We start from the raw sequence: 287,076 nt of genomic DNA on the forward strand, positions 1-287,076 counted from the left end.
GAGGGGCCGCGGGGCTGTGTAAGTTTGTGTCAGAGAAGTGTATGTTCTGTTTGGATGTGGCTGGAACTGCATATGGCCTGTACATGTTGTATATGTATATGTTGTATATTATTACAGAACAAGGTGCCTTCCTTTCCGTGACCTCTCAAGCACCTTACTTTCATCCTATCTCTATCATTCTCCATAAACTTCAATGACTTCCACTGACCACCAAAAACCAAACACCTCCCTACCCTCCAAATTTCTTAGCCTGGTGTTTGAGGCTAATGATTTAGCAGACACACTGTATTCCTGCCTCTGTACATTTACTCATGCTATGTTCTCTGCTTTCTCAACACCTGATCTTTACCAATTGAAATCTTTTTCTCACCCCACTCAGATGCTATCTCTTCCAGGAAGCCTTGCCTGGTATCCCTGCCCAAAGGCCCTCTCTCCTCTGAATGCCAGAGCACTTTTCTCTACCTCTTTGGTGGCAGTGTTACATTCTCTCATGCATTTTGACTATCAAGGGGGATGTTGTCAGTCTCCTGCACTAGAAGGCTAATATTAATAAATTTGTCTTGTTAGTTTTGAATCCCCAGAACCTAGCAAAGTTCCTTTATGTAGCAGCCATTTAATTCAAAATACATTTGTTGGCCAGGTGCGGTGGCTCACGCTGGTAATCCTAGCACTCTGGGAGGCTGAGGTGGGAGGATTGCTTGAGCTCGGGAGTTCGAGACCAGCCTGAGCAAGAGTGAGACCCTGTTTCTACTAAAAATAGAAAAAAATTAGCTGGGCATCCTGGCACGTGCCTATAGTTCCAGCTACTTGGGAGGCTGAGGCAGGAGGATTGCTTGAGCCCAGGAGTTTGAGGTTGCTGTGCACTACGATGACTCCACTGCGCTCTACCCAGGGCGACAGAGGGAGACTCTTGTCTCAAAAATAAAAATAACAAAAAACCCCATTTGTTAAACAAAGAAATGTATGTGCTGGAGGAGATGAATGAGAAAGTTTCTTTCCACTCAGAGCTTACAATCTAGTGAGAGAAAGATGCACAGCAATACCTATTAATTTAATATGAAATCCAAGGAGCAGCACTTGAGCTCTGAATATGTGGTGGTCCGGTGGGCAGGGAAGGTGACAAGGGAGATGCATTCAGGTTGAAGGAACTGCCTAGCTGGAAGGCTGGAGGTGGGGAAGTACGTGGCACATTTGGGGAACATGGTGAGTAACCTTGGGACTGGTATATAGGAAGCAAGAAGGAAAATAGGAGGTAAGACCAGAGAGGGGATATGAGCACTGGATCACAGAGGACCTGCTGAGCCTTTCTAAGGTGTTTAGGTTTTATTCTGGGGGCAATGAGAACTACTGCAGGGGAGTTTAACAAATACTGAATGAAGAAATGACTTAGCTCTGTGTTTTGGGTGGATGCCGTCCTGTGCCCAGGCTTCATTTAGGAATATCTTACCGTGGGGGCTGAGCAGCACCCATTCTCTGAGGCCAGCCTGTCCCTTGGTCAAACCACCTCCTTATGGGATCTTCCCTTTTGAAGAGGCCATACCCAAAGATCATTTGGTCAGATTGAGAGGTCTGTTCTGCCCTCTGAAACAGTTTCCTGGCCTGTTGCATGCATTCCACATTCTGCTTTGGCTTTAGTATAGCAATTCTACTGTTTGAACGATATTAGTCAGGGTTCTCTAGCAGAACGGAACCAATAGGAGACTATATATAAAGAAATTGACTACGAGGAATTGGCTCATGTGATTATGGAGGCTGAGATGTCCCATGATCTGCCATCTGCAAGCTGGAGACTCAGGAAAGCTGGTGGTGTAAATTCAAGTTCAAGTCCAAAGGCCTGAGAACCAGGAGCACCGATGGTGTAAGTCCCAGCCTGTGGGCAGGAAAAGACCAATGTCTCGGCTCAAGCAGGCAGGTGGAGGCAGCCACTGACAGCCACTGCCTCTTCTGAGCTGGAGACTGGCTTAAGCCTCCTAGATAATTTCGTGTCCTTTGCAAGGGTTGGGGTAGGGGGAAACATCCTGTAGAGATAAAATCATAGGCTTTAGAGTCACTCAGCCCTAGGTTAGAGTCCCAGCACTTATGAGCTGCAAGACCTTGGCAAAGTCACTAACGTCTCTGAGACTTGGTTTCCTTCTCTGAAAAATGGAGATGATTATGCCTGCTCCCAAGAACTAAAGTGCAGATGAGTATGGGGATTGCCCTGCTTGCTGCCTGACACATAGCAGGTGCTCAGTAAATGGTACTTTTAAATTCATATTTGTGGAGTCAACTAGTGGCTGTTCTGCATAAGAAGAGGGAAGCTGTGCTTGGAGGGAGCCATTGTTAGGTGTCTTAAGTTAGCGGAATGAAGACTCTACCTAGTTTATCTTCGCAGGTCATCCCAGAGCTCCCAGCCCCAGGCTCTCCAGGGGAAAAGTCTTAATTGTCTCCCCAGGCTAACTTCCCCTCTCTGCCTCCTGTGCCCTTCCTCCCAGCAGCTGTGGTCACAATTGATAGGCAGGCAGGGTCCTAGGCTTGACTGGATGAGGACATTGTTGCAAAGATGAGGAAACAGGAGACATTCTTGCAATCTGCGCTGCCTGAGGCACCCTGAGAACCAGTGGCTCTCCACACCCCTGCCCCCCAAGCTGTGTGTTTGAGGTGAGAGCACAGGTCTCAGGGCCTCCTTAGAGTGATGGGAAAACTGTTAGGACACACTAGAGAGATGCTCTGCTTTTCCGGAGCTGAGCATGGAGTCTTCTCTTTGAACCAAGAAACCTGCAATTATGAATCTTTCTCAGAGCTGGCATTGAGCTGCTGGAGGAGGTTCAGGGAGGAAGTAGACCCATCCGTGCCCTAGCAGGACTCACCGTCTGGTAGGGGAGCACAGCCACACACCTGTAGTGCAAGCTGATTTGAAGGACGTACAGACCAGTGTGGTAGGAGCAGAGAGTAGCGTGCTACCAACTGTGTGGGTTGGTTGTTCTGGGTTCAACACAGAACACTTCTGTGACCAGATGTGTGGGGTTTTCCCCCACACCAAGCAATTCCCAGGCACATGCCAACTGGGTGTTCTAAAACTCAGTTCTGATACTATCCACCTGGACAGCATCAAATCCCACAGGTTAAGGGCTTAGTCCCACCAGCCTGCTCCTCACTCCAGACACCAATCACAAGTAGCAAGTTGTACCCTCTGCTTGATTTCCACTGAAAAAAAACCAAAACAAACAAATAACAATGAAAAACAAGTAGTAGGTTGTGACCTATGCTTCTGAACAACTGGCTATAAATCAGGGTTCCCATGACCCCCCTCCCCCTTCCTCAGGTTTGAAAATCTGCTAGGATGGCTCCCAGAAATCAGACAAACATTTATATTTACTGGTTTATTATAAAAGATGTTACAAAGGATACAGAGGGACAGCCAGATGGAAGAGATGCATAGGGCAAGGCATGGGGGAGTGGGCACAGAGCTTCCGTGCCTTCTCTGGGAGCTTCACCCTCTGAGCAACTCCAGTGTTCAGCATCCTGGTAGCTCATCAAATCTTGTTCAAGAGTTCTCATTGAGCTTAGTCTCCAGCCTCCACCCCTTTCCTAGAGGTTGGTGATGGGGCTGAAGGTTCCAACTCTCTAATTCTCCAATCACTTGCTCTTTCCAATGACTGGCCCCATCCTGAGGCTATCCTGGGGCCCCAACCTAGGCAGACACATGGGCATAAACTCAGGAGTTAGGGAAAAGGGGTTCATTATGAATAACAAAAGACACTTCTATTACAGAGAAAAAAACCAGGAAATTTTGGTAAACTCAAGGGCTTACCAAATATATTTCTTATTATACCCCGTGGAGAGCACCGAAGCACGGGGGGACAAGTTAAAGCAATGGAGGGAGAGGGCAGGCCTGGCAAAGGAACCTGCATGAATAATGGCAAAAACATGTTAAAAAAAAACAAAACACAAAAATTGAACCCATAAAGAGTAGGATGGTAGTTTACAGGGCTGGGCAGGTGGGGGGATATGGGGAGATGTTAAAGCAAAACGCCCACAGCTCTTGGGTATGGCTGGGACACGTGGGTGGGGCAGTAGGCAGGGCAGGCATGGATGTAAATGTGACCTGAGTCACCCAGCCTGCCAGGCTTCGCTGTGACTGTGGGACCTGGAAGGCTTAGCGGCAGGGGAAAAGCAGCGTCAAGTTTTGGAGATCGCTCAGATTTAGGTATGGACAGACAGACGCCTTGCTAGGTATTCTCTTTCATTCAACAACTATTTGTTGAATGCCTTTCTGTGTCGGAAGCTGTTGTGGGCATTGGGAAACAGAGTTGAAGGAACAGATCAAGCCTTCTCTGAGGCTGCCCTCCACGTTTTACGGAAGAGGAAACGGTGGGTCTGCCTGCCTCCAGCCCGTGGCTCCAGCCCGGGCCTACGTGGCTGCAGGGCTTCCCCTTAGATGTCCTGGCGCACGTGGGGCGGCCGGCGGGTGGGTCGTCTGGCTGCGCGCGCCGCCTGGGCCTCCAGAGCGCCCGGCCAGGCTCGGCGTCCGCCCCCAGCCCAACCCACACGTGGGTTCCCGCACGTCCGCCTGGCTCCCCCCCCACACTGACGTCAGCCTAGCTCTTCCTCTTAAGGCCCCTCCCGCGCCCCGCGCAGAGTGCTGGAGTCGCTGCCGCCGAGTCCGGACATCTTTGCCGCGCACCTCCGACGCCCGCCCGACTTGCATTCCCGGTACGGTCGGGCCCGGCGCGCACTGCGCCCGGGGGGAGGGAAAGCGAGCTGCCTTGGGCTCTGCTGGCCGGGTGCTGCTAGCAAAGGGGTCCCTGCTCCCGGGAAGTGTAGACGTCGCTTCCCAGAAGCAGAGTCCCGAAACCTCTGCGCGGTGGCCCACGCCACGTGTGGGTTCGGAGCCCGCTGCGCTCTGTTTTTGCTCTAAGCGGGACCTGTGGCCTCTGGCCGCGCTAGGGGAGGAGGAGATGGCCACACCCAACCTGCGGTCGAAAGCCCGGTGTATGCGGAAGAACAAGGAAATGACAGGTCCAAAGGGTGGGGGATACCGCTAGGCTCAAAATCGGCGAAAGGCACAAAATTCGAAGTCGGGTTTCTGGAGCCCATTGAGCCAAAAAAAAGCTTCGGCTTGTCCGGGGCGGGTTCCTGGAAGCTGGAAAACGGCTGTGCGGTTTGCATTTTTCCCGTGGGAGGCTCGAGAGATGAGCTGCATGGGGCTGCTGCTGCCTGAAGATTATCAGGCCCTTCTGCGTAAATTACATTAAGCAGCTGTTGGTTTATCCAGGGCCGCGCAAAGCTCAGCGCATGCAAAGATGAAGCAGGCAGAGACCCAGCCCTCCCCCACCTGAGATGGTCTATTGAGAGTAGGATTATCCGGTTCCATCTCCTTCCTCCTTTTAACAAAGAGAAAACGTAAACCTGAGAGAGAGTTTGGAGGGGGGGATGTCTAAGGTCCAATGAGTGCGTAGCAGACCCTGTTCTGCATGGCTCTTGCCACTAGATGCACCCTCCTTCCACCCCTACATTGAAGGGAGCGTTGGAGCCAAGGGCTGTGATTTTGGTCAAGCCAGCGGGTCTCTTCAGGAGCTCCCTTCCCCCTGCCAGGCTGCAGGAACCTTACAAGGCTGTCTAGAAATAGCAGTGATTTGTAAGGAGATACCTGATTCTAGCTTGATGACTCTGGGCTGCCTGCTTGGAGGTCCTCTCAGATATTTTTGCCCTTTGGGACGGTGCTAAAACTAGACATGATGCTTTGGGGATGCAACCTGTGATATTCCCTCCAGTGAATGCAGTGCAGGGTTGGGTTAACAGAATGGAAAGCCCTTTCCCCGGCTCTGGAATTCGAGGGTTCCATTAACTTTAGGGCTCCATGCTTCAGGCCCTCTGCAGCTATTTCTGCACTCCCTGAAGCTAAAAGATTTCCTCATACTGGGCTTCACGCTGTTGCAACAAGGATCACAGCATGAGCTACACTCCCTCCGTTTGGTTAACAGCCCCTAGTTCCTGATATTGTGGTTAAAGTCCAGCTCTGGCCACGCGCCAGGCAAGGGAGGCTGCCAGCGGGTATCACGTTGCCTGTGTCTGCTTTGGGCCTCTGGTTAAATCTAAAGTCTGAATCCGAGCTGCCTCCCTCAGACCCACTGAGCAGGACAGCTCCCGATTACCTGGGCTCACCCCCCGGGGTTCTCAGGCTTTCGCCCTCTGGCCTAGTGCCGACCTGCCAATGGCCAGAGGCCGCTATCATCTCCGCCCCAGCGCACTGGGCACTGGATCGCCCCTCGGCGCTCTGGATTGCGCAGGCGCGCGAGCTGCTCGTGCGCGCTAAGGGTGTCGATCTGGGCGGGGTGTAGGTCTCTCCGCCTCTGGTCTGATCGCCGCCGCTTCTCGGGGGTGGCGGCGAGGAGAGGCGGCGCATGCGCAGAGCTCGTAGCGCGCTCCTCTGCCTTGCGGTGGTGCCTGTGGCCGTTAATGGTTTTTTTTTTTTTTGCATGTATCTCTGGTCTTTGCATAAGGGGCTTGGTAGTGTATTTGTTATAGAAGCCTGAGTGGCTGAAGGACAGCTGGGTGGGCGGCTCACTGTGATCTTGCCTGAGGAAAAGCCAGCCCCACTTGGGGTAAATAAGCAAGATGAGTGAGCCCTCCGGAGGCTATACTTACACCCAGACGTCCATATTATTTTTCCACACCAAGGTGAGCTCGTTCACACCAAGACCCCCGGACAGATCGGAATCTGGCATTAGGCCTTTCAGCTCTTATATAGCTACATGTTTTTCCTCCCCCTTTTTAGTCATCTCTTGTGTTTTTAGTGGCAAGTACCCTCAAAAGGAAGCTTTTCTGAGAACAGTTCTTGGTTAATAAACGTTAAAAAGGATGCAGTGACACTGAATGTTTTTCCCGCTGTAGATTGCTTTTGGTTCCAAATCCAGTATGGCAACTCTCAAGGATCAGCTGATTCATAATCTTCTAAAGGAAGAACAGACCCCCCAGAATAAGATCACAGTTGTTGGGGTTGGTGCTGTTGGCATGGCCTGTGCCATCAGTATCTTAATGAAGGTAAGTGAGAGTCGACCACTCAGGAAGCACATACTTTGACTCTACCCTCTCCTCCACTCCCTTCCTGAGAATCCTATTACTATACTGTATGTAAAAATGTTTAGGCTCATGCAGTCATTCAGAGAACTTTACATGAAACAAACTTGAGACATAATATACTGAAAGGGTATCTGAAATTAATAAGTATCAAAGGACTGTCAAGATGTCAGGCTTGAGACCCAGTTCCTAAAATTTACTGTTACATATTAATGTGCGTGGATTGCCTACCAATGAAAAGGAAGGGTCCCTGCCTTTAAATGAGCCAAACTCTTTTAAAATAATTTTTGAATTGAAAATGACACATATATATGGTAAAATTAAAATCATACTAATGTGAGAAATCTTAAGTTCTCCTCCCACCCAACCCCATTGTCCCTCCTGCCTTGGATGGCAATTTTGTTATCAATTATGGAGCTAAAATTTAATTAGAAAAAAAAGAACTTGTGAAAAAAGAACGTCTTATTACAGTACTTGAACCTGGCTTATATCAAAAAGAAATTGAGGTGGCTTATAATATTAAAATATTTTAAGTTCAAAGATTTGGAATTCCTAATAAGAGCAAAATAATGAATTCTGGGTTCTGAATAGAAATGGATTGAAGTGAGAAGGAACTAAAGGCAAAAAGGAGCTATGCAAAGGTTGTAACAACATAGATTGCTCTCTATTATTCTTAGAAGAGGCCACATAATACACCAACTTTTATTCATTACTCATTGGATCAGAAATTAATGCCTTCTGTTTCCCTCACACCTATGAATGGTCTTTTTCTGTGATGGCTTCTGACTCAGGTGTGGGTAAGAATACCTGTCAGATCACTTATACTTGATTTCAGGGTAGATCTGCAGCTAGAATAACCTTTTTTGGTAACAACAGACCATGTCCCATTTGTATGAAAGCTATTGTTGGTGGCTCCTGGTCCTAGATGCACCTACAAACTTTTATAGGTTCAATTGCAAGGATATTTTTTGCCAATATTATGCAATGCACAAATCTATCTTTATGCAAAACTATTAGTATTGGTCCATATATGGAAATAACCAGAGAATAGTCCAGAATACTGCTTTTTAATTCCAAGTCTCAATACTAGTCAACATCATGTATTTAAAATCAGTGTGTAAAACTGAATTTGAGAGAGTAAATAGAGCAGTTTTACATAATTGGAAGTTTTTCTAACTACTGCCAATCCAGTGTTCTGCGTTCACACCAGTTTTGGTAGAACTCCTGTAGAGGTTGCTCCAGTGGGGAAATAGGGCTGAAGAGAGGGTCAGTGTTGTGTGTGGGGTCGGCTTTTTAAGTGTGGGCCTGCCTCTACTTTGAAGTATATCCTGATACTGTACTAATAAGGTCCTATGCCAGAAATATAGAAATTTTGCATATTCTTCCAAAAATCTAGAAGTATCAATTTCCCGTTTAACTAAAGATTTTATGTCTTTTAGGACTTGGCAGATGAGCTTGCTCTTGTTGATGTCATTGAAGACAAACTGAAGGGAGAGATGATGGATCTCCAACATGGCAGTCTTTTCCTTAGAACACCAAAAATCGTCTCCAGCAAAGGTTGACATCAACAAGTTTATATTATAGTCCATGCTAGACTTAAGTTCAGTATCAGGCTCAAAATCTTAGCTCTTCAAAGATTTTCTCTTTATTATAGAGGATAGGAGAGCCTGGGAATAATTTTGCATTGGTGCCTATAGATAGCAAAATTTCAGTTTCTAGTAAATGGTTTAAATGGAGATTCAATTTGTCCATGTGATGGAAAGCATCTGAATTAGAATGTAATGAGTAAAGCTCCAAACCTTAGGTCTATATTTAACCACATTGCTTCAAATACTTAAGTATCCTTACTCCTCCCTACCCCCCCAATCCTTTCACACATGTAATACAAAGTTAAGAATAGGGGAAATGAGCCTGTTCAGCAGATATTCTTGGCTTGACCCTTTCACACTTATTAGTACCAGCCCAAATAGTATGTTTTGATACTATACTTGAAAATCATTGGCCACTTACCTAATAAATTACTCCCTTCATCATCTTCATCCCTGGGTTAACTGTCTTGTGCTACAGCGTATCTAGTAGCAAAAATATGCTTTTTAAGTGTAAGTTAGTCTCTGTTTAAAAAAAAAAAGAAAGAAAAAGAAAATGAACAAAGAAAGAGAAAGTTGCCTGTCCCTAGGCCGATAGGATGATAGTTAAGTATTAATAGTTAAGTAGAAATGGAGCATTGAGCTAAGATAGTAAAAAAATTGAGGAATGTATAAGGAATTAATATGAGAATCAAACTATAAACTTCATTCCTTCTAGCTCCCCACAGTTGTAGTTATATAAAATGACAATGTGACTGAAACTAGACCACAAGGAAGGTGTTGACATATTCTTCTTCCATTTAAGAGGCCACAATAATAAAACTAAAAACCAAAGGAGGAGTCTAGGTGGCATTAGTGGCATTTATCTGCCACATACACAAAAACACTGATGAAATTGTCCATATAAGAAGTTAATGAGGGCAGGCGTGGTGGCTCACACCTGTAATCCTAGCACTTTGAGAGGCTGAGGCAGGAGGCTTGCTTGAGGGCAGCAGTTCGAGACCAGCCTGAGCAAGACCCAGACCCCATCTCTACAAAAAATAGAAAAGTAAGCCAGACGTGGTAGCGTATGCCTATAGTCCCAGCAACTTGGGAGGCTGAGGCAGGAGGATCGTTTGAGGTTGCAGTGAGCTATGATGACGCCACTGCACTCTAGCTGGGGTGACAGAACGAGACCCTGTCCCCAAAAAGAAACTAAAAACACAAGTTAATGGAACAAATTTTGGTTGGCTAGATTAAAAATTTCTGTTAGCGGCCTTAATCTGGTCATTGTTTCCCTTTTCTCTAGACTATAATGTAACTGCAAACTCCAAGCTGGTTATTGTCACAGCTGGGGCACGTCAGCAGGAGGGAGAAAGCCGTCTTAATTTGGTCCAGCGGAACGTGAACATCTTTAAATTCATCATTCCTAACGTTGTGAAATACAGCCCAAACTGCAAGTTGCTTATTGTTTCAAATCCAGGTGAGACTTAACTGCATAAAAATAGATGAGCTATAGTAAAACTGATAGTATATATTATATTCTGTATCCACATGTTTATTGATTCATTTATTTATCATGTTTCATTTCTCTCCTGAGAATAGGTTTGTGTTTTTATAAAGTAATTAATTTTAAAACATTAAAGGGGATACAGTGCCTCTGAATACAGTTGGAACTTAAAATTACTCACCAAAGATCTTGGATAAGGGATAAGTTTACAAATAATTGTTATTCTCTTAATTGGTACACAGTTTATTTTCATAAAACTACACTTCTTTGAATACTTAATGGATTTGATATACATAGTATGGAGGTTTAAAAATATTCATAAAAATATTGATTAGTTATGCCCAATATCAAGATCCATACAGAACCATCTATCTTGAGTAGCCAATCATTCTCTAATGATTCACCTAGTATCTCTGTTTAAATGTTTTCTTTATAGTGGATATCTTGACCTACGTGGCTTGGAAAATAAGTGGCTTTCCCAAAAACCGTGTTATTGGAAGTGGTTGCAATCTGGATTCAGCCCGGTTCCGTTACCTGATGGGGGAGAGGCTGGGAGTTCACCCATTAAGCTGCCATGGATGGGTCCTTGGGGAGCATGGAGACTCCAGTGGTAAGCATGAGTTATTTTCTCATTTTGTTTTCAAAAATATTACACAAAAAATTGACAGGCATTTCATTATTAAATTCCAGCCTAAATCAGAAATCCATTAGTCAAAGTAGAATGGTTTCCTGAAATCTACCATTTTTGTATAATTATATGCTAAGAATTGTTAAGATTTTAGCCATTTTCCTGACATAAGCATTATAAAAGCTATCCATGTAACAAAAACATTTGTACCCACTTAATATTTTGAAATTTATAAAGAAAGGGGGGAGAAAAGGTCAAAGTGCTTCCTAATGTAATTTGCTTGCTTAATTTTACATCTCTGTTCTCTAGATTTATTAATTATTTGATGATGCTGGAAGCACCTTACTAGCTAGATTTCAAATAAGACCGTTCAGATACTTTGTACCATTTCGTGGTGCTACTTTGGCAAATAAAACAAACAATGGATATGTAACCTTTCTTTTATTACTCTGAAGAAATCCTTTTAATTGGGTAGAGAAGAGGCAACATATGCATGGTGATCATTCTCAAGGATTTATTTGTTGAAGTGTTTTACCCACCATCCTCCTTAAAGTTATTTATTCAACACAGATTTTTTAAAAGTCAAAAAAAAAAAAAAAGAAGAAGAAGAAGAAAATTTTAGCCATTTTGTATGACATTTTATGACATGGGGAATTATATTTCTTTTCCTACCGTGAACATATTCAGACTATATTTCTTGGTGACCTTAGTCATTTAATATCATACCTGTTTATAGACTTGAACTGACTGGTACTGAAAAGGTCAGCCAATCCAAATGGAGTGCAGAAAAAAATTATATTACTATCACAGTTGAAAGATGTTACGATTTGTGCAGTGTTCTCAGAGTTTCTTCCACCAAGAAAATTCCCCCTATTAATTAATATTTCAGATTTATATGGATTAAACATTCCAATAGGTTAGAAAAATAGGTGAGAATATAGTAAAAAGTCTTAGTTTTATGTAACCTAAATAAATGAACATCTCTGAGACTAAGGGTTTATCAAAAGTGAATGAATAAATGAAAATCTAATCTAAATGTGAGTAAGGACTACATCGGTGATACTCTTACATCTACCAAAAGGGGGTAACCCTCTGCAGAGAAGAGGATTAGAAAAAGGGGTCACAATTACTAGTCTGTTGGTGCATGAAAATAAGTGTCTTCGATACTATTTCTTTTAGTGCCTGTATGGAGTGGAGTGAATGTTGCTGGTGTCTCCCTGAAGAATCTGCACCCGGATTTAGGCACTGATAAAGATAAGGAACAGTGGAAAGAGGTTCACAAACAGGTGGTAGAGAGGTAATAGATCTCATAATTTGGCAACATGGAAGATTAAATTTTTTTTATTTAAAAGATTAAAATTTTAATAGCATTTGCAGTTGAGTACTTTTGTTAGAGAGAAAACTTGTTTTCTTAAGCCTTGTTAAAAGTCATACTATAAAACAGGTGTATAAGAAAGAATGGCTAAAATAAAAAATAGCGACAGCACCAAATGCTGTCAAGGATGCGGAGAAACTGGATTGCTCGTATGTTGCTGGTAGGAGTGTAAAATGGTATAGCCACTCTGGAAAAGAGTTGGCAGATCTTTTAAAACTAAAATGGATTTGCCATACAACCCAGCAATTACAGATAATGAATCCCAGAGAAATAAAAACTTAGTTTCTCTCCCCTACCACACACACAATGAGCCAAGATACGAAAAATTATAGACATTTATTAATGCTAAAGTCTGGGGAGTTTTTTGCCATAAACACCCTCATCTGCTACGTGATGGTATAAAGTCTGTTTTTTTTAATGCGATAATTCTCTATAGTCTGGTAAATCTTTCTTTGCTTATACTGTAAACTATTATAATAAGACAAGTAGATTAAGTCTACCATATTGGGAGTCAGTCTTTAAGAGCATATTGATTCATTCAGTTAGGAATAAGATCTTTTAAGTTTCTACTATAGTCTTTATGAAGAGAAACATAGCTATGATTATAAAGTTGTAAGCAAGGTCCATCTAGATTCATAATTATACTAAAAACATAAATAATTACTAACTATTGAAATTGTTAAAAATAGGGAAGATTTCATCTTGGTGTCATTATTTACCTATGCGGTCACATTATAGACCTCAGGTTTATAGAATTAAATAATGAATCATACTCCTTGGTTCATGACATATTCTCATGATTGGTCTAGGCATGTCCCTCTTATTTGTATTTGTTTTTTTTTTGTTTTTTTTTTTTGAGACAAAGTCTCACTCTGTTGCCCAGGCTAGAGTGCCGTGGCATCAGCCCAGCTCACAGCAACCTCAAACTCATGGGGTCAAACAATTCTACTGCCTCAGCCTCCTGAGTAGCGGGGACTACAGGTGTGTGCCACCATGCCCTAATTTTTTCTCTATATATTTTTAGTTGGCCATATAATTTCTTTCTATTTTTAGTAGAGACGGGGTCTGGCTCTTGCTCAAGCTGGTCTCAAACTCCTGACCTCGAGCGATCCTCCCGCCTCTGCCTCCCAGAGTGCTAGGATTATAGGCGTGAGCCACCATGCCTGGCCTTATTTGTATTTGTTTAATTAAATAAAACCTGTGAACCCACCACCTAACCCAAGAAACACTGACAGTAGCTGTCAACTAACTATAGTGTTTGTTTGAATCAGAATTACTGTTTGGAAATAAGTGAATTCTGTGCTTCTCCTACCACCTTTAGGATTAATGTCCACTAGGACTATTCAGCATATAAATATTTGATAACTTGACTAAAAAACTTTCATTCAATTTTGTCAAGGTAGGTAGAAGATTATAAAACAAATAGATCCCTCTGTCTCCTTTACATTCCCACTTGAGATAATCCTGAGTTAAATATGCTATGTGTTATCTTGGATTTACTTTTTAAAACCCACTATTATATTTCTAAGAATTATCCAATTTTGTTGTAAGTGACTATAGTTCATTTGTTTTGACAGCTGTGTAATATTCCATTGTATCAATATATCACAATTTATCCATTCTCCTGTTAGAGGGTATTGGACATGTTGCCATGTTTTTGCTATAACTAACGGTACTGTTCTGAACATCCCTGTACATAATATCCTGGTATAGATGTTACTCTTATGTACGTAATGCAACATTGTGGAACTATTTACTATAAAGCATGTGTTTGGTGAAAGCTTTGACTTTGTTTCTCTTACCTTACTTTTTCTGCCCTTCCCTACCTTTTCTTCCCCTACAGTGCTTATGAGGTGATCAAACTGAAAGGCTACACATCCTGGGCCATTGGACTGTCTGTGGCAGATCTGGCAGAAAGTATAATGAAGAATCTTAGGCGTGTGCATCCAATTTCCACCATGATTAAGGTAGGTCTAGTGTTATTCTGTATTTGACACCCTCACCTTGTGGCCTCACTGATGAGCTTCCTTCTGCCTTATGTGTTATGCTGTATTTGAATGCTTCACTCCCTGGTTTTTAAAAAAAGATTCTTCTGAGAAAGCAATTAGATTAATATAATAATCCCTCAATCAGTAAATTAATCAATTAATATACTCACAACTTTCATTTTTGGAAAGAAATGGTTGAGCTTTAGGATTAATGTCCACTTGGGACTGGTCAGCACATAGATACTTGATAACTTGACTAAAAAGCTCTAATTCAATTATGTTGAGGTAGGTAGAGGACTATAAAAGAAATAGATTATTTTTCCATTGGGAAAAATAGAAATCACATTCAACTTAGAGTTATCGTTGCTATTTTACTGACTTTCTTTTATAGTATTCATTACATTATAACTGAACATCTGGAAAGGCATTTTTACTTATCAAGTTGGATTAAGTAAGCTTCATAATTGTAGAGAATGTAAGTCTTGGGAAGCCCTGAAATGCATAGACAAAATGTAAAATGTTCTTTTTGTCTTCAGGGTCTGTATGGAATAAAGGATGATGTCTTCCTTAGTGTTCCTTGCATCTTGGGACAGAATGGAATCTCAGACGTCGTGAAGGTGACTTTGACTGCTGAGGAAGAGGCCCGTTTGAAGAAGAGTGCAGATACACTTTGGGGGATCCAAAAAGAGCTGCAATTTTAAAGTCTTCAAATGTCACACCACTTCACTGTCTAGGCTACAACAGGATTTTAGTTGGAGGTTATGCATGTTGTCCTTTTTATCTGATCTGTGATTAAAGCCGTACTATTAAGATAGCCTGGGAAAAACATCAGTGTCCTAAAGTTAGAAATGGGAATGGTTCGTAAACCCTACAGCTATATCCTGACAATGGACGGTCCTTACCCTGTGTCACCCTAAACTGGTTAATGGAAAATAGTTCCACCACTGCTAAAGCACCACTGCCAATGCTGCACATGCTGCAGTTGCCCTTTGAACCAGATGTGTGTTTACCATGTGTTATATAACTTCTGGTTCCTTCACCCAGTATGCCTCGTCCACCTTTTCCCCAATCAGTCATATCCTGGGATCCAATGTATAAATCCAACATTGCATGTCATTGTGCATAACTGTTCTAAAGGATCATATTTTGTGTACTATATGTATCAGTGTACATTGCCATATGATGTAAAAAGAAAGATCTACATTTAAACAATGCAACCAACTGTCCAAATGTCACACCAACTAAACCATCAAATAAATAAACCTGGAACAGTGACTACTCTGTTAATTCATTATATTAAGATACAAAGTCATAAAGCTGCTATTTATTCATTACTTTGAGGCATCTTCAGTCTTTTTTTAAAAACATTTGCATTTATTAATTTCATATTATTTGACATAATAAATTAGTCAGTACCAACATGACCGAATAATACTTAAGTGAAATAGATTTATTCAATTAATTTAAAAGGAATTTTCAGATTTAATCTTGTAAATCTTCATTATTTATTGGCACAAGTGTTCTAGGTTCACCTGTACCTTCCTGCCCCAGGCAAGGAATAGGCCAACTCTGCAAGGAGCCGGTGCTTTTTGTCTTAACCCTGGGAAGTGGATTAAGCAGGCCTCAGCCCCATCGCACACAAGTTGCCGATTAGTGGAGAAGCAAATAGAATGCTCATGGTCATTCCATGTTTTTTACCCCACTAAAGCCCATGTTCCCAAAATAAAACTATTAGTACTTCAAAGCCATGTTCTTTCAAAATTCTTTACTGAGTGCCTACTCTGGTAGATGTTGCAATATACAAGAGTAAAGAAAAACAATTGGCTCTCCTATATTTACTGCAATCAAGTAAAAAGAAAAAAAAGGTAAGGAAGGTTGGAATACTTGGGCAAGTATGGATGAAGATCCAGTTCTCTTCACCTAGCATGGGAGTTTCATCACTACCAAGATGATGATAACTTCCTTGGCCACCAGGGGCCTGAGGCAGGTGTAGAGCTTGAATTTGCAGGCCAGCAGGGTGTCTCCCAGCCCTGTGATAAACAAGGCTGCTGTGGAAGCACACAAGCAAGTGGTGGCACAGGACCACCCCAATCTGCTGGTTGGTAGTTGGTTGAGAAAAGTGCTGTAAGAGAAATAGGAGACGAAGTGGTGGTAGTTGATGCAATGGTTAAGAAACGCTAGAGGGAGTGCTATTTATGCCCAAAACTGAAAATGAGGAATTACCCTTGAGAAGGGATGGGAGAAGAGCTTTCCAGATACAGAGAACAGCCAAAAGTCCTGAGCAAAGAGAAAGCCTAGATGGAAAAGAGTGTGGTGAGTATCCTGGGATGAATTTGGAGTAGGAGGACAAATCCTGAAGGTCTTCTAGATTGTGGTAAAATTGGTTATTCTGAGTGTAATGGAAAGCCATTGAAGGGTTTAAAGCAGGGCTATTGCATAGTCTAAGCTACATTAAAAACAAACACCACAAGCTACTCTATGGAAAATGGATTCAAAGGCAAATACTCCACAAAAGATAGGCCACCTGTAATCCCAGGGATATGAAAGGCCAAAGCAAGAGGATCGCTTAAGGCCAAGAGTTCCTGACTAGCCTGGGCAACATAGTGAGATTCCGTCCCTACAAAAAACAAACAAAAAAATTAGCTGGGTGCACTTGGGAGGCTGAGGAAGGAGGATCGCTTGAGCCCAGGAGTTGGAGGTTGCAGTGAGCTATGATTGTGCCACTGCACTCCAGCCTGGGCGGTAGATGGAGACCCTGTCTCAAAAAAAAAAAAAAAAAAAAAAAAAAAAAGATAGAGGCGGTTCTGTCCCCTTATCGCATTCTGTGAGTTACAAATTCTTGGTGTAAATTAAAAGCACCCTTAGAAAAATTAGACATAACCTTTTCATTTCATTACTACCCTCTGTTCTCTCAAGAGAAATTCAAACTTTATTTCAGCACTCGGTCCTAAAGATACAGATTAATAATTTTTAAAATTCCTGCAAACAAATGCGTGGGCAAGGGTGTGATACATGCATCATCAAAAAAGTATGTCTCTTAGGCTAGGTTTGGTGGCCCAAACCTGTAATGCCAGCACTTTGGGAGGCCGACGCGGGAGGATCTCTTGAGCCCCGGTAGTTTGAGAACTGCAGGCGCTCGCAGGAGCATTCTTTCCCACGGGGACCTCAACCCTGGTCCCTTGGCGGCAGGGTGGAAGTGGGTCCCCAAAGAAGCCTCTACCCCCAAATCAGTCCCAGGTCTAGGCCGGGTGAGGGAAATGAAACAACACTCCGATATCCCCGTCTTGCGCACTCCTAGGGTCGGTCTAGTATTCGTCACATCAAGACTCGCGACGTAGACTTGAGACACTATGCAGCCGGCTCAAGCAACGACCGGCCCTTGCCAACGCGCCTGCGCCTGGGCCAGCGGGGGCGGAGCGTGCGTGCTGGCGACAGAGCGTGCGTGGGCGCGTGTCGGGCGGCCAGTGCCGGGTAACTGTCAGTGGCCTTCGCGGCCCAACTGTTGGTGTATTTTTGTCAGTTTTGCGCCTTCCTTAAAAGCGGTGCCCTGCACTTTCGGGCCATCTGTACTGAGCTGCGCCAAGCTAAGCATTTGTGAGCGTCTGGTGCTGGGGTGACAGCGGTGGCTGGGGGCAGGGAGAAAACAAAAAGCCTGTTGGTGTCCCCGTCCCTACCGACTGGTGCTTGCTTTACCCCACACACTCTTTGGCCAGGAAGTTCTTTCTCTGGCTTCCCCTCCACCCCCTGCTCCTTCATTCTGCAGACCCACGAGGTAGTTCCTCAGATGTTCAGGGTGGTTAACACATCGTAACTGTGAGCGTGTTTAATTTAGGGAGTTTGATTCCACTGAAATTGCGTTATTCCTATCAGGTTCTCCAAATGTCAACTATCAAGGAGCAGCTTATTGAGAATCTAGTTGCGGAAGATAAAGATTCTCAGTGTAAAATCACCATTGTTGGGGTTGGTGCTGTAGGCATGGCTTGCGCTATTAGTATCTTACTGAAGGTAAGTGATAAGCGCGTCCTGTAGCTGGAAGTCTAGTGAGCACTTTTAGGTTTTGTAGACGATGAGTTCAGGGTTGCAGGGCTAATCCCTTGACAGCAAATATGTATCCTCTCATCTGATTCTGACACATTTTAAAAAATATTTATTTGGAGCTGACAATGTGTCAGGCCTTGCTAGACTATTTAAATTTACTCATAGGAGACATTAATTGGATTATTAATATAACACTTTCTGTGGAAATAATTCAGTACCTTGTCTTCCTCGAAGAGTAATGGGTGAAAATCATATTTTCCAATTTCTTATACTTAATGTTTAAAAAAAATTGTATAACTATGACATGCTCATTGTAAACCAAAAAGTATCACATTTAATAAAATAACGATGGAATTGCTTTGATTTTTCTTTTTCCTTTCTGTTTTCAGAGCATCTTTTCATGTGATTTTTGGCCGTTTGTATATCGTCTTTGAAGGAATGCCTATTGAAATCCATTACTCATTTAAAAACATCGAGTTATTTTTGTTGTTGAGTTGTAGGAGTTCTTTATATATTCTGGGTATTAACCACTTATCAGATAAATGATTTTCAAATATTTTGTCTCACTCCATGAGTTGCCTTTTCACTTTTTTGACTGTGTCCTTTGATGCACAGAAATTTTAAATTTTTTACAAAGTGTTTTTACCACAAACTAGTTATCCTTATGGTAACTTTTCTTACATATACTTACAACTCAGAAGGTCAGAAGAATGATGAGGCCCAGCTTTCGTGGTTTATATTTGTACCGAAAATTAAGATCAAGTGAGGTTTTGCATTTCTCTACGGGAGAAGTTTTAAATTTTAATGTCTAATATCTTTTTACTTTTTTTGGCTATGCTTTTGGCATCATAACCAAAAAAATTATTGCCAAATTCAGTGTAAGCTTTTTTTTTCTATGTTTTCTTCTAAAAGTTTTATAGTTTTAGGTCTTACATTTAGGTCTTTGATCCATTTTGAGTTAACTTTGTGTATGGTGTAGGGAAAGGGTCCAACTTCATTCTTTTGTATGCAAATATCCAGTTTGTTGAAAAGACTGTCCTTTCCCCATCAGTGGTCTTGGCACCCTTGTTGAAAAGTGCTGGGCTCTATGCTTTATTCCATTGGTCTCTGTATGTTTGTCTTTATTCCAGTACCACACTGTTTGATTGCTGTAGCAATCAACAAGTTTTAAAATCAGGAAGTATGACACCTCTAACTTTGTTCCTTTTCAAGATTGTGTTGACTAGTTGGGGTCCCTTGAGAGTCCATATGAATTTTAACATGGATTTTTCTATTTATTAAAAAGCCATTGGGATTTTGATAGAGATTGCATAATAGTCATAGATAGCTTTGGGTTGTATTGACATCTTAACAGTATTAGCTTCTTCAGTCCACGATGTCTTTCCATTTTTTTGTGTCTTTAACTTGTTTTAGCAATGTTTTGTAGTTCTCTGTGTACAAGTATTTCACCTCTCTAAATGTTTTAAATGTACTATTTAATCTTTATAACAACCTTAAAAGATTGTTACTGTTATTATCTCCATTCATAAATGAGAATGTTGAAGCACAGATGTAAATAACTTGCTCATGGTCAAATGGCTGGCAGGTGGAAGGGCCAGGATTCAAACACAGGTCCTGTGCTCTTAAATGCTTTACTATATTATTTAGACAATTTTTGGAAACCTTCAGAGGGAGATGACAAGAAGAAGGAAAGTTTAATTCCAGAATCCCAGAAAGGCTCAGGAATTGGAAGTACTTGATGCCTCACAAGGTGGAGGTGAGGAATGAGGCTAAAAACAGGAGGATTGGTTGAAAGTTTATATGAGAAGGAAAACCACCAGATTGTCTTCTGTAGCTTAATCAACCAGGCAACCACCTCTCATATCCCAGCAGGCAAAGGGAAGGAGTTTATTCTTTGGAGAAATGAGTCAGACAGGCTCTGCACTGAAAACACAAAGGACAGTAGACGAAAGTCATCTTATTGAAAGTCTACATGTTGGACAGTGAGGCAGGAACCTTACTCCCACTGGATTACTAGAAAGCAGGCTGTCAGGCAAAATGGAATGTAGGAAAAGAAAGAGATGAAATTAGAGGATTGATCAGGAGGTGCAATAGGTGACAATTGATTTCAGTAAGAGGAAAGAGAGGGAAGAACATTATTAAAGAGATAAATAAAAATCTGAACCTGAAGGATATGACTTTTCAGGTATAAGGAATTCAGTGAGTGCTTAGCACAATGAATCAAAAAAGGCCTACTCCAGGGCATAGTATGAAATTTCAGAACTCCAACTATGAGAGAAGGCCAACTGTGAAACCCATTTATTTATTTATTTATTTATTTTTGAGACATAGTCTCACTCTCTTGCCTGGGCTACAATGCCGTGGCGTCAGCCTACCTCACAGCAACCTCAAACTCCTGGGCTCAAGTGATCCTCCTGCCTCAGCTTCCTGGGTAGCTGGGACTACAGGCATGTGCCACCATGCCTGGCTAATGTTTTCTATTTTTAGTTGTTTGGCCAATTTCTTTCTATTTTCACTAGAGACGGGGGTCTCGCTCTTGCTCAGGCTGGTCTCGAACTCCTGAGCTCAAGCGATCCACCCACCTTGGCCTCCCAGAGTGCTGGGATTACAGGCATGAGCCACCACACCTGGCCGAGCCCATTTATTTTTTTACTAGAATCTACTATACTCTGGTAAATAGCCACGTGAAGAAGAGCAGTTCAGGACACTGTCTTCGGGTAATATTGATGAATATTGTGGGATAAATGGAAAGTGATGGAGGATATTAAAAATGTATATGTACATATATTCCATTGACTTGAAGGAACATGGGCTGTAATGAATCATGCCACCTGCACATGTCATTGTAAGATGGACTTTAAAGTGTTTATAAGGACGTATAAAGATTTTAGGGATGGGTAGCAGTGCAACCTACTTCCTTGTTCTGTGCAGAGAAAAGTGGCCATAGCAGTTTTCCTTAGACTAATTTTTGTTCTCTAGCCCTCTACCTTACTCTGGCTGCTCTGGCACTCCCTGGAGAAAAGATCCTGGGATAGGCCAGGCGCGGTGGCTCACGCCTGTAATCCTAGCACTCTGGGAGGCTGAGGTGGGTGGATCGCTCGAGGTCAGGAGTTCGAGACCAGCCTGAGCAAGAGTGAGACCCCGTCTCTACTAAAAATAGAAAGGATTTATCTGGCCAACTAAAACTATATATATAGAAAAAATTAGCCGGGCATGGTGGCGCATGCCTGTAGTCCCAGCTACTCAGGAGGCTGAGGCAGTAGGATCGCTTGAGCCCAGGAGTTTGAGGTTGCTGTGAGCTGGGCTGACGCCACGGCACTCACTCTAGCCCGGGCAACAGAGCAAGACTCTGTCTCAAAAAAAAAAAAAAAAAAAGATCCTGGGACACTCATACCTATTGTAATAAGATTCTGCCAGGCTAATTAAGCCAAGACTTTTTTTGGAATTCTATTTGAGTAAAGACTCACAAAGATTTAGTTAACTCTTTATTTTTATTTTTGTACCTCCTTCCTGAGATGGAAGTAGTTAACTCTTTAAAAACAAACAGGCTAGGTGTGATGGCTCACACCTGTAATCCTAGTGCTTTGGGAGGCTGAGGCAGGTGGATCACTTGAAGTCAGGAGTTCAAGACCAGCCTGAGCAACAAAAGGAGATGCCCGTCTCTGCAAAAAACAAAAGGAAAAAGAAAGAAAAGAAAAAGAGAAAAAAGAAAAGAAAGAAAGAAAAAAAAGTAGCCAGGAGTAGTGGCATATGCCTGTCGTTCTAGCTACTTGGGTGGCTGAGGTGGGAGGATTGCTTGAGCCCAGGAGTTAGAGGTTGCAGTCCCGCCTGGGTGATGGAGGAGACCCTGTCTCAAAACAAAACAAAAGAGGCAAAAACTTTTAGGGATTGCTTGAGCCCTGTCTTTGACTATCAAAGACAAATGCAAATGCCGCTGGGAAGATTCCTTTGTTAAGAGAATTGTCTGCTAACTTGTTAACAAGGGACAGAAATCAAGTTGGAAATATAATTTAAAGCATGCTGTGTTAGCTATTAAATTATTGTCATTTAGCTCCAAATCCAACTTTCTATACTCTGCTTTGTGATGCTGCTGCTGGATCTCTGCATAATAATTTCCTCTTTTGCCGGTTGGCATCTTGTTATGTTCTGCCAATAGAAGGCACTAGAGGGAAGTTGGAAGGCAAGAGGAGGTGAGACATGACCTCTTCCTTGTTTGCTTATTGTTCTGGTCACTATAATCCCAGCTGCAACCCTTTGCCTAAATGGTAGAGGTTGGTTCTAGCCTCCAGCTTCTTTTGAAACTCTCAGAATTGACCTCATTCTTGCTCCTTCAGTGGTATCACCAGCAGCCAGGTTTTGCCTTCCTCAGATGTCTTATCCTAGCTCTATGAAGCACCTCCTTTAGTCTCTTTCTTTGTGTTCCTGCAGTCTTAGGATTACTAGCTTCTAACTGCAGCTGCTATCTCTGGGTTACCTCAATGTTCCCTTTTTGCTCTTTTAGCCCTCCAACATTTGGCCAATTCCCTATATTAAATTCCCACTGTTGAAATGTTTAGAGTGGGTTTCTGTTTTCCTGACCAGACCCAGATAGAGACACAGACTGATGTAAAAATAAGTCCATAAACGTGATCTGGTTTTCTTATCAACTAACTAGAAGTGTTATGTGATCTTTCTGGATGAAACCTCTTATTCTCCTCCCATTCCTGATATATAACACATGATTTAGTAAATTTTAGAATATATGGCTTTTCAGAAAGGCCATGTGGTACTTGATCTGAGAAAAAGCAATAGTAAATAGGGACTTTTACCCTTTTCCCTTACTGTTCACCTTTGGAATCTGGCCACTGGAATCTGAGGGAATGCTCAGATATAGTTCTATATACTCTGTTGCATGTGATGAAAACTCAATTCAAATTAGAATAAGAAAAAAAGAGTATATATTGTTCATGTAACTGGAAAATCCAAGAGCAGAATTAGCTTCAGTACTACTGGATTCTGGAATTCAGATGTATCAAGACACAGTCTCTGTATATCTTGGTTTAGATTTCCTCTATTGGCTTAATTCTTAGGCAGGGATTTTCTGTGTGGTGGTAAAGATGACAGTACAGTTTGTTCTTAGATGCTTATGTCATTCTTAGAGTTTATGATTCCCAATAAAAGTGGGACCTAATCTCCCATCTTCCATTTTCAAACCTCATAGACATTGTGCTCATTTGTTGTGCCTGGGCCGTGTACCCATCTGTGAATTAATAGCTTTGGCCAGAAGGACAGGGTGGAACAATAGGCTGGGTCTGGTTTTATGCCCACCTATCCCTAGCTTGGAAGACCAGTGTTAACTGTACTGCACTGACCACATGGAATGGGTTCCCACAGAAAAGAGGAATTCTATTACCAGAAAAAAGGATACTAGACAGGTGAAAGCAATAGAATTCACCACAGGTGCTACCTTTCTGTTTTGGCCATGAGGATAGATACTAAAAGCAGCTTCAGCCAACTCAGAAATTAGGCTGAAGGTTAAATATAATACAATACTTTGAAAGAATTTCATTACTTTTCATTGGTTTTAAATTGCTATCTGAAGGGTAAAAAACCCAGTTCTAAAAAATTCTAACAGTTATGTGAAGGCAAAGCAATTCATAATATTTCCTTCATCTTAATGTTTACCTTGACTTCTAGTCACTCTCTAGGCTCATTCAAAAACTATTATTTATATCATTTCTTAACTATTAAAATTTAAGATTCTTTGATTATAAAGTAGCCACATGAAAAGTTTTCTCATTCTCCTAAAACTTAAGTAGGAACATTTCCCAGAACATTTTATTTAGCACTTTCATGTATTTTAGGGTTTGGCTGATGAACTTGCCCTTGTTGATGTCTCATCCGATAAACTGAAGGGAGAAACGATGGATCTTCAGCATGGAAGTCTTTTCTTTAGTACTTCAAAGATTACCTCTGGCAAAGGTTAATTTTAGTTTTATAAAGTTATTTTGGGAGCTTTTTAAAAAAGTAATGAATTTTGCCAAATTGATACCAATAAATATAAACTGAAAAATAGCACCATGTCATTAGGCCACATAGTTTAATGGGGTTTAAAAAAAAGAACATTTGATTATAATTGGAAGAAATTTAGAAAGTGCAGAAAAGTATAATGAAAATTTTGAATCTCTTCTGTTAATAATTTTGTATACTTCTTTTTCTATGCATATGTTTTTTACATAACTGACATTATATAAATGCTTTTTAAACTTGTCATTCTATCTATATAATTTCCTAAGGATATGTACTTTTGAATAGTTTTGGAATATTATTGAATATTTATCCATACTCTTTAATCTGTTTTTTTTCTTTTCTTTTTCTTTCTTTTGAGATGGAGTCTCACTCTGTCACCCAGGCTGGAGTGCAGTGGTGCCATCATAGCTCACTATAGCCTCGAGATTCTTGGGGTCAAGTGATCCTCAGCCTCCCAAGTAGCTGGGACTATAGGTGTGTGCCACCAAGCCCAGCTCATTTAAAACAATTTTTTGTAGAGACTGGGGTCTTGCTGTGTTGCCCAGGCTGGTCTCAAACTCCTGGTCTCAAGCAATGCTCCAGCCTCGGCCTCCCAAAGTGCTGAGATTACAGGTGTGAACCATTGTGCCTGGCCAACATCATATTTAATTATATGATTAGTAATATAATTGGTCTAGATATCTCTGGTTATAAACATGTCTAATTCTTGATATGCAGCAACTAATGAGCAGAAGTACACAGACATACTGGATAGTAGTCTACTAGTTAAGAATGTTCAGTGTGGCTGGGGTATCAGTATGTTTTGAAACTGTTAATCTGGTGAATTAGTTAAAAGATGTACTATGGTTTTAAAATACTTTAAAACACATTCAGCCTTCGATTTCTAATAATATAGCAGGATAAATATCTGGATTAATCTTCTTGATGTAAATGAGAAAACTCCTGCGTAAAATATGAAAAAAAATCAATCTTTAAAAAAAAGAGTTGCTCTTAACAAAGTAGGGCATTTTCAGAATAGGCACTGAGTGAAGTGAGGAAACCAGAGAGTTAAGCAGAGCACTGTAGCTAGTTTTCACCCTGATAGCAGTTAGCCAAACCTAGTGAACATCAATTTTGGTTTTCACTGTCTCATAGAATTTAGGAAGAGACAGAGCCTAATCTGGGGATTTGCATAGGAGATCACCCCACAAAGCTGGGACCCCAGTGGACTATACTAGGGGTTTATAAAGTTTTTCTATAAAGGGCCAGATAGTAAGTATTTTAGGCTTTGCAGGCTATATGGTCTGTGTCACAACTACTCAGCTCTGCTGTTGTAGTGCCAAAGCAGCCATAGGCAATTCTTAAGTGAGTGGGTGTGGTTATGTTCCAGTGATACTTTATTTACAAAACAGGTAGTGGACCAGATATGGCCTGTCTACCGGCAATAGTTTACCCATCCCTTAACTATACCATTAATGTAATGATGACCTAGAAATAATTCATCTCTCCTTTCTTGGGAACTCTAAGTAAACTTTAGTGTTTTAGACACTTTATTGTGGGAAAATGGCTGCTGAGGACTTGGAACCATAAGCTGACCCTTATTTGAGTTTCAGGAAATCTTAAGCAATCAGATGGTCTTTGGAGGAAACTCACTTTATTTCAGGCCTAAAAGAACTTCCACAAATAAAATCCCAAGGAAAATGAATATCTTACAATAGGAATAATTAAATCTATAGGAAAATGCCTGAGCAAGAACCAGCATAGATAACAGAAACATGCTACCACAGATTTCATAATTATCAAACACAAATTATAAAATTAATGTGATTATTCTATTATAAGAAATGAAGGAGAAACTTGAAAATATCAGCATAAGACTGGAAACTATAAAGATAGATTAAAAAAAATAAAATGCTGGGCGTGGTGGCTCATAGCTGTAATCCCAGCTACTTGGGAGGCTTGAGGTGAGAGGATAGCTTGATGACAGGAGTTCGAGACCAGCCTGGGCAACATGGTGAGATGTCTCCAAAAGAATAAAAAATTAATTGAGTGTGGTGGCACACACCCTTAGTGACAGCGACTCAAGAGTCTGAGGCTGGAGGATTGCTTGAGCCCAGGAGTTTGAGGCAGCAGCAAGCTTTGATTGTGCCACTGCACTCCAGCCTGGGTGACAGAGCAAGATCTTGTCTCAAAAAAACAAACAACTATAACTTCTAAATGTGAAATATAATGAAATAAAAGCTCAATGAATTTAATAAAAGATTAGACACATTTGAAGAGAGAAGTGGTGAACCTAAGGCAATTACCCAGAAGATAGGAAGAGGTGGAACATGTGACAGGTTAAGAGTCATGGAGAATAGAATGATAAAGTGTAATGTACATCTAATTAGAATTGTGAATGGGGCAAGGAAATATTTGAAGAGATTTTGATTGAGCATTTTTGAAAACTAACAAAAATCATCAACCCATGGTTTAAGGAAGCCAAGTAATCTCAAGAAAGATAAATACAGAAGTTCCACCTAGACACATTATTGTGAAATTATAGAACCCTAAAGGCAAAGAGAAGATTGTAAAAATTGTCAGAGGGAAGACATATTATCTATAGAAAAGGGAGAGGGTGAAGGACTGACTTTTTAATAGGCTTAGTGAACCCAGAAGTCAGTGGAATGATATCATTAATGTTCTGAGAGAGACTAAATGTCAGTCTGGAATCTGCCTAGTAAAAATATCTTTAAAGACTGTGGGTGAAATAAAGATATTTCTGACAAAGACTGAGATAATTACTGTCAAACCCTCACTAAACGAAATACGAAAGTATATACTTCAGACAAATGATAAGTCATCTCAGATACAAGGTCTGAGATGCAAGACAAAAGACAAAAGGGCCCAGAAAATGGTAAAAATGAGGGCAAACCTAAATAAATATCAATTGTATAAAACTATAGTCTTGTGGGATTAAAAAATAAAAATGTAGCATGTAAATCTGCAGGTGAGGGGTGGTAGTGGTAAATGAAGTCGTGTTCTAAGTTTCCTACGCCATTAGGGAAAGGAGGAAGGTGATGATTAACTTTGGACTTTGATAAGTTAAAAATGCATGTTGTCTAGCTCTCTGGGAGGCCAAGGTAGGAGGATCACTTGAGGTCAGGAGTTCGAGACCAGCCTGAGCAAGAGCAAGACCCCGTCTCTACTGAAAATAGAAAAAATTAGCCAGGCGTGGTGGCATATGCCTATAGTCCCAGCTACTCGGGAGGCTGAGGCAGGAGGATACCTTGAGCCCAGGAGTTTGAGGTTGCTGTGGGCTAGGCTGATGCCACTGCACTCTAGCCCAGGCAACAGAGTGAGACTCTGTCTCAAAAAAAAAAAAAAAAATGCGTGTTATAACTTCTGTGACAACCCGTGAAAGAACAGAAGCAGTATGTATTCTTTAAATTAGTAAAGAGGAAGAAATAAAATTAGAAAAACATACCTAATGAATCAAAAAGAAGATAAAAAGAAATATAAGAAGAGGACAACATATAAAACTAGGAGTTTAGCAAGGATGACAAACACAAAGTTAGTAATAAAAAATCCATTGTATTTCTATATACCAAAACCAAAACAAATTAAAGTTATTATTTACAATATCATCAAAATAGGAAGTACCTGGGATATGAACTTTTGTACAGAAAATCATACAGCCTTATTGAAAGATAATAAAAATCTAAATAAATGAAGAGCTATGCCTTATTCATATTGTAAGATGTCCTTTCTTCCCATATTGATTATAAATTCTGTGCAGGTTTTGTTGTTCTTGGATATGCAGAGCTCATTCTGAAGTTCTTTCAGAAAATCAAAAACCCATGAATAGACAAGACATTCTTTTTTTTTGAGACAGGATCTTGCTATGTTGACTAGGCTGGTCTTGAACTCCTGGCCTCAACTGATCCTCTCACTTCAGCTTCCCAGGACTACAGGTGGGAGCCACTGCTCCTTGCTGACAAGAAACTCTTGCAGGACAAGGGGATGGGAACTTGGTGTACTAAATAAGACTTAGTACAGAGATAAAAGATTGTTATATAACACTGATAATATTGTAGATAAATGGGAAATTTATGGACCTATAACATTTTTGTTATGGAAATAGTTATCTTTATGGAAAAAGATAAAATTGAACCCCTACTTGATACTATATACAAAAATCAAATCCAGGTTGGTTAAAGACTAAAACGTGAAAGGTAAAAACTTCAAAGCTTCTGTTAAGAAGATGACATAGAATATCCTTATGACCTCAGGGTAGGGAAGAATTTCTTAAACGCAAAGACACAAAAAGCATAAATAATAAAGAATATAGACTTAAAACTGTGTTCACAAGAAGACACTGAATTTGTCTGACAGAATAATATTTCAAATAATATGAACTATGGAGAGCTGATACCGGAGAAGTTGCAAGGTCTTTTGCCTGTTTATCCTTTAGAAGTTGATGGAGGGAAGAGGAAAAGGAAAGGGGATGAGGAGGAGGGAGGGAGGGGAGAGAGAGAGGGTGAGATGAAAGAGAGAGGTTGAGATTAATTCGGATTTTTGGGATTAGATAAGACTTTATGTGGAAGGTCAAAGTTGAGCAAGATCTTTGAGCAGGAATGAGTAGACTACATGTGCAGAGAGGGAGGAGAACTTAATGCTACAGAACTTTAACTTGATATGTTATCAATCTCCTATACTAATATGTAACATATCAGCCTAAGAAATGCCGTATTTCTAGGTTTGTCTTTCTAATTAAAATCTCTGCAGGGGGAGGAAAAACATAACAATGTTTATGTTTCATAAGTTTTCTCCTTTCTTGGATTAGAAATATATAAGAATGATTGTAAATGGAGATGTAATATCTTAAAAATTAAGCAGATTTCCTTAAAAACGAAGGGTTTTTCCATAAAAACAAGTTTTTTAAAAAACATAGAAATGGGATATAGAGAATATTTTAACTAATTTAACTCTTGATATCCATCTGGAAAACAACTCCCAGCTATATAATGCTTTTTAAAAAAGTCCTGTATGTGTTACTGAGCGTTGTATAAAATCAGCATTGGAGTCAATAGGTGAAACAACTTCACAAGTGGTCATCACATTTAGAGGGTATTTTCTTGTGTGGATTAAGAACTTGTTTGTAGTTTCAAACCAAGCCCCTTATAATAATTAGAAGTAAATAATTCCAACTCTGAGAATCCTGAAACAGACACATAGATCCTCAGAGTTCCAAAATTCTGCTTCATTATGGTGTTTCTAGGAAGCCAGAGAGCTGACTTTCATTGCCTTGGGCCTTAATAACAAATGGGAATGTGAGGGAAAGGGGGTGGTAGGTTCTGTTATAAAAATGTTGGAGGAAGCTGTGTGAAAATTGGCAAGTCATAGTGACAAGGCTTCCTTCAGGTGATATGAGATAATATTACTACATGGACAGTCTTTTCATCTGCAAATGCCAGAAATGAAGGTACATGAGTACTTTAATACCAAGACATACAATAGGCTTTTAAAGAGTTAAGGCACAGTGGTTATGGCAATCTTGATCCAAATATTAGTTTTGTTTCCTTTTTAGATTACAATGTATCTGCAAACTCCAAAATAGTTATTATTACAGCAGGTGCAAGGCAGCAGGAGGGAGACAGTCGCCTTGCCCTGGTCCAGCGTAATGTGAATATCATGAAATCAATCATTCCTACCATAGTCCGTTATAGTCCTAACTGTAAAATGCTCATTGTTTCAAATCCAGGTGAGTCTTTTTTCTTCCCTTTTATTGCATAAGGATGGCATTTCCATACCATTCCTTTTAAAAAAAGCAAATTAATTGAGGTGACATTTATTTACAATAAACTGCACTTATTTAAAGTATACAATGCAATGAATTTTGGTAGATGTAATCACTCCTGAAACTGCCATCATAATCATGATACAAAACATTTCTGTTATTTCTGAAAGTTTCTTTGTACTCCTTTGCAGTTCATCCCTCATTCCACCTCCACCCCATTTTTTTGGAATTTTATATAAATAGAATCATTCTGAATGTAATCTTTTCTGTCTGGCTTCTTTCAATCAGCATAATTATTTTGGGCTTCATCTATATTGTTGGGTATGTCATGTTCCTTTTTTATTGCCAAAGAATATTCTTTTGTTTATACATTTAAAATATTCTGTTTATCTGTTCACCTGTTGGTAGATATTTATGTTATTTCCAGTTTTGGGCAATTATGAATAAAACTAATATGAACACTTGTGTTTAAGTACTTGTGTGGTCATATCTTTATTTCTCTTGGATAAATACCTGGGAGTAACATAGGTGGGTTATATGGTAGGTATATGTTTAACTCTATTAGAAACCACTAAATGGTTTTTCAAAATGGTTCTGCCTTTTTACATTCCCACCAGCACTGTAAGACAGTTCTAGTTGCTCCATATCCTTGCCAACATTTGGTATTGTCAATATTTTCAATTTTAACTATTACAATATCACTGTGGTTTTAATCTGTATTCCCTCAATGATCAAAGATATTGAACATTTTTTCCTGTTCTTATTGTCTATTAGTATATTTTCTTGTGTGAAGGGTCTATTCAAATCTTTTGCTCACATTTAAACATTAAGTTGCTTGTCTTCTAATTATTGAGTTGTAAGAATTCTTTATATGTCCTAAATATAAGTCTCTTTGTCAAATATCAGTATTTCCTATATTTTCTCTCCATCCGTGGCTTGCCTTTTTGTGTTCTTAATGTTAATGAATCTTTAAAGGAGTGAAAGTTTTTAATTTTGATGAAATCTAGTTTATTAATTTTACATTCAAGTTTCATGCTCTTTTGAGTCCTATCCTAGAAACTGAACTACCCTAAGTCTGAAGATTTTCTCTTATGTTTTCTTCTAGAAGTTTCATATTTAGGACTATGATGTATTTCATATTAGTTTTAGTGTTTGATATAAGGTGAAGGTTGATGTTCATTTTTTTCACTGATGATATCCAATTGTTACAGTAATATTTGTTGGAAATATTTTTCCCATTTGAATTGCCTTGGGAACTTGGTTGAAAATAAATTTATGCTAGATGTGAATCTATTTTAGGATTCTTGATTTTTTCCATTGATCTATTTATATTTTCTTTAGTCAATATCATACATTATCTTGATTACAGTAAGTCTTGAAATCAGTTAATGTAAGTCTTCCAACTGTGTTCTTTTCTAAAATTACTTTGGATATTTTATATTGTTTGCATTTCCACATACGTTTTAGAATCAGCTTGTCAAGTTCTGCACAAACATGCAAGAGTGTTGACTGGATTTGTGTTAGATCTATAGATAAATTTGGAGGGATTGATTACACTTGTTGACTCTTTCAATCTATGAATTATGGCATATCTCTCCATTTATTTGTCTTCATTTCTTTTTCTTTTTTATTGATATGTAATATGTGCACATATTTATGAGGTACATGTGATATTTTGTTACATGCATAGAATGTGTAATGATCAAGTCAGGGTATTTAGGGTATCCATCACCTCAAATATTTATCATTTCTGTGTTGGGAACATTTCAAGACCTCTCTTTAAGCTATTTTGAAATGTACAATACATTATTGTTAACTGTAGTCACCCGACTCTGCTATTGAACATTAGAACTTGTTCCTTCTGTTTAACTGTATGTTTGTACCCATTAACCAGCTTCTCTTCATTCCTCACCACCCCCCCCACCACACACCCCCTTCCTGGCCTCTGGTAACTGTCATTCTGCCGGTCTACCTCCATGAGATCAACTTTTTTAGTTCCCACATATGAGTAAGAACATGTGATAGTTGTCTTTTTGTGCCTGGCTTATTTCTTTTCTTTCTTTTTCTTTTTTTCTTCTTTCTTTTTTGGAGATAGGGTCTCATTCTGTTGCCTAGGCTAGAGTGCAATGGTGCAATGATAGCTCACTGCAGCCTCAAATTCCTGGGCTCAAGCGATCCTCTCACCTCAACCTCTTGAGTAGCTGGGACTACAGGCGTGTACCAACATACCTGGCTAATTTTTTACTTTTTGTAGAGATTGGGTCTTGCCACGTTGCCCAGGCTGGTCTTGAACTCCTGGTTTTCAGCTATCCTCTCACCTCAGCCTCCAAAAGTCTGGGATTACAGCCATGAGCCACCATGCCTGGCCTGCGTGGCTTATTTCACTTAACATAATGTATGCCTTCTTTATTTTCTTATAGCAATGTTTTATAGTTTTCAGGGTTACAAATTTTGTTAAATTATCCCTAAATATTTTATATTTTTATATTTTTGATGCTATTATAAAAAGAGTTCTTTACATTTCATTTTTCAATTGTTCATTGCTAGTATATATAAATAGTATTGGTCTTTATTTTAAAACATTGCTAAATTCACTTATCAATTCTAGTAATTTTCTTTTAATTCTATAATTTCTCTGTGCATTATCATGTCATCTACAAATATAGTTTTACTTGTTTTAATTCTTCCTTTCCAATTTGAAAACCTGTTTATTTTCTTGCCTTATTTCACTGGCTAGGATCTCCAATAAAATGCTGAATATGAATAGTGATCAGAGAAAAATCTGTATTGCCTTGGAGGCTCATTTCATTCCTCCCTTTGATACTTTAACAGACTGAGCCAGCCTGTGGAGAGACAGCAATGCTTTAAGCTGATAACAGTGTACCTAACTGGCATGCAATGTTGTCTCCAGGGCCCTTAATAGGTAGATACATATTGGCCCTGAAAATGAATTACTCCTTACTATTGTTCCCAGATCCAGTTATCTCTCGATATATTTCTTGTAACTTAGAGAAATTACATGTCCTCTACTCCTTTCAAAGCTACCATGTAGACAGGTAACATTGGGTGGTGGCAGTGGGGCTCATTCTTTCTCTTGGAGGTATCTCAAGAGACCACCTAGATTGCAGCCAAGGGAGGCCCCTCTTTACTTGGCCATTTTGTGTACAAGTTTATGCCCAACCTATGCTTTGGAATAATGAGAGTTCAGTGTACAGAGTGTGCTTTCCTAATTCTCTGCTTCTAAATTTTTCTCCAGTAAGCTCTATTTTTAGCTATGTTCTGTGGTATGTGTCCATGAGCCTTTGCACATCAAGTGTTGAGAGTGGACATACTTGCCTTGTTCTTTATTTTATGGGGAACAGATTCAGTCTTTCACTGTTGAGGATGATGTTTAATGTGAGTTTTTCATGAGGTTCCCTATTCTCTTTATAGTTGTTGAGATATGTTTTTAAAAATTACGAATGGGTGTAGTTTTTTGTCAAATGCTTTTTCTGTATCTGTTGACCTTTTTATCATTACATAATGTCTTTCTTTGTCTCTAGTAACAACTTTTGTGTTACTGTCTGTTTTTTATTGTAACAAAATATACCAAACATAAAATTTACCGTTTTAGTATTTTAAAGTTCATAGTTCAGGGGCATTAAATACATTAAGTATATTTTCTTCAACCATCACCACTCTCTAGTTCTTGAAGTTTTTCATCACCCCAAGTGGAAACCCTGTAGCCATTAACTATTCATTTCCCATTCCCCCCTCCCTCCATCCTCTGGCAACCACTGATTTGCTTTCTGTCTCTATAGATTTGCTGATTCTAGATATTTAATATAAATGGAATTATACAGCCTGTGGCCTTTTGTGTCTGGCTTCTTTCAGTTAATAATGTTTTCAGGGGTCATCCATGTAGCAGCATGCATCAGTGCTTCATTCATTTTTATGGTTGAATAATATTTCACTGTATGGATATACCAAATTTTGTTTATTCATTCATCAATTTTTGTTGTTTCTCCCTTTTGGCTATTGTGAATAGTGCTGTTATGAACATTTATGTATAGATTTTTGTTTGAATACTTTTTTCTTTCCTTCCTTTTCTTTTCTTTAGTTTTTTTTCTTTTCTTGTCTTTTCACCTCAGACACCTGAGTAGCTGGGACTACAGGCAGGCACCACCACGCCCAGCTAATTTTTCTAATTTTTTATAGAGATGAGATCTCACTTAGGCTGGTCTCGAACTCCTGACCTCAAGGTGTGAGCCACCACACACAGCATCTTTTTTGTTTTTGTTTTTGTTTCTGTTTTTGAGACAGTGTCTTGCTCTGTTGCCTGGGCCAGAGTGCAGTGGCATCATAGTAGCTCACAGCAACCTCAAACTCCTGGGCTTAAGTGATCCACCTGCCTCAGCCTCCCGAGTAGCTGTGACTACAGGCGAGCACCACGACACCTGGCTAATTTTTCTATTTTTAGTAGAGACGGGGTCTTGCTCTTGCTCAGGCTGGTCTCAGACTCCTGAGCCTAAGCAGTCTTGCTGCCTTGTCCTCCTAGAGTGCTGAGATTACAGGCATGAGCCGCTGTGCCTGGACCTATATGTATATATTTTTTAGTTATGTTTTTAGTGGTTGTCCTGGTAATTACAATTAACATCTTAGTTTGTGACAATGTAATTTTAATTAATATCAACTTAATTTCAATAGTACCCCCAAATTTTGCTCCTATAGAGCTTTGTTTCCCCATGCTGTTATTGTCACCAATTATATCTTTATACATTGTATGCTAATAAACCTAGATTTATATTTATCGCCTTATGAAGTTGTCATATACATTAGATAGGGAAAAAGAAGTTCCAAACAGAAAAGTACATTTATAGTATCTTTTGTATTTACCTATGCTGTTGTCTTTACCAGTGTTCTTCATTTCTTCATGTGGATTTGAGTTATTCTCTAGTGTCATTTTATTTCAGCCAGAAGGACTCTCTTTAGCATTTCTTGTAGGGTAAATCTGCTAGCGATGAACTCAGTTTTTATTTACTTGGGAATACCTTAACTTCTCCATTTTTGAAGGATAGTTTTGCCAGATATAGAATTCTTGATTGACTTTTCTTTTTAATTTTAGTGTTGTGAATATATCATCCCACTGCCTCCTGGCCTCTTTGGTTTCTGATGCAAAATCAGCTGTTAATCTTATTGAGGATCATTTGTATGTGATGAATCTTTTCCTTCCTGCTGCTTTCAAGATTTCCTCTCTGTTTCTGTCTTTTGACAGCTTATGATGTCTCTCATTGTGGATTTCTTTGAATTTATCTTACTTGAACTTTGTTGAGCTATTTGGTTGTATAGAATAATGGTTTCATCAAATTTGGGAAGTTTTTGACCAGTATTTCTTCAAGTATTCTTTCTTCCCTTCCTTTCACTTCTGTCCTTCTGGGACTCCCATTATGTGTATGTTAGTACTCTTGCTAGTGTCCTAGAAGTCTTACAGGCTCTGTTTATTTTTCTTCATATTTTAAAATTGAAGTGAAATTCACATAACATATAATTAATAGTTTTAAAGTGTACAATTCGGTGGTATATAGTGGATTCACAATGTTATGCAACCATAGCTCTTCATTCTTTTTTTCTTTCTGTTCCTCAGACTAGAAATTTTCAGTTTACCTATCTTTAAGTCACTGACTCTTTCTTCTGCCTTCTGAATCTGCTGTTGAGCTCTTCTAGTGACTTTTCATTCAGTTATTGTACTTTTCAACTTCAGAACTTCTATTTCCTTTCCTTTTTATAATTTCTATCTATTTATCGATATTCTCTATTTGGTGAAACATCATTCTCATATTTCCTTTTGTTCTCTAGACATGGTTTCCTTTATTTCTTTAAACATGTTAAAATACTCTGTTTAAATTATTTAGCTAATAAATCTTTGTCCAATATCTGGGCTTCCTCAGGCACAGTTCTTATTTATTACTTCTTTTTGTCCTGTGTGTGGCCATGTTGTTTCTTTGCATGCCTCATAATTTTTTGGATATTTTGAAAATTATGATGTGAAAACTCTATAAACCAAATTTTACATCCCCCAAAGATTTGTTACAGTTGATGCTTATTGTAGTTGTTGTTTGTTTGTTTCATGGGTTTTATGAATTAGTTCTGTAAAGTCTGTATTTTTTCTTGTGCAGGGCCACAGAAGTCTTTGTTGCATTTGCTTAATGGTCAGCTAATGATTGAACAAAACTTTCCTTAAATGCCTGTAACCAAAAAGTATCTCCCAACCTTTGCTGTAGAGCTGTGTGTTTGTATTGGGTCATACTTTAACACTTGGACGGTTTAAAACTGCTTTAGCTTTCCCTTCCTGCTTGAACAGAGCCTCAAGGTCAGACAGAACAAAAGCTGAAGATCTTCTCATGTTTTTCCTGAGCATGCACAAACCTGCACACAGCTCTGGGCATGTCCATGGCATTATTCTAGGTAGGAGATGCTGATAGCTCAGATGAGGATGTGGGGATGGAAAGAAGAAGTCTGGGAGATGTTAAGGAGTTAGAATTAACAGACTGACTATTCGATATACAGATAGGCACATAAAGTATATCAAAAGAGGATTTTTTGTTTTGTTTTAAAATTCTGGTAGTGAATAATTTAAGAGTTTAAAAACCTATGTGAGTGATTATCCATATTTCTTTGTTTATTTGCTTCACTTTGAACTCTGTAATGAATCTGTATTTGACTCCAAGGCACTTCATCTATCTATTCAGAAAAGCAAATTAAGGAGAGAAGTTACTATGAATCTTTTTCTAACATGAAATTGTTCTTCCTAGTGGATATTTTGACGTATGTAGTCTGGAAGTTAAGTGGTTTACCCGCAACTCGTGTAATTGGGAGTGGTTGTAATCTAGACTCTGCCCGTTTCCGTTACCTAATTGGAGAGAAGTTGGGTGTCCATCCTACAAGCTGCCATGGTTGGATTATTGGAGAACATGGTGATTCTAGTGGTAAGTATAAACCTATTATCATATGTAACTGCCCTTCTTATCTCTAATAATGCATATTTTCTTTAAATTCTATTTTTTTCCTGAAAATAATATAGCCATATAGCTTTCATTTTGTTGGTACTTCCCTAGTATATCTTTTTCTATTCCTTTACTTTCAGTCTTTTGCATTGTTATTTTAGTAACATCTCATAAAATTGTCCATAAAACATATAGCTGTTTTAAAAGTCAATCTGAGTGTTTCTCTTACCTAGAGCACTTTTTCACTTATTGTGATTTTTTAACAGCTTTATTAAGATCTAATTCACATGCCCTAAAATTCAACCATTAAAGTATATTATTCAGAGTTGTACAACCATAATCTAATTATAGAATATTTTCATCAACCCAAAATGAAACCCCCATTCCTCTACCCACCCTAGCCCCAGGCAACCACTAATCTACCTCTGACTGTATAGATTTGTTTATTCTAGACTTTTCATATAAATGAAATTATATAATATGTGATTTTAACTATTACTTAAGGCCACACTAACCTCTTTCTTTTCTGAATTTATACATTTTATCTCTGCTACGTAGTTAGAACTTTATACTTCTTACAGTGTTCTTTAATTGTGTCATCTGTGTAAATCTTCTTTCCATAACAGCAATAAACTCATTGAGAATAAAGGCCATTTGTTCATTTGTTCAATCAATCATTTATTCAAAATGTTTAATATGCCCATCTCTTTTCTTCATACTTCAAGAGCCATGGTATTAAAAAAAAGAGCTATGCTATAATAAATACTTTTGATTTGAGTTGGACAAATACTTCTTTGACTCGTATCTTAATTTGACCCTATTGGCTTGTGTTGTTGTCCTAATGCAGCTGTTCTTTCTGAAATGTCCTTAAAAATAATTTTCCCAGACATATTTTAATTTCTCACATTTAATATTGCATGATTTTATTTTTAGAAGAACAGTATATTCTAATTAGTATTAATTTGAATATATTTAGTATTCTATTTACCATGATTTTTCTTTGTTTCTTTTCTCTTCTTCTGGTTTCTGTTGGATCTACTTTCTTTAATTTTCTCTACTACTTCTGATTACTCACTTATCTTATAAATGGTTATCTATAAATTTTTAACATTCATACTTGATCTCAAGATGATTAGTGTATTTACTCTTCTTTGGAACAATACCAAGAATTTAGAATGCTTTAAGTTTGATCACCCACTTTCTGTGTTATATAATTATTAATTCCCTTTTTGGATCCATCATGTTTTTATAGCCACCAAAGTAGTTATAATTATTGTTTGAATAGTCAATACTTGTTTTGATTTATGTACATGTTTGCCAGTTTTGTTGGTTATCCTCATTTTCTACATCTAACTTCTTCACCTGGATTCAGTTTCTTTCTTTCTGAACTATATCCTGCCAGAGTTGTTTATATGAACATGTTTTAGTCTCACCTCATTCTGGAATGACAGTTTAACTGGATATGAGATTGACAGTTTTCATATACATATATATATGCACACACACACATATATGCACACATACATACAGTTTTTGTTGAGATAAGATCTCTCTGTGTGACTCAGGCTGGTCTCAAACTCCTGGGTCAAGCAGTCCTCCCACCTTAGCCTCCCTAGTAGCTGGGGTTGTGCCCAGCTAATATTTTATCTTTCTTATCAATCCTTTTCTTTGTGCATTTTGTATGTTGCTTAAAAATGCCTCCCATACTACACAGTTATAAATAAATTCTACATATTTTCTAACACTTCATAATTTTATTTCTTACATTTCCCCCCTTTTATGCATTTGAAATTTACTTTTAGGTATAGTGTAAGGTAGTAACCTAACTTAAAAACACCAAAACACTGAACTGAAACCACTGATGCAATGTTGGGAAGAAGAATTCATTCTGAGATATGTTTTTTCTAGTGCCGTTATGGAGTGGGGTGAATGTTGCTGGTGTTGCTTTGAAGACTCTGAACCCTCAATTAGGAACTGATTCAGACAAGGAACAGTGGAAAAATGTCCATAAACAAGTTGTTTCAAGGTAATAGTATTCATTCAATTTCTTAATGCCTTAATAATCAGTGTTTTTTTTGTTTTTTTTTTTTTTGAAATTGATATAGAGTCTTGCTCTGTTGCTGGAGTGCAGTGGCACAATCATAGCTCACTGTAACCTTGACTGCTGGGCTCAAGCGATCCCCCTGCCTCAGCCTCCCAAGTTGCTGGGACTAAAGGCAAGCACCATCATGCCCTGCTAATTTTTTTAAAAAGTTTTTTTGTAGAGACGGGTCTCACTATGTTGTCTAGGTTGCTCATGAACAATAATCAGTCTTAAGAATAAATTTCAGAGACAAAAAGTCTGTAGTTGATCTTTGCTTTTTGTGAGATAAGTAACCCTAAGATTCTGAAAATCACTAAATTCAAACTTATGCATAGCTTTATTTTGGAGGTATTTTTCAAAAAGAAAAAATACTTATTATTTCACAGGAACTCATATATATTTGAAGGTAATAAAGCATAATGATTATGAGCATGGACTTTGGGGCCAGGTTGCTCAGGTTTGAAACCTGGCTTCACCATTTGTTAGTGATATGATATTGGGAAATTACTTAACATCTCAAAAGCTCAGCTTAACTCATCTTTAAAATGGGGATAATTATAGAACTTTCCTTAGAGGACTAATATGTAGAGCAAATAAGTTAGTACTACATGTAAAATGCTATTATAGTGCCTGGAACTTATTAAATGTTCATCATATGACTTGATGAAAAGAAACATGAAGCTAATGCAGATGATCAGAAATCAATGAGGCTTTCTTATAAATGAGATGTCTGACTCCATATACATCAGACTTGAGAACACACATGATATCCTTCATGCTGTAGCCAAGTTACATGTTAGTAGAAGTTATATAACTTAAAAATCACTTTGGATATTCATAACTTGGAATATTATATCTACAAAAGCCACAAATCTACAGTGGGTATATTATGATAACAACCCTACAAAAATGTTTAAGAATTAGGGCAGAGACTAAAAAGTCATATAATATAACAAAAAAGAGATTATGAGTGAGTTTTTATTCTCTTAGGTGCCCTTTAGTTAAAAAAGTTAAAATTATTTTATGATTATAAAAACTAAAATCACCATCTGTATGGGTATAGAGTTTCAGTTTGGGAAGTTAAAAACGTTATGGAGAGGATGGTGGTAATGATTGCACAGCAGTATTAATGTACTTAATGCTACTGAACTATACACTTAAAAGTGGTTAAGATTGTAAATTTTGCCACAGTTTAAAAAATGTTTTAAGAAAGTACATGGATAGAGCGCAGTGGCATCATCACAGCTCACTGCAACCTCAAACTCCTGGGCTCAGGTGATCCTCCTGCCTCAGCCTCCCGAGTAGGTGGGATTACAGGCATGAGCCACTATGCCTGGCTAATTCTTTCTATTTTTTGTAGACAGGTGGTTTCACTCTTGCTCAGGATGGTCTTGAACTCCTAAGCTTAAGCAATCCTTCTGTTTCAGCCTCCCAGAGTACTAGGATTATAGGTGTGAGCCACTGCGCCTGGCCTAATTGTTTTATTTTTTGTGGGGACAGAGCTGGTCTTGAACTCCTGGCATCAAGAGAGCCTCCTCAGCCTCCCAAGGTGCTGGGATTACAGGTGTGAACCACTGCGTCTAGCTCCTATATCCCTTCTTAAAGCTAAATAAACTCAGTGCTAAACTAAAACTTCTCTGTCCTGTGAGTTTGACTGTTGAGCCAAATGTGAGTCCACTGTTGGTGGCAATGTAAAAATATAATATATACTTATTATGTATTATAAGAAAATTCAGAAAAGTGGAAAGAAGGCTCACCTGTTTTTAACTTATTACCTCTGAAAAATAATAAAAAACATGCTCATCTGTAAACCTGCCACACACTGTCACTCAAAAATAATCACTATTAATCATTTGGTAGATTGATACAATTCTAATGTTTGTAAAAAATTTTATGTTTTAGGGTGGGCGTGGTGGCTCATGCCTGTAATCCCAGCACTTTGGGAAGCCAAGGCTGGAGGATCTCTTGAGGCCAAGTGTTCAAGACCAGTCTGAGTAACACAGTGAGACCCTGTTTCTCCAAAAAAAAAAAAAAATTACCCAGGCATGGTGGTGCATACTTGTAGTCCCAACTAGTGGAAAGGCTGAGGTGGGAGGATCACTGGAGCCCAGGAGTTCAAGGCTGCAGTGAGCTATGAATCCTGCCACTGCACTCTAGCCTTGACAGAGCAAGACCCTGTCAAATTAAAAAAAAAAAATTATGTTTTTTTGCAAGTCAGAGATAAGAAGTGCCTGATGTTTGGGACTGTGCTCTTTTCTTTTGAAAATGTATCAAGGATATTTTTCCATATCCATTTATTATTGATTTAATGATATATTCTTAGGAAAAATATGTCCACATGGTTTACAACTATATAAAGTTACATTTGCATGCTAGTAACAATTTTAAATGGTTAGAGAGATTTATATGGAAGCTTCCTTTTTCTTTTTTAATGCTGGGATATGCTAATGCATAGATGGTAACTTTCAAGGGAATCAGTTGCCATGTTTGGCTATTTAAGCAACAATACAAATATATTACAACTAGTTTCATGTTGAGTGGTACCTCTGAGAAAATTTTAATAGAGTAGCTTTGGCATGTAGATTGCTTCAAATGGATGCTTGAAGAATATTATGTTTTCTCTGAGTTGACTTCTCATGAATTTAATTTCCTTACTTTCTGTACCTGCAGTGCCTACGAGATTATCAAACTGAAGGGGTATACCTCTTGGGCTATTGGACTGTCTGTGACAGATCTGGTAGGATCAATTTTGAAAAATCTTAGGAGAGTGCATCCAGTTTCCACTATGGTTAAGGTAGGCTTAAATTAAATCTTCATTTATCATTTTTCCTTTAATGTTTATTGAGTCCCTAGCATATGCCAGACAGTGTACAAGATATTGAGGATATTATAATGATGAACAAAAAAGACAGGGAGCCTGATGTTATAGAGTTTAATGAAAGAATTGAACTTCATAAAACAATTACAAAAGTAAATATATGATAAATTGTGGTAAATGTTGTGATGAAAAACTGCAAAGTGCTAAGAATATATAACAGGCGATTTTACCCTGGGGAGAGGCATGGGAAGACTTCCTACAGAAGTAAAATGTGGCCTAACCCAAGTAATGAGTAGGTATTAATTTCAAAGGCCAGACTAATATACCAAGTAGAGGGAACACATGTGCAGAGGATCTAAGCAGATATAAGTCGAGAACACTTGAAGATCTGAAAAAAAAAGTTCAGTTATTAAATTGATATTAACTGATCAACACTTAAGTGCACATATAGTAATAACATTCATCGGGCGTCAGGCAGAGCGGAGAGGGAGGAGGGGATGGGTATATATATACACACCTAATGGGTGTGGTATGCACCATCTGGGGGATGGACACGCTTGAAGCTCTGACTCGGGTGGGGCAAAGACAATATATGTAACCTGAACATTTGTACCCCATAATATGCTGAAATAAAAAAAAGTTAAAAAGTTCAGTTATTGAAATGTAGAGAGCAAAGAGAAGAGTACATTATGAGGCTGAAGAAGTAAGCGTGGTCAGTCCACCAAAAACCTTATAAAGGGCTTTGGGGCCTTGCCTTAAGAGCAGTGGAAACCAAGGGACTGGAAATTTTTTATGTTAAAAAGATTTCTGTGATGGAGAGAACACATTTGAAGAGGACAAGAGCAGATGTAGGGAAACTTGTTAAGAGGCTGTGCAGTAGCTCCGAATAGAGAGGATATTGGTAGTAGAGGGGAAGACAAGGGGACAAATTTGAGATACACTGTATTTAGGAGGTAGAATTCGTAGGAATTGATAATGGAATGAGTAGGATGTGAGGGAGAGAGGTCATTTTTAGGTTTCTGTTTTGCACACTTAGGTGGTAATCTCATTCACTGAGGAAGGAAGTACTCAAAGCAAAGCAGGTTCGAAGGTCTTGAATTTGAGGTGCCTTTGAAATACCTGAGAGAAATAGGTAGTTGAGTCCAAGTTTCTGGCACTCATAAAAGAATTTTGGGTTGGAGTTGTAATTATAAGCATGATCAGCATATAAACAATATATTAGGACTGTTGGATAAAAGCTATAGAAGCCAGCTCAAACTTGCTTAAGGAAATAAAATATATATATACATATATATATGCTCATGTAACTGAAACCCTGAGGAGGCCCAATTCAGGTGCTCAGACTATGTTTTCTGTCCATTCTCTTGGCTCCTCTTTTCGCTCTATTGCCTTCCATCTCATGCAGACGTTTTCCATGGGGCAACAAAGATGGCTCCCAGGCCACCACATTGGCTCCTCCTATAATCCCAGCACTTTAGGAGGCTAAGGCAGGGTGATGGCTTGAGGCCAGGAGTTCAAGACCAGCCAGAGCAACATGGCGAGACCCCATCTCTACAAAAAATACAAAAATCATCCGGGTGCAGTGGTGCACTCCTGTAGTCCCAGCTACTTGGGAGGCTGAGGTAGGAGGATGGCTTGAGCCCAGGAGTTTGAGGTTGCAGTGAGCTGTGATGATGCCCCTGTACTCTAGCTGGGGCAACAGAACAAGACCCTTTCTCTTAAAAAAAAAAAAAAAAGATGACTCCCAGTACCTGCAGATTTAGAGCCTATAATCTCAGGTCCCTGCCTCTCCCTTTGTCCATACTAATTTCTAGATAATTGCCTTTTCTGGAATCACATACCCACTCCTTTGATACCTGTCAGTTGGGGGGAGGGATAGTTCCCAAAAAGAAAAGAGAGGTTCTGTCAACCAAAAAAGAGGAAGGGATGTTAAACAGACAAAAACAACAGATTTCCCTTACACATGGTACCTGAAGCTGTAAATTTTAATGAGCTTGTGTAAGGAGAGTCTATAAAGTGAGAAGAAAGATTGAGATTGAGCCTTGAGGAATTTCAATATTAAAAGTTGAATTTATAGTGGGATTTCACAAAGGTGACTAAGAAGTAGTGGCCAGGGAGTTAAAAGAAAAACTAAGAGAACATGGAATCATGGTAACCAAGAGAAAGGAGGGTGCTTTAAGATGGAAGAATTGGTTTTCTCATGCTGATTGATGTTGTGAGGTCATATTAAATGAGGATTTAAAATTCCAGTAGGATAAAGCGACAGAGGTCAGTTGATAACCTTAGCAGGAACTGTTTAATGAAGTAATAGAATTGAGACCCTGATTGGGGTACACCAGGGTTTTCTCAGTCTTGGCACTATTGACATCTGGGGTGGATAATTTTTCATTGTGGGGGGCTGTTCTATGCATTGTGGGATGTTAGTGGCATCTCTGGCCTCTATCCATTTAGCTGCCAGTAGCATACCTTCTCCCCTAGTTGTGACAATCAAAAACGTCTCAAGATACTGCCAAACATCCCTGGGGAGACAAAAATCATCTCTGCTTGAGAACCGCTGGAATAGACTGAGGAAATTCAGACAAGTGTAAACAGCTATTTTTAGGTATTTGGCTATGAAAGTAAGGAAAGAGAGCAGTAATAAGAAAATTAGGACAATTTTTTTTTTGTTTTTGAGACAGAGTCTCACTCTGTTGCCCAGGCTAGAGTGCCCTGGTGTCAGCCTAGCTCACAGCAACCTCAAACTCCTGGGCTCAAGTGATCCTCCTGCCTCAGCCTCCCGAGTAGCTGGGACTACAGGCATGTGCCACCATGCCCGGCTAATTTTTTCTATATATATTTTTAGCTGTCCAGCTAATTTCTTTCTATTTTTAGTAGAGATGGGGTCTTGCTCTTGCTCAGGCTGGTCTTGAACTCCTGAGCTCAAACAATCCACCTGCCTCGGCCTCCCAGAGTGCTAGGATTACAGGCATGAGACACTGCACCAGGCTGACAATTATTTTTTAAAGCAGAGGTGCTGATGATAAAGATCAGGTGCCAAGGGAGAGGTTCAAGATAGAAGTAATTATCAGAAGGGGATGGGACCAGAGCAGAGGTGGAGGTGTTAGCCTAGAGAGCAGGAGGGACATCTATCTGTTGTAACAGGAGGTAACAGGATGGGTACTGATGCATATAGATTTGTAAATTTGGCTTTGGAAGCATCTGATGCCTTTTATCTTTTTAGTGAAAGGAGACAAAAATCATCTACTGAGAGTCAAGGGAGGCATAGGAAAGTCCAGAGATTCGAGAAAATTGTAAATAGTCTTTGTAGATAATGGGAAAGAAGATTTGATTTTTTATGAAAAGCAGAATTACTGTCAGGGTAGATGCTTATTTGAGGTTGGGAAGCATTAATTTGTAATGTAATTTAAAGATTAACTGTGTTGTATAGTTTTTTCCAGTGACCTGAGTGCAGAAATGGAGAAAGCGGATAGCTGAATTCATTCAGGTTTGGGTTTTACTGGCAGAGTGTGAAAGAAAAATAGAGAGAGAGAGACAGAGATATTGGGGAATAGGGAGAAAGAGAGAGAGATTGAGAGAGAGAGGTGCATGCAGCTTTTGTTTGTACACATGTAGAAAATGGGTTTAACCTTCTGCTAAAGAGTCACAGACAAATTAAAGGCTTTTGCCCTTGAATGTGATCTATATACACATGAATAAATCTTTAAAAAATAATGAAGAATTTAGGAAACATTAATAAAAACTAAACATTAAAATGGGCAAAGGGGTATGGCTAAAGGGTTACAGAATGACGGAGCATGGAATCTAAGTTGGTATAGAGGGACCCATAGTAAGGGCCAGAGTAGGATAACTGGAGTGGAGGAGAAAGTCCCATGAGCTAAAGAAGGCAAGAAACTGGAAAGAAAGGGAATTAGTTGGATTATCCACATGAACAATGAAGTCAACAAGGATAATGGCAGAAATTGGGATACACAAGGAAGACTGCGAGCCATGTGTCAACATCTTTTGTGAATGAGATGGAATAACCAGGTACCAGGAGGTTAGTAGATGGTCATTAGAAAGGAGGAAAGAGCTGAATACAAAGAGCCTCAAAAACAGAAGGATAGTAAGTTTTGTTTTGTTTTGTTTGAGATGGAGTCTTATTCTGTCACCTGGGCTAGAGTACCGTGGTGTCAGCCTAGCTCACAGCAACCTCAAACTCCTGGGCTCAAGTGATTCTCCTGCCCCAGCCTCCTGAGTAGCTGGGATTACAGGCAAGCACCACCATGCCCAGCTAATTTTTCTATTTTTAGTAGAGACGGGCTCCGCTCTTGCTCAGCCTGGTCTCGAACTCCTGAGCTCAAGGGATCCTCCTGCCTCGGCCTCCTAGAGTGCTAGGTAGGATTACAGGCGTGAGCCACCGCACCGGGCCCCAGTATGTTTTGTTTTCACAACAGTAGGGGTTTAATGATTTGGAAGTGGCAATGAGGAGTACACAGGGGATACCACACACCCTTCTCTTTTGAGGATGCAGAAGCTGTGGAAAATAAGCAGCTACCCCTCTAGGACTCCTGAGGAAGAGTCAGGGAAGTGTCAAATGAGCGCAGTGAGGACAGAGTGAGTAATACGGGTATTTAATAGCCTTTACTGAACAAGTCAATGGATGAATTATATTTTATAGGAAACACTTAAACATTTGACATTAAGAGGAGATCATTTTTCTTTTTTCTTTTTTCTAGTTACTTCATTTTTACTACATATTTTCAGCACACAAATCAAGGTGCAGTTTATTTCACATTAATATTAATAGGATTTTTTATCAAATAAATAGGGAATTCTCTTTAAAGAACCATCCATCACCATACTTCATGGCCAGTCCAAGAGCAAATGAGAGCACATTTTAATATATCCAGGGGAATATCACTAACCAGGCATAAAGCTTAAAGGGGAAAAGGCAGACTGAGGGTGGCAGCAGGTCATGGTTAGCACGATTAGCACACAGGGCCAGGCCGGGGGAACCCTCGTTCCCGGGTTCCTTGTTCCCAGCCCACCTAGCAGCATGATGGATGGACATGAATTCGCCAATTCCAGTCTGAAATACCCCTTCTAGAGCGAAGAGAGATGACAAAGGTGGAGGGAAACAAGTTCCAGAAACAGTAGTAGGGAAGCAGAGGGGCTTCTTCCCTAGACAGAGTGGCCTTGTCCCTGATGACACCCCTGGAAGCTCATGTGAAAGCTCCAACAGTCACACAGAGGTGGCAATGGAATGATCAAGAATAGGAAAGTCAAGTATGACTGTGGCTGGAGCCTGGTGGATGGAACGTGGGCTGACAGTCTGACGGGACAGTAGCCTTCCACAGCTAGGCATAGACCAAAGTGGAGGGAATGTGAGTAGGGCCTGGCAGGGGGCATCAGCTCTGGAGGCTTGAAATGCCACCTGTAGCATCTGTTGTTCAAATTCAGTGGTACCCCCTGCTGTAAAGGTATAAAGCAGAGACTTCCCAGTCACCTTCTGCACCAAACAGGATGTTTGATCTCATAGTCCTTCATCAGTTAAAATGGCATCAGGAAGGACTGAGTGGCATCCTTCTCTGTGGACAGAAATGACCTGGCAAGTGTTAAAGTAGATTGTATCTTTCTTGGTCCTTCTTTTTTTCTTTTTTTTCCCCCCCGGAGATGGAGTCTCACTCTGTCACCTAGGCTAGAGTGCAGTGGAGTCATCACAGCTCATTGCAACCTCAAACTCCTGGGCTCAAGCAATCCTCCTGCTTCAGCCTCCCAAGTAGCTGGGACTACAAGTGAGCACCACCATGCCCAGCTGATTTTTCTATTTTTTGTAGAAATGGGGTCTCGCTCTTGCTCAGGCTGGTCTCAAACTCCTGGCCACAAGCTATCCTCCGCCCTCAGCCTCCCAAAGTGCTAGGATTACGGGCATGAGCCACTGCGCCTAGGGCCCTTCTTGATCCTTTTAAAAGCCTCTGGCATGTTCTTCTTGTCACTGAATGTAAGTTCCACATCATATTTTGTATGAGACATACATGGGACATAAGGATGCTCTCAGTTTTGCTGACAATTACTCTGCTACCCTCCAAGTGGTCCTTGTTGAGCACCATAGTCTCTCCTATGCATATATACTCTTATTCTGAAGCTTGCACAGCTGCTTTTCCATATCCGGTTACTGAACAATAATCTAATCTTGCCTTTCAGGGCTTATATGGAATACAAGAAGAAATCTTTCTCAGTATCCCTTGCATCTTGGGTCGGAATGGTGTCTCAGATGTTGTGAAAATTAACCTGAATTCTGAGGAGGAGGCCCTTTTCAAGAAGAGTGCGAGTACGCTTTGGGATATCCAAAAGAACCTAGCAATTTAAAGCCGTTTTATGTTCCACTGTTTTACAGAACAGAAGATAGGAGACTGTATATTTTACATTATAAAAGTATTTTCATCTGATCTGTAAAAAATAAAAAAAATTGGACACCTATGACATAAATCCAATCTTTCAAGGTTGGAAAGAAGAAACTGTAAACAGATTTCTCCTCTTTATGAGTCCTCTATAGCACTAGTCACGTGATACTTAGTCTGTACAGGTTTAAGCTACACTTGTGAAGTATGCCATATATGTAAGGGCGCGATCCACCCTCATAGTCTGTTATTCTTGCTGTCTTGATAGCTTTCATTCTAGTCATCTACTACTGACCATGCTTAGTTTCCCGTTATTTTGTTCTTTTTCCTTTTTCTTCATGTGTGTTTCCTTGAATGCATAAAATATGGTTGAGTTTAATTTAGTTAGGATGGGGGCAAGGGGAGTCTTCTGTGGGTTTTGCTTTTTTTTTTCTTTTTGAGACTGAGTCTCACTCTGTCACCCTGGCTAAAGTGCAGGGGCATCATCATAGCTCCCTGCAGCCTCAAACTCCTGGGCTCAGGTGATCCCCCTGCCTCAGCCTCCCAGAGTGCTAGGATTACAGGCCTGAGCCATTGCGCCTGGCCAGTTTTGCCTTTTTAAAAAACTCGTGTTTGTACACCACATTAAAACTTAATTTTAGGAAATTCCTTGCAAAGATTGAAAGGCTGAAAAATATATAGTTTCTAAAAGGAATATTCTATGAAGTAAAACTGCTCTACGTCTCGTATTCTCAACAGGACACTATAGTCCTCAAGGGAGTGAAAATTGTTTCTTGGGGGTGTGTGTGAAAAAAATTTTAGATATTACAAGGGTTTGTCACTATAAAGCTCAATCCTACCTGACAAATCTTATTCCTTAATATTTAATTTCATGATGGGGGGAAATTTTCTAAAAAGGCTCTTGAGGAGGTCGATAATGAAAAAAGAGAAATGCTGCTCTACATTTTATAAAAGAATTTGTCAGATGTGTAGTAGTATTTTTGATTATAAATGAGTTGGAAAACAGATAATTACATAAAATGTGTTGGGAGAAGAGAAGTAGAAACCTTGGTTTATTACAGACTAATTTTGGATTCTACATTTAATTACTTGCGTTGAGCTTTCCTTTCCACTTGTAGAAATGGTTATGAATTAGCACTCCACTAGTCAAATTCTTAGGGTTTCATGTCTTATTTCAAAATTCCCTTTGCATAGAGGGTTTTTAAATATTTTTTCTACGTCATTTCACATTTGAGGTGGTGAAAATCCCTGAGTTCCCTTTCTCCTACAGCACTGGCGATAAATTTCCAAACGAGGGTTAAACAGCTCTTTTTGGATACATGCAGACAAGGTTTGGTCAGAAGTAAAACTAACTGGCCCCCTGGTGTTTGAGTTCTGGGAAACGGTGCTGGGTGCGCGCGCTGAGGCCCCGGCCCCCCCGCCCCCCGAACCTTCCCGAAGCCCGCGGACTGCAGAAAGACGAGCTCGCCCGCCGGCACGAGGCTGCCAGGCGGCGGCAGGCAACGGCGCAGGCGCAGTGACCCAGGCCGCGTCGGCCCGAGCCTGCGCCAGGTGTGCTGGGCGCCTGCGAGGCCGCACGAGCTGGGCGCGGTCTTGCGCAGCCGCAGTGGCAGGCGTGGCGGGCAGGTAGCAGGTCCGTGGTTTACTTGCTGCAAACTCCGAGGAGCTTCGAGGCTGTGTCCTTCCATTCTCTTTCTCGCCTCTTGAGTGAGTGGCTATGCGCTGGCCTGCGGGAGTACCGCGAACCAGCCAGAGCGTGGGCGCCGTGGGAGCCAGAGAGGATGGCTCCTTGTCCGCGCTTGGGGCCGTGCAACCTGCTCTGGGGCGGTTGGCCCTTCCCTGCTGTGAGTGTGGCTGGAAGTACCTGGCGCCTGGGCCTGCAGACCCCGCCTGGAGCTGAGAGCTGGGGGCGGGGAGAGCGTAAGGGGAGAGAAGGGTGGTCAGCTGGAGGAGGGGAGGGAAAGCCATCCCAGCTGTAGTCTCATGTTTGGTGGAGCAGCCCCTTTCCTTTCCTTCACTGCCTCTTAACCATTCCCACCTTCCTTCTCCTTTCCCTGGTTTGCTTCATGGATGCCAGGCTGCTGGCCAGAAACTACCCAGCTGCTTTGCCAGTCACATTTGTGGGTCCCTGTTGTGTCTGTAGCACTTCTTTCCACACTGGGGCCCAGGGGTTCTCCTTACCCGGTCTCTCACCGCAGACCAATTCCAAATCTGGAAATGGCTTTGCAGTTTCTCTTCACTCTCTTCGGTTTCCAAGATGGCGACCGTGAAGCATGAACTTATTCGGAATTTCACTTCAGAGGAGGCCATTCATCACAGTAAGATCTCCATTGTGGGAACTGGATCGGTTGGTATGGCCTGTGCAATCAGCATCTTATTAAAAGTAAGCTATGTGCTCTGTGCCGCAGGGTTAACCAAGATTTCCTCAGTTGGAGGCAAGGCCACTGCACATGGTTGTGCAGGTTTTGCCCAGTTCAGGGGGTCTTTAGGGGCCCCGTCCAGGGCCTGGGTTAGTCTAGAGGAACAGGTGCTATTTTCTAATTGTTCCTCCCAGAGGGAGCTCCTTCTTCTAAATTGTATGGGTATCATATGTGTTACAAGTTCAGTGAAAGTATGTTGACATTTCATTTTCACTCGTGTAATGACAATAATGAGATACCCCTTTGCTTGATTTGGAAAATCAGCTCACAGATTTTAAAAAGCTACTGGAGAAATAGGTGGCAGAGAAAAGAGTGCACCACATGTCAGTGGTGGTGGGCATTCTACTAGTACCAAACACAATAATCTTTTTTCCTTTAACTATTTTTCTCCCATTTCCTGGTTTCTATATTTATTTCCCTTCCTTCCTTATCATGTTAGGTTGATTTTAGTGTTTATTGTTCTTAGTATTGATGTAGCTGATAAAGCAAGATTCTAGTTTAATGGCTAGAGACAGAAGACTAAAAAGATTCTGATCCCTTTCTAAGAATATTACCCTGATCTGAGCTCATAAAGTTTTAGTAAATCATATGAAACTTTGAGCTATACTTTCTTTTTATTTATTTATTTATTTTTAAATTTTTTTTTTCTTTTTTTTTTTTTGAGACAGAGTCTCGCTTTGTTGCCCAGGCTATAGTGAGTGCTGTGGCATCAGCCTAGCTCACAGCAACCTCCAACTCCTGGGCTTAAGCGATCCTACTGCCTCAGCCTCCTGGGTAGCTGGGACTACAGGCATGTGCCACCATGCCCGGCTAATTTTTTCTATATATATTTTAGTTGGCCAGATAATTTCTTTCTATTTTTAGTAGAGACGGGGTCTCACTCTTGCTCAGGCTGGTCTCGAACTCCTGACCTTGAGCGATCCACCTGCCTCGGCCTCCCAGAGTGTTAGGATTACAGGCGTGAGCCACCGCGCCCGGCCTATACTTTGTTTTTATTAATGGAATATCTGTAAAATTTCCTTAAGCCTTTTTTTTTTTTAACAAGGCCTTTAATCCTGGCACGATTGATGGAATTTAAAGGACTGGCCCTGGGTTTCATATCTAGATGACAGAGTTTCCTATGGCATTAAGAGTAGCAGCTGCTGTCAACTGCTGCTCTTGCCAATCATACAAACTCCCCATGACTCATTTTGTTCTACCAATAGTAATGTCTTTATCAGCAGTGTCCTCATTGCTAATACATATACATGAAAACCAATATATTTGTTTTTTTGGTTGTTGGGTTTTTTTGTGTTTTTAGAGAGAGAGTCTTGCTCTGTCACCCCCAGGGTGGAGTGCAATAGTGTGATTACAGCTCACTATGGCCTCTGAGCTCCAGTGATCCTGCCTCAGCTTCCCAAGTAGCTGGAACTACAGGCACATGTCACTACACCCGGCTAATTTTTCTTATTTTTTGTAGAGACAAGGTCTGGCTATGTTACCCAGGCTGGTCTGGAACTCCTGAGCTCAAGAGATCTTCCCGCTGCAGCCTCCCAAGTTACAGGCATGAGCCACTGTGCAGGCTACATTTGTTTTTAACATCCATGATAATGACAATATGCTTTATATACATTATCCTATACAATGACCCTGAAAAGTAAATAGCAGATGTATTTTATAGAGGAGAAAAAAGGCACAGACCATCTTAAGTTGCATGAATTGATAAGTATACCGATATTGTATGTAAAAAAGCTTGAAGTAAAAGATTTATTTACCATCTCTGCTTTTAAGGGCCTTTCTGGGAGGGATGGAGTCCTATCACTAAAAAAAGTGATAATAGCCACAAGCTTCTAGAACTGGAATTCTGTTATATTGCAAACAATGCCATTTGTATATCATAGAAAATGTGGTGCAGACCCCCTGCAAAGCTCTAGATTAAGGCTTACTTTAATCCCTCTCTTTGCCCTAGACAGTGCAACTTCTTTCATTCATGGAGGTCATATTTTAGAAACTCCTTTCTAATGAAGGAATTCTCAGTAGGATTTGTTTAGTAATTTATTGGCAGGAATTTACAAACCTAGTAGAGAAACAGTAATGCCTTTGAAAATTACTGAATCATACCATAATACATAAACTTTCATTGTATAATGTGAGATCCAACTTTGTTTAATTTGATGGTGTATCCTGACTCTAGAACAGAAAAAGCACTGGATTGTGAATACAAAGATTGGATAGTCTACTCTGCTTCATTTTTATAAGTAAGGAAAGTGGGTCCTGAGAGATTGAGTTAGAATACATTTTTATAGACTTTATTTTTTAGAATAGTTTTAGATTTACAGAAAAATTGAAAAGAAGTACACAGAGAGTTTATATGCCACATGGCGTTATTAACATCATCATACCTTGGTATGGTATACCTTAGTGGGGTACATTTGTCATGATTAAAGAACAGATAATGGTATGTTAACTAAAGTTTTTACCTGATGGCCTCTGTTCCACCAGTGCATCCCGGATGATAACACAGTACATTTAGTCACCATGTCTCCTTGGACTCTTGTAGACTGTGAGACTTTTGTTGTTTTTGATGACGTTGACCATTTTGCAGAGTACTGGTCAAGTATTTTGTAGAATGCACCTCTGTTGGAATTTGGTCAGACTGGGGTTTTGGGTTTTAGGGAGGAAGATATAAAGGTAAAGTGACATTTTCATCACATACTTAGGGTACATACTGTCAACATGATTTACCAGTGTTGATGTTGACCTGAGTCACCTGTCAGGTTTCTCTGTTGTAAAGTTACTCTTTTCCCTCTTTCCATACTGCACTCTGTGGAAGGAAGTCCCTCTATGTGGCCCACACTTAAGGGGTTATGTTCCCTTTCCTTGAGGGGAGAGTATCTACCCTCCAGAAATATTAAATTATTTTAATTCTTCTCCATGAGAGATCTGCCTTTTCTCTCCTATTAATTAATTCAGTCATTTGTTAATATCGGTATGGGCTCATAGTATTTTGTACTATGGGTTATAATCAAATAGGTCTTTGTTTCTTAAATTGTACCAGCTTTGGCCATTGGGAGCTCTTCCAGGTGGCTGCTGTGTCCCTTTGGCTTACTCCATCAGTGTAGTTTTTTTTTTTTTTTTTTTTAAGACAGAGTGTCGCTTTGTTGCCCTGGCTAGAATGAGTGCCGTGGCGTCAGCCTAGCTCACAGCAACCTCAAACTCCTGGGCTTAAGCGATCCTACTGCCTCAGCCTCCTGAGTAGCTGGGACTACAGGCATGCGCCACCATGCCCGGCTAATTTTTTCTATATATATTTTTAGTAGAGAAAGGGTCTCGCTCTTGCTCAGGCTGGTCTCTAACTCCTGAGCTCCAGCAATCCGCCCGCCTCGGCCTCCCAGAGTGCCCTTTTTCTTGTTTCTTAAGAGCTAAGGTTATGTTACTGATTTGAGATCTTGTTTTCTAGTGGGCATTTATAGCTGTTAATTTCCCATTAAGCACTGCATAAACTGCATCCCATAAATTTTGGTACCTTGTGGTTTTGTTTTCATTTGTTTCAAATATTTAAAAATTTTTCTTATGATTTCTTCTTGACATTATTATTAGGGAAATGTGTTAATTTCCAATTATTTGTCAGTTTCTCAGATTTCCTTGTCTAGTTGATTCTAGTTTAATTCTCTTGTGTTCTGAGAATATACTTAGTATGATTTCAGTTCTTTTAAATTTCTTAAGACTTACTTTGTGCCCTAGTGTATGGTCTGTCTTGGAAAACATTCCATGTGCACTTAAGGATGTATATGCTGCTGTTGGTGGTTCTATAGATGTCACTTAGGTCTATTTGGTTGACAGTATTGTTTAGATCTTCTATATCCTTGCTGATATTTTGTTCCAGCAGCACTAATGGACTAAGACAGTTGTTACTGTCAAATACTTTATATCTCTATATTTTAAAAACCCAACAATTAAATTTTATATATTTTTTGCAATTGTGTTTTAATTGAGGGATGTGTGCATATAATATATACACACATTATATAGATATTATAAATTACACAATCTTATACAGTTGCTATATAATTGTTACAAGTGCTCTTTATTTTTGCCAGTATGAATATTTTGTCTGATGTGACTTTCTTTCAACCTGAAGAATTTGCTTTAGTATTTCTTGTAAGACAGGTCTGCTGCTAGCAATGAGTTTTCTCAGTCTTTATTTGGGACTCTGAAATATAGATTTGCTAGATAGAGGATTTTTGGTTGAGTTTTTCTCCCAGCACTTTCAGTGTCATCCACCTGTCTTCTGGCCTCCATTGTTTCAGATTAGAAGTCACCATTCACTTATTTTGGTTCTTTTGTATTTGAAAAGTTGTTTTTCCTCTTTGGCCTTTAATAGTTTGACTGTGATGTATCTAAGTGTGAATTTCTTTCAGTTTGTCCTACTTAGAGTTCATTGAGCTTCTTGGATGCATGTTTTTCATATTTGGGATGTTTCAGCCATTACTTCTTTGACTTTTCTTTCCCCTTTTCTCGCTCCTTCTGGTGCTACCATATGTTGGTATGCTTACTCATGTCTCACAACTTTCTGCAGCCAGGTTTTTTCTTTTTCTTCATTTTTAATTTTGGTAGTTTTTAGATTATCAAAAATTTTGTATTGGACAATTCTGCCATCTACATATAAGGACTTTTGTCTATTTCCAAGACTTTGTTTCCCTGTCTTACTGCATAAACTAGGAGGCTCTCAAGGACAATGTTAAATAGAAGCAGTGACAGTGGGTATCCTGTCTTGTTCCTGGCTTTAATGAAAATGCTTCTAAGTTTTCTTCATAATGTGTGATTTTTTTTTTTTTTTGGATTTTGATAAATACCCTTTTGAGGTAAAGGAAGTTTCCTTCTGTTGCTAGATTGTTGAGTTTTGTTTTACCTTTTTAAACCCTGAATGAGTTTGGAATATCATCGGGCTTTTTTCCCCAACAATTAAAATGATTTTATATATATCTTTTTCTTTGAATCGCATGTGGTGTAATACATTAACAGAATTTTTGATAATGAACCATCTTTGCATTTCTAGGGTAAAGTCTACTTGATCATGAAGTATTTTTCAAAAATTCCCACTAATTATATTTGCTAATATTTTACTTAGTGGTCATGCATCTTTGTAAATAAGTGATAGTGCATTTATTATTTTTGCATGTAGTCTTTGCTCAGTTTTGGTGTCAGGGTTTTACTATCCTCACCTGTTATCTAAAACAGGCTGCTTGAGATAAGAATTAGTTCCTTAAAGTTCTAATAAAATTTGTGTGTAAAAATTTGAAATGGTGAGGGGATAGATTTTTGACAGAAGTTTATTAAGGTATATTAGTTGAGTCAAATTTTCCATTTTTTCTTAAGTCATTTTAGGAAGTATTCTAGAGACTTATCCTTTTCATCTAAATTTTAAAATGTACTAGCATGTTCTTTCGTATTTTATGACTTTTAAAATCTCTGTTGTATCCATGGTAATGTTCCATCTTCTAGTATTATTTGTTTCAGACTTTGCCTTCTCCCTCCCTTAGTTTTGCTAGAGATTTTTCTAATTTATTGGTCTTCTCCTTCCCTAAAAAATTAGCTTTCTATCCTGTTTTTTTTTAAATCTTACTATTTTGTGCTCATTATTTTCTGCTTTTATGATTAATAACTTTTGTCATTTGATTTTTAATCTTTCTTATTTTAAAAATGCATTAAAGAGGCCGGGCGTGGTGGCTCACGCCTGTAATCCTAGCACTGTGGGAGGCCGAGGCGGGTGGATCGCTCGAGGTCAGGAGTTCGAGACCAGCCTGAGCGAGACCCCGTCTCTACTAAAAATAGAAAGAAATTATCTGGACAACTAAAAATATAGATAGAAAAAATTAGCCGGGCATGGTGGCGCATGCCTGTAGTCCCAGCTACTCGGGAGGCTGAGGCAGTAGGATCGCTTAAGCCCAGGAGTTTGAGGTTGCTGTGAGCTAGGCTGACGCCACGGCACTCACTCTAGCCTGGGCAACAAAGTGAGACTCTGTCTCAAAAAAAAAAAAAAAAAAAAAAAAAATGCATTAAAGAATATGAACTTAACCACTAAGTACTTTATTTTTAGCTTTGTTCCATGGTACTTTGTCTTTCAGTTCTAAATATTTTGTAATTCCTAGTTTTCTTTCCCCTTTAACTCAATGAGTCATTTAAAAGTATATTTTTAGTTTTGAGACATTTTAAAATTCGTTTTATTGTGGTTGATTCTAATTTACAATAAAATTGTGTTGTTCGACATCAGTTCTTTAAAATCTGCTACGGCTTAATTTTTGACCCAGTTAATAGTGTTTGTAACAGTTCCGTATCTACATTATTGGGCATGATGCTCTCTATATATCTATTTGATTATGCTTAATAATATTAGTTTTGTGAAATTATCACTAATTTTTTATGATGTATCAGTTTCTGATCAAGGTATATTAAAATTTTCCACCATGCTTATGAATCAAATCCACCTGATGACTAATTTTTCATTATTCTGAGGTTATATTAGTAGGTGTATCTAGGTTCTTGGTTGTTATTTATTGCTGGATTGTTTCGTATATTACTACGTAATATCTCTGTATCCTCATTAATGCTTTCTTGTTGAAAATTCTATTTTGTTTGCTAGCTATGTTGACCTTCTTTTGGTTAATAGTAAGCATTTTAACAATTCAAGAAGAATAAAATTCTGATAAAGCTAATAATGTTTAAAATAATTCCAACATCCAAACATCAGACTGTATAAAAAATTTTTCCCTTGCCTACTGAGACAAAGGTCTGATTATGTTTCCCTGATTGTTAATATCCTATTTTTATTGTTTGTATTCCCCTCCTAACTAAGCTTCTTATTGAAAATGGGTTATTCTCTGAGAAATATTTAAAAGATTTGATAAAGGAGTACTGATTTCTGTTTCTTAAAATTTTCTATGCAGTGAACTTACTATGTTACTGCATACCATGCTACGCAAAGCAGCAACAAAAAAGTTTTCCATATTTTCTATTGGGTAGATATTTTTGGAGTTGTAGTATATAGCTGCAGTTGGATGGAGTACCATGTTTTTCCCCCCTACAAAACACTGGATTTATTAGGGTTTTTTTTTTTTTTTTTTACCTTCCATCTGATGAAGATACTAGTTTTACTATAGATAAATCTAAAAAGAACAGGAGGCAGGAAGATCACTTGAGCCCAGGAGTTCAAGGTTACAGTGAACTATGAGTGGGGCCACTGCACTCTAGCATGGGCAACAGAGCAAGACCCTGTCAATCAATCAATCAGTCAGTCAATTAATGAATAAATAATCATTTAAGATGAGAACTTTTTCTGACTTACACTTTTTCTTCTTAGTGGATATCTTAACTTATGTAGCCTGGAAATTGAGTGCATTTCCCAAAAACCGTGTTATTGGAAGTGGCTGTAATCTGGACACTGCCCGTTTCCGTTACTTTATTGGGCAAAGGCTTGGTATCCACTCCGAGAACTGTCATGGGCTGGTCCTTGGAGAGCATGGAGACTCAAGTGATAAGCCTAAAGCACCGTCGAGACCTGCATCCTCTCTGAAACATATTTGACTGTATTATCAAATATAGATTTACTTATAGTATAAAATAGCTCCTGGGTGGGGAGAAAGTATTCTACTTTAGGCCCTTTTAGTAGTGCTTACTTTTTTGCACATTTATTGTTTTTAAAAATAATAAAATAATACACAAGAAATACAAATTTGAAAAACATGAGATTGCTACTACAATCCTACATTATGAAGTGCTAAGATTATAATGCTTTCTTAATACAGAACTAAGTAACATGATGTAGTTTTTACCTTGGGACACACTAGTTCAGAAAGGTCAGCATTATAAGTCAGGTAACATGAACTCTTCAGACTAAAGGATGGATATAACTGGAGCATATTAAGGGAAGAAGGGTGCTGTGGTGATAGCAGTCCTTTTTTCCTTTAGTTTCTTCTTGGCTAAAAATGTTTGAAATCCATGTAATATAAACCCTGGCTATGGAAAGAAAAGGACTTAAAGGCAGAAAAGCTAAAAGTTACCTGTAGTTGAAAGCTTAAAACTGCCACTTTCTTATTTGGAGAATCCCTGCCAAGATGATAGCATTGTGGATCCCCATCTGTAGAGATTTTGATTTAGATCTGGAAGGGGTATGGCTGGGACATCTGAATTTTTTTTTTTGATAGTTCTGTTGAACGTTCCTAGTTGAAAACTGATCAGGAAAATTGTAACAGTTTGCTAAGGTCAAAACAACCAAAAAAAAAACTCCCTCAAAATCCAAACCCTGCTATATAACACCATATAATACATAGATTTTTTTGGTATCTCCTAGTTCCTATATGGAGTGGAGTTAACATTGCTGGTGTCCCTCTGAAGGATCTGAACTCAGATATAGGAACTGATAAAGATCCCGAGCAGTGGGAAAATGTCCACAAAAAAGTGGTTTCCAGGTAATATGATAATTTCATATATTTATACTTATAAGTTAGTTGTGAACCTGAATTCTGCTAGAGGGATGTGATTAGTGCCTTAAGTACATATTGTTATATTTCCCAAGCTTTTATTAGCACTCCTTTTATTTTTGTGAGCATATTCACCAGATTATAAATTCTTAAGCAGTCAGGGACTAATTCCGTCTTGGTCATAGCATGTACTAGGGACTCACTTGTTGACTGACAGTATATTTTTTCAAATACTTGCTGTGTAATGTTTACTGTTAGTGGTGGAACTGGTTTCGTACTAATTTCTGGATCTCTGTTCTTACTCTAAAAAACCACTGTAAGAAATTCCTAGGAGAAATTATTGATGGAAACATTTTAGTTTTGTGGCATTGCCAGATAGATTGCCACAAAGTGGATGTTTAATGACAAGTGTTTCTTCCAAACTAACTTCTTATGTTCGTGATTTCTTCTTACTCTACAGTGCGTATGAGATGTTTAAAATGAAAGGTTATACTTCTTGGGGTGTCAGCCTATCTGTAGCTGATTTAACAGAAAGTATTTTGAAGAATCTTAGGAGAGTGCATCCAGTTTCTACCCTGAGTAAGGTAGGATATTCATGTTTGAAAAATCATTATTTAACTTTAACATAAAATGGTAAAGAGCATTTTTGAGGGACCCTTAATTTTTGAGGTTGATCTTCTGGAAACCTCTCTTCTTAAAAGTCTGTTCTTTGTTCCTGCTGAAAATGGGAGGGTGGGGAAGGAGAGACCTATCTTTGTAGACCTTTGTCCTGGCTTAGTGTGACAGTTCTTATTGCATTTATTAGATAAAATTAAGTCTTTCTTGCATATTTATTATTTAACTGAGTGAACTAACTCTGCAAATATATAGTAACATTGAAAACCACTGTGGGTAGATCTTGCCACATTTGGAGTTGTTCTCTAACAGTTTCAATTATGTCCAATGAAGAGACCTAGTAAAGAAACACTATCACAAAAGAATTAGCAGTTAGTCTCCTGGGGACAAGGGAACTGGGGCAAGGGTAAGATCCCACTGCTTGTCTAAAGGGGAGAGGTTCAAACAAAATGGAACTAAATCATTGGAAATAAAGTCATAGGAATTTTGAAGCAGTCCCCTGATAGGAAGTGGTTTGGATTAAGGAGATAGACAAAGGAATGTGGGTCCCAGCAAACATGGCAAAAGGCTGGGGCCTATGTGGAGAGATGGCTGATGAAATTGAACAATCAGTGTGTCTAATCATGTTTTAAATTGTTCTGTCTTAGTGCTCTATGTCTGCCATAATTCATATTACCAATCCATTAAGTACTCATTCACCCAGTAACTGTTGTTTCTCACATTACAGACCTTTGTCAGAAGTAAGAAAAAGGAATAATTTTTAAGTCTTTAATTTCAGGGCCTCTATGGAATAAATGAAGAAATATTCCTTAGTATTCCATGTATCTTGGGAGAGAATGGTATTACAGACCTTATAAAGTTAAAGCTGACCCCTGAAGAGGAGGCCCGTTTGCAAAAGAGTGCAGAAATACTTTGGGAAATTCAGAAGGAGCTCAAACTTTAAAGTTCTTTAAAGCTACCATTCTGAAGCTATTGAAGAAGAGATCATAGTTATGGAATTGTATATGTCAAACTTTTGAATAAATTTGAATTTCTGAAACTTGTAAAAAGGAAAAGGGGAAGAGTAAGTGCCCTGCTTATTTAGCTTCCCAGCTCTCATTTAGTATCCAGATGATAGATGGTATTTTTTTCCACAATTCCTAAGTGACTGCATCAGAGGTATTTTTGGGACCTCTGACAAATACTAGTACTTGCCTGATATATATGTTGTTGTTATTTGGTCCAAAAGAATGTGTTTATTGTGTTAAAAACATTCTGATTCTTTTCATCAAATGCATGGTAAATTCTTTCATTCTGGCTGCCTTATACCTAAGTTCATTTATATGCTATTAAAAAAAAGTTGTAACTTCCTCTATAGTGTAAAAACAAAAGTATATACGTATAAAAATAATGTTAGTTCCTAACACTAAATAAAACCTTGATTTGACTGTGCTAGTTTCTTTCTGGTATTTTTTTGAGTAGATTTTTATTTTTAAAGAAAAGATCTAAACTGTATAAACCCCTCAATGACTAAGACTAAATTGATCATTTGTGGGCTGATTCCCTAAATATCTTTTTTATTTTTTTTATTTCAGAATATTACAGGAATACAAATGCTTTGGTTACATATATTGCCTTTGCACTGCCCGAGTCAGATTTACAAGCATGCCCAACCCTCAGATGTTGCACACCATACCAATTAGGTGTGAATTTACCCATTCCCTTTCCCTCGCCATCTGCCTGACACTCTATGAAAGTTGCTTTCATATGTGCACATAAGTAGTGATCAAGTAGTACCAATTTAATGGTGAGTACATGTGGTGCTTGTTTTTCATTCTTGTGATACTTCATTTAGAAGAATGGGCTCCAGCTCCACCCAGAATAGTATAAGGGTTATTCATCATTTTTTTATGGCTGAGTAGTACTCCATGGTTTACATATACCACATTTTATTAATCCACTCATGTATTGATGGGCACTTGGGTTGTTTCCACATCTTTGCAATTGTGAATTGTGCTGCTATGAAAATCCGAGTGATGTCTTTTTAATAGAATATCTTTTTTTCTTTTGGGTAGGTGGCCAGTAATGGCATTGCTAGATCAAATGGTAGTTCTACTTTGAGTTTTTTGAGGCCATATTACCTTACATAAAGGCTGTACTAGTTTGTAGTCCCACCAGCAACGTATGAGTGTTCCCATCTCTCCATATCCATGCCAACATTTGTTTTGGGACTTTTTGATAAAAGCCATTCTCACTGGAGGTAAGTGGTATCTCGTTGTGGTTTTGATTTGCATTTCCCTGATGATTAGAGATGTTGAGCATTTTTTTATATGTTAGTTGGCCATTAGTCTGTCTTCTTTTGAAAAGTTTCTGTTCATGTCGTTTGTCTACTTTTTAATGGTGTCTGAATTTTTCTTGCTGATTTTCAAAAGTTTTATATAGATTCTAGTTATCAGCCCTTTATTGGATGTGTAGCATGCAAATATTTTCTCTAGGTTTAAGTCTGATAGCCATTGTGATTTGATTTTTCTAAGAGGTGAGAGGTGCGGATCCTGTTTCAGTCTTTTACATGTGGCTATCCAATATTCCCAGCACCACTTACTGAATAAGGATTCTCTTCCCCAGTGTATGTTTTTGTCAGCTTTGTCAAAGATCAGATAAACATAGGATGGTTTTATATCTGGGTCCTCAGTCCTGTTCCATTGGTCTATGTCTCTGTTCTTGTGCCGGGACCATGCTGTTTTGGTTACTGCAGCCTTGTAGTATAGCTTGAAGTCTGGTAAATTGATGGCTCCCAATCTGTTCTTTTTGCTTAAGGTTGCTTTTGCCATACAGGGTCTTCTCTGGTTCCATAAAAAGCATAGAATTATTTTTTTCTAGATCTGTGAAAAATGATGTTGGTATTTTAATAGGGATTGCACTGAATCTGTAGATCACTTTGGGTAGTATAGACATTTTAACAATGTTGATTCTGCTGAATCATGAGTGATGGTATGGTTTTCCATCTGTTTATATCCTCTGCTATTTCCTTCATCAGTGTTTTGTAGTACTCCCTGTAGAGGTAGGGATCTCATTAGTTAAATATATTCCTAGGTATTTTATTTTCTTTGTTGCTATTGTGAAAGAGATTTTGTCTTTGATTTGGTTCTCATTTTGTTGTTTGTATATAGGAATGCCACTGATTTGTGTACATTGATTTTGAAACCTGAAGCTTTGCTGAACTTATTTATCAATTCCAGCAGTCTCTTGGCAGAATCTTTGGGGGGTTTCTAGATATAAGATATTGTCAGCAAAGAGCGATAGTTTGGCCTCTTCTGTCCCATTTGGATGCTCTTGATTTCCTTCTCCTGATTTGCTCTGGCTAGGACCTCCAGCACTATGTTCAATAGAAGTAGTGATAGAGGGCAACCTTGTCTGGTTCCAGTTCTAAGCAGGAATGCTTTCATTTTTTCCCTGTTCAGTAATGATGTTGGCTGTGGGTTTGTCATATATGGCTTTTATCATTTTGAGGTAAGTCTCGTCTGTGCTTATTTTGTTAAGCATTCTTATCATAAAAGGGTGCATAAAAGAGTGTTGACTTTTGTTGAATGCTTTTTCTGTGTCTATTGAGAGGATCATATGGTCTTTGTTTTTACTTATATTTATGTAGTGAGTCACATTTATAGATTTGCATATATTGAACCATCCCTGCATCTCTGGGATGAAGCCCACTTGGTTGTGATGGATTATTTTTTTGATAAGCACCTGAATTCAGTTTGCTAGGATTTTATTGATAATTTTTGCCTCTGTATTCATAAAGGATATTGGTCTGTAGTTTTCTTTTGCTGTTGAGTCCTTTCCTGGCTTTGGTATCAGGGTGATGTTGGCTTCGTAAAATGTGTTGGGGGGAGGATTCCTTGCTTCTCAATGTTGTGCAATAATTTCTGTAGGATAGGCACCAGTTCTTCTTTGTAGGTCTGGTAAAATTCAGGTGTGAAGCCATCTGGTCTGGGACTTTTCTTTTAGGAAGGTTTTGTATTGCTGCTTCCATTTCGGTACTTGATATTAGTCTGTTCAGGAATTCTATTTCTTCCTGATTAAGCCTAGGGAGGTTGTGTGTTTCTAAGAATTTGTCCATTTCCTCCACATTTTCAAGTTTATGTGCATAGAAATTTTTAGTTTTCATAGATGATGTTTTGTATTTCCATGGTATCAGTTGTAATTTCTCCTTTTTCATTCCTGATTGGGCTTATTAGAGTCCATTCTTTTTTGCTTCTGGTTAATCTAGCAAGAGGTGTGTCAATTTTATGTTCTCAAAGAACCAACTTTTTGTTTTCTTAATCTTTCATATAGCTGTTTTTTGTTATTGGTTGTATTTAGTTCTACTCTGATCTTTGTTATTTCTTCTGCTGGGTTTTGGGTTGGTTTGCTCATCTTCAGTTTTGAGACGATTCATTAGATTATTGATTTGTGATCTTTCTGTCTTTTGGATGTAGGCATTTATGGATATAAATGTTCTTCTCAGGACTGCTTTAGCTGTGTCCCACAGATTTTGATAAGTTGTGTCTCCTTTATCATTTAGTTCAAAGAATCTTTTGATTTCCATCTTAATTTCCTCCCTGACACAATAATTGTTCAGCAGAAGATTGTTTAGTTTCCATGACTATGTAGAGATGAGTGTTTCCACTGGAGTTGATTTCTAATTTTATTCCACTATGCTATGAGAAGATGCATGGCATAATTTCTGTTTTTTAAAATTTGTTGAGACATGTTTTGTTGCCTAGGATATGGTCAATCTTAGATAATGTCCCATAAGCTGATGGGAAAAATGTATATTCAGTGGTTTTGGGGAGAATGTTCTGTAAACATCTGTCAGGCCCATTTGTTTATTGTTCTGTGTAAGTCCAGTGTTTCTTTATTCATTTTCTGTTTGGAGGATCTGTCCTGTTCTGTCAGAGGGGTGTTGAAGTCCCTGTCTATTATGGTGCTGCTGTGTATCATTTTTTTTAAGATCAAGTAGGATTTGTTTTATGAATCTGGGCACACCTGAGTTAGCTGCATAAATATTTAGAAATTTTATGTCTTCTTGTTGAATTGTTCCCTTCAGCATTATATAATGTCCATCTTTGTCTTTCATTACTTTTGTTTATTTGAAGACTAAGTTATCTGAAATGCGAACTGCTACACCAGCTTTCTTTTGGTTTCCATTTGCGTGGAATATCATTTTCCATCCCTTCACCTTGACTCTGAATGAATCCTTATGGGTTAGATGTTTCCTGAAGACAGTAGATACTTGGCTTATGTATATTTATCCATTTGGCCAGCCTGTATCTCTTCAGTAGGCCATTCAAACCATTCACATTTATTGAAAGAATTGATAAGTGGGGTGGATTTCTGCTCATCTTGTTGAGTAGAACTTTCTTGCTTTTTCTCTCGAGCCATTGTGGTATCTTGTATTTGGCCTTTGACCTTTAGCTTGTGGGTGGTATTACACTGGTGAGTGTCTATTGTGCTGATCTGGGAATAATGCAGTTCTCAGTACTTCCTGCAGGGCAGGTCTTGACTAATTTCCTCAGTGTTTGCTTATCTAAGAAAGACTTTATTTCTCCCTCAAAACAAAACTTAGTTTTGCAGGATACAAAATTCAATGCTGGGGATTATTCTGCTTGCGAAGACTAAGAATGGGACCCCAGTTCCTTCTGGCTTGTAAGGTCTCAGTTGAGAAATCTGCAGTTAGTCTGATGGGTTTTCATTTGTAAGTTACCTGCTGCTTTCTCCTTACGGCTCATAAGAGTGCCTCTTTCGTGTTTATGTTGGCCAATCTGATGACTGTGTGTCTGTTGTGGCATTTTCCTCTTTGCAGTGAATGTCTCAGGAGACCTTTGAGCTTCTTGTACCTGGATTATCTAGATTTCTAACAAGGCCAGGGAAATTTTCCTCAATTATTCCCTCAAATAAATTATCCAAACCTTGTGTATTTTCTTCTTCATCCTCAGGGATGCCTATGATTCTTATGTTAGGCTTCTTTACATAATCTTATATTTCATAGGCTTTGCTTGTTCCTCTTATTTCTCTGCTCTATCTCTGTTAACTGACTTAATTGAAAGGTGTTGTCTTCAAGCTCTGAGATTCTTCTGCCTGATCTAGCCTATTCTTAAAGCTTTCCACTGTGTTTTGTAATTCTTTGAAGGAATTTTTTATTTCCAGAAGTTGTTTGATTTTTCCTTAATATGGCAACTTCTTTAGTGAATTTTTCATTCATTTCCTGTATTGTTTTTGTGGTTTCTTTGTGTTGGGTTTCCATTTTATTTTGCATTTCATTGAGCTTCCTCACAATGCATGTTTGAAAGTCTTCATCTGTTGTTTTAATATTCTGATTTTGGTTGGTATCCATTGCTAGAGAGCTGGTGCTCAGTTTTGGGGGTGAGCTTTTGCTTTGATTCTTCATACTTCTGGAGTTCTTTAGCTGATTCCTTCCCATCTGTAGCTGTTGTTGCTGCCTCTTAATTTTGGATTTTCTTTTATTTAGATAATTTAATTCCCTAACTATCTTAAAAGAGAAAAACATCTCAAATCTCATTAACTTTCTAGCACTCTTATTTTGATAGAGAACGTTCTGTTCTGTGTGAACTCTGCAGAACATACAGAAGCTATGTAGCTCACTGGGTGGTGACATACTTGGCTAGAGAATCACTGGACATGAAGAGCAAACTTTAAATGACAATAAAAGCAGGGAGGCAACATATACTGTACCTGACCTTTAATTGAGGCCAGACCATCTTGCCTAGTTAATGTAAGCTCTTAGGTGTATCTTGGTACTTGCCGCCTTTGTGCTACTTCTTCATCATAACAGTAATGGTTCAATGAGGTCTACAAAGGAAACAAATCTAGCAGGGGCTGTTGGGAGGGTACCACCCTGGACCTTTCACAGAAAGAAGTCACTCAAATCCCTCAATTTAGATTTCCATTTGTCATAGCCCGTAGTAAATAGAAATCACTTTACATGCTATAGAATAAATAATACTAAACTTCAACTTAAGATAGATATGTGGTGTTTGCTAAATGAAAAGCTGGGCTTATTAAGGTTTCGTGGATCTTTCCTAAAGAAGACCAATAAAGAAAAGAAAAATTATGCAACAAATTTTATTTAGCGTAGTCAGTCCCAACATTCAGCACAAAAAGGTTACAGAGGATAGAAAGTGCATTAATAAAAGCCAGTCTTTACCAAAAGAAAACAGAAAATATATTATTGATTCAAAATATTTTACACTTGAATGATAAACTGCAATAACTTATTCTGGGCACCTACTGATAAAGAAAGAGAAGAAGAAAAGAATGTTTTAAGACGAGCTCAATCTCCAGCTGATTATCAGAGAAGTCAGTAGAGGTCACTGAGACCGGCAGTCTTTCTTGCTTTTTGCATTAGTGCCCTCAGCTGGAACTGTTTACGGGACAGAAGACGTACATGCTGGGAGAGGGGAAAAGTTTCAATAGTTTAGAATGGCTTCGTTCCAGACCTAGGCATGAAGTATCAAGACAGTCAGTTTGTAACCAAGTGGGATCTAAGAACCCTAACCTCACGAAACCTTCCTTTAGAACTAAACCTCAGGGTACATGTGGTTTTTTTAAACTCCACCACACCGTGAAGGCTTACTCAACAAGGAAGCACCATATTGCAGGATCTGGCTCAGGAGTTTGAGCTATATCTTGAGTTAACTAGTATGTTAGAGAAACTTGTCCTATGATGCTAACAAAAGTTACCAAAAATAGTTGCTAACTATGAAGTTCCCCACTTGGCTAAAAGAAGGGGAACGGCAAGGATGAACAGTACAGAGCCAGCTTTTGTCCCTAGTCCAATGCCTAGCAAATAGCATACCTCTCTTGCATCTCCATGTGCATCTTTTCCTAAGCTATGTCACCCACGCAGGAAAGTGTACAGAAAAGGAGTCCTCTCTTGGGTCTCTGGTTTATATCCAGCCATTCATGTGCTTGCACCAGTTCTGAGGCACATGGTTTGGCCACATTCACACATAGCGAGATAGGCAAGATCAGCAAGTGACCTGACCTGACCAGCCCTGCATGTATCCTGAGGCTCCAGCAGCAGCTAGATCAAATACTGAAAGGGTAGCTGCTATTATTCCTAAAGCTGTGTTCTCCATGACCCAACAGACAGCAGTAGCCAAACTTGGCTTACTAGATCTTAATGTTTGTACAACAGCATTAAGCCGGAGGCAACCTTCATTCAAGAGGGATCTAAAGGGCAGCCCAAAACCTTGAAGGGCTATTTGATCTGGGAAAACTGGCCTAAAATTATACAACTCTAAGAAAATTAACAGATAAAAAATGGTGGGACAATCGGTGACCTCAGTTTAGGTGATATGACCTGAAAGAACCAATGGGTATCTGATTGTGCCTCCTAATTCACCCAGGCTTAGTACTGTAAGGGAAGAATTACATTCATCTGTTGGTAGGTGGGGAACTACAGCCACTAGCCCACTTTTCTTCTGCTACTCACACCAATCCTCAGCACTCTAAAGGTGAGACAACACTGCTTCAACCATACATCTCACTTGCTCTCTTTTGGGATGATAATCTTAACCCACACTACAGAGAACCTTGGTTTGTGGTTTACAAGATCAGTGCCTCTACAACACAAGTTTAAAAATACTGGAAAGCAAAATAAGGAAGACATACCTTCAAGAAGACATCCAGGTCTATTACTCCTCGCCTCAAGGCTTCTCCTAGGTAAAAGATGGTGTCTTCAATAGCATTTTCCTCTGCATACAGATTTAAAATCTGTTTGTATAGTGGGGCTGTAGGAATGATAACTTCATCAATATCATTGTTTTCAGATTGATTTTCCATTTTCTCCAGAGCAGAACTGAGTTCTTCGTCCTTCTTTTTCAAAAGTTCTATGTTTTTATCAACCTCAGCCTGAAAACAGAACAGTCCAAACATAATGGCTTTATACAAATGTACACAATTATCCACTTGTCAGATATCTACAACTCAATTTCACAGGAAAAGACTGGCGAATAAAGCAATGTTTAAACAAGTCATGGATGAGAATGTTTCAGATAACACATTGGTCAAAGATAGAAGAAAAGGTGTGCTCTAATATGGGGAGTGAAAATAGGACAATGGCAGAAATACCCTGGGCTGAGCGCTTTCAGTGACAGTGACAAACTTGTCACTTACCACAGTGGCAAATGATTACAAACTAAGCCATCAGGTAAAATACTTTCCAACAGGTTTCCTTACACAGAAAATCATAAAAGAGGTTTTTCTTCCTAACAAGTGGGCATCTGCTACAAAGGAATAACTTTCCCCAGTCTATGCAGAGGATTCGATGCACAGAGCCCCAAACACTTGTATTCTTGTTACAAGATACCATGGGTAGTGGTTGTAGGCTCTTAATCATACTAGTGTCACTTTCCTGGAACTTGTGAAAAGAGCTGGCTACCGTGAACCTCACTTTACACACTAGAACAATTTTATAAGCCCATCTACATATAAAATCACTTCTCACAAAGACCTCAAACTTCCAAGAACTAAAATGCACATTTATTGGAATAAATTCTCCCTGATGGGGATGAAAAGTAGAGAGTGAAGCTGGCACTTCAGTTATCCCAGTACCACCAAAACACAGCAGTCTGCTATAACTATGAGAAAGCTTAAAGAGCTCAATTTGCATATGTTTATACACAGCTCACAAGTCAATCAAATTATCTCTGGATTATTAAGTTAGAAGGTTTGCTGAAGATACTTTTAAAAATGACTCACGTAACATTTGGAAACAAAAAATAGAACTATCTCTTAAGTCTGCACCAAGGGTCTAGATTTTTTTTTTTTTGAAAGAGACCAGGTCTCATCCTGTTTCCCAAGCTGGAGTATAGTGGCATGATCAAAGTTCATGGCAGCAACTTTGAAAGCCTGGCTCAAGCGATCCTCCTGCCTGAGCCTTCTGGGTAACTGGGATTACATGTTTGTGCCACCACACCCAGCTATTTTTAAAATTTTTTTGGTAGAGATGGGGTCTTGCTATGTTGACCAGGGTGGTCTCGAACTCCTAGCCTCAAGTGATCCACCAGCCTTGGCCTCCCAAAGTTCTGGGATCACAAGCCTCAGCCACCAAGCCCAGCTGATCACAGATCTTTATCATGGCTTAGAACTCTCTAAAATTCTTAATTCCTGGTAAGTGTCTGACAACATCAAGAATTCAAACAATCCTCCTTTGGGAGGAAACATCATTTCCTAGCGTGAAGGTGCAAGCAAAATGCTTTCAGTATTATTCACCTCCCAATCAAAGACCAAATGCCAAACATGGATTCCATTTTTAATAAAGCTATAGAGATCTGTATTCAGATGGCTAAAGACACCTTCAATTTTCTGAACTCTTATTATACCCACAACATCCAGAGTACACACAGAACACTTTCCTCCCATGGCTATAATTCAGTCCCAAAACTGCATGTCTTCAATGAGTTACTTACTACTTCTTGGTCTAAACGAGTAACCATCTCTTCCAGTTTCTGGTGACCTTTCTTCAGGTCTTCCTCTGTTCGTTTCAAGGCATTGAGCTCTGCCTGAGCACGATCCATTTCCTCCTTCATCCGCCATCTCAGTTTGTCACTGACCGCTGAGATGAGAGAAGCTCGGATGGTGTCCTCGCTGATTGTGCCATCTCTACTGGGACCTGCAGGAGACAAAGGCAAAAACCACCTGCTTATTTCCCAAATTCTTTCTATTCCTCTCACAGGAACCTTCAGAAAACAGGACAAAGTGAGCCCACACTTTCAAAACAGGAGACAAGAAAAAAGGTTATGTGTTAAATGTTATTTCATCAGAAACAACATAGACATCTGAGTTGATTCAGAAATACTTTCTCTGTAAGAGATTACTATTAATCCATGTTTACCCACTTTCCCTATTTACAGCCCAAACAACTTGCTATTTTCTGAATGAGGCAGAGGCTGTGTCCCTACAGATTACAGTTATTCCTAAATCTCCAACAAATGAGCCAATACATTTATACCAAGGAAAAACATTTGATTCAGGTCAAGTCCATCCTCAGGACTTGTGCTTAGTCAAAGGAAACAGCAGCCCACTGTAGAGGCAGTAAGAAGACTGGGAACTGGCAGTCTCCCAGGTTAATAAGGCTCCTCCTCCGCAAGACCTTTACTCCTTTACTCCTTACCAAAAGAACACGATAGAACAAATGAGCACAAGAGAATGACATCCAAAAAATTCAACAGCTGATAAATTTCTGTTTATTCTCAGATTCTTTACTATTCTTTTTCAAATGTCTCTTCCTCATCAGCATCTTATATAATTTCCTTGCACATTTCAGATCAAATAAACTTATCCCTCAGATATTTTCTTCAAAAAGGTCTCCCTTTAACGTAAGTATAGATATTCTTTATGACTGAATGTTCTTCAGTTGTGGTCCTAAATCAGCAAATGTATAAATGGCATTTTGCTGTATAATTGATTATAGAATACCATGTGGGGACATAAGTATATTTAATCTTAGTTGCCTTTATTCTTAATGAATATAGTATGTAGTATAATCTGTGGTATTAACACTTTTGGGGGGATGACTAGTGGGGTGATAATGAAAAAAAGGGTAGGAAACACTGCTGAAATCCATCTGTGATCTTGTTTTTCAGCCAGATACTACTATAAACTTCTACTTGCTATTATTTCTATTCTGTCCCAATCTCATTCTTAAATTTATGGTCTACATTTGCTACATTTAAATTATGCTAATTGCGATCTATGAAAGGCAAACTTCTGAAAGCCTGGCAAATTACTCAGATGCTCTACCTGCTAGATCAGCAGTCCCCAACCTTTTTGGCACTAGGGACTGGTTTCATGGAAGACAATTTTTCCACAGATGGGGATGGGAGGAAAGGCAGAGCTCAGATGGTGATGCAAGTGAGAGGGAGCGCTGTAAATACAGATGAAGCTTCATTTACCCGCCCACCGTTCCCCTCCTCCTGCTGGGTGGCCGGGTTCCTAACAGGCCACAGACCAGTACCAGTCCATGGCCTGGGGGCTGGGGACCACGGTGCTGGATGATCCTGCTTTTTTCCATAACCACCTGTACCTCTGCCATCAACAAACTGTTTAAGCCATTTTAAACTTATAAAACGAGTTTAATGCTCTTGAATATCAGATCCCATCCTCTCTCTACTATTAAATTACGGTTAAAACTCATCTCTGCCAGTGATTTTTTTCTCCTTTAAATATAATTAATTCTCCAAGCACCAGGACAACTAGAATCTCTTTCCTTAACAGTTCTTACTGTATCAATTTAAAAACATTTTATGAAGAAAAGTACTGTACAATCCTTATTATGCAGCTAAAATACTAAATACTAAACATACAAGTGGCAAACTGTTGGGGAATGATTTCCTGAAACCAATAGAATTAGTTAACTTCTAGGAGTAGTCCTAGAGAAAAGCAATCCCAGGGGCCCAGATGGTTTTACACCCTTAGGAAGTGGTTTTTCGGAAACTTCTTTTCTCTTATCTTCTGCTGGAATGTAGAAGGTAATTATTGAAATTGTTTATAAATATATAAGAGCTCCAAAATAAATGGTAAGGTGATAATTAAATAAGATGAAAGAACTAAAAAATATCTATCTGAAAATCCAAAACCAAACTTCTAAATTTCTTTTACTTTGTGGTTGGAAAGGGTGTTGAAAAGTGAATAATAGAGTGAAACATTTAACGCTGTGGTTTCAATGCTATCAACTGCTTCGATTTATTCCAACAGTTCTGCTGGAGCAGCCACCACAATTCAGTGCTGAGCCCCTTCAGGAGTTAACAGCACCAAATAAGTTCTTCCCAACACTCTCCAGCCAAAGCCATTAACACTCAAATTCAGAACCAAGCCCAAGTAGCACTCGCCTGGCCTATAAAGGTCGCAGTTCACCTGAGGGGCTAGAAATGCCAAGATTAGACCTAGTTTTACCTCTGTCACACACAGACCTTATTATAAAGTATATCTAAACTTATTTTATTCTAACTACTTTCTAAAAATAAGAGTTATTGTAATTAAGATCTGAAGTATGAAAGTCAAAAAAGAGAAACAGATTTTTTAAAAGTCAAAAAAGTAAAACCCATTAAAAGTTCAAATTTCAGTGAACCTTGCCATTTTAGGAGACTTTAGGTAAACAAGAAAAAAATATTTGGTGGAAGATTCTCATCTAGTTATCACTTTTTGAACAATTTTTTTTCTCAAATGTCCTAGAAATTGGTATATTCTCTATACCTGCTATAACAAGTCTTAGATTAAGAAGAGTTTGTGGCGAACTGCCATACCTCAAGTCCCCACCCACTGACCTTTACCCAGGCAGAGTCAGATTTCAGAAGTGCGCTTCTACAATTCCAGATCAGCAATTGACAAAGGAAAACAGACTTTGAGAAACAATCCTAAGCAAAACCTCATTTAAATGTCAGGTAGAATCTGATCTCCAATTTAATCCTTAGGATATAAGACACAATTTTCTAGTGTTAGGAAATCAATACTGTACCCAATGGATCTGAAAATTCACTGAATAAAATTAGGCCAGTATCTTCGAAGTGCACTAGTATACACTACCTGATTTAAAGCCATATCTAAACACTTAAGACAATGAGTTTTATTTATATCCTAACAGTACTTACTGATGATCACTACTTTGTAGAACTCAAAAGAGCTACTTTATATTAGAGAGAGAATCCATGATAACCCCAAAGGAAAATATATGATGACTGAACAGTAATTCTCATCCCTAACTAGCAAAAGTGAATCACTTGCCAGCATTTTTACTTTTGGACTTGACTTACTCAGGCCCACATAATGGTCCTTGGTCTGGCATCTGTGCTACACAGCAAACTATGGAGCCTAAGCAATCCCAGTTTACTGACCATCTACTCAAAAAATGGATCAAGCTCATATGAGGGCCATTTTCTTTCATAATAAAAACAAACAAACAAAAATAGATCAATCTCTTAAGTTGGAGTAACATTTTAAACAACTATATGAGCAGAGGAATTTTGATTTGTGCTATTAAATGCAAACTCTGCAAATTCATCATATGTTTACAAAAGGCCTTTATAGTCTACAAATATGTAAGCTTCTAATACTACTGCCAGGTCATGTGCAGGCTATGGAACTTTTCTTTCAAACAAATCAGGGAGCCTCAATTTATCTTTCAAATTGCGATGCTCGGCTGGGCATGGTGGCTCATGCCTGTAGTCACAGCATTTTGGGAGGTAGAGGTGGAAGGATCATTTGAGGCCAAGAGTTTGAGACCAGACTGGGCAACACAGCAAGACCCGTAGTCCTAGCTACTTGGTAGGCTGAGGTGAGAGGATCACTTGAGCCCAGGAGTTCAAGGCTGCAGTGACCTATAATCATGCCATTGCACTTCAGCCTGGGCAACAGAGTGAGATTCTGTCTCTGTCAAAAAAAAAAAGAAAGAAAGAAAAAAAAAAAAGCAACACTCTTTACTTAAGCTATAGAAAATTTCTATAACAACAATCAATAAGAAAAAGTTTAATGATATACACCAGCAGGTTTACACTTCTTGAAAATAAACACATACTACAAAAAAAAGGTTTAAATTAGTTTACATAAAGATTCCAGTTTTCAAGAGTAGAAGTAAGTAGGTAGGTATGGGCCTCATTAAAATAAGACCAAAAAATAACTACTTCCAAAAAGAAATAGTGTGATAAAATCTTTCAACTATCAGAATAGATACAAGATGCTATCTGGCAGGCATAAGCAAAAAGGCCAAAAATCTGAAAGAGTTAAAATTCCATCCTTAAAAAAATGGATCAGAATCAGTCATTCCTTAAAAATTATCATTTTGTGAAAGAGAATAATTTAAGCCTCCAACACGTTAGAGGCAATCTATAGGAATAACCACATGAAGTCAAATGAATCAGCTTCTCCCACCTTCCATTTATTAAAATTTAAAAATCCATTGTTAAATTACATTAATGGCTTCTTTTAAGCTTTCAAATCTTTCAGATTTCCATGGCAAAAAAAGCCTTTAATGTTTAGCAGAACAAACGCTCAGCTTTTAAATTTCATTCATGACTCACTGCCCAAGATTGGAGGAAAATGCCACTTAGAAGGTAATGGCACTGAAGATAAGGCAGTCTGTGAAAGACTGTGCAAAGAGGCACCCAAACCCACACACAAGCAAGTATGCACTAGTGCACCCATGTGAGCAGGGTGCCACACCCTGAAACGACGTTTCTATACTCGTTAATCCAGCATGGGCAGAGAAGGAAGAACAGCAATAGACAAGAAACCTTGTCATGTTTACTAGCTTCTATCCTCAAAGGAATGTTAACAGGCAAGCTTTCTTATTTTTCCTCAGTTTTTCCTTTCTCTTTATCTAAATATTAAATATGGACCAAAGAATGAAAAATACAGAAACAAAGTCATTCAGTTGCAGCATTTACATGGTTTTCCACTTCCACATTTTAAACAAGACTTTTACAATGGCAAAACTGGTTTCTCAAGTATCTGTTAATAGAACCCTTCCAAACTTAACTGTTTCTGATCCTGGCTTATGATTTTTTTTTAGCAAATCTCAGACCTGTGTGAGATATGTGATTTTTATAAACAAAATCTTAAAATTACATTATTAAACTCAGAGGTTGAAATATACAGTACTTAGGAAGGTTTGCCAAGAAAAATTCTGTGGTAGGGATTGGCTTTAACTGGGGATAAGCACCCATTCTTCAATGCTGCTGCTATTAAACTGCAACTAATCAAAATTCACACTGTATTTTTGTTAAAGACCTAAAGTCTAGGATTCAGAGTTATAAATCAACTATAATTATCTACATAGCCTCCTGAAGTAAGTCAACCTTCAAAAGAGAACTTTTATACTCAGCTGGCACCAGGATTAAGAAATCACTAAATTCTTTTAAACCTCTTCTTTTTTTGACAGAGGTGGGGGTGGTAGTGGTGGTTAAGAAACTTCATAATGTTTCACCTGGTGCTCTTTTTTGGGATTAAATACATGAAACTGGTTAAGAAGATATATATTCATGGACAAAACAGGTTTTCTTTTGCTCCTACAGTAATAGGAAAGAGGATTTTGTGTTAAGTTTCAATGGCTGTTACCAGTTAGATTTTTTTTTTTTTTGCTGTGTGAATAGGTTTGTTCCTTCATTACTCACTTATTACCAAAGTAGCAAAGTAGGGATAAATTAACAAATTCAAGATCACAGGTAAGTAATTTTTCAACAGAAGCTAGACTATGGAAAAAGTCTTCAAGAGCTCTGGTTTTGAGGTTTTGTAGAAGTTAGTTTTGTATATGTGAAATCCATTTTAAAAGCATGATTTTGGTTTGCATATGCTGAATGGCTGTAGCTAAAACAAAATGATAGTGTTTTTCTGTTTTGCTTTAAAAATATACTCCAGGCCAGGTGTAGTGGCTCATACCTGTAATCACAGCACTTTGGAAGGCTGAGGCAGAAGGATCACTTGAGATCGAGTTTGAGGTTGCAGTGAGCTATGATGATGCCACTGCACACTAGCCTGGCCAAAAGAGTGAGGTGTTGCCAAAAAAAATAAAAATAAAAATCCAAAAAATATATAAAAATCCAAGTGGGATATGGGACAAATGACAAGATAAACCTTTTCCAGTGTCAAAAACAAAACCACAAAAAACCCCAAACAACTAATAAAAGTACACAGCATGTGTGTCAGCCCAGAAGATGCTCAAATGACCACATATCCAAACCTACTTCTGCTTTCTTCTGGAATCTGCTATTAAGAGAACACAAACAAGTATTAATGTCTCCTAAACTTATTCTTTATAAATGGTGGTGGTCTAATAGTTTTAACGTCAGAATTCAAGTTCTCTTATAGTTTTGCAATGCAAACTTGGTGAAAGTTATATGCCTAGTTCTGACAAAAATGTTTTGCTCTTAAGAAACATATGCTTTAACTTGGAGAAAATAGAAATTTCAAGTTTTTTAAAATTTAAGTTTTATCCTCAGGTATCAAGAAAAGAAAGTTTACCTTCTTTCTGATGCTCTTATTGGTAAATAATGCAGGCAATGGACAGAAAAATGTAAGGAAAGTTGTCCAAATTCCGTATCTTTTGCCATTGGTCTTCCAGTAGAAAATGTTTGATAATCATTTGCAAAGATGATATCCAAAAAACACCCCTGTACTTACAATGACTTCTGGGAAGAACTTAAGTTATAGAATACAACTTTTCCCTCCCTTATATGATAGTTAAGTTCATTAAAATATCACTATAATTACTCAGACCTGATTGAGTGAGAAGCACCAGATCACCTACAACTGGTTTTTCATTATTCAATAACTACGTTTATTACTAGCTTACTCAAAGCTCTCGGTGAGCTCCAATCTCATGAAGGGCTGGTTTTAAGTCAAGTTAGGCTGGAGGCTGTTTATCTAGGTCAGTGGTCCCCAACCTTTTTGGCACCAGGGACCAGTTTCATGGAAGAATTTTTCCACAGACCAGGGTGAGGTGGGGTGTGTGTGGGTGTGTGTGTCGGGGTGGCGTGGAGCTAGGTGGTGATGCATGCACTATTTCCTAACAAGCCATGGACCAGTACCGGGCCACAGCCTGGGGGTTCGGGACTGCAGATCTAGGTAACAAAAAACCTATAAAATGAGATGACAAAATAAATTATCTGATTTTCTTTTAAATGCTTTTCAAAACCTACACTGACAGGAGTCAGAAAGAGGTATTTAAGGTCCCAAGATCTGCATTCATCCTTGGCCTTCTTTACCACTTTTTCAGAACAGGCTGGTATAATGAATGCAATCTCTATTAATTTATATTTTATTTTATTTTTTGAGACAGAGTCTCGCTGTGTTGCCCTGGCTAGAGTGCCATGGCGTTAGCCTAGCTCACAGCAACCTCAAGCTCCTGATCTCTAGCAATCCTCCCGCCTCGGCCTCCCAGAGTGCTAGAATTATAGGTGTGAGCCATTGTGCCCTGCTAATTTTTGGTTTTTTACTTATCTAATTTTTTCTGACTCCCATCCACCCCTCTGCTATTTTTGTTGCCTGTGCTTTTAAAGTCTTAGCCATAAAAATCTCTGCCTAGGTCAATATCCTGAAGTGCTTCCCCTATGTTTTCTTGTAGTAGTTTTATAGTTCCATGCTTTACATTTAAGTCTCTAATCCATCTTGAGATGATTTTTGTATATGGTGTAAAATAAGGGTTCAGTTTCATTCTTCTGTATATGGAAATCCAATTTTCCCAGCACCATTTATTGAAGAGGGTATCTTTTCCTCAGTGTATGTTCTTGGTGCCTTTGTTAAAAATCAGCTGGCTGTAAATATGTGGATTTATTTCTGGGTTCTCTATTATGTTCTATTGGTTTATGTGGGTTTTTTTCTAATAATATAACTGTAGCCTTGTAATACATTTTGAAGCCAGGTAGTGCAATGCCTCCAGTTTTATTCTTTTTGCTCAGGAGTGGTTTGGCTATTTGGCATCTTTTTTGGTTCCATATGAATTTTAGGACTGTTTTTTTCTATTTATGTGAAAAATGCTATTGGTATTTTGATAGGGATTGCACTTAATCTGTAGATTTCTTTGGGTAGTATGGTCATTTAACAATATTAATTCTTCCAATCCACGAGCATGGGATTTCTTTCCATTGGTTTGGGTTAAGAGGTGGAGTCTTTACACTTATTTTAGGGCATGTTTTTGTGTGCTGATGAGAGCAATCCAGTAGAGAACAAAACTTGATAATGAAGAGGGGAGAAACTGTTGAAATGATGCCTCTGAATAATAAGTTAGAGGGGAAAGATCTAGCGGAGAAACCAGTTTTAGACAGAAGCAAAGAGAGCTGAGCTATGATAATAGGGAGAAGGCAGATATGGTGGTACAGGTTGGGAGGTAGGTATAAATGGGGGTGGGAGTCTATAAAAGTTCTCTTATTGCTTTGATTTTCTTAGTTGAAGAAAATTATATTTCAGGCAACTCTAATAAACAACACAAAAAAAGTAGAAACTACTGGTCTACAATAATTTGTCATACTTGACCCACTCATATTAAATCATGCTGCTTTCTTCTCCTAAAGATGGTCATCTGTTTTTACATATAGCCAGGTGAGGAAAATCTAAGTGTCTGCTCAACACATACAAGGTTCACCAATGAACATATATAATAAACAGGATAAAGTGACAACAGTTAATCAGATTTGTTTTTATGCTCTGGTAGAAGGCTCGTTTATATGATGATAAATCACTTACTTCAAGTTTCAGATTACAGAATACTGACCATCAGTTTTCCCTCTAAGAAAAAGGAAAATGCTAAAATTTCACAAGTAAAAGTGAAATGCACCTTTCACAACAGGAGACTTTGACTTTGTGTGGAGAAACACAAATTTTTCAAGGGTACTTACCAACAGTGGTCACAGGAGGCTGGGAAGGGTACTGGGAACTTGTTGTGGCAGGATATGGACCACCAGCTGGGTAAGGACAACCTGGGTAACCACTAAAGAAAAGAACAAAAAACATTAAACATTAAGATGACCCAACACTACAGTATTTTTAAGGACCCCATTCAGGAATTTAAGCTTGATATATGCTTGTTTTACCAGTTATTGAATTTATAGTTTTAGAGTTACAGGTATTTATTCAAGTAAAGTTCTACGGAAATTCCATTAATGACACTGGATTTACTAGTCTATAGGGAAATGATACTATTTAATTTTCACCTGTGGCTCGTTGGTAACCTTTGCAAATATCTAATGTGAAAATACTCCTTAAGTAGTGTAAAAAAATTTTCTTCTCACTCTATGGATAATTTGTGTTATTCTTACATTTATATCAATGCCAGAAGGAACTTTCCTTAAAGGTATTCTCCTCTAATCTCCTATCCAAAAACCTCCTATCTATAAATATCATTTACAACATACTTGACAAATGATCATCTTTCTCTATTGAACACTAAACATCATTTTAATATAACTTCTAAATAATAGTCTAAATTTGCACTTTGGAAGATTACTCGAGTATCTGAAGACTCCAAACACTCAAATATTTGAAAACTTCTAACATTTTTCTTTAGTCTTCTCTTCTTCAGGTTAAATGTTCTTAATTCCTTCAGCCATCCTTCACAGGACATGATTTTCACATCTAACCATTTTCCTCTGAAAGCTCACTAGTTTATCAGTGTTTCCCTTATAATACAGAAGAAAAGTAAAAAAGGATGATTACTAGCTTCCTGTTAGTTGGACAATAAATCTTGATTAATTCTACTTTAGCTACAATTGTCGGGTTTATGATATTTGCAATTCTGATCAACATGCCTTCTATAAGTCCATTAAAATTACTGATTAAAAAGAGCTAGCCTACAGCTCTGGAGCAAAAGCTCTTTCCAAGTTCATGGTCAATAATACTTTTTTCAGTGCAGTGGTTTGAAGACTCCCCTATTTGTACTACCAGCTCACACTTTATAACTTGTCCCCAATAAAAAATTTTGTATGTGACTTGCTGACTAGTCAATGTAATCTTGGTGCTCTCTTATCTATCAGTTTAAAAGCAAAATCAAAAAGGAAAAATGTTAAGCATTTCTGTTCACAGTGGACACATGATGGAGGCTACTGAACAGTACTTTTATTTCTAGTCTCTTAGTAATCCATGCTATAATGTAAGGAAATACCATCAATCTTACTGAAATTTCTGAATCTACCTTTTTGAAAACTGGAGTAACTGCTCTTTTCTGGAGTTTATCCCATTTTGCATACCTTTTCAAAGACAATCTGTGATCATATTGCTGAATTTTTCAGTAACTTGGTATAAAACTCTTCTAGGCCTACAGATACTAACTTCAGAGAACTCTGTTTATTTAGTTAGTTCAATGTCCCCTTCATGGTTATTCTCCATGTTCAGGGTTAATAATGTTTCTTAAGTAAACAAATAATTGGGTAGTACAATTTCTGATCCTTGTAGATTATTAATCAATTTGTGCTACATAGCAAATCTTTTTCAAAGAGATTTTTTTTTTAACTGGTCAAGTGAGGCAGTGGGAGTCAAAGAGCTTTTTGACCTAAGTGTTTTTAAAAAGAATTTTCCTATACTCTTATGTTCCTGTTTCTTTATGTACCCCTTCAAAATTTACTATTTATTGTATTCAAGATACTGTTTCCTCATGCTTGAGGTAATAACTAAGATATGAATCAATCTCTTCCCCATGAAAGCTATTAATTAAAACAGGACAAGATCCCTGTAAACAATTCTGATAGAAGGAAATAACAAATGCTAAATAAAAGTTCAGGAGATACACAGTAGAAAAGATCAGTTAGAGATCAGGGAAGGTTTTGGGAGATCTGGACTACCTGTGAAAGTTGTACCTTCATTCTCTTCAATTCTCCTACCCATAACCCTATTTTTTCCAGCCATACTAGAGTGTTCCCTATTCTCTCCTGGAATTTTTTTGGCTTTCGCACCTTTGCTCACAGAAAATGACTGAGCTGGGCTTGGTAACTGGCAAGTTTCCTCTCAGTTATAAACTATCATGACTCTTTGCTGCTCCCTTAATGTCTAATTTTTTTTTTTTAAGGTCATCTTCATAAACCAGTTCTTTCAACTAAGAAGTTGTCTCTAAGCTCTCACCTCCAAACCAGATGTGACCTCTCCTTTAGAGCTCTGTTTATTCATTACAGCACTTACCATTTTCTGTCTTTTCTGGTATCAGCAACTGTTTCCTAATAATCTTAATATATGCTTGGTAGTACATATACCAAAACCCAACAATCACTCTGATATACCTTTTAGTTTCCTTGTGTACATGCTGCAGGTGCCACAAAAAACTTTTGAAAGATCTTAACATTTGGAAGTGAACTTAAAAATCATCTAGTCCAACTTTCTATAGCAACAAGAGACTATCATCATAAAAGTTTTAAGATAAAGAATCTTCTTTTATTAATTAATTCTATTGATTTATTAATTCTACTTTGGGATGAAAGAAGAAGAGAAAGGTTCTGAGGCTCTTCTGCCAAGACCTTGCATATACAGAAAGATACAGATGGCAATTTAAATAGTTACCTTTTAACAACTCATCAGCATGTTATGTTTTGAGAGTAAAGATTTTAAAGGAAAAAAGCATTATATCTCTGGAACACTTTTACGGTTATCTAAGACAAGTAAGTAGGATTTATATTTCTGTCAGTATTTTCAGCCTTCATTTTTACCTACAAGTCTCTCTTAAATGGCTTTATTGTTTATAAAGGCTTGTAATTTTAAGGCGTCAGACAGGATTCCATTTCTAGAACTTAATCAGAAAATTTAGGGCCTCAAGAAAACTAAAACTTATAACCTGCTTATATATTACTATCATAGAAATCTTTCCCCATTGTCCCTTACAGATGTTCTTCTAGTCTCTGCTTACCTATCTAAAGTAACAGAATGCTTACCACCTTTTAAAGCTGGTCCCTCAAATTAAGAAAGGCCCAGAAAAGAAATAACTTTGCTAAATTAACATTCAAGATCCTGGATATTATATATGTACATACACATATTTATCTATGACAGGTATTCAGGAAATCTGGCAGCATTTATCTGTGAGGATTATGACTGGGTTATATGAAGCTAAGAAGAGTTAGCATAGTTAAAATTTTCTTGTTAATTGTTAGAGCAGCTACAAATCTCATTTTGGCATCAGTATATGCCAATCTTGCATTTTAAGTTGGCCCAACAACCATCTTTGGAAAGTATGTCTGGATTACCACTGACACATGTACATATTTCAAACATAGGTTAAATAATTATTTTTCATTGACTTTTTAGTGTGTGTTATCTAAAGACTGATTTCAATATTAATTTACCTATGTTATTACTAAATGGATAATAAAGGTTGATAGTACATGTGGTCTATGAACTGAATAAATAAATATGGGACAAGTCTGACCACATGATATGAACCATTAAATGGTTCCTTGTAATTTAAAGAAAAGATAAGGTGGGTTTTTTTTTTTTTTTTTTTTTTTTTTTGGAGACAGAGTCTCGCTCTGTTGCCCGGGCTAGAGTGAGTGCCGTGGCATCAGCCTAGCTCACAGCAACCTCAAACTCCTAGGCTTAAGCAATCCTACTGCCTCAGCCTCCCCAGGAGCTGGGACTACAGGCATGCACCACCATGCCCGGCTAATTTTTTCTATATATATTTTTAGTTGGCCAGATAATTTCTTTCTATTTTCAGTAGAGACGGGGTCTTGCTCTTGCTGAGGCTGGTCTCGAACTCCTGACCTCGAGCGATCCACCCGCCTCGGCCTCCCAGAGTGCTAGGATTATAGGCGTGAGCCACCGTGCCTGGCAAGGTGGGTTTTTTTTTTAAGAGTATAAAAATAATTTTCTCCTTGGCTGAATTCATTATAAGTAGTATTCCATTAACTTTTCAGCTATCTGCACTGGATATACAAAGTTCTTAAAAGGGAAGTAGCAAGGATTTTAAGGTCCAAAACCAATAAAGGTCACTGTCATTACCAACCCCCCCATCCCTTTCCTCTCTGTCAAGAAAATGGAGCTGCATTTCTCTAGATTGGAAAAAACTCCTTTCAAACCACATACATATACCATAAAATTCTACTAATAAACCAAGTTTTACCTTTCATTAAATGACAACTAAATTTATTTTAATGCCCTAGTTAGTATTTTGATTCTAGATCTAATAGAATTTCTAATAAAATTATTCAAAAGATAATTTTTCATTACCTGGGATTGGGAGGGTATCCAGATGGGTATGCAGAGATTCCACTTGGCATGCCTGGCATGTAGGAAGCTAAAAACAATTTTTTAACATTTTAAAAATAATATGCATAGTCCTGAGTAAGCTGGCTATTGAATAAGATACACCACACTGTCAAACCACAGCAAAATTTTATACAGTTAAAGAATCCAAAGCTCAACACCAAAACAGAACACCCCACCTTCACATACTCTCAAATCATTAAACATGAGTCACAACAGCACTCGTGACAATACCAACAAGGAATAACTGGCAAACTGGTCAACCTGATCAGGGGTAAAAGTTCTCGAGGAGTCAATAACCTGAGACAAGAGCTGGTTTAACTTGGAATTTAGAGAAGGTAATTCTGGCCTCGTTTGGTCCAAGGTCAGTTTCTTAGAAAGTGACCTCTTTATTATACCTAAGAAATCTTTTAATATTTCTTTTAGGACTATGTTAACCAATTAGCACAGCTGGTTTTGTTGGCTTGTTTGAGGACTTTAAAAGACTTTAAATTACTATGAGAAGTCCTATACAAAGCTTATATTCATCTAGACAGGTTAAAAATACAAAACAAAAGACTGGAAATACTAGGGAGAAAAAAGATTACAATTCAGTAAGCTTAAAAAATGCTTTATATATTCTTCAAAGAGAACACAAATGACTTAGAACAAGATCAGTGGTGCCAAGAGGCTAATCAACATAGAGGAAGAAAATGAAAAGAAGTTAATTTTGGCCTAACTGGACTTGTTCTCAGAATCAGTTTTTCCTCAGTGAAACTTTTTTCACTGAATACAATGATGAATTAGGCCTTAATCCAATTAATAAATATTTTAGTACCTTCTATGTGACAGGGGGATTTGCTGACCAAAAAAAAGAAAAGAAAAAAAAAAAAAAAAGAAAAAGAATCCTTGGCCTCACGTTGCTTAGAGTTTAGCTGGGGAGATAAATAAGGAATAATGAAGAGGGATAAGTGCTGTGACAGGGTAAGTACAGGGTAAGGGTAAGTTAAGTGCTTTATATGAGATCATCCAGGAAAGGAAGCTCATCTAAATCTAGCAGGTGGGGATAAATAAACATGATCTAGTAGAGGATCGATACATGAAGGTTTGAAGACAAGAGAGGTGGTGCCTTCTAGGGCACAGAATGCAAGTGGGTGGGAGAAGTATGCTGGGCTCAGATCAAAAAGGGCCTTAGAAGCCATTACCAGCATTGTTGAGCATACATCTCCAAGCCCCAGAGTTCATAATCTTCTTGTTGAGATGAATCTATAGATATCATAAGTAAATTTCTTAAGTATAATGAAGCTAGGATGATGTTTAATAATAATAACTCAGAAAGGAAAAACACTCTCAAAATATCACAACTGCTAGATTCCATAAAACACTGTTTCTTCCCAGGCCCAAAGCACAGTTGAACATCCTTATGAAAAGATGAGGTCACTATTAAGTGTCAGCAACATACAGTCAATTACCACCCTCCCATGCCAGTTTCTCTCTCATACATACAAACCACCACCTCGTATTTATAAGCAATTTCCTCATAATTATAAGCGATTTTTTATTTCTAAGATTCTGAAAAGCTAGTAATTCCACTAAAGCCTCCGAGTTTTAATTTTGGGAAACAACATATTCTTTTGGATCCAAGACTGTCAAGGAAGCAGATAATAGGGTGAAGTAATTTTAGAGTTAGAATAAAATGGGATACAATATATATTCCTAATACATGGGGTTACTGTGAGGATTAAATGAGAATGTTATACGAAGTACTTAGCTTTGACTCATAATTACCACTCAATAAATGTTGATTATAGGCCGGGCGCGGTGGCTGACGCCTGTAATCCTAGCTCTGGGAGGCCGAGGCGGGTGGATTGCTCAAGGTCAGGAGTTCGAGACCAGCCTGAGCAAGAGTGAGACCCCGTCTCTACTAAAGATAGAAAGAAATTATCTGGCCAACTAAAAAATATATATACAAAAAGATTAGCCGGGCATGGTGGCTCATGCCTGTAGTCCCAGCTACTCGGGAGGCTGAGGCAGTAGGATCGCTTAAGCCCAGGAGTCTGAGGTTGCTGTGAGCCAGGCTGATGCCACGGCACTCACTCTAGCCCGGGCAACAGAGCGAGACTCTGTCTCAAAAAAAAAAAAAAAAAAAAAAAAAAAAAAGTTGATTATTACTGTTAGTTGTCAAAAAATGAGGTATAACTGTTTTTTGTTTTGTTTTCAGACAGAGTCTTGCTCTGTTGCCTGGGCTAGAGTGCCGTGGCATCAGCCTAGCTCACAGCAACCTCAAACTCCTGGGCTCAAGCAATCCTTCTGCCTCAGCCTCCTGAGTACCTGGGACTATAGATGTATGCCACCACACCAGCTAATTTTTTTTTCCTATTTAGTTGCCCAGCTAATTTCTTTCTATTTTTAGTGGAGATGGGGTCTTGCTCTTGCTGAGGCTGGTCTTGAACTCTGACCTCAAGCAATCCTTCTGCCTCGGCCTCCCAGAGTGCTAGGATTATAGGTGTGAGCCACCACACCTGGCCTATAACTATGTTTTATGTGACTCAGCTAGCTCAGAAGCCATCTTGGGAGGTCAAAACTGTTTTGAGTCATGATAATAATAGAAGTGTATACAGATATATTTTTTTCTTTTTCTTCGGGGGAGAGGACAGAGTCATGCTCTGCCACCCCAGCAGTGGTGTCGTCATACCTCACTGCAACCTCTAACTCCTGGGCTCAAGTGATTCTTCTGCCTCAGCCTCTCAATTAGCTGGGGCTACAGGTACACGCCACTACGCCTGGCTAATTTTTCTATTTTTTATTTGTTGTAGAGACAGGGACTTGCCGTTGCTCAGTCTGGTCTCAAACTCCTGGCCTCTAGCGATCCCCCTGCCTTGGCATCCCAAAGTGCTAGGATTACAGGCATGAGCCACCATAGCTGGCCAAAGTGTATAATTTTTCAACTGTAAGATAATATTTATTTAAGTACATATCCAAATTTCTGGATTATTTCTTGGTGTATGGGGAGGATGGAATTCAAGCTTTCATTTCTTTAGTTATATTTAAGAATGTAGTATATTGGCTAAATGTATGAAATGTATTAAAACGGGAATGGATGGCCAATAAATTGGTCTCTTTCAGTAATTTACTTAAATTTGCTCTGTAGTGTTTAAGGTGACTTACAGTGAGTACAAAATTGAACAGCAATAGTGACAATAGTGTGCTCTCTTTTCAAAATACTATACTTCCAATGTCAATGTAAAACGGGAAGAAATTTAGGGAAAAAAATGTTGTTTAGGAGAATACCTAAATTTCTGAAAAGGGTTACCTTTGTCCTGAGTGGTCACTGACTATATTTTCTGAGCAAATAAACAAAAGCAATGAGACCAGGAAAGATCTGGTATTTCAAACTTAAGCAAGATTCTCTGCTCTTGGGCACTAGACTCAACAGAATACTAAGATGAAGACAAATTTCTGTTCCAAAAGAATCACCAGTGTTTTCATTAAAAGAGATGCTAACCCTAAAACCAAACTTATTCTGGGAAGGTAGGGAAGGAAAGGGAAATGGGTTCAAAAAGTTCCTTCTGCTAGATTCCCATTCAGCTTGTAAGTTAAGATGTTCTTCAAGAAAGAATGGTTAAAAAGGAACAGTATAATTTTCAGCAGAAGAAAAAATGAAAGCTCACATAATTTGTCTTATAAGTAAGTTCGGTTAATTATAATCTTGAACAAAATTTACAAAAAAAATCACTGCTCAAAACACAATCAAATCAATACAGATTTAGTCAAGTCAAAATAAGTAAGTACAACCAACTTCTGAATTATTCAGGGTGATTTTAAAGTATCAGTAAGAATTACTCAAAAATATAGAGATAATATATATTAATTAGGGGAGAACTGATATTGTCTCCATGCCCCCACCACTCCACACAAGGTAAAATCAGGAATTGGCTGTACTAAAGAGGAGAAAGCTGGGAGCTAGAGGTCCAATTGTGTATACCCAGAATAGCTGGAATGGGAATGATTTAGTTGATCTTATAATTAACCTTATCTACAACACTGATCCTGGAGTTGCAAAGGGAAAGGAAAGGTCAGACTACCTTTCAAGTCATATCTGCTCACAAGCTGATCAAATGATGCTATTCTGAAGCATGCATAATTTTAAATATTCTAGCTCTATTCCAGCATTCTTTCTTCCCCATTTTGAAATCCAGCACACCCATACGTAGATTTCTACCCACAAATGGAAGCCCAAATGCCAGTCTTGGGTGGGAATCTGTACATGCAGATGAGGGGCCTCAGAATACCTCCAAAAAATTCACTAACGTGATAAGCTAAAAAGCAAAGTGAACTCATTAAAAATAATTTTTGTAAGACTTTGTTTACATGAGTTTTCAAATCAAATCTTGGTTCTACTTACTATTTGGTGGCCCTGTTGCCTGGTATGGTGGATAGGATGCTGAAGTAGTAGGACGAGAGAAGACTGGAGGTTCATCTCCAAATACCACAATCATGACCTGAATAAGCCCCAATAAGTCTGACTGTGGCTAAAAAAAATGAAAACAAATTCAAGTCAGCTACAGAATCATTTTTCAGCAAGAAGGAAAAGTTTGGCCATTTCTCATCAGTTTTCAACTCAGCTTGACAATATTCTTTGTAGGACCTCAATCATAAAAATTCCATTTAATAAAACTTATTTTGATAAAGTTGAGTGTTTTAAAGTTGAGCCTTTTTTACAACAAGGCTCTTGCTTCATGTATATAAAAACAGCACTAGTCAAAGCAGCATATTGCAAAATTCAGATAGTACTGTCCTTTTGATTCTACAGAGCTAACCAAAACCTATTTTATTGCCAATGGACAATTTAAACATACTGGTACAAATTTAAGGATGGATAGAAGCAGCAGTCACAGTATTATTTAAGGCCTTTATTTTTATTTTTCTGAGACAAGGCCCCACTCTGTTATCCAGGTTAGAGTGCAGTAGCATCATCAAAGCTCACTGCAACCTGCAACTCCTGAGCTCAAGCGATCTTCTTGCCTCAGCCTCCCCAGCAGCTGGGACTACAGGCGTGTGCCACCATGTTCAGCCAATTTTTTGTAGAGACGAGGTCTCACTACGTTGTTCAGGCTGGTCCCAAACTTCTGGCCTCAAGTGATCTTCCGCCTTAGCTTTCCAAAGTGCTGGCATTACAGGCATGACCCAACACACCCGGCTCAATAATTTTAAACTGTATGCTGGACATTGTTCATGAAAAATTACAGAGCATCTATACATTATCTCCCTCCAGCAAGGGTTCATCCTATCCTGTGGCAGACAGATATAGTGAGAATCAACTCAGTAAAATCAGGGACTGAGCTGACCCAAGGCTGGTTTTTTTTTTTTTGAGACAGAGTCTCACTCTGTTGTTGCCCAGGCTAGAGTGCCATAGCATCAGCCTAGCTCACAGCAACCTCAAATTCCTGGGCTCAAGCAATCCTTTTGCCTCAGCCTCTCGAGTAGCTGGGACTACAGGCATGCGCCACCATGCCCGGCTAATTTTTTCTATATATATTTTTAGTTGTCCAGCTAATTTCTTTCTATTTTTTTTTAGTAGAGATGGGGTCTCACTCTTGCTCAGGCTGGTCTCAAACTCCTGAGCTCAAAGGATCCACCCGCCTCGGCCTCCCAGAGTGCTAGGATTACAGGCATGAGCCACCGTGCCCAACCAAGGCTGGGTTTTTTGTAAGGCTCATTATCTCTCTGTATTCCCCCTCCTGAGAGTATTCCTCCATTGGTGCCAACTAAGATCTTAGGATGTTTACTTTTACCCTGTTCCTTGATAAGGTTCTGAACACCAATTTCTTCTTCAACCTGAGACTGCTGAAAATTTGGCTGTTTTTCAGTAGCTTTCTGTTTAGCATTTTAGCATCTTGTCTTTGAAGCTTAAGAATTCAGCATATCTCTTAAGGTAGGGAAACTCAGAGTATCTGACTGACGTTATCTCTGTGTGGCTTCCTTTTCTCCCAAATCTCAGATCTTAAAGTCCTGGCTACCTCGGTAGATAGAACTGAAACTTTTGTCTTTTCAGCCCTGTGAGATTACTAGAAATCTGCAGGCTTCCCTGCCTGCTAGCTAAGGCCCTCTGCCCAGATTCTCAGTCTCTCACCCTGCATCAAGAATCAGTAAATACCCCTGAGGAAAAGTTTTTGGCAGAATGCTGGCTCATCTCTTTGCTATTCCCTTCTCTATAGAATCTTGGCCCTTTAAGTCTTGACTGTCTCAAGAGCTTTCCAAAGCCTACCAACAGGTATCATTTGTATTTTCTCTGCCTTTTCTAGTTATTTTAGGTAGGAACACTAGTCTGCCACAGTTACATCACCAAAGGCAGGAACAGAAGTTCCCTACTATTATTCTTGACAGGAATGCTTTAAGTAATGAGATTTGAGTTCTACAAATATATCTCCCACCACTGGGATAGTCTTTTTTAAATGCATTTCCCACTATGTGAATCCTGTCTACTTTCAAAGGTTCAACTCAAGCAAATAAAAGTGAATATGAGTATTCTGTAAATTATAAAGCTCTATGCAAATCTAAGATATATTTCTTTTTTTTTTTTTTGAGACAGAGTCTCGCTCTGTTGCCCGGGCTAGAGTGAGTGCCGTGGCGTCAGCCTAGTTCACAGCAACCTCAAACTCCTGGGCTTAAGCGATCCTACTGCCTCAGCCTCCCGAGTAGCTGGGACTACAGGCATGCGCCACCATGCCCGGCTAATTTTTTCTATATATATTTTTAGTTGGCCAGATAATTTCTTTCTATTTAAGATATATTTCTTTTAGAGAGCCTTTTCTAATTACCCTCAACTCAGTGATCAGTCCATTATTTGAACTTATCTTTCCTTAGAATCTTCCTTGAGTGTTAACAAAAAGCAGGGGCTAGGGAGTGAAATATATAAAATACACCTAATTCACAAAACACTATTGATACTTACATGTTTCCATTCATGTAGGTAAGGAAGATATATCTTCCCATTTGCGTCAACATGCTTTCCTGTTTTAATAGTCATTGAACTAGTAGGCTTAACAAAACAGATAGGGGGGTTATATGGGTATGTGTCCAGCAGCCATAGGCATATTGGAATATTATATGTATTACCTGAGAAAGAAAGAGAAACTTGTTACTCTATTTTTGTTATTTTTCAATTAATAGCTTAATAGGTAAGGAAGAGAGAGCTACAACTAAGCAACACTTAAAAAAACCACAACAAATATTGCATGTTTCAAAGTTCTATTTAAGATCAGTTTCTTAAATTTTTAGTTTGTAAAATATATCAGCAGTACAAAGAAGCTAACTGATCAGTACTTTGCCAGTGCCTGCTTGCTGCTATAAAACATTCTTTATGAATTATCTTTTGACTCAATCTATTATTTGCTACTTGACTCATCATTTCAGTTAATAAGGCTTGCTGGCAAGAGAAACGGAAGGAAGAACATGGATTAAGGTGCCGTATCAGAAAAATGGTACAATAAGCTAGACTTGAAATTCCCTTGCCAAAAGCCAGACTATAAAACCCAATTCAACTGTCAAACATATGTTGATTGGTGTCCACATTGTAATCAATGCATATGGCATTTTCAGTGGTAGTTATTCAAAATCAATGTTGTCATCCCCTTCTCTTTGCTTTATGTAATAGCATCTGTCTCAGTTGAGAAATCTGACTATACATAGTCAAATTAAACAGTGTTTCAAAGGATCCAATACATTTAATATATTAAACATAAATTACAGCCTTTTCTTACTATGCTCTAAGACCAAAGTCCCAAATAACTATTTCAGTCACCTAACATAATTCAGATACATTTTTTTCCCCTTAGAAACAGTTTCACTACATATAAGTATGTATATATAAATTTCACCTAAAGACATCAGATATTTGTGGGACTCTGGATTTTTTTTTAACACAAATTACTTCTACAATGAACAATAAGAAAAGCACCAATAGAACATATGCCAATACATAAAACATATTTCCAGCACCTGGGATTCTTTGATTTATGAAAATGAAGAACTTGCCAGAATAACTTAGGCTTATGGACTCTACTCTATGAACAATGGTTTGAGGGAACAGAGGAGGTTTATACACATGCACACCCCATACCTATTTCCCTCACCAGAATTTATTTCCTGAGGGCAAAGGCAAAGTCAGTAATCTTGAATTTCACTCAGTTGTCCCAAAATTTATCATACTTGCTTTATACAATGCTGATGCTCAATTAAGTGTTTTTCCCTCTGCCTGGAACATGCATCCCGTCATGAACGGTTGACTCATCCTTTAATAGCAAGCTCAAATGTCACTTCCTCTGTGATAGTCCCATGTGACCTTGTTCTCCTCTGCAATCTCATAGCACCTTTTCATTTTATCATTCTATTGCAGCTATAGAATAGTGTAAATATCTATTTACTCCTTCTGCTTCCCCTATTACTGGGAGTTCCTCCAGAAAAGGCACATCCTTTATTAACCTTTGTATCTATAACCCCTATCCCTACTGCTTCATGCATAGCAGGAACTGTGTGAAATCAGTGGGTAAGTTACAGGGACATAGGTCTTAGTCACAAGGAATAATTAACAAACAGTAACAAACAGAGCTGTACAAAAACAAAATGGTCTCTTATGAAACCGAATCTTTATCACTGTAAGTATTTCAGCAGAGGGTGGATGACTGGCTGAAAGAGATGGAATTATCTATCATCAGCATTATCACCAACATCATAACCATAAATAATAGCTACACTTAATTGTCTGATTATTATATATTAGGCTCTGTGCCAAGTCCTTTACATACATTATCTCCATCAATTCGCATCTCCCCTGAGTTAGGTAATCTTATCCAAATGTTACAGATGCTTATCTTTAACATGTTACCAAACTGGTAAGATTACAGTATGAGAACTCAAACCTAGCTCTGTCCTGACTTTAAAGCTTCTATCTTAGGTTCCCATTGTTAGAAAAGTCTGAATGGTGTGGTAGGCTGAACTAGGAGGCAACTAAGATCCCTTTCTAGTTCTCAGATTCTCTGATTCTATGAAACATTACATTCCCCCAGTGTACTTAGGCACTTATTTGTTGATACATCTTGGTAAGGAAGTTTTAAAAAGCTGAAAATGGTAGGTGCTGCTGCCAAATGAAGTTCAATTAGAAGTAAAAATCTCTGTATTATCATGAAAAAGCCATGAGAGAGTAGGTTTAATTTACTTGTAACTCTTTGCCAACTTATTTATTATGTAATCAAAATGCATCTATACTGGAAACATAAATAACACAAGAAATTTACCTCTATAAGGCACAGGAATTGTTCCAGTGAGGTTCATTAATTCCCTGGAACTGCCATCATTAAAAACTGAAAGGAAAACAATGATGTAATCATAAGCATTTTTAGAGAGGCTCCCACGTAAGTTATTCTTTCAGAAACATTGGTTAAAAGTCATTATTATCCTTGAAAGGGCTAACTTGTTAATGTATCATCCATTCTGCCCAATAACAAAGAATACTTTGTTGATTCACTCAATAGGATCAGCTTTTGAATGAGTAAAGAAAAGATGCTTTAATTACAGTCATACTGAAGCTATATGGTTTAGCCTGTTGCTCCTAGGCTACAAACCTGTTCTATATGTTACCATAGTGAATACTGGAGGCTGTCATAATACAATGATAAGTATTTGTATATACAAACATAGAAAAGGTAATGTGTTGCCATACAATGTTATGACAGCTACATACATCACTAGGTGATAGATTTTCAGCTCTATTATAATCTTATGGGACCACCATCATATATGCTGTCACTGACCAAAATATTGTATGGAACGTGACTGTAGTACTTGGAAAAATGAATGTGAGTGCTACCATCCCAGTATATATGAGCTCCTGGTCCTCAACTAACATGATTATAAAACTATTTAAAAATCACTATCAAATGAGACCATACTAAATGTTAACTGAGTATCATTATATTTTAGAAATCCCCAGATGTTTATCCTCACTGTCATTCTCAATCCCAATGTAGTATTAAACCACAATTTTTTTTTATTTTTTAGAGATGGGGGTCTTGTTATGTTGCCCAGTCTGGACTTGAACTCCTGGGCTCAAGCGATCTTCTCACCTCAGTATCCTGAGTAGTCAGTATTAAAAATAAAAAAAGAAATGTTTTCGTAAAGATAGATGTTTTCTTTTAATATCAATCGCTCATGCCACACACTTTTTCTATCTATAATTAATCTATAATTGTGTATGTGCCCTAATACACAATTAAAATAATTGCTTACTTAATTCTATAATTTTAAAATGTGCCCTAATTGGGCAATCAATTTAATTAAGGCACATACTTTGGATTACCTGGACTGCTATTATTTGTAACAATGATTTGTAATTAACACTGTATCACATAGGGAAAAGGCTGTAATGCGTAGTACGAGAACATAGAACTACAGTCATGCACAGGATAATGACATTTTGGTCAATTACAGATTGCAAACATGACAGCAGTCCCATAAGATTATAATGCCATTTTTACTGTATCTTTTCTATGTTTAGATATACAAACACCATTGTGTTACAACTGCCTGCAGTGCTCAGCAAAGCAACATGCTGTACATCCTAGGTGTACTGTAGGCTATACCATCTAGGTTCATGTAAGTATTATACACTCTGTGTATGATGTCCTCACAATGATGAAATCACCTAAGATGCATTTTTCAGACCATATCCCTGTTGTTAAGTGACACATGAGTATAATTGTTGACCTGGGTTCTTTTACTACCATTAACAATTGTAAACTATACTACAAATTACTCTTATTTTGTGCGTATTTTACAAAACACCTTATATAAATTTGGGACTTTGTTTACTCTAAAAGTATTTTTGTTGTTGAGACAAAGTCTCACTGTATTGCCTGGCTAAAGTGTACTGGCATCATCAGAGCTCACTGTAACCTCAAATTCCTGGGTTGAAGCAATCCTCCCGCCTCAGCATCCTGAGTGGCTTGAGACTACAGGTGCATGCCACCACGCCTGGCTAATTTTTATTTTTTGTGGAGATGGGATCTTGCTCTTGCTCAGGCTGGTCTCAAACTCCTGGCCTCAAGCAATCCTCCCACCTTGGCCTCTCAAAGTGTTAGGAGTACAGGCATGAACCACCGCGCCTGGGCATCTAAAACCATGTTGATAACAATGGTTTACACTTGGTCCTGCCATATAAAGCTATTATGAAGCTATACAAGTTATGTTTGATGATGTTGGAGTCCTTATCAGTTTTGATCAATATATTTATTCTTTTACATGCAATAAAACCTAGACACTTAAAGTTCTAGCCCCAGTCATTTTTCTCTCCATAGAAGCTATTTTAAAACAAACTTTAATTTTAGTAATATGAAGTTTTTTGTAGTTCAAAATACCATAGTATAGTATGTGGACAGAAATAAGGTGGGTCAAAATGAGGGGGAATTGTGCCCTAGGTTTTGAAGAGGACTTTGGGTTCATCTCTTTATTGTCCAGGAAATACAGAACTGACTGCCCCTCTGTTGCCTCCCACCTCTCTTCACCAGGTTCCTAATGTTTTCAAAGCCATATGAGTGAGTGAAATTTACAAAGTCTCAGCTACAAAATTCATTTCTTTGCCTTCAGAGCCAAGGGTCTCATAATGGATAGGAAGCAGCATGGGTTTTCCCTTGGCCCTGGCACATTAGGTGTTTTCAAGGAGACAGGGTTGAAGAAATTATATTAGGATTAGGTGAGGACAGAAAAGATTATTTTTAAAAAAGGAAAAGTCCAGGTGTTGTCATTTCATATATAAATCCCAACTTTATTTTGTCTCAGTAAAAAGTAGAGACAAACTGCCACCTACCTACCCTACAGAATTAAAGACCACATTAAAAAATATTTTCCTCAGTTACAAAACGACAGGGACAGTCCACAGTATACTTTTCCAAATATGTTTCTGAGAATATAAATAGATGCTATGGGGGGGGGGAGATTCAGTATTTAAATAACCTTAGAATATACTGTACAATATATTCTGTCTCCTCTTGATGATATATAATGCATCAGCATATTAAAGGCTCTCAGAAATCTTGGTGCAATGAATCCCATTTAATTTTAATTCATAACTGTTCAAACTTAACCACAGAATTCTGTCTCCACTCCCCACTCCGAACAACATTCTTCACAACAGGGGTCTAGGGATAGCACTTTGGGAAATGGATTAAACTATCTTTAACATCTCTTCCTAGGTTTAAATGTGCATAGTTCTATATTAGAATTTAAAAAAAAAAACTTGAACGAACTAAAGAAATATAGGATGTTACTACTAGAGCTTACAATTTCCTAACCCCCAACACTTTTACTAGGTGGAGGTTCAGTCCTACAATTGAAAAACCAATAAACTTAAAAGGAAAATGGAAAACCTACAATCATTAACAAAAAGAGTAAACTCAAAGTACAGTAATTAGTATTTTTATTGCATAAACTCACCATATAAATCCAATACAGGTTTGAGATCTTTGTATAGAGTAATAACATTGACAGTTTCACGTACAGTTAGGTCTCTGTATTTGTACTGAAAAGCAAAATCACATGAGAATTTAGTTTAAAATGAACACACGTATTTTACTGCTAGACTAATTTTCCTAAAATCTTATTTTCTTTATAGCACTCTTCTTAAAAATATAGTGGTTCACTAATCCTTACCATTAATAAAAGCTGGAAAGAACTTCAACAGCTTTCTCTCCTGCCACCTATTTGAACCCTTTACTTAAGCTACTCACCTCCATTTTAGCTCTTCTGTCCAACTTAAGAGGCCCACCACCAAATCAAATCTTTTTTTTAAAAAATGAGTTTCATTGTATGTTTTATTTTTTTTAGAGATAGGGTCTTGGTCTGTCACCCAGGCTGAAGTGCAGTAGTATGATCCTAGCTAAATGAATAGCTAAGACTACAGACATGCGCCACCATGTTCAGCTAATTTAAAAATTTTTTTGTAGAGACTGGGTCTTGCTATGTTGTCCAGACTGGTTTTGAACACGTAGCCTCCAGCAATCCTCCTGCCTCAGCTTCCCAAAGCGCTGGTATGACTGGTGTGAGGCACAGTTCCCAGCCTCAAATCACAATCATTCTTGAAGACCTGGCCTACAACTTTCTCCCTCTTCTTAATGAATCCTTCTCCAGACTTCCTGTTAGCCTATAATTCTCTCTCCCTTTCCATCAAACTGCAGCATTCATTGTCAATATCAACTGTTTAGTTATGTATCATTTGCTGTATTGTATTTTTCACCCCACTTTGTACTACTCCAGGACAGGAGAACTAGCAACCTGGCTTACACACTCCTGGCAGGTGATACACTGAAGCTCACTAGTTGACAAGCTCCATCCAGGCACAAACCTTTCAATCAGCTGTTAGTGCTTCTCTCTTAAAAAGGAGCAGTCAGCTATTCCAATAAGACTCCAATACACAAGCCAGAGGCCAAAATAAACAGAAAAGAAAGAACTAACAAGTAACAGAGGGGTTATGTAAGGAACAGAAGAAAATTTCTAAAAGAATTAGGATTCATAACTTCAAAGAAAAAAAATGATACTGTACCCATGAAACAAGAACATTCAAAGAAGAAAGAACTGTTGAATATAAAAAATGTGAAGGCAAAAACAAAACATTCAATAGAAGCAGAATATAAAGCCAAAGAAACCAACATAAAGAGACAGTGATAGACGATAAGGAAGAAAATACAAGAAAAATTAGGGAATAAATCCCAATCTACTCAAAGGTATCTTTTCAGAATTTCTTGTCCTCTTTTGTCCTGCAGCACCCATTTTTCCATACTACAGGATTAGTCCTATTAGCATACAAACATACTCTTATTTTTCCCCATCTTATTTACACAAACGAACCTGTTCCTGAACTCCCCTGCCCTCTAGCTACCACCACAAAGCTGCCTACATTTGTTGCCTTTGATTGCTCTCTTCGTATACTCTTTTTAAAACTTTTTATTATGGAAAATTTCATCTAAAAGTAGACAGAATGGTATAACGAACACCCTATATGCAACCTGAACAATAATCAACTTTTAGCCAATTTTATTTATTCTATAATTTCATTCACTTTTCCCTTCTCTTGTATTATTCTGAAACAAATCATTACATTCTATCACATAAATATCTCAGTATCTATCATTAAAAGAACTTTAAAAACTCACAATACTACCACACTAAAATAATCACCATTTCCTTAATATCATTAAATTTCCAGTTTCATGTCATACAATTTTTTTTTTTAGTTTGAATCAGGATCCAAGTAAAGTTCACACATTACAATTTGTTAAGATGTCTTTCTTTTATAAATTTTCTCACTTTTTAATAGTTTTATTGAGATATAATTTACATACCATATAATTCATACATTTAAAAGGTACAGTTCAATGGTTTTTAGTACATTCATAGCTGTGCAACTACCAAAATCAATTTTAGAATGTTTTCATTATCCCAAAAAGAAACGCATACCCTTTAGCAATGCCCATTCCAACCACCCCTGCCTTCACCCTACCACTAATCTACTGTCTCTATAGATTTGCCTATTCGTACAAAATGTGGTTCTTTATGACTAACTTCTTTCACTTAGCATGTTTTCAAGGTTCATCTGTGTTGTGGTGTGTACCAGGATTCCACATCTTTTTACTGCTGAATAATATGCATTATTTGGATATACCACATTTTACTCATCTAGTTTCAGTTGAGAAACACTCAACTGATGGGCTCATCTTTATTTTTACCCCTTGGAATTTATTTTTTGAAGAAATCTGTTCATTTGTCCTAAAGAGGCTCCCATGGCTTGGAATTTGGTAATTGCATCTCCTTGGCATAGTTTAATATATATGTTCCTGTGAATCAGTAGTTGGATCTAGAAGTTATGATCTTCTTCATGATTTTAAAAAACATTTTAATATTTTTTCTTCCTCTCTTTCTCTTTGGCAAGATCATTTCACATATGATATTTTTCCATCAGAAAGCACAAAATATCTGGGTGATGTTAGCAACCACTGAGGCTCAATGTTTAGACCCATTCTCTTCAAACCCACTCCAAACAGGCTTTTGTACCCACCACTTCACCGAAATTGCTCATCAAAGGCACCAATAACTGCCACATAGTACGCAATGGCCAATCAGTCTTCATCTTACTTAACCTATCAGCAGTATTTGACCAAATTGATTCTTTCCTCTTAAAACACATTCTTGGCCAGGCACAGTGGCTCAAACCTATAATCCCAGCACTTGGGGAAGCTGAGGCAGGAGGATCGCTTGAGGCCAGGAGTTCAAGACCTGCCTGAGCAACAAGTGAGATCCTATCTCTACAAAAAAATGTAAAAATTAGCCAGGTGTGCTGGCACGTGCCTGTAGTCCCAGCTATTTGGAAGGCTGAAGCAGGAGGATTGCTTGAACCCGGGAATTTGAGGTTACATTACAGTGAGCTATGATTAAGCCACTGCACTGCAGCAACAGAGAGAGGCTAGACAAAAAACAACCTCAAAAAAGTTCCTCATTTGATTTCTAGGACATCAACACTTGTATTCCTCCTGTCTGTGGCTGTGCCTTCTCAGTCTCTTTGCTGGGTTTTTCTCTTCTTCTAACCAATTATTATTGAGCTCTAGGGCTCAGTCCTTGGTCCTCTTCTCTATCTAAACTTACTCCTTTGATGATCCTTCGTGGTTTTAAATACCATTTATATATTGATAACTCCCAATTAAAATTTTCCAGTCTGAATCTCTTCTCTGAATTCCAGAAAATGTATCCAATTACCAATTTGACATTTCCACTTGGATTTCTAATGAATGTCAAATTGAACATGACCAAAACTGAACTCCTTATCTTCCCCCTAAATTTAATCCTCCTACTGTCTTACACACACACACACACACACACACACACACACACACACACACACACACACACACACCCTTCCAGCTGCCCAGGCCAAAAGCCTTAAAGTTATCCTGATGCCACTTTTCTTCACATCCACAGCAAATATGTCAGAAAATCCTGTTAGCTTTGCCTTCAAATTATATCCAGATTCTGATCACTTCTCTCTATCTCCAGAGCTACAATCCTGGTCTAAGCCACCAGCACCTCACATCTAGATTACTGCAAGAGCCTTCTTATGCTGTCTCTGCCTCCATTAACCCCCTACAGTCTAGTCTCAACATAGCAGCTAGAGTAATACTGTGAACAGTTAAAACAGAGCAATGGCTTCCCATGTTACCCCAAGTGAATGCCAAGGTCCTTACAATGGCCTGTAAGGCCCTCCAGAATCTCCCACACCACTGATGCTCAATGTCTAGGCCCACACCACCACTTCCCCCTTGCTCACTCCAGTGTAGTCACCCTACCCCTCCTTTGTTTGTTCCACTATCATGCACAACAAACCTGTCTTCACAGCCTTTCCATTTTTTTTCCTTCTTCCTGGAATATTCTTAACCCAGATTGTTCCACAGGTTGTTTCTTCACCTCTTTCAGATGAGCTCAAATAGCTTTTTTCAGAAAGACGTTCCTTTACTATCTGATGTAAAATTGGGACCCATCCTATTTTACCCCCCGCCCAGTGCTCTCTAATTCTCTTTCCTGCTTTACTTTTCTCTAAAGCACTTATCCCTTCTAACATACTACTTAATGTACTTAATTGTTTACTGTCTTCTATGAGATTTTAAATTCCAGAAGCATAGAGTTTTTTGTCTGATTGTTCACTGTTGTATCTCTAGAACCTAAAACAGTGTGAGGTGTATAGCAATCTTTAATGGGTCAGCTCTCTTCTACCCATTTAGCAGTGAATCCACCTATAGAAAAGTTGTAGATATACTATGTAAGAATACAAGTGGTAATCTATATAAAAAATCTGAAGTGGAAAGTTATTTGTGTAAAGAAAGATCGACTAACATAGTATTAATATACCTCTGTTATTTGTTAAAATGATGACAGAGGAGAGTGTTAAACTAAAACGTTTAAGTTGGAAGCTAAGATAACACTCAAAGGAAAAAATCATCAGTAGTAATATATAAAAAAAAGAAACATAAGGCAGGTGGCCCAGGGTATCGCGATGGGTGTCGAGATCCCACAATCATATTAAGAGTAAAGGACAATGACCTTCACCCCCACCATGCGTCCAAGGTCCTGGCTAACAATTTCTACATCAGACCACACCCAAAAGAAAGGATAACACTCCCAGCTAGCCCTTCCTTACGAGGAAGGAACACCACAAACTGCTCCTATTATCCTACTTACTATTCCTATCCTATCTATTCATAGGCTGTAGAGAAGGGATTCTGATGCTCAGAACTGTCATAATCACGTAAAAGATTCTTAGTTTTCCAGATGTTGGGACAAAAACCAAAAGATGGTAGGAAGCCCTCTCCCACCTCTTCACTATCTCCTTTTTTGTTTTTAGGGTAAAAAGAGGTTGGGTGGTGGGGAAGGAAGGTGGAGGAATAAAATACTTTCCAACGATGCCTTAGTCTTTGATGGCAGGTTCCTCTAGAGTCGCGGTCCCTACCAGTCCGTGGCCTATTAGGAACCCGCCGCTCAACACCGCCGGAGCTCCGCCTACCCTGCCCCGCCCTCCTCCCCCAACCCATGGAAAACTTGTCAGACATGAAACTTAGGAATTAGGAACTCGGTGTGCCAGAGGGCGAGCCTGTGCCAGAGGGCAAGCGGAGCTTCATCTGTATTTACAACCGCTCCCCATTGCTGGCATCACTGCCTGAGCTCCCCCTCCCCACCACCGTCTTCCACAAAACCGGTCCCTGGTGCCAAAAAGGTTGGGGACCACTGCTCTAGAGGATGCTTAGGAAACTTAATAAGGATTTGAAAAATGAATCAGTATTTGGATATTCCTGTCCTTTATATAAATACATATACATTGAGTAATAAATCTTAATGATTATGGTATCAATTTAAAAATCAAAGATGTCATGGAACAGATACTCTTCAATTACGTAGTATGTAAAACAATATGCTGTTTTTTTCAAAAACCGATATAAAAATGTTAGAAGTGTAGACCTTTACCTGGGTCATAATTTTCTACAGCTCCCCAAAACCTCCTCTATAATTAAGGATAACTACTTTATCAAAAGATCAAGACGCCTAGAAGATATGGTTAGACAACCCAGAGAGGCTTTCTTTTGAATTCCATCACTTTCTCTTTAGAGGTTATTCGCTCCTCACTCAAGGACTATAGGGATGATTTTACTTAAAAAAAAGTGCATATAAAAAAAGTTTTATACATAATGGTGTGTTTTATCAGAAGTTAAAAACCGCTTAAACTGTGGATTGCTACCATTGACAACAGTATCCAAAGCTATGCTGAACTGGAGAAGTCTCAGCTCTCAAATCACGTTACATGTATTTTATTCTAATTAGGTTTAGTTAATTACAAAACATAACAAAAGCCATGCCACTCTGATGTCAGGTGCCACGTTTTAAGTAATTACAAAATAAATCACGGCTTTAAAATATAAAATGCCTGCTTTTTTTTTTTAATGAAAAAAATACACCGGTCCTGAGCTGTGAAGATTGTAAATTAAACTCAAAGCAAATAAATGCGCGTTACGAGAAGCATACACTTAATAGTAGTTACTCTTAGCAAATCCCTCAAACAGTAATGGACTTCTGTTTAATTCAACTGGCGTACAGAGGGACTGACATTTTAGCTTCAGCTTCTCTAGACGTTTTTACTTATAATTGAGCCAATTCAACCAATAGTTACTGATTTCCCAAGGGTCCGGTATTGCGCTGCGTGGGGAATACAAAACTGAAAAGGCCACAATTTCCGGGAGCCGGCAAGGCAAGGGCGAAGAGGATCCCTAGGTTAGAACAGAGTGGAGGAGGATTGCCTCAGATCGAGAACTAAGTACAACTCCCTCTTTGTGTTTATAAAAACTAAGAGAGAACTAGACTGCCCCGCACACAGATCCAAACTCTGCAGAAGAGAGAAGGGCGGGCGGCTGCAGGTGGCAGGCGGCCTCCGCTCCGCGCCTTTGTTGACTGCAGCCGCCCCCCACCTTCCCCGCCCCGGTATCAGGGATTCCGGCACACGGCAGCAGGAGCCTCGGGGACAAGGGCCGCGCGGGCGACCGAAGACCGCACAGGGGCTTTCCGCTTGCCCAGGACGACAGCTGGGCTGGGCCGGGCAGGGCCGGGCGCGGAAGGGAGCAGTGGGCGCGCTCGGGGACTGGCTTACCTTGGACACCATTTTCTTGAGCTGGCTCTCCGACACCGCCATGACGGCCGCCTCGAGACTCTCGTCCCTGCAGGCAGAGGGTCAGCCACTCCAGGGCTGCCCTAGGCCGCCCCGCACAACCGCAGACCAAGTGGCCAGCCCCCCACTCCCCCGCCTCAAACAACAGGAAACCTGCCCCACGCCAGCACTTCCGCTTCCCTTACGTCACTTCCGAGGCCGCCATCCTGCCGAGAAGGGTGGGAACCGTGTGGGGCTGAGGTCCTGCGTGGGGTGGGTTCCAGACGACCCGTCCCTAATGTGCCGGACTCGGCAGGACGAGGAGGGTCTCAAAGATGAGGGCAAGCCTGTTCCGAGGGTCGAAACCCTGGGCCGGGATAAGATTGGCAGGTATTTCATAGTTACAGTCGCCTTTAGTCTTAAGGAAGCAGCTGAGGGAGGGGAGGGAGGAAGCAAGAAGGGTTTGTCTTAATCACTGATTCATCAAGTGGGAGGGCGCCGAGCTGGCTGAGAACTGTTCTGCAGCTGACTTGCCCTGGTGATAATAGTAGGCACGTGCACTTCTGACTCGGGCTTAAGTTCTTTCCAACTAATGCCCAGGGTTTCTCTGATTATCAGGTGTGTTTGTTTTGGGTTGGTGGTGGTGGTGGTAAAGTTTAAAAGTCCTTCGTACTTTGTTCGCAAGCGCAAAGTGTAGAGCCCTTATTTCTCAGGAAGCCAGACAGTAATTTCTTTTCTAGGATATCTTTCCCTGAGTCAGAATTTCTTCTCTGTGGCCACACATAAATGACAATGCAAGCTGCATACTACTTTGCGCTGTTTGTATACTAGCCTGTCCACTGACAAAGTCCCAAGTCCTTCGGGGCAGGCTTATCTTCACATCTTCACGGTCTTGTACAATGCAAGAATAGGTACTCGATCTTAATCGAATTTCTACTTCCCAAAAAAGTTCTTCATGGTGACTTGTGTTAGTCATCTTTATTCTACATCACTGCCAGTTTTATATAGGCACAGTATCATTTAGGGTATCGTAAAGCTTGGGTTTGATAATGTAAAGTATGATAGTTTGGATGGTTTTAGTATAGTGCTAATCAGAACAAGGCTGTGTATTGATTCCCTTCTAAGTTGGCATCTAAGTGAAGGTCACATACACAGAGGGCCTAATTAACAGTATGTGGAAACATCATTATAAATTGTTCCCAATACACACATAAATAAATGCTGTCCCAATAGGTACCGTTATTTTTGGATACCCTTACATTAGTTAAGCATACAGCTCCAGTGAAACCAAACTAGAGGTCAGTCTATCTTTCCACTGCACCTGCTGTTTTATGTCACTTAAAAACAATGTGGCTTTCAAACTGTTGTTAAATCCTCAGCTTAATCAGGAGAACCTTTAGAGCAACTCTGCTTTTATGAATTGGAGGAGTGCTAGGTAACATATTATTTAAAAAATTTTCTTGCTAAAGATAAATTTTAAAAGTTTTCAAAACAATTAATAAAATGTCTTTGCACTTGAGCCACTTAAAAACAAAATATCTAAATATCCTGGGTGCTGTATGAATTATATGAAAAAATTTTCCTCCTTAATCAGAATAAATTTCCTTCCACTTAATAAATCAAGCATCACCTGGTGATTTTAAAATCAAAGTTTATTTTATTCATTACTCTTGATATTTAAGGAAAATAATGTAAATTGGAAAATAAAAATTTATCTTCTGCTATAACATCAAGAAAGCATTTTAATCCAAGCCCCACTAAAAACCGTAACAAGAACAGGCACTACATGATTTTGGAAAAATGAAAATGTGAAAGTTAATAGAAGCATTGTGAATGTCAAATTGTCACCAAATCATAATGAGGTGGTTGTGGTGTGCTTAACTTATACATAGGACTTACAACATGATTGCTAATACTTAACACCCAAGGAAATATCAGATATAGGGAATTACTTCTATATGTGGCCTTCCAGAGACCAAGGATGATTATTCATCTTTGAATACTCAGATTCTAACACAATATGTGGAATAACAGTAGGTGCTCAATAAGTATTTGTTATATTGACACATTCCTTTTGTAATTAATGTAGTGAATTCTTGGTAGTTCTAGTACACAATATTTTCTGGTTATTGTTGAAGAGTATATTAAAAACGAGGTATTAGGTATTATCTAATTTCTAATTCATTATCAGACATAAGAAAAGGCTAGTTTAAAAAACACAATAAATAGTTCTTTCAGTTTTTTGGTTTTTTTTTTTTTTTTGAGATGGAATCTCACTCTGTTGCCCTGGCTACAGTGCAGTGGCGTCATCATAGCTCACTGCAACCTCAAACTCCTGGGCTCAAGCAGTCCTCCCACAGTGCTAGGATTACAGGTATAAACCATCACACCCATCCTGTTCTTTCAGTTTTGCTTTCCTATTTCATACAAAAGGACAGCATGGATACACTGTTAGAGTAACACCACAATAATCTACCTATGTACTGAAATTACATAGAACTAATGCTAACTCTTCAAATGTCCAAAGTTTTTATCCAGTTAATTCTGGTGGGAATCTTTCCAAGCATATTAAAAACTGTTTATTAATTTTTTTTACAGTACTTTGAGTTGCTTTTTTATAAAAACTTTCTTCAACATGGGATACTGAGTATAATTTGACCTTTATGACTAAAGTTCCTCATTATAAGCATCCGTTATTATACTAAATCAGCATTAATTTGACTGTTTCCTCTCTACCTAGGACATATCTGCCCTTATAAAACATCTGCCTCCTATCTCCCTGACCAAGTTTGGATTCACCTGTTAAATGCTTTCAAAGCACCTTGGACTTCTTCACAGTATTTATTACACTTGGAATTGTACATTTATTTGTGAGATTTGATTACTGTATCTCCCATAGTAGATTGTAAGGACCATGAGGGCTTGTATGTAGTACAGACTTATTCACCATTAATGCCTGGTATATAATAGGCTCCTAACAACTAATAGCTGAATGGTTAAATAAACACCTAACTCAGTGCGTATCCCCTCTACAACTTGCTGAGGGCAAGTCTTGGAATCCAGAGAATCAATCTTTCTAAAAACTATGTTAAAAAAAAAAGGAAGCCCCTACAGGAGAATGGAAGTAATCCTTTCGTAGTGTACTGGACCCCAACTTTAGGGTTTTGTGATAACTATTTTGGTTGTTAGGCCTCTTCCCCCTTTTAATGCCTAGAAAAAGTAGAAATTGTATGGATAAGTGCCCCTTAATAGCCATAAGTTCTTGGGCAATTTCCTTTTATAAAATAATGATAATACTCGCTACCTCTATGGGTTATTGTGAGGATTCAGTAAAATAATAAAGTGCTCATCACACTGCCTGGTATATAAGAAGTGTTGATGTTAGCTGTTACTATTACCATATTATTACTATTGTGACACACAACTGTCTTTCACATATGAAAATATTGCTCTTGAACCATCACCAAAGTGTATGTACTCAATCATTTCTTTAGGAGAGGTTAAAGGATTTGCTCAGAACCATCAGTTCATCGAGCCTCTCCCCCTTAAGACCAGTGGTTTTCATCAAAGTCTCATATTTTGGCTTTAAAGTAAACTGCTTCATTCATAATCCATTTCCACTAAAAATACACATTTCTCTATGGTTCTACTAATATCACACTAAATCATGAGATGTTGGAGATTCTTATATAGTCCAAGAAAAGGTTACAGAAAATTTCAGAAAGGAAGTCCCACTGGAAATTAAGGTATATTTTTTCTACATATATTAAAAAAATTCCTTTCCCTTTTACCATTATAAAGTGCAGATAAAATTTTTCTCCATTTTTTGGTAGCTAAGGAATTTGAAGAAGGAAAATAAAATGCTTTACCATTACTACCAACTATATTTTGTAAAAGAAACATTAATACTTTAAAATCTTGGATCTTTGAGTGTATACCTAACACAGATTTTGTAAATCCATACTGGGCCTTGAGATTATCATGTTTATTATAAAAGTCAAAGAGTAATTTTATTTTAAAGACGTACTACTTTCAAAATATTCCCAACGTGCTGAAAGTTCTTTTAGTTAAGGATATATAGTGTTTGTTTGTTTAAGAGACAGAGTCTTCCTCTTTTGCACCCAGGCTGGAGTGTAGTGGCGCCATCATAGCTCACTATAACCAAATCTTGAGCTCAAGAGATTCTCCCACCTCAGCCTCCTGAGTACCTGGGACTACGGGCCATGCACCACCATGCCTGGCTAATTAGGATATACAATTTAAAATGATGCACATTGCAGATGAATGTAGGTTTAAAGAACAGTATAGATATCTCAAGATCACCAAAGAAAGTTAGATTTTCCTCTCCTTATCCAACTCCTTAAGGATTGAAATCACAAAGCTAACCGAGAAACATCTACTTTAACCAAGCAGTTTGTAAGAATAAGTAATAAGATACAGAGGTTCTCAAATCTATATATGTGGGCAAAATTAAATGACCTTTTCTTTCAGGCAACTGCACTTGAGAATCAAAGTTTTAACTGTTGTTGGAGACCATGGATTGAGGATGCACTGTTTTGGAGTTTCTCAGTCACTGTATCTTCTTTCACTGTGGTTTTGATAACTTCACATACCCCATTGCTTCCCAGGATGCAAGGCAAACTTAGAAACACTTCATTATTTATATCATAATTTCCCTGAAATGAGAAAAATACGGATTATAATAGACATAAATCACTGAAAAGAAGTTAATATCATAAAAATGCATATTTTCTTGCTTTTCTAGTTCTAGTACAAAGTAATACAAGTTGAATTAAAAAAATTGTTCATTTATTTTTGTAAACTGAAGTTATTGTTTCAAAAAATTTTTGAAAGATGAGAGGAGCTTGGTCAAAGATATTCCCTCTGTGGGGAGGTAAGCTAGCCCCCTGCAATATGGGTAGCAGGTTGAGAGCTAAGAAAAAAGATGGTCAGAGTAGATTTCCTGGGGAGGGGCATAACATGGTCTCTGGGCACAAATATAGTAATCTCTGTTTCTTAAATTGATACATAATAACCATACGTACTTATGGGGTACATGTGATATTTTGATACATGCATATGATGCATAACGATCAGATCAAGGTAATTGGGATATTACCACCTCAAACACCATTCCTTTGTGTGAGAACATTCCAAAGTGTCTCTTCTAGCTATTTTGAAATATACAATAACTTATTTATAACTATAGTCACCCTACTATGTTACTGAACACTGGAACTCACTCCTTCTATCTAACTGTATTTTTGTATCCATTAACCAAACTCTCTTCATCCTCCACGCCCCCTTTCCAAACTCTGGTAACCACCATTCTACTCTCTACCTCCATGAGATCAACTTTTTTTTTTTAAATCTCCCACATATGAGTGAGAACATGCAGTATTTGTCTTTCTGGCACATCAGTCTGGGGTGACTTGGCTGGCTGAGGTGATAAATGACTACCAGAAGTAGTTTATGGCTATATAAACACTATTTGGAGATTCCCAAAAATCACGAGGGTGAGAAGGCAACCTGGTAGAAATCCAGACTTCCCACAGCCAAGCACAGCAGGGCTTAGACCAGATTGCCTATTCCCACGTTACTCTAAAAGCTGGTGACATTGAAAACACCTGGGGTTAGAGTGTGAACAGCAATTTTGCTGGTTTTGTATTTATAATATGTGAGAATGAGAATAACAATTACCTTTGCTAAAATTGATACAGAATGCACTTTCTTTTTATTGTTTACAATACTGTCAACCAGGTCAGCTACTGACAGTCCAACAGACCAGGATCTTTGGCCTTTTACCCTTAACAGTTCCATGGCTCTAGGTAACAAAAAAAACATGATCTCAGAAAATGCACAAAATATGCACATTTAATTTTACATTCTGTTTAAGGTATTAATTAGATATTTTATATGACACAGAAATAAGAGTTATACAGCAATTATTAGGAAAGCCTACAGCTAATCTAATGATTAAACTTTTCTTAAGATGTCAGGCAGGTTCACAGAGAGAACATACAAATGGCCTAATAAACATAAAAAGATGCTCACTGCCATTAATATTTAACTATTAATTAAAACAAATACCAGTTTTGCCTATAAAAATTAGCAAAGATTAAAAAGACTGATAACTAATTTTGGAGAAACTATAAACAGGCATTCCCATAACTGCTGCTGAGAGTGTAAAATGATCTTCTAGGGAAAAGATATGCCAACATTTCATCTAGAAATTCCTCTTTTAGGAATTTATCCTACAGCAGTATGCTCAAGTGTGCAAAGATAAACATAATAAGCATGTTTGCTGTATTTGGAAACAACTCATCAAATAGAGGAATGGTTAAATAAATCACTACCAAATGTAGTACCATGTAGCTCTTAAGAATACGATAGATTTATGTACAATATAGAAAGATGTCCAAGATTTATCATTAAGGAAACAAATCAAGTTACAAGATAGTATGAATAGCTTAAGTCTATTAGAAAAATAATAATGATACATTTGTAGAAGCATTGAAATTTTATTAAAAGACGGTCTTGCTATGCTGCCCAGGCTGGGCTCAAGCTTCTGGGCTCAAGCAATGCTCCTGCCTCAGCCTCCCTAGTAGGAAAAAAGATTTTTGGAAATATACATGTGGACACTAAACTGTTAACAGTGGTTGTCTCTAGAAGATGGAATTATCTCCATTTTTTACTTTATAGATATCTGTAGTATTTGAAGTTTTATAATAAGCATATATTACTTTTGTAAATATATAAACATTTAAATTTCTTCCTTTTAAAAACTATAAGTGCAAGATTATATAATCAGATTAGAATGAATTATACCACACACTACTCTTCTCAATAAGAAAAAGAATACTCTTTTTTGTTATATTCCACAAACCATAAGCTGAAGGTTTAAAAAGCTAAAAATCACCATCAATCAGACTTCAGGAAGATCTGTTATTATGTGGTGGTGAAACAACAAATGACATGAAAATATATAACGTGTAGAGTCCAACCTATGGGGCACAGTGCCCTGGAAAGCCTCTGAAAAATACAAAGATCTCTTCATTACATTTTTCCCCCTGAACATATAATATGGCTTATCCATTCATATTAGACTGATTTCCAAATGTATTTATGTGTAATTAATACATACTCATTTTTAAGTGGTATGGACAAATTCTCTTCCACTTTAAGAAAACTGTTAATATCCTTAGATGTTTAGATACAGGAGCAGTAAATCAAGTCTACAAATAAGGAACATGTTCTACCCTTTAAATGTCAACTGTTATCTGAAAAAGTCTGCAAAGCACTCTTAGATCTACCTTCAGATAAGAAATCAAAGAATATAAAACACTGCTCCCTTATACTTTTGGGTCTGTCCATAATAGCTAGTTTTGTTTACAGAAGCCTGGTAAGTATTTGCTGTGTATATAGCTGTTACGTTAGCTATGAAGTATATGATTTTTAGTTGGATAAATGCAAATTTACACTCGATGTTACCTGTTGAATAGCTGCACCTGAGAGTTATGACTCATTACTTCTTGGCCACCCCATGCGGGCACTAAAAATTAAAAGAATTAGTTATATTTTGCGAATGACTCTGTTAAGATTAAGATGTGATAAATGGTCTTTAGCAGTCAAAGGTGCCTTCTGGCAACAGTTATAGTTTTCCACTGAAGGCCCTGAAATGTGCTGTACCAATTGCCTTGAGTGAAAAAGACTTTCAAACTACAATCCCCAAAAAACATGATCCCTAAAGTCTACTTACAGCCTCTTTACCTGTTCTTTCTTGTCAATAACAATTCTATAAGGGCCATTTCACTGTTTAAATAGAAAGCTTTCTTTCCTTACCAGAGTACATGTAATAGATTCCCAAATGCTGCAAGCACTTGGCATTTGTTCTGCTGGGAACTGCACTGAGACTGATTTCAGGTAAGGAATAATGTGGTCACCTATTGTGGGCTAGAATTTCCATAGCTGTGAGAGAGGCAGGATCCTGTTTTCTAAAATCATCATCTGAGTTACCCATTTCCTCTCACCACACCATTTATTTAAAAAAAAAAATTCAAAGCTGTATGCACAAACTGGATATTTGTACCACACTTAAATTGATGTTTCTCAATCTATGTGTTTGGGTAGCAAAGCAGAAATGCATTTGGCTATTTAAGAATATCTTATGTTTAAGATACAAGAATTCGGCCAGGCGCAGTAGTGGCTCACGCCTGTAATCCTAGCACTCTGGGAGGCCGAGTGCTAGGGTGGATCGCTCGAGGTCAGGAGTTCGAGACCAGACTGAGCAAGAGCAAGACCCTATCTCTACTAAAAATAGAAAGAAATTCTCTGGCCAACTAAAAATATATATAGAAAAAATTAGCCAGGCATGGTGGCGCATGCCTGTAGTCCCAGCTACTCGGGAGGCTGAGGCAGGAGGATTGCTTAAGCCCAGGAGTTTGAGGTTGCTGTGACCTAGGCTGAAGCCACAGCACTCACTCTAGCCCGGGCAACAGAGTGAGACTCTATCTCAAAAAAAAACAAAAACAAAAACAAACCAAGAATTCTATGCTACATTCAAAATCAGGCCATTTAGTGATGTGTCAGCAACAAAAGATATCATATGTATCCAGAAGCCTCCCCTCCCCAAACTGATTACCAGCTTCCAGGGTGCAGGGACCATGTATTCTTTTGTGTCCTCTTGCACATATTCTATACTATGGTGTTGGGTACACAGAAGATAATACAGAACTAACCTCACACAATTTATAATTACATTTGGTAACAGAGCAAACATACTTGCAGCATTAAGTTGAAACACACAGGAAAGTTTTAAAAGTTTTTATGTTAAGTAAAAAAATAGCAAAATCAAAAACAGTTATATGAAAAATATAAATACATGTGGACAAATTGAGGATTTTTAAATGTTTTATATGGATAGAAGGGTGACACATAGATTAGTTTCTTTAAAAATCTGCTGTTAGTATATTTACAATAAATAAAAAATTGGGGAAATGTCTGCTACTGAAATACAGCATTTATAGACCTTGGAAAGATGAATGAAAGCAAGGTTCGTATAAGAAAAGACAAAGGATGCCAAAAAAATCTGATAATTATGAGTATTGCTGCCATTTTATATATATGTATATGTATATATATATATGGAGAGAGAGCACTGATATTATCTTTCCTCTATGAGTCCTGACTTAAAAGAGCCATAAGAAAAGACTGTTCAGAGAAAGAGAAAGCTTCACTGTATTCAAATTTGCTTGTGACACAGTCATTAGAATTTTAATCCTCAAAACTTTTTTGCACTTTTATTATTTTTATTTGACATATAGTAATTGTACATATATATGGGGTACAGTGTGATATTCCGATACATGTATACATTGTGTAATGATCAAATCAGGGTAATCAGCATATCCGTCATCTCAAACACTTATTTCTTTGTGTTGGAAACATTCAAAATCCACTCTTCCAACTACTTGAAAATATACAATAAATTGCTGTTAATTATAGTCACTGTACAGTGCTATAAAACACTAGGATAGAATTTTCAAAAAAGTTTAGATGAACTTAATTATTTCATTTTTTGTTTGTTTACTGCCTAGCCCTTAAAACTTCCTAAATGTATATCCATCTTACTTTAGCCATTTCAATATTATACCTAATCAATCCTGATCCTTGGTTCCACTAAATAACAGCAATCCTTTGGCCCCCCAAATTTTATTCAAAAATCCCATTTAATAGCTCTTTTCTACTACATATAACACCCCCCCCCCATGCCCAAAGCAGATGATCTAACACTCTGTTCTGAGGTCCAGCCCTTGGATTTCTAAAACACCTCTTGAAGGAGTTACCTGTAGTTTATATATGATTGCAGTATCACAGCTGAAAATAGCAACTTCAAAGCTTATGTTCTGCTAACCATCTAATTTGGTGTGGCATAATGAATTGATCTTTGGTTACAACAAGATGGTGTCAGGATCATTTGTTCATGCCAAAACACATTTACTGAGGCCATTGCCAACTCTAAGAGCTTACTGTCTGGTGGGGCAGACAGGTAATTATAACAGTGTAATAATGGTTATAACAGATGTATAAATTTGCTTAACCTGGAGAATTAAGGAAGACTTCCCAGGAAAGGTGGCACTCAAGCCCGGTCCTGAGAGTAAGCAGCAGTTAGCCAAGTGAATGAGTGTTCAGGAAAAGGAAGCAGCAGGTGCTAGGGCAAGGAAGCCTAAGAAGAGTGCATAAACCATTCAGGAAACTGCAGATCAACCATCTGACTAACATAGGTTGCCTGGTAGTATGGCAGAAGATGATGCCGGGGTGGGAAGCAGGATATAGATTCTAAAGGTCTTGGCTGGGCGCGGTGGCTCACGCCTGTAATCCTAGCACTCTGGGAGGCCGAGGCGGGTGGATCACTCGAGGTCAGGAGTTCGAGACCAGCCTGAGCAAGAGTGAGACTCCGTCTCTACTAAAAATAGAAAGAAATGATCTGGCCAACCAAACATATATATAGAAAAAATTAGCTGGGCATGGTGGCACATGCCTGTAGTCCCAGCTACTCGGGAGGCTGAGGCAGGAGGATCACTTGAGCCCAGGAGTTTGAGGTTGCTGTGAGTTAAGCTGACGCCACGGCACTCACTCTAGCCCAGGCAACAAAGCGAGACTCTGTCTCAAAAAAAAAAAAAGTCTCATATGCTATGTGATTCCTCCCCAGGCTGTAGTTGTCATTTGTCTCTGATATACCTGAAGAGAATAATTTCACGTACACAACTGCTATTCTTATAACTGTTTCCAAATTCGAATGTTGCTTTACTTCAAAGCATAGTTTTACACGTCCTTCTGCCAATTTTCTATTCATCACCATCTTGCTGATCACCATAATAACAGCTACCATTTGCTAAATGTTTACTCTGCCAGACACTGTGCTAAATGCCTTAGATAAATTAAGTGACAGCAAGAAAGAGCACAGATTTAGGGTTAGACCAACGTTCAAATCTCAATTCTGCCCTAATTAGATAGGTAACCTTGGGCAAATTACTTAATTTCATTGAGCCTTAAGTTCCCGTATCTATAAATTTGGAAAACTACCATCTCCCTCACAGGGTGTTTGTAAAATTTAAATGAGACATGCAAAGTATTTAATATATACAGTAGGTACTCAATAAAAAAAATTATAATTACTATCACTGTGATGGTGTCACTTATGAAAAAATATAACCAGTTGGTGTCTACAATGAAACCAGCAGAGGGAGCTTATAATCCATTTCTGGTTTCAGGACCAAGGTAAGTAAGTATACCTACCTATCCATGGATATAATTTGTGTTTGCAGCAAGAGTAGAAGACAGGATAAAAAGTAATCTGATGGTAACTCTAGATGGCAGACAGGGAGATGGACTGGGGGAAGTACATAGGTAGCTTCAGTGGTATTGGTAATGTTCTTGATTGAGTATGGATTCATGAATATTTGTCCAATTACTATGTTTTAAAACTTGCACACACATTACCTATGTCAAATATTACATAACAGTATAGTTAAGTGATCCCAGGTCACACGTACCTGCATCTCTCTCTTTAGTGCCCATTTCAGAACTCAAGACCAAATTACCACATCTCTTCCCTGTGCTTTTATTCTACTTCCCTTGGACCTCTCTCATAATAAGTCAATACTGTCTTCTAGTCATTTCCTATATCAAGTTCTTACACATCTATATAGTTCCAACAGCAGTCAGCACAGTGTTTACTGAGCAAAGCAGGTAACCAATTAATGTTTCTGAAAACAAATTCCTACATTTGAGATAAAAGGTCATTTAATCAAACACAAAGTGCTTTTTGGTAGCTTTAAAAGTGTTCCTGTCTGAAGAGCTCACAATTAAATGCTATCAAATTGTTTTCTTCCTTCACCCAGGTATACTAGGTTAGGGTAAGGGACATATTTATCAAGTCACCCTATATTTTCTCTTTATAATCTGAAAAATACAACCATATTTCAAAATGTTCTTATTCATTCAATATTTAGTATATATCAACTATTCCTCAAAATTTGTAACTTATTAGAGGGACTAGTTAAATAAATTATGGGATATCCAGTAGTTAAAAAGAATGAATGAGATCTGTATATGTTATTATGCATTCATTTCCAAGTCATAATGGTAACTAAAAGGGAAGGTGGAAAATGATACATGATGTCTCTTTCACATATGTGCTTGCCTATGCACAGAATATTTCTGGAAGATTATATTATACAAGACACTGGTAACTACGATTGCCCCTAGGGAAAGGGATAGAGCATCTGGCATAGAAGGGAGACTTATTGGTTTTTTTTTGTACTATTTAATTTTTTTCAATGTGAAAGTACTACTTTTTCAGCTAAAAGAACAGCTTGGTAATTTATATTTTCAATAAGGAGAAGGTGCACACACAAAAATCTGGTTGGGTATGAACAAGCAGCAGTACAACAAAAGAAGAAACATCATAAGACAGTATGTAGTTAATTATCATATAGATTGAAATAGCTTTTAGCCCAAAGAAATGAAGAAATCACTATGGAGTGATATGATCAGGAAAACCTTCATTGCATAAGGGGGCTTGACTTAGACCTTGAAGGATGAAATTTAAATATGATGGCAGAGAGGAGGAAGGGTATATAGGGGAGGTACATGCAGTGGGTAAAGGTCCCTGTGGGGTGAGCTTGAGAGGCACAAGATCTGGGTTCCAGTCCTTTGACCCTAAAAGCTATAGTCTCCTGCACAGGTCACTCTGACCATTCCTGTATCCACTGCTTGCTCCCTAAAGCAAAATGTAATAGATGGTCCTTTCCAGCTCTCTAATAACACAGCTACCTCCATAACCGTAATGGAGAAGGAAGATCCAGGCTTTATTCTGGGGCTCCCTGAGTGCCAAGCAAAGAAATTTCATGGTTTGGTCAGAGGAAGCTCCTGAAAGATTTTGAAAAGAGGAATACGTTTTAGGAAGATGGAATTGATAAGTGAGAGCATACAGTAAACACTATGTAAGTTTTGGCTAATATTACTTTTAATTTCACATCATTTACAAGGTGGACTAGAGGGAAAAGAGCAAACCGGGAGATTTGCAATAACCAGGCAAGCAAGAGATCAACATGTACCAGAGGGTTAGGTCTGTGTTGGGTCCAGGGTTTGTTTAAAACCCTACATATTCATTACCTAATATATCTGCTGCAAGTTCTTGTTTTCTACCCTTGCCTAGGGTCCTATTAATTAGTGTTTAGTGTCAAGGAGCATTTGAAGCCTGAAAAGTATTTCTGCTCAATCACACTGTCAGGGTTTTTAAGGGTTTATTCTATAGCTTGACTCATTCTAACACTTGAAATTTCTAGGTAGCCAGAGCAGATTTATACAGATTTAAAATACTGCTATATTTTATTAAAATAATTTTCTTAAAAATTACGTAAATACTATGTATTTTATACTACAAAGTACAAATTTTTAAAAACTATCTCTAATCCAGACATCACCACTATTAATATTTTGTTTGTTTTAATGGCATCAAAGCATATACAAAGCTTTAAATTTCAAGAAAATAGTTTTGAGAACACAATTTGCTTTGTGGCAGTATGGTTTGACATCTATTTAACTTTTTAATGTGCATGGTCTTTCTCCAATTCTCCAATTAAATTATCACCCGTATCACAGGCAGAGAGATTATTTTCTACATCATGTTCTACCTCAGAGCACCTACATACTGAATAAAGTAATGTACTTCAAATGATGAAATAGTGATTAATTTCTCCCAAATTACCCATTCAACATATCATTCTCATGTTTCCCCTGTGCCTGAGAATCACTTTTCAACTCTTGGATCAGGTATTCAAGGGATCTCAAAAATGTGATTTCAATCAAGCTTATCTGGTTGAAACCCTTTGCAACAACTAGTATATATATTTTTGTCCCATGAACATGCCATACTTAGCTATGTGCCTTTGCCTGTTTCTGATTTCCTATTCCTGGAATATCTTTCCCATTCTTAATTATCTATTCAAATCCTATTCATTCTTCCAAATTCCAGTTCAAAGGTGGCCTTTATAGAATTTTCTCTAGTCGTTTCAACCCCTGTTAAATGTTCACTCATGAATGTCTCAGTACTGTAATCTATAATACTCACTTTGACACTTAATCAAATAATATCCTATACCTTTATTGTAGATCATATATTAATACTTCTTTAAATGAACAAAAATGAATAAAATGAGGGTAAACAGCACTTTTATTACCTGATCAACCTGGCTTTATAGCAAGGGAGAAACACAGGAATAAAGGAAGAGATTCTCAAGTCAAATAGGCAAAGTATTCTTTTGAAATAGGAAAAGGAGTTTTCTAATACAGAGAACCGAATGCTTTTTGTGGTAGGAAGAGAGCAAGTGGCTGGTCAAAAAGGTCATAAGGAGAAACAAAGAGTGAAAATTGTGTTTAAATAGGTGAGAGACAGGAAGCATGTATCTAGGGAGAAAGTCTGAACTTCGGTAAGCAAGGTTGAAGGGTGGGGAGAGTAAAGGAGAGAGTTCTGTGTATGTTTTAGGGTTTAATTTAATGTTATTTTTCTGGAAAATTAAACTTTTAAATTAATCCTGGACTCTGAAATTCAATTAAAAAATATAAAACCTGACTAAGGGGTCTTGTCTAATCTTGAAATTTATAGAAAAATAATTGCAATGAAAATGACACTTATGAAGAATCTACTCACAATTTGGGACCTGTTATATGGAAGGTACTCAAATGTACAAAAACGCCAACAGGGCCCACAATTCTGGAGTCCCCAGATACGTCTGAATGCCATGACCACTGTTGACTTAGGTTATCAATACAACTAATAGAAATGTAATTCTTACCTTTGTCTTCTCCCTGCTCACCAATAAACCATACTTCTTTGCCTGAAGTCTGTGCCTTCAAAACATTTGTAATAATATATTGTAATCTCTGTGAATCCAGATTGCATCCAATTCCAATCACTTGATTTACAGGAAATGCACTCAGTTTCCATGTCACATAGGTCATGATTTCCACTAAATATTGCATATAAGGTGAAAATATAAAGATTAAAAAATATATTTCTAGCCTAGCTCACAAAATATTTATAATAAGTAAAGTATATTACAGCTTCTATATACTTTTCTTAGGTCCTAAATGCACTGAAGCATAACATTTTTAATGCATATTAACCAGGCTTCAACAAGATTTTATATAACTTCGTCAAATATAAATTGTTAGGGGTGGAAAATAGATAATTTCCTAGAATAGTTAAGCAAGAAGGATAAAACCTGGGTATAGAAGGCCAGAGAATAATTTCTTTTCATTGATCAAGTTCTCTTTTATATTTATCTTAAGCTAAATTTCTACCTTTAAATTAAAATATTGATTCATATACCACTATTATGCAGTATAGCATTATGAATGAAAACACAACTACTTTTTTTTTATATGCCAAAAGAATGTCAGGAATTAAAGAGACCAATGTTCCTCAACTAATTACTACAGAAAAAACAAATGAAATACATACCATACTCCTATATTGGGAACATTTTAAAAAATCTGTTCACCAATTTGAGTTCAGTACCAACTAATTCTTTGAAAATATTTCTTTTTAAAGTAAAACAGTTCCAAAACAATTTGCAAATTACAAAATGTTAAAAATGTACTCTGGCATGCTCACTAACATTTTATGATACTTCAGAGTTAACAAAATATATTTCATATAAGTCATTGGATTTTTCTCTTAGGGGTTTAAACATTTTCTCACTGAGGAAGATATGGCTAACAACCTGGAACATAATGTCACATTTCATAAAAATTTTAAGTTGTAACCTTCTAGTTAATGCCAGTCACAAGAAGTAACTGGTTGAGAGGATATGGAGATACTACATTGTTCATTATAAGGGCAATTTTACTGAATATTCCAGCCATCCTTTTATATAATGTAAAGTTTTATGCCTTTTATCAATGATGGCAATTCTACTGATGCACCAGACCATCAAATTAATTTAAAATAAAGCCTTTTACCTGGTTGAGATGCAACGAGCAGGACACTGTGTTGACTATAATGTCCCAGAACTGGGACAAGGGCTCTGAACATATCCACATTGCTCTGTACCACATCAAGATAGGACTGAGAACTACCCAAAGAGTTGACTGTGAAGATCACCACCTTGGAATGAGCAGAGGCAGACAAATCTAATGAATAAAAAGAAACAGTCTGAGCTCAACACATAGGCTTTAATCAAGTTCTAGTTCATGTTATAAAGGTTTTTGTTTTCTACAAGTAGAGAGCTTTTACGCATACTTGCCCCCAGATCAATCCTATGTGCACAAAAGTATACAAAAATTGCTGAGGTTTACCTTTAGAAAGAGAGTTAAGAGCAAGAGTGTATCCTAAGGGGGAAAGATAGCAATAAAGATAAAATAAATTACAAGAACCAGAACCTATAAACAAAAATTGAGTTTTTTAATGTAATTCACAATTTTTTTTTTTTTTTTTGAGACAGGGTCTTGCCCTGTCACCCAGGCTAGAGTACAGTGGCATCATCACAGCTCACTGCAACCTGAAACTCCTGGGCTCAAGCAATCCTCCTTCCTCAGCCTCCCAAGTAGCTGGGACTACAGGCAAACACCACTATGCCTGGCTAATTTTTAAAAACAATTTTTTTGTAGAGACAGGGGTCTCTCTATGTTGTCCAGGCTGGTCTCAAACTCCTGGTCTGAAGTGATCTTCCCACCTTAGCCTCCCAAAGTGCTAGGATTACAGGCGTGAGCCACCGCACCTGGCCTTCTTTTCCTCCTTTAGCTTCCTCTACTTTGAATGATAGAAATGCCCTCAACCTCAGGTTTCACTCAGGAGTAATAAGAGCAGTATACGTCTAATATGATTTCAAAAGTACAAGAAAGGCTTCCTACTCCATAAGATATTCCTATCAAGCTCCCAAGCCTTTTAATCTCTTCCTTTGAGTTTAGAAGCCAGTACGTCTTAATAGTCTCCTACATAAACCTGTGGCTCAAGCTGAATTGGTCTATATTCATTCCCTAGGATATTTTTCTCATTTTCTTGATACTGGCTCTTGCTCAAAGTCTTTCCATCTGTAATGTTTCTCACTGCACTTACCACATTTGATAAATAGCTGCTTAACTGTCTACTGCATCAAACATACTATGTGTTAGGTTTGTTCCAGGTGGGAACCCGAAACGTATGTATAGGACAGAATGTGGTTAATGCAAAACTTAGGCTTGTAAAACAATAGCCCCAGGAGTCTGGAGAATCCCTGGAATTTGTCTAACAGACAGCTGCAGCTGGCATTCCTTTCCCCCTCCCTCCCTGATAGAGACAAAGTTTATCCATTCCTAGCTCTCCTGATAAGGACGGCGCCAGAGCTGAAGGATGGATGTGACTGGGGCAAGGGTCCTAGGAGCTGGTTGTCTGAAAAAGAATTAATTAAAAATAGCTGTTCTGGACAACTTACTCCCCCCCAGAAAAACCCTCTATAAAACCCAAGGCTCTCCCCTTTTCTCTCATGGACACTTTTTCACCTCCACCCATCTGCACCAAGATGCTCAAAATAAACAGCATTTTGCTACACATGAGCCTTCGTGTGTCTGTCTCTTGGCTCCGGACCTAACACTATGAGCTCTGTGAGAGCCAGGATTGTTTGTGCCTTACTCATCTTTCCACCTCTAAGATCTAGTCACTTAGCAATTGGTACATTTCCCTCACCTTTCTGCCAGTCCAGATTTCCCCGATCCCAAAAGATGCAGCATCTGTCTCAATCTTATTTGGCTAAAAGTATTCTATCTCCATTCAACTCCAAGAGTCTCCACTGTCTGAACTATTCTCTTGGCAATTAATCATATACTTCTTCCTTACTCTCTGGTCATGAATTACTGTTCACATCTTGCGTGTGTGTCTTTTCATCTAAAGTTTAGCTGCTTCTGACCCAAGTAGAGTCTTCTGTTTCTATCAATCCCCTGTAGCAGTTCTTAAATGCTAGGCTGGGTACTTAAGGATAAAAGTGCAGATTATCTCCCGTTCAGAGATTTAATTTAAATAGATAACAGGAACTAGCTCCCAGAAGTGCAACCCCTCAGATAATTCTGATGCACAGCCAAGTTTGGTAAGCACTGCCCCACAGGTAACTAAGTTCTTTGTACCTGGAAGGCACTCAAAATTTTTATCTGACTCTTCCTTTTCAAGTCTTCCCTTAGAAGTTGGTGATTTAATAAAGGGAAGAAGATTATACAGTTATAAAGAGATTTAGGAAGAACCTTAAGCATGATTATGTAAAGTTATGGTATAAATTACAAGGCTAAGGATCATAATAAAAGTTCATTCATTAATAATTCAATAAAACCCTACTAAAGTCCTGTTCATGTCACAGGTAATTGTGTTAGGTCCTAAGAAATCAAAAATGCACAAGATATTGTCACTATCCTATATATGCACAGCATAGTAAAAGGGTTAGAATTGAGGGCTTCAGAATGAGACTAACTAGTTCAAATCTGAACTTCCCCACTTATTAGCATAGTAATGAAATGTTCTGGAAATTAGATAGTGGTGATGGCTGCACAACACTGTGAATGTATTAAATATACATAGTACACAGTGAAATAGAACTTAAAGTCACTAATGATAAATTTTATGTGTATTCGAGCACAATAAAAAAAGGAATTTATATATATATACACACACACTATTGTGTATAAAAAACAAGTGCAGAACCAGTTGCCCAAGTCTGACTCCTGAAGCAACTACTGTTTCTTAGTATTTCTCCAGATCCAGTCTATTCGTATATAAGCATAACTGTTTGTGCATGCATGTATGTATATATGTCTGTATATTTGCATGCTTATCTGCATGCATGTATATCCCTACCCAAAATGTCATAGTAGCTATTTAAGAAAAGTCAAATGGGGCAAAGTACAACTCTAGGATGATCAGTCAGCAGCAATCAGCTAGGCATGTCATGATGGGGCATTACAAAAATTTCCAAATAAGCTTTAATTCCCAAAATTATTAACGTACTTCTCCATATCATAGAATATATTTATGAGAAGTTAGTTAACATATTTAAGATTACTTAATGTAATGGTAATTAAGCGCTATCAGAAATGTACAACCAAAATTAATAAAAGGTTAAAATAAAAATTTTTTAAAAATTAAAATTGAAAAAAATAAGGAGTACACGAAAGTTGCCCCAAGATAATATACACTCATTCAACATTCAGCAGATTATTACAGAGTCTCTACTTGGTGGCAAGCACCATGCATTATACATCTATTCCAAGGATTCCATTCTTTCAATTATCTAAAGCAATAATTATTGATGGTTAAGGAGGCACATAGGAAGAAACAATTTCCTCAGGTCCTAAATGGCCTCACAACCTCTAGGGTCCATGTACTAAAGAGTCTCCTAAAGTGATTTGGAAGACTTATGAGGTCCCTTAAGAACTTCAATACCTGAAAATGACAGGCACAAGAGAATATCCAGTTCCCCAAGGAATCCTCTACACAAGGCCTACAAAAGGTTTATTAAAGCAACTACGGTACTCTTTCCATAGAAGGAAAATGAACTCATGGTATCCTACAGGGATCCAGAGGCTCACTAAAACCATTACACCCAATTTGCGTAACTGATAGGTGTGATTTCAACTTTTCTGGCCACTGTTCCTTAGTACATTCAGGCTTGTGAGACTGTATGTCTTTATATATTATTTGGAAAATATGGTCAAGGAATACAGGGGACCTAAGGCAAAGGAGAGCCAAACAACTATAGCATGTTATAAATCTGACCTTACCTATAACCTGGTAGAAAGGCTTTAGAAAATATATTTACTCTAGTTCAGTGGCCTCCCATTTTATTATTTTCTTGCATCATGCATCCCTCGTAAAATATTTTTTATATTTAGATGGGGTCTTCCTCTGCCACCCAGGCTGGAGTACAGTGGCCCGATCATGGGTCACTGCAGCTTTGGACTCCTGGGCTCAAGCGATCCTTCTGCCTCAGCCTCCCAAGTAACTGAGACTACAGGCAAGTGCCACTATATCCAGGTAGTCTCACCATGTGGCCCAGGCTGGTCTTGAACTTCTGGCCTCAAGTGATCCTCCTGCCTTGGCCTCCAAAGCGCTGGGATTATAGGCATGAGCCACCACATCCGGCCAGCTGGTAAAATATTTTCAACCCTATATTCCCAAATATGGCATTTATCTACATAAATATGTCTACTAATATATTAAGTATATTATAAAGTATATGTAAATTTTTAACATTGAGATAGAAAAATAACATTTCAAATTTTATTTATTGATATAAAAACCTTTTTGTTCTTATTAAAACTTATTTTAACAATATATTTTTAGTGAAATCAATGTGAATTGAATGTATTTTTTTCTTAATCTTGGCTTAGCACTTTGCTATATACCAAGAGGTAGGTACTATTCTCATTTTATAGATGAGACAACTGAACTTTGAGAGATATATAATCTGACAAATGTCAGAGCTACAATGTGGCAGAGCTAAGATGCAAACTTCCATCTTTTGAACTCTGAAACCAGTGCTTTTAACCAATATATTCTGAGAAAGGAAGCAATCAGAGAAAACAAATTTATCTTCAAGTGTAAATCAAAGACAAAGAATAACTTCTTCTGATCCATATGTATGAATCTGAATGTTATTTGCTTATTTAATCTCATTGATATAATCAGTTGCAATCTCTGTATGACTTTGGGAAAGTCATTTAACTTACTTGAATCTTAGTTTCCCAATATGTAAAATGAGGGACTTGGACTTCAAGGTGCAAAAAGCATTAAAATTCTGGGACTCAAAAACAAGAGCAAATAAGGCAAACACCTATGCAGAATAAGCAGACCTTTGCTGATCTCCACATTAGGCAGGTTGAAGATGTCAAGGTCCATCGTCCCTCCTTTAGTTCCTTCTGAAAGGTCTAAGAGGACCAGCCTGTCTGCTATTCCCTGTATAGTACAATAAGAAAAACAACAGCATTACACTGGGCATAGCCAGTTACTCAGTTTAAATTCATTCAAAAATGAGAGCTGAAGGAGAATACACAGGCATCATGTGCTGTCTTAAGAAGGAAAAGTAACACAATAGAAACAAAAGTCACATGCAAGCAAGAAATTATTGTGAACTTGAATAATGTGATCCTTTAGCCCTGACTACTGAAAACTGAGATCTAATAGAGCTTAACTCAGAACTCACAGATTGCAGGTTTCTATTGATGGGATGACTAATGAAGATGGCTTGGTGCACTCAGTAAATTTGCTACTGCTGTTAAGTTCATGTTTCCATTTTGATGTCATAATTTTCATTCTGAAAGAGTTTAGAGTGATCTTTGGGTCTATCTTAGCACCTTATTTCTAGCATGAAAGTCAAAACTAATGCCAGCTTTCTCTTTAAAAAAAAAAAGGATACTATTATAGCTATAAATCTAAACACAAATCCTATTATCATGTAGGACCCTCCCCAGAGATCTCATGGAAAATATTCTAAATGTCTACAAATGGCTTCCTGGGTGGCATGATGGGCTGACTGTAAATAGTATTAATAGCATGGAAACTCCTAAGAGTCTGTTTTCCTTTGTGGAAGGTCTTTCTCCAAAGTAGCAGGAGATCTAAGGATCTCTCTTAGGATGCAGGGGCAACAGTACCCAGGGATCTATCAGATTATTGGGCAGAAACAGAGGAAACAGCTAAGAAAACAACCCTGGTATACTATTTATTGGCTATGTAACACTGGGAAAGTCATTGAACTCAGCCTTATTTCATGTGGTTGGGAGGATGAATTAGGTGACACAGGGCTGGCGTATAGTCCTCTCTAAATCATAGTATTAATTTTATTATTGTTAACCACACTCATAAGGAAAATGCAAAGAAAACTACAAGTTATCACTTACATTTATAACACACAAAGATCCAAGAGTTTAACAGTAGTTGTGGGAAAACAGGTATTCTCATACAATATGGGTGTGAGAATAAACTGGCATAATTGATATAAGGGATAATTTGATAATTTCTATCAAAAATTTAAAACATTATTAAATTTAAAAACTCCTTTAATCCAGTCTCATTCATAGAAATTATCCTACATGTTTATTAGTACATGGGTAAATTGATACAATATGTATAAGGATATTCATTAAAAATATTAAAATGACTAGAAATGCCAAAATGTTCATCAATAATAACAATAATTAGTATAACACAGTGGTTTAGAGCAGAGCTTTTCAAGCTTTAATGGATCACCACTTAATGGATCAGGGAAGCATTTGGATCACCAGAGATTTTATTAAAATCCATATTTTGCTTCAGTAGGTGTGGGATGAGGCCTGGAATTACGTATTGCTAACAAGATCTCAGGTGATGGCAATGCTATTGATCTGAAAGCCACACTTTGAGGAGCACGGATCTACAATACAGGCTCTGGTAAACACATTACCTGACTTCAAATCCTGGCTTCACCATTTATTAACAGTGTGACTTTGGGCAAGTTGGGTAATTTCCCTATGCCTTGCTTCCTTCATTTGTAAAATGGCAATAATAAGAGTGCCTAAGCAACAGGGTTGTTGTAAAAATGAGTATAGTGTTTAGACAAGGGCCCGGCACCTAGCAAGCATTCAGTAAAGGTTAGTTATTGCTGCTACTATCACCACCACTACTTTTACCACTGTTATGACTGTTGTTATTGTTGCATTATTTGAATACTGTTCCTTTTATTAAAATATTAACGTTTAAAAAGAAAAATGGAAAAAATTTTCCACCCAGACAGTTCACAAATAATGACAGACTCTTCTAACAGAACATGACTTTAAGGTGCCTTCCTGTGCTTATCAAAAATTGACAAATAATTATAAATAAAATTAATAAAACTCAGTACTGCCAGGGATGTCAAAAATCAGGTTGATGTGCCTGTTATTATTTTTCTTTTTTGAGACACAGTCTCACTCTGTTGCCCAGGCTAGAGTGCAGTGGCGTCAGCCTAGCTCACAGCAACCTCAAAGTCCTGGGCTCAAGCAATCCTTCTGCTTCAGCCTCCCTAGTAGCTGAGACTACGGGCATGTGCCACCATGTCTGGCTAATTTTTGCTATATAGTTTTAGTTGTCCAGCTAAGTTCTTTCTATTTTTAGTAGAGACAGGGTCTTGCTATTGCTCAGGCTGGTCTTAAACTCCTGAGCTCAAATGATCCACCCGCCTCGGCCTCCCAGAGTGCTAGGATTACAGGCGTGAGCCAATGCACCTGGCCTTGCATGTTATTATTGGCAGCATAAATGAGTTCTGTCTTTCTAAAGAGCAATCTAACAATATGTAATAAGTACCATAAAAACCTTTCATGCCCTCTGACTCACTAGTACTATTTTGAGATTATGTACAACTCCCCCAAAAACTTCAGATTAGAAAATAAGCAATTTACAAAGTAATATTATACTAGCATTTTATTTAGTAACAAAAGAACTGAAAATAACTCAAATTCCAATTAAGAGGTAACAGTGTATTCAGATGGAGGGCGGAGAAAATAGAATTATAATATGCCAAAAGTTAGCATATAGAGTTCTAAGCAGCCAGCTTTAAAAATTGTCTAGCTCCCTGGATATAATTTAATTATGTGCTGAAGCAGAACCTACCTCTAAAATATATGGGTCTTCAATGGGAGAGGAAGAATTTGAATGGCAAAACAATCAAATTTAAATAGAAAAGAAAAACTAATACCAGCCACCAAATAAACTTATAGAGAGACAGCTATTCTATTCTGGGCTACATTTCTCAAATGATACAAGACATGCTGTTACTATGATACTGGGCTGTGCAGGGAGGTGGGCAGGTCTTTTGAACCTCTCTAGAAGGAGATTTAAGACTTTCTGTAAACAATTTATATAGAGAAGATCTAGTAAAAAGGACTGACAAAAAAAAAAATCCTAAACTAGTGTAAAATATCAACTCAGAAATTATGATCCTAAAAGAAAGTAATTATACAAGCAAAGTAATCCTTAAAATAAAAAGCTAATTTTAGAAGGAGCTAAAATTAAGTATTATATTAAATAAGAGTTTAATTAAAGTGGCATGACTCAGAACACATAAAAGAATTCATTTGTGACTAAGTCAGATGAATGTCAAGTTGAGGTTTCCCTTGGATCAGGATGAGCCCATTGTTCAAATCATTTTTTCAAAGATTATTCCATGACTAACTACTAATTAAGAGGCAACATCACTGATGAGAGCTTTCAGCTATGTTTCTGTCAACTTGCTAAATATATTTTGAGGCAAAAATGAGGTTTTCTTTAAATGACAAAATGAAGCCATTATTTTTTGTATGTTAAACACAAACTGCCTAAAAATGTAGCACTACGATAAATGTATTTATAGCCACTATGCTTACGTACCTTCGCTGAAATTGCTAATGTGCAGGCAATACCCAACTCTCCACCTCCAACCACAGTAATTTTATCAACTGTTTTATTCTCATGATTTGCCCAGCTCTTTGAATTTATGTCTGAGACGCCTAGAAAGAAAAGCGGATTATTCTGAGTACTAAAAATAATATCAAAAATCTTTTTAGCATCTTTTAAAAAAATATACCAGGCTTCAATAGCTCAGACAGAAAACATGGTGCTAGTTCATAATGAGCCTTGAAAAATACTTATTGAACAAATGAATGCAAGAAAGACAGGAGTCTCCTATTAAATATTCTACTAAATAGAAATTATCCTTTTAAAAAGAAAGTATGTTTCCCAACATTTTAAAAGTATAAGACTCTAAAAGAGTAGGATTTCCATAATTCTGAAAAACATTCTGACTCTTATTGCTGTGGTCTACAATACAAAAAAAAGTCTAACACCTCCCTAAACTTTTCCAAGCGTGAGTATTTGGCTTTATCCTCAATGAAAAGCAACGAGAATCATAGATCTAGTCCTATATACTGAATAAGCCAAAAAGCTAAATAAACATATAATGAAAAAGATTTGGGATCATTAAAACATATCAAGTGGTTTTGGGAAAACACAGGATTTTATCTGTCAGTTAAAAGCCTAAGTTTTTACATTTTAAGAAACCATATTTATGGGAACCATATGTAATACCTTATGATAAATGCATGGGAATTTTTTATTCAAAACAGATATATACATACACACATATATATGTGTGTGTATATATATATATATATATATATATACACACACACATACACACACACTTTTTGTTGTTGTTGTTGAGACAGGGTCTCCCTTCACCCAAGCTGGACTGCAGTGTCACTAATGTAGTAGCTCACTGCAACCTCAACCTCCCGGGCTCAAGCAATTTTCCCACCTCAGCCTCCTGAGTAGCTGGAACTACAGGCATGTGCCACCATACCTTGCTTATTTTTTAAATCATTTTTTTTTTGTAGAGACAGAGTCTTGCTATGTTGCCCAGGCCAGTCTCAAACCCTTGGCCTCAAGTGGTCCTCCTGCCTCAGCCTCCCAAAGTGCTGGGATTATAGGCATGAACCACTGTACCTGGCCGACACACATAATTTATAAAAATCAAGTAGCAGAGAGTAAGGATTTTAGTGGGAAATCGTAAATGCATAACTCTCAAGGCAATCGGACAAAAAATACAAACCTTCAGTGATTTTTGCAATATAGGCTAGCAAGTCTACCTGCCGTGCCTCATCAGATGATGGCAGAGAATATAGAGGAAGTTCCTCTTGAAACTTGGCAATCATTTCTTTAATTAATCCAACAATGACAGATTTAGGCTGCAGAATTCACAGAAAAGGAAAAGTTACACAAATATTTTGCTAAAGAATACTAGCTTTTTAATCCATACAGTGTTATAGAGTTAGCCAAAAGGAATATTTGATCATGTTGTCATTTTTTGAAAACTACCCTACAAATTATGTGATACTTTTAACTGAAAAATAAAGGGAGAAAAATGCTAAATCAATACCTCTCAAAAGTAGGACAATAGCATGAATGTACTTAGTAGCAGAATACCTAGGTTTGGGAACTATCTCCTTTTTTTTTTAAACTTTTAATTTTGAAATCATTTCAGACTTATAGAAAAGGTGCAAAAATAGTACATATACTCTTCACCCAGATTACTCAAATGTTAACATTTTATAACATTTGCTTTTTTAGTTTCTTTGTATTTATAGCTTTTCTGAAACAACTGAGAATAAATTGCAGACATGATACCCCACTACCCCTACTTTAGTGTATATTTCCTAAAAGAAAAAAAAAAGACATTTCTCCTACATAGCTATTAATATTATCAAATCAGAAAATTAACACTGATAAAATATGATCTAATCTAGTACTGCTTTCTTTTAATTTAACTGGTTAAGCAACATTGGTGAAATTCACTTAACCTTTCTGAGCTTCGGTGTCATCAGTAATACAATGTGAATAATAAATCCCAAATGACTGGTATTCGAAACAAATGAGCTAATGCTTTCAAACTTAAACTGAGTGTAAAACATTTTTATTATTAGGAATATTTAATAGAATGCTCATTTAAAAAGTAATTAATTTCTCAGAGTCTCAGTTTCATTATTTATAAATTAAGACGAGGCCACTAGAGTCAAAAACTCAAATACCTTGAGGAACTAAGTGGATAACATTAACTGTGTGAAGCTTCTAAGTACAAGAAAATCTGGAGAGATGGTTATTTTGGCAAATTGGAAAAAGCATGTCTATAAGGCATTCAAATTCATACTAAGAACAAAACAAAACAAAACAAGGTAAAACAAAACCACTGTGCTATTCAAAAAAAATTCTGTGGGCCTAATACAGCCCCTCTGAACCTCTTGAGGAAACTACAATCCCTAGCCTGGATGACCTCTAGATTCCTTCTAGCTCCAAAATTCCATATAATTACACCACAAAATTGTAATTCCAACTGCATGTGGAACTTAAAGGTACTGTGGTACTTTTAAATAGGGCAATTTAAATAATGTAGTGTCTTTTTAGAACTAGTTTTAGCTTTTAATAAAGAGGCTCAGAATAATAAAATGAAATAAATACTGTCTAAACTGAAATCAAATGCAACCTCAACTAAATTATAAGACTATCTCTGAGCATTTATTAAACAAACAAACAAACAAAATTATGAATTTGCCAATGAAAACCAGAGAGAAGAAACAGGATACACGAATTCCCGTAACAGGGCACAGATGTCAAAATACTGCTTGAGGATAAAGAAAAAAAGGTAACAATGGCTGAAGGAGATAAACAGACAATTCAAAAAGGAAGAAACATACATGATTGATAAATATATGAAAAAGATTTCAATTTCTCAACCAAACTGAAAATTAAGAGTAAGACACCATTTTTGTTCTTTTCAATTGACAAATTTTTATTATGTCCCTTTATCACATTTAACTGGCAATCTTATTTATTAACTAATGAAAATAACGCACAAGTTAATAAAGTAAAAATTCAACCCCCACTACTGTGTGTCTTTTATTTTTTTATTTCCTTTTTTCTTCTTTTTAAAGGTTTTATATATGAAAAATATAGAAAATCATAAAACCAAAGCAAAATGCATTCATAATTACACAACTTTTCATGAGATTCTATAAAGTAAGAAGTGATAATCCTAATTGCATCCTTTACTCCAACCTCACTCAACTCTGATACATCCGTGTCCTTCAGTCTTATAACCTTCTGGGCACATATATACATATATTATAAATTATTGTTTTATGAAGTTTTTAATTAGTTACAAAAATGAGAGCATACTGTATATTTGTCTAAGTCAATGTATAAGCAAAATGTGTAAGCAAAGGTTTGTTTTGTTTTAATGATACTACATTCTATTAGAGCAAGGGTATTGTAAAATAGGTACCCTATGACACTGATTTCTTTTCTTTTCTTTTTGAGACAGAGTCTCACTCTGTTGCCAGGGCTAGTGTGCTGTGGCATCAGCCTAGCTCACAGCAACCTCAGACTCCTGGGCTTAAGCGATCCTCCTGCCTCAGCCTCTCGAGTAGCTGGGACTACAGGCACACACCACCACACTCAACTAATTTTTTCTGTTTTTTTAGTCACCCAGCTAATTTTTTCTATTTTTAGTATAAATAGGGTCTCACTCTTGCTCAGGCTGGTCTCGAACTCCTGAGCTCAAGGGATCCTCCCACCTCGGCCTCCTAGAGTGCTAGGATTGACTTCTATTGATGGTAGAAATACAACATTTTGTTGACCTTTTTAGAGGCCAATTTGGTAATACATAAGAAAACTTTTAAAATTTTGAAAATCTTTGATTTAAGAGTTCTATTTCTAGAGATTTATTATTAGGATATTGTTAAAGATACATAAGATAAACACAAACATTTACATTTAAAGATGGTCATCATTAAATTTTTTACACTAGAGCAATTTGTAAATACATTATGTAATATCCTTAGGCTGGATCATCAGGCAACCATTAAAAACTACATATTTTGAAAACAGTTTAACATGGAGAAGTGCTCAATATAATGGCAGATGAAAAATGCAGGATATAAAATTGTACAACGTGAGGACTCAAAACAAACTATTGTTATATATATCAATGTGGATGAATTTTAAAAACTTAATGTCAGTTAAAATAAAGCATGTCACAGAAGATTACATACAGTATGATTCAACTTACATAAAGGCCAAAAACAGGCAACACTACTAATATATATATTATTTTAGTATTTTTATATATATATGCATATATAAAAATGAAACATAGGAATCTTTAATAGGGAGGGACTAGGAAATAATGCCCTTATCTCTTGTTAGTAGCTTTTCATGTACTTTCTCAAGCACCAGGTGACTATAAAAAGAGAGCGAGGAAACAACAGTTGCCTCCCAAATCTGGAAAAAGCAGCTTTGTACAGGCTGTTATCATTAGGGTTCTGGGACTCGGGTGACCCTAGAGAGCTCAATTTCAAATTATTTTCAAAGACCATATGAAGAATATCATTGAAATAAAATGCAGTATTATACTTATTTGTACCATCAGAATCAAAGATAAATATTCAGAAAAATACAGTAAAAGCTTTTTGAAGAAAATTGAAATTGGTCTTACATGGCTCCAGTTTTGGAGATAGGGCAAGTATATTCTGCCTTGAGCATCCACATGTTTTCCAACTGAGATCCCCATATTTGCAGTCGGCTTCAAGAAGCAAATGGGGGGAGCAAAAGGGTGAGAATCCAAAATCCAGAAACGAATTGGTATGTTATATGTATTACCTACGTGAGACAAAATAAACACATCTTCAAACAATAATGAAGGATATAAATTGTATTTATGATATGGCTTGGTGGCATTTTAAGAAACATGTAGTCAAGTTTATATATATAGGATTGATGTAAAACAAAGCCTATTTCTCCCACTGCATCCACATTCACATTGGAACTTTGTTCCTATTAGAGTGTCAGTATAATACTTACATAAGGTTAATTAAGACAATCACCAACTTATCCAATTCAATTCAATAAATACTTACAGTACCTACTGTGCCAGAAGTTTGGGACACAGCATCTTCTCTATGTATTTTTTTTTGCCCTACACAAGCAATGTACCTTCCTTGAAAGGTAGTTGATACCTACATTGTTTTTACTTACTCTACATTGAAGTTATGTTCTTACAGATCTATTTTCCTTTTAACACTGTAAACTTCTAGATAGGATTATGTCTAATTCATTTCTATATCTCCAGCATCAAGTAATAGTGCCTAACATAGTAGGTGCTTAATAAACATTTCTTATATAAATAAGAATGATCAAAGAAATGAAAAATGAGAGAATGAACAAAACTGAGTTTTATACCTGCCCTAAAGATCAACAATTACAGATACTATAACATACAGAGACATTGAACTTAGAGCTGAAAATAATCTTAACAATCACCTATCCAGTGATTCTTAAATTTTAGTGTATATCAGAATTACCTGAAGAACCTAAACATATGCCGATCCTGAGACTCATCTCCAGAGATTGAGACTTAGTAGATGTGGGATGGGGCCCAAAAATCTGCATTTTAAACAGTCTTAAACATATCTACACCCACACATACACACTCCAGAAGATTTTGGTGCAAATGATCTATATATCTTTTTTTTTTTTTTTTTTGAGACAGAGTCTCGCTCTGTTGCCCGGGCTAGAGTGAGTGCCGTGGCATCATCCTAGCTCACAGCAACCTCAAACTCCTGGGCTCAAGCGATCCTCCTGCCTCAGCCTCCTGAGTAGCTGGGACTACAGGCATGCGCCACCATGCCTGGCTAATTTTTTTCTATATATATTTTAGTTGGCCAGATAATTTTCTTTCTATTTTTAGTAGAGACGGGGGTCTCGCTCTTGCTCAGGCTGGTCTCGAACTTCTGACCTCGAGCGATCCACCCGCCTCGGCCTCCCAGAGTGCTAGGATTACAGGCGTGAGCCACCACGCCCGGCCTATATATCTTTTTAAACATTAAAAGAAACACCACTTTCTGGAAGCACTCAGTATCCTCATTTTATAGAAAAGGAAGTAGGCTCTGTACATGATAACTTCAAGGTTAAAAAACTATTATACTTAAGAACAGAGCTAAGATAGGAACTTGAGTGCATGCTCCTCCAATTTTAACCATGTATGTCATGCCTACCAAGAGCAAAAATCTTTGACTGCGTGCTTGCCAGGAAGCCCAAAGCTAAACCTAATATAAACCTAGGGGCCCAGTGCAGTGGCTCACACCTGTAATCCTAGCACTTTGGGAGGCCAAGGGGGAAGGATCGCTTGCGGCCAGGAGTTTGAGACCAGCCTGAACAACACAGCAAGACCCCATCTCTATGAAAAATAGAAAAAATAACCAGGTATGGTGGTACCCCTATAGTCCCAGCTACTCGGGAGGCTGAGGCAGGAGGATCTCTTGAGCCCAAGAATTCAAGGATGCAGTGAGCTATGATGACCCCCACTGCACTTTAGCCTGGGTGACAGAGCGAGGCACTGTCTTAAAAAAAAAAAAAAAATTAAAAAACCCAAACAAATAAAGAAACAAAACCATCTAACCTTAAACGAGAAATGTGATAAGTTACCTTAGCTGTTCTATTATAGCTCTTGATATTTATTCCTGCTTTCATAGTCTAATTGCATGTCTTTCACTGTACTTAAGGACGTGGCTGCTCAGGAGCAAGAATGCCTAGGTTCAAATCCCAGTTCCACAGATTGCCAGCTATATGACTTTAGGCAAGTTACTTACCTACCCTGTGCCTCAATTCCTTCCATTATAAAATGAGGATAATAGTTCCTAATCTCATGCAGTTGTGATAAAATTAATGTATATAAAATGCTTGGAACAGTGCAAGACATGGTAAGTACATACTACGAAGGGTAATTTTTACCTCACACCTATTTTGGAAATAGGCCAGATATAAAAAATAAATAGTTCTCCTTTTCACTACAGTCCTTTTCTCACTAAGGAAATCCTGCTTCCACTGACAGCTACTTTTTTCATCTTGGTTTTGTCTTCCCCTAAGCACGACAGCTGTGTCTGCGCATTAGAAATACTTAAGGAACTTCATACATCAATATCCTGGCCACACCCCCAAAGCGTCAATGGGATGGAGTCTGGACATTTTTAAAAAACTTCCTATGTAATGCTAATAATGTGCAACCAGGATTGAAAATTAATATATTATTTAGCACCTAGAAGTGTCTCTAATACCTATGGGTCTACTGATTTTATACTGGCCATTCTCAGAACCATACTCCTCTTCTGCTTTTGTCTAAGTATTTACAATATGGTTATGGGCACACCCATAGCTGCTGGTCCAGATAACCCTATGACTACAAAGTCTTGTAATCACAGCACCACAAGGTGACCGACAGGTACCAAGACACTCCATGACATTCCTCCAGAAATTATTGTCTAATATGTGGTGTACTCTAAACTAGTGTTTTTCAACTGTTAGTCACAATAAGTGGGCCATGAAATTAGTTTAATGGGCTGCAAACAATATTTTTAAATGGAATTAAACAAAAAATAGAAAGCATGACAGGTAGTATGGTATTTCAGTTATATATATACACACACACACATATATATGCCAGCTAACAATATAAAAGTATTTCTTGTTGTGGGTCACAGTTGAACCATTTGAAAGCCACTGTTCTAGGCCATATAAAAACATTTTTTTAAATGTTTACTAATATTGCTGGAGTGGTAGCCCAAACCCTGATGGGCCACTTACTTCTATTAATCATTACACATTAAAGAAAAGGAAAGAAATGTCTACTGACAGTATCCCCCTGACTGATCAATGCCCCTCCCCAGCAGTGTTTGTGGACTTTAACAGCCCATGCCTGGTGAAGCACCTGGCGACCCTGATGCCCGTGCCTAACTGGTAAGGTTTCACTACTGGTATTCTCTAGTCTCTTCTTCCTTCCCTCCTTCCCATCAGCACATGCCCTTTCTCCCAATGTGCCCATCTAAGTTTTAGTAATTCATTGCTGGAGAGTTAGAACTCCTGATGCAGAGTCCTCAGATTTAAAGGAATCATATCACAAAGAATGTAATTTAAATTAGATGTAAATAAAAATTAGATAGGTGTGATCTTATTAAGATGATACATATCTCTAAAGAATGGGTGTATGAGGAAAAAATGTCATCATGACTTTAACATAACCTAGGTGGGTAAGAAACAATACAGAAAGTTTTGACAGGTATTCACAAGGAAATATTAACAGAAGTTTCACCTGGGAAATAGGACTGGGTGGGGGGTTAGACACAGGCTTCACCTCATCCCTTCCCAACTGTTTAAATTTTTTAGCATGAGGATATACTATCATTACACTAATAAAACTAGTTAAAGAGAGTAATAAAGGCAGACAAATAATAGACAACATTTACTGAGTATTTACTATGTGCCAGGCACTATGCCAAGAGCTTTACTTACTGTAATTCATTTATACTTCACAACTCTGAGATAGGCTCTATTATTGGCCCGTTTTACAGATGAGAAAGTTAATACATTCTGACCTTCTGATCAGCAGGAAATAACTAGTGTGCATTCACAATGAGTTGATATAATTCTAGTCAAAAGTAAAGGAAAAAAAGAAAAAGAAAAGTGTACTGCAAAAAAAAGGCACTGCAGTCAGTATTACTACCTTGGGGAAGGCCTGAGCATCAGAATCAATGATGTTGCTTAATGCAGGACAGGCAGAGTGCCAACAAAGGGCATCTAACCGATCGTATTAAGATAACCTTTCTGCCCCGATGTTATCTCACCACACTGCCCCAGAAACTGAAATGCTACTAAGCGGTAATTCATTTAAATTCATAAGCTCCTCTGTTAATACGCGACTACCCTTGAAATCATCAGGGTGGGTGAGAATTGTCTTTCATACCTCAGAATGAATTATCTTAATCAGTTTCCTTTCCTCTTCTTTTACCTTTCTTTCTAACATCTAACCAAGATAAATGCAAAATACAAGTAATGGGGGAACAGGTCTGAGTAAAGTTCTCTAGGCAGCCAGAAAGCAGCCTGAGAATTTGGTTGGGGAGGAACAAGGAAGGAAAAGAAAAATCCACTCTATCCCTGTTCTGCCCACCTCATTCCATAATCTCTACATGGAAACCATGGCTAGCTGCTTTCATCTCCAACCAGGTTTCTATGCATAAAAACAATCTGAATTTCTAAGCGTCTCCTGAGTGCCTACCATTGCCAAAAGAAGTGTCATGGTGGGTCATACACAGAGGCAGAACAAAACGTGAGTGCACCTCTAGCAACAAGTCATCATTTGGAGGGAAGGGGGAGGGTAGGTGATGATCTAGGAGCTACCATAAAGAAGCACGTGGCTGGGTGAGGTGGCTCACGCCTGTAATCCTAGCACTCTGGGAGGCTAAGGCGGGCAGATCGTTTGAGCTCAGGAGTTCGAGACCAGCCTGAGCAAGAGCGACCCCGTCTCCATTAAAAATAGAAAGAAATTATATGGACTAAAAATATATAGAAAAAATTAGTGGGGCATGGTGGCTCATGCCTGTAGTCCCAGCTACTCAGGAGGCTGAGGCAGGAGGATCCCTTGAGCCCAGGAGTTTGAGGTTGCTGTGAGCTAGGCTGATGCCACGGCACTCTAGCTCAGGCAACAGAGTGAGACTCTGTCTCAAAAAAAAAAAAAAAAAAAGAAGCACCTATTATTCTTTGAAAGAGTCCCCCAAAATGCAGCTTCCCGGTGTCTTCTGGGCAGTGTATTCCCACCATACAAGCTAAACCCTTTCTAAGAGACAGCAAGCTCCACTGTTCTCTCCCTATTTGGTTTCCAGATCCTTCTCAACCCTCTTTTCAGTATACCTCCACTTTCCAATGCTCATTTATTCCTAAGCCTTTCAGTCATTAATCAAATAAACTAGCTCAATCATTCAACAAATATTTACTGAAAATTTCCCACAAGCACAGCACTGTATATTAATGATTTGGGATATTATTATCCCTGGGATTATTTGCATGTTAAAAGAATGAATTTCCAACACTAATGGTAGAATTTCGAGCACCACTTCAGAGAAATATTTTAGAACCAAAGAGTCACTGGTGTTCTTTAAATCTTACCATATATAAGCAACCTTCTATGATACCTATCTGAAATGTTCGTCCTTGACTAGAACAGCCTCCTGTCAGATCAAGTTAGGTTCTGTATGAATTGCATATATGTGAAAATACTTTGAGAATGTTATAGCATAAAGAAATGTAAGTTCTTATTAAATGAACTGCTCTTTTAGAAAACTCTCACATTTTTTCAACTTCCACACTTACCCTGATACATCACAGGAATAGTGCCAGTAAAATTCAGCAGGTCTTTCTGGGAACTATCCTTAAAAACTGGAAGGAGAAAAAAGCCCCAAAACGTGCAATTAGAAGTAGAAAGAATTGTAGTAATGTATGTAAATGTGCACATGTGTGCACAATACGCATATGTACACACACATATTCTCTAAATAACATAATCTAGAAATCAGTAAATCTGTCAAAAAGGGGAATATCACTACCTGCCATTTACTTAAAAAGCAGTGAGGGTGGCTGAAAGAACACAGGACTTGGATACTGAAATCCCAAGTTCTAGGCCCACCTTCCCCACTTGGAGGCATGTGACTTTTGGTTACTTTAATCTCTTTAATCTTCAGTTTCACCATCTATAAAATATAGTAAGACTGCTTTACAAAGCTGTCATAAACATCAAATGAGATAATGTGAAAATCCTTAAGAAGTAAAATACTATAAAATGTGGAGATATTATTAAATAGTTGTCACATGTAACAAAGTTACAATCACTTTTATAATCAGAAGAAAAACTGTTAGCTTTTTTGTTTTGTTTTGTTTTAAACGCCAAGTGGCACTAGATTAGCTTTATTTTTTGAAGCAACCTTTTAGAAAGATCAACAATTATCTTGTTTGGTTTCTCTAACTCCACTATTCTCAACCTTTTTTCAACATTTATATCCCTGAAATTTCAATTTTGCTATCAATAACTGGGACACAAGGTGGAAAATCAATGCCCTAATCTCGGGACTAAATACAGAAATCACTACTTCTGGTTTCAAACAATCAAACTACTTTGGAATGTAGTCCGTTAGTATCTTAGAAACTATGCTATTTAAGCAGAGGAAGAAAAAATTCTAAATAGATTTGATAACCTGTTAGAAAGGAGAAAGAAGAAGAGGCTGTCTTAGTCTATTTAGCCTGTTATAACAAAATACCATAGACTGAGTGGTTTATAAACAATAGAAATTTATTTCTCACAGTTCTGGAGGCTGGGAAGTCTAAGATCAAGGTGCTAGCAGATTTGGTGTCTGGTGAGGACCCATTTCCTGGCTCACAAATAGCTATCTTTTCATTGTATCCTCACATGGTGGTAGGAGTAAGCTGGAAGGAGCAAGGGGTCTCTCTCAGGCCTCTTTAATAAGGCCAATCCCTTTCATGAGGGCTGTGAGAAAGAGCCTCCTAAAGTCCCCCCCTCCTAATACCATCGCTGTGTGAGTTAGGATTTCAACATATGAATTTCGGGGGACACAAAAATTCAGACTATAGCACAGGCTGACATAGAAAACCCAAGGGCCAAGAGTGTACATAAGTATAAACTATATGAGTGAAAGGTAACAATGGGTTAAGGGACCACTACATGGAAAAACCAAAATGGAAAAAGGAGTGGAAAAGGGATTGTTCCTGAGGGATAGATAATAACCCAGAAATGTGGTAAAGAAACTGTAAGTGTGAATATGCAGTATCCAATCAAATTATTTAAAAAGCCAAAATGGAAGTGATTACGATGCATGACTATCATTGTCTCCAATAAAAAATGTACATAGCCAATATTAATTCTATAGTTTGAGGGTTTAATGGCACCAGAGCTTTCTCTAGACAGGGGGAAACGAGAATAAGAATTAATTGGTACAATAAAAGCATCAAATCTGTACGATGAAGACAAACATTGTATGAGATTAAACAGTATTCAAACAGAGTGCAAGACAGACATGGGTATAAACCCCTATTCCATCTCTCTCTAGCTATGTAATCTTGAGCAAGTTAATTAAATTTTCTGAGCCTCAGTTTATCTGCAAAATGAAGACAATAATACAACATAGCTTTGGTTGTAAAAAATATGTAATATAATGTAGATAAAATATTTGGAAGCATATCTGGCACTAAACAAACAGCAGCTATTATATCCACCATTCTAGGTATTTATGTAGCACCAAATATCTAGGTGCTAATCAAAAGAGGCCAGTTGCATATGAATCAGAATCTCATAATTTCTCCCACATATACAATTAGCTATTCCTAAGCAATAGTTCAATAATTCCTCAAGATGTCTACTATATACATTTGAATTAGATACATTTTCTTAACCCAAAATAATTCAAATTTAAAACATATACATGTCTAACAAAGTTTCTCAAAACTGTGAGTTTTGACTAATTCTTGGGTCCTAAAATCTATTTAGTGAGTCTCAACTAATACTTGTTTTTAAATGGAGTGGAACTAGATAGAATAAAAGAGAAAAAATGCCAGAGTGGTCATAGTATTTTAGTTATATGCATATGGGATAATGATATAAAATGTATTTCTAACTGCAAGTTGTAGTCAGAAACTTGAAAGATAATAAAGTCTTTCTTAGATAACCAGATCCTCTCTATTAAGCGAATACGATAACTAGAACTGTGTTATTAATAATTAGAATCAACCATCTATGCGGTAGGCAGAATAAAGGTCCTCCAAATACGTACATACCCTAATCCTTGGAACCTGTGAATATGTCACCTTACTTGGCAAAGGGACTTTTTAGATGTGATTAAATTAAGGGCCCCGAGATGGGGAAATTATCCTACACTGTTGGGGTGTGTCTAATCTAATCACGTTGGTTCTTAAAATCAGAGAACCTTTCCCAGCTGTAGTCAGAGGGAGCTCTAACAAGCTCTAGGGGAGAAGAACCTTAGAGATACCCACAACTGCTGGCTTTGAAGACAGAGAAGGACCAAGAGCTAAGGAATGTGGGTGACCTCTAGAAACTGAAAGAGGCAAGGAAACAGATTATCCCCTAGAGCCTCCGGAAACAAAGACCTGTTGACATCTTGATTACAGCCAAGTCGAATTTCTGCACTTGATCTTAGCCAAAAGGCCAAGAAGCGATTAGCCAAGTTGAATTTCCAGTTAAACTTCTAAGTTACAGAAATTTGTGTTAGACTTCTAGTCTACAAAACTGTAACGTGGCAAATTTTTTTTAAGCCACTAAGTTTGTGGTAATTTGTTACACAGCAATAGAAAACTAATACAATCTATATTGTATTAACTTAAATTTCCTCAGAAATCCCAAGTCACAAAGTATAGCTCAAAATTAGAGGATAAAGGAGAGAAATAAGAAATTATGATTTTGCAGCTCTCTAGACTAATTACAGTTCAAATAATGCAGCAAAAACTAGAAGATATGGTTCTTACCGTAGGTGTCCATGGAATATCTAAAATGTGGGAAAAATATATTTACATTCTTTAGTTCTTCCACAGTTAGATCCCTGAACTTGTACTGAAAAGAGAAAAATGAGCAATGTTATAAGAATAAAGCTATGAGCAACAGATAACACTTAACTGAACATTTATTAAGTGCTAGGCTCTGAGTTTTACAAACATGAATAGAATACTTGATTTAATCTTTTGAACAACCCTATGAAGCAGGGAGGGTTTACAATTGCTCTACTTTGCAGAAGAAAACGAAAGCTAGAGAGAGAATCAAAGTAACTTGTTCAGTCAGTTAGCAAGTTAAATAGCAAAGCAAGAGCACAAACCCAGGACCTAGACCTTTAATCACTAAATCGAACTGCCTCCAAATACCTCCTGAAGGCTTAAGAAATAAGGTAGAATGAATAACACATTCACACAATCTTGAATAGCTTATTCACTTGAGACACACTGATTTTTCCTCTCCCAGCTTCCTGGTACTGCATCCTGGGTTTCAAAGGGAAAACAAAAGCATGCAAGGGTTTGCAGTCAGGTTGAGTGAACTGCCTCCTCATTTATGCAGATGTCTTCCAAGAAATACTAACTTGGCTACCTTGTGGGCAAAATCATTTAAATTCTTTAAACTTATTTTCTCATCTGCAAAAAGAAATAATACTCACCTCCTAGACTTGTGGTGAAGATTATATGAAAGGGAAAAAAGTGTATTAAGAGTCCAGATTTTATTTATTTATAAAATCCACAGATTTTATTTATGCAAATAAAATTCAGAAAACAATTGCATTTACAATAGCATCAAAAAGAATAAAATAGGCCAGGCGTGGTGGCTCAGGCCTGTAATCCTAGCACTCTGGGAGGCTAAGGAGGGAGGACTGCTCTAGGTCAGGAGTTTGAGACCAGCCTGAGCAAGAGTGAGACCCCATCTCTACTAAAAATAGAAAGAAATTAGCTGGACAACTAAAAATATATAGAAAAAATTAGCCAGACATGGTGGCACATGCCTGTACTCCCAGCTACTGGAGGCTGAGGCAGAAGGATTGCTTGAGCCCAGGAGTTTGAGGTTGCTGTGAGCTAGGCTGACACCATGGTACTCTAGCCCGGGCAACAGAGTGAAACTCTGTCTCAACAAACAAAAAAAAGAATAAAATGCACAGAAATAAATTCAACAAGGCACAAAACTTAGACTCTGAAAACTGCAAAACATTGTTGAAAGAATAAAACAGACATAAAGCCAATCTAGTGAGGGAAAATGGTGTTGTGCATGTCTTAATTTCCTTTTCCATGATTACTAATGGATTGAACAAACTTTCATATTTTTTCTTTTTTTTAAATGCTTATTCATGTATTTTGCCCAATTTTCTATTTATTGGTTTTAATATTGATTTGTAGGCATGCTTTATATATTCCGGATACCAATACTTTGTCAGTTATGTGTGTTACAGATATCCTAAGTCTGTATCTTGTCTCTCCACTCTCATCATGGTGTCTCTTGACATACAAAAGTTCTTAATTTTAATGTAGTTGAGTTTATCAGTCTCTTCTTTATGTCTTGTTTAAAAATGTTTGCATATTCTGAGTCCATAACATTTATCTCCATAAGTCTTAAAGTTGTCTTTTGCATTTAGGTCTGTAATCAACTGGGAATTTTTATGTTTGGTGTAAGGTAAGGATACACTTTCATTGTTTTCCCATATGGATAATCATCTGTCTCTGTATTCTCCTTTCCATAGTCATTTGCAACACTTCTATTTTACATTGTGTTTCCAAACATGTATGAATATGCTTCTAAGCCCTTTTGGTTAGAATCATTGGTTAATTTGTCTGTCCTATACGAGAATCACACTAAACCTTAATTACTATATACTTTTTTTTTCTTTTTTTAGAGACAGGGTCTCCCTGTGTTGCCCAGGCTGGTCTCAAGCAATTTTTCCCCCTCAGCCTCCTGAATAACTGGAACTACAGGTGCGAGTTGCCTCACCTGGCTAGTATTGACACTTGGTAGAGCAAGTCCCCACATCTATTCTTTTTCTGTAATAATGTCAAGATTATCCTTGGTCTTCTGCCCTTCTAAATGAATTTTACAATCAGTTTGAAAACTTTCCAAAAGAATCTGTTAGAATTTTGATTGGAATTGCATTGACCCTATAGATCAATCTGGGGAGGAGAGACATCTTCACATCCATGAAGTTGGGATATCTATTTATTTAAGTTTTGTTTTCAATAAGATTTTTCACTTTTTCCATATAGTTGCTTGATTTTTCAAAGTCCTATTCACTTCTCCACAGGATTTTCTGCACTAAAATTATTTCTAGAAGTTAAGCTATTATTTGCCTAGTACAAGGGCTATGGACCTCAGAAATATTTGCTGGACTTGTTTCTGGTTGGTTTTAATCTATACATCCAGCAAATACTTATTAGGCACCCTGTGCCAGACTCTATGCTATGCACTGATAATGAAAAAAAAATCCCTCTACTATTCTACTCTCACCCTTGAGAAAACTATTTGTCTCGCTTCTTTTTCCTTCATCCCAGTTCCACCAAAATTATGTTGTAGTCCTTTTGCTACTAGCGACTTTAGCAATTTTTCTCATTGGATAATCCATCATCCTCCCCACATTAAAACTTGATAGAATGGTTATTTTAATTTCCTGTTCTCTGAAGAGGAGACAGAAAGGGTAGTAATCCTAAACATGATGATACTTCTCTTCCTACAAGATCTACACCTGTCACAGTAGATAAAATCATTCAAGTCAATTACATAAACAACTTCAACCTTGGGGCTTTAAAACCTCCCATAGGTGTGCAAGCTGTCCCAACAAAGATAGACACGGGCAAGTCCAACAAAAATGGCAGAAAGTATGGTTTCTGCATGAAGTCTTAAGAAGTATTAAGAGTCGCTTGACTAGAAAACTGGTGAAAAAGGGTATTTCCTCACACCGCACACTAGTGGAGAATCCCCTTCTAACCTGGAAACCCGCACTAGTCAGGACTCAGAAACGTCGGTCAGATTTCTGGGTCAGCCCTCCCACTCCTCAACCTTTCAACATTAAGAGGATCTCTCCTGGGCCTTCAAACTGCCTTCATTCCTAACCCTACTCAGGTCTTTCATTCACTGCACAAGTTATTGAGCACCTACGTTGTTGCCAAGCATAGTGCTAGGAAGGTGAAGGAATATAAAAGCAGTCTCTGCAGTCAAAGGGTTCACAGCAGGAGTAAGGTTTGTGCATAAATAATTACAGTGTGATAACTGGTATTTCTGAAATCAGAAGGGAGCGACTCAATCTTCCAGGGAGTGACTCTGAGCTGGGTCTTACACACAGGATGAGCTCTGCAATTCCAGGGGAAAAAAAGGAGAGGGGGAGGGTAGGCCATTTCAACAGAGAGAAAGGCGTGGTCACAGGGACAGCGTATCCTGGGACCTGTTTGAGATCAGTGAAGCTGGTGGTGTGAGGACTCACACAGGGTGGAGGCTGGGGGACCTCGGAGGTGCAGGCGGAGCTAGAGCCCAGGCCCTCCACAAGCAGGACGAGGCCTGCGACCCCCGCGGCTTCCCGGGGACCAGTGGTCACTGCCGGGTTCATATCAGCCAGACCTCGCTCCAAGCCCCAAGACAATACGGTAAACGCAAAAAGGAGGCAGCCCGGCCAGGGGCGGAGACAGCCCCCAGACCCCACGGCTGCAGACCCTCCCCAGCGGGCTGCCCGCACCTTGCCAAGCAGCCGTCTCAGACCCTCGCAGTCGAACTCCATCTCCAGCCAGTCCCGCGACCCCGGCCACCGGACCTTCTTCCGGAACGGCTGCAGGATGGAACCCGCCGAGGACCAAACTTCCTAGCGCCCCAAGGCCCCGCCCTGTCCCGGACTCGAAATGCGGCCCGAGGCTCAGCCGCGGCTCCCGCGCGGTCAGGCGGCCCCGGCAGCGCGATCCCGGAGCGGGCGAGTGACGAGGGCGCGGCCAGCCCCCGCTTGCTGGGAGGAAACTGGGGAGATCTGTGAGGAGAACAGGGAAGACCAGAGCAGAAGCAGCAAAGGAGGTAGAAGCAACACGCGCTATATTCTTGAAGAGAGTTGCTGGAAAGATGGGTTACATTCAGCGGAGTATCAGAAAAGATCAAGATCGAAAATTGTAGTTGGATGTAGGAGGAAGGAGGTAATGGAGCTTCAAAAGCAAAATTTCAGGGAGTCGAAAGGGAAAACCAGTCGGGAGGAGCCTCAGAGAACAGGACAGCCGCATCGGGAGGGCGCGGCACAAGGGGAGGAGTGGCACTTTTTTTTTTTCTTTTTCTTTTTTTGCAACCATCTTGGTGGTTGAAAGAGGAAAAAGTCAGGTGAAAAACAGAGTTCGAAGCGAGAGGAAGGCGATTGATGAGATAAGGTCATCCGGAGAAGGAAGGCGGAGAAGAGATGGAGGATACAGTAATTTTCTGGTGGTGTTTGGTCTCCTGGACTTGAGAGTTACGTACCGGCTCTGTATTCCAGGTTTGAGCTCAGAAGCTGAAAAGTCGCAGGAGCTGGATATTGTAATTGCCAAGAGGCTGGGCAGCAAGGAGGGTGATTGTGTTTATAGGAAGATCCAAAGGCCGGGCTGCTGTGACACAGTTGAAGAAAGCGAAAGGCTGGAAGGAGCGTTTATGCATTCACAAAAGTTTTGCTGAGCATCTACAATTTGCTAGCTATTATTCTAGGTCTGAGGATACAGCAGTGAATAAAATAGACAAAATTAACTGCTGTCTTAAAGTTTTCATTCTTTCATTAGTAGAGAGAGAGCAAAAACAATGTAATAAACAAGTAATTTATACAGCTGTTAGAAGGACATTGGGACAGCACAGTAAGAGACTATTAGAAAGAACCTATTAAAGATTTGGGCGATTTGGGGGAGGGCTTACGGAAGCCAGGCTTCAGTTTGGATTGGGTGCTGTCATAGAGCAGGATGTTTTTCTGTGACTGGATATCTCAATAAGTATAATCTACAGGATGGACAAACTCGAGTGAGGATAAAGCTGGAATTGGTAAAGAAGCAGCAGAGAGGGATGTCTAGTATTTCACGGCTTGTGCAGTGACCGTATTCTTACCTCTGCTCAGATGAAGTTGTGAAGTGGCCTTGTTGTATCTCACCTTTTTATGATCTGAGTGACCTTGTCTGATGATGGTTTTCTATGAGACTGTTCGCGTCCAGCAGAAGAATAATCTGGCCTAGCTGTGAGCCCCAGGCCCGCCTCTAATAACACTGAGGCCTTGCTGTGTCAGACCAGTTCCCAGATGTCAGGGCCTGCCTTTTTCTTTCTCAGGCTTTTACTCTGAGAGAAAGAAGAAGCCACTGGGAGGTTTCCAACAGAAGAGTAATGTGATCTGACTGAGTTTTAAAAGAACAACTCTGTTGCATTGTGAGGAGACAGTAGTGTGGGGGCAAGAGTGGAAGCTGGAAGACAAAGTCGAGAAAGATTACAGAGAAAAGCTGAAGGATAAGGGGCCTGTGTAGTGTACCTCAGCCAGATCTAACAAAACTTGGAAACAGTGGAACTTCCAGGAACTGCAAGCTCTGACAGATCCTGCCAGAAATCTATTAAACGAGGAAAAGATATCAGGTTAGCAAGCAAGGTTCTTCAACCTTTTATGAAGGAGCCTTTTATGGAACAGGCCTTTCAACCAAACCGCCAATTCTCTTCTGGTCTAGTCGCTGTGAACACTTTACGCCAGAGCATGCGTGTGTGTTCAACATTTCTTATGTGCAAGTTTCATTGCCAAGAGTTTTATGTGCTTTATCTCTGTTAATCTGCACAAAATCCTATGACCTGGGTAGAATTATTATCTCCATTTTACTGAAGAGGAACTGAGGTTTAGTGTTGTATTACTTATTTCCTTGTTCCTGAGATTCTTTATGAATAAGAGATGTATTAATGACAGGTTTTGAGGGGAGAAAAAGACTACAAAATTAAACATACTTAATAATTTTAACACTATACCTATTTCAGAAGAGCCTAAATGTGAAAAAGAGGCTATGTGGTTCCATAATTGGTTCCATTTTACAGATAAGGAAACCAAAGACAGAGAAAGGTAAAATTATTGCAGAAGGTAATGTGAAAGACCATGTTCCTAATCTGTGCATTATACTGCCTCTCACTGTGTGTGATACTGCGATGAAACTTTGTGATTAGAGATAATCTAGGAAATCAGAATTCTGTGCCTATTGGTATTTACAAGAGGAAGGCTGTGTAGTAAACATTAGCTTTTTTTAAGCCTCCCTCCTGACTTCCAGTCTGGCTATTCTCATCTCATGAAGCTGGTGCTATTAGGTCCTATAATCTAACCAGGCTGAAACATTCGCTCTTCCCCAAGCACATTGTGTTCTTCCTTGCCTCATACCTGAGTACTTGCCGGGGGTATTTTGTTGTACTGGTATACCTGACTGTATTCATCTCCATCCCTCCTTCTAACCCCAAAGACTGAGGCCTATATGGACAGAGGTTGAATTTCATTCATCTCTGTATTTCCTGTACTTGAATTTATGCATGTATTAGTTCTATTAATATTTAGTAAACCAGATATAAAGAGGCTTTCAACAGAAAGTTTGCAGAATGAATGTGAAAGGTGACCAAAGCCTTAGGGACAAAATGTAGTGTACTAGTTTTCAGCCTTATCTGTTTCAGACTTTTAAAAAAAATCTATTGAAAGATATATACCTGCCCCAAGAAAATGTACATGCCCACATATACAGTCTGTTTTGTGTCCAATTTTAGGAATGTTTGTGGATTTTTGAAGTCCACTGGACCCCGGCTTAAGAAATTCAAGTGTAGTTGGTGGGAGTATAATTTGCTACAACCTTTGGGCAAAGTATTCTGATATACCTTTGACCCTATAATGCCACTTTTGAGAATCTGTATTACAGAAATAAAAGTACCCAGCATATATGTACAAAGATGTTAATTTTGTTAAAAGGAGAAAAAATGTCCCAAATGGAGAAATGGGAAAGTATATATTCTACATCTCTGCAGCTTTAAAAAAAACCACAAGAATGGCTTGTTTAACATTAGAACTTGTTTCTGGCCGGGTACAGTGGCTCACTGCTGTAATTCTAGCACTCTAGGAGGCTGAGGTGGAGCATTGCATAAGGTCAGGAGTTTGAGACCAGCCTTCCACAAAGGAAATGAGCAATAACAAGACCCCATCTCTACTAAAAATAGAAAAAATTAGCCAGACGTGGTGGCACACACCGGTAGTTCTAGCTACTTGGGAGGCTGATGCAGGAGGATCACTTGAGCTCAGGAGTTTGAGGTTGCAGTGAACTATGATGATGCCACTGCACTCTAGCCAGGGCCACAGTGAGAGACTCTGTTTCAAAGAAAAAAACCAAAAGAACAAACAAAAAAACCCTTGTTTCTTAGTGCTGTGCTTCTAATCTCTTTTTATACCCTTTGTTGCTTTCATAATTATTAGCTCCATCAGACATATTGTTAGGGAATGAAACCTTCTTATTGCAAATATCAGACACAGTCCTCAACAAAACACTAGGCCAGGCACGGTGGCTCACGCCTGTAATCGTAGCACTCAAGGAGGCCGAGGCAGGAGGATCGTTTGAACTCAGGAGTTCCAGACAAGCCTGAGCAAGAGTGAGACCCCGTCTCTACCAAAAAGATAGAAAGAAATTAGCTGGACAACTAAAAATATATAGAAAAAATTAGCCAGGCATGGTGGCACATGCCTGTAGTCCCAGCTACTCGGGAGGCTGAGGCAGAAGGATTGCTTGAGCCCAGGAGTTTGAGGTTGCTGTGAGCTAGGCTGACGCCATGGCACTCACTCTAGCCTGGGCAACAGAGTGAGACTCTGTCTCAAAAAAAAAAAAAAAAAAGAAAGAAAAAAAGAGATGTAAATTGGAAAGAAAGGCTTTGAGTGTGGACCACTTGTTTAGGAAATTTGGTCATAAAAAGAAATTAAGAAACAGGACAGATAGGGAGGGAGCCACAGCATCAGTTGGAGGTTTTTTTTTTTTGAGGAAAGGACAGGGGTACCTGTGTATTCATGATGGCCAAGAAAAGAGAACCAGTGGAGAGGAAGTGACCCAAAGTGTTGCAGAATGTAAGTATACAGTGGAGGTGAGAAAGCGTTTGAGATGGGAGGGGAGGCCCTATGTCTTGGCCCTAAGCTGGAGTATCAGCTGTATCCCCTAGTGCTGGTCACTCAGGCTTGCTAAACCCCAGTTTTCTCGTTAGTAAAATGGGGTTAATAATAGTACCTAGCTCATAGTGTTGCTGTAAGATAATGTATAAAAAGAGCTTTGTTTGCTGCTCAGCTACTGGTCTGGAGGCAGAGTCTCTGGTGTTTTGTGAGTCTGGGCCACATGAGCCAGTGATGTCATAATGCCCTGGTAGACTCCAACTTCTCCACTAGGGAGTTGCGGATCCTTGGGAACCAAGGACTCGAACTGACATGCGAGACTTCTACCAACTGGGGGTTTCATGAGCACACTCTTTTGCCAAGATCTTGGTGAATAGTCTCTCACTGTGCACTTATATCTTAGAAATTGTTTTATTTTTGATCATGATCGTGCTTGGCTGGATGCTTTTTGTTGGACTTGCATGTTACATGGGCACGTTTCCAGAGTTGGTGGTAAGTAGTGGCCCTACCTGTAAATCCCTAGTCGTCAGTCCTGGTGCCCACTCACCCTCTCATCTGGGGTTTCTGACCACATTGGAAAAGTGGTTGAGGTCTCACCACTAATTGGAAGTCAGGATGTGATGGGAACAAAGTTAATTTCCCAGGCTACTTCCTATCCCGTTGGGGACATTCTTCTTTTATGTCTTTTTTTTTTCTCCTCCATCCTACGGGAGATAGTACCTGACTTGTGGTTTTCAGGACAACTGGGTCAGTGGTTATTGGTAGGGAGGAGAACTTTGGGGATTGGTGGGGCCTTCCAGTCACCATACAGGGGCAGCTACCTACCGGGCTGATGAGTAGAGCTATCTCTGCCCTTAAATTTTCTTTCTAACTCAGCCTTCAACTCTGAAGTGGAAGGAGAGGTGGCCTGTTCAGGAGAGCAAGACACAACTGAGGAGCGAGGCTTTGGATGAAGATCTGCCACAGTGAGTAGGTGATCGGGTCTGCTGGGCTAGATTCCTCCATTTCCAGAAAACTTGGTAGGACCCTGAAATCTCTGTGGAGTTCTTATTCTTTTGGAAAATATAATAAACTGTGGAAGGGGAAGTAATATGAGGGACTGCGAGGGACAACAGGCCAGAGTTCTCTGTTAATAACCATGTCTCTCAGGTATTCTTTTTGAAGACTGTTCCCATCTATTAATTTATTTTCTCACAATCACTATAATATTTTGGACCAGCATTTTTAATGCCCCTTTTGGCAGATCCTGAAACTGTAGTTAACATGAACTTGAGTTCAGGTCCAGACTTTGCAACTGACTATCATTGCAGCCTTGAGAAAGTTCAATTAATTTCTCTGAACCTGTTTCTTCTTCTGTACCATGGGAGATATCTGAGTATCTTATCATTTTTGTGAAGATTACATTTGGGAATTCATGTAAAGTATTTAATGCAAAGCTTGACAGTTAGCATTTAGTGAAATAGTAACTCAACAACTAAGCAAAATAATGAACCAGTCAACAAAGATTTACTGGTGACAGTGACTGGTGACTATTTACCCAAACCCACATGAGCTAGTTCATTGGTAAAGGTGCAATGCAAGTACACATCTCTACCCTCTGGACTCAGTAGCCTCTCACATTCATTCTACTAGACCGGCCTGCCTACAGGAAACATTAACGGCAATATACCTTTTAGCAAACCATCTCCAGGGTTTCTCACAACCCACCCGATTTCATTCAGACCTGTTGAACTCTTCCCTTTGTTAGACAAACTTAATTTGGACTTTTAATAAAGGCTTACCCTTTTGGAGGCAGCTACTCCAGAAGGTAGGGGTGTCGAGCCCCAGGCCCGGGTACACTTAGGAACAGGACATGATGGTTGGTTTCTTGTGCTCCATCTCTCCCAGGAGGTATGTGAAAGCATTGGCCCAAAGCAGTCAGACCCTTGTGAGGGTGGGGATGGGGATGGGGGCCCTGGGCCCTTGAGCTGAGCCACAGCCACGCTGTGTGAGGGTGACCACATGACTTACACTATTCCGTGCCTCAGTTTCTCTAGCTATGAAATGAGTAAAACAAACAGCCCATCTTCCTTCTCTTCCCTTCTAAGGAAAGTTGTAAGGGGGCTTACTATGTATGATGAGGGTTTAACTGTGCCATTTTATAAAATGTAAGATTTTTATTTCTTGAATAGCCTAACAAGAGCATATAAAGTTAATTGTTCATCGTGTGCCTCGCCAGCTAATTCTCTCAGTTAATCCAGGCTGGGTTTTGTGTTTTTTTTTTTTTTGTGGTGGTGGTGGTGGTGTTTGTTTTTTTGCATAGCAACATTTTTCACATCTGATTGCATAAAGCCAATGGGTAAACGTTTTTGCAGGTGCTGTGATGCCAGCTAGGTCCTAACCACATGGAGTCCCTAGAGAACAGGGCCCTTTTGATAAACTTTCTTTAGCCCCAACACACCTAGCTAACCAGCCCTTATCTGCACACTCTGGCTGGGTCTCCAAGGTCACAGGAGCTGATGTCACAATTGATGTCTGAGCTTTGCCCCCCAGAATAGTCACAGGTAGCCATTTCAGTTTAGACTAGACCACGGAGCTCCTCAACCAGAGCTGCCATGCTGGGCCATCCACCATCTGGTCTCTGAAGAAGACAGCTCAGTTCCCAGGAACCAAGGAATAGAACACCACACCTTCCACAACCACCCATCTCTCCCTGTGCACACTACCAGCTGAGCAAGAAGCCCCGCAATGATTGTTGTCTTGTGGATGGTTCTCATTGCAGGAACAATGTGGAAGGGATATAAATATCCCCCAGAAGGGGTAAGTGTACTTTCAGCTTTGTTCTCTATTCCAACTTTGAAATGTATTCCCCTAGAGAAACAAACCAAGCATGAATATCCAACTCTGCTAACTTTAGAAACAAATACTCTTTTCTTTATTTAAAAAAAAAGTTACTGTAGCTTATCTACTTCTATTATTCACATTCACACTCTACTTAAAGTTGGGAGAGTTCCCACTTTCTTTCATATGATCTTCTATACCTATTTTCTTAAGAGTCTTTATTCTTTTTAAGTTCTTCAGTTTGGAAGCAGAGAAAAGGATATTTTCAGGCCCAGAGTCAAAGCTTTCTGACTTGGGTGACCTAGTCCCTGTTGTGCTAATAGGACATATCTATCGTATGCTCAGCTTTCAGTACCATTTGCTAAATCAGCCCACTTAAGCAACCTTTTCTCTTCGGCAAGTAAACACTGCTCTGTAAAAGAGTTCTTGTGGCAGATGTCTTTCTTCTCTGCCTGTCAGACCTGGGAATGTTTCTTTTCTCTGCCTCTTGTCAGTTTCCACACTGCTAAGCCTCCCTGCACCTGGGATCAGAGGCATTAGGTGAGACAGAATTGGACACAAACACCTCTGCCAGACCCTGGCAAGGCCAATTTTCTCAGTTGCACACTAGCAATCACTGGACCCACCTGACACACTTTTTTCTCCCCAGACCCCAGTAGAAGAAGCCAAAGATGATCCTGGTGAAGTAATGCAGCTCTGAAGCTCACCTGACCAGCTGTACAGTTCCTGATGTTGGTTTCGCATAAAGTAATTGCACATTATTTTGTCATATTTTATGTAAAAAGTTACTGCACTTTTTAAGATGAAGACTTGGTATTCTGTTAGCTGGTAATGGGGAGAGGGAGGGTGGGGAGGTAGTCAGGGTGGATGGGAGATGATTGTGCCCCTTCTGTTACATAGTCTCTAAGACTGGCATTAAGATAAAGATAACTAGTTCAACTTGTCCTCTGCTCTGTGTCCCTAAGGACAGAAATTCTCTGGAGCTCTTTAGATCTGTTTCCCATGTAACACCTTTCTCCTAGGTCCAGAGTCTGAAGGTGAAAAAAGTGTTACAGAAAAGCCTAGCAATAGCAGCAACTTTTAGCTTGTTCTTTGGGGTATTTCTTGTGGCCTTTTCACAAATATTACTAAGAACCCAAAGTTTACACCATATGGGGAAAGAATCTCATTTTGATATTGGGGTAGATACTGAAGTATACATTATTTTCAGTTTTACAATAACCTTTTAAAGCTGCATATCGGCCTCATTTTACAAAATGGCAAAAATAAAGTCAAAGGGCCAACGTACACAGCTCTGGGTTGCAGAGTCAAGATTAAGATCAGGCCTTCCCCTTTGCATGCTTTTATATACCAAGAAAAAGAGCCAAAGACTGTGGGATATCCAAGATCTTGCTGTTTAACACATTGACTGTCACGTGAGTTGTATCGAATGCAGCCTAGTTTTGAGCCCTGGGCCTCATGAAACAAAACTCCGCAGTTGGTGAAAATCTTACTTGTTGATGTTCTTATTGTTACAATGAATATTGACAATTCTAAAACCATGCACTGCGTTGCATATAACTCACGCACAGAATATAAAAAATAACAAATTAGGCTGGGCGCGGTGGTTCACGCCTGTAATCCGGGAGGCCGAGGCCGGGGTGGGGGGTGGGGTGGGGGGGGTGGGGGGGGTGGGGATTGTTTGAGCTCAGGAGTTCGAGACCAGCCTGAGCAAGAGCGAGACTTCATCTCTACTAAAAATAGAAAGAAATTATGTGGACAGCTAAAATTATATATAGAAAAAATTAGCCGGGCATCATGGCACATGCCTGTAGTCCCAGCTACGTGGGAGGCTGAGGCAGGAGGATTGCTTGAGCCCAGGAGTTTGAGGTTGCTGTGAGCTAGGCTGACGCCACAGCACTCTAGTCTGGGCAACAGACAAACAGTTTGTCTGACAACAAACAAACAAACAAACAAACAAACAAAAAATAACAAATTAGAAAGGATCGTTTTAATAAAATGCCATGGCTCCAGGGAAAAAAAATTTTTTCTAGTGTGGTAGTGTGTTAAATGTCTCCCTCACTGAAAAAGCCAAGTAGTTGCCTGATTCTTTTAGCAGTGACTACTGCTAATAAAGGTAGCACATGCAGAAACAAAAGCTAACTGCTCAGCCCTCAATATGACACAGTTTGAGTTTATGAAACCAAAGATAGGAACCTAAGTATAAAACCTATGCAATTAATCTAGGTATCTGAGCGCTAGGATCTTCCTAATAAACCCTCTAAAGGTGTTTTGGCACTTTCAGACACACAGAGAGAAACCTAACAGGAGCAAACAAATTGTATGCAACTGTACCCATTCTGTGGATGCTTGGGGATGACTGATATAGTTCCATTAGTCAAGCGAAACACACCCTTTCAAGCAAAGTAGATCGTTCAGTTATATAGAGAACATTTTCTTGACAGTTATTTAGCATGTTTGCTAAATTGTGAGTGGCTCTTTTGCAGTGAATGGATTACCCTTTTTTATGGAAAGACAAATGAATTCAAAATCCATCAGCAAAACTTTTTTAGTAATTTCTGAATCCAGGATACTAGCATCTCTTGTGATATTTCTTACATGACCCAGACTCAACACACTGCAGTGAGTTAAGTACCTACATTCTCTGGCTGCAAGGCTGTGCCCACTTGCTTCATATACATTTCTAAGGACTCATCTTCTCAGCCATCTCAAGCTTTTTATTATAGGGGATTGGAACCTGCTCATTTTGATAAGAGGAACTGTATACCCAGCTCTGCTTCTTCCCTCCATTTTGAGTATACCTCTACAACTCAAGCCATGAAGCTAGATTCTATTGCTCTGACCTCCTAACTTGGGCGTCTGAGAGCAGAACAGTTCTCTAAGTTGGTAAGGGGAGAGAAGAGATATCAGTAATAGGGGCTGAGCAGACATGAATGCGAAAGAATGTGGACAGGTGGCAAACCCCATCTCTGAAGTCTGACGATTTTACTGAGGTTTCTAGCTGGAAAAATGTTTGGGGTGATGAAATAAAGAATATCTTAAAGTTGTGATCAATAAATGCAAACCAGTAAAAATATCAATAAAATATTTTTAATGCCTACAATTTCTTATGTACATAAATTGTAAAACTTTCACCTGTATATGCAAAAGTATATTCTCTTGCAAGTCAACAGCACCAGAAAACAAGCTAAGTTTTTTTAAAAAAAAAAAAACTTGATTTGTCCATTACATAAAAGATATGATGGATTTAATAATTCCAAAAAAATCTATATCCCACTCTTAATTATACACGAAATGTCCAAATATTTCATCACATCCACTCAGAAAATAAATAGTCTAATATATTCAGCACATTGAAAATAAAACAACCAGTCTCTCTTCATATATTTATTCTCTTTCCAAACATGTTTTGGTCTCCTGCTATATCTCAGAAATGTACTAATAGCTGCTTTTAAGTTACAAAATACAAAACAATAATTTCTTGGAGAAAATCTTGGGGATTACATTAAAAGTGAAATTTTGAGTTCCCACAGACTTTCTTTTTTATTAACAGTCTTTGAACCTTTTTACGGCACACATGTAAGGCTGCCTGTGACATGTGGTACCCTGGCCTCCAAATGGACATAACTGCATTTATAGTTTAGAGAAAATACAAAGTTCTGAAAGTAGCCTTTAAAAAGTGCCCCTTGCTTTGACAGCAACATCAAAAGCAAGTGAGACTGTGCAATCAGAGCCAGGAGTTTTATGAAAACTACTTTCTTTTCACATCATTCGTGTTAGAGAATGCCACACCCATGATCATGTAACATTATTACAATCATGAAATAACATTACTACATTCATGATTAACATTACCCAATAAAAGGCACATCTTCAAATACTGAATTAAGAAAATTTGAAAATCAACAGTGGAGAATATATTAAAAGAAAAGCACATAATTCATAAACCTGGATAAAATAAGAGCCCATTCCAGTTTCTTCAAAGGTTTGTGAGCTTTTTGTAAGAGTAGTCAGGATGTACAGAAGGACAAAGTGGAAGACAGGTTTGAAAACAAAGCCAAAATTTAAAAGACTCATAATTTTTTTTTTTAAGTGAGCCACACAAGTGCCCTTTTATAATGTTGATGTAAATCAACATATATATTATAGAAGAAATGTACTCAGGAGTGAGAGACACACAAGGTTAAAACCTGACTCTTCCTACCAAGTTCTGGAAATTTATTTACCACAATAGGGCCTTTCTCTACAAGTAAGTGAACCATATCATTAAGTGCTAATAAACTTTAAGCAACCAGAGAAATTTTGCAGCTATGACAAGCACTTGATTATAATTACAGATTTCAGAGTCAATGTTGAAAAAAAAAAGTCCAAGAAAAAACTTTTGAAGGGGGAGGGGGGAAAAGCACATAAATGATGGCAACATCATACTATCCTTAAATAAATTTCATTGAAGGTATTTGAGATGGGTGAGAGGAAGTCAATAGGATTTTCTGCTAACCAGCATAACAGTTCTATGTGGAGAGTTGGGTTCTTATTCCTAGTGATGAAAACACCTTTCATGGGATTCAACTTCAAAATTAAATCCTTGCACTTTGAAAGTTTGAAACTCAATTAAAGATGAAAGGACTGGGTCACCTGGTCCCATTAAGGGAGGCTAACAATGGCAATCTATAATACCCGAACTTGAAGAATAAAGACAAAACTTTATGGATAAAAAGGAATACACAAAAACATCTGGACCTGTTGAAGAGTAAAGATTCTTTGTAGGACAACCCTCCTACTTCCTAATCCCTACCATCCAATGGCTCAAGAACATTTATTGTAGAATTGTCCTACAAGCTTATGTTTGACCTCCCCCAACCCTCCACATTTAAGAGTCAAGGACAAGTGTTCTCTAGCATATCTCATTTTCTGTTGCTGACTGTCCATTAGACTTGGCTTCCTTCCACCCAGATCCTAAGTCAGCCTGATTGGAATTGCATGGACTTTAGATTTAAGTGATATCAAATCTATAGATATAATTTAAAGAAGGGTGAAAACGAAATTCCACAGCCCAGTAAAACACCAGTAACATGAAATATCCTTTTTTACCTGGGAAAAAAATCTCTTCACAGTGCATAGTTTGAAATAAAAGTGCAATATGGACAAAAAGGGAAGGTGGTGCTCTTGATAGATATAAATTTAGTTTTTGGTTTTTTGCCATTAATATTTGCTAACAAATTTAAGCTAAAAATGCAAAGTTATTAACATCGAGAGGTACAGGGGAACCTTGGGATTTCAAAATAGCTTTATCATGGGCGGGGAATGGGGAGGAGGGGAGCCTCACATGTCACTTTCTTATTTTTTAAACTATTAATCTTTCAAATCTAATGTTTGAATAAAATATTTTCTTTAATATAAAAATGATTTTTTTATGGTAAAAATCAATCAGCACAGTGACCTTGTCTATTTTACACTAAAGCCAAACTTAACAGTAAATCTGAAAGGAAAACTTGGAAAAGAATATTATATTACTCACATAACCTGTACTTTAACTTGGAAAACTTTTCATTAATTGCCTAATCACCTAAATTAGTAAGAATGCTCAGCATCCAATCCATGAATAATATAGAATAGAATTTATTCTACTTTGTACTTCAAAGTCACAGGGATGGCATCCATATGATAATTATAAAGCCTACTCTACATTTTTAAGTTCTCAATCCAAACATAGATTAGGACAAGTCACTTTTTGCTGGCAACATTCATGGGAGGGCCAGGTTCCTCATAAAAAGACAATTAAGTTTGATTGGGGGCTAGGCAGTGCCCTAGTCACATATCAGAAAAATTACAGAAGTCAAGGAACAATCTTTTTTCTCCTTTCGAAATAGCAAAGGAACAACAAAAGATTGGTTGACTGGTGAGCGGCCCCATATTAGAGTGCATAGCTCATCAGAATCAAGGCTGGCATCTGTGAACAGTTAACTTCCTAAGAGCACACAGTGGGCATTATATATCATCTGCATTACAGATTGCACCCTGGAAAATATTTGAAAATACTTAATGCTCAAATGACAGCCTGCAAATAATAATATGCATTCTTTTTCCTTGAGTACCCAAGTATAAATCTACAATGATAAGGGGGCATCTTCAAGCCTGAAGACAGGAAATTCTTGTAGTAGAATGTCTCTGGAAGTTCACAAAAATAAAAGCAGCAGCTAACGCCTCTTAAGCTTCTTGACCTTTCGACGTCGCATTTCTTCTTCTTCACGTCTCATTTCCTCCAAGTCCTCTTGCATACCTAGTCTTAGGCTGCCAAAAAAATTTTTAAGAGGGTATTCATCAATATACATGATATTACCACTTTCTTTAAAAAGCAAGAAAGAAATTTTAACTGGGAGCTCACATGGATTGTGCTGACACACTCAAGATGCCTCAAGGCTCTACCACTGAAAACAGACTAGCAGGGATTCTTTTTCACCAGGGGTCATGGACCCAAACTGTAGTAGAAAAATGATCTCTCAAAGAACAAGAAATACCTTAACATTGCAAAAGCTTTTAAAAATAAAAAAGAAACATTTATTCGTCAACATTCTAATTCTTTCCCAACACTTTAACTTGACATTTTATCTAGTCACAGGAGGGAAGGCAAGAGGGAGAAAAAGGTTTAGTATTCTGAGTTGAGACTGAGGTGAATTATTTACCTATAATTAATAGGTAATTACTATTAATAATAAACAGTATAAACAAAGTAATTACTTATTACCCCTGCCTGAGAAATTATCATTAGTTTACTATCAGATAGCCAAACAGGAATCAGACAGAGGGAATCTACTATACCTCCATCGGGTCCCTGAGGCTAGCAGTGTTACAGGTTAGCAAGATTGATATGTGTCTGATGGAGAAAGAAAAGCCAAGAATATGCTACAACAGGATTAGGGGAGGCCCCCTTTTCCAGTGGTGCAACTACAGCAACAAGTAAAGAATTTTTAGGACATTTTAGCACAAACGTCTTAAGTTCTATGCTCACCTCTTTGCTTCTTCCTTCTGCTGCTCTTTCCAGCTACTCTCCATGTAACGTAAGGCATAATCACTTTCATCTTTGTATCTGAAAAGAGGCAAAGTTACAAAAAAACAAAAACGCAATTTTCTAGAGGAACTATATCCTGTCATTTAAAAAAATCAACAGCTCTTTTATAACTAAATCAAACAGACATTTAGGATTATTCCTCCTTGCCTGGCAGACAGTGAGGGGGGTAGAAGGTGAGTAGAAATGAGTTTCTGAAGTAAAGACAAATTAATTGAGCTTAGTACCCTCAGAAGGCAACTATTCCTGAATCTAATGTTGAAGAAGGTACCAATGTAACAATGCTTCCTCACTCACCTATATTTGATAATTTATATTAAAATTCTGAAAGCACAATATATATAAGAATTATTTTGTGTACATTAATCTCATTTGAGTTTCATGAGCATGAGGTAGGGAAGGACATTAGAACAGAAACTAAAGCAGACAGGTTAATGGCTTGACCTGTCTATATAGCAACAGCAGTTAAGATTTAGATTTTTAGATCTGATTTTTAATCTAGTTCTTCCTTCTACTCTACTGTCTTTAAGGAAAAAAAAAAAAAGACCTTTTCTTAGGATGGCCTCTGCCATTTAGATTTAGATTCAGTATGTTTGAGGTGGGGCCTGAGAGCCTGCATTTGTAACAAGCTCTTAGGTATGTTAATGCTGCTGGTGCCATATAGCTGTCCAGTGACCTTACTCTTCAGCAGCAAAGCTTTTTATACCAAAGAAAAAAGTAGGTGTCCGATCAGACTGGCTTTCACAAGGCTTTGTGGATGGCTGACTTCAAAGCTAATTTATTGCTACTACATTAAGCAGCTTCATTCTTATTAATTATATATCTAGTAAGGACAACATAATAAAGGGGTATTCATTTTTTTAAATTATTATTTTTAAAGGCAATAGACTACTTTTCCAAAAGAGGTATTTTTTGGTCTTCGTGCAAGTAACTACACAAACTAATCTGAATTAATTCCATAATATTTAGTGCCAAAAGAGTGAATCTATTTAACAATCACTCAAGGGTTCCTAATTAAGAATTATATTCAATGCCTTTACAATGTTTATTTCTCCTCCCCTAACATGAATTATTCAAAATAAAAAGTATGCCATATTTATCTACATCTTCTTTAGCCTTACTTTTTTCGGTCATAGCCAAAGATTTCTCGAATGTGCTTAGATATTTCTTCCTGAGATTCTCCTTCGTCTTCAATAAAATCTTCCATTTCAGAGTCATATTCATCATCCTCATCTTCCTCTTCATATTCTCGATGCCTTTTATAACCAATGGGGAAGGAAGGCCTTTGAGGACCTAAGAATAGAAACCATTATTATTTATAAGAACCTTAAAACTTAAAATAGGCCCCGAGTTCCATGTAAATTGAGATTGTGAGAAATACATTAAGATAGTAACCTTAAAAAACAGAGTGAGCAGGCTGGAGTCATTACTACATCATCCCTGCTGTGTCACAGTATCCAAAACAGAACTCCTGATTATCCAGGGCTTACTAGAAATTTACATTTTCTAGCTTAGTAGTACCCATATTTCTGAATTTAAAAGATCAGTAAAATTCTAAAAAATAAATAACATTTACAAACTGCCACAGAATCACTAACTTTTAAATTTGCCAAGACAGCAAAAGTAGCAATTACCATCTACTACCACATAATTTCATTTAAAACTCTGAAGTCCAATGAAGTATGAAAGATTCTTAGAATTACAGATAATTGTTCAAACTAAGTTTGACTACAAGAAAAACTGACTACAGTATTTTTTTGTCATTTTACCAAAAGACTGATAAAAACTTTGCAAAAGATAGGCACTGATCAATAGACCAGCATGTGGGACCAACTACTTTCTAGTCTTTGATTGCAGACACTCCTTTTGTTCTTCTACAGTTGTTTTTCATATGCATGGCTTCTCTCCCTTAGCTCAGAGTTTCTCAACCTTGGCACAATGACATTTTGGGTCAGTTAATTCTTTGGTGTGGGGGACTATCCTGTGCATTATTAGCAGCAACCCTGGCCTCTACCTACTAGATGTCAGTGGCATCCCCCACCCCCAGTTGTGACAATCAAAACTGTCTCCAAGACCAGGCATGGTGGCTCATGCCTGTAATTCTAGGAGGCTGAAGAGGGATGACTGCTTGAGGCCATGAGTATGAGATCAGTCTGAGCAAGAGTGAGACCCTGTCTCTACAAAAAATAGAAAAATCAGCCGGGCACAGTGGCATGTACCTGTAGTCCCAGTTACTCAGGAGGCTGAGGCAGGAGGATCCCTTGAGCCCAGGAGGTTGAAGTCACAGTGAGCTATGATTATGCCACTGTGCCCAGGTGACAGAGAAAGACCCTGTGCCCCCACCCCAAAAAGTCTCTAGATGTTGCCAAATGTCCCTCTGGGGGCAAAACTGCCCTTGGTTGAGAATCAATAATCTAGTTGAATGAGGAATTTTAAAGCAAGGAATTTCATCATTGGTTTCTTTTTATATTCTCCATGGGCCTAACAAGTGCCTATTAGCATGAAGCAACTATGGTTTAGCAGCTAGCAGATGCCACCAATGATCCTGTACCTTGGGACAGTAGATTCCTAAAGGATCAGTGGTTGGGACCCTGATACTACCCATTATAAGGAGCAGAAACACAAGGACAGTTTAAAACAGTTCCTGGCACATAATGGGTGTTTAACTTATGTTTGCTCAATATATATGCATCAAAAGGCTTCAAGCTTACAATTACACTCTGATCCTTGAAGACGGGTCTCTTTGGTCCTCAGAAAAAGGTAAAGATTAACTCATCCTGTGGACCATATATGTAAAGCATGTACATTCACCCTGTCTCACAAATCACAAAGCTAAGTTTATTGCACTTGGGGGACAATGCATGGGTGAACAGAGGACCCTAGATAAGTCTTTCTAAAGACTTTTCCAAGCCACAATCATAAAGAAACTCTCAGCCACAGGACAAACAACACATCAGGATTCTATCAACACCAGAGTATATTAAAGAGCACATGAAAGGGTTCACAGGGTCAAGGTCACAGGTCATATAAAACAAAGTACTCTTCCAATTTCCTAGTGACAAATACTCTTTAGGGTGGGGGCAATTTTACCTTGGGCAGATCTGTAGCCAGATAAGGGAGGCTTCATTCCATTCATCTGTCCATTGCTAGACCGGCTAATGATATTCTTGGAAGAAATTGTTTCTGAGACAACAGTGCACTTGGGCTTTATGAGGGGACCTGAACTACTAACTGTTCGCCCAGGTCCCAAGCTGCTCACTGGTCTTCCAGGGCCTGAACTACCGACAGTCCTTCCAGCTGGAACTGAGCCACTTATGGATCGCCCAGGGCCACTGACTGACCGCCCAAGGGGGCCTGAGCCACTCATTGGTCGTCGAAGGTCATGTGGACTGCTCACAGGCCGCCCAGGGCCTCCAGAGCTGCCCACAGGTCTTGAACTACCTGAGCCACTGATGGGTCGCCCAGGGCCACTTGAATTGCTTATTGGTCGTCCAGGGCCACTAGCACCACTGACTGCTCGTCCAGAGGAATTCGAGTCACTGGGTGGCTTCTTGGTCCCACTGATGGATCGCTCAGGTCCTGAGCTGGAGCTGCCATTCTGCCGCCTGGGTGTAGGGCCAGAATTAACTGTGGGTCGAGCAGTTGCTATACTGGGCCGACCAGGGGCTGAGTTGGAACTGCTGCCTGGCTGCCTGACACCTGCACTTTTAGCCTTATTGTGTGGAGGGACCACGGGCCCAGGCCTGGAATGGTTAGGATGGGAAGGAGATTTTTTGGCTTTGTGCTCAGTAACAGATTTCTGAGTCCCACTAGCAGAAGTCTTTGGGACACTTGGTGAATAGGTACTGGAATGGGGCTTTCCAGCCCCATTGAAAACAGGTCTGTTATGGCCCTCACGAAGTGAGGGTTGGGAGATATTGCCAGAGCCTGCCTTGGTCCTCTCTCCTGGCATGCATTTGGATGAAGACAAAGCTGAGTGTTTCTCATTGGCAGTGCTGGCTCTGGATTTCTTCTCAGCATGAGGAAGGGGCATTCCCTTGGAAGAAGGATGCCTGTCTTCATAAACCTTGCTAAGTTTTGTGCCCATGCTTTCCTTCTGAGAGGGTGCCTTTTTGGACACAGTTGGAGGTAGTTTTACATCTATCTCAGGCTTCTTTTTCCTACGCTTTCGTTCAAGGAATTCTCGCTCCCTAAGTTCTTCTGCAGTCATAGGCCGCTCTTCTGATTTTTTTACTACCTTGATCTCCACTGGTTCAAACTGCTTTTTCTCAGCCAGCCTGAGTAGATCAGTGAAGTTCATGGGTGGTGGGGCACTTTTAAGGGAGACCTTTGGTTTGCTTTCAATTTTGGGAGGTTCTTGCTCTTCCTCATACTCCTGCTCGGACTCTGCTTGATTATATTCAAAGAATTCATCTTCTTCTTCCATCTCATACTCTTGGTCTGTTCCCTGGCTGGTGTGGCTTTCCATTGCCTGCCTCTTCTTTGACTTTTCCTCAATAGGAATCCCATCATAACCATGGAAATTATCCTTTGTCCTCTTGGCCATAGCTCTTGCTTTCTTGTCATGTTTGAGCTCAATTCGCTTTTTCACTAGTTCTTCTTTTCTCCTTTTCTCCTCTAAGGCTAAAAGAGACAAAACAAGAACATGTTATTATTTCAAGGACTCAAGATAGCAGTATGCCCAACTAAAAACACAAACAATATTCAAGTTACAATTTGAAAACATCTAGGAATCAAATGAGGAAGTCATTTGAACAAGTATCAGTTGAGTCACCTTTATGTAATGAGTGGGACACATACAGGTTTTTCTATATGACTAAGCAAGTGGGAAACTCTGTTTTCAGCTTTAAATATAGAAAATAGTTCATACGAAATAAATATACCAAGTTAAGGGAACATTAGTATCCACTTAGCAGTTGTTATTAATTACGACTCAATGAATACTTAAACATATTGGATCAGTTTGTCATTTGCATGAAGTAAAAGTACTTGAGCTTAATGGTTTAAAAAATTATCCTTATTTTAACTTTTTAGATAATACTCTTATTAATAAAAAAATTAAAACAAAATAGCTAGAAACATTTTCAGAACAAAGGTTAAAGAATGAAGTTATTAGGAACTTCCAATTACAAGATATGGTCACTAACTCCAAAAAGCTTTTAATTTAAGGAGGAATAAAGGAAATCTTCTATACAAATGATCAACATAAGAACATCTGTAAAGCCATAAATCCAGTTAACCCAGACAACACCCCGTCCCCAAAATCTATTGGCCTTTTATGTTTTTACAAACATTCACTGGTTAAGTACAAGCTACACGTGAAAGTGGAAGACTTAAAAATTGAGAATAAGGCTACAGATGTGTACCTTTTTGTCTGAGTTCCTCTTGTTTCCTTTTAAGAAATGCTTGCACAGCTGCTGATTGAACACCTTTAACTTTTGGGTCTTTTTTTGGAGGCCCCACTGCCAAACTATACCTTTTCTAAAAATAAAAACAGAGTAAAAGTCTATTAGGTATAAGGCACTATATCGAGCAACAGACAGGTTTAAATGTTAACTGTAAAATCCATTCTGAATAATTAAGAGATCATATAACCTACATTAAAGCTTAGCTATAAAATTTCAGACTAAATATTGATTATACATGGCTATTTTTAGGTGCAGGGTTTCTATGTCACATCCCAAAATAATGCTTAAATGAACAATTCAAAGAAATTCTGTTTTGGGGTTATTTTCCAAAAAGGTGTTTAATACCTGAACTTGGTGACTAAAAAAAAAAAAATCACCACTTAAAAGAAACAGTTTGTGTTTTAAAATTCCAATTAAAAAAAAATTAGCCTTCCTTAGAACAAAACATTTTAAAGTCCAATTTTTCAAAGAAACAGAAAAAATCTACTCCTCATAACTATTTTCTTTGCTGACTACCCTATTCCAGATGATTTTCTACTAGAGACTCATAGCTACATAGGTTATTTTGTTTAGGATATGGAAACACTGAGATTTTATTTTGGGCAAAGGCTAGGGGCAAACCATAGCTAAAAAGCATTTCAAAGAAAACTAAGAAGCAAGAAGGATCTAGGTCTCTGTAACTTTTTGCTGTAGCTCTTATGTTCATTAAGTATTAATCTGCCACACAAACTCTCTTGTAGGCAGGTTTCTCTATCACCCTAAAAAGTGCTCATATTATCCTAGCACAGATGGTATTTCTCTGGACTTCAGTTTTGATGTAAGTGCATTGGGAAATGACTAACACCAGAATAATGTTAATTTGAACTATGAAAGGAGAAATATTTCCATTTTATAAATATCTATTATGAGAAAAGTATGATAAACACAGAGCTAATAATTCAGACCAGGGATGATTCATCTCTAGGACCATTCCATATTAAACTTATGGGCCAGGAAATAAGATTTTTAAAGTGTCCTCCCTCTTTTGTCACGTTAGGCAGATTCCATTCTTACCTACCGAACCTGTTGCTGTGGCTAGTAAAAAAAGAAACACTAACCTCTGAGAACAAAGCAAGCAACTTAGGAACCAAAAAATTATTCCCAAGATGCATATGAAACTCTTGGAGAAAAGCCAAAGGATATGTGCTGACTATAAGGCTGCCAAATACAAACCATCTCAAAACAGGGTGGAAATTCCAACTAAATTAGCCTACCAATGAAGCAGCTGGCCAAGGAAGCAGGCTCTAATCCAACCTGAAAATCCTGCACGGTAGCACTGCTAAGAACTGACACATCCCTGTCAGAAATTCCAAAACGCTATCCAGATTTCTTTCCCACTCACCTTGGCTAGGTCACAGTGAGATCTTTTAATTAGTTCATATGTTGGTAAATTTAGTTGTAGACTTTCCATAGTGGATAGGGGCTGTATATTTAAAGAAGAAAAAGGAGAGGGAAAGGAAAACTGAGGAGAAACAGAAGAAATACTGCTAACCTAAGTAGAAATATAAAATTGCCTCAAACACAGGTCTTATTCACGAGCAGCTCACATTTTCACTGCGGAAAGGACACCAAAAATATGAATTCAAGTTGACTGAAGACATATAAAAACTCATAAGCACAGGCACACATTCCACTCCATCCCATTGGTAGATTTGGAAGAAGAGGAAGGTGGATTTTTGTCACCAGGACTTAAGATTTTCCTGTCCCTGTCAACTATATAATTCATAGATTCACCTGTCAAATCAAAGCCTATATAGGGTTTTCCCAAGAAAAATGCAAATATACACATTAGCGTTACTTAATTAAAACAGGACTAGTTTGCTGTCTAGATGACTCAGCACTGAGCACTACCTAACATGATTTTGGGATAGACATCTTTTGTCCTAACCTGGGACTCCAAGAGATAGAAAATTGGATGTCTAGCCAAAAAGTTGCTCTTACCTGAATATTGGTACACAAAAGAAAAAGAAATAAGTGTCAATGGGCACAGTTTAATGCAATGTTTACCAAACTTCAGTCATTTGCATACTACCTTCATGATTTTTGCCTTTTTAGTATATTATCTATAGTATTATTTACTAATTTAAGAACATACACAGACCTAACACCATGACCTATTATTATAGCTTTACTTCAGCAATTATATCCATGAAATGACTGGCTTGAAAAGCTAGTTATATTTTTTCAATTCATATCAAAATATTTAACTACTAAAATAAAAAGATACTTGTATGCCACCTAAAATCATGGTATATCCAGGCCTATATGTACCACCCTTTAAGAAACACTTACTTAGGGAACAAAAATAGAGGAAAGGGGCTGGGCTGATGCAGTGGCTCCCATATGTAATCTCATCAATTTGGGAGGCCAAGGCAGGAGGATCGCTTGAGGCCAGGAGTTCAAGACCAGCCTGAGCAAGGTAGTGAGACCCTATCTCTACAAAAAATAATAAAACTTTAGCCAGGTGTGATGGTAGTAGTAGCTGGCAGTCCCAGCTACTTGGGATGCTGAGAAGGGATGATGCTTGAGCTCAAAAGTTTAAGGCTGCAGTGAACTATGATCATGCTACTGCATTCCAGCCTGGGTGACAGAGCAAGACCCTTTCTCTTAAAAAAATAAAAATTAAAAAAATAATAATACAGGAAAAGAGTGTTCAGAAACTCAGATTTGCTCTGAAAAGAATTACAAAGGCTACCTCTTTTTTAAAAAAAAAAAGGCCTTTTTTCAAAGTATATACCTATTCCCATCAATTTATATGCCGATCTCAAATTCAGCTTTTTTTAAACACTTCTAATCCTTAAGGATAGTTAAGCTGGTCTCACATTTGACCCAACAACTTTGCAGTACTTGTTATCCTGTCCTTACAATGCAGAAGTTGTTCAATAAATCTATATAATGTGTATTTTGTGGATATGCTAGAAAATAATTTTAAAAGCAAGCAGTAGGTCAGCACTATTTTTTTTTTTTTTTTTTTGAGACAGAGTCTCACTTTGTTGCCCGGGCTAGAGTGAGTGCCATGGCATCAGCCTAGCTCACAGCAACCTCAAACTCCTGGGCTTAAGCGATCCTACTGCCTTAGCCTCCCGAGTAGCTGGGACTACAGGCATGCGCCACCATGCCCGGCTAGTTTTTTCTATATATATTTTTAGTTGGCCAGATAATTTCTTTCTATTTTTAGTAGAGATAGGGTCTCGCTCTTGCTCAGTCTGGTCTCAAACTCCTGACCTCGAGCCATCCACCTGCCTTGGCCTCCCAGAGTGCTAGGATTACAGGCGTGAGGCACTGCGCCCAGCCTAGCACTATTCTGATAAGGCTTTATCTTTTTTACATGAACTGAGTCATAATTATAGTTACTTATATGTTCTGTAGCTTGAAAATGCACTCGAAGGTACAGACAACAAGAAAATATTAAAACATTCTCTTAGGCAAAGTTTAGGTCACAACCTAGATATCTGGGGCAGAAAAAAGGACTGGATCACCATAGATAATCATCTTTATTATTTTTAAAAATATCTTTCAGACATAATTCACACACTATAAAATTCATCCATTATAATGTGTACAATTAAATGGTTTTTAGTAAACAGTTGACTCTTGAACAACACAGGGGTTAGGCATGCTGAAACCCTGGACAGTTAAAAATCTGCATATACTTTTGACTCCCCCAAAACTTAATAGCCTACTGTTGACTGGAAGCCTTACTAATAACAGTCAATTAACACATAAATAGACTAGAATCTACATATATTTTATACATCATGATATACCTTTTTCTTAATTTTTTCAGTATTTCTGGGCTATACAAGTTCATCTGCAAGTTTTTTCAAATTCTCACAAATTCTCTCCAAATTTTTCAATATATTTATTGAAATGAATCAATGTATAAGGGGACCCACACAGTTCAAACCCATGTTGTTCAAGGATCAACTGTATTCACAGAGTTGTACAACCATCACCACCATCTGATTCCAGAACATTTTAATCATCCCCCAAAGAAATTCCTTACCCTTTAGCAGTTACTTCATATTCCCCTCTCCCTCAGCCCCTAACAACCACTAATCTACTAGGTTGGTGCAAAAGTAATTGTGGTTTTAGCATTGTTGAAATTTGCTGTTTGATATTGGAATCTTAAATAAATGTGGTCATGTTATACATCATTTTAATGCACATTTCTCACTTTATTTTTTTTGCTAGTGTCATTACTTGCTGTTTATATTATATTTATTTTAGACTATGGAAATGATGTTAGACAAAAAGCAAATTCGAGCGATTTTCTTATTTGAGGTCAAAGTGGGTCGTAAAGCAGTGCAGATAACTTGAAACATCAACAACACATCTGGCCCAGCAACTGCCAATGAATGTACAGAACAGTGGTGGTTCAAGTAGTTTTGCAAAGGAGACGAGACCCTTGAAGATGAGGAACACAGTGGCTGGCTATTGGAAACTGACAACGGCCAGCTGAAAGCAATCATTGAAGCTGATCCTCTTACAACTACGCGAGAAGTTGCCAAAGACATGTCGACCATTCCACGGTCACCTGGCATTTGAAACAAATTGAAAAGGTGAAAAAGCTCAATAAGTGGATACCTCATGAGCTGACCGAAAATCAAAAAAATTGTTGTTTTGAACTGTAGTCTTCTCTTCTTGTACTCAACAACAATAACCCATTTCTCGATTGGATTGTGACGTGCAAAGAAAAGTGGATTTTACACGACAACCGGCAATGATCAGCTCAGGAGCTGGACTGAGAAGCAGCATCAAAGCACTTCCCAAAGCCAAAATTGCACAAAAAAAAGGTCATGGTCACTGTTTGGTGGTCTGCTGCTGGTTTGATCCAATACAGCTTTTTGAATCCTGGTGAAACCATTACATCTGAGAAGTATGCTCGGCAAATTGATGAGATGCACTGAAAACTGCAATACCTGCAGCTGGGATTGGTCAACAGAAAGGGTCCAATTCTTCTACACGACAATGCCTGACTGCACGCATGTCACACAACCAACGCTTCAAAAGTTGAATGAATTGGGCTACGAAGTTTTGCCTCATCTGCCACATTCACCTGACCTCTCACCAACCGACAACCACTTCTTCAAGCATTTTGACAACTTTTGCAGGGAAAATGTTTCCACAACCAGGAGGATGCAGAAAATGCTTTCCAAGAGTTTGTCAAACCCTGAAGCACGGATTTTTATGCAACAGGAATAAACAAACTTATTTCTCATTGGCAAAAATGTGTTGATTGTAAAGCTTCCTATTTTGATTAATAAAGATGTGTTTGAGCCTAGTTATAATTATTTAAAATTCATGGTCTGAAACTACAGTTACTTTTGCACCAACCTAGTATTTTTCTGTCCCTATGCATTTACCCATTCTGGACATTTCATATAAATGAAATCATACAGTATGTGACTATGATGATTAATTTTATGTGTCAACTTGGCTAGGCTATAGTACCCAGTTATTTAACCAAACACTAATCTAGGTATTGCTGTGAAGGTATTTTGTAGACATAATTAACATCTACAATCAGTTGACTTTAGGTAAAGATGATTACTCTCCATAATGTGGATAATGAATTGAAGGCATAAGAGCCATAACTGAGATTTCTCAAAAAAGGAATTCTACCTCAAAACTATCACATTAACTCCTGCCTGATTTTCCAGGCTGTTGGCCCACTCTACAAATTGCAGACTTGCCAGCCCCTATAATCAATTCCCTAAAATAAATCCTACTGGTCTGTTTCTCTGGAAAACACTGATACAAATGGCCTTTTGTATCTGGCTTCTTTCACTAAGCATACTGTTTTTAAGGTTCATGTTGTAGCACGTATCAGTATTTCCTTTTCATGGCTGAACAATATTCCATTATATAGCTATACCACATAATTATCTATTCATCAGTTGGACATTTGGATTGTCTCTATTTTTTTTGCTAATTGTGAATAATGCTGCTGAAAACATTTGTGTACTAGTTTTTACGTGGACACAGGTTTTAATTTCTCTTGGGTATATGACCATATATCTTCTTAACAATGAGCTGGCTAGACCTTTCAAAAGTGGGCTGCAATCAGACCCTGGTATCAAAAGATGAGTTGTAATGCAATATTTTTAAAGACAGGTCGTCAACCTCACAGGTAGCCCAGTAGAAAATCATGTTTAAAAAGAAAAAAGCCTCTGGCTGGGATTACATTATATTCTATTTACTAAAGCAGAAGAACTATTTGGCACTTTCCTCTGCATCAGATGGTCACATCTAGCTCTAGCAGCAACACATCAAGATGCACCCATCAATTCTGAATCTGATTCAAGGCATCAGGCTGCTTCATTGTTTGAGCTCATGAAAAGCAACTGGACAAGAGTTTCTTTATTGTAAGCATACCTATTTTATTACACTGCAATCTAACTCAGTCATTCTGCTGGACCTCAATGAATGATCCACCACAGTGACGCTTATGCATGGTTAAAACACAACATAGGAGATTTTCCCAAGATTTATAATTCTAAAGCCATAAGACTTAGAAAATAATAAGCCACTTTAAAACACATATATTCCTTGCATTGAAACTATACTGTCAGGGTCAGATTAATAAGGAGCTTTCAGTCTGGAAACGTGTTCACCAAATACTGTATGTAATGTTGGAATCAATCACTCCTTGAAAGCTGTTCCTTACTTGGGAGATATCATATTGTTGTAATTGTAGACAATATAAATTTCCTGATGGTTTTACATAGAGATTTATAACTGGTCAGAATTAAGAGTTAAAAATCTTCAAAAAATACTATTAACACATCCTTAACTTCAGTAATAACCACATAATTTTTTAAATATTCCCAAAACATCACACTCAAGGAATGAATGTAGACCTGGAAAACTAATGGTTTGCATTAGGCTTGCTTAGCTGGGTGGCTAAGAGTAAAAATAAAACATCCCCAAAGCATGCTATTCACAATTGCTATGGGGTTAAATGTAAACTTTTACTGTGTTTATAAAAACATACCATATTACAAAAAGGAATATCAGAGGTACCTCGAGTCTCTAGTCCAACCTCTATGTTAGAAATGGCTGGGTACAGTGGCTCACACTTGTAATCCTAGCACTCTGGGAGGCTGAGGCAGGAGGATCACTTGAACTCAGGAGTTGAGACCAGCCTGAGCAAGAGTGAGACCCTGTCTCTACTAAAAATAGAAAAATTAGCCCAGTATGGTGGTGCACACCTATAGTCACACTACTTGGGAGGCTGAAGCAGGAGGATTGCTTGAGCCCAGGAGTTTGAGGTTGCTATGAGCTAGGCTGACGCCATGGCACCCTAGCCCGGGCAACAGAGCTAGAGTCTGTCTCAAAAAAAAAAAAAAAAAAAGGAAAAGAAAAGAAATGGTTCAGAAAGGACAACTGGGTATTTACTGGCAATCATACAGTTTGTAGCAGAATCCAAATTAGAATCCAGGTCTCCTAATTCAGGTCTAAAAGTGTTCTCACTACGGCATACCTCACTTCTAATTTAACTCCAACACTGCATCTCTAGCTCTAACCTCAATCTTAAGTGACATTCTCTAATTTCCACCTACCTCTTGGATAATACCATTACCTCAAAGAGGTCTGTAACTGACCTTCCTATCTTATCCTCCCTCACCTTCAGACTATTATTTCTGTTAATCATGCTGGCACTCTCCTAAACAGACTATAACTATCTTTTTATCTACCAGTTTCCAAATGCTGTTGGTTTAGCCTTTAAACTTCTCTCCCATCAGACTACTATAAACTGAGAATGTCATCAAGAAACCAAAAGGACTACTGCCTAACACTATATTAGGCGGAAGTCGGGAATAGGGAGCTGGATCCGTTCATGCTGTATAGATGACAACCTTCCTCACTATACCATCTTTAATACACTCCACTCCCCTCATTCAACACAGCATCATGACTAAGAGCAAGAACTCTAGAGTTGGTCTGCCTGGATTAGATTCTCTGCTCTGCCAATACTAGCTCTATTATTTATTAGCTGTGTGACCTTGGGCAAGTTTCTTCATGTCTCTGGGGCTCAGTTTCCTCATCTGTAAAACAACTCCCCTTATATAGTTATTATAGTGATTAATTAATATATAAAGTGCTTAGAACAGTACCTGGCACAGAGTAAGCACTATAAATGTTACTATTATCATTATTATTCAGAAAGCGATTAGGTAGTGATTAGGAAGGGAAATGACACCATTCCTGTGGGAATACTGTAGGCAGTAGTTTCTAAAAGACCCTCTCCCTAAACACTGGTTGAGAGGTACTGCTCTAGGACAGAAGTCCAATGCTGCTGCAAAGACTGGACAAGTCATCTTCAGATCTGTGAAAGAAAGTGTATGTAGTCTGTCTATGTGGAGCTTCTAAAAGTTGTTAAGCCCTGAGGAAGGTTAACTTCAGAAACCAAGTTACACAGCTCGACCTCTTAACCTCTTAATTACTGACCTTTTGTTACAGATTAACTTCCTTCCTTGTTTTCTTGTACCTGGCTCAGACCAGATGGTGCCTGAGATGAAAAACCCCTTAACTACTGCATCCTTGACGTGTTAAATATACTCTTTCTAAAAAAGAAACACTGTCTATAACCAATCAAATTGCTGTGACTATGCATTAAACTTGTTTGGGAAAAAGTTGAAATCTCCTTAAGCTTTCCCAGACCTTGCCTATATAAAAGACCCTCAAACCTCTCCACTTCAGAGCACTGACCTCATCTTTTTGCAACCTGTGTCCTCCTGGGTGGCCATCCTCAAACTTTGCACTCAAATAAACTCAAGATTTAATCATGTTGCCTGAATCTTGTTTTTAAGGTTGACAGATTCAAGAGTGGGGACCAATCCGTTATAATCCATTATAGATCAAACGTTACCTGCAGAAACTTTTTTGTTGACTCATACTATTCTTTAAAAGGAAATATAACTACTATGCAAATCATAGGCTTCTTCTGAATACATGGAGCTTGGCACCTTTCATTTTATCTCCAGACTACTTCAAGAATTTACATTATCTACCCGGGCCCTGAAGACATCTGAATTTACCATCCCTGATAAAGTCCCTGAGCTCCATTTTCAGTACCTATAGTTCTAATCCTCAAGCGGCTATAGACCCCCAAATCCTTATGTATTTGGCACTACATTAAGGCTTGCTCTTTACCTTTTGGTTTGGGGGTCACACCAGAGCTTCAGTATCTTTTCTGGGATGATTTTCAGTATGACTAAGAGACTATATAACTTGTCTCATGCACTACAAGACATCAATTATAGCTATGTGAAACCTACAAGAATCCACATTCTGCCAGGTGCAGTGGCTCATGCCTGTAATCCCAGCTACTTGACAGACTGACCGAGGTGGGAGGATTCCTTAAGCCCAGGAGTTTGAGACTAGCCTGGGGAATATAGTGAGACCCCCATCACACACACACAAAAAAAATCCACATTCTAAGCTTTACTATTCTATCAAAACAAGACAACTACCTTGTTTTTTGCTACTGGAACCCAGGGAGAAAAATCAAGTGCAAGGTTACCAAATATCTTTTCTCCTTTAAATATAAACAGAGCCAGCAACAATGACTGGTTACATCACCTTGATCAGTTGTTATTCTGTATAAAGGTTTCCACTGGGAAACAATACTGTGCCTAATTTCTAGGCATGATGCAATTCTACCTTTGTTTTAACTACATTATAAAGATACGATTTCCCTTAAAAAGATACATTAGACACCTCTTAAAAAAATAAAGATCTGCAAAGAGTCCAAAGTAGTTGTACAGGTGTTTGGATTTTAGTCTAATCATCACTAGTCATTGGATTTCCTTCGTGTAGTAAAGGTCTGACCTGAGAATTCTAAAGACTTAAAATCTAAGTGTTAGCTCTGATGGGATCCAAATGGAATGTGGGAAGAAAAGATAGCTAAAAGGAAAATTGAACTAAGACTAGAGAGAGAGATAGCCTAGCTATCAGTTACTGCAAAGCCTCTATGGTTCTCAGACTATCAATCAGTCAAGTGTTTATGTCAAGCAGGGTGTATGTGGCAGAGAGGGGCGGGGGTTTCTGTGTGAATTTGTCTGTCTCGAAATGTTTCTTGACTTGGATGGTAGATAGGATACTTGCTTTGTAAAAATCTATTACACTATACGTCTGTTGTATTGCGCCATTTAAAAAAGGAAATGGGGTTGGAGATTTCTATTGTATCAAGTAAGTTTTATTTCTTTTAAAAATATATGAAATACATATGGGAGAATGTTAACATATGTTAAATATGGGGTGTGGGCATATGGGGATGTGTTGACATGCTGTATGTTTGAAAGTGTCCAAACTACTTTGAACTGATAAAGAAAAGTAAATAGATGAATCAAATTAAAGCAACATCATGAATTAAATTTAGCTAATCTTGTTCTATTCCTCAATAGTTTCTTTTGTGACTTTCATTCCATGTAAAAAGGCTTATAGGCCGGGCGCAATGGCTCACGCCTGTAATCCTAGCACTCTGGGAGGCCGAGGCAGGTGGATCATTTGAGCTCAGGAGTTCGAGACCAGCCTGAGCAAGAGCGAGACCCCATCTCTACTAATAATAGAAAGAAATTATATGGACAGCTAAAAATATATATCAAAAAAATTAGCCGGGCATGGTGGCTCATGCCTGCAGTCCCAGCTACTCGGGAGGCTGAGGCAGAAGGATTGCTTGAGCCCAGGAGTTTGAGGTTGCTGTGAGCTAGGCTGACACCACAGCACTCTAGCCCGGGCAACAGAGTGACATACTGTCTCAAAAAAAAAAAAAAAAAAAAAAAAGGCTTATAATGCTAACTAAAACTTCTAGGCTTATTAGCTGGGGGGGGGGGAGTGGTCAGAAAAAAAGCATGATTCATAAAATATCTGTTTCTCATCTATTAAATTTTAAATTACTTCACCAATTTTTTTTCCTTTTCACTTTCTGTTCTTTCAATCATAGATATACAATGCATACATTCTAAAATATACATACATTTTTAAATTTTCTGTTCTAGGATTATCTGTATGCTTTTCTAACAGCTATTGGCTTTTAGAATAAGAAGTGACTTAACTTGGTTCTGATTCTTCCACAGAACATTCCTGGGAATCAAAGCTAGTGTTATCTTTCACCTCTACTTAAATTCAGGAATATCTAGAATGAAATATGGACCAAATTATGCAAAGATGAATGGACACCAGACCCACTGTTGACCTGTCTAGGAAATTTACAGATACACAAAGTAATTCTGTTGTTCTAGGTTTCAAAAGTTTGAGCCCACAGCTTCAATAGGCAGTGAGCCCACAGCTTCAATAGGCAGAGCTTATGACTCTGCATATGGGATGGGGATGACTCTGTGTGTGTGTGTGTGTATATATATATATAATATTTATATATAGTAAACTGATGGATATAGACTTTTTTTTTTACTAGTTATTTCATTATCTCCATATCAATATTTTCAGAAGGGTAAAAGAATGGGCCAGGCTCAGAAGAGGCAAATGAGAAAAAAAACTAATATTGCAATATACAGAAATCTAGGAAATGCAGAACACTTAGGGGGAGCTCAATAAATTCCAGTTGAATTAACTTTAACAGAGAGCTGTTTGAATTCCACACTTCACTGCTCAAACCGCAGGTATCACAATGCAATTTATCGGTTTACAGCTGTGCTGTGGGTACCATCTGAGGATCCAGAAATGATTAGTTTATGCAAAACAGCTACAACCCCGCAAACCAGGCACTCTCCACCACTTTAGCATTTAGATTTTAAATGTTACACCGCTGTGCGAATATTAGTGAATTGGCAAACATCTACTGGGCAAATGGGACCTAGATTTCAAACAAAGACCGAAATCTGGAAGGCCACAAGTAAACGGAAGCTGAAACTAGCTCACCCATTCTGCTAGCCAGGGATTTCGTGGAATCTGCTAAACTTCTCTTTCCCATACAAAGGGTGATACTCACCCGTTGGAAGGTGATAATTTAACCATCTTGTTGGCTGAGCGGGTGGGGCCGAGTCAGAGAATTCGTTCAAGAAATTACTAAACGTTTGACCCGGCGAAAAACCAGCCAAAGGCTTTCTTTCAGGCCAAGTCCCTAAGACCCCTGAACTCCCCTACATACACGCTTCCTCCCCAACCTTGGGGCTAAAGTTTACGCCGAAGTCGGAAACTACTAGCGCTAGATTTCAGTATGTGCCAGGCACGGCTAATTCACTGCTTTAGGCAATTCTAACTAAAGCACCCAAACCGCAAAATCCCTGTTGCAGGGTAAATAAACCGGCGAAACCTACTCACAGGACGGCTCCCGCATCGTGTCCCAAGCACCGCTTCACTCGGAGCTCCCAAGAGTACAAACCTATCACCCAGGTTTTTCCTCTCCTGGAGCTCACAGGCGGCTTGCCTAGAAGTTCCACGGGCTACACAGTCTGAACTTGAAGACCGGGGTCTCCTACAGTGACGCCCGGCAGCTACTTACCGGCACATTGTTGACACCTTGTCCTTTGGAAGCTATCAGGAGAATTTCCCTGAAGTCCATGTTTGGCTGAAGCGGGGGAGACTGTGCTAGGCACTCGGAAAGGAGCGAGAGTGCGCCTTGCCGAGGCGCCCAGTTACACACAACTAAGCGAACTGCCTCAGCTACCCTTCTCCCACCCTTCCTCAGCGCGACCACTTCCGGCGCCTGCCAATGCCGTCTGCCCGCCTCCTTCCCTCAGCAGCCTATACCCTTCCAGCGCCGCCCTGAGCTCGCGAGTCCCTGCGTAACTTCCGCTTTCAGGTCCTGGACTCGTAGAAACGTGGTACGTGGCTGCTGGCGTCGGCCCGAAGGGGCGGGACTAGGCTCTTCGGCGCCCAAGGAGATGCGGCCTGGTAGCTGCGGGGCGTGGCTAGACGGGAGAAGGTCGGGAGCGGCTTCCCTGGTCGCCGGGCCGCGCGGCCTGGCAATCTTGGCGGCTCTCGTGAGATCTGGGTAGAGAAAGCAAGGGGGTGGGGGTTACTTGCCAGGTCTGGATTCTCTGGGTATCACGGGTGGGCACTCAGATCCGAAACGGCGGCGCCGCAATAGCGGAACCGACGGGGGCCCGAACCAGGTATTTTGGTTGCCGGCGTGGAGGCGCTCGCGAAGCTGCGCAGGCGCACACCGCCTCGCCTGGTCCTCGGTGTGGGATGCGCTTTACTCATCACCTGCTGGCGCTGGCCGTGCGCTCGCCTCCCACGCAGATGCTAGCGCGCAGGGTATCATGCTTTCTGCTTTTGCTCAATTTAGATAATAAGCTCCACGTAGGGAAGCCAAATTGTTTTTTTTCTCAGAGAATAAATGAAGGAATACTTCACATATAGAGCAAGCTTTGACATACTTTCGTGCACTAGTGAACACGTATGCCTCATATTCGTTGCGAGCCTGGTCCTAGCTTCCTTTTGAGAGTCATCTTGGGTCTGTAAGGTCATTTCGATTCAGTAAAACTCACTTAAAAATAATTAGGGCCGGGCGTGGTGGCTCAGGCCTGTAATCCTAGCACTCTGGGAGGCCGAGGCGGGTGGATCGCTCAAGGTCAGGAGTTCGAGACCAAATAGAAATAAATTATCTGGACAGCTAAAAATATATATAGAAAAAATTAGCCGGGCGTGGTGGCGCATGCCTGTAGTCCCAGCTACTCGGGAGGCTGAGGCAGTAGGATCGCTTAAGCCCAGGAGTTTGAGGTTGCTGTGAGCTAGGCTGATGCCATGGCACTCACTCTAGCCCGGGCAACAAAGTGAGACTCTGTCTCAAAAAATAAATAAATAAATAAATAAATAAATAAATAAATAAATAGGCACACCTGGGTTGGGAGGCGGGACTGGGCCATGGATTGACATCAAACGGGTATTAAGGATTTTTTTAGTGTGATAGAAATGCCCCCAAACTGGATTGTGGGGATAGTTCCATTGTACATTTACTAAAAATCATTGCACACTTAAAATAGGTGAATTTTACAGTATGTAAATTATATGTCAATAAAGCTGTTTAGAAATATTAGGCAAAGCTGCTGTGTTTTCCTTTCAATTGACATTTTGATGCTGAATTGTAATTTCTCCACTTCTGGCTGTCCAAGCAACAGACCGAGATTAAGTTTTTTTCCTAGGGAAGAATTGAAATTCTCAACTTTCTTACTCTGTGTGGGAAGCCCAGCAGAGCATTAGCTTACCTGTGCCATACTTAACCTTTCAAATACATGCCCACCTGTGTTAAGTAGTTCACACCTGCAGGAGGCCAACTCTACAAATATTTTACCTTCAAGATTTCTGAGTTTGTACAGAGATTTAGCTAGGGTGTGACATATTGAAAAAAAGTGACAAGTCTCAGGTTCCTCATCTGTAAAAAAGTAAGATTAAGATCTCTAAATTTTCTTCAGTTGGTTTAGCAGGTAGAATGATCCTTCAATGGTTTCCTCCTATTGTTTTTAGGATAAAGACCAAGACCCTAATACCATTCTTCAGTACTCCATAAGCTTTCTGTGGCTATCTGGGTTTAAGCCCCAGCTCTATTTTCTAAGACCTTAGGCAAGTGCTTAATCTTTCCATACTTCAGTTTTATCATCTGTAAAATTAAAATAACAATGACAGGACTGTTGTAAAATAATCTGTGTAAGGAGTATGGATCAGTACCTGGCTGTTGTGGGCTTGAGTTGTGTCCCCCTAAAATTTCTATATTGAAGTCCTAACCCCCAGTATTTCGAGTGTGACTGTTTTTGGAGATAGGGCCTTTAAAAAGGTAATTAATTTAAAATGAGATCGTTAGGGTGGGCTCTAATCCAATATGATGGGTGTCCTTATAAGAAGAGGAAGTGTACAGTCAGGTACAGAGCGAAGACACAGGGAGGAGACGGCTATCTACAAGGCACGGAGAGAGACCTCAAGGTACCAACACCTGGATCTTGGACTTCTAGCTTCCAGAATTGTAAGAAAATAAACTTTTGTTGTTTAGAACACCCAGTCTGTGTTACTTTATTATGGCAGCCCTACTAAACAAACTGGCGTATGGTGAGTGCTCAATTAATGTTAAGTAGGCCTTCTCAAGGAAGCTCTCTGTGAACTATTAATAGCTCAGGGACCCTTTTATAAATTCTTACTGCCCCAGTATTTCCTTTCAGGGAACTTTCACAGTTTGTGAATTACAGATTCTAACTACTGGCTATATTTTGTGCTAAATGGTAGGATCTATGAAAACAGAGAGAAGCCTATTTTACCCATCACTATTCCCAACACCAGCACAGTTCCCTGCTCTTGTACTTAAAATCTGCAATGAATATCTTTGACCAAATTAATAAATTGTTTTAAAAACTCCCAATATTCAATATTATAATACTTAGCATATATTGAGCCCTTACTCTATGCTAAGTGCTTGACAACATGGATTATCTGATCTAATCCTAACTGCCTGTGTGGTGCTTCTTGTTACTATTTTTTTTTTTTTTAAAGAGACAGGGTCTTACTCTGTCACCCAGGTTGGAGTGCAGTGATATGATCAGAGCTCACTGCAGCCTTGAACTCTTGGATTCAAGTGATCCTCCCACCTCAGCCTCAGCTAGGTCCGCAGGTGTGTGCCACCACACCTGACCAGTGTTTTTCTTTTTTGCAGAGATAGGGTCTTACTGTGTTGTCCAGGCTGGTCTCAAATTTTTGGCCTGAAGCAATCCTTCCACTTCAGACTCTCAAAAGTCTGGATTTTTTGAGTCAAAAGTCTACCATTTTCCTTGTTTGCTGGCAAAGTAATAAACTTCTCTTTCCTTCTCCTCAAACCATTTGTTCTCCTTCTTCTGATGCAGCCTTGAGGACAAGTGCCAAGCTTTCGGTAACAATTTACAAAGTTGAAAAAGTTTGAAAATAATGTTGGAGAGGGTCAAAGAAATAAGACACTACGGTGGGAATACAAATTAACCTACTTGAAGACAATTTGGCAAAATAATATTAAATAAATTAATATAATAAAGGCTAATGCTTTGTGTTTATTTTGTGCCAGGCACCCTTCTAAATAGTTTCGTATAGTAAGTCACTGAATTTTCATAGCAACCTTATGGAAGAGGTACTATTAGATAGGGGGAGACTGTGGCACAGAGTGATTAAGTGACTTTTTGAAGCTCACCCAACTAATAAGTGGCAAAACCAGCACTTGGCTCCAGACTGTGTTCTTTTACAATATACTTTCATCAATCAAAAGTCTAAAATGCAACTACTCAACTTAGAAATTTCCTGTATAGGAATATGTTCTATGAAAATATTCACATGTGTGCAAAGACAATTGAACAAAGGTATTCATTGCAGCATGGTTTGAAAAAGCAAAAAACTGAAAATAACCTGAATATCCATTAGTAGGAGACTAATTAAATATATTTTGGTATAACCTTAGAGTGGAAAACTATGCATCCTGTACAAAGAATAGGGCAGATCTATCCATCTCTAAAAGGATGGAGGCCAAGAACATGATGTATTAGAGAAAATGGTGGCCTCTGTGGAGGAAAGCGTTCACAAGAGGGAGTGAGGCTGGCTTCTCACTGCATTTGGTACTGTTTGAATGAATGTTTTTCCTTGTGCATGCACTGCTGTTTTAAAACAATTATTTTTCTAGGTTTTAAAAATGATTATGACAAGCCGGGGATGGTGGCTCACGCCTGTAATCCTATCACTCTGGGAGGTGGAGGCAGGTGGATTGTTTGAGCTTAGGAGTTCGAGACCAGCCTGAGCAAGAGCGAAACACCCCCCCCCCCCCCCCCCCCGTCTCTACTGAAAAAATAGAAATTAGCTGGACAACTAAAAATATATAGAAAAAATTAGCCGGGCATGGTGGTGGTGCCTGTAGTCCCAGCTATTCAGGAGGCTGAGGCAGGAGGATTGCTTACACCCAGAAGTTTGAGGTTGCTGTGAGCTAGGCTGACGCCATGGCACTCTAGCCTGGGCAACAGAGTGAGACTCTGTCTCAAAAAAAAAAAAAAAAAGATTATGACAGCCAACAGTTGTATAGCGCTCTCCACTTTATAATGGGCTCTCACATACATGAATTTCTTTGATCCTCAAAGTCTTTGAGGAAAACCATACTCACTCCTTTCTGGAGAGTCATTTTACAGACATGAAATGCTATGTCATAGAACTCCATTTGGAATGGACTCTACGGAATGTAAGAGCTGCTGTGGTTGTGCTGCTTTCCCTCCCCCCTAAATCATTGTCAAAAGAAAAGAAGCCAAACTTTGTAAAATAATTTAAAGAGGTTTATTCTGAGCCAAATTTGAGGACCATGGCCTGAAGCCACGGCCAAGAAGCCTTGAGCAAGTGGACTCACTGTGGTTGAAATTACAGGTAAAGTCATAAATCAACATGTGGAAGGCATACATTGGTTTGGCCTGAAAAGGTGGGCCATCTCAAAGCAGGGGCTTATAGGTTATAGGTGGGCTTAAAGACTCTTTGATATGTAATTGGTTAAAGAAATGAAGCTTTGTCTAAAGGCTTGGAATGTTTTAAGTTAAGGAAGCCTGTTAATCAGAGATAAGCTACCAGCCATATATTTGTTGTGTCAATTAAGGACATACAGGTTCGTCTTGCATAGCCTTAGGCCTGTTAGAGAACAAAGGATATCTACAGGAAGGGAGGGGGGCATGATGAGGCACGTCTGGTCTCCCTTCTCCGGGCTAGCAACTCTCTTTTAGGGTATCTCCTTGGCCAAGAGGGGGTCCATTCAGTCAGCCTGTGGGTGGGGGGAGCCTTAAGATTTTATTTTAGTTCACATATTAATGAGAGGCAGAAGGTTGGGCAGGGCAAGGCAGGCCCTGTGTTCGGCTGTCTCAGCACACAGTGTTCCTCCAGTAGCTAAGGGACCCCAACCAGATGTCTCAGCAATATGGTGAGGGGAGAACAGAGGGCTAGAGGTTCATGGGCATGAGGAAGGACAGGCAGGTGTCGATATTTCAAGACATCTGGTGATGAAGAAAAGGTGAGAGACATGCCATAGTGAGGGCGGTAAGTCGGGGCTGTTAGAAGAAAGGCAAACTCAGACCTGAGAGGTAGGTGAACTGGAAATAATAGAATGAAATGGGTCTTTGCCAACCACATGCCCAGGCTTAGCTCTGCCTTGAAAGGGCTACGGGTCCTTAGGCAAGGTACTTTTTGTATTTTTAAATGTATGTACGGCACAGTATTTGAATACAATCCTTGATGCAAAAAATTTTCAAACAATATAAATAACATAAAAGTCTCCAGTAGCCTCATTTATTCTCATTTTCCTTCCCAGAGGACTGTACCATATCAGGTTGCTGTGTTCTTCTGAGATGTTTTTATACGTAAAAGTATGTATTAGTACAATACATAATGCACATATATAAATGTACTATATGTATTTATGTAGGATACATAGACTATATATAATGCGTAGGTATTGGTACAAATCTAGAATATGCATATTTGGAAATATATAATATGGTTTTGTGTCCTTGGTTTGTTTATAGAAATGAGAAATGTATATATGTGTCTATATTATGGGATGAATTGTGCCCCCCAATTCATACATTGAAACCCTAACCCCCAATGTGACTATATTTGGAGATAGGGCCTTTAAAGAAGTAATTAAGTGAGGTCATGGGGTGGGGTCCTCATCCAATAGGGCCAGAGTCCTTAATAGAAAGAGTAAGAGACACCAGGAATGCACATGCACAGAGAGAAGGCCGGATGAGGACACAGTGAGAAAACAGGCATTTGTAAGCCAAGGAGAGAGGTCTCAGAAGAAATCAACCATGCTGACACTTTCATCTTGACTTTTAGCCTCCAGAACTGTGAGAAAATAAATTTTTGTTATTTAAGCCACCTAGTCTGTGGTATTTTGTTATGGGAGCTATAGCAGATTGAAATAATATGTAACTTGGGTTTTTTTCCCCCCACAGTTTAAACTATATCCTCTTTTCATGTCAATACAAATTGATCTACTTTGTTTTTTACAGTATGTATTTAGCATAGTTTATTTAACCACACTACCATTAATGAATTATAAGTCTTGGAAATGTTTGCTATCATGAATGATGCTGAAATGAAATGAATCCTTGGACATGCTTTGTACAACTAACTAGTGATCATGTTTTCCTATTTTAGATGTTTAGATACTTAGAAATTGGATTACTAGGATGAAGGTATGCACATTTAAAATTTTAATAGCTATTAATAAATTGTCCTCCAAAAAAGGCATACCAATTTAGATTCCTACCAACAATATATCAGGGCACCACCCTTTCCTCTATACCTCATCAGATCTGGATATCATCAAACTTAAATTTTTGCTAATTTGGTGGGTGAAAATTATCTCATTGTTGCCTTATATTGCATATCCTCAATTACTAGCCAGCATCTTTTCATATGCTAATTGATTATTTATTATTCATTTTCTTCTGTAAATTGTTCACATCTGTGGGGGATATTTTGATTATTTCTTTGGCATACGTCCCACCCCCTGTCCAATTGTATGGCGGAAATTCCATCTGGGTGGGATGAACCACACTCCCAACTCTAGAGTAGCCCTCCCAAATCCCATTGCCATAATCTAATTAATTTAATCTAATCCCCATTCTCTAAATGATTAAATTAAAGAAACCCTTTCAGCTAGGCCTAAATCAAATCAGGCAAGAACAACAAATCCCTCCAACATGGTAGACACAGTGCCTGGGGGCCACAATCCTTTTAAGGGCATGTGAAAATGTTTTAATTTATGGTTGGGTGCGGTGGCTCACACCTGCAATCCTAGCACTCTGGGAGGCCCAGGCGGGTGTATCGTTTGAGCTCAGGAGTTCGAGACCAGCCTGAGCAAGAGCGAGACTGCGACTCTACTAAAAAAATATGGACAACTAAAAACATATATAGAAAAAATTAGCCGGCCATGGTGGCACATGCCTGTAGTCCCAGCTACTTGGGAGGCTGAAGCAAGGAGGATCGCTTGAGCCCAGGACTTTGAGGTTGCAGTGAGCTAGGCTGATGCCATGGCACTCTAGACTGGGCAACAGAGTGAGACTCTGTCTCAAAAAAAAAAAAAAAAAAAAGAAAGAAAGAAAATGTTTTAATTTAAAATCAGAGAGGGAAAAAAATGAACTTTAACGTCAAAGAAGATATTTTAATATATAATATTGGTATACTCATCTTTACCTCCAATGCAGTCATAAAATACAATTTTTTAAAAAATGTTTTATGGAAAAAGGGGTCCACAAAGGCACAACTATCTGGGGGTACAAAATACAGAGCGTACATTAGATACAAGTATCTAGGGCCCATGAAAGTCATAATGTGGCCCTGCAGTAAGGCCCTGATAGTCCCCTTGTCGGGGCCTTTAGAACATGGCAGGGAGAAAGGACTGCTCTGTGGGTGGGGGGTGGGAGAGGTGTGCCACTATGAGGCCTGGAATGGCTGCAGCCACTTAGGTATCACAAGAGAAGCTGACATATTGAAGAGAACAGAGTAAAGATGAACACAGAAAAATGCAAGCAGAGCTCTGAAGGCTCATGCCTTTGTGCTTAAAACACTTAATTTTTTTTTTTTACCAAGTAACACATGCATGCATTCTGTTTTAAAGGTTAAACAGTAAACTTATTTTATTTTATTATTTATTATTTTTTTGAGACAGAGTCTTGCTCTGTTTCCTGGGCTAGAGTGCTGTGGCATCAGCCTGGCTCACAGCAACCTCAAACTCCCGGGCTCAGGCAATCCTTCTGCCTCAGCCTCCCGAGTAGCTGGGACTACAGGCATGCGCCACCATGCCTGGCTAATTTTTTCTATATATTTTTAGTTGTCCAGCTAATTTCTATTTATAGTAGGTCTCACTCTTGCTCAGGCTGGTCTTGAACTCCTGACCTTGAGTGATCCTCCGGCCTCGGCCTCCCAGAGTGCTAGGATTACAGGTGTGAGCCACCGCGCCTGGCCAGTAAACTTATTTTAAAACTGAGGGTTCTCCACCCCATACTCCACAGGTTGCCACCCAAGACGCAACCACCCTCAACTCTTCTAGATGCTTCCCTGATATTCAACTTTGGTATCTCTCTCTCTCTCTCTCTCTATATATATACATATATATATACATATATATACACATACATATATATATATCTTTATGATTGCTGTGTCTTGATTTTTCAGTTTTAGACACTACTGACATCTCACTGTGCTAGATGCAGCTCTGCCTATTCCATTCTATTTCATCACTGCCTATTCCTCCAATCTCTCAACATAGATAGATAATACCACAGTTTTTTAGGAAACAAAAGTCAATATTTACATTATTCCTTTGTAACTATTGTTTACCATTGAGGTACATAGTATACAAACAAGTCTCCTTTCATGTACAACTAATTTTCTTAGAATTACTAATTTTCTTGTTTATTCATATGTCAGTTTTCATAGACCTATTGCTAATTTTCTCTACATGTCAAACATTTCTGTCTCATGTCTAGCAATAACATTTTCCTCATGCTCCATCACACCTGCCCTGTTGTGTGTGCTTGCTTTGCTATCTCCTTCCCAGAACCCTCTCTCCTCCTCCTCCCATAGGCACTGGTGGGTGTCCAGCTTGCTGCAGTACTGTTACCCTGTGATTTCTTTTTGTTCCCCTGCATTGCAGGCTCTTATTCCTGGATACCAAGTCTTCCCCCTTCACACTCTATCATTTTTCTGGTGTACACCTTTAAAACAACCCCATTTGCTTTCTTCACTTAACTTATAGTTTGGCTGAGTATAGAATTTGAAGTTAAAAAAACTTTTCACAAACACAAGAACTACTATGCAACCCAGCCACTTGTAGGCATTTACTTAAGCAAAATGAAAACATGGGGTGAGGACGGGAAAAAAAAAAGAAAATGAAAATATATATTCAATCATATCTCAATTAAGTTGTTCCAAAAAGAAAGAAAAACCTTTTGTCTCAGTATTTTTAAGGTATTGATCCACTGTCTTTTAGCTTCCAGTGTTGTTGAGAAGCTTGATGTCATTCTGATTCCAAATCCATTGTATAGGGCCTATTTTTATTGCCTCTGCTATTGCTGTTGCTGCTGGTGTGTGTGTGTGTGTTTGTGTGTGTGTGTGTCCAGTGAAAACTAATATCTGTTTCTGCTGTTCTAAAATGTCACAAGGATGTGTGGGCAAATAATTTGTCAGCCATTTCACTGATCTTATCCCTCTCAAACTCATTTCTTTCAATTCTGGATTTTTTTCCCCCTAGCAGTTTATTTTTAAAATTCTTTCTGTGTTCTTCTTTTCTCTTTCTAGAACTTTTGTCATATCTCTTGAACTTATTTTCTAACCTTTAATCTCTTATATCCTATTTTCCATTCATTTGACTTTTTGTTTTACCTACAAGATTTCTTCAACTCATGTTTTGAATATTTCATTTTGGCTATCTTTTGTTCTCCTTTTTTTTTTTTTTTTTCAGTTTACTGGAATCAGGAAAGAAGGAAGCAAATGGTCCCACCATTCAGGAATTTTTTAACTTAATCTTTCTGATGTGAATCTAATGCTTTACTATTCCTTTCCACTGTGCCTGCTATCCTAAGTTCAGAGCCTCTTTTAAGTTGATTTTTTCCAGGAAATAACATACCTTCTTTAAGCCTCCACCTATAAAACAGGCATAATAAAACACCTATTTCAGAGGTTTGTTATGAGATTAAAGATGTAATACATGCAAGGAACTTTGAACAAGACTTGGTTAGTCCTGTTCCATGCTAGTAAACATCGAATAAATGCTTGTAATTACCATTATTATATTATTTTATTATTACTGTGACTTCTAGAGGGAAAGGAAATCAACAGATCTATCTTTCATGTTTAACCAAAATTTGTCCTTTTATGCTTTTTTCAGCTACATGAGCCTGTGCATATCATTTTTGTTTAAAAATAATAATAGCTACAATGGATTGCATGCCTAGTAGGCAGTTGGTGTATATCATCATGCCTTTTTGTTTTTTTGTTTTTTCGGTTTTTTTTATTCTTTTTTTTTTTTTGAGACAGAGTCTCGCTTTGTTGCCCGGGCTAGAGTGAGTGCCGTGGCATCAGCCTAGCTCACAGCAACCTCAGACTCCTCGGCTTAAGCGATCCTACTGCCTCAACCTCCCGAGTAGCTGGGACTACAGGCATGAGCCACTATGCCCGGCTAATTTCATCATGCCTTTTTGTTATAAAATATTTCAGACAAGCAAAAGGTATAAAGAATAATATAACAATCGCCTGTGTAATCACCATCTGGTTTGTGAACAAAGAGATTACAAACAGAGTTGTACCTATCTCAAGTCAAGTCTCCTCACTCCACTGAAGATGTAACAGTTATCCTGAGTGTGGAGTTTATCATTCCCATGTATGTGTTTATACTCTTACTACATGGTATTCTTTATGTTTAAACTGGTTGGAGTTGGGTTTTCTGTTGTTTGCAATTAAAGCAAGGATACAATGTATTTTGGAGGAGAAGGAGGAGGAGTTGTTAAGCAGTACTGAAGTGCAGAGATGTCCAGGACCATGAAGCATGAAAAGGGGCCTTTGGATTGGGATTTGTAGGTAATTGTTGACTTCCTAGACAGTAGTTTCAGCAGCATATGGGAGGGGCAGTGCAGAGCTCAGCGACAAGGGGAGAAGGGAAAATGAGATGAGAGACAGCAGGGGCACTGAGTCAAGGCCACCACTGGGAAATCTGGCAATAAACGGAAAGTGTCAGGACAGTAGTGTGAGAGGGAAGCTGGACACAGGGCAACTAGCCTTAGAGGAAAGTTGAGAGTACACATCCAAGCCAAAGGGAAAGCACAACAGGTGGGATGTGTCCAAAGAGATGAGAGGCCATAAGATGGAGCAAACTCCAAGAAGAGAGGCGAAGGACACCGTGCATGCAGGGGCCACTTCTTACTTATCTCCATGTCTCTAGCCCCTAGCACAGGACCTGCCTCATAGAAGGATCTCAGTAAGTGCTAGTCAAATGAACAGATGGATTAAACACAGAAGGCAAATTAGCCTTGGAGGAGGGAGGGACACCTTTCCCCAGAGAAAAGCATAAAGAAAGAGGAAAGATGAAAACCAAGATATTCTGAAATGGACATGAGGCCATTACAAAGTTCTTGTGAGATAACTTTCATTTTCTCAGTGAAGTAAAAGAAAAGATCATTTGCTGAAAGCGGAGAGTGAGGAGAATGGATCAAGCAGGTGATACTCTGAGGGTTTTTCATTTACATGAACCAGCTGAAGCTCCCTGGTGTCTTTGAAGCAGCAATTCCAATTTTGGGGTGGACCCACAGACATAAAACCACCAGTGTGTGAGGTTATATAATATGTATAAGGATATTTATTGCAGGTTTACGTGTATTGGCTAAAACCTAGAAACAATCTGGATGCTCTCAGTAGGTGAATAATAGAAAAAAACCCATGGTACATTCAACCCATGCAACACAGTAGCTATTCTATTAATATCAGTCTGACTCTAATCAAAATAGAGAAAACAATAATTTGAACAGAGACCTTCAATATTCAGAATTATTAACTGTAATGGGATTAATGAGGGATTGTCTAGTAAGAAGTAAAGAGAATCCTAAAGAACATAGGAAGCAACCACTACACCTAACTAGACTTGAGATAGAGCATCCAAGGAAGAATCTCGCACCCTACCACTGAAATCCAGACCTTGTTGGAGAGGACATGACTATGGTTCACTAAGTGACAGAAATCCGTGGAATTCATTGGAAATCCATCCCCTGAGACTTGTTAGATATCTGCCTGTGCTGGGGAAAGCTGTTCACAGGGAGATGTCTCACTATAGGTCCTCTTCTACAAAACCCTCTAAGGGAGAGTGCTGGGAGGAAGCTGCTGCTGGTGCTGCTGACTGCCATGCCCTGCAGGAGCTAGAGTGTCACCGGCCTCCCAGTCGAGGTTATTTTCAGATTCTTGGAGATGATCAGAGATAAGAATTTCAGGACAATTTCAGAGTGTATCATGCAAGCCAAAGCAAGCAGCTTTTATCGAAAGCAAAAGTGAAAGTACGGTCTCTCAAGAGAGAGGGAGCAGGCAGGCCTGAAAACAGCAGCTGCACAGAAAGGAAGGGGGGTTTTGGTCTTTAGAAGTTTTATTAATTGAGGAGAGGAATATTTAAGGCTAACGGATTGGTTTTTACTAAGAATTTGGGTAGTAACTCCTAGAATTGGGTTTCCTCCTATTTTCATACTTTATATAGTTGTTTTGGAACTGTCATGGAGATTTCAAGGGCGGAGAAATTTTAAAACCATAATGCAAATGATATTGTTATTAGTCAAAGTTTATGTAAGGTGACCTAGATAGCTGACAAGTCAGGTGAAGTCAGTTCTTGTCTGTGGTTATCAGCCCCACTTAGACTCCAACACTGGTACCCACTCTGCAAGCCCCCACATCTGGTCTCAGCCCTGTCTCCTAGTTTCTTACTCCAACAAGAGGACCAAAGGTGCCAAGGCGACTGCCACACCCTGCCAAGGGAGCACACAGGAAGCAAAATGCTCTCTTCTTCTTCAATGTCTCTCTAGCGCCCTCTACTGACAAAATTTCAGTGTCACTTGCAAAGGAAAAATATTTAAAGCGTCCAGAACTATTTTTCACAGCGCAGTCAAAAAGGGTGAATTTGGAACTGAAGCAATAAAGTGATAACTGGCACAGTTAGATTATATGTATGAGGATATTTAATGCAGGATTACTTATAATGGCTAAGCCCTGGAAACAACCTGGGTGTTGTCAATAGGAGAATAACTAAAACCATGGTATACCCATCCCATAGAATATTGAGGCAGCTACTTATAAAACGTGTTAGGTATATATCTATTGCTCTATGAGCTTTGGTCAAATGAAAAAAAGCAAGTTTTAGAGAAATGCATATGACTCTATTTTTGTAAAGTGAACAAGGATTCAACCCTCGTAGATATTAAGGTATGTTTGAGTATGATGGAATGAGCAAGAAGAAAAGGGATGGAAAGGAAATAAAAAGTGAGGTAAGAAAAAAAAGTCCTCAGCAAAAATACAGGAAGAAAACAATGGAAAACTAGTACAAAAATGAATTAAGTATACTTGTTGCCAAGTGATCTTCACACTGGCAAAAAAGTGGAGATAGCTTAAATGTTCAGCTCTAATAGAGAGTTGATTAAATTCATCATGGTATGCATATGTAATGGATACTTTATAACCACAAAAAATGGTGTTGCACATGAAATAGTGTTTAATATTACTAATGAGTGAATACATTAGGTGATAAGTATAAAAAAGGATATACAGTTTAGTATGAGCTCATCTGTTTATATATGCATAAAATTGCCTAGATGGATCCACCCCAAAATTATAATGGTAGTTATTTATAGTCATAAGATTGTGGGTATTATTCCTTCCCATTTTTGACTTTTAAGTAATCTTTTAATTGGAGTATAACAAATATACTGAAAAATGAACAAATCACAAGTGTACATATGAATTTTCACTAAGTCAATACACTCGTGAAGGAATGTTGAGGCTTCTGGGGATAGCCCCAGAGCCTCTTTCTGGTCCCTACACTTCCCCCAAGGGACAACACGATCTTAATTTCTAACAGCATAGGTTCATTGTGCCTCTTTTTGAATTTCATGTAAATGGAATCATACAATATATGCTCTTTTGGGACTTCTTTTGCTCAATATTATGAATTATCTATATTTCTCTTTATACTTGTATGTCATTCATTCTCATGTGTGTAGTATCCATTGCTTGGATATGTCACAATTTATTTCCTGTTGATGGACATTTGCGTTGTTTCTAGTCTGGAGTTACTATGAGTTGTCCTGCTATGATCATACTTCTTTTTTTTTTTTTTTTTTGAGACAGAGTCTCACTTTGTTGCCCGGGCTAGAGTGAGTGCCGTGGCGTCAGCCTCGCTCACAGCAACCTCAAAGTCCTGGGCTCAAGCGATCCTACTGCCTCAGCCTCCTGAGTAGCTGGGACTACAGGCATGCGCCACCATGCCCGGCTAATTTTTTCTATATATATTTTTAGTTGGCCAGATAATTTCTTTCTATTTTTAGTAGAGATGGGGTCTCCCTCTTGCTCAGGCTGGTCTCGAACTCCTGACCTCGAGCGATCCACCCGTCTTGGCCTCCCAGAGTGCTAGGATTACAGGTGTGAGCCACTGCGCCCGGCCGACTGTACTTCTTGAACATATATTTTGGTGAATATATGTACATGTTTCTTTTGGGTGTATTTCCTCCTTTATTTTTAATGAGAGTAAACATTTATTGAGTGTCCACTATAGGTAAACCTTAGAACAGAAGGCTCTAAGCGTTTTACATTTTAGTTCATTTAATTCTTACAATTTATGAGACTGGAATTATTTCTTTCTATTTTACAGTTAAGAAAATTGAAGCACAGGGAGGTTAAGTAACTGGCTCAAAGTCACATAGCCGAACAGCAAGGATTTGGATCCAGGCACTCTGACTCCAGACCATGCAGACTTAACTACCTTAACTACTGTGTTTCAACTCCTATGTATGAAACGAGTATTTAAAACTGAAATATCATCACCATACTATCTATAAAGCCATGCTTTTCTTTTTTTTAAAGGAAGAAAAAGGCTGGGTGTGGTCGCTTATGCCTGTAATCCTAGCATTTGGGAAGGCTGAGGTGGGAGGATCAGTTGAAGCCACAAGTTTGAGGTTGCAGTGGGCTATGATGATGCCACTGCACTCTAGCCCTGGTGAGAAAGCAAGATCCTGTTTCCAAAATAAATAAATAAATAAAATAAAAATTTAAAGAAAGAAAAGGCAAAGAAAAAGCCTAACCCACAAAGACCCTTAGTCTCTTGCTTTCCTAGAGCCCCCTTGACAGGAATTCAACTGTGGACCTGAACTGACTTTAGGGGAACATCTCTCCAGCCTAGAAAGAGGAGTCTTTCAAATTATTATGTAAGAATAATAGCCTTTTGGGTTTAAAAGATTCTGAGAAGCCTTGACACATTGTGATTACTTGGCCCATGTGCTCAAACATCCCCAGGGATAGAAATTTCCTTTTCTAACCACTGGAAAATTCTTACTTCTCTTGGATCAAAAACCTGCCTCCACTTCCGTCCTTTCCTTGCCCCTAGAGCTGTGCTCTGAAGCCTCTAGCACTGGGCTGCCCCTTCTTCTTCCCCTACTTCTTACTCCCCATACCCAGTATTCGGACACCTCTCTGTCTCACTGAGGTCTTCTCCCCGCCATAGCCCCAAATGAAACAGCTGCATATCCTTGAGCTCTTCCTCCTCCCCTAGGCACCCACTGCGTGTTGAACTGAGGCCACGAAAAGGAGTGTATTATTTCAGTTAGAGCAGTTCTGATCTGTGTTGCCTCCCAGGATGGCAACAGGACAGTATTTCCCAAACTTAAATAATTTCAGAAGCTGCCTTATGATTTTGCCATTCCCACATCATCTGTACTAGTTAATTGCTTATTTTTCTTCATGTTTTTAAAGATTAAATTCTATTTAAAAAAGAAATCTGGGGCTTCCGTATCACTTGACATAAGTAGAAGGCAACTGTAAAAACACATGCAATAAAATGATTAAATTCTGACTAGATACAGTTTAAAAAGAAATTAGCAAATTAGCAAGTGTTGGAACAGTACCAGCAGAAATTAAGACTTCCTTTTGAGTAATTTTCTTTTGAAAAGGAAATGTTTTTATTCTAATAATAATAGCAACAGGAACTGACATATGTAAAGTGTTTAGTACTCAGTAAATGGTAGTTTTTTTTTGTTTTTTGTTTTTTTTTGAGACAGAGTCTCGCTCTGTTGCCCTGGCTAGAGTGCCATGGCATCAGCCTAGCTCACAGCAACCTCAAACTCCTGGGCTTAAGCGATCCTCCTGCCTCAGCCTCTCGAGTAGCTGGGACTACAGGCATGTGCCACCATGCCCGGCTAATTTTTTCTATATAGATTTTTAGCTGTCCAAATCATTTCTTTCTATTTTTAGTAGAGACGGTGTCTTGCTCTTGCTCAGGCTGGCCTCGAACTCCTGACCTCGAGCGATCCACCTGCCTCGGCCTCCCAGAGTGCTAGGATTACAGGCGTGAGCCACCGCGCCCAGCCAAATGGTAGATTTAATGTTAGAAATAACCCAGTGATGGAATTACTAGATTATTTTGTCTTTCCTGATGAGGAAATAGAGGCAGCAGCGAGGGCCTTACTTTCATGAGATTTTACACCTTGTAAGTGGTTGGAGCTAGAATTCAAACCTAGGATCCAAATCCAGAGCCAAGGTCTTGGTAACAATGATTCATGCACCACCTAAAGTCACCACTTTGGAAACCATGGGGGTGGAATGTAGTATAATGGAACTTGCTGAGAATAAAAGGTGGTAAATCATGGTGGGCGGAGGTGGGGACTGGAATTAGTGGGAAGCCTTGGAATAGGGTTGCCAGATAAATTACAGGACATCAAGTTAAGTTTGGATTTCAGATAAACAATTTTTAGTACAAGTATGTTGCAACTAGTACATTCTGTGTTGTTTTCTGACATTCAAATTTAACAAGGCCAGGTGCGGTGGCTCACGCCTGTAATCCTAGCACTCTGGGAGGCCGAGGCAGGAGGATCGCTCGAGGTCAGGAGTTCGAGACCAGCCTGAGCAAGAGCGAGACCCCATCTCTACTAAAAATAGAAAGAAATGATATGGACAGCTAGAAATATGTAGAAAAAATTAGCCGGGCGTGGTGGCACATGCCTGTAGTCCCAGCTACTCGGGAGGCTGAGGCAGAAGGATCACCTGAGCCCAGGAGTTTGAGGTTGCTGTGAGCTAGGCTGACGTCACGGGACTCTAGCCCGGGCAACAGAGCAAGACTCTGTCTCAAAAAAAAAAAAAAAAAGAATTTAACAAGAGGCTCTGCATTTTTATTTGCTAAACCTGGCAATCCTATCCAGGAACCAAGGGCGTGATTGCAGCAGGAAGTTTAGCCCCTGGGAGGGGCAGACAATTAGAGCTTCGGCGAGAGCCTGTGGTAAATCCAACCCCTGTCACTAGGCGGCAGTAGAGAACTGAGCAGAGCAGGGGGAGGGGCTGGCGGTGGGGAAAGAGGAGCAGCAGGGAAAAGGGCTTTGAGGCTGCTCGAGATCCTCGTGCAGAATCGCAAATTGAATCAGCACAGGACAGGAACAGGCAGTTCACAGAAAGAGCACAGCTTATATGTGGCTAATAAACATGAAGAGATGCTTAGTCCCACTCATAGTTAAACAGACCTAAAATAAAATGAGCTATTTTCCATCTCTCAGATTGGCAAAAATTAAAATATCGACAAAGATTAATAATACTGTGTTGTGAAAAGTGTAGGAAAATACCATGTGAGTGGAGACTGGTGGGTCATCTTTGGATTAATATCAAAATAAGCAATGCATATAGCCACTAATCAATGATTTAACTACTAGAGATTTATCTGACAGATTTGTCTCTGGGATGTGGAGACATATGAAGACGTAGGTGCACGGCGGAGCTGGGTTGTTAGTCCTGAAAGCACCTTGGATATCAATGTTGACTCTGCCAGCTGTGGTGTCGCTTGACCAGTGGGAAGAGAGAGAGGAAGCTCTGGCTGAAGGAGCTGAATGTTATCCACACTTGTCCCCCACCCCCAATTTGTTCCTCCCAACTATGCTCATCCGTGCTGCTCTAAGAAGCAGCAGTAGAGAAGTACTGATTTTTAGAACCATCTAGACCTGATGCCAAATCCTGCTTCTGTCACTTACTTCTTGTGTGACCTTGGCCTAACAACTTTACCTCTCTGTACCTCAGCTCCTTATTTTCATTCTTTCAATGCTACATGTATTCAAAGTATTTATTGAGAACTTGCTAGGCACTGGAATTCCACGGTGAACAAGACAAAGTATTAATTCCTTATCTCTAAGAGCTTTCAGGTGTGAAGGGTTGTGAGGAGAGAGACAATAAACAGGAATGCTAATATATAATGTCACATGGGAATGGTAGTAGGTACTATAAAGACAATAAAATAGAGTGGAATGATAGAGTGGTCAGGATTGCTGCCTATATGTGAATGGAGATGGTAATCTCTACTTTGCAAGGCTGATACAAAGATTACATAAGATACTACATATGAAGCACTTAGCATTGTGCCTGGGACAGAGTATTAGCAATGGTAACAATTACTGAGTGCTTGTTAGGTGCTAGACACTGTTCCAAGTGCTATATAGGTAGACTCACTCATGTAATGACCATATTTTACATATAAGGAAACTGAGGCACAGGGGGTTGACAGAGGGTAGAATTGTGACTTGAGCTTTGACATTCTGGTCTCAGAGCCTATGTTTTTAACTGCTTTGTTAAATATCAGTGTCTCTCCCTGTCTTTCATATCTTGATTTATGGAGGATGAAGGGTCCCAGAGAAGGGCATGTTCAAATCTATTGGAGGTATAGTGGGTTGGAGGCCAGGTGGGACATACCTTGTGAAGCAAATACAAGGGCATCTGGAAGGTGAGTAACCATGTAACCTGGTGGTACTACTACATGACAAAGAAAGTGAGAGTTGAGCATAATGGAGTCATGAGTTGATGGCATAAAGAGGGTGTCTTAATTGGCTTGGGTTGCCATAACAAAATACAGTTGACCCTTGAATAACATGAGTTTGAACCATGAGGGTCCACTCATACATATTTTTTCCATAAATAAATTGGAAATTTTTTTTAGATTTGTGACAATTTGAAAATACAGACAAACTGCATAGGCTAGCAATGTCGAAAAAATTACAAAAGGTTAGGTATGTCATGAATGCATATATGCAGTTACTAGTCTATTTTATAATTTACTACCATAAAAATCTACAAATCTCTTATAAAAAGTTAAAATTTATCAAAACTTACACAAACACAGACTATACATCGCACTATTTGAAGTTGAGAGAAATGTAAACAAAGGTAAAAATGCAATTTTAAATCATAATTGCATAAAATTAACTGTAGTACATACTGTACTACTATAACAATTTCGTACCACCTCCTGTTGCTATTGCAGTGAGCTCAAGTGTTGTGAGTATCTCCTTAAAACGGTGTGTGATGCTAATCGTCTTTAAGTGAGCAGTTCATCTCTCCAGTAAATTACATATGGCAGTAAAAAGTGATCTGTCACAGTTCTTATGTATTTTTCATCATGTTTAGTGCAATACCATGAACCTAGAATAACACCATTAGACCCATGTGAAGTGTCACTAGTGATCCTGGAAGTGCTCCCAAGAAGCAAAGAAAAGTCATGACATTACGAGAAAAGCTTGAATTGGTTATACGTACTGTAGATTGACGTCTGCAGCTATGGTTGCCTGCCAATTCAAGATAAATGAATACAGCGTAAGGACTACTGTAAAAAAAAAATGGAAATACATGAAGCTGTCACTGCAGCTATGCCAACAGTTGCAAAACCTTGCACTTCTTGTGAAATGCTTTTTTTTCTTGTATTGGAAATGCAGCTTTTGTGTGGGTGCAGGATTGCTATTAGAAGGGCACACCTATAGACTCTAATATGACCTGAGAAAAAGTAAAGTAATTATATGACAACTTAAAGCAAAAGGAAGGTGAAGGATCTAAAGCTGGAGAGTTTAATGCCAGCAAAAGGTGGTTTGACAAGATAACAGGAGAAGCAGATTCTGCCAACCAAGAGGTTGCAGACAAGTTCCCAGATGTATTACGAAAATCATTGAGAAGAGAGGATATTTTAATGCAGACAAAAGTGCCCTATTCTGGGGGAAAAAAAGTCATAAAGGACATTTATTAGTAAGGAAGAGAATTGAGCACCAGGATTGAAGGCAGGAAGGGAGAGGCTAAATCTAAATGCTTTGGGCAAATGCAGTCGGGTTTATGATCAGGACTGCCATTATCTATAAAGCTGATAATACTGAACCTTGAATGGAAAAGAAATACCAGCTGTCAGTCTTTTGGTTGTACAAGAAGGCCTGGACAATGAGAACTCTTTTCTGGATTGGTTCTTTCCATGCTTTGTACTTGAAGTCAGGAAGTACCCTGCCAGTAAGGGACTGCCTTTTAAAGTTCTTTTGATATTGGATATTGCCGCCAGCCACTCAGAACCCCATGAGTTGAAACACTGAAGGTGTTGAAGTGGTCTCCTTGCCCCCAAACACAGCATCTCTAATTCAGCCTCTTGATGAGGGGGTCATAAGGGCCTTTCATGCTCCATTACACACAGTACTTTGTGAAAAGGATTGTCAACACTACAGAAGAGAACCCCAATAGAGAGAACATCATGAAAGTATGGAAGAAATACACCATTGAAGATGACATTGTTGTTATAGAGGAAGCTGTGAAAGCCACCAAACTCAAAACAATAAATTTCTGCTAGAGAAAACTGTGTCCAGATGTTGCGCATAACTTCATAGGATTTGTGACAGAGCCAATCAAGGAAATCATGAGAGATACTGTGAGTATGGCAAAAAAGGAGGAAGGTGAAGGGTTTTAAAATATGGATCTTGGAGAAATTCAACAGCTAATTACACTGCATAGGAATTAACAGAAGACGACCTGGTGGAGATGAGTGCTTCCAAACCAGTGCCAGACGATGAGGAAGAAGGTGTAGAAGAAGCAGTGCCATAAAACAAATTGACATTAGACAATCTGGCAGAAGGGTTCCTATAGTTCAAGATTGCTTTATTGTTTTTTTATTTTTATTTTTTGAGACAGAGTCTCACTCTGTTGCCCTGGCTAGAGTGAGTGCCGTGGCGTCAGCCTAGGTCACAGCAACCTCAAACTCCTGGGCTCAAGCGATCCTTCTGCCTCAGCCTCCCGAGTAGCTGGGTCTATAGGCATGTGCCACCATGCCCGGCCAATTTTTTCTATATGTATATTTTAGTTGGCCAGATAATTTCTTTCTATTTTTAGTAGAGACGGGGTCTCGCTCTTGCTCAGGCTGGTCTTGAATTCCTGACCTTGAGCGATCCTCCCGCCTTGGCCTCCCAAAGTGCTAGGATTACAGGCGTGAACCACCACGCCTAGCCCTAAAGTAGTTTTCTATAAAAAAAAATTTATGGTCTCAAGGATGCTAATAAATCTTGAAACCATTAAAGCCAACGTGTCATATTACAGGGAAGTAATTCTTTGTCATTCTCAGTAAACAAACTTAGAAACTGTCTTAGACTGTGTGACTTAAACAGCATATATTTATTTTCTCAGAGTTTTGGAGGCTGAATGTCTGAGATCAGGGTGCCAGCATGGCCAGAATCTGGTCACTGCCCTCTTCCTGGCTTGTAGATGGTGGCCCTCTTATTGAGTCCGCATATGGCAGAGAGAAGCAGCTTTGGTGTATCTTTCTTTCCTTTTTTTTTTTTTTTGAGACAGAGTCTCACTCTGTTGCCCAGGTCATGGCGTCAGCCTAGCTCACTGCAACCTCAAACTCCTGGGCTCAAACCATCCTCCTGCCTCAGCCTCCCGAGTAGCTGGGACTACAGGCACCACCACCATGCCCAGCTAATTTTTTCTATTTTTAGTAGAGATAGGAGTATCGCTCTTGCTCAGCCTGGTCTCAAACTCCTGACCTCAAGCTATCCCCCCACCTCGGCCTCCCAGAATGCTAGGATTACAGGAGTGAGCCACCATGTGGGCCTCTTTCTTTTCCTCTAAAGTCACTAATCCCAATATGGCGAATCCACCCTCATGACCTCATTTAAACTTAATTAGCCCCCAAAGGCATAATCTCCTAATACATTGGGGGTTAGGGCTTCAGCACATGAATCTGGGGGGACACAGACATTCAGTCCATAACAGCAACTCAACTTTATAATGACAGGATATAGAAGAAATGTAGATTTCACATAAATTTAACTGTAACTGATATGTAAATCTTCTCTGTTCTTTTCATAATATGATCAAGATGTAACGGCTAGCTGACACTTTGTCATCTGCAAGCACCTATGTCAAAAATCTTCTTTTTAAGATTCCTCAGTGGGGGAACTAAGGCTTGTGGCTTCTGGCTTCAGATATAATTTCTGACCAAAGCTGACTGAAGAATTATTTGGGATTTATAACTTTCTATTTCCTCATATGCAATCTCGGGCAAATCTGTTAGCCTGCTCCTGTGAGCCTCAACTTCCTCATCTGTAAAATGGAGGTAATGATAGTGCCTATGTCATTGTCTTCATCCATTTCATTCTACTATAAGAGAATATCACAGAGTGGGTAATTTATAATGAATGGAAATTTATTTGGCTCATGGTTCTGGAAGCTAGGAAGTCCAAGGACATGGCACTGCCTGCTGGCAAGGGCCAACCTGCTGCATCATCCCATGCTGGAAGGCAGAAGGCAGAAGGGCAAACGTGTGTTAAGTGCGTGTGTGTGGAAGCAAACTCATCATAGTATCAGGAATTCACTACCCTGATAACTAACCAGTTCGTGTGATAATGGCATTAATCCATTCATGAGGGCAGAGCCCTCATGACGTAATCACCTCCTAAAGTTCTCACCTCTTAACACAGTTGCATTGGGGATTAAGTGTCCAACACATACTTTTGGGGGACATGTTCAAATGATAGCAGTCATAAAGGTATTGTGAGAATTAAAAGAGAAAATATAGGTAGAGTATCCAGGATAGTTTCTGGAATATAAAAAACACTAGAAAATATTTGCTATTATTACAGGAGATGGAGCTTGTAGAAAATTAATTGAAACAGAAATGTGATCTTTACATCATGCTTAAGTAAAGAGTTTGCATGGTTATTTATTAATGTTCTTCATATTTGTCAAGCAGAAATTCTTTTTGGAGGGTAATTTGGCAATTTACTTGGAGAACAATTTATGAATCATAAATATAATTATTCCCTTTAGTTTAATCATCTTCTAAGAAAGAATTTGTCCTAAGAAAATAATCAAAGATGGGGGCAAAAGTTTATGTACAGGATGTTCATTACAGCATTATTTATATTAAGAAAACAATTTATATATCCAAAAATATGCAAAGATTAAACTAATAATGATAAATTTACACTTTAAAAGCTGAAATGTGCATGTAAAACAATTGGAAGGAAATATACCAAAACATTCAATTGTGATTATCTCTGGTCTATAGCATTATAGGTGATTTCTATTATATTATTTATGCTTTTCTATATTTTTTAAGATTTTGATAATGAATGTGTTATTTTCACTATCAAGAAGGTTCTTTATATTAGCCTCATAGGCAAAAATTTTTTCCCCTAAGTTTTGAAAAGGTCCACACTGGGATGACAGAATGCTGATACCAGAAGGAACTGAATGGGTCTTCATGCCTCCATTCCACACTCGGCTGCCACCACTCCAGTTCAGAGCTCCTCCATCCTTCTTGTGGACTATTGCTAAGCTTCCTAATTGTTCTCCTTGCCTTCGGTATTGATTGTGCCATCTCATTCTCCACAGTGGTTGCTGCTAGAATGAGCTTTCTGCAGTGAAAATCTGATTAGTCACCCACTGTCTGAAGATCTTCATGGCTCCCCATGGACTTCATGCCAAAATTGAAACTCTTTAACAGAGCAGATCCAACCACAATCTAGTCCTCAAATGCACGCCTCTTCCTGCTTCATTGCCCACCATTCTCCCTGATACTCAAAGCTCCAGACACACCTAGTCATTCTTTGTCGCATCTCTACGTCTTTGCATACATGCACTACCCTGGCTGGTAAACCCTGCCTATCCTTTAAGCTGTTAGATGCCCCCTTCCATAGGAAGCCTTCTCAGACATCTCCCTCTGCAGTTCCCTTTGGCTACCCTTTCCTTGGTGCCCACTTTATTTAGTGGTTTATTGATTCCTATGTCTGTCTCCCCCATAAGATGCACCTTCTTAAAGGCCATGATTTAATAACTATTTAGTAAGTGCTCACATGAGCCAGGACCTGGGCTAGGCAGTGGCATTTCAAAGGATACATTGTTTTCTTCTTTGCCTCTGCTCAGCACCTAGCACATGCTTCTTGGATGAATGGCTTAATGAGGTTATGTAGTGCAGAAGTTCTCAAACTTTGGTGTGCATATGAATCATCTGGGGAGCTTGGTAAAATACAGGTGTCAGGGCCTCACCTTAAAACCTTTGAATCAGAACCTCCTGGGTGAAGTTTGGTCATCTGGATGTTTAACAAGCTTCCCATGTGATTCTGATGCACTCCACAGTTTGGGAATGTTGAGAAGCCCCATTTATTTTCAGAAAAGACTATGTCCAAGTCATTCCAGGCAGATAAAAGCCCACTCTGAATTTAAGTTTCCTCGAAGGAAGGAAAACACTATTTACTAAATACTTATTAAGTATCAGGTGCCTTATATACTTTTCTCGTTTAATTCCCACAGAAACTCTCTGAGGGAACCACTTATCTCCCCATTTCAAAGGAAATAGAGGCCTCGGATTCATTCACTTGCCCAGGAAAAATTGTTGGTGCTGGGATTCACACCAGGAACGACTCACCCCCAAAGCTGTTCCCATGACATCAGGCTACCTTGCCACACCTGCCACAGCCCAGGCCCTTCCGCCACATACCTCATTTTCCCTGTCCCCAAATGCCCACCGGCAAACTGCTGCTGGTCCCTGATGATGGTTTTGCCAGACCTAGGAGAAATGGGAAAAATAAAAGTAATGCAACTCTTTTCACTAAGCTAAAGTCTATTTAAAAGATTGACCTCAATTTTGAGATTATTTTCTTCATTTTTAGGGTTAAAGTGTCTTTTATGAAGTGATGGTGATGGCTGTTGACAGTTTCCTTTTTTTAATGTCCTTACTTGGTAAAATAAAAAAATAGGCAACCCTGGTTTGGTGTCAAAGGTTTTTAAAAATTTGCCTGGTTCTGGAAATCCCAAAATGTGGTTCTTACTGCTTTCAACGTAGTCCCTCTTCCTCAGTGCGAGCCTGTGTCCTCGCTGGCTCTCTCCGTGGCAAATGGAGATCACTCATAATACCTCTGCGTACAACGGAGGTTCAGATGCTTGTTGCAGAGTGTGGGGTGGGGTATGTGTGTGCGCGCGTGCGTGTATGTATATTAATAAAAAGAATGAGTTCAATTTTCAGTTCTGGGGGCAGAGGGGGAGGGGGGCTGCTCTGCACCCCCACCTTGCCCACTGCCGTCCCAGCCTGGCTGGCCAGGGTGGAAGCCATCAGGGCTGGGGGCAGGGAGAAGACTATGGTCACAGCTCCGGCTTTTTTGTTTGCATTTAAACCCTATTGCAATACACGAGTATTAGATGTTCCCAGAGCCCACACTTCTCCAGATGGGAGGCAGGAAGCCAAGCTGAAGTAGGAAAGGCTGAAGTAACGCAAATAGATCTCCTGACCCCTGCACAGAGTGCTTCAACCTCACTGCCCTGTTTTCCACTTCTGGTCTATTGGGAGGAATCTCTTGAAAGGCCCAGCTAGCTCTCGCAGTCCCTGCCCATATTCCTGGTCTTGGGAGATCTGAGGAGAGACAGGTGGGGTGAGGGTGGGAAGCTAAGGCTGTGGTCTCTCCTGCTGGAAGGTGAGCCCTGTGAGGAGGGAAGGTCTTTGTTCATGTCTGTGTCCTAGATACGGCCTGGCTTGTTGTAAGTGGTTAATAAATACCAGTTACATGAATGAATGATTGTATCTGAGTGAAGTTAACTAGAGGAAGGGTCTGGGCAGGGGAGATTTTCTGGGAACATGGGGTCTCTGAGGGGAAGGGATAGGGAGGTCTGCTCTGGCCTGTTATCCCAAGAATAGTCCTCAGGAGCTAATGTTGAGGAGAGAATTACTAATTCAGGGTCCTGGGGTCTGACGGGTGGGATCTTTTAGGTATTTTTTTTGCCTTGAAGGCCATTCTCCTGCCCAACCCCCAGACATATCTCCTTTCTTGTCACTGCTTCCTCCTACTAACTTCCCAACACTGGGAAAGGAGCAACCCAAAGTACACTCCAGAGAGTTTAGGGTCTGGATGGGGCAGAGGTGGAAGGGACTGGAGTCAGTGAGAGGCTGTACTTGCATGATCACAACACAGGCCTTAACAAACACTTGGATTTCACAGAGCCTGGAACTCTGAAGCTTGGGTGTTACAGGCCATCTAATCCCATACACCCCACTAAAAGAGATCCCTCCTATGGCATCCATGAATTGAACCCTATTAGGAGACCCTTGGTTTGGGAGGTTTACAGTTACAGAAACCTTGAGTCTCAAAGCCTGATGATGCCCCTGTCAATAGGCAAAGGAGAGAAGAGTAGGCATCTATGCGGGAGGAGCTGTGCTGGACGTGGCACATGCATTAACAAATTTCCTTCCACGCCACCCCTGCCAGCTTTGGGATTTCATAGAAAAGGAAACCGAAACTCAGAGAGGTTAAACAATTTGCCAAGGCCACATAGTAGATGAAGAGCCTTAAACCCAGTTTTGTCTGGCCCCAAGCCCAGAGGCTAACCAAAGAGCCCAGAATATCCTTAGTGACACTGCCCCACACATTATCTCAAGATAGCATCAAAATTTAGGCCTAATTGTCTGGAGGAAGAGTTCTGTTGATATCTTTGTCCTTTTCTTAAATACCTCCAGGAGCAGGCCCTGCAGGTCTGGCCAGTCCAGGCCTCACCTCTCTGACCCAAGTGGGCTCCAACATGACAGAGGCCTTCAGAAGACGGGTGCTTCTGAGATTTGGTATTTCTAGACTGATTGCTGGAAGCTGAAAAGGCAGGAGGGACCTGTAGGAACACCCCAGGGCTGGGGTTGGGGGTGTGGAGCCTCACACAGACCCTGGGCCATGGAGCACGCAGTCAGTAATGGAGATGGCTTATGGCCCTCTGTCTTCAAAACTTCTGGCCCACCACAATGGGGAAGCAGAACCAGCACCCTCCACCTGTTCTAGGAGGGAACCAAACCACAAAAACAACAGATCACCTGTGTGAGTGTAGACTCCTCTGGGTATGCCTATCTCTTTCCCTGTGAGTGTACTTGGATCTGGGTATGTCTGGATGTGCCAAATACATCCAGAGCATATTTGTTTATCTGTGTGTTTGTCTCCTTCCTTGTTCTCCTTTTTCTTCCATTCCCTTAAATGTCATTGCCCCATGCAGTGCTTGGCCTGGGCTTCTTCTCTATTCCATCCAGATTCCTCCTTGGTTAATCACATCCCCATATCTTTCGACATGGCTATGATTTCCACATCTTCACATCTGGGCATGAGCTGTAGATTTGTACCTAGCTTGTCCCAAACACCTCCACTTGGCTGAAACACCTTCAGCTCACTTCTAACAATTTGTTGGCTCACTCCCCACATTGCTATCAGAATATCTGGTCTTGTCACACCCTCAATATTTCTGATTTCCTCCCCAGATCTACAGGTGGGGTGATAATGGAGCAAGGTAGGGGTGGGGACTCTCTATCTGTGTTGGTTAGAAGTGCTCTGGGGATCTGGAACAGAGAGAGAGAAATCAGCTGAGACCTAGCAGCAGGTCAGGGATAAGGTAGCTAGTTTAGAGCTAGATTACAATTTCAAGTAGGGCCAACTAAATGACGAAAATGTATCTTGTGGCAAAATGACAGGGCTCAGAGATGGAGGAGGCCACTGGGTGAAAAGAAACCTTACAGGAGGCAGCAAGGAAGCCCAGAATGATGGTAGGTCACCATTTCTAAGCATTGCCTGTGTCTCTGGTGTGTGAGAGCAGGGAATAATCAGAGAGGCTAAGAAATAGAAGACAATTGGCTTATTGTCATCTACTAGGTCAAGTCCGAATGCCTTAGTAGAACATTCAAGACCTTTCCTGTGGGGAGTTAGCTATGCTCCCAGCAAAAATTGGGTCCCTTTGGCAGGGGTCATCACAAGAGATAAGGAAATAACATAAAATAGAAAATAATAGAGTAGAAAAATAAAAGAATACACAGAGATGAAAGTACGGTTTTATAAAGTATAGATTTTATAAAAGTTAGGGGATCGGGAGACCTCCAGCATTCCCATGAGCTGTGAGGCTTCTAATGAAGTTTTACATCAGTATTTATTGGTACAGTGATCGGTTGCCAGGGGCAACAGATTTACATAATAACAGGTAGTTCGCTTTAGGTTAAAAGTCTCCCCAAAAGCTTCTAGAGATCCCTTAATTAACTCTATCTACATGAGCAAACAGTTACAAAATCTTTCTAAGACAAACCTCTAAGTTTTAAGATAAAGCTATTACTTTAGCAGAAAGGTTAAACAGAAATATACTGGCTCTATATTTCTTTATCTAGTTTTTGTGGATTGAGGCAGGTAGTCAGGAGTGAAGCAGGAACTGCCCCCTAGGCTAATTGCTTTTAGCCACGGGTGTCTGTCGGGCGGACACTCTTGGGTCAGTTCTCACCCTGTGGCTCCATGGATGCCAAGCTTTCTCGGACAAAACAGGTGAAAGCCTACAGGTTTGAGACAGTGTCACCTTGGAAAGCAGCTGACTGACCGTGAGATGCCCTCCTGGGGCGAGATAGCTTTTGATATGTGAACTAACATGTGCGCATATTCCTTTAGGGCAAAACCCTGCAAAACTCCTGAAATCATTTCTGTCTCTATAGGGGAACAATTCTACAGAGCAATATTAATCTATGGAGCAGCACTTTCCCAACCTGGCTCACACCTAATTCTCCAGTTTCACCTTTCCCCTCTCCAGCTCACCCCATTGCTACAGGTATTTCCCTGAATTCCGTGTGTCTCTTGTGCTTTTATGTACACACACAATTCCTTCTGCCTAGAATGTCTATCCATTGATATCTGCTCAGTGAAGACCAACTCATCCGTCTAGATTTAGCCCCAGCTTACTCAACTGCTCTAGATCATTCCAATGTCATTTGGAATTCACCTGAGACACACCTCATACCTCAATTATTTCAGCTGCCACATTGTGCAACTGTTTAATTGCCTGCCTGAAGTGAACTGTGAGCTCCATAAAGACAGAGACTATATTTACTCAATATTGTAAGCCCCAGCACCTATCACAGTGGCTAGCACATATTAGGTGCACGTAGACACTTGTTAGAAGAATGAATGAGTGAATGGGCTCACATTCTTATAGAGGAGACAAACAAGCGCAGAGAAAATTACAAAGCTGTGTGAAGAAGACCATGCTAATAGGTTGGAAAGGAAGGAATGCTGATTCCTCCCATTTCCTACAGAAAGGAAGAAATGCCATTTTTCAGGCAGCCCTGTCCCATTCTCTGGCTCCTGCAATATACAATTCAAAATAAGAACACTGAATAGTAAATAAAAATTTATTTTTGAAACAAAAAAAAAATCTTACTTATATGAACGAAGTTAGGATAAGCTCTTTCTTTGGGGGGAAGTAGGTAGTGTCTCTGTTTTGTTGGTGCCCGTATTGGTTAGGGTTCTGGCACACTCAAGAATTTAACTGAAGAGAATTTAACACATTGATTGCCACACAAAAATTCAGAAACTTTTCCTTGGGGCCACAATGTTTTATTATGAAAATAGAATAAAAACTTTGAGTGTAATTTAAAGGTAAACATAAATAGAAAAATGGAATTTATCGACTTCTATTCATTTAATCCACGTTTTTAGAATTAAATTTTCAATATTAATTGAAACAATAAGAACATCAACAGGTAAGATTTTATATATGCTTCATGTGGCCCTGGGGTCAAAACTACAGTGAGTTAAACACAACTGTTATGGCTGTTAATGTGTTAATGATTACTTGCAGAGATGTGGGCAGGGTTAAAGAAACCAGCTACTGGGTGAAGAGATACCTAAAGACTAGTAATAGTGGGAAGCTGTTGCCACTCCAGGCCTCAAGGTGCAGGGAGGGAGCCTGGAGCTCTAGCCATGAAAGAGCACAGCCCCTGCTAGGATCTCAGCCTAGTCCAGCAGGCCTCATCTACCCTCTGACCCATTAACTGAGCTCAACCAGAAGCCAGGGCCCTGGTGAACTTTGGTGATACAGTCCACAGAGCTCAGGCTCCCAAGGCAGGGTGGAGAAGGGCCAAGGATGGATCCAGGAGGTGGGAGGGCAGATGGAGAATAGCCAACATAGACAGGAGATGCCTCTGCTTTGTGGGCAACCTATGTATATGATTAATTTGACTATTGAGTAATCAAGCACTGATATGAGCCCTGTGGATGACAATTCTAGATCTTATTAGGTATTTCTGTGTTTTTGTATATTTAGGTATTTAGGTTATTAAAAATCTGTGCCACTGAATTAGTAGTCTGGGGTGGGACAAGGGCATCTGTGCTTTTAAAAAGCTTCCCAAATAATTTTGATAGGTACCACTTGTTGAGAACCGCTGAAATAGTCCACCTTCTCATTTTTATTTTATTTTATTATTTTTTTCTCTTTTTAAACCCTGCTGTCTCAGCGCACACCTTCTCATTTTTATAGCCAGACAAATTAAGGTCCAGAGAAATGAAAAAATGCCCTTACTTGGCCACTCTCTAGTTGAGAACTTTCCCTTAGGTGATGTTGGAGGGTTTGCCTGGAAAACTGGAATGGTTGCCCCTGTCTTCTGGCCCTATTCCTCCATTTTATTGATGAGGAAACTGAGACTCCAAAGATGGAGTGATGTGCTCAATTATATAACTACAGTAGTAAGTCACAGGGAAGGAAGGACTCATACTGAGTACAGTATTTCTAACTCCTCACTGCAGTGTTCTTTCTAGTCAGCATACTTTGTAGGGGTGTGTGTGTGTATGTATGACAAAGCCATAGAGGCAGCGATTCTAGTTCCCCATTCTGGTAAGGTGAATCTCCCCACAGCCCTCGACTGGAATGAAAATAGATCAGGCAGAGTTCATTGACCCGTAGGATTCCATGCAGCAGGGGGCTGGAAGGGGTGGGGGTAAGACTCTGGGTAATCCCCCTCCCAAGACTTGACTCTCATCCTTATTGCACCTGGTTCTGAATCTCTGGTTGTCAATTCTGTCCCTAGAAAAGGACTATCTTTCCTTTAAATGGGTGTCAGATCAACAGCACAGGCTTTAGGGAAAACTGGGTAGGGCCCAGAAGAAAAAGGAAGAGGCCCATTGTGGGAGGGGCTCACAGAAGACTTCAGCCTATAGGTCTCTCCTCAGCCATCACAAGGCTGGGGTCCAGCACTAGCGCCTGTGTCACCATTCCAGGATGATTGAAACTCCAGTCACCTTTTTCTACCTAATTCCCAGAGCATGACACACAGCTACTGTCCTTCTATAGCACATCACAGACCACTCACCCATCCTCTGAAATCTCCATCTCCAGGAAGCCCGGACTTAAATTTCCTAAAACCAGCAGCCCTTTGGCTTCCTTATCCTACACATGTCAGGATTGGGCAGAAGCTTAGAGATCACCCACCCAATTTATTGGTGAGGAAATCAAGGCCAGAGAGGGGAAGTGATCCACCCAATCTCACAGCATGGAGGTGGCAAAGCTAGGTCTAGATTCCAGTCCAATTGACCACATAGCAGTCCACCCATGTAATTGCCATGATTCAGAACATGTGCATCTCCAAATGTGCTGTGTACCTGTGTAAAATCACCATTAAATTCACAATGTATTTTTGTTGAAGTTAGTTCACACTCCTTCAAGTTCGTAAGTATGTTGAGGTCTGCCTGTCATTCCTGGCATATCCTAGTGTACGTGTTGTCTCTGAGTTGTGAGAGGTATGTGCCTAAGGACAACTGAGTGTCTGTATTTGCTTATATGTTAGGGTTAACATACATACAAGGGCTATCTGGAAAGTATCTAGCCATGTAACTGTTCTTGATATATTAACAATGACTGGATACTTTCCGGACAACCCTCCTATATTGGCTGCTGCTTGCCTGTATACGTGTCTCTGTTCTTATGTTGAAAGATGTGTGTCAAGTTGTGGTTGTTGGTTTTGTGCTTGTGTGATGATAGAGAAAAGGAAAATTCCACTAAGCAAAACTCCTCCCCATGAACAACCCCCTATGTAACTGCTGCTGCTCTTGCTTCTGTAAACTGCTTGCAGCAACTTCTGCCATGGTAAGATAAGGCAGGAAGAAATTCTATAGAAACTCTATACCAGGAACTGGGGTCGCTCGAGACCCTGCCCCACTCAAGATAACCACATTGCAACTGTGCCCTACACCCTCCCTAAAACGAAATGCATTAAAGACTGCTACACTGTCTGTTCGGGGCTCAGAATTTGGTGGCAAGCCCCCTCTGAGCCCACCGGTGTAAATAAACCTGGTTCTCTCCACCCTTTTGGTGCCATTCGGTTTGTTCTCGGTCAGCTTTGCTGTAACATGTGTGCTTGTTTAGTGCCTAAGGGCAATTGTGATTCTGTATGTGTTCGTGAATATGTTACGACTATGGGTCTATGGCTGCTGTGTACCTATGTATGTGTCTGTTGACCACTGTGTGTCCATTTGGATATGCGTCTGTATACAGTGAAGGTTGTGGGTCTAATTGCAATTGTGTCCGCGTGGACTACATGTGTAAAGGCTGAAGGGAGTTTGTCTTTGCCTTTTGCTTCTGGTTTTATGAGAAAATGTGTGTAACTGCGCGTCCAGGACAGGAAAATGTTTGTCTCTCAGCCAAGCTCGGTCCCCACTCAGGCACTGGGGTCATGGTCACGTTCCAGGATGCTTTGGCGCGGCCTCCCGGAGGGGCGGGGCCTCGGGGCCGCCTCCACCCCTGGGAGAAGCCTCGTTTCTCTGAGCAGGAGCCTGGGGGACTGGCCGGCGACGCCAGCCGGGCCCCTCCCCGCCAGGCTCCGGCCCGCTCATTGGCCGAGGCTGCGGTGACGTCGTGGGGTTCATAGACAGAACCCCTGGAGCTGGGCGCTCGGGAGGTATTGTCCGTCACCCTGAGGCTTTGTAACGTCGTCGTTTCTCACCTGGCCCGCGGGCGCGTCCTGGCCGCTGCAGCCCGGGCCGGGGTGCCGGCCGCCGCCGCCGCCGCCGCCATGGTGTCCCCGGTCACTGTGGTGAGTGAGCGAGCGAGCAAACCAGTGTCCGGCGCGGCTGGAGCCCCCCGGCCTGGCGACTGGGCTCTGGCAGGCCAAGCTGCCGGGGGCCCAGGAGGGGTCCGAGACGGCCGGCGTCCCCGGTGGGAGGCGGGCGCTGTCACGGCCCCTTGCTCCCCGGACCTGCGCGCTCCTCCTCCGCGCGCCCCCAGCCCGTCGGCGGGAGGGAGGAAAACACTGGCCACGTGACTCGGAAGCGTGACTTTGTTGATCTGGTTATCCGGCGCGGGTCCGCAGGGTCCCGGCCCGGGAAGGGAGGGGACAGCAGCCTGCCGACGGGTTCTGCGTAGGCAGAACACAGGGAGGCGTGGGAGAGGAGGGGGGGACAGGAGGGTGACAGGGATCCCCTGGGAATCCTGTCCCAAGTTTGTTTCCTCTCCTTTCTCATAAACAATTCGGGGGACTCCCCTGAGTCTAAAGCAGCGCTGCTAATGCGCTAGGGGAAGAGGGGTCATTTTCTATTGACACCTCCTCCTTTTCAGACTTCATAACTCAAACCTTTTATCTCGTCTACCCACGCTTCCTTTTCTAGTGCTGGGTTCTCTATGACTGTTAAGGTCTCCCCGGCTACTGCCGGTTTCTCCTTCCAGAAAATACGGGGCTGACGGAGGGGATGGAGCTGATGTTGATGCTCCCAAGGGCTGGCAGGTGGATGATGGGGATTGTGGGGTTGGCATCCCCTCCAGCCTCTTCCTCTGACCATGCCCCTACCCTGACCAGCCTTGATGGGGGAATTTCCATGGAAAGGGGAAGTCATCTCTTTTCCCTGCTCTCACCTCTGGCAGAACAAGGGCAGACTTGGATCCTGGACCCACCCATCCGCCTCTTCCCAACCCCTCTCATCAGAGTCTGATCAGTCCTTAGGTGTCTGGTGGTCTGGGAGTCCCAGCGTGTCCTCAGAGCCCTGTGCTGGACAGCTCACCAAGCCAGAGACACAACCACTTTGAGCAGAGTGTGTTAACAGGGAACCCCCACTGCTCCATATCACCCTCAGGGACCCTGTATTAGCAGCCCAAGGAAAGGAGCTTCAGGGATCACATATTCAGAACATCTGCAGCAGCCCCCTCCCCCAGCTTGGACTCTGCCTGCAGTGGCCTTGGGTACAACCTTTCTTTAGCTGCCCTCCCCCTAATCCGGCTGAGACCAAGTCAGCTGCTCTAACTTCCCCCACTCAGTTCTCCATCTCCTCCCAGTCTGTGGCTGGCTCCAGATCAGAAACTAGGAAGAGAACCCCTGCCCCCTTCCTGCCTCTTTCTAGTGTACCTTGAGTTGCTCTTGTTCTCTGGAAAATGAGACTGACTGACACGCACACTCCCTCCCCCCAGTCCCTGAGCTCTCTGGTGTCTCAGGGACAGCTTTATTGCTCCCAACTTATGGGTCCATTTCTCTAGTCAGCATCCCTGGCTCTTCTTGCCCTTGATGCCACCTTTAGGCTGGGGCAGGTGGAGGCTGAGGAGCAGGCTGGTCAAGGAGGAGAGGGCCTGAGGGGCTGAGGTGGTTGGCAGTGCCTACTCTCCCACATTCCTGGCACTCACCTGGTGTTGCCAGGGCCCTAAGCCTGTGCCCTGGCCCCACCCCTGGGGATCACGAGTTTGCCAGCCAGGGCATTTCTGTGGTTTCCTGCTGACTTCACTCCGTTCCAGACAGCTGGGGGCTGATGCTGGCAGAGAGAGGGGCTAAAGGGGCCGGGGGGAGGGAGAGGAAGGGGGCAGGAAGGGAGAAGCCTTGGGCTGCAGAAGGGGACATTATCCCAAGGTTTGCTGCCCAGTGAGTGACCATTCCAGCCCATCCCCAGCACCAAGAGTGGACACAGGTAGAAAAAACAGTGGAAGCCTCCCCTCCTAATAGATTGAGCCTCAGAGTGGTGATAGGTTTGCTCACATCCTGCCAGCTGGTTGGGCAGGCCAGGCTGGGTTTCTCTGTGCCAATCCTCCCTGCTCAGAGGTGGCAGTGAGGTGGGTGTTGTGGGGGTGGGTGGGGTGGACCTGTCTCTGGGTGGATGCCTAGGTTGAGGGTGCTGGTTCTGGAAACTCCTATGGGCTCCTGAGCTCCCAAGCTCTGAGTGCTGTCCTTGTCCTCTGTCCTCCAGGTGAAGAGTGAAGGACCCAAATTGGTGCCCTTCTTCAAGGCCACCTGCGTGTATTTTGTGCTCTGGCTGCCCTCGTCCAGCCCGTCGTGGGTCAGTGCCCTCATCAAGTGCCTGCCTATCTTCTGCCTCTTGCTCTTCCTTCTGGCCCATGGCCTAGGATTCCTGCTGGCCCACCCCAGTGCCACTCGCATCTTTGTGGGGCTTGTCTTCTCTGCTCTAGGTGATGCCTTCCTCATCTGGCAGGACCAAGGATTCTTTGCACACGGTCAGTGGTCACAGTAGCTACCTGGGAGGGGTCCTGGGTCTGGGGGCTAGAGGGTCCCTGAGAGGGGGCAAGGATTTGGAAGATGGAGCTTTTGAACCAGAATATGGGGAATCCGAGCGTTTCTGTGGCCAAGAACTGCGAGGCCCTCTGTTGGAGGATGACCTTGCAGGTGATCTGGTGATCAGTTCTAGAGTTCTTCGGGGGCATGGGGGTGATGGCCATTACTTTTGTGGAACTTCCACCCCTGTTACTCCCAAAGCAAAGCTGCTGGATTATCCCAAACACTCCACTCCACTCCACCCCATCACTCATTCCTCACCAAGCCTGCCTTCAGCATCCTTCATCCCTTCTTCCCCCAGGTCTGCTGATGTTTGGTGTGGCCCACATGCTCTACGCCTCAGCCTTTGGCATGCGACCATTGGCTCTTCGGACAGGTCTGGTGATGGCAGTGCTATCGGGCCTGTGCTATGCCCTCCTCTACCCGTGCCTCTCAGGTGCCTTCACCTACCTGGTGGGGGTCTACGTGGCCCTTATCGGCTTCATGGGCTGGCGAGCTATGGCAGGGCTGCAGCTGGTCGGGGCAGCCTGGCGCTGGACTGAGCTGGCGGCTGGCGGTGGCGCAGTGTTCTTTATCATCTCAGACCTGACCATCGCTCTCAACAAGTTCTGCTTTCCTGTGCCCTACTCACGGGCACTCATCATGTCCACCTACTACGCCGCCCAGATGCTCATCGCCCTGTCAGCTGTCGAGAGCCGGGATCCTGTGGAGGACTATAGACTGAGCAAGGCCAACTGAGGTGCCAGGGTCTGGTCACCTCTCTCCTCCTGGGGCTGGGGTCCAGACCCTGGGAACCTGCAGGAGCTGGATCAGGATGGCTGCAGTGCCAGCCTGGGGCAGCAGGTACTATGTGGGGAATTCACAAGTTTGAGGGGGTAAGAAGGAAAAGGATCTCCCTAGCAAAGCTAGCAGTCCAGGACGATGCTGACAGCTAAAAGAGCCAGCCTAACCCCTCGCTGGAGCCAGAAGTAGACATCTCCCCACCTCTACCCAATCAGGACTGTCAAAGCCCCCCTGGAGGGTGATGGTGCTCAGCTTCTTGACCCCACTTTCCCTAGTAGGTGGAAGAATCTGACTCTCTCTCTAGTCAGATGCCTAGTACCAATGGCAATGGTGGGCTCACCCACCCTCACCTTTTCTGATCTAGAATTTGAAGGAAAGAGGGGAGAAATCTGTACTGAGAAGGCCCAGCCCTAGGCCCTTTCACAGGCCTCCAGTTGGGAAAATTGGATGAGAGTAGAGTCTCCCTTTCCCTCTTCTATCCTTGTTACTTGAACAATCTCAATCTCTAAGTGGTGGGTGGGAAGGTGAAGGGGTGTCTCTCCAGGTGAGGCAGGAGTGGGAGCTTCTTTGGTCTGGAGCTTGGGGTACAAAGGATTCCAGTTGGCCCCATCTCTCTCGTAGGCCAGCCCAAAACTCAGGCCCCATACCACCATCCTCAGCCCCTGTCCCCAGGGCTAGGGTGAACCATGCCAAAGGAAGGGGCAAGCCTGTGTCTGTCTGTGTGTCTCTTGTGTGTTTGTGTGTGTATAGTCTGTCTCTCAGCCTGCTTATGTCTTTCTCTGCCGTATGTCTCTGTCCTGCTGTCTGTCAAGGTCTCATAGGGAGAGGGCCTCAGGGAGCTGCTGAGGGGGTGCTGAGCCTGGCTTAGAGAGCTGGGACCCTTCCCCCGCAACACACACACTCTCAATGCTTTCCTCCCTTCCCCTCCTGCAGTAGGAGCAAGAGGAGGGGGTTCCAATGACACTCTGGGTTTATAAGACCCAAGGCACATTCAATGCAAGGCGTGCAAGGATGGGACAACTCCATCCTCTACTGCCCATGTAAAAAAAAATAAAATAAAAATCAAGGGCCATTGGCTACCCCGCTTGTCTGTGTGGCATGTGCCTGTCCTGGAGAGGGGTTGGGGGCATGGTGCCAGGGCCCTGGCTGTCCTCACATCCTGGATCATAGTCTTGGCCAGTGCATCTTGGCGCCAGGCTGACTCCCTGGCTCTGGTGACACTGTGCTGGTTGGAGTGGGTCTCACTTCCCTGGTCACATGTGTGGGTGAGGATGTGGTTCAGGAGGATGGGGGATGGGTAGTATAGTATTTGCCACTCTCCACATTTGTCCTGATGCACTTCCCTATGCACAGATGCCCAGCACCCTTGGTGACCTTTAGTTACCCAGTGTCTTCTACTGCTGCCCACCCCCACCCCTCCCCGCCCCAGACCTGCTGCCTGTTCCAGATTCCCTCCAAGCATCTCCTCTTTGTACTCTGGGCTTGGTTGAACAGCTGGGAGGAATGGGATTAGATTGGCTGATTCATACTTCAGATGTAAAGCCCTGGCAGAATGATTTGCCATCTCACTCCAGGGGCATTTGCATCTTAACAGGCAATGCCCTAACCCAGAAGTAGAAAGGGAAGCCTCGGGTGGTGGTGAATATGCCATTTTGTAGAGGTGTCGCACATTTGTGGGGATGTGATATAGGAGACTCAAGTCTCATTATATGTGTTGGATGAATCAAGGATTTTCAAATTAGGGTTTTTGCAGAGATTTCTGGTGGGAAGTAGCAAAGGAATAAGGAGAGGAGACAGGCTCAAGGACCCCTTATCCTTGTTTCAAGTCCAGTAGCTTCTTAAGATTTTTTTCTTTTTTTTGAGACAGAGTCTCACTTTGTTGCCCGGGCTAGAGTGAGTGCCGTGGCATCAGCCTAGCTCACAGCAACCTCAAACTCCTGGGCTTAAGCGATTCTACCACCTCAGCCTCCCGAGTAGCTGAGACTACAGGCGTGCACCACCATGCCCGGCTAATTTTTTCTATATATATTTTTAGTTGTCCAGATAATTTATTTCTATTTTTTAGTAGAGACGGGGTCTCGCTCAGGCTGGTCTCGAATTCCTGACCTCGAGCGATCCACCCACCTCGGCCTCCCAGAGGGCTAGGATTACAGGCGTGAGCCACCTCGCCCTGCCAGATTTTTTTTTTTTTAAAGGAAGGATTCCACTGCAAAACATAGATTTGAAACTTAGTGAGCTGGTTGACTAATCCCTTCTAGCTCTGACAGTAGGAACCCTGGACACTTAAGAGGCGAGGTCCTGATCCTTCCAAACCCCAGAACTCTGAATACAGACCTACCTAGTAGGAATAAATGGGAGGGAGCAGGGTGGGGAGGAAGATGAAGTCAGCAAGACTTGCCCCCATTCCCTGGGGGCAAGGGGAAGCTACAGTGTGGGTGCAGAGGAGGGGAAGGCAAGTCAAGGCCCTGTCAAAAGGGGGCTGGTCAATCCCTTGTGGGTGGGTTTGGACAAGGCTCTTAGGAGTCTAGGTTTGGGAATCCTCATCCCACGCTCACATCCATCCTCTTGGTCCTTGCTATATACCACTCTCAGGAACAGGAAAGTGTGAGCTTAGTTTATTGTCCCCTCCCTTCACTGAATGTTTACACTGACAAGCGCCAGAGAGCAAACTGGGCTGCCTACACTGGGCCATGCAGAGGATGGGCTGGGAAGCTCCATATCACTACAGCCTCCTGATGCTTGGGCTGGGCTGGAGCTCACATAAGGTGCTTTGATTTCTTCTGCAGACTCTCGGTGAGGGAGACTAGAATTGACTTGTCATCTTTGTCTGAAAGAGCAAAGCAAGTATTCATTAGTGTTAGTGATTCCAGGGAAATTCTAACTTTCTAGACTTGGAGTTCCTATGCAGGAACCAGGGGCTGGACCCTGGGACCCTTAATCCTAGGTTGGCAGAGTATATGCGATCAAGAGCTGCCATTGATTCAGCACTTAATATTTGCCAGGCATTGTGCCAGTTACTTCATACGCTATCTCATTTACACCTCAGAGTCCTATGAGTAGAAAACAGGCTCGGAGAGGGAGCTTGCCAAGGTCACATGGCTGCTCAGCGGTGGAGCCAGGGCCCTGGGCCCATGTGCTTACAACCAGAGGTAAATTATCAGGGATCTCTCTAGCTGTGGAATGGAAGCTGGATAGCTCCCACAGTGCTTTCCCTGGCCTAGTTCTGTTGCAGTTAGGCAGCCACTCTGGAGACATCATCTCGGTGCCAGACACTTAGCTCAGCACTTGAGAGACAGAGCAACAGGATATGGTCCTTTCCCCAAGGAAAGGCATCTATAACTGAATAAAAAAGGTCTGTAACCATGGAGACCACAGCAATGGAGTGCCATGGAGAGTTCAGGGAGTGGCAGAAAATGAGACCAGAGAGGTGGGGGAGAGGGGAACCTTGTTACTTTGGGATTTTATCATGAGGGGAAAGCTAGAGGGGTAATTTAAGGAAGAGAAAGCAAGGCAGGTCAGCTTTGCATTTAGAGAGTTTATGCTGCTAGCTGTGTAGCTATGATGACAGCAGACTGTGTGGGAAGGAATAAAACATTTCCCTGAACATGTGCATACGTGAGCAGAAACACGACATGCATGTGCAAAAGGGAGGGTTCCCTTCAGTCCCCCCCTTATTTGTGCCTCCCCTCTGTCCTTGTCCTAGACCAGTGGTTTACAATCTTGGTTGCACATCAGAATAGATTCCTTCCAGAACCCTGCCAGAGAGTTTGTGATTGGGTGAGTCTGGTTTAGTCCAGTATCTTTTTTTAAAGGTAGGTGTAGGCCCACCAAAGGTTGCAAACCACATCTTATCTACGGATGGAAAACTCCCATGTCTGTAGGGGCCAGTGCGCATAACAAATGACATCCAGAGGATGGGAGAGCGGTAAGAACTCTGGCCAATTAAGAATGTTTACGCCACCTGATAGCAAATTAACTAAAAAACCGTACCAGCCAAACAAAGAGTTGACTAATGGCCCACGATCCCACCATTTTGCGCCTCTGCCCCAGCCAGGACGCGCCCCCTCCGCCCCACACCCAAAGGCCAGGCCCGCCCAGTGGCAGCCGGTGGCGCCCTCACCGTAGACGGGGAGCCTGCAGCTGCTGCGATCCCTGCCCAGCTCGTTCTCCACCAGCACGTTGTAATCTCCGCTGTCCTTGGGCGTGCAGGTGGGCATGAGGAGGGTACACACGCCGCTGGTGGAGTTATACCAGAACTTGGAGTTGGCCGTGATGTTGACGTCGCCCTTGTAGAGGGTCACCGTGGGCCGTGGGTTCCCCAGGAAGGCGCAGGTCATGGTGCAGTCTTCGCCGCGGAGCACCGTGTGTGGCTTGAGGGGGGTCAGGAAGCGGGGCGCGTGTTGCCAGTCCTTCTGCTTGTAGGGCTTCAGCTGGGCGCTCAAGTCCTCGACTGCGCGGGGCGGGGTGGGGGTAGGGGGCCAAGGTGGGCCGTGAGCGTGCCCCAAGGCCCCCGCCTGCCACCCCCATCTTAGAGCTCAGAAGGCGCTGGAGACCCAGCTCACACGGAACCCCAAAGGCCTGGGCCAGATTCCCAGACGCAATCAAGTCTGGGGGCTCAAACTTTATATTGGTTCCCAAGGGCACCTCCGCTTTCACGCACCTCCGCCCCACGGCCGCCCCCCGCCCCCACCTCGCCAGGGTTCGCAGGTTTTCCTGCCAGACCCAGGGGTCCCAGATGCCTCCCAGCTCCAGCTTCCGGGACCTGGGCGTTCGCAGTTGTTACCCCGCCTTTAACCCCGCCTCCAAGCTTCCCCTACGTCACTTCAGCGTCCGGGATCTCCTCGCGTTCCCACTGAGCCCCTCTTTTGGACGCTGCCCCGTCCCTTAACCCCTCCCCTCTAGGGTTCCCAGATGCCCTCCGGTCCGCCCTGCGCGGCTCTCCCCGGCCAGCCGCTCCCCTCAGAGCAGACCGAGTGGCTCTACCCACTCCCCACGTCCCTCCCTGTCCCTCCACCACCATTCCCGCCCCCAAAGGCACCTCCCACCTCCACCCTCAAAGTTACTGTCACCCCTGAAAGCGCTCCGAGGAAAGATACCTCCCCGGCTGGGCTTCTCCAACATCTACTTCTCTCCCCAGGGTCCCAGACCTGAACTCTTTCACGGCAACGGCTCTCAGATTTTTCTTTCACCTCTTGGGTGGTCCTTGTGACCCTTCATGCCATCCCCACCATCAGGGCTCCCAGACTTAACCCGAACCCTCAAGTCCCCTGACTCACTCTGGCCCTTATTGATGAGCCAGGTGTCCCGGGAGTCCAGCGGTTCACTGTCACCGATGTCATTCTGAGCCACCACTCTGAAGTAGTACTTCCCGCTGTGTACTAGTTGCTGAAGACACGCTCGGCTGCAGTGTACCAGGTGGCGGTGCTTGCATCCCACTTCATGATGACGTAGTGGGCCTCACCGTCCTCCTGCACGTTGGGACTGTGGTTCCAGGTCAGAGTCACCACGTTGGGGACCTCCTCAAACAGTTGTAGGTTTGTGGGGGGCCGGGGGAAATCTGGAAGAATTGGAAGGTCTGTAAGTGACCTTGGGGGGCCTGAAGTATTGTGCCCTCCCCTAGCCACCTGCCAAGCCTGATGGAAAGTGGGATGGGGCACATCCCTTCTTAGTCTAAGGCAGCTGGTGTCTTAGAGTCAGAAAAACCTGTTTCCGAAGTGCTGCTCTGCCATTTACTAGCCCTGTGACTTTGGGCAACTTACTTATCTTTTCTGAGAGCCCTTTCCTCATTTGCAAAATAGGGCTAACGATGACTATTTCATGGAAATAGTGGGTAAAGTGCCTGGCATGTAGTTACTGTTCAATAAAAGTTCATCCCTTCCTTCCTTGGGCATTAGAGCTTTATTATATAGCTTCCAGTCCTTTCTAAGAGGTCACCCTAATTGTTAATGGATTCATTTCTCCCTGCCCCTGCCACCCTTCACCCGTTCTCTGCTTTCTCTGCCAACCAAACTTTGTGTATATGCCCCAAAGCTCACCAGATATCACTGCAGAAACTGAAATAAGGGCTTGGTCCTAGTTCAATTCCTCCAGGGCCTCAGGCCCTTGAGAAAAAGCTTGGAAACAACACTTTCACTAGGCAAAGGCTGACAAAGTTTTGCTTTGTGGTGTCAAAGAAGGCTTCACTACCATAAGGCACAACTTTCCCATGGTAGGAACTCCGTACCTGTCACACACACGGATGTCATAGTATGCCTCTCCAAACTCATTCTGGAGCAATATTCGGTACACTCCTGAGTCAGAGCGCTTGGTGCTATTGATGAGGAACTGGGAGTAGTTTTTGCTCTTGGTGATTGTTTCTTAGCCCTTGGTGGGGATGCCATTTTTCTGCCAGATCACGTCGGGTGGTGGTGAGCCTGAGTAGTGACAGGAAATGGCACCATTGGTCACCTAGATCAGCAGTCTCCAACCTTTTTGGCACCAGGGACTGGTTTTATGGAAGACAATTTTTCCACAGTCCAAGGGTGGGGTGTGTATGGTGCAGAGCTCAGGTAGTGATGCTCGGCCTGTTTCCCCACAGGTCACTGACTGGTACTGGGCTGTGGCCCTGGGGTTGGGGACCACAGACTTAGATGGTATTTGGCGGTAGGACCTCCCCCCAACCCCATGTCGAGGAGTCTCCTGCCAGGCTTTAGTGCCAGGGATCTGGTGAGGGGCAGAGTCACAGACAGAGACTAATGATGGCTACGATAGCCACCTTGCTTATGTGAAGAGCATATGGGGCGACAGTCAGGAAGAACTCACAGAGAAGGCTGCGCGGATGCAGAGGGCTGTCCCAGCACGAACCACCATGTGACTCTTCAGCTGGGCACTGAGGTCGAACTTGGGTGCAGCTGAGATGGAGGAGACAGAGGTGGGGGCACAGGCCTCTCTTTCAAGAAGACTCAGCTTTAAGCCTCCCCACCAAAGCCTTTCCCAACCTCTTCTCTTTTTTGCCCTCACTGAAGGCCATACAGACATCTTGCTGCTCTGCAACACTGTGAAGCATTTGTCTTTGCATCTGTCTTCTTCTACTGGCATGCAAGACCCTGGAAGGCAGGTCCTGTGTCTTGTATCTATGTCCCTAACACCTCCCTTGACACAGAGTTGATACTATTTAGCACACATGAGTCTTTTTTTTTTCTTAAAGCAGAGATGCCCCTGGGCTTACTCCTAGCTCTGTCTAGGCACAACAGGTATGTATGACTTTTTCTTGATCATAGAATCACCCAATTTTCTCCTGTGGAATGAGGCCCCAGGGAGGAAGGTTTGGAGCTAGGATGTTGGGTGTGAACCCTCAGCCTTGTCTGTGTCCTCACCTGGTGGTGGCATGGCATGGACTCCCTCATGTAGCTCCACAGGCTCCCTGACCCCAGCCTTGTTCACAGCTCAAATTCGGAAGAAGTATTTCTGCCTTTCCGTGAGGCCTCACATGGTGTAGCAGGTGCCTGAGATGGGGATCTTTGTGCACTTGGACCACTCCTTGGTGTCTTCAGCCCGCATCTCAAGGATGTAGCCAGAGGTGGGTCTCCCTCTGCAGGCTCCCGCCAGCCCAGGGAAATGCTGGAGTTGGAGGAATCAGACACGTGCAGGCCCTGCACCAGGCCTGGGGGTTCTGAGGTAGAACAGACATACTACAGTCAGCCCCCAAACTCATCCCCACTCAATGCCATGCCCACTTCCCACACTCAGTACTCCTGAACCCTATCTTTCACCACTTCTACCTCCAACTCCCACAGGTAACTCCTTCAATACCTAACCTTGCACACTCAACAACCTCCAAATTCAAATTGAATTCTCTTACTGACTCCATATTTTCACCCTAATGTCAATAACCCTCTAAATCCAACATGCCTTATACATACGCTATATTCAAACCCCCAGCCACCACCACCACACCCATGGACAGGTAGCACCCCCACCCTGCTTCCTAAACTCAGCACCCTTGCTCAGTCCTCACCACGCCTGTGACCTCACCTAACCAGAAGTGTTCAAAGCTTGATAAAAACTTTTTTGCATCCCACCTCCTCACTGTCCCTTGACTCTTAATCTTTATTTTCTGCTTTCTCTTGTATGTGAATCCTGTCCCTCTCGGAGGCTGGCAGCTTCCAGAGAGTGGAGACTGGGTGACTTTCCCAAGGAACAAATTCTCTCTCTACTTTGAACCAGCTAATTCTACTGTATTCTGGGGCCCGGCAGCTCCATACTCACTAACAGGATCCTTGGCCACTACTGAGCTGGACGGCATACTGCGGTGCCCAGGGCCTGCCTTATTTACAGCTATGACTCAGAATTCATATTCTGTGTCCTCCAGGAGACCATCCACAGTGTACTTGGTGCCTGAAATGGGAAAATGAGGGGTTGTGAGGCCAGGGGTGTCCATGGGGTGAGAGACCGGAGTGAGAGACCAAGAAAGAGGAAGTCATGGGATGTTGTTAAAACTTCCAAAAGAGTTAGGGGAGGGAGGACATTCAGAGTAGCGATGAGTCCACTCTTTTGGTCTCTCCTGGGCCTCTGTCCCTAGGACCTCACCTTGGATGGGGTCCTTGTTGACTGGCACCCACAGGTTACTGCCTTTCTTCCTTCACTCTACAATGTAGCCAAGCACTGGGGCTCCCCCCATCCTGGGTAGGGGCATTCCATGTGATGGTCACGGCCTCTTTGGTCATATCAGTCACTTGAGGCTGGGATGCAAGACCAGGGGGCTCTGTGGGAGATAGAGAGAGGGCAAAGGTTGGGAGGCGGGGAGCATGTAGACAGCTGTCGACTCCATGCTGTCGTCTGACCCCCCCTAAAAAAACTTCAATGAATTTTTTTTTTGTTTTTGTTTTTGAGAGAAGGTCTCACTCTGTCACCCAGGTTAGAGTCTGGTGGCATCTTCATAGCTCACTGCACCCTCAAACTCCTGGGCTCAAGCAATCCTCCTGCCTCAGCCTTCGGAGTAGCTGGGACTACAGGTGTACGGCACTACGCCTGGCTAATTTTTCTATTTTTTTTGTAGAGACCAGGTCTCACTCTTGCTCAGGCTGGTCTTGAACTCCTGGCCTCAAGTAATCCTCCTGCCTTGGCTCCCCAAAGTACTAGGATTATAGGTGTGAGCCACTGTGCCTGGCAAAAAACAAACAAAGAAACAAACAAACAAAACAAACCTTTAATGAGTCCTAATTCTGGTTGCACGTTAACATCAAGTGGAGAGTAAGAACAAACCCACCAGCAACTAGTGTCTGAGTTCTACACTTTAATATTTGATTGATTGATTGATTGAGATAAGGTATCACTCTGTTGCCCAGGCTAGAATGAAGTGGCATCATCATAGCTTACTGTAACCTCAGACTCCTGGGCTCAAGCAATCCTCCTGCCTGAGCCTCCTGAGTAGCTGGGACTACAGGCATGCACCACTAAACCCAGCTAATTTTTCTATTTTTAGTAGAGATGAGGGTATCACTGTGTTGTTCAGGCTGGTCTCAAACTCCTGAGCTCAAGTGATTCTTTTGCCTTGGCCTCCCAAAGTGCTAGGATTACAAGCATGAGCCACTTTGCCTGGCCCAATATTCTAATTTAATTGGCTTGGGGTGGAGGGCAGGTGTTAGCATTTTTAAAGACCCCAGGTGATTCTAATGTGTAGCCAAGATTGAGAACCACTGACTTAATATCTTCTCACCTGTGTGACCCCCATGCCACAATTCTCAATCTACTGTCTTGAAACACTGAGACATGGAGATCAGTTGGGAGGGGTGTAGCAAGTAATTTATTAGCAATCATAATTAAAATGCCGATGTCATCAAGGGTTTTCTTTGGGAAAAAATTAGAGTGGATTCAAGGTTATCCCTAAAGCAACATCATGGTCACTTGAATTCTGGTATGATTTCTGGAATGGAGAAAGTGGAGCCGGTTCCCTGGAATTGTGCATGTACTTCATATATCTATGGGAGTGTACTGTGCATCTGATATTACTGGCAGAAGTTGAGAATTCCTGCCCAAAGTCATGTTCTGGAATCAGTCTGTCTCATGGGACAGCTAGAGAGATGATCCTGTGGAACTTCTCACACACCAGTGTTCCTCATTGGCTGAACCCATCCTGACCCCTGGGTTCCAGCTGAACACAGGCTATCTCACTGACCTATGGGATTTCCTGCAAACACTTCATCAGTCTCCAGTGGGTCACTGACACCTTCTGAATTGACTGCCAGGATATGGAACTGGTAGACTTTTCCCTCTTCCACCTTGTTGGTGGAGAAGTTGGTGACTTTGCTGTCCACCTTGCCTATCTTGATCCAGGACTTCTTGCCAACCGCCCTCCGTTCCACTATGAACTGTGTCACAGGACGCCTGCCATTGTCCTTTGGAGCCTTCCACTTCATGTGCACACAACTACCTGAGAGCTCCAGGAACTCCACCTTGCCCTGCGGAGGCTTAGGACGGTCTGGGGACAGAGAACAGCTTCAGAATGGGGCTTTGGAGCCAAGGATCAGAAGGGCCTCCTCCCACTCACTGAAGGTCTGGCCAGGATTGGGTGCAGCTGGATCCTGAGCTTTCGGAATCCCTTGCCCTTCCTTGTGTTCACCGCCCCTCCTTCTAAGACTTGCCCAAAGAGTTTGATCCTTGTCCCCCTGAGCCTCCCACCTGCCTAGGAATGGGTGGCCTGGAGACCTGAGGGGCCCCTGCCTTAGCGATCCCCCGTTCCGTTCCAGACAAGTTCTCCCTGTCTTCTGAGCTTCCAGAACACCGGTATCACAATTTATGTTATGTTATAATTACGTATCTGTCTACCAGTTTCATCCCTTTTGGGTTGAGGAACTGCTGGGGATGCTTCATCTCTGTGTCTCCCGCACTGAGAACACAAGAGGTGCTCAGTCATGCTGCTGAACTGAATTGAAATGCAAACCTTCATTGCATTTCACCCCTCAGCTGGATGGAAATGCAGGTGGAGGAGGTGGTGACGCGATGTGTGTGTGTTGCATGTTCACTAAGGCCAGCTCATCTCCTTCCTTATCCTTATGTTCAGACCAATCCTAAATCTCATTCTCACCCCCCATTCCATCTTCCTCTCCCAATTTATTTTATCCCCAGACCTAACTCACTTCCCACCCCACTCCATTTCACTTCCGTCCTTACTACTCTTCCCAATCAACCTCACCTCCATCCCTAGATCCCACTTCTTTTTCACCTCATTTCCACCTTATGTCCAACCATGTCCTCATCTTCAAGTCAATAACAATCCTTAAGTAACATATTTGAAGGTCTATTATGTGCTGTGCACTTGGCTATGCACTTTAAATTCACTAGAAATAGATACTAGGGGTAAAAAAATCACCCTGTTCCTGGCGAGAAGCTGAGGCTTAGAGAGGTTCACTTGAGCAAGGCCACCTGATTAGGAAGTTAGAAAGTGAGCTCCTGGCTGCAAAGCCAGCCCTCCAATCCCATTCCCATCCCCAACTGCAATTCCATCCCTGGCCTCCTTCCCAGCCTGCCTTCCACCCTGAGCCTGGGCAGCTGGTGCCCCAGCCCAGCCCAGCCCAGCCCTGCCCTCACGCAGCACACTGAGGTGCAGAGTGGCCGTGGTCATTCTTGAGCTTGAGCAGGACAAGGCTGCTGTCCTCAAGCATGCACTTCGAGATGGTGAGCAGTGCCTGGTCTCCTCCCCCTCCCCCCCCCCGGCTCCATGGCCACGCGCTCCTCCTCGGTCACCTCCATGCCGTCTTTGCACCAGGTCGCTTTGGGCAGCGGTTTTGCCTGGAAAGGCACCTTGATGTGGGCCTTGTGGCCCACCTTCACGGTCACTGGGTGTGCCGCCAGTGCCTCCAGTACCGAAGGGTCGATGGTGGGAGGATCTGCAGGGCAGGGCGGCAGGGAAAGCTTGTGCCTCCGGGGTCGGGGGAGGAGCCGACGGGGAAAGGGGAGGAGCTATGAACATGTGGGCGGGCCAGGCGTGGTTGAGCTTTGCCTACCTTGGGCGGGACCATACCTGCCATGAACAAAGAGGCTTCACTCTCGTTGCCCTTGTCAACTTCCTTCACCCCCTTCCCTGGCCCCTGCTTCGGACCTCCTTGCCATCTTTCAGCCACACGCCCTCCACCTTCTTTTCAGCACAACGCACAACTCGGCCGGGCTCCCGGTGGCCGCGTGCAACGTCGGACATCCCGCTCTTCACCTTGGCCAGACGCTCTGGGGAGAAAGGGGGCAGGAACAGGGCAGGGTGTTGGGGTGGGAGGGACTCACAGGAAAAGGGCTGGTGGCTTTTTCATCGTGGGACCGGTCAGGTGCTGCGTCAATTAAAATAATTTATGATGAACACGTGGTTTGCCAATGGTCAGTGGGCGATTGGGGGTGAGGGGGACTGGAGCAAGTAGGTGGGTGGGGGTTGGGGAAAGGTCAGTGGGTTGGGAAATGGTGGCCAGGAAGACAGGAAGTTGGTTAATGGGGAGTTGATTAGTGAACCATGGTCAGTGGGACTTAGGATGATTGGTTGAAGAGGGAAATAGATGGCGGAGATGCAGGTGGTTAGTGGAGCTGGGTGTTTAGTTGCACTTATGCTCCTCTGTGGGATGTCCAGGGTCACTGGGCATTGGGGCAGGGGCAGTGGAGAATGGTTCTGGTGAGGAAGTAGGAGATGGTTGGGAACAAGAAGTTTGGGATGATCAGGGTTGCTATGGATGGTTAGAGTCTGAAAGTGAAGAATGAAGTCAGGGGATTTGGGTTAGAGTCTGGGAGATAGGGGATGACCAGGGTCTAGGAGGCATGGATGTTCAGCTCATGGTCAGAATTGGGGAGATGGGGGCAGTGGAGTGGAGAGGTACAAGTTTGTCATGGTCTGGGGGAGGGTTGGGGTCAGTAGTAGGGCAGATCAATGTCCACCTTAGGGGAATGCAGGATCAGACGGATTGGTCAGTGGGGATTGACAGGGTGAGTCTTACCATCCACAGTGATGGTGGCAGTACTGTTGTATTCAGTGGGGTCCCCATCCTGCATGGCCACCACAGTGTACTCGCCATCGTCGCTGAGCTGTGCATCCTCAATGATGAGCTCTGCTCGCTTGCTCTCGTGGTTCATGCTGTACTTAGTGCCGTGTGCCAGTAGCTGTCCGTCCTTCCAGCGCAGGGTCACATCCTTGGATGTCAGCTCACACTCCAGGCATGTTGGGCTCCTCTCTTTCACACGTACATTTTTGAGGGTGCTCACAAACTTGATGGGGATGCCTGCAGACAGACAGACACTTGGGCCTGCTCGCAAACCACTACATCATTTTTCTGGAGCTTCATGCTGCTCTGCCCCTCTTTTTGGCAGGAATTTGCAATGTTGAATGTGTTTGTGTGCAATATGTGACCCAATGAAGTACCTGACAGGTAGAGTCCCAGCTCTGCCCCTTACTTGGGAGTTGACTGTACACAACTCATTGGCCTGAGTCTCAGTTTTCTCATATGTAAAATGGGAAAAGAACTTTCACAGTGCCACAGTCAAGATCTCTAACAACCCCCATTGGAGCTCCAGGCACACCTGCTTGTCTTTCTGGTGTCTGGGCCTCTCTACATGCTGTCACCTCTGCTGGGGATGTTCTCTACTCTCCCCCCTTCTCTGGAAGCTGAACTCCTTTTTGTTCTTGGTAAAGCTCAGACATCACCTCATCATATCATTTCTGACATTGTCAGCCTTTTGGGGGGCTCCATCACAGCAGTGATGATTCCATGTGACATACATCCCAGGTGTGGTTCACACATACGACATGCTCATTGGTGTACACTCCATCATGTACAAATCCTTAAACTAGTTATAATATCAGAATGTGAGCAGTCAAGAGTAACACAGATGTGCTGTAATATATGATATTAGAACTATAGTTTCTTGGTCCATGATCTCCCAGATGATAGTAAGACCCCTGTGTATCTTGGGTCTTGGAATAAGAACTGATTCTAATTTCATGTTCACATCTGCCTCCTCCGCTAGACTAGAGGTTAACAGAGAGGAGAACACCCTGTCTTTCTAGTACTCATCATAGGACCTTGCAAAGAAGAGATGGTTGGATAGATGGATGATGACTGCCCACATGGGGGCTGCTGTGGCATGAAGCTCCCCCCTCAGGCTCTTGCCCAACTACTCACGGTCAATGGTGAGCTGGGCCTTCTGTTCCAGGTTCCCCACTTGGGCAGAGAACTCGCCGCTGTCACTGAGTCTGGCATCCTTAATCTTAAGTGTATGGGTCAGACCATCCTCAGACACCGTGATTTCATACTTGTCATCCCTCTTCAGTTCCTTCCCATTGAACTTCCACACGAAGTTGGGATCTTTCTTGGAGAGGTGGATCTCAAACACTGCTGTCTGGCACTCTGTCACCTTCTGTGGCTTCATATCTCCCAAGAACTTTAGTGGCTCATCTGCACCAGAGAGTAGGAGAGGCAGTCATTGGGCTGCAGCCCTGATCCCCCTGAAAGGTGGGACAGTGAAGGGGACATGCGGACTGAGGTGTCTTGGGCCTCCAGTAGCCCTTAATGAGAGGGAAGCACCCTTCCTTTCATTCTGCTTGTGAACCCTTCTTCTCTGGAGTCCCCTCCCATGATGTTCACTTGGTCTCCTCCGTAGTAATGTTAACAGCAATTTTAAAAAGTATGTATATAGTTTCATATACATATGAGGCACTATTCCAGCCAATTTGCACATATTAATTCATCCAATTCTCACATAGGTAGATTCTACTATTATTCCCAATTTTACAGATGGGGAATCTGAGGCAAAGAGAAGTTAAATAACTTGCCCTAAATCACACAGCTCACAAGTGGCAGCCGCTGGAATTTGAAACCCAGTAGTCTAGCTCCAGAGTCTGTGTTCTTAACTACTAGGCTACACTGCCCCATGGCACTTATCTCACAGTCCTCTCCCTTCCATTTCATGTTTCATCCCTCCATGAACTCCCATCCCCATGCAGTCCTTTCCTGCATAGCCCACAGTCCTCTCCCTTATCCCTGTGGACCCCATCCCTGGCCATTCCTTTCCTCTGATCCTGTGCCCCCCTGATGCCCACATTCATTCATACCCAGCACTATGAGCTCTGCACTCATCTGCTTGTCGCCTACAGACAGGCTGTAGATGCCGGCGTCATTCATGTTCACATTGGTAATAACCAGCATGTACTTGGTGCCCATCTGCTTCATATCGTACTTGCCCAGGGAGTACTGGATCCTCAGTGGCTCAGTACTCTGAACAGGTGGGAAAGCTGATGAGGGGCTTTAGGAGACTTCCAGAGCTCCCCATCCCCCAAATTCAGCCTGAGCTGGAGGGTACAAGTCTACCTCTCTAAACACACCCAGAGGCCCCTACAATCTTTCTAGCCTCATCATCTGGCTTGGTGGGATCCAGATCCTGCCTCCCCACAGGCTTCCCCCAGGCCTAAACTCCTAATGTGCATGAGTTCATTAGATGCTTTTTATTAGAGACACAGGTCTTCAGTGACCTTCAGGACTATCTAATCTAGCCTTCAGTTTAAAGATGGGTAGACTGAGGCATAGACAGGAATATAACTGTCTCAGATCAAACAGCAAAGTGGTGGAACAGCTAAGAACAGAGCCTCGCTCCCAGTCTCTTACAGCCATACCAAGGGGCATCTTCTTGATGGTGTGGACAAGAGGCCCTCACATATGGATAACAAGACGGTCTGAGAAGGGAGTGGGTGCAGAGAGGAAATGATATTGCCAGGGTGGGCCCTGGCCAGGCCCTTCCCCACCTTGGTCCATATCATCTTGATATTGGGGTCCTTCAGCTCCATGATGCAGTCGAAGACCACCGTTGTGTCAACCTTGGTCTCTATGTCTTCCAGAGGCTTTAGAATCCTGATGGCCTGAGAGACTGTGATTACAAAATGCCAAGTGTCAGCTGCATCTGCAGCCTGCCTAGTCTGTGTTCCCAATCCTGGAGGGGCCCCTAAGGGCCTGGGGAGAAATAAGTGGGCTCCCCCTTCCACCCCATTGATCAGTTGGAAGATTTAGGCAGAGAGGAGTATGACAGAATGAGAAAAGAACTGCCATTTGTGGAACAGTCGCTATATACCTGAGCCACTATATAGATTCTTTAATTCCAGTGTAGATGCTTAATATGAGTTGGTTGATGGAATGAATGAGTGACAACAACCCAAAAACAAATGAAAGAGGAAAGTATAATTTTCATTTTGTAGATGAGGAAACTGATGCTGAAGAGAGACCCAAGTTCACATGGCTAATAAGGCAATAGAACTGGGATTTGAATCCAGGTCTCTCTGACTCCAAAGTCCATGCAAGTACATTAGGGAGTGGGGATGAGAGGAGAGGTAGAAGCAAGGTGACTTGAGTTCCTTTCTTCCTCTCACAGTAGAGAGTATGCCTCTGAGTATGTGTGTGTGGGGTGGGGGAGACCTTGCTACTGGGAGACGTAGAGGCACTAGCACTTTTGGTGAGGCCCAGCCCCTGGCCTGCATACCCTTGTTCCCTGCTGGGGACTGACCTCCACCTCCACTTTCTTTTTCATCTCTTTGAGCTTCCTGAGTAGCCCCCGGAAGTCGGTGAAACCGTACTCCATGCAGACCTTCTCAAAGTCCTTCTTGGGCACCCTGGACAAAATCTCCAGCATCTCTTTCTCATTTACCACCTTCTTCTGCTTCTTGGGAGCAGGGGAAGCCCTGGGAGTAGGAGGGAACTAAGCTTACACTCAGAGCCTCCCTCTGAAGACAGAGGAAGCCTTTCCCAACCTTGAGATGCCCCTCCCCACTCCCCAGATTCTTGGAACTCAGGGCCCTGTTGAGAGAGGCCTTCAAGAGGCTCCAGCCTGGGTGGGGAGACAGCACCCTGTGCAGAAGGGCCTCCCAGCCTTACCTCTTCTTCAACATCTTTTTGAAATCCATTTTCTCTTGACCTGAGGACAGAGAGAGGGACAGGGTCAGGAAGGGGGGCATCTAGTCCCTGAGAGGGAAGACCAGGAGGAGGGGGCTGGCTCACCTTCAGTCACTAGCAGGGACACAGTGTAATGGCATCTGCATGTTCATTGCTTGCAATGCACTTGTAGTTGTCAGAGTCATCAGAGGTCAGTGGCTCCAGCTGGATCAGAGTCAGGCCATTAGTGGGGGAGGGGGAAGGAACCACAGGGAGACTTTCTGTGAGATGGGGAGGGAGGGCTTTTTTCTTTTTTTGCAAGGGGTGGGGAGGAGGTGAGTGTTAGGTGTATGTGTAGAAGATTGAGCAGTCTTTATGATTTGGAGGTGTGAGGTGGCACTCAGTGTGAGTATGTGTGTTGGTAGCCTGATTCCATGGCAATCAAATTACTTCCCCATCAGACTCTCCCCCTTGGCTGTGAGCTCCTAGAAGGCAGGGACTTCCTTCCTCTGCCTTGTAACTCTATGTGCAGTTTCTGCCACCGGGCTGAGCTTTTCTTCGTTTGACATAATTTACTTCTCTGTCCCAGGCACTGGGCTGAGCCCCAGAGGAAACAGTGGTGAGGAAGGCCGACTCGGTGCCCATTTGCACGGTGCTCACAGCCAGAAGCCAAGGTGTTTGTCCTCAGAAAGTGTTTGCTGAATGCATGAGCTTGTGTGTAAGGGCTGGCCAGTAGGGGGCCTCTGGGGCAGCTTGTGTGTGCTGTGGTCGGGCTGAGGGTCCAGTGACGGGTCTTTGGGAGAAGGGACCTGTCTGTGGGGGCCAGGGGAGACTGCCTTTCACAACGGGAAGTCGGGGGAGGACCCGAGTAATTATAGGGACAGGAGTCATTGTAAGCCTAGGTCTCCCATTGACCCATCCTTCCCTGTCCTCAAAGGGCCTGGAGACAGAGGTTGCAGCTGGGCAGATCCAGCTGTCAAAGTGTCCCTGAAGCTGGTTAGACCTAAGGATGATGGGCCCTCGGCGAGACTCTTTTGGAGGGATCAGTTGAAGAGTCCAAGACCCCTGACCCTCAGCCCTGCTCTGAGACCAGTCCTCCCTCGCCTCCGGGTGCCGCCCAAACTTGGCCTCGCCCCACCCACCACGGGCCCGCCCCTTCCCAGCCACGCCCACCGGCTGGGGCTCTCGTTCCCTTCGGCTCCCTTCTCAGACGGCCCCTTTGCTTGTGTTTGTCCCTGCCTCTGCCTCGCTCTGGTCTGCCCTCGCTCTGCCCTAGCTGTGCTTCGCCCCGCCCATCACTTCGGGCCTCCGCTTTTTCTGGCGATACCCCGGCTCCAGACTCGGCCTCTATTGTCCTGCCGCGCCTCTAGAGCAACGACAGCCTCTTTCCCCAGCGCCCAGTTCTCGGGTGGCCGTTGTGGCTCTCTGGGCGGTGAGAGGACTGGCGGCCCGCCTCCGGGTCCCCTGCCTCCGGCCTCATCGGTGGCTGGACCTCCGGCGCGGGTCTCCGCACCTTCAGCACGTGCTTCTTGTTAACGCTGTCGTAGAATATCTTGGCGGACTCCTTGATGGGGATGCCGCTCTCCCTCTTCCAGATGTTGGGTTTGGGGTTCCCCTGCACCCGCGCTCGGAATACGGCTTTATCGCCTGCGGTGGGCACAGGACGCATTTCCCCTCTTAGCCACCAGTCTAGACCCTCTGCCAGCTCCCCGCCTGCTCCCAGAGACCTGGCCCTGGCCCTGGGGCGAGGAGGAGCCCTGGGCCAGGCTCTCCAGTGTCTGTGCATTGGGCGACGTTGGGATGGCAGAGCGGGCTGGGGGATTGGGTTTGAAAGCGAAGCACCGGGGGCCTGGGGGACACGGGGAGCGACACACGCTCGGATGCGGCCATTGGCTGAGGTTTCTCCACGAACTCAGGGACGCTCTCGCCCGCAGGAATGTTGGAACTCCGGGTCACCAAGCTGAAGAGCTCCACTGTGCTCGAGGACTTCCTCCTCACGACATCCTCTGTGGGGGCAGGCGAGAGGTCAGCATGGGCTCCGGGTGGAAGCTCAGCCCAGGATTGGAGGACTGAGCTTTTCTTGAGGGGACAGTGGAGCATGGGAACAAATGGCGTTTAAGGCAAGCGGGGGCAGGACCAGCTTTGTCAAAGGGGGAACGTAGTCGACGGGTCATCGTGTTATGGCAAATTTCAACCACTAGGGGACGCCTTTCCCACACCTCAACGGTCAATAACCTTTTTTGGGCCTTGGTCCTCAGTCCTAAATTTTTTTTTTTCTTTTTTAAAAAGGAATCTTTCCTTTTGGGATATCCTTGGTCTTTGGGCTTCTCTCCTGGAAGTTCTGTTTCCCCAGTAGCATGAAGAGGGGCCAGGCCAGCTTCTGCTCTAGATTTCCTCCGTGCCATTCTGTGGGTTCAGCATTCATTGGCTGGGGAGTGGTGATCTTTGAGTGAGGGACAGGACACCGTCCCACTCCAGCGGGGCTGTGTACGGGAATCTCCCCATCTAAAAGAGCATATCCATTGTGGTAATATAATTTTATCTCTGGAAAACAAAAAAGTGCTTTTGCAGTATAAACTATACAGAAAATCTTGGCTGGTGAGTTATCAGTTCATAACGACTGCTCTGAATCAGGAAGCACTCCCTGGTGTCAGGAACTGTGCTAGGCACATGTCAGAGATGATTTTATTTAATCCTCACTGCATCCCAGTGAAGTAGGGTCCTTTATTGTCCCCCACTAATCTGAGGGACTGAGATGAAAAACATGTGGTAAGAAGCCCTCATGGCCTGCTTTTAAATAATGAGCAGAGGTCTCAAACAGGCAGTATGCAGGCTGCACCTGGCCTGCAGATGTCTTTTATTTGACCTCCAGAACGTTTAAACAAAAAAGTAGCCCTATCTCTGAAAATGGAAAGATTTCACATAAAAATTCAGTTTTCTGGATTCTCAACACTGCACAGTCCCACGTGGCAACAGCCGGTGGGTGGTGAACAGTGGCTGCGCCGTTCACCGGGGCATGTCCTCTTCGCTTTCTCCCACACTCATGTTCCCTGCCTGGACCCAGTTGGTCAGTGGTTTTCAACTCTGGCTGCACGTTAGAATCCCTGGAGAGCTTTAAAAAAAATACCTGATTTAATGGTTTGGGGTGATAGTATCATTTTTTCACCCTCCTCTCTCTCTCACCCTCCTCGCTGCAGTGACTCTGAGAATCACCGCTATACATCACTTGGGTTTGCAACTTCTGGTCTAGACCACAGGCCTTGAGTCCCAGCTGTTCCACTTGCTCTGCCTCACTGGCCAGGAGGGGTTGGTTGGGATATAGAGTGTTTATCTGGCCTCGACCTCTATGCACAGAGGACTTTGAGTGACTCTGTCCCTCTGGGCCTTTGAGGGAAGGCCTGTGACTGTAAGAAGGGGTATTCAATATCCTGGCCCCTGGCCATCTTTTAATCTCTTTCCACTAGAGACACAACTAAAACAGTCTGCTCTGCTCTGAGACCATTTCTCAGCTTTCCCTTGGACTTGCCTTCCCCCAAGTCTGGCCCCTAAGGGCTAAGAGCCTGGATGCTGAGGTCACTTGTTTACATGTCTATCTTCTCTGCACTGGTGGCACCAAGTCTCCTATTTCTTAAATGGAGCAAGGTCAGCATTACTCACATGTAGATGAGGTGGCTACCTTCCTACTTCCCCCATGTCTAAAATTCTACCATCAGAGATACAATTCATTTACCTACAGCTCTGATCTCCTTAAACAATTAAAGAGTTTATCAATCATTCACACATGTCCATGTGATTGATTTTTCCTAAGCTGTTTCCTGGAGATCTGATCTGCGGTGAACATACAGCTGGCTGAAGCTTTATCAAAGCTCAGATTAGCAGCACAGGTTGGGAGGGGGTTGCTGTTGGTATTGTGGGCTCCTGAGGGGCCCATTAGTGGCAAAGACTGAGGCCACCCAGTGGGTGGGTGTGAAGGAAGAACGACTGCCCCTTCTCAATTCCTCCCCCGTCCCCACTCCACTTGCCTCCCACGATCTTGGTTGTCTGGGAGAAGGTCTGCACGTGGGTGGAGGAGCTAGAGAACTCCATGGACACAAGCTCCTGCATCATCTGCTGGTGGTAAATGGTTGCCATGGTGACAGCAGGCGTGGGCACTCACCTGTGAGGACCAGGGAGAGGACGAGGCCATGAAGGACAAGGGAGGGAGTAGGAGGGAGATTCAGAGAGGTGAGTGTGGACACAAGGGAGACGGATGTGCACAGGAGAGGGCCGGGAGAGCAGTCAGGCGGCAAGCCTCTCCTCTCTGGCCTCTCTTCTTCCCTTCCTAGCTCCCTTTCCCTGGCTGGTTACAGGAACCAATGGGCCTCTTTCCTCACTGAGTAACTCCAAACCCTCCTATGGTCTTAGAGGGAAAGGACATGGGGCTTGGACTTACCCTGCCATCCAAGTAAGGCCCAGGGGGAGTTGAGGACACCTATTGATAGGTACACGGAACTAGGGAGGCGGTGCTGCATGTTTCATCAGGAGGGAATGAAGTCAGACCTAAGAAGGAACCTCCCGACTAAGCCATACTGGACTGGCCCTTACAAGGAAGCTGTGGATCTTCTTCCCGGCCCTGGGGACCGCTGGTATTGGTGGAATGCTAAGACAGATGACAACACATTTCTACAGCTCTGCTTTCATTTGTGACATGGTAAAGGCAGAGGTTTAGTTTTTATTTCTCATGTTTTTCTTTGGCCTGGTAATTCAATCACATAAGCAGTGAAACAAATATAAAAATCTACACGGAGAGGCTGCCTCCCCCTCCCGAGTCCCCGCATGCCCCCGCCCTCCCCACCGCAATGGGTACACTGTGGTCTCTGGGCTCCTCTGGGAGCGACTTCACGCAAATGGGAGTACGGAACATGTTCTTGTCCTCTTCCTTTTGTCTTGACACGTAAGGGAGCCTATCACACACTATCCTACCCTGTCTTTTTTCACTTCTTACGTCTTGGAGATTTTTCCACACCAGTTTATAAAGAGTTTCCTCATTCCTGTTAACAGCTACACAATGTTTCAACGAAGGCATGTACCTGCCATCCTTTAACCAGCACGGCCATGTTTAAACCCCTATTTAGTATATATGAGGGAACTGATGTCTGAGAGAAATGCCCCGTCACTCAGAGCAGAGGCCTGGCCTCCTGACTCCAGTCCAGTGGCCTTCCAGAGAGCCCAAAGGCCTTCTTCTGAGCCAGGCAGTTTGGGGCTAAACTTTACCACCCCTCTACTCCCCACATATCTCTGCCTGGGCCACTTCTACCTCTGGGTTCTGAGACCACTTCCATCCCAGCTCGTGCCCTCTACCCTGTCTGAGTCTGAACTCAGAAGGTGGCAGCAGGCTCTGCCCCGTCCTGAGGGAAGAGAGAAGCCTTACCTTCCACACTCACCGGTCCTCCCAACACTCGAATGCTGTGTCCACGGCTCTGGAGTCTCAGCTAGTGCCTGGACTGTAGGGTGGCCAGTCTCCTCCTTCCTTTGCGCTAAAAGTGGGGCCACTGGGAGTCGTCCAGCCCTTAAATGTCTGGCCCCCTGGGGGCAATCCCTTGCTCAGGCTCTGCAGCTGTCTCAGCTAGATGGCACACTGCTGTGTGTGTGTGTGTGTGTGTGTGTGTGTGTGTGTGTGTGTGGCGGGGGATGGGAAGTGGGAGAGGGAAGCAAGGCTGGATCCAGAGCCGGAGGAAACGCTGGGGAGGCTGAGGGTGGAAGTCCAGGGGTACTTTTCCTATTCTCTTGAGAATTTTTGGTTCTCACTACTGCTAGGTGGGACCCCTCTGAGCTGAGGAGCTCAGGGTGTGTGTGTGTGAGTCTGCGTGTGCACACGCACATGCTTAGTACATGTGCACACATAGTCCAATGGGGCTCAGGGAACAAAGCAACAAGTCTATATTTTCTAGAGACTGGGAGAGGGAGAGTTGGGGTGGGTCATGGCATCTGCTACTTTGCACAAATCCAGGGGCCACCATTCATGTTGCACTCTATGTGTGGTTCATGCATAGCCTGAGTGGCCTCACAGGGCCACCCTGGGGAAGGACAGGGAAATGTTAGCTCCTTCCCACTCTCACAGCCCAATCTCTCTAATCTGGGTAGCAAGGTAGATCTTCCGGGGGTAGATCTCTGTTTTAGCATGGCTGGAGAGCATGCCCCCTTTCTCTGGGATGCCCATCTGGGCTGCTTCACCCAACCGCTGTTCTTTCCTCATTGTCTGTAGAATACCTTGCATGCCTAGACCATTGACCAACCAACCCAAGGTTCTGGTATCTTGTAAAGAGCAGTTGGTTGGTCAGCAGCCCTTCCCCGGCCCAGGGTGACCCCCACTTGCTAGCAGTGGCATCACAGCTACTTTTGCTCCATCTCAGGGGTACAGGGGATAAGAATACAGCAGGAGTGTCCAGGATGACTTAGGATCTGAGCCCATGGGCAGATTCCCTCAGCCCCCTGGGAGGAGCTATTCTCAGCCCAGGCCTTACAAGGGAAATTTCTGGGCTACAGCTGCCGTTGGGACCTATGGAGCTGACACGGGGTAACAAGGGAGAGCCCCTGGGTGTGACCTGAACATTCCCTTTCCCCAGCCTTGGCCTTTCTGGCCCATCTGTTGGAGCTGGTGGCCTGGAAGATACTTTGCCTTCCCTGGAAGCCTTCCCCACCTGTCCTTGATGCTCCCCATGGCCCCGAGCATTTGGCCAGGCTGGGGTTGAGGGTGTGTGAGAATCCTGCAGAATGGACTTATTTTGGCTTTTCAAATTTGGACTCGCTCCATACTCCCAATCTCCACAAGGGGCGCCAGTGAGCATGAGGGCCAGGCTCCAGTGCGCTTGCCTGGGGGGGTACCCAGAGGCAGGAGTGCAGGGGAGAGGAAAATCACACACACCCAGGAGGTTAGTTTTGCTCAAAATGCTCCGTTTATTGCTCTATTCAATGACCACGAGCGAATTATAAAAAGACACCAAATGTCTCTCTGCCGTGGAATAAATATTTAAAGTCAGCAATAAAAACACGTGGCTCCAAGATAACACACGTTGCCAAAGAGTCATGCATGCCCTGCTGATGGGCTCTCAACACACACATGGACATGGGAACACACGTGGAGCGACACGCAGCGAGACTTCTGGGAAGGCTTTCCCACAGTGACCCAGAGAAACGTCTCACACAGATCTGGGGCTGAGTCCCCATCCCCTCCCCAGAGCTCCCCTCCCCTCCCCCAACCAGGACCCAGATCCTCTGGGTTCCCCACCCCCATCTGTCCCCTTCCTGCCCAATGCCTCACAGGCTGGTCATTGCCTCCTGGGGGCATCTGACACCCAGAGGCCACCCCGGCTGTGATGCCCACCCCAACCCAGAGACCACTCCCCCAGCTGAGATTTCTCTGCCAAGCCCTCAGGAGCTCCCCATGCCTGACCTCCAGGTCCTCAGCACCCACCCGTTCCTGGTCCCAATAACTGGGGGCCAAATGCACTCTGCCTGTCGGGAGAAGTGGGGGTGGGGGCCTGAGGCAGGCACCTCTGCCTGGCTGCTCGGGAGCTGGAGCTCATTACCCCTTTCCCGGGCCGAGGAGACACAGTGTCCGGTACAGACAGCAGAGATGATGGACAGACAACACGCTGCAGCAAGACGCCTGGAGTGCGGCACGGAAATGTTTTGGATCAAGTAGCGATGGAACCGTCATTAAAAACTGAGGCCCCAGGTCTGTGTGGTATAGGTCAGGCCCTGGGGCCCCAGGCCTGGCCTGGCACGTCCCTCCCCCTCCCCCCACTCCCCAGTATGTACAGTAGGAAGAGCTATGCTGGAGGGCAGGGGCCAGGCCCAGGCTAATACAGGAGGCGGGAGCAGACAGGAGGGAAGGAAGCAGGAGGGGGTGAGGGCAGGGAGCAGGCCCAGGACCTGAGGTAGGGCCCTGGGAGGCCAGGGTGAGCGCCCAACTTAGGCTGGGCAGTGCCCAGAGGACCTCAGAGGGGGCACTTGGTCACTCTGGGGACTGGTGGGACAGCTGCTTCTCGTAGAGGCTCATGACGTGGTGCACAAACTGGTACTGCTCGCATGTCTGGATCATGCCACCCCTGCTGGGCAGAGAGGCACGACAGGGATGTGCTCATTGAGGGATGGGCTTTGAGGAGGTGCCCAAAACCCATGCGGTGCCCATGATTTTTGAGGCACGCTAGGGGCCTTGTCCTTGTGAAGCTTGGAGAGACCAACCCTTGCCAACCATTGCCCTCTGCCTCTTCCTGTCGGGGACACAGACGACATGTTCCTCCACTTGCAGCCCCTGTCCTTCTGTCCACCAGATCTGTTTCTCTTCCCTCTTCATCCAGCCCACAAATGTCTGGATACTGCCCCTCCACCCAGCAGTCCTCCTTACTTGCCTGCCTGACAGTCCATACCCAGTGTCCATCTGCCCCTCACCCCCATGCACACATCGGTCTCTCCCTGCTGTCCCCAGAGCCCTAGCCCCCCATGTGCCCCCACCCCTGCCCATGGGCTGACCTGTCCTGACGGAGCTGGCACGTGGTCTTCAGGATGTCCACCACGCCCTCATGCCGCAGCTGCTGGCAGCAGATGCTGGTGGCAATGAAGCAGCCGGTCCTCCCAATCCCTGCACTGAGGGCCGAGGGGATGGGTGGGGTGAGGACAGTGGCTCAGTGGGTGGGGGGCCACCCTGCTTCAGTGGCTGGCTGGGAGGACCCACCTGCAGTGGACGACGATGGGGGCACAGTGGGGCCCCTCCTGCTGGGCTGCCTCCTCCACCTCCCGCACCAGGTGCAGGAGTGGGGGGGCCCGGTCTGGGGTCTTCTGGTCAGGCCAGGATGTGAACCAGTAATGCTTCAGGCCTCGCTCTTCAGTCCCACTCTGTCGAGGAGACAGAGGCCCACCCCAGATACCTGTGAACTCTGTCAGCCCACAAACCAGCCCAGAGATGGGATGGGATGGGAGGAGGACGGACACAGGAAGGACAGAGAGAGTGGGACCCCTTACCCCTCCCATCTAGGCCATTCTACCCAGTGGCACCCGACAGAGACCCAAAGTCAGCCTGGTAGTGGGGGCTGGTTGGTGACACCAGCATTGGTCTTCTCTCTGCTTCTGCCCCAACAATTCCAGGATTATCCGAGAGACGGCAAAAGCCCCTTCCCCAATTAATTACTGTCTCCAGAGTTCCTTATCTTAACAAATGGGCAGTTGCCCCTTAGTGACATAACCCAGAGCCCCAGGAGTCTTCCTCTCACCTTGCTATGCTTTGCCTGTCCGATCCCACCTCTGTCCACATTAAGTGCTGCCAGTTTTACTGCCTCTTCATCCCCCCAACCCCACTAACACCTCCACTTTGACCTTTATCATCACTCCAGTGTGTGGGATCTCTCCCTCATCCCTGACTGCCCCAGATCCAGAGTCAACATGATCTGTCCACACCACAAATCTGGACATGCTGCTCTCCTGCTCAAAACCCTTCGCTATGGACCGAATGTTTGTGTCCCTTCTAAATTCACATGTGGAAACCAAATCCCCGACATGATGGTATCTGAAGATGGCGCCTTTGGGAGGTGATTAGGTCATGAGAGTGGAGCCCTCATGAATGGGATGAGGGCTCTTATGAAAGAGGCCCCGGAGTGCTGCCTCACCCCTTCTGCCACGAGAGGACAGGAACCAGGAAGTGTGCCCTCGCCAGAACCTGATTGTGCCAATGCCTTGATCTTGGACTTCCAGTCTCCAGAACAGTGAGAATTAAATCTGTTGTTCATAAGCCACCCGGTCTATGGTATTTTGTTACAGCACCTGAACATACTACAATACTGTTCGATGGCTCTCATTCCTCTCCAAATTAAACTCACTCTCCTTAGTCCTTAGCCCGGCAAAGACGACACCCAGTACAGGGTCTGTCCTTTCAGGCACAACTCCTGCCCCTGCACACTTGTTACTCGATGTTCCCATACTCCAAAAGGTTTGTATATAAAGTGTCAGGAGCATGTGTACACAACTATTCCATCTTCCATGCCCTTACTTTTACTTTTTTCTCTTTTGGGAATGGTCTCCTCACTTCTTTGCTCCTGGTCAACCCTTCCTCATCCTTTAAGACCCCAATCAGCAGCACCACTTCCAGGAAGCCCTCCCTGAACACGCCGGCTGGCAGAGTGTCCTTCTGTATGCTTCCCTATCTCTAGCTTGGTATTTACCATCTCATGGGCACCTCTTGAGGAGAGTCCAGACTTTGGACAGCTCTGTATCCCCAGTCCCCAACCCAGAACCAAGCCCAGGCCGGTGCTTGTGATGGTTTATAGACAAAAGTAAATATCCTCAAACCCCAAGATGTCCTGGTTCTTTCCCAACCATCCCCACGGCATTGAGAAGATGAGCAGCCCACGCCTCATCTCAGCCTCTGTTTCTGGGGGATTTCTACTTAGGAAGCCAGTTCCTTGGGTCCTTGGGTTACTCGGCTGCAACACAGACCACAGCCTTGCTCCCTGGCCCTTCCTTCCCTCCAGCAAGACCTGTGTTTCTAAGCTGCTCAGGTAGGCAGTGCCCTCTGTGGCTGAGGTGTCCCCTGTGCCCCACCAAGCACACTGTCTAGGGAGAGAGCAGCTCAGAGGGACAAGTCTCAGGCCTTGAGCTCATTTTCTGTGGCTGCACCCTGTGGCTGTCAGCATCAATGGACTTCTCTGGCTGTTTCTGGACAGGGCGTCAGCTTCCTGGTGCCTGGCCCCCCTCTTGCAAGCCTTCCAGGTTATTACTGTGGGCTCCACCTTCCCCAAATATGGGTCTTATCATTTCTCAAAAACAGAACCCACTCATCCCGATTCCAAAGGAACAGTCTCCTCTCTTAGCTGATCCTGAAAGAAGCACAACTTCAGGGTGGGAGGATACCTTCCCCCACTCTACTGAGCTGTTTTGTATTGCTCATATTTTGTAGGTCTTCCTTTTTCTTGCCATTTTCTGTAACCACTGCCTCCCTGTGCAACCCCAAAGCTGCAGGGAGTGCCTGCTCTCTGGTGGACAGATGGGTCACTACAGGCCAGAAACCCAGCATTCCAGGGGAAACGATGTTGCTAGGCAGACCTCCAAGTTATAAGGAACCCTTAGTTTTAACGACAGTGCTGGAGGCTGCTGGAGTCCCCTCACCCAGACAGTCCTGGCCTTGGGTACACTTGAAGCAGAGGTAGAAGGCATTATGAATGACAATGTTATTAAACGCAGCTGAGGTTTGGGAAATGTAATGGGTCTGGTCCTGCCTCTGGCCCCCAAGTCCGATCACCCCTCCCTTATCCCTGCTTATCAGTAAAAGCTGGGAGTTACACAGGCCTGTATTTCAGCTACAGTGGACTGCAGGGCCCTGTTCTCTGTGGAGTCCCCAGTTAAGCCCCTATACTCCATCCTCCCAGCCCGGCCCCAGGCCTCACCTTGAGAGAGATGAGTCGCAGCCGGTAATCCTCAGTGTGAATGACTTTCTGCACGGTGATCTCAACACCGTCGTACACCACCTGCTCCTCTGGCCAGTACTCGGTGCATTTCTGCAGGGGCCCAGATCAGGCTGCGATGCAACCCCATTCCCTTCCCAACGCCCCTCCAGAGGCAGTGGAGAGATATACGAGAGCAACAGATTTGCTGCTACAGAGTGTTGGGTTCAAACCTCAGCTTCATAACCTATAAGCTATTTCCCTTTTCTGAGCCTCAGTTTTCTCGTCTGGAAAATAAATGGAGGTAATGCTCACTCTGAAGAACTTTTATAGGGATTCAAATAAATGGGCCACGATGGGTACGGAAGCAGCCCTCATCAGTCCTGGCAGGCTGGGAGGCCGCAGAGTGTCGTGGGCACTGGAGGTGGAGAGCCCAGCCCCAGGCTCTGCCTCTGTCTGTGTGGCCCTGAGCAAATGACTTAACCTCATGGAGCCTCCCATCTCCTCATCTTGGCCGTGAATGCTGCCAACCTCACAAGATCATCATGAAGGATTAATATGCAAACGAGGTGCTCAGTGTAGGGCACAAAGCTGGTCCCTACCTCATTCATCTCCTCGATGTTGGTGATCATGACGATGATGGGCGTGTGCTCCTGCCACACCATGCGCCAGAAGTCGGCCACCGTGCTGACGATGGGTCCCTGGGTGGCGATGTACACCTTCTCCTCCCCACCGTAGCCCTGTGGCCAGCCAAGTCCAGGCTGTCAGGGTCAGAGGCAGCGCTCCTCGGGCCCAGTCCCCACACTCAGGCTCCTCCCAGGGGCTGGCAGGAGCCAGATTGGCTTGGGGACAAGGCTGGAGGATGGGTCCCCTCAACTCAGGCCTCCCCTTCGGCAAGAGGCCATCGGGGTGGGGATACGTACCCGGATGTAGTTGGCGTTGATGTAGGAACTCAGAGGGTCGTCAGGGTCTGGTGAGATCAGACACACTCTGCTGTGAGGGTCTGGGGTAGGGGGAGACAGGTGAGGCTGGAAGCTGGGCCCTCTTGCGCAGGGCCCACCTTCTGTGGCCCACTCCTGGGCACCCACATTTCTTCTGAGACCTTAGCAGTTCTTCCTTCCCTTGCTCAGCAGCAAAACACTGACCCATCCGTGGTCCATTCGGGGAGGGAGGACCCAGGATGAAGAGGAGAGTAGAGACAGAACCATGCCCTGGGTCTCTACATCTGTAGGCTCCATGCCTATGCTTTGCCCGTGCCCCTTTGGCTGCCCTGTACTTACTGTGTCTTATGTTCTGAGAGGAGAAAGCTAAGTCAAGAGAGGAATCACCTAGGGTGCAGATCCTGGACAGCCGTAGGCTGCTAGAGTTTGAGCACACACTGTCATTGGCTTCTACGTAAGCTTGTAAAATTCATGGCCTTTCAAAGCCTCAGTTTTCCTACCTATAAAAGGAGGGCAAAGATGCCTACTTTCTTGGGCTATTAGGAAGGCAAATGAGAAAACAGATGTGAAAGTGCTATATAAACTGTAAAATGCTTTCAAAAATATAAAGAGCTGTTAAGATTTGGGAGTCTGGCTGGGTGTGGTGGCTCATGTTTATAATCCCAGCACTTTGGGAGGCCAAGGCAGGAGGAGTGCTTGAGGCAAGGAGTTTGAGACCAGCCTGGGCATCATAGGAAGACCCTGTCTCTACAAATAATAATAATAATAATAATAATAATAATAATAAATTAGCCAGGTGTGGTGATGTGTACCTGTAGTCCCAGCCACCCAGGAGGCTGAGGCAGGAGGACTGCTTGAGCCCAAGAATTTGAGGCTGCAGTGAGCTGTCTGTGATCACACCACTACACTCCAGCCTGGGTGACAGAGTGAGACCCTATCTCTAAAAAAAAAAAAAAAAAAAAAAAAAAAAAAAAAGATTTGGGGTAGAACGCTAGCTGAGGGAGACTACTGAGATAAAAAGGGAGAAGTCTCCCACATCTGGAATGAGGCTGTAGGGTCTTAGCTGTGTGAACACATGTGCACAAAGATTTTTTTTTTCCAATCTATTTACACATCAAATCCCACAGTTACAGATTCCCGTATACCCTGCTCTTCCCGGAATAAATTTTGTTTTGTTCCAGCTATAGCCTCCTTGTATTGACTTTTCCGTCAGCCTGCTGAGACTGAGACTGAGATGGGGAGGGATGGGGGTAGGCAGGAAGCTGGCTGGGGGACCAGAGTCCTGGGTTCTGGTCTAGCTTTGTCACCAGCCCACTGTCTTATCCTTTCGCTAGGACTCAGTTTCTCTCCTGTAGTAGGGAGGGCTGAACTAAAGGCACTTCCAGCGTGCACATCATGGGGCTCTCAAAGGCAGTAGAGGGGAGTCATTAAGAGTCTACACCAGAGATCCTGGGTTTAAATCCTGGCTCTATGATTTAACTAGCAGTGTCCAACGTGGGCAATTTATTTAATCTCCCTGTGTCTCACCTGTAAGCTGGAGATACTCCTTCCACAATGATCTCACTTATTTTGTAAAGGTAAAAGGAGTTAATAAGTAGAGCCTTTAGTCATTCAGTTAGACTAGCACATGGTAAATACTATATTGCAGGCAATTGCTGTTATTATTGCTATTATTACAAGTTTTCCCATAAGTTAATGGATAGAAAGAAGGACCCCAAACTCGGTAGGAGGAACAGGAAAGGTGATGTGCCCAAGTCTCTCCTCTCTAGACCCTTTCTTGCCCCAGCCCCGCTGCCTGAGGTTTTGGCAGGTGACTTGGGGGGTGGGGCGGTTCTTATAAAGAGGGGCATGGGGGTGGCAGGGATGGAGAGGAGTGAGGATAAGTGGGCGGGGGTGCTTCTGGGTGACCGGCAGCAGAGAGAAGCAGGAAGCTCTGCCTGGGCCATCTCCTTTCTCCATGTCTGCACGGAATATGTGCTGTTGAGAGTCCAGTGCACAGGACAAGGGGGCGACTGGTGAGAGGTGAGGAAAGGAACCCAGTGACAAAGGGTCTTATAAGCCATGGTTAGAGAGCTGGACCTAAACCTGAGGATTACAAGGGTGACAATGACAGTGTTTAAGGAAGAGAAGGACAAGATTAGGAGTGCTGTTTTGCATCATTTTGGTGGCAGAGGTAGAAGATGGACAGGGGAGGATATGGAAGTCGGGAGACCAGGTAGGAGATTACTGCAATGATCCAAGTAAGAAGTGTCAAGGATCACAGGGCTGCCAGGCCTGGCACGATGCCAGGGGCATTTACATCAATGTAGTCTATGTAAATGGTGCCCCCTGGAATTGGGGAAGATGAAAGCCCTACCCCTAAAAAGTCATTTGGCTGTGAGGATGGAGAAGAGGAGCTAGCTCTGGGAGATATTTGTGCATTCATTCAAACAGGTGCAGGACGTCTACTGTGTGCCAGGCACTGTTTTAGTGCTTGGGATACAGTGGGGAAAGGGACAGATACTGCTCCTCTGCATCTTGTCCCCAGTGCTGCCTGCTGGGCTACTGGTCATTCTGACTATAACTGTGCATGGGCCTGTCTCTCCCAAGAGACTGGGAGCTCCTTGTGCACAGAGTCTGTGTCTTATTCATGTCTAAATTCTCAGGCCTGGAGGCAGGAGCTGAGGAAATGTGTGCCCAGCGAAAGAGAGAACAAACCTCAGGGTGTCCCGGATTTGAGAGGCAGCCACTTCCAAGCCCAACCTGCCCTCTGCCCCCCAACCCAGACTCACAGAGGGTGCAGGGTCAATTCCTGCTAAACACAGACAAGATTCTGTTGGCCTTTGGGGCCTGAAGGCTCTGAGCACGGCTGGAGGTGGCTTGAGCCTCTCAGCAATATGGTGGGGACAGCGAAGAATCACAGCCTACTCCCACCTTCCCCCAGTGGCCGCTCTGAGCAGCCAGCAAAGCCCTGAGTTCTGGGTTCTCTAGCCCCGAGCTCCAAGCTCCAGGTAGGGCTGGGAGCGGGAGGGCCAGATGAGGGAAGAGGTGAGCAGCCCTGAATAATGCATCCTGGCCTTAAATGGCGCTTTGTTTAACCAGAACTACCTAGACACTCTGCAACCATAGCAACTACAAGTCGCTATTTTAAAAGTTAAAAATAAGTCATGACATCTTACATGTTGTTGGAGATGCTGATGGCAAAACTGCTTTTTTAAAGCCTTGCTACTCCACAAACTGAGTGGAGTAGGTTTGCGGGGATCCACTTTCAACAAGTCACCCCCAAGCTAGCCCTGGGGCCTGGGGCCAGAACTTGGCAGGGGTGGCAGGCAGACAAAGGCTTGATAAAAGTCACCTGAAAATGACACCCCAGAGCTGAAAGAGGAACATCAGGTCACCTGGTCTAACCTCCTCCAAAGAAAGAAAATCCTTCTGAGACCTTCTGGGAGGATTGCTCGTGTAGCCTTACTTGAACACATTGAGTGATGGGAAGCTCACTACCTCACAGAGGCAGCTCATTCCCCCGTGGGGTGGATCTACCTGCTAGAGGACTTACAAATGTAGACAGAGAGCCTGATCCTGGGGTCACAGAGGCCCCAGTTTGAAATACAGCTCTGTACTTCCTAGCTGTGTGACTATGGATGAGCCACTTAACCTCTCTGGGCTTCAATTTCCTCTCCTTAGTATCTGCCCACTCTGAAGAGATGGAGGATGTGAAACACCTTTCCGTCACCACACACTGGCTAGGAGCCGCTGTTGTCACCACCCCTTCTGTCTGGGTTTCTGTGGAGCCCAGCACACTTGGCCAGGCAGAGCACAGGTGCAGGGGGTGCTGTGGGAAGAAAGGCACCAGCCTCTGCTCTCACCAGGCTGGGAACCCCCCAGCTCTTCACTGGTCACCTCCCCGCTCTCCATCCCTTCTCCTCCAGTGGTGACTGTCCTGTCACCCCTGGAGGCCCAGCGCTGAGGTCTTCTTGAGGGTGACGGGCACCCAGGTGAAGGTGAGCCGGCCCCCACGTCCCTGGGACAGCGAGTACTTACTGGGAAGTATGGTTTTGTACCGGTTCTTCCGCACCAGCCCAGGGATGTCGTACTCTTTTGGATCCACAAAGTTCATGGGGATTTCCTGCAGGAGGAGGACATGGGGGTGTGAGCACCTATGGGCACCTCACAGACATTTGAATCCAGGGGCTGGCTTGAGTGCATGAATTCATTCAACAAACATTTACTATTAAACGAGTTAGTGCACATAAAGCATTTAGAACAGTGCCTGGCACATGCTGAGTACATAATAAATGTTATTATGACTATGGTTTATTGAAGGCCAATCTGGCATGTAGTAGACACTCAGTAAATGGTTGATGAATGAAGAACAAGACAAAAAGTGACCTGGCCAACTTCTGCCTTCCTCCATATTCTCTGTGCAGCATTCCTGCCCTGGGCATCCCTATCTTGGGAGCCTGGTTCGTGCTGCTTGCTCTGTGGTAACATCACCCCATCCTCATCTCCTCGGGTTCCACCACCTCCTCTGAGAAGCCTTCCCTGATTCTCCAGCAGGAAATTGAAGCCTCCTTCTGAGCCCACAGGTGTATCTGCACCCCCCAATCACTCTCCGTGTCAAGAGCTCCTAGTGGGCACTTCTCTCCTGGCATGTGACCTCTTCTGGGATCTGGCCTCTTTACTTCCATCTATGCCTGTCTCTTCTCTGTTGCTAATCTGCCGTTCTCTGTCCTGCCTCCAGGTCTGAGCTGATGGCGTTCCACTTGCTGGGACCACCGGTCCTCTCCTCCATTTCTGCAGATTGTTCCTACCCTTTAAGGCTCACCCCTGACTCCATGTCCTCCCGATGTCCTCTGGGGCGACTCCCTGATGCCCCTCGCCTCTGCGCTCCCTTCCAATCTGTCCGCACAGTTTAGCACCTGACTGCACCTAGTTTCATACTTTTGTTGTTTTGGGGCACACTAAGTGTGGGCTTTGTGTGTTGAGGTTTGTAATACCTCCCAGGGTTGTTGTGAGAATCAAAAGAAAAAACAAACACGTGCAAAACTGCCCCTGGAGTGGGTGCTCAGGCCACGTTCCTTCCTCTCTGGCAAAATCAACAATGATCCCACGAACAGCAAATGACAGAGAGGATGAAAGTTCTTTCTTCAAGGGGAGATGATGGCGGTGGGAACGCAGCAGGAGATGAGGCTGGGGTGGCTGAGGAAGGCTTTCTAGAGGCATCCAGGGTGGAGGAGGAGACAGGCACAGGTGGGGCTCACCTAGTTTGCAGGGGTGGGGGTTGGGGTGGATGGCTGACAAAGGAGGCCGGGGCTGGACTAACTCAGGTGAGGTGGGCTGGCTGCCTATGCAGACGGTGCCGGGTTCTGGGAACGTGGGGCAGGGGGGTCTTCCCAGAGGGGAGAGCCATTTGGTCCAGGTAGGGAGCAGGGGGGGCAGGGGCGAGAGGCCAGGAGAAAGGAGATGTGAGGGAGGCACACTCTTCCCCAGCCCTATGGCTTCTACCAGGAGGAACTTTCTCCCAGTACTCACGGCCTCGTCCCCATTCCTGCCCACAGAAGTGGGCAACTGCCTGATAGGTAAGTTTGATTGAGGAAATGGGCTCTGGGGCCTCAGCCCCTTCCTTCCTCCTCCTCTGGGGGGCCCTCTTGCCAAGAAGGAATTACAGGGATGCCCCTGTAGGGCAAGGCCGGAGATGTACCAGCACCACCTATGGTGGGTGGAAAGTTCATTTAATTCTGGGGCTTGGTATTAGGAAGCTCACTGTTGCTAAGCTCATTTCAAACTTCATTGGCAATAGAAGGGATACTGTGCTCTCCTATGTCTTAGCTCTTCATTGGTTGAGCCCTCAGGCAGGTAAACAGGGCTGTCATTTATTGGGCCCCTAAAAACCCAACAGGAGGCAGCAGGAGGTTGTGGCAGAGGCAGGCGGGAGGTGATCAGGACCCAAGCTAGAGCTCCAGGGGTGGGAAGGAGGGGAGGTGACTGGAGAGATTTCAAAGGGGGATGAACAAAGCTTGGCAGGAGGAGGATGAGAAAACAGGAGAGTCAGATGAGAAGGCTTTCTATGGCTTTCAGAGCACAGTACCAGGTCATAAAGACTTACAAATGCCACCGTACAGCAATCACCCTGCTAGGTGCTTTGCATATGTTATCAACCTCTTTAATCCTTGCAACAACCCTATTATTTTCATCCCCATTTTCCAGATGAGGAAACCGAGGCTCAGAGAGGAAGGAGCTTCCCCAAGATGGTGGGAGAGCTGATGATGAAGTGATGTTAGTCTACTGCAGGTGCTGAGCTTTGGGCACCATGCTCCACTGCCTGGCTAGGTCGGTGGCTGATGTGAGCACAAAGGCCCATCCAGAGGGAGGTGGCCGGCTCAGGGGGACTCACAAAGAATTCTGCCTGAAGCAGGAAAGGGTCCAGGGCCTTTTCGTGAAGCTCCTCGGCTTGGAGGACGCGGGAGGCGCTGAGCAGGTATTCGCGGGCTGACTCCTCACGTGGAGACATGAGATAGCCAAAGCCCTCCTCGTTGCAGCCCGGAGTGCACATGTCCAGGGTCAGGGAGACGTTGGAGCCCCTCCTGGAAGGACCCGGAAAGGGGGAGTAAGTTTCAGGTGCCGGGAGGGGCACCAGCTGGGGGCCTTGAGGGAAGGGAGGGAAAGAGCAGGTGGGAACAGGGTGGGCTCGAGGAAGAGGAGTGGGAGTGTGACAAGATCCCTGTCAAAGGTGCATGAATCTCAGCCTCGAGGAGTAGACCTGACTCTGTCTCCTTCCTCCCACCGTGCAGCAGTTGGGTTGGGGGTTTGGGGCCCTAGTTCCAAAAGTTCCATCCACAACAACCCCAACATCCCAACATGGCCCTCCTCTGGCCTCTCCTCTGTCACTGCTGGAGGCAGTTCCTCCCTGGGGTCCTCAGGTGGATGGGTCTCACAGAGAGGACACCCGCCTAGAGCAGAGAAGCAGGGCTCGAGCCCAGAGGATGCTCCAGACCCTCTGTGTCACAGTCCTGGGCCCAGCAGTCCTGGGACGAGGCTGCCAATGAGTCAAGGACATCTCATGCAGGACAGGCCAGGACCCTCAGCTGTCAGGGAACGAAGGAGTCCCAGGAGCAGCAAGGATGTCCACACTACACAGACTCCACCATGCTCAGCGTCTACAACCACAGACCGGGAAGGCCCTCGTTATATAGAAAGGGAAACTGAGTCTCCATGAGAGGGTAAGAATTGCCTAGGCTCCTCACAATAAGGGGGTGACAGAGCTGAAACAAAAAGCTTGGTTTTCTGACTCCTCATACCGCGTTCTTTCCATGATATTGTGTAGGGAACTCAAACCCGGTGTGATCTGGCTTACCCACCGAGGCACTGAAAGGAGGGTGTCTACACCCAAAGTGTGCTCTGTGGAACACTATGAGCACTCCATATGGGGGATTCTATAGTCAAGTGATTTTGAGAAATGCCACATACTGCTCCCCTGCTGATTTACAATGAACACAAGCATGTTAAAGGCCATGACAAGTCCTGCAGTAAAGAGACCGACTCAAACTTACTTGAGCACAGGAGAGTGTGTGTGAATGTGTACATACATGTGTGTGCACGTGCAGTTAACAGTATTTCTCAGCACTCATCTTGGGGCACTCTGACCTACACGAATGACCTCAAGAACATGTGTCTGCGCTGGCTAAGCCAGGAGGCCAGCTTTGTCCTAGGCCCTAGGAATCAGAGTCAGACATCCACCCATCTGATCGAGAGCTGTGTGCTTGAGGGCCCATAAAGCCCGCCCCTCCTCCACCCCTCCCACCTCTCCTGCAGACCCATGGACTTGACGGTCAGCGAGGCGGGGTCAGCCTCAGGCTTGATGTCCATCACGCAGTCAAACACAGGCGTCTCAGGCACTGGATCCAGGTCCAAGAAGTCATCCTCGACCTTCTCCTCCATCCACTCCGAGTAGGTGAAGGAGGGCTGGCGGGTCACTGACTGGCGCCTGTCCTCAGGGGGCAGCGGCGCGGCTGGCTCGGGGGTGGTCCTCAGGAGGTGCCACACCTGGTTGGAGGTGTACAGCATCACGGGCCTGGGACCATGCCAGCTGCCTCCTGGGTTCCTGGGGTGCCCGTGGGATTGAGTCCCCAGCCCCTCAATGTGTCTAGAGTCTCCCTGCTCTCCTGGGGCTGCAGACATGGCACTACCCCTCACCTACATGACAGCCTCCACCCCCCATTCTCCCTCCCTGCCCCTCTCCCCCCAACCCTCTATTTCTTGTGGATTCAGCCCTTCTTGGGGGGTCCTGGGGGTTCCTACACCAGTCTTCTCCCTGCTTCAGTCCCTGTCCCCAGCCCAGATTCCTGCAAACCAATTTTCAGAGCGAAGGAGCCTCTCACTCCAGACTGGGCACACTGGTGGGAGGAGACAGAGACCCACCCTCGTCCTGGCTGGGATGCCTAGCCTGTGGGTGGGGTGGGAGCGGTGGGGATCGGGGCGCAGGGTCAGAGGAGGTGAGTACCGAGGCTGGGTCAGGAGGTGCCTTACCAGGGTGGTGCCGAGGACCAGGCCCACAGACAGAGAGACCAGCAGCAGACTGGGGACTCCCCAGGTCCCAGCGCCCAGCCAGGCCTGGGGGACAGCAGATAAACACGTAAGCGTGGTGGCCGGGGCAGTGTTCTCATCTATTTCAGCGGTGACAAAACTTAGGCTCTGAAAACTGCATCCTAGGTCGGGGGGTGAGGAGCAGGCAGAAGCACTTCAGGGGCTCAGGGAAGGTGGGACTGGAGGCCCCCGCCAGATCCCTTCCACCCTGGGGCTCCCTCAAGTGTACTCACCGCGGGTCCCAGCTGTTTCAGAAGCGTCAGCAAGGAGGCGATGAGGTCTGTGGCATTCTGCGACCAGATGTGGCCATAGCCGCTGAACCAGAGCACCCCGCAGGCAAGCTGGGGCAGCCAGGGGGAGCGGACTGGGTGCAGAGCCCAGTCTCGCCCCCATATTCCCCCTGCACAGCTCAGCTTCAGCCTCGACTGGGCTCCCCAAGGAGGGCCCTGAACCTCTAAGGTCCACACTGGGCAGCTGGGGGAAGGGCCCAGGTACCCGGTGCCCAGAGGAGGCCCCAGGACTCTCCCTGGAGAAAAGCTGACTGAAGGAGGCCAAGAGAAAGCCCTTCCCAGAGGGGACCCGTCAGGTGCGCACGTGAAAAGGGAAGTCTCCCAGAAAGGCCTCCACAGACGTGAGTCCTCAGAGAGAACCCCGCAGGACTGGGGGGCAGGGGAGGGCTCTGTGTCCCTGATTCTGGGGTTCGGGAGGGCAGGGTGTGAGGGCTTAGCTACTGAGGCCTTAGCTCGGAATTCCAGCCTCCCCTCGCACCAGCCTGGAGTCCCCGAGGGACACCAAGGAGGCCCCTCAGCCCTCTGCCTCCCAGGCGGCCATGTTGGGGAGGAAGTGGAAGGCTGGCCCTCCGCCCGCCCTCTCCCCGGGTCCTCGCGAGGCCTGTGACATCCTTACCAGGAGCTGGGAGGCTGCAAACAGGCACAGGCTGCTCCTGACAGTGAGGGAGTGGCTCCCGGAGCCTCGAGGTGGTGGCTTCTGAGCTGGCTCTGAGGGCAGCGAGGGAGGAGGGGGCGGTGGCATCTCTCTGTGCGAGTCTGGGAGCCCTTCGGCCTCGTCCCGCGCCTCCATCACTACCGGCTGGGGGAGACCTGCAGAAGGCGGGCATGCGGCCGGTGACTCCGGCCCCTCGGCGCACAGGCCTCTGCGACCCGCGGTGGCCGCTCCTTTCGGGGTTGCTGTGGCTCCCTCTCAATCCGGGATCAGTCAGCCTGGCTCCACTTCCAGCAGTCACCCTCGATTAGCAAAGCAATATTCACCTACCTTCGTCAGAAAGAGCTAAGTGTGGGTGGACAAATTATTTCTCTTTTATTTCTCCAGTAACAGAGTTAAAATGGCAGGAGGTTTTTCAGGGAGTTAATATCGTTGTATTTACGCAGCTTCATTCTTTTCCATTTCTTAAGGAAATAAAAAACAACCACCTCAAACCCAATTAAAAAAGGAAAAAAAAAAAAAAAAGACATGGCATAACCAGGACGTGACCCTGAACAAACTCACCCACGCCTGCCCTCCGGATTTTTGCCTCTCGGGATCTGTGCCCTGAGTGGGGCTGGAGGCTGGGCTCTTGACAAGGTCACAGCCACTTGTCTCGCCCACCCATCCCGAGACCCCCACACTGAGAGGTGATAGGGGACAGTCAGCGCAATGTGGAGGAACATCCTCGTGAAGCAGAATTGATATTAGATGCCTGGGATCCAGTTCTAGCTCTGCCCCTAGTTGATGTGACCTGGGGATAGTCGCTCCCTCTCTGGGTCTCAGTTTCCCCACCTGGAAAATGGGGGTTGGGCTCTAGCCTTAGTTTTCTAACTGTGCTTTCAGAACCCTTGTGTTTTCTCAGATGCACCAGGGGCTGTTATCAAGTGCTCCTCAAGGGAGGAAGCTCTGCCTGTACTCGTCCACATCCTGGAGCTGTGCTAAGGTTATTTCAATGCAGAGTTCCATTACTAAACAGTCTGAACACGACTGGCTTAGATCTGAGCCCCTGGTTACAGTATGGGGGTTGCAGCTGCAGCCACCTCAGTGAGTCCCAGATATTGGAGGTCCCTGCCCAAACTCACACCTTTACTTTATTGCCAGGAAGAGAGGGGCCAAGAAAATGGGTGTGTACAGCTAGACAGCTGGGATGGGGCTGTCTGCACATCACGGTGTATTCGGGACAATGGATTTCTTTTCTGGGTGGGTGACAACAGAACCACGTGAGGCCAACATAGCTGTCTGTCCATGTGCTTGCCCGCTCGTTCGACATTTACTGAGCATCTCCCACCTTCTAGACCTACAGTGTGGCGCAGTGCCCAGGTCCTGGAGATGCTGCATTTGTATCACAGGCTCCTCTGTCCCAGCTGCTGAGCCTGTATGGCTCCCCACCTGCTGCCTTCCAGCCACACTCCTTGCAGTTCCTCGGGTAAGCCTGCCCCCTGTGCTGTGCACATGCTATTCTCTCTGCCTGGAACACCCCTCCAACTCCCTGCTCCCCTTCCCTGCCTCCCACATACTTTGCCAAGGTCACTCCTATTCAGATCTCAATCAGAAGTCTCTTGGAGTGGGTCCCGCCCACATACAAGCACCCTACACCTGTCCTTCATCCCACCAGCAACAACACACCTGGAACGTGCAGGGCCCTGTTCTGAGTGCTCTCCATGTTAATTTATTTACTCCTCACGGTACCCCTATGAAGTTGGTACTACTGTTACCTCCATTTTACAGAAGAGGAAGATGAGGTGCAGGGGGATTAAGAGAGCTGCCCAGAGTCACCTAGCTGCTAAGTGGCGGAGGTGGGTTCAACCTTAGGCAGTCACATGGGCACCAGGCTACATTACACTCGCTATGGTTTACAAAATAATTTCTGACTATCACCTCCTCTTCTTGCTTAGAAGTTCCATGAGGGCAGGCGTGGGATCAGTTTTGCTCATCACAATTGTCTACAGGATCTAGGACAAGTCCCGGCATGCAAGTCTACAATAAATATTTACTAAATGAGTGAATGATGATGGGCAGATGATAATCTTGTACTCGGTTTTCTTACCTGATAAATGGGATAATAATGCACGCTTTGAAAAGCTGTTATAAAGATCTTAGATACTATAGATGAGACACCTGGCATGGTGCCAGGCATTTAGTAGGTAACCAATAAATGGAAGATTATAATTATGATGACACATAATTCTTGCCTTCAAAAGGCTCCCAGTCTCATGGGTAAAACAGACCAGTAAATACATGTTTACAACAAAATGCAGCAAGCACTAAATCGGAGTGCTAGTGGAGTCTAAGAGGCAGGGGAAGGGCATCTCCTCTGCCCATGCAGGTTACTGTTTCTGACCATCTGAGCAGTCAGCTTGGATCCCGGGAGCAAGGTGTAAAAGGAAAAGCTGCTGCTACAAGACGGATCATTTGGAAGTCAAGAGTTGCTACTATTGATAAGCAGAGGGTTGACTTCTCAAGGGGCAAGGTCTCCACTCACACACGGTTGACAAGTGATGCCAAGTATGAAAGGGTGGGAAGGGTATAGGCTTGGTGGTCACCTGGCCTCTATGCCTTGGCTCTGCACCGCACACACTGGGGACCTGGGGCAATCTCTTCTCCTCCCTGGATCTCAGTAAAAAGAGGGGCTTGAACGAGAATTCAGTGCTGCTTAGACGTTTCTGCCAACCTCAGAGGAGAGGGAATAACGGCCTTTGGGGAATAACGGAAAGCTCACATGATCTTAGACTTTGCTGCTTTGTTTTACAATATTTGGGTGTTCTGTGTTCTACACTACGACATACCTGTACTCATTTTGATATTAAAATAATGTTTTTTCCCCCCTCCTAAAGTTTCGAATCAATTTATGTTTCAGGAAGATGGGTGACATTTATCCTGTGGCTTTGCCCTCAGGGGTACATGCACCCTAGTCTGAGAAGCATGGAACTTGTCTGCAATAAAACATCACGCAGCCGTTATAAATGACTCTGTTGATGAATATTTAATAACACGGAAGGAAATTTCAATGGTATGGAGTGAGAAAGGCAAGGTTACAAAACAGTATGATTTCCCTGGCCTTAAAAATTAAGAAAGGACAAATGTGTCTATAAAAAGATGAAAAACACCTGAGGTAAGGTTAGAGGTTAACATGATAGTGCTGTAGAGCCTGGAGCACAGCAAATGCCTGGCATACAGTAAGTGCTTAATAAATGCTGTACTTGGCAAGTGGGAAGAATATAAGCCACAGTTATTTGGTGGTGAGATTGGAGGTGATTTCACTCACATATCCTAAATTTCCTTCAATAGATATATCTGTGATACGTGTGTGCATACATATACGCACACATTTGTAGTGAGAAAAACTATTTTTTAAAAAAGATCAAAATTTTGAGTTCAGATATCATGAAACGTGGTATTCCCAAGTTTCAGGCCCTGACTCCCACCTGTCACATTAAATACATAGCTGGGATATCAGAGATTGGCAGAGAATGTGCAGCTCTCTGAGACCCACCCAGCAGCAGAACAGCCACTCAGAAGGCAGGTCCCTTGGATTCTGTGTGATCATCACTTTTGCACATGAAAGACAGCAGGTTAGCTGCCTTGTACATTATGGGGGTGGAAGAAAAACTGCAGGCTGGTAGGGCCCTGTATGCATATCCCAGAGACAAAGGGGGAGCCTTTTTATTTTTATTTTTTTAAGAACCACTGGATGCCTGCAGCCCTGGGGGCCAGATACATCCAAATGACAGGTTTACTGGGCATCTGGTATATGTATATCTTTCAGAGCAGGGTTTATTTAAAAGTTTTTCTGGGTAGAAATCTGACATCTTTTAATCCAGCAAGATACATTTTCAAACACACACTATATGCCACATATTATTTTGAGGGAGATCCATGGACCTCAGGTTAAGAGCCCCTGATCTCAGGGGTGGGCAGTGGGCATTTGTGATAGAAAGTGGTAGAAGTTGCAGAGATGGAGAACTGGGTTAGGAACCCACCTCTCTGATTTTAGTCTCTGTGCATTTGTGCATCGAGTCCAGCACACATCTATTGAGTGCTAATTATATGCCAAGCACTGGGAACACAACGATTCAACTTCATGCAATTCAGGAAGTATTTACTGCGTACCTACTTTGCCAAGCACCGGGCTAGGCTCTGGGGGATACAGCAGTGAACAAAACAGTCCCCACCTGCACAGACCACTGTGGTCCTGGGCCCATTTGTCCTTTTGGCCTCTGTTCTGCTCCTAGAGATCGTGTCAGCTCTTCTCTCTGCCCTGCCCTCTCTTTCACTCACTATCTTGTTCTGGGAATGACAATGTCACCTCACCAGGCTGGCTCTGTGCAGTTCCCGAAATGCTTCTACGCACGCAGTTTCATTCGCTTCTTTTGGCAGCCCTATGAGGTAGACATTATCATCATCACCCCTGTTTTGTTGGTGAGAGGCGGCTGCTTGTGTCAAGGGCTGGCTTTTCAATAGTTCACAGCGAGGTAGCTGCTTTGCCACGCATGAAACCCTGACTCAGAGGCAGCTTGCTGACAAGTGATTTAACATCAGGCTCCTTATGGGCTTGCCTCCTGCACAGGGTGAAGAAATTTTCCAGAAGAAATCAAGGCTTAGGGAGGTTAAGTGCCTTGCCCAAGTAAGTGCAGACCTGAGATTTGAACACAGGGCTTCCGAACACTAAGAGGTGTGTCCATTTTGCCAAACTGCTTCTCAGCAAAGGGTCACTGCAGCAAGGCAGGGAGGATGGTGAGAGCTTGTGAGGGCAGCAGGCCTTGGGTCTGGGGGAACCTTGAACCCTAACAAGCTGCATGGGGGTGGAGATGCAGCTCTTGTGCCTGATCCTCGGCTAATGGATCCTCCCAGGCTATACGTAGGAAGTGAAGAAAAGCAGTGCTGGAAGGAGCCCAGGGCAAAGCGCTAGGTGTGCTGGGAAAGGCATGCAGGCAAATGGCCTTCAGACTTCACCTGCGGCGTGTGGAACGCTATGATCCCTCTCCTGTCACCTAGCTCCCACATCCCGCCATTAAACTCTGCAGCTACCCTGTGCCCCGGGGCTGGCGCTGCCTGAGTTCCAGAGCTGCGGCTGCTCCGTCAGTGACTCATCCTTCGAGCTCCCAGGCTGGCAGCCCACCGGCACTGGAGTGGCAGCTGGCTCAGCCTGCTCCTGTTTACGTGGGGAGGGAGGCTCTGTCCCAGTTAGCTCTTCTTCCCGTCCCAATGCGGCCAGCAGTGACCTCCCAGCCGCGCCCACACAGCCACAGGGGGCCCTGCCCAACAGAACGTTACACTCAGACCTGCCCGGGCTTCCAGAACCACTGACTGTCAGGGCCTGACAGGCCCTGAGGGATACCTGGTCCGGCCTGCTAATTCCTCAGTCGGAGAAACAGGCCGAGAGAGGAAAAGCAGCTCTCCCAAGGCCAACAGCCAGTCAGCGGCAGAGCCTGGATGTCGGCTTCTACCGCAGTCACCATTTGCTAACATATTCGAGTGCTTACCACGTGTGGGGTCCTGCTCCAAGCACTTTACGCACATTAACACATTTAATCCTCACAACAATCCTAGAAGGTAAGTGCTGCTCTTACTGCCATCTTATAGATGAGGAAACCGAGGCACAGGGGAGTTAAGTCACTTGGCCAAGGTCCATTAATAAATGCGTAGAAGCTAAGACTAGATCCCAGGCAGTCTGCCTCCAGAGCCCACACTACTGGCCAACATACTAGAAGACACTAACTCCCTAAGCCCGGGACCAGGCATTCTGCTTCCCACACCACATCTCCTTGGAGAAGTTTCCAACATCCCCACCCTCATCCATGTGGGAGATGGTACTGGGCTCCACAGCCTGTTACCATGTCCAAAATACCCCCAGTAGACACTGAGTCCTTGTCTATGGGATCTCTGCTCCTATCTCACTGTGGGGACAGAGGGGAGTGTGGGAGGTGCACAGGGGTCACCTTGGGCAATTTTCTACCAGCTCTCCTCTGTGGAGGGGTTAATCGACAGGGAGGGTTTGCCCTCCTATGTTCCCTCTCTGTCAGCTGGGAGCCAGGTACATCATCAGCCTAATGCTACTCAACACTCATAACCATGCTGTGGGTTGACATGACTGTCTAGATCTTATGTGTGGAGCCTGGGGTCACAGAGCCAGGAAGAGGCAGAACTGGGATTTGAATCCAGTCAATGGGTCTCAAGGGTCTATAATCTTTCTCTTATCCCAAAGAAACATCTAGGAACCCATGAGGGGGATGGGGTGGAGCAGGTTTTTGAAGTTTTGCTTGGGTAGGCCCCAAATCAAAGGAAGTATTGCTAGAGGAACTGAGAAGGGCTGAGGGGTAGAAGAGTCTAGAAGGAATAGTCCCAATCAGCCATTTCTGCCATCACAATATCATACCCTCAGCACTGCCCTGGGTTCTGAGAGGGAGAGCCTGGCCTCACTGGGCACTGCTGTGGTCTCTGGCCTCACTGGGAAAGGCTGCAGGGGTGGCCCCTCATTTTCTGCTACCCTTTGAGGGAGTGTAGCAGGCAAACTAGGAGTCAGACGGTATGTGGTGCCTGAGAGTAGAGTCCCCAAGACCACGGCAAACATTTACCGAGCACCTGCACAATGCCTGGCCCTTCACTAAGATCCTCTCCTACCTTTGAGATGTTTTGTTTCAACCCCAACACTGACCAGCGGGACTCCCAGCAGTGAGAATAGCCCTGGTGAAAAAAATTTCTAGCTCCTCCCAAAGGCAAATGGATGGTGGATTTGGGGTTCTGGGAATTTGTACTGGCTCCCCACAGCCCTTCCACCCCGTTAGTCCTGCTTATCGGGGAGCAACAAGACCAAAAGTTCTGCAGAAGGAGGTAGCAAGATGACAAGGGCTTGGGCTGGCAGTGAGCCCGTCTCGGATGGACAGCGGGTTGAGGGCAGGGCCCACGGCTTCCGCATCTCTGCATTCCCCAGGCAGGTGGGACGGGGTGGGAAATGGAAAAAGATTCTGGCATAAGAGGATTCTGGACTAGAAGGTGGGTGCTCAGCATTTATCAGCTACATGTCTTAGGCAAGTTTAACGTCTCTGTAACTTAATTCCTGCTGTGGTCATAAAATGTGCCTGTAAATTATTCAACATTTCTCCCATCAACAGGTGGAGTCTCTGTCCTCTCCCTGGCTGACTGCCCTGAAGAAGAGAAGGCGGCAGAATTGATGTTACAGGACTGTGAGGGTAGGTTAGAAAAGTCCAGGTTAGCCTTTACTAGTTCTCTAGGGACACTTGAACCTTTTGGCAGCCATGTGAGAAATCTGGCTACCCGGAGGCTGCCTTGTGGCGAGGGAGAGAGAGACTTCAGTGACTGTACGGTGACTGCTTTACAAATACTGACTCATTCAACCCTTATAACAAGTGTACGAGACAGGTAACAGGACTGTCCTTTGAAGACGGGAGCTACAGGACTTGCCCAAGGCCATCACGGCTCATAGACAGAAAAGCCAGGACTTAGAACCAGGCAGTTTGGCGCCAACATCTATCTTCTTGCCCAGAGCAGAGGGTCTTTTCCCCTTGGCATAGTCCATCATACTCTGGTTGGGGGACTCTTCTGGGGAGGGAGGCACAGAAAAGTAGGATGGGGACCAAGACAATGAGAAGAGGTCTGGGAACCAAGGCTGCCCAGTGCTTGGTCTGGAGCCGGGGCAGGGGAACTGGCCACTGTCTGCAGACATCAGAGGGGCTGTGCTACCCTGCAAGGCAAGAGTGGGATCTGTGTCTGGAAGCACAAGATAGGCAGATTTCCAAGTAACACAAACTAAGTCTCTAAGACTGGACCCTACAAGTCTATACTGTGGCTCTCCCTGTCCCCACAAGTGGCTTAGTTTCCAGGGAGGTCACGTCTTGTAGTGGCTTGCAGCAAAAGGTTTTGGAGTCAAACAGTTGTGAGGCCTAACTTTGCCATTTACCACCTGATCTTGGGTAAGCGACTCAATCTCTCTGAACTTCTGGAAAATAGAAATACTAAAACTTGCCTCCTAGGACTTTGTGGACACCATGAGGCAAAAGATGCGAAATGCTCGGCCTGGTGCCTGGCACATGGTGAGTGCTCAGTAAATGGAGGTGAGCACCCAGAGATGAGGGGGAGGGGAGAAGGGGAGGTGAAGGAGAAACAGCAGTAAGTATTCCCTTTCATCTGCCAGGTGAGCCCCCCAGGAGGACAATGGGTGCCCCACCCGGACGTGGGCAGGGGCCCTGAGGCTGCTGGCTGGCAACTGGGGTTGGTGGATGGAGTGGGCATGGACGGGAGTGGGGGCAGGAAGGCAGCTTTGTCTCTGCCAGTTAATTAAGCCCGGAATGCTAACAAGCTTTCAAAACAAAACACAACTCAAGTACTCTTTGGATGGGATATAATAAAATGGTTCTATCTGAAATTGCAAACAGCTTTGTTGCTGCAAACAAAGGCTCAGTTCTTTGTGCCTCTCTGGGGGGGAGGCTGAGAAGTATGAGGGTGAAAAGGGTCAGTGAAACTCTGAGGGTGCCCCCCCTTCCCAGCTGCCCATGCTGAGAACTAAAACAACTGAGAGCAGAGGCTCTGGAGCAATGGGGTACCAGAGGTCCCCAGTGCCTGAGACCTAAGCACACGAGCATGGGGAAGGAGGGACAGACTTGAGAAAGCATCTTGTTCTATTCTCCCATTTCACAGATGAGGAAACTGAGGTCCAGAGAGTAAGAGACAGAATCAAGACTGGCATGCCTGTCTTTAACCCTCTAGTTCAGCTCGCTCATTAAGCTAGCATAGGATGTTTAATGGGGCCTGCCTGTGGGTATCTGAAGGCCTAATGCTTGAGGGCCCTGGCAGAGGAAGGCTGGGTCCTAGCTTGGGGTTCTTTGGTGGGCCCTGTTAAATGCCCTCAGAGGTCTAGGAAAGGCCAGGCGAGCTCCTCAACCCAAGGCTCTCCCAAGGACAGCGGGGCAGAGAAATACCAAGCCTGCAGAGGCTGCCACCATCGGACGGCTCTCAGCAACCTGGGAGGCTCACAACGTGTTCGCAAGGCGTCAAGAGGCCTGAGTGCTCCATCTCTATCCAGATATGAGACTCTGGGCATCTCCCTGCCTCCACGGACCTTCCAGGCCTTCTGTAAATTCAAAGAGTGGGATTACAGGTCTTCGAGGGGTCTTCCGGCTCTAAAGACCCACTGCTCCTTAAAAAAAAAAAACCCAACTGAACCACCTGCTTTCATTCAATTCAATGGCTTCCTTTTGTTATTAGGTTAAAGACCAAAGTCCCTGCCCTGGTGAATAAGAAGGACCGGCATGCTCTGGTCTCTGCTTATCTCCCCAGGCTCCACCCACAGCGCCTTCCTTCTGTCTGCTCTGGCTTCTTCCAGATCCTCTGCTGGAACTGGTCCAGGAAGTAGAAGAGTCTGGGAACTGGTAGCTCTGTTCCAGGGCATAAATGTCAAAGAAACTCTTACGCAGTCCCTAAGGGGGCATGTAAACCAATGTTTCCCCCTGTGCTTTCTGTGGTGGGTGTTGGGGAGTGGAGCATCTGCAAGCCCCTCGCTGGGGGAGATGGTGGGCCAGTGTCCAGGGACACACTGGGGATACTGTGCAGCCCTTAGGAGCTTAGACACACAGTGCCGAGTGAAAAGAATGAGATCTGGCCAGGCGTGGTGGCTCATGCTTATAACTCTAGCACTTTGGGAGGCTGAGGCAGGAGGATTGCTTGAGCCCAGGAGCTTGAGGTTGCAGTGAGCTATGAAGACGCCACTGTACTCTAGCCAGGGCAACAGAGTGTTAGAAAAAAAAAAAAAAAAAGAAGAAAAAGAAAAAAAAAACAAAAGAATGGGATCTAACACAATACAATGTGCACAATTAAGAATATAGGACACAAAACATCGCCATCTATTCTGCAAGGGAACATAGAAACAAAAAATACAGATTAAACGCATTAACTATAGAGAGAGGGGCATAGCAGTGGGAGATAAAAGGCGATAGCTAAGGGAATAAAATCGAAGAGAAACCTGTGTGGCCCACTGCAGATAACAGGACCACACACCGGGAAGTATGGTTGACAATGCTCTAAAAACCCTTGATAATCACCTTTTCCTCCCCCAAGTACACTTGAAACAAAACCACTGAGTTGGAAGTTGGGCCAAGTTCAATGGGGAAAGAATGAACACAAACTGAGCACCCCTGGTCCTGTCTGCATCCTGGAACTGGCAGAGCTGCAGAGAGAGACCCTGGCTGCCTGGGAATCAATACTCCCTGAAGGGGAAAAGGCTCACAAGTTTAGCCGTAGCATAGCCAGCTGTCAAGCAGATCCCTGAATCTCCTCTTTTCTAAGTTGGGTCACCCACATGACCTCTGAGTCATTTTGCTGGCTTTCTACAGGGAGAGGAATTCCATGCCTCTCCACAGATGTCCCTGGAAGGATTAACCAGCCCAGGAAGATCCCCAGGGTTGGGTCAGCCCAGGTTTCCACCTGCCAGGCTGAGCCACCCAACCAGAGGGAGGTGACTCACCTCAGAGGGCCCCTCCCCACTGGTTGCCACTTTTCCTTGGTAAGGATTAGTTAGTTTTCAGAGTAACCATTTTTTCTTAATGATTTTAGAAAATATGGAGAGCCCCTCCCTCCCATAAAATCACAAAGAAATACCAAGTCATCCACAATCCTACCACGGTGAGAAAGGTATTGGTTTCCTTCTGATGTATTATCTGGTAATTTTCTCTCTTTGTGGGTGAACTTGTCTCCCCATATAAGCAATCTATCTGCACATAGGAATGTCCTGAGAATATGCTTCTTTAGATTACAAGGATTCAACTTTTTTTTTTTTGAGACAGAGTCTCACTTTGTTGCCTGGGCTAGAGGGAGTGCCGTGGTGTCAGCCTAGCTCACAGCAACCTCAAACTCTCGGGCTTAAGCGATCCTACTGCCTCAGCCTCCCGTGTAGCTGGGACTACAGGCACATGCCACCATGCCTGGCTAATTTTTTCTATATATATTTTTAGTTGTCCAGATAATTTTTTATTTCTATTTTTAGTAGAGACGGGGTCTCTCTCGCTCAGGCTGGTCTCAAACTCCTGACCTCAAGGGATCCACCCGCCTCAGCCTCCCAGAGGGCTAGGATTACAGGCATGAGCCACCGCGCCCGGCCCAAGGATTCAACTTTTAAGTAATGTGGTAGACAGCCTCCAAAGGTGGCCCTCCATGAGCCTACCTCCTGTTCTTCACATCCTTGTGTAGTCCCTCCCTCGCTGCACCAGGGTTAGTCCGCACGGCCAACAGCATGCAGCAGAAGGGGAGGCAAGTCACTTCTAAGATTAGGTTATAAGAGACTGTGACTTCCATCTCAGGCACTGTCTCTCTCCCTCGTGTGCTTTCTCTTGGCTCTCTCACTCTGAGGGGAACCAGCTGCCCTGCTGTGTGGTCAGGCAGGCAGCCTGTGGCCTGGCCCACTTGGACAGAAAATGAGATCTCTGGCCAATAAGCTGCAAGGAACTAAAGCCTGCCAACCACCTGTGAGTGAGCTTGGAAGTGGATTCTTCAGCTGCAGTTGAGTTCTGGAATTACTGTAGCCATGGTCAACATCTCCAGAGGACCCAGCCAGGACCACGTGGCTAAGCTGTTCCTGGATTCCTGACTTAGAAATTATGTGAGATAATAAATGTTATTTTAAGTTGCAAAGTTTTGGGGTAATTTATTATGCAGCAAACTACAATTAATGCCAACAGTTTTACCCCTTCATCAGGTCAGCAGGTAAGTAAGGTGGACTTTCATAACAGGCTATATTCCCAATGGGGAGAGGGAGGCCGAAGAGGCTGGGAATGGCCAAGGGTTGGCCATGCTGCCGGATGCCAGGACTGACGGCGGTGCAGCTCAGGCTGGCAGGAGGTGGCACTGGACTGGGTGGACGAGAGAAGCACAATTCTAAATGGTCTTGTGATCAATAAGTGGTCCATTTTAAGCTAGGTGATGTTCAACAGGGACATGGGCAACATGATCTGACAGTCACGATTAGCCACAGCCCGAATGGGGCTGGGAGGAGGGGAGGATGGTGATTGGTCCTTAGAAGAGGGCTGCTTTATGCAAAGCCTTGTCTTTGTTTAGGAAAATGGCATGCAATGGGAAATTTGGGGCAGGCTTTTCATCTATATTTTAAAAGGCACTGTAACCTCAGTTGACATCTGGTTATGCTTCGTTCAGACAGCCTAGTTGCTTTGTTGTCAATGATTCTCCCTGGTCCCTGAGATCCTTCAGGTTTTAATCACTCAGGATTAAAAAGCAATAGCACTGGGGTCCTAATAAACAGCTCCACCTGCACCCCACATTATTTTCATACGTGCATGTGTGAAATCCCAAAGTTTAAATATGCAAAGTGATTCGTGCAAGATTCCAAGCTCAGAAAGGGCAGAGTCCAACTTTACTCACCCAGGGCTTCTGAATTCAATGATATGAAACCATAAAAAATGAGCTGTGGAGACCTTATGGTTTACAAACCCTAATTCACATCCATTATCTCAATGAATTCTCACAACTACCATGAGAAGACTGCTTTTCCGATTTCACAGTGCAGATGTCTCATGGGAGGGGTGGAATAGGACAGGGGTTTGTCCAAGGCCATCTGTGAAAGGCAAGGCCTGATCCAAGGGCAGACACACTGTCCTCACCCCCAGGAAAATGTCTCTTGTCCTGACCTCACACTCTGAGTGCCCTGGTTCAATCCTTCACCAGGCATGCTCTTCCTCACCGGTGAAGGGTCCATGCAGCCAAAGGGTTGTTCCCCCTTTTAGACCACATATTTAAAACCCTAGGATTCCCCACCCATATAGACCTGAGCCCGATGGCTCCCTTTCCTGACTGCTTTAGGAGGGTGCACCATGCTGCTGTGTGCATTCCTAGGAATGGCTAAGGTGGCTGCAGGAGGTGTGTCTGGAGCTCGGATGCGTGGGCTGGGCTACCCATCCACATACACATGCACGACTGTCCTTGCGGGGTTGGACAGAGCTGGGGTGAGCCGGACACTGGCTTTCCCTGGACTCCATATGTTGGTGCAGAACTCTGAGGAGTCGAAATTTAAATCTGAACCTGGCTTTCCAACTCCTTACAAATGAATATTTGTCAAGGTTGAAAAATAGAACACATTTCATTTCAAAATGTATTAGCTTGCTTTCTTAACTTTTAAGTATTTAGATAGAACACATTTCATTTCAAAATTTATTAGCTTGCTTTCTAACTTTTAAGTATTTAAATACAGCATAGAGAGGCTCTACGAATGTTAGGGGTGGGCCTGCATGCAGCTGTGTTCTTTGGAGTGGCAGGAAGAAGAGCCAAAGAAAAGAGAAGACCCAAGAAGACAAAGATGAAGCAACAAGGAGTGAATAGCTTAAGTAATGGGAGGCTGGGGGAAAGAATGGGACATGGGGTGGAGGCTGGGGGAGAGAAGATTTAGGAGAAGAAGAAGCTAGTAGTAGGAGGAATGTGAAAGGTTACAGAGAAGATGCTCTGGGGGGATTAGGATGGCCACAGATTCTCCACACTCCTATCAAGAGGTGGCATTTATTTTCCTTTGAATCTGGGCTGACCCTGTGACTGGCTTTGATCAATAAAATGTGGTGAAATGAAATTGTGTGACTTCTGAGACTGGGACTTAAGAGCTCTGAAGCTTCTGTTTTTGCCCCTCTTGGAAATCAGTTACCATAGAAGAAGTCCAACTACCTTGAGACCACCATGTTGTGAGGAAGCCCAAGTTAGCGGCATCGAGAGAAAGGCAGTGGAGTGGGTACTGCAGCTTGTGGTTCTTTCATGACTCCTCCTCCAAACGTCTGAGGTGCCAGACATGAAAGCAAAGCTTTTTTGGACATGCTATCCCAGCCCAGCACCAGGTGTATACAGCCAAAGGAATGACCTAAACTAACACCAAATGGAACAGAAGAACCACCCAGTTGAGCCCTGCATGAACCCCCAAATCATGAGCAAATAAAACTGTGGTTGTTTTAAGCCACTAAGTTTTGAGATAGTTTGTTAGGTAGCAACAGACAACCAAAACAGATGCTGAGATCTGAAAAGAAGAAATAAGCTTAAACGGAAGGTCGAAGTTTTTTTTTTCTTTAAAAAAAAAAAAGATATAAAGAACTTCCTGAGAGCTGGGGTGATTTGTCACTGGGCCAGGCCAAAGAAAAAGGTGACAGCATCTGTCACTGCATATCTTAGGAGCACACCAGATGCCCACTTATCTAAAAGCGCTTTGGCAGCAACCTTTGCGGAAGCAGGACTCTCCCAGATGGACTCTTCCGTCCAGGTGCAAAGACTCTCTTTTTAGAGTCATCACACATCCAGGTAACTTCCTAGAATATCAGAACTATTTCTATCCTGGTGAAGGGAAGTAGATGCTCATTCTCCCCACCAGCTTTGGCCCCCTTTCCTGCCTGACTCTGCAAGTAGAAAACACTCCTGCCCGTGGCTGTGCTGGTTCTGTGAGGTCCCAGACCTGTGGTGTGGAGTCAGGAAAGAACCACAGGCTACGCTACCCAGGCCACTGCCGAAGGACCAGTCCGGACTTGACGCCTGAGCCCTGCGACAAGAACACAAAGAGGCGAAGGTTTTTCTGTTCACGCTCCATATTCTGGAACAGTCATCGCTGTCACTGTTAGCTACCACTTATCGAGCACTGTGTAATAAGCACTTTACATCCATCCACTCATTTAATCCTCACAAAATCTCTGTGTAGGTCTTGTCATATCATCACCCTCATTTTAGAGTGAAGAATTTGGAGCTCAAGGCAGTGAGAAATTTACCTGAGGTTATGCTGTTTGTTGGCGGCAGAACTGGGATTCGAACTCAGGTCAGCCTGCCTCTCCACAGCACCCCAAGGCCCTGCTAGATGGGCTTCTCCCTCCATACCTGTCCCACTGTCTGAGAAGAGTTAACCCCTACTATTGTTGACCAGCAGGTACCTGGGTTGGTACTTCTCTTCTCAAGACAATGGTACCGTTGTAGAATCAGTGTTTTGAGCATCTCCAAATGGTATTTGCTTTCACTTTATCCATTCTGAAGACTCAAGTCAAGGACAGCTCTTCATGCTATCAGCCACAATAAGTATCTCTAAATGCACTAAAAGTCTTAAATGAAAACAGAATTATCAATTCAACAAAGAACAATCAACAGAATCTCTGCTGCTAAGTGGTGACAAGCACAAGTGACATCCCAGCGATACTACTAAAACCAGGTCGTTTTCTCTGTGTTTGTCCACCTGGGCTCCTATACCTGCTCCTAGACCAGTTTCAATCAGTACTAGACACCAGTCTGGGGGGGTTCTGTGAGAACAGGTGCTAGTATTAATAGATGAGGACAAGGCCCATTATGAGGTTAACCTGCTCCTTAAAATACTTGATAGCAGGTTCCTCAAGACATGAACCAAGACCATACTCATCCTCTAAGCCACTTTTTTCAGGAAGCCCTCCCTGACTCACAGTGATAAACTGCATCGTGTGCACCCTTCTCTGGTACCCTGAACTCTTCGAGAGGGTCTCCCTTATCATCGTCTCACCAGTATCTGATGAGTATTGGGCATACAGTAGATGCTCAATAAATTTGAGTCCATAAAAGGATTAGGCTGCCTTTTCAATTGGCCCTGTTGGTTTCCAGTACAAAACTTCATCAGTGACGTGGTGGGATCTACGACCCGATCCTTCCTGCTGGTCAGAGGTAGTCACTGCAGGATTAGGATGTCAGAGCTTTCCTCCATATGGGCCTCCAACCACTTTATAAAGTGGCACTCAGGGTGGATAGTGGCTTTTTGCTGAGACCCAGACCTCATCCCTGGCCTCAGAGGAGGGTTCACTTACTACTCAGAATGATACAGAGCACAGTATCTAGGCCTGGGGCGGGGGGGACAGGTTTCAAGACATCAGGATTTAAGGTGAATAGTAGGTGCCAGAGCCAGTGGCCCAAGAGGCCAGCTGTTCCTACCAGAAGGGCAATGGCCTATTCAGGCCTTGAGTGCATACTCACAACTTGCATAAACCCAGCTAATTGTGATGCACCTAAATCTCAGGTTGGCAGGGACTGTCATGGCTCCAGCCCACTGCCTGCAGGAGGGCTCTGGGAGTACCCTGTTCCCAAGAGCAGTGCTGTCCTAGGCCTGGACCCTGTACTGCCTCTCCTCTGGCCATGCCACTCCCCATGAGATGAGAAGTCCACAAGGCTCAGGAGATGTGCTTATCTGGAGTCTATGACCACCTGGTATCCATGCCTCCTTCCCAGGCCATGCTCTGGCTCCTAGGACTCCAGAATTCCCTGCCCAAACAGCCTGAAGCCTGCATGGGTCTCTTTCCCAGGTACACCCTTCCAAGGGTAGACATTGCCTCCTGCTTAGGTATCTTTAGGTTTGATGGGTGGCCAGGGATCAGCTACTGGGGTGGGGTGCGAGCCAGACGTGGACACACAGACTGACGTGTCCACATGCGTGTATGCCAGGGCCCTTGTGGTGCAGGACTGAGCAAGGGGTGGTGTCCCACTAGGGGCCTCATTTGTAGTCTGGCCCTGGTCCCTGCAAACGTTAGGAGCAGGCCTGTCCATGAGTCTGCCTGGTGGAGATGCTGACAGCAACACTTGGTGACAACGCTCCATCCCACGTACTGGCTCCCACTGGCACCTGCTGTTGCTTTATCTACCTCCTTCCCCCACCCTGTACCCCCAAGGAAGCTGCTGGGTCCCAGGCCAGGCCGGTAGTGGTGCTGGTTGGGGGGAAAGAGTGGAGGCCCCAGCAGCAGCAGTGTTGCCTGGTTTCTTGCAAATGTGAACACCTACACACAGAAGAAGGGAGAGTGTGAGTTTGAATGTACCAATGTGTTTGGGTGACTGAGAGCAAGCAAGTAAAGTGAGCGAGAAAGGGAGTGAAAGAGAAGAAAAGGAGGGTGGCCGTATGAAAAAGAGTGTATGCTTACAAGAGAAGAAAATATACGTGTGTGTGTGTGTGTGTGTGTGTGTGTGTGTGTGTGTGTGTGTGTGTATGGGGTGGGGAAGGCAGCCGGGTATACACCCAGTGCCCCACGGTGGGCAAGAGGACGGGGAAGAGGACGGTGAACGTAGGGGAGGGAAGGAGCATGCCTGCCGATCTTTGCGCGTGTGCGTGCAGAGGGGGTGCAGCTGTGGGAGAGAGAGAGAGACACCCCCAGAGGGCACGAGAGAACAGGTATGTCTGTCTGTCTCCAGGCAGCATGCAGAGTAGAAGTGTGGATGGAACGACGGAGCTGGGAGAGCCGAGTGTGCAAGAGGAAGACGACAGGCAGGTGTGTGAGCCTGGAGGTACGTGTCCGCCCCTGCAGGGCTGCGTGAGACAGAGGCAGGCCACGTGCCTGGGGGCTGTGTGTGGGTATGTGCATGTGTGTACGGGGGCACGAGGCTGTGGCAAGCAAGCACGAACACGAGCCTGCGAGCACACGTGGGGACGCCCTGGGGGTGTGAGCCGCGTGCCTGGCTCTGGGGCAGCGGGGGCTGCCGGGGGAGTTGTTGATGCCTGGGGATGTTTCCGTTACAGAAAGCTCATCTCAGAGGACTGTATGACCTGCCTGGCGCCGGCTCAGGCCCGGGTGACCATGGCTGGGAGTGCTGGCCACACTGTCCCCATCCGGAGGTGTCTGTGAGAACGAATGAGTCACGCAGGCATGGCTGGCCCTCGCTCTGCTCGCCTCCCGTCTCGCCCAGTGGGGAGGACAGAGGGAAGGGGAGAGAGTGCTCGAGGGCTGTATGACACCAGCACTGTGCAGCTGCTTGTAGGGCCTAGGGGCTCTTTCTAAAGGCCCAGCACCCCAACTCTCTCGGCCCATGAACCTCCATTTCCTTTTAGGTCCAAGTTACAGTGTAGGTCAGTGTCTTGGGCTGACAAACATCTGTGGATGTCTACGCCACGCCAGGCTCCGGGCCACCCTACTTACAATGCCAAACCACCCCAGTCCCTTCCCATCCCCTCCTTCTTGGCTTTAATTTTCTCCACAGCACTTACCACTATTTGTCGCACTATGTATTTTACTAACTTTATTTATTGTCCATCTTTCCCCTAATAGCAAATGCCTATATAGCACTTGCTGCGTGCCAGACGCTGTTCTAAGCTATTAATTCATAGAATCCTCCAACAACTCTGCGTGGTAGTGAGTATTACGCTTGCCATGTTGTAAACGGGAGCCCCAGAGAGGCTACGTGGCTTGCCAGTGGGCATCCCAAGCCCAGCTGGGGGCCGGCACATAGTACTGTCCTGTGAGGGTGGGCAAGTTTCTCAGTTTGGATCATTGCTGAATCTCCAGTGCTTACAACGGTGCCCAGCACATGGCAGTGTTCAATTAGCAGCGAGAGAATGAAGAAATGAGGGAATAAATGCTGGACATGGAGGACGCAGCAACGAAATAGAGGTGTTTGCCTTCAAAGGTAGGGATTTCCAGAGGAAGGACACAGACGGGGACATGCACAATGACCTTGCCCACCTCCTCCAAATTCCTCCTTGGCACAAACATACCTCTACTCTTCCTGCCTTTGTCCACAGGGTGTCAGAGGGTGATGGTGGCTCCACGGGGGCAATGAAGGCAGAACAGGGTAGTGGTGAGGACACGGGCTCTGGAGAGAGGCTGCCTGGAGTGAGTCCTCCCTCTACCAGCTAAGTGACTCGGATAGACTGCCTAACCTCCCTGGGCCTTGGTCCCTCCCTCATAAGATAGGGGCAGCACATGATACCGACTTCCTGGGCCACTGCACAAGGAAGGCAATGTATCAGCTCCAATGGACATGACCGATACTCCCCTTCTATTCTACACTGGTTGCTGGCTTTGGGGGAAGAATGGGAGAGAAAGTTAGAATTAAACATATTATGTGTATTACTACTGTAGCCTCTCTATTGTGCCTTCATTCCATTTTCCAGAAGCAACTCAAAGCAAAACTTGTCCATGAACTTTTATTAGGGCAGGGACTGTGTCTGTTTCTTTACCACTATATCCCTAGCACCTAGTACAGTCCCTGAGACCTAGTAGGTGCTCAATAAGTATTTGCTAGATGAATGACTCATCGGTTACATTTATTTACTTCCCCAGGACCCTCGTGAGCATAAATGTTCACATCGCTGTTGTTCCCATTCACGGGAGGGCCAGCAAGGTTAAGTGACTTGTCCATAAACACATAGCCTGAAGCCGCAAGGCAGACTCAAATGCCAAATCCACGCTCTTTCTTCCCCCACGCCATGCTATTCTTTGGACCCTATTCATCATGTCCTATTTTCCGTGGATTTTTTTCTAGCCAGTGGGGCCGTCCCCAATCGTAGAATCATCTCCGAGTTCTATGACTCATATCTGAATCACAGAACTGTTTAATAGTTGAAAGGGACTTTTGATGTCATCTGGACCTCCCACCCATTGTGGAAATTTCCTCTCCAACGTCTACCTAGCCAACGCTTGAATGCCTCCAGTGATGGAATACTCATTTTCTTCCTCTGGAATTATCAAGTTCTATGACTAGGCCACTTTTAGAGCCAGAAAGTGTTCTGCATCCCGTGGGCCAAGAGGCCTATCTTTAATTTCTATGTATTGGGCTTACATCATCCTAAAATACAAAGAATAGATCTGCTGCCCCCCCCCCCCCCCCCCGACAAGACAGCCTTTCAGATAGTCATATGCTCTCACATCCCTTCAGAGAATTCTCTTCTTCAGGCTCGACGTTTCTGGTCCCCACGACGACTCCTCCTGGGAGATTGTGTCCACCCCAGACCATCCCAACAGGTCGCCCAAAGTGTTTTGAGCAATGGTACCCCCTACTGGATAAAGGGTGAACTGCATCAAAGGGCTCAATCCTCGGGCTGCCTGAAGAGCCTCCATCAGGGGCTGTGGCACCCACACAGGCTGCGAATGAACCGGTTATTTTGAAGAGCCGTCGCTTTAAAGTCATGCCTGGTTGTTCCCAACATCTATCTAAAAGAGTGCCATGTGAAGCCTCCGTGCTAAGGTTTCTTGCCAATCATGAGGTTCCTGATGTGGTACAGGTTTGAGACCTCAAAGTTAGAATTCAAAGGGCTGTTTTTTTTTTTTTTTAACATAATGTTTGAAAGGACAGATATGAAAACGTACGCTGTTTATAGGATTACGGGGGATTTTTCTTTTTTCCCACTTGTATTTATTTTCTAATATTTGCACAATGGACATTTGTTATAAGAAAAACAAATGATGAAAACTTTAATCAAAAGAAAAAAATTAAAAATCCTCCGCCCTCTTCCCTTTATGCCTTCCAAGGTTGTTTATCGTGACCTGGGTATTGGTTCTACAACTGGGATATGCTGCCACCTGTGGGCAGGAGTGCCCTGGGCACGTCTCCGTGGTGACCGCAATGGCCCGTGGTGCAGAGAGTGAGGGTCCCCGTGAGTGTGGTCAGCTGGACTCAAGCAGCAGTTTCACACTCACGCTGAGCTTCGCAACAGGGCTGGCGGGTAGTTCTCCACATCCTCACCCTGCCCGCGGCTCATGCCGTCTTCCAGTGGTTTGTGTTTCCTACTCTTACACCTTGAAGTCTGCCCGGCACATCACCGGTCAGTGGTCACATCCCTACCAGCCCTGGACTCCCCAGCTCTTCACCCTGCTTTCTGCTTCCTAGCACACCCTCGGCTGCCCCTCTTCCCTCCACGTGAGTCTAGAACAGCTCTGAATGACAACAGGTCAGAAAGGCATAAGGGATTAGAAAAACAAAATCCCCATTGAAAGGAAGACCTATGGCGCTGCTGCATCGAGCAAGTTCACAGCTAACCAGGCCTTACTCCAGCCCCGGCACCAGCCGGGCGCCCTCTCTCCACTCACAGCTCTGGGGGCACATGGGTGCTGGCAAGACTCACCCGGCGGCCTCTCACTGCAGCACATGTCCAGGGCCCCTCCCTTGGAGTCATCAGCGGCGTGGTTCCTTCTCTCACTCCTGCAGCAGGATGAAAACGGGGAGAGAAAGCTGTTGAGCCCAGATCAAGACAAAATCCTGGGCAAAGATGAAAAGCCCCCTCTCCTATACTCTGTGTCCCTTTGAATAACCCCACCTCATCGGAGGACCCGAGGAAAAGCCCAACCTATGGAGGGGTCGGGCTGCACAGGCGGGAGCAGAATTCTGCAGGTGTCTTCTGTGCAGGGTCAGCAACAGCAGCATCACCACCATTATCGTTGTCAGCATCTCTACCAGGAGAGGATGGTCTACTGTGCGCAGAGCACTTTACAAACTTTACCACACTGAGTCCTCACCATGATCCCACGAATTAGGGATTCTTAGACAGGCTCAGAGAGGTTGAGTAACTTGCCCAAGGTCACACAGCTCAATAAGGTAGAGCTGGGTTTGAAATTATGGTCTAGGACTCCAGGCTCATGCTCTGACTGCTGTGCTGCTCTGCCTCCTAGTTCCTGTGGTTTTGATCCATGGGTGAACAAGAAGAGGATTCTGGGTAGCCCACAGTCCTGTGTCCAGCTCCCCAAGACAGGCAAGGGCACTGTACCGCAGGCAATGGAAAGTGGCGTGAAAAACTCTTCCCTAGAAATAGCTAGAAAAAGTAGTTATATATGTGTTTTGCATATTCTAAATGTTCTCCTCCTGAAATCAGAAAACCCTCTTTCTAGTCCACCAGGGCACCTGATAGGACTATACTGGGGTCTAGCCTTTTTTCTTCACCTTGTGAACTGGAAAAAGGTTGCTAGAGATCAGCTAGACCCCATGAAGTATCTTTAGAGTAGACATATGCTGAGGGCAACCACAGACTCACAGGGGTTCTCCTACTCTGGCCTGGAATGCAGGCGTGGCCTCCGATGGCCCCGTCTGCCCTTCATGTCTCTGACCCTTGGCAGCAGCTAGCTGACGCAGGCTGGACACACAAACCAGACTGGCTGGGTTGATCGAATTCTCTCCCGTGCACATTGAAAATGCATTCTGGAGGGCCTGGAGCCTGTGGTTGCCGGTGCTGAATCATGGTGGCTGCGGTGCCCTGGAGAAAAGATCCAGAAACATCTGCTGCTGGGGGCCTCAGAGCTGCTTCGCTGCCGCCTGCTGTACCGAGTCTGGATTGGGCAACATGTCCATCAAGACCACGAGAGGCCCCAGGATCCTTCCAATAAATTCCCACCTTTTAGCTTGAGCCAGTGGGATTTGATTTCTGAAACCGGCAGCCAAAAGAACCTCTGATACAGCCTTGCCAGCATAATACTTCCAAGAAGTCCACGGGGTCAGCTGCTTTTCTGCCCAGCAGTCCTGCAATCCTGCCTCTCACCAGACTGGTCCTGGGGCCTGTTTCATACCCAGCTGTAGATTTTAAATGATTAAGGGCAGACAGGCCAGGTTAAGGGTGACCCTTCTCACTCTGATATCTTCTGGTCTTAACTAGCATTGTATTATTTTATTTTTTTCCTCATTCCAATAGGCAGGGTCTCTGAGAAGCCCAAGTCCCAGAGCCCAGTTCTCCTGCAGAGAGGGGGTCCCTACCTTCAAGCTAAATGTCTAACTTTAAATGCTTTCTTTAAATGTCTCCAGAGTCGTTCTACTTTTCTCCCTCCCCACCATCTCTGTCTTGATCCAAGCCACCATCATCGCTTGCCTAGATTACTGCAGCAGTATTTTAACTGGTTTCTGGCATCCACACAGGCTGGCCTCCAAAACATCCTCCACATTTCTCCAGTGCTATGGCTTACATAAGTTGTGCAGTTTACAACCCGCACAACTGGATGGGGCAGGCTTGAGCTAGAATCAATTTCTTAAAACTCAACATTTATCACATAGCCTTTCTTGAAAAAATACTTCCACGGTATCTGTTGTACTTAGAACAAAGACACAAATCCTTTGACATAGTTCACTAGATGTTGTGTGGTCTGGCCCCAGTTTATCCCTCTAACTTTGTCTCATGTCCCTTCTCCCCTTGACCTTTGCACTCCAGCCACACCGGACAGGCTCTTTCTTTACAGTGGCTTTGCCTGTGCCACTGTACACTGAAGGGCTTCTCTCTGCCTGGAGAACCCCTTCAGCTCTACTGTTCAGTACTTTTTTACTCATAGTACATACTTGACACAGTTGCAAATATCATTTTAATTACTTAACATCTGTCTCAACTATTAGGCTGTAGGTTACAGGAGGGCTGGGACCACTACTTGTGTCTTATTTACCACTGTATTAATATCTTCAAAGCCTAGCACAGTGCCTGGCTCACAGGAGGTGTTCAATAAAAAAATGCTTGTGGAATAAGTGAATGTCACCCTGACATTCTGGAAGAAACATCAAGAACCTCAAGTATGACCACCACCTGAGCTGCTTTGTGGGCGGGTCTTCGTTAAGCCACTTGGAAGCCTCCTCCACAGCTCTTGTCTAGGACAGCCAGAGAATAACAGGTCTGGAAGGCCCCTCATTCTCTGAGGCAGAGAATGGGGGTCTGACTTGCTCCAGGTTGTGTATCGAGTTGGCGGCTGCAGGGATCAGATTTGAGAGCACCTATCCCCGAGCTCTCAATCCTAAACTTTTTCTTTCTCTACCCTAAAGAGCAGCTGGACGACAGCCCATAAGGGCTGCCCCTGGCTGGGTGCAGAAAGGCAAGGTCCGGATACCTCTGGAAGGGGACCCGTGTGTGACTCACACCTGCTTTCACACCTTAAGCCTCCCAGGCCCCAAGCTGTGTTCAGAATAGCTCAGTGCTGCATGTGTGCAGCAGACTCTATAAATAAGCTTCCTAGAAAATGACTAATTTCATAATCAGAAAAGCAGAAAGAGTAGCACCTCTTGACTGCAGAGGAAAATGGAGCAAGAGCCTGCCGCTCTGCCCAGTAGTCGAAGGACTCCAGGCAACCCTACCCAAAACCTGTACGTCTAGGCTGTCCAGGGGAGGGTTTAGATTTCCAAAAAGAGCAGATGGCCCTTTCAGGCTGGATGGAGAAGCCCCGTCTCTGGGCATTGCCCTCCTCCCTCCCCCCAGGAGCAGAAATAGCTACCTGCAGTGGATTGCTGCAAGCTCCCTCCCTCCCTCCCCACTTCTGTCTGCTGGGCAACAGGAGCAGAAAGCTGGCCTCTAACAACAGGCTGCAAACTTGCTGGGCTGGCTCCCCACTGCTGCTCTTAGGACCAGAGAACCCCAGCAATGAAGGGCCTTGGAAATCACCCAGCCTGCCCCTAGTTCACTGATGGACGATGTCCAGGAGAGAAAGAACCTTCCCAAAGCCATTGCTTTATTCAACAAACTTTTGCTGAGCATCTTCTGTGAGTAAGGCCCCGAGCTGCCCCAGGAATACAAGGATGAACAATCCAGGCCGCTCCTTACAGGATCCCAGTCTTCCAGAGGAGACAGAGATGCACACGTGATTGCACCCTGATGCCTGCTTTGCATGTGACACCGTGGGGAAGGCTCAGCTCAGGTTGTGGTGAGGGGGAAGCGGAGGAGGAAGTCCTTTCCAAGGGGAAGACAGGAGCTGATTCTTAAAAGATGTATCTAGGTAGACGACGGGTCGAGAGAGAAAGAACTTCTTGCATAGAGCAAATATTAATAGCAAGAGCAAGGCAGGGAGGCCTGAGATGTATGGGATATTTGGCACTGATCGAAAGTCGGCTGGTCGGTGGGATGGGGTGGCCCTCAGCAGCGGCACACGAGCAAGCAGCAGCCTAGAAGCCAGGAATCCTGACCCCTGGGTGGGGCAGCCCTCTCCCACCTGACAGTGTGGCTTCCCTGCCTGAGAGAGGTGGCATGGGCTGCCCCACATGTGGCCTGGGAGGTCTGTAACGGGAAGGGGGGGGACAGCGGCATGCGTTTGAGGAATGGACATTAGACCCAGATGGTAGCATCTGATCTGGTCCCAAACTACCCTTTTTATTGTGGTGAAATTCACACAGCATAAAATTTACCATTTTAGTCATTTTCAAGTGTCTAATTCAGTGGCATTTAATACATTCATAATGTTGTGCAACCATTACCATTATATAGTTCCAGGGTATTTTTATCATCCCAAAAGGAAACCCTGTATCCATTAAGGATCACTCCCAATTCTCCGCTTTCCCCCCTCCCCGCACCCTAGCCCCTGGCAACCACTAATCTGCTTTCTTTCTCTAAGGATTTGCCTAGTCTGGATATTTCATATAAATGGAATCATAAAATATGTAGCCTTTTGTGTCTGGCTTCTTTGACCTAGCATAATGTTCACCCCAGTCGGTAGCATGTATCAGCACTTCATTCCTTTTTAGGGCTAAATAATATTCCTCTGTAGGGCAGACTTTACATTTGTGTTGTTTCCACCTTTTGGCTATTGTGAACAGTGCTGCTATGAACCAGTCTGCTCTTTAATACTCTGCTCCCACCATGCTTATGACTTTGGGCAATCCTTTCCTCACCGTGAGTCTGATGCCTCATCTATAAAATAAAGGGGTCAGACTTTAAGCCCCCTGCAGCTTGAATGCCATTACTTTCATTTGTTCGTTCGTAAATGTGAAGGTAAGCTGTACCATGCACACGCCAGGGCTGGGTGCTGGAAACCCTCCGGGACCACCCACCCCATCTTCCAGGGGCTCATGGGTGGCGGGGTAGACGTAGAACAGACAGTTGTGGGCTGGTAAAGTGTTCTAACAGGGGCACTTCCCCTCTGCCTGGGGGCTGGGGTGGGGGCTTTTAGGAGATAACCTGGAGTGGATGCCAGCTTTGCCTGGGACTTAGGCAGAGAAAGAGCTGGAAGGTTTGGTGAGGCAGGCAGAAGAGCCTGAGCCCGCTCCCTCTGAGTGAGGAGGAATTGGGATGCTGAGACTAGGATTCCTGGGTGTGAGGCTGAGCCAACCCCAGGCAGACATGCCCTCTACCTTGGGCTTCCTGCTCCTGGCACCCCCTAAGCAACCCTCACTATCAACATTGAGCTCTATCCATCCCCTAAAGCTCTGACCCCAGCAGACGTATCTATTCATTGAATCAAATCTGTCCATTCCTAACTTACAGCCTTTGTTCATGCTGTTCCCTCAACCTGGAATATCCTTTCCCCGTTTTTAAAAATCTTACTCATTCTCCTGGGTGCGACTCGAGTGGTACCTCTTCCATGGAGCACTCCCTGATCTCCCAGGAAGAATCAAGCTCCCCTTCCTCCGGGCTCCTCCGCACACCTGGCTCACACTTCCCTTTGTCTGTACTTTGTTCTGCTGCTATAGTTAGCTGTGGATGCACCTGCCTCCCCCACTGGCTTCCGAGTGACTTGGGAGCATCCTCACCCCCTCAACTACCTCTGCATCCCAGGCGTTCAGTACACGGCCTGAGCCTGTTGATGTACATGTTAAAGGTCAAATGTAGGGCAGTGACAGGGACTCAGGGTTGGTGGCTTTGCAGGGTCTGGGAGGGCAGACTCCAGCTAGGAGCTTCCCTACCTAGAGAAGACGGCCCGACCACGGCCAGAAAGAAGCCCATAATTCCATCCGGATTTTCACGAGCATGTTCAGCATGCAGGGGCAGAGGACATGCTGGTTTCACGGAAAAGGAATAACGGGGCTGACCACCTCATGCGAATGAGTCACATGCCCCAGAGCACGCAGGCGGAGAAGGCTCGGCCCCCTCAGTGGGCAGGCTGCGGGGGACCACACACACGCTCACTCACCTAGCTCCCTCATAATTCATTCCCAAGGGGTCCAGACAGGGGGGGCTGACATCTGGGGCCAGGGCAGGAAGTTTGGTCAGCAAAAAGCGAACTGGAGATGTGAACGGGGCAGAGAAGCCGGCTTCAGAACACCCGGATGGGGAAAATGAGGTGCACGGTTAGGTGACGAGTCTCAGGTCACACAGTGTGTCAACAGTTGTTTGCAGGGAGCTAACAAACGCCAGATTTCCTTTTGGGAGTCACCTCTTTCCTCCCTCGGTGCCCTGCCTGCCCCTTGTCACACAGAGAGCCCAGAACCAGAACTCAGTTACCTGTCATTTCTGCGTCATACCCCAAAGCCTTCTAATAAATATCTTTTCCGCTTCTGTTGCTGGCAACCAGAGAACCCAGACTGATGCGTGCAGCAAACTTGTGGAACGGATAGGCTCCGAGCCCAGGACTCCCAATGCTTAGTTCACTGCTATTTCCATCCTGCCAAGCTGCCTACCCTCCTTGCCCAGCTGTCCACTGTCCAGCCATCTGTCCCCAAGTCTGAGCAGACTGCAAACTTGAGTGTTCTGGATCCCAAACACAGGGGCTAAGTGTTCTCTGCTTGGGATGTGCCCAGATGAATGACTTCCCTTCCATCCCTGCTCCGCTGGTGGGAGGCAGGGTGTGGGCGTGGCAGAGGCCCCAGGGAAGGAACCCAGAAGGGTGCTGGACAGGCCCAGCCTGCTGAGGGGCTCGGGCAACACAGTTTTCCTTCTTTCACGTGAGTCGGATCCAGGGACTGGACCATCCTTTTGTTCAACTCATGTTTACTAAACACCTACAATGTGCAGGCCTCCTTTGTGGCCCTGGAAACACAATGACTATAAGCATCTTATGGGAAATGTAGGTAAGAACAAAGGCAATGGAGGCACAGGGGGCCCTGGGAGAGTGATGAGGCCCCCAACGAGGCAGGAGTCAGGGGAGGTTCCCAGGAAGTGACATCTCTAGTGAGAGGTGAGAGGCAGGGGCCTGTGGTTGTGGGGGGGGGGGGTGGGTGTTCAGGCAGGAGGGGGGCACGCAGATGGGCCTGGGGTTGAGGGAAAGCAGGAGCCATTCAAGGAGCGGAGAGAAATTCAGTGTACATGGGGGGTGTGGAAAGGGAGTACGGCATGGGAAAGAACAAGTTACTGAGATGCTAATCTGTGGTTTTTTCCTTCTCTCTCCCTTTCTTTCCAGAGAGGTTTGGCTGCAGGACCAAAAGGCAAGTTCCTGGAGGAGCTGTCCTTCCTGGTCTTTGTCATATGCCAGCTGGAGCACCTTGAGGGAGGGGCTCTTGGTCAGGAGGGGGGAGTGTGAGGCGGTGGAGAGGGGTCTCCCGGCCCGGGAAGGTGACGAGCACATGGGTTCCATGACTGGTGGCTGGTGTGTGTGGGCAGGGACAGGACCACCTGGGAATGGCGCTGAGGTACGTAGAGAGGGCTGGATCTCAGCCTCCGGGGCTTCCGCAGCACCCCACACAGTGCCCGCCCCACACGGTGCCCACCCCACACAGTGCCCACCTCACACAGTGCCCACCCCACACAGTGCCCACCCCACACAGTGCCCGCTCCACAGGGCACAGACACAGCAGACCTGGAGGGGGCCTGCAGGCGGGGCTGGGGCTGTCACAGCTGTAACCAGCATGGCTTCCTTGAAACACCCCTGGCATGATGGCTGTGGCAGCGGGTGGGGAGGGGCACCCTAGTAATTACTGAGATTGAATTTCCTCCCAGCTAGGGATGATGGGAAGCTCTGAGTCCAGTGTAATTTCATTTAAGGAGCACAACGAGACATTTCTTCCATGCCCAATATTGAGGATTAAGAAACCCACCAGTGCCAAGAATAGATTCTTGACTTGGAAGCCCTGAGACTAGATGAAGAGTGGGTGTGGCAATCAGGTAAGAGATGAGGGTGTCCTGGCATGGAGCTGTAGCTGGGGACCACCCCCTTTGCTGAACCACCTGTTCCAGCCACTCTAGTTTCAAATTGTAACTGCCTCTCCATCACCCCCATGACCACGAAGCACATTCTCTTTTTTGCCTCTTTGCATAGGTCATCTCTCCTGCCTGGAACAACATCACCTCTTTGCACTCATCCTCAAAATCAACCCAGACTTTAAGCTCCGGCTTAATCTTCAACTGCTCTAGGAAGCCTTCCCTGAGGACAGATGTTCACTCTGCTCTAATAAAGCTGTGTGGCTTTGGGAAAGTGTCTTTATCACTCTGGGCCTTAAATTTTTCTCATTTGTCAAACAGGGCTGATAATACCTTCCACCCAGGATTGAGGGGGGAATTACCAGTGAGTAAGAGAAATGTGAAAATGACTATCATTTTGGTAAACAGCAGGTGCTCAGGAACTGTGCAAATGACCAACAAAGGCACAGCACAGAGGAGAAATGAGGGTGGTGGGAGGAAGACGCAAGTATAGCTGGGGTCCCCAACTCTGGGGCCGTGGCCTGTTACCGGTCCATGGCCCATTAGGAAATGGGCCTCGCATCACCGCCTGAGCTCCGCACCACTCCTCCCCCTCCATCCCCAGTCCATGGAAAAACTGTCTTCCATGAAACAGGCCCCTTGTGCCAAAAAGGCTGGGGACCACTGGGGTATAGACAATGCACAAACTCCCAGGAAAGGGCTGGGAACCCATCTTTTAGAAAGGGCAAAGGGCTCTGCACATTGCCTAGTGGTCTGGGGCAGCCTTAGGGCAGGTGAGGCATCCCAGGACCATGTGCCCCTCCCCGCTGACAACAGGAAGGCACTGTGAGGCCTGCAGTGTTTGTGGTTTGGGCCCAAGGCCCAGTGTGAACTGAATTTACCTGCTGCCCCCTGTGCTCTCAGGAGGAGGGGGCTGGAGGGAGGAGGGAGGAGCCCCTGTCTTGCCAAATTCCTAGATTGGGTGAGAGCAGAGGCACACAAAGATTCTCTGCTGGCCTTGGCCACCCTGCCGGGACCTAAGCAGCAGGGGCGAGCTGCACTGGCAGCATCGAGAGAGATCCGGGGCTCATGGCTGAGTCCAGAGCATTTTGTCCTGACTGCAGCTTTGGGGTACAGGGTCGAGAACCTCCCTGTGATCCACCTCAGGCTCTGTGGACCTTCCCAGCCTCTAAAATCCACACTCTCTTCTCTCATGGCCAGGTTGGTGAGGATGGAAAGGGAGAGGAGGAGGTGATCAGAGTGAGGAAGGAAGCAGGAGAGGGCAGAACCAATCTTAGGGCCACCGTTCAGGGCTGTCTTCCACAGGCCCCTGACTCATTAAGAGTGCAACAATGACAATAGTCTTAACAACAGAAAGGGCAGCCCCCAGTACGGAACCCGCACCACACAGGCCAGGCACTGCCCTAAGGACCTTACAGGTGATGGCATATTTAACCCTTACGACAGCCCTCAGAGGAACATACTAGCATTACCCGCATTTTATAGGGGAGGAAATGGAGATTCAGAGAAATGAAATGATCTCCCCAAAGCCACATGGTTCGTCATTACAGATCTGCCCCCTGCCACCCCTAATCCTAACCTCTGTCCTTGTCCACTTTTTAGCCTTTGGTGAAAACAATACCCCACACATAGGAAGACAGTGAACATTATAGCGCTTGCTTTCTATATGCTCTTTAAAAAAATCCTCACCATGGGGTAGCATGTGATGATCCTCATTTTATAGATGAAGAAACTAAGGCCCAGGGGGTGAAGTGACTCTGCTAGGCTCACACAGTGAGAGAGTTAGTGAAGGAGCCATAGGGAGATTCCTGTGCCTGTCCCCTTGTCCAGGGCCCTGAAGGAGCTCATTGCCGTGCCCTCCCCAGGAGCAGACTGACCGGAAGCCCTGCCCTGCATCATGGACTCGGGTTTCCTCACTGGAAGCAGCAGCCCGGGGAGCTGGCCTTGGAGGGCTGGCTGCGGGGGGAGTATGTGACGGTGGCAGTTGTGTTCCATCAGTCATTTGGGCTAGTCATTTGGGCCAGTCATTGGGCCAGTCATTTCCCCTACCTGAGTCTCAGCAGCCTCAAATGAAAATCAAAGGGGTTGAATGAGATGATCTTTAGACCTTTCCTTACAGGTCAGGCTTCAGTTCTGGGGCTGCCGCCAGGGTTTAACGAGGCTGACAGTGGAATGGCCGTGAACCAGCAGAGGGCGCTCACAGCACCAGGGAAACAGGCCGTGGTCCATGGAGCCCAACTTCTAGTGTGGAGGGAGGATTCCACCTGAGCCAATGACGACAGAGGTGGCATTCAGCTGTGGTCCTGCCTGATTGTAAATTGTGTGGCAGACAGGAGCCCAAAAGATGATGGAAAAGCTGGATTTTGGAGTTCAAAGGTCATTTGGTCTAATCCTCTGCTCTCCAAGATTCTGAAAACATCCTATTCTGCTTCCTCTCTCTACTCCCCCACCCCCACCAAGGTATGCAGTTTAATTTGCAAAGGGAAAACAGGCGATCACAAATGCGAAGTTGTGATCACACCTCTTGGGGGTGGGGGTGTTCTGGTATTTCCGTTCAGTTAGTCAGGTAGCTATGCTGCCTTGGAATGTACTTTTCCTTCTACTGGAAAAGCCCCCCTTTCCCTTCTCTACTTGGAAAACTCTGTCTTTTAAGACCCTGTTCAAACGTCCACCAGGACGTCCACCTCCTCAGTAGAATCTTCCCTGCTCCCATAGGAAGAGCTGGGCACTCCCTGTTCTCACTCTGCGCAAGGTCATTGCCAATGGAGAAGCCTGTATCTCTGCCTCGCACCGAGCCACGCCTGTACCAAACCTGTGGTCTGTAATCACAGCCGCTTCCCTTTACGGAGGGCTCGGCGTGCTGCACAGTCTCCCAAGCACTGTCGTGTATTACATCATTCACTTCTCACTCTCGCTCTGCGAGGTAAACACAGTCATCCTCCTCCTACACATGTGGAGACTGGGACTTGGAAAGACTGAGTCACTTGGTCAAGGTCACACAGTTGGGAAGTGGCAGAACCAGGCTTCAAACTCAGTTTGCCTCAACACCAGGCCTAGGCTTTCTTTAAAGTACTAGGTTTATAATCTCCGAAATGGACCTGCTTGTTTCCCATACCTAATACTGTATCTGGCACCAGGCAAACGTTCAAAAAATATTCCTTAAAAAACACAATTGAAAAGAGGGTTAGAGTCTTTGAATTTACAAATGGCTCATTAAAAACACCATAGAAGTAGTAAACACACAGGCTTTGTCACTGGGCTGCCCAAGTGTGGATCAAGGCTCTCCCACTGGCGGCCTGATTTGGGCAAGATACTTGACTTCTCTATGCCTCAGTTTCTTCATCAGTGAAATGGGGATAACTGTGTTTACACTGCAGAGCTTTTACATGAGATGCATGTAAGGTGCTCAGAACAGGGTCCAGGAAGCTCCTAAAAATGTTAGTTTTCATCATCTTGTGCATCAGGCCTTGTCTGTTTCTCTCCCCACAGAGGAGGTCCACGGAGACTCTGGCAAGAGTCTTGCAGTGTGCTAGTAAACTGGTTCTTAAAAAAAGCCCTCATTTGTGGCATTGGCCAGCTTCTACGGTGTAAGTGCTCCCACCATGGCTGATTTCAAGCTAGAATGGGAGGAGTCATGCTGCTAGCGTTGGCAGAGGTCCTGAGTTTTGCTCAATCTCTCTATGCCTCAGTTTCGCCATCTTTAAAATGGACCAGCAGTACCACCTTACTCGGAATGCTACTGTGATGAGTAAACTTAAAGCTCTTGGAAGAGCACATAGTATGCCAGCCAATATTACCGTCATTGTTAAGAGCTTTAACTCGGTCTCACTGTTGCTTGTTTGGCGCTGACACAGGCCCCATCGCAGCACTGGCCTTCTGCCCTGGCAGGCGGAGTCTCTGCCTTCTAGGACTGAGGCCTTGTCCACCCTTACAGCTCTCCCATCTCCCCCGGAACTAGAATTCTGACCTAGCCTGTGCTGGGTACACACCCACTCTGATCACACATTATTTTGTGCCTCTGGTTTCATCTCTAGATGTCCCTGATGCTGTCCCTTGGCCTGGACTGCCAGTGCAGGCTGTGCCTTGCTCCGGATCAACCATGATGACTTCTTCTGGCATCTGCTTTGCTCTTCATTGCTTACAAAGCTCCTTCTTCTCCCAGGGCCTGGATGAACTTAAAGAGGGGAGAGCTGAAGTTCACAGCTAAGTTTGCTCCCACCTGAGGCTAGGGAGGCCCCTAGCTCTGGCTATACCCCACTGTGGGCTCCAGTTCCCTATCAGGGGCCCCACCCCAAGCTGATTTAACCCTCCGTGCTCAGGCTGTGGTAACACAGGCTGCAAAGATCCTGGCCCCTTAGGGTCTGGCGGAAGAGTCAGACAAACTGAGTCAGAAGCAAGGCCTGGGAGAGGAGGGCAAAGGCTAGGTTTGGAAACATTAACTGGATCTTAAGGCTCTAGCCAGGAAAGAGAATGAACTAGGAAAAAAAAAAAAAAATCCCGGTGGGACCAGGAGTCAAGGCTGAAAAGGGCATGACCACCTGAATTCAAATTTAATACATACCAGCTGCATACCTACTATGTGCCACATGCCTTCCAACACCTTATTTCATCAGCGCCTTGAGATAACCCCACAAAGAAGACATCATTATCCCACTGTGCAGGAGCTACAGGCACTTAGAGGGGTTAGGGATTGACAGGAGAGCAGGTGAGTGGTCACCTGGTCCTGCTCAGGTGGCCAAAGGAGAAGACAGGACAGAGCCCAGTCCTGGGCCAAGGATGGCCGATCCTCTCACTGCCTTCTGCCAGTGACAGTTGGAAACCTGGGCCCAGGGCAGGCTGTGAACGGAGGCCCTCAGTCACCGGGATGGATCCCTCAAAGCACAACAGACTGACAATTCTTAGGTCACACAACCATGGCCATATGGAAAAAGGACGGATTCAGAGGCAGAGAGACCTGGGTGAAATGCTGTGTGCTGCCACCTAATCCCCATGGGGCCCTGGGCCAGTGTCTTCACCTTTTTGAGCCTCAGTTTCCTCCCATGTAACAAGGAAGTGACAAGAGGTACACGGTTGTGACGAAGCCTAGAAAGCGAGTGATGTATACAGAAAGAGCTGGCAATCCTGAGGCAGGCACCCTGCTGCCCTGGCTCAAAGCTGCATTTCCTGTCTCCCTCCAAGTCAACCTAGCATGGGAGACACTCCTGCTCTTTGTGCCAGGCAGTGCCACCAGCTACAAAGGTCTGCTTCCGATTTCCTCAGGCTCTGTCAGGTGTTTCTGGAGCTAATGAGAACAACACAAGAAAGAACAGCTTGAGGATGAGAGGGACCTTCCCAGAGGAACCTCCTCTGCCCTCTGGAGAGCTCCAGGCTGATTCCAGGTCCCCACGTCACCTGGAAGGGTGCGTAAGAGAACTGGAAATCCGACTTTGCAGGAGTCCCCAAATCCTCCCACACCATGAAATCAGCCTGCCCCACCCGCCATGCTCCCTCCTGCTTCCCAGTCGTGGTGTCCCCTGTTCCTTCTGCCTGGACAGGCCTCCCTGCTCCTCCCCTTCGAGCTGTGGCCTCCTGCCCGTCCAAGCTCCACCTCAGCTCAGGCCTCCTCTAGGGAATCTCCCCGGTGAGTCCAGCGCACACTGGCCTCTCCTGTGGCTGAATTCTCCCCCAGTGTTTCTGTGACTCGGAACCTGGCCATGAACTGCGCTCCCATGCTGGGCTGCTCCCTGGCTCTCCTGTCCAAAACTTTGGCTTCTGCGAGCTGCCCGGGCTGAGAAGGGGGAAGGGACGGTCTTCCTTCTATATCCCCCATGACAGGGAGCCCAGTGCAGAGGAGGAGGGATGGAAGGCAGGCCAATGTACATCCAGCTCTTTCCTCTACACGCAGAGTTGGAAGGAAAATGGGGAGGAGAGGCCAAGTGGGAGAAAAAGAAGGAAGAAAGGGGTAGAAAGGAATGAAAGAGGAGGGAAGGGCAGCTGCATGAGACTCAGTACTAGGGTCACGGAGAACAGAGCAGGCCCACAATCCAGGCTGCCCTGGCTCATGTTTTCAGCTCTCTCCTGGGCTCAACACAGACGACTCTTTAAAAACCCTTGGAACTCACCTCCTTCAGGCAGCCTTCCCTGATTGACCCTGATCTCTTCCCCTGCCCTTGGCTCCCTGAGCTGAGCTACTTTGCACTCATCAATGCCATTTCTCATGGTGCCAGGTCCGCTGGGGAAGGGGTGAAGGTCTCTGCTTCACTGGCAGGAAGTTCCAGTCTACATTTATCATCTGTAGACGGAGATTAGACTTCATGTCTTTTTTGACCACCTTTCTTTTATCAGCTTCAGAGGGTGGTTTGGAATACATTTTGCATGGTTATTTTAAATGCAGTTTGTCTCTGAGATAATCTTGAGGCAAAAGCTGCTATAATCTTATATCCATTTCTTCACTATCGGGCCCTGTGCTGGGCCTGTGGGGACACACAGATAGCTGAGGCCCAGGCCCTGCCCGCCACCAGCACCCAGCCCAGGGAGCAGAGTCAGAAACGTGTCAAGTGTCTACCAGGGCTGTCTCACAGGCGTACACGGGAGGGCACAAGGGGAGGGGCCGGGAGGCTGCACAAAAGAGACCTGAAGGACAGTGGGGAGGGCGTCCCAAGCAGAGAATATGCCAGGGGCAAAGGCCTGGAGAGGCGAGAGGGCAAGGTGTGCCTGGAGGAGGAGGCACCTCGGTGTGGCCGGAGGGCGGGCAGGAGAGGGACTCCCACCACACGG

At 42.6% G+C, this 287,076-nt stretch overlaps 10 protein-coding genes and 1 long non-coding RNA gene across 22 annotated transcripts in view; 6 read left to right on the plus strand and 5 right to left on the minus strand.

The window, feature by feature from the left end:
- The first annotated feature begins 4,598 nt into the window (after positions 1-4,598).
- On the plus strand, positions 4,599-15,403 carry LDHA (lactate dehydrogenase A). Its single transcript, XM_045557647.1, has 8 exons — positions 4,599-4,695; positions 6,877-7,026; positions 8,502-8,619; positions 9,937-10,110; positions 10,574-10,747; positions 11,945-12,062; positions 13,984-14,107; positions 14,665-15,403. The coding sequence occupies exons 2-8, from the start codon at positions 6,901-6,903 to the stop codon at positions 14,827-14,829; spliced, it is 999 nt and encodes a 332-aa protein (XP_045413603.1). The 5' UTR covers positions 4,599-4,695; positions 6,877-6,900; the 3' UTR covers positions 14,830-15,403.
- Positions 15,404-17,635: 2,232 nt separating this feature from the next.
- On the plus strand, positions 17,636-48,279 carry LDHC (lactate dehydrogenase C). Of its 3 annotated transcripts, XM_045557650.1 has the most exons (8): positions 17,636-17,722; positions 17,999-18,133; positions 24,010-24,127; positions 29,724-29,897; positions 36,725-36,898; positions 38,825-38,942; positions 41,670-41,793; positions 48,001-48,279. In XM_045557650.1, the coding sequence occupies exons 2-8, from the start codon at positions 18,008-18,010 to the stop codon at positions 48,163-48,165; spliced, it is 999 nt and encodes a 332-aa protein (XP_045413606.1). In that variant the 5' UTR covers positions 17,636-17,722; positions 17,999-18,007; the 3' UTR covers positions 48,166-48,279. The 3 variants fall into 3 exon arrangements, with proteins under 3 accessions (XP_045413606.1, XP_045413604.1, XP_045413605.1); XM_045557648.1 differs by lacking the exon at positions 29,724-29,897; XM_045557649.1 differs by lacking the exons at positions 17,636-17,722; positions 29,724-29,897 and having other exon boundaries at positions 17,810-18,133.
- Positions 48,280-50,454: 2,175 nt separating this feature from the next.
- Positions 50,455-60,668, plus strand: LOC123642083 (L-lactate dehydrogenase A-like 6B). The gene is made up of 6 exons (XM_045557005.1): positions 50,455-50,580; positions 53,099-53,213; positions 57,957-58,127; positions 58,947-59,064; positions 59,537-59,660; positions 60,470-60,668. The coding sequence occupies exons 1-6, from the start codon at positions 50,455-50,457 to the stop codon at positions 60,632-60,634; spliced, it is 819 nt and encodes a 272-aa protein (XP_045412961.1). The 3' UTR covers positions 60,635-60,668.
- Positions 60,669-66,778: 6,110 nt separating this feature from the next.
- On the minus strand, positions 66,779-102,805 carry TSG101 (tumor susceptibility 101). 3 transcript variants are annotated; one of them, XM_045557651.1, is made up of 10 exons: positions 102,614-102,805; positions 95,872-95,956; positions 92,679-92,744; positions 90,338-90,501; positions 87,788-87,914; positions 83,368-83,434; positions 79,059-79,150; positions 70,143-70,345; positions 68,344-68,583; positions 66,779-67,117 (listed from the first exon to the last, which is right to left on the minus strand). In XM_045557651.1, exons 1-10 carry the CDS (start codon positions 102,653-102,655, stop codon positions 67,028-67,030), a joined length of 1,176 nt encoding a protein of 391 aa, XP_045413607.1. In that variant the 5' UTR covers positions 102,656-102,805; the 3' UTR covers positions 66,779-67,027. The 3 variants fall into 3 exon arrangements, with proteins under 3 accessions (XP_045413607.1, XP_045413609.1, XP_045413608.1); XM_045557652.1 differs by having other exon boundaries at positions 67,063-67,166; XM_045557653.1 differs by lacking the exon at positions 95,872-95,956 and having other exon boundaries at positions 102,614-102,778.
- Positions 102,806-102,835: 30 nt separating this feature from the next.
- On the plus strand, positions 102,836-105,974 carry LOC123642511. Its single transcript, XR_006736474.1, has 2 exons — positions 102,836-103,000; positions 105,351-105,974. It is a non-coding gene; the product is annotated as an uncharacterized LOC123642511 (long non-coding RNA).
- Positions 105,975-106,923: 949 nt separating this feature from the next.
- UEVLD (UEV and lactate/malate dehyrogenase domains) lies at positions 106,924-144,469 on the minus strand. 3 transcript variants are annotated; one of them, XM_045557654.1, is made up of 12 exons: positions 144,275-144,469; positions 140,553-140,637; positions 137,376-137,441; positions 131,674-131,837; positions 128,236-128,371; positions 127,017-127,135; positions 123,491-123,593; positions 118,640-118,810; positions 117,472-117,645; positions 110,102-110,162; positions 108,311-108,434; positions 106,924-107,286 (listed from the first exon to the last, which is right to left on the minus strand). In XM_045557654.1, exons 1-12 carry the CDS (start codon positions 144,314-144,316, stop codon positions 107,119-107,121), a joined length of 1,413 nt encoding a protein of 470 aa, XP_045413610.1. In that variant the 5' UTR covers positions 144,317-144,469; the 3' UTR covers positions 106,924-107,118. The 3 variants fall into 3 exon arrangements, with proteins under 3 accessions (XP_045413610.1, XP_045413611.1, XP_045413612.1); XM_045557655.1 differs by lacking the exons at positions 117,472-117,645; positions 118,640-118,810; XM_045557656.1 differs by lacking the exons at positions 106,924-107,286; positions 108,311-108,434; positions 110,102-110,162; positions 117,472-117,645 and having other exon boundaries at positions 118,659-118,784.
- SPTY2D1OS (SPTY2D1 opposite strand) lies at positions 144,021-152,259 on the plus strand. 4 transcript variants are annotated; one of them, XM_045557658.1, is made up of 4 exons: positions 144,021-144,716; positions 149,555-149,643; positions 151,440-151,477; positions 152,148-152,259. In XM_045557658.1, the coding sequence occupies exons 1-3, from the start codon at positions 144,435-144,437 to the stop codon at positions 151,459-151,461; spliced, it is 393 nt and encodes a 130-aa protein (XP_045413614.1). In that variant the 5' UTR covers positions 144,021-144,434; the 3' UTR covers positions 151,462-151,477; positions 152,148-152,259. The 4 variants fall into 4 exon arrangements, with proteins under 4 accessions (XP_045413614.1, XP_045413615.1, XP_045413616.1 ...); XM_045557661.1 differs by lacking the exon at positions 144,021-144,716 and adding an exon at positions 148,381-149,170; XM_045557659.1 differs by lacking the exon at positions 151,440-151,477.
- A 2,313-nt stretch (positions 152,260-154,572) lies between these two features.
- On the minus strand, positions 154,573-176,777 carry SPTY2D1 (SPT2 chromatin protein domain containing 1). The gene is made up of 6 exons (XM_045557662.1): positions 176,481-176,777; positions 163,931-164,045; positions 161,655-163,187; positions 159,686-159,857; positions 158,508-158,585; positions 154,573-157,789 (listed from the first exon to the last, which is right to left on the minus strand). Exons 1-6 carry the CDS (start codon positions 176,538-176,540, stop codon positions 157,696-157,698), a joined length of 2,052 nt encoding a protein of 683 aa, XP_045413618.1. The 5' UTR covers positions 176,541-176,777; the 3' UTR covers positions 154,573-157,695.
- A 32,893-nt stretch (positions 176,778-209,670) lies between these two features.
- Positions 209,671-214,151, plus strand: TMEM86A (transmembrane protein 86A). The gene is made up of 3 exons (XM_045556552.1): positions 209,671-209,831; positions 211,960-212,224; positions 212,584-214,151. Exons 1-3 carry the CDS (start codon positions 209,811-209,813, stop codon positions 213,018-213,020), a joined length of 723 nt encoding a protein of 240 aa, XP_045412508.1. The 5' UTR covers positions 209,671-209,810; the 3' UTR covers positions 213,021-214,151.
- A 1,514-nt stretch (positions 214,152-215,665) lies between these two features.
- On the minus strand, positions 215,666-234,061 carry IGSF22 (immunoglobulin superfamily member 22). Its single transcript, XM_045556554.1, is given in 30 exon segments — positions 215,666-215,892; positions 217,186-217,515; positions 218,342-218,434; positions 218,437-218,640; positions 219,302-219,478; positions 219,863-219,955; positions 220,421-220,621; positions 220,624-220,716; positions 221,313-221,441; positions 221,634-221,721; positions 221,723-221,808; positions 223,222-223,524; positions 224,634-224,656; positions 224,658-224,746; positions 224,748-224,932; positions 225,067-225,141; positions 225,144-225,185; positions 225,188-225,227; positions 225,229-225,266; positions 226,016-226,297; positions 227,198-227,470; positions 228,127-228,289; positions 228,814-228,927; positions 229,566-229,740; positions 229,934-229,973; positions 230,057-230,086; positions 230,089-230,155; positions 231,444-231,577; positions 231,805-231,936; positions 233,953-234,061. Coding segments are annotated over 30 exon segments (3,879 nt in total). The 3' UTR covers positions 215,666-215,821.
- A 3,232-nt stretch (positions 234,062-237,293) lies between these two features.
- The window catches only part of PTPN5 (protein tyrosine phosphatase non-receptor type 5), a 58,213-nt gene continuing 8,430 nt past the window's right edge, over positions 237,294-287,076 (minus strand). Inside the window, exons 1-14 of one of the 3 annotated variants that reach the window (XM_045556555.1) lie at positions 278,378-278,397; positions 272,647-272,723; positions 251,754-251,947; positions 251,081-251,188; positions 250,791-250,874; positions 250,066-250,307; positions 248,659-248,848; positions 246,306-246,390; positions 242,268-242,347; positions 241,947-242,084; positions 241,348-241,458; positions 238,647-238,807; positions 238,445-238,558; positions 237,927-238,020 (exon numbers count right to left, since the gene is read on the minus strand). In XM_045556555.1, coding sequence (XP_045412511.1) covers positions 237,927-238,020; positions 238,445-238,558; positions 238,647-238,807; positions 241,348-241,458; positions 241,947-242,084; positions 242,268-242,347; positions 246,306-246,390; positions 248,659-248,848; positions 250,066-250,307; positions 250,791-250,874; positions 251,081-251,188; positions 251,754-251,947; positions 272,647-272,723; positions 278,378-278,397 — 1,698 coding nt within the window. Of the gene's footprint in view, positions 238,021-238,444; positions 238,559-238,646; positions 238,808-241,347; positions 241,459-241,946; positions 242,085-242,267; positions 242,348-246,305; positions 246,391-248,658; positions 248,849-250,065; positions 250,308-250,790; positions 250,875-251,080; positions 251,189-251,753; positions 251,948-272,646; positions 272,724-278,377; positions 278,398-287,076 lie in introns of those variants that run through there. The other 2 variants (XM_045556556.1, XM_045556557.1) reach the window with 2 other exon arrangements.

Source organism: Lemur catta, chromosome 7, assembly GCF_020740605.2.
Source record: "Lemur catta isolate mLemCat1 chromosome 7, mLemCat1.pri, whole genome shotgun sequence".
In the NCBI taxonomy this organism is placed as follows: Eukaryota; Metazoa; Chordata; class Mammalia; order Primates; family Lemuridae; genus Lemur; species Lemur catta.

Coding starts and splice junctions, on each gene's coding strand:
- LDHA (XM_045557647.1), top strand. CDS start 6,901: ATGGCAACTCTCAAGGATCAGCTGATTCATAATCTTCTAAAGGAAGAA. Junction 8,620..9,936: donor AAAAATCGTCTCCAGCAAAG/GTTGACATCAAC, acceptor CCTTTTCTCTAG/ACTATAATGTAACTGCAAAC. Junction 10,748..11,944: donor GGAGCATGGAGACTCCAGTG/GTAAGCATGAGT, acceptor TATTTCTTTTAG/TGCCTGTATGGAGTGGAGTG.
- LDHC (XM_045557650.1), top strand. CDS start 18,008: ATGTCAACTATCAAGGAGCAGCTTATTGAGAATCTAGTTGCGGAAGAT. Junction 24,128..29,723: donor AAAGATTACCTCTGGCAAAG/GTTAATTTTAGT, acceptor TTTCCTTTTTAG/ATTACAATGTATCTGCAAAC. Junction 36,899..38,824: donor AGAACATGGTGATTCTAGTG/GTAAGTATAAAC, acceptor TGTTTTTTCTAG/TGCCGTTATGGAGTGGGGTG.
- LOC123642083 (XM_045557005.1), top strand. CDS start 50,455: ATGGCGACCGTGAAGCATGAACTTATTCGGAATTTCACTTCAGAGGAG. Junction 58,128..58,946: donor TGGAGAGCATGGAGACTCAA/GTGATAAGCCTA, acceptor GGTATCTCCTAG/TTCCTATATGGAGTGGAGTT. Junction 59,065..59,536: donor CACAAAAAAGTGGTTTCCAG/GTAATATGATAA, acceptor CTTACTCTACAG/TGCGTATGAGATGTTTAAAA.
- TSG101 (XM_045557651.1), bottom strand. CDS start 102,655: ATGGCGGTGTCGGAGAGCCAGCTCAAGAAAATGGTGTCCAAG. Junction 79,151..83,367: donor GGATACCCTCCCAATCCCAG/GTAATGAAAAAT, acceptor TCTTTTCTTTAG/TGGTTACCCAGGTTGTCCTT. Junction 70,346..79,058: donor GCCTCCTGTGACCACTGTTG/GTAAGTACCCTT, acceptor TGTCTCCTGCAG/GTCCCAGTAGAGATGGCACA.
- UEVLD (XM_045557654.1), bottom strand. CDS start 144,316: ATGGAGTTCGACTGCGAGGGTCTGAGACGGCTGCTTGGCAAG. Junction 137,442..140,552: donor ATATTCCATGGACACCTACG/GTAAGAACCATA, acceptor TTCTCCTTCCAG/TTTTTAAGGATAGTTCCCAG. Junction 127,136..128,235: donor TATTGCAAAAATCACTGAAG/GTTTGTATTTTT, acceptor TTTTCTTTCTAG/GCGTCTCAGACATAAATTCA.
- SPTY2D1OS (XM_045557658.1), top strand. CDS start 144,435: ATGCGGCCCGAGGCTCAGCCGCGGCTCCCGCGCGGTCAGGCGGCCCCG. Junction 144,717..149,554: donor TTGGATGTAGGAGGAAGGAG/GTAATGGAGCTT, acceptor TTTCTAACTCAG/CCTTCAACTCTGAAGTGGAA. Junction 149,644..151,439: donor TTGGATGAAGATCTGCCACA/GTGAGTAGGTGA, acceptor TTCTCATTGCAG/GAACAATGTGGAAGGGATAT.
- SPTY2D1 (XM_045557662.1), bottom strand. CDS start 176,540: ATGGACTTCAGGGAAATTCTCCTGATAGCTTCCAAAGGACAAGGTGTC. Junction 164,046..176,480: donor AAGGTGTCAACAATGTGCCG/GTAAGTAGCTGC, acceptor TTTTATTTTTAG/AAAAGGTATAGTTTGGCAGT. Junction 158,586..159,685: donor TTTGGCTATGACCGAAAAAA/GTAAGGCTAAAG, acceptor GCCTCTTTTCAG/ATACAAAGATGAAAGTGATT.
- TMEM86A (XM_045556552.1), top strand. CDS start 209,811: ATGGTGTCCCCGGTCACTGTG. Junction 209,832..211,959: donor TGGTGTCCCCGGTCACTGTG/GTGAGTGAGCGA, acceptor TCTGTCCTCCAG/GTGAAGAGTGAAGGACCCAA. Junction 212,225..212,583: donor CCAAGGATTCTTTGCACACG/GTCAGTGGTCAC, acceptor TTCTTCCCCCAG/GTCTGCTGATGTTTGGTGTG.